At 39.8% G+C, this 269,387-nt stretch overlaps 10 protein-coding genes and 1 long non-coding RNA gene across 18 annotated transcripts; 5 read left to right on the top strand and 6 right to left on the bottom strand.

Moving 5' to 3' along the window:
* The first annotated feature begins 14,311 nt into the window (after positions 1-14,311).
* On the top strand, positions 14,312-17,105 carry galr1a (galanin receptor 1a). The gene is made up of 3 exons (XM_026156842.1): positions 14,312-14,965; positions 15,234-15,299; positions 16,752-17,105. Exons 1-3 carry the CDS (start codon positions 14,312-14,314, stop codon positions 17,103-17,105), a joined length of 1,074 nt encoding a protein of 357 aa, XP_026012627.1.
* Positions 17,106-49,745: 32,640 nt separating this feature from the next.
* Positions 49,746-63,297, bottom strand: LOC113014983 (uncharacterized). The gene is made up of 3 exons (XR_003271035.1): positions 63,279-63,297; positions 58,251-58,450; positions 49,746-49,971 (listed from the first exon to the last, which is right to left on the bottom strand). It is a non-coding gene; the product is annotated as an uncharacterized LOC113014983 (long non-coding RNA).
* A 4,944-nt stretch (positions 63,298-68,241) lies between these two features.
* Positions 68,242-79,291, top strand: sall3b (spalt-like transcription factor 3b). Its single transcript, XM_026156781.1, has 4 exons — positions 68,242-69,044; positions 72,932-75,883; positions 75,967-76,298; positions 78,837-79,291. Exons 1-4 carry the CDS (start codon positions 68,963-68,965, stop codon positions 79,227-79,229), a joined length of 3,759 nt encoding a protein of 1,252 aa, XP_026012566.1. The 5' UTR covers positions 68,242-68,962; the 3' UTR covers positions 79,230-79,291.
* A 1,248-nt stretch (positions 79,292-80,539) lies between these two features.
* atp9b (ATPase phospholipid transporting 9B) lies at positions 80,540-123,496 on the top strand. Of its 5 annotated transcripts, XM_026156788.1 has the most exons (31): positions 80,540-80,685; positions 81,120-81,191; positions 88,981-89,154; positions 93,070-93,220; positions 94,351-94,464; positions 94,723-94,831; positions 95,422-95,480; positions 96,408-96,459; positions 97,749-97,843; positions 99,462-99,542; positions 101,318-101,393; positions 102,717-102,793; positions 105,611-105,771; positions 106,335-106,477; positions 108,205-108,317; positions 110,064-110,315; positions 113,730-113,891; positions 114,097-114,189; positions 115,790-115,873; positions 116,337-116,507; positions 116,978-117,076; positions 119,112-119,204; positions 119,513-119,657; positions 120,118-120,182; positions 120,397-120,552; positions 120,772-120,836; positions 121,017-121,125; positions 121,216-121,273; positions 122,170-122,373; positions 122,940-122,972; positions 123,217-123,496. In XM_026156788.1, exons 2-31 carry the CDS (start codon positions 81,160-81,162, stop codon positions 123,351-123,353), a joined length of 3,363 nt encoding a protein of 1,120 aa, XP_026012573.1. In that variant the 5' UTR covers positions 80,540-80,685; positions 81,120-81,159; the 3' UTR covers positions 123,354-123,496. The 5 variants fall into 5 exon arrangements, with proteins under 5 accessions (XP_026012573.1, XP_026012567.1, XP_026012570.1 ...); XM_026156782.1 differs by lacking the exon at positions 81,120-81,191; XM_026156785.1 differs by lacking the exon at positions 81,120-81,191 and having other exon boundaries at positions 80,541-80,685; positions 119,115-119,204.
* A 20,263-nt stretch (positions 123,497-143,759) lies between these two features.
* On the top strand, positions 143,760-193,448 carry nfatc1 (nuclear factor of activated T cells 1). Its single transcript, XM_026156793.1, has 11 exons — positions 143,760-144,038; positions 144,214-144,918; positions 146,338-147,385; positions 147,691-147,850; positions 152,787-152,989; positions 155,011-155,183; positions 157,365-157,505; positions 168,389-168,444; positions 171,690-171,822; positions 175,912-176,529; positions 191,072-193,448. Exons 2-11 carry the CDS (start codon positions 144,900-144,902, stop codon positions 191,125-191,127), a joined length of 2,607 nt encoding a protein of 868 aa, XP_026012578.1. The 5' UTR covers positions 143,760-144,038; positions 144,214-144,899; the 3' UTR covers positions 191,128-193,448.
* A 6,517-nt stretch (positions 193,449-199,965) lies between these two features.
* Positions 199,966-206,025, bottom strand: slc52a3-2a (solute carrier family 52 member 3-2a). 3 transcript variants are annotated; one of them, XM_026156823.1, is made up of 5 exons: positions 205,877-206,025; positions 202,711-202,984; positions 201,959-202,593; positions 201,516-201,639; positions 199,966-201,389 (listed from the first exon to the last, which is right to left on the bottom strand). In XM_026156823.1, the coding sequence occupies exons 2-5, from the start codon at positions 202,966-202,968 to the stop codon at positions 201,180-201,182; spliced, it is 1,227 nt and encodes a 408-aa protein (XP_026012608.1). In that variant the 5' UTR covers positions 202,969-202,984; positions 205,877-206,025; the 3' UTR covers positions 199,966-201,179. The 3 variants fall into 3 exon arrangements, with proteins under 3 accessions (XP_026012608.1, XP_026012605.1, XP_026012606.1); XM_026156820.1 differs by having other exon boundaries at positions 201,959-202,984; XM_026156821.1 differs by lacking the exon at positions 205,877-206,025 and adding an exon at positions 204,027-204,051 and having other exon boundaries at positions 201,959-202,984.
* Positions 206,026-207,572: 1,547 nt separating this feature from the next.
* On the bottom strand, positions 207,573-215,046 carry slc52a2 (solute carrier family 52 member 2). The gene is made up of 4 exons (XM_026156824.1): positions 214,432-215,046; positions 210,979-211,849; positions 210,772-210,895; positions 207,573-208,873 (listed from the first exon to the last, which is right to left on the bottom strand). Exons 1-4 carry the CDS (start codon positions 214,559-214,561, stop codon positions 208,664-208,666), a joined length of 1,335 nt encoding a protein of 444 aa, XP_026012609.1. The 5' UTR covers positions 214,562-215,046; the 3' UTR covers positions 207,573-208,663.
* Positions 215,047-215,161: 115 nt separating this feature from the next.
* On the bottom strand, positions 215,162-222,782 carry LOC113014929 (uncharacterized). 2 transcript variants are annotated; one of them, XM_026156791.1, is made up of 3 exons: positions 222,631-222,782; positions 219,541-219,607; positions 215,162-218,560 (listed from the first exon to the last, which is right to left on the bottom strand). In XM_026156791.1, exons 1-3 carry the CDS (start codon positions 222,682-222,684, stop codon positions 216,003-216,005), a joined length of 2,679 nt encoding a protein of 892 aa, XP_026012576.1. In that variant the 5' UTR covers positions 222,685-222,782; the 3' UTR covers positions 215,162-216,002. The 2 variants fall into 2 exon arrangements, with proteins under 2 accessions (XP_026012576.1, XP_026012577.1); XM_026156792.1 differs by having other exon boundaries at positions 222,538-222,675.
* Positions 222,783-223,141: 359 nt separating this feature from the next.
* fbxl6 (F-box and leucine-rich repeat protein 6) lies at positions 223,142-230,859 on the top strand. The gene is made up of 10 exons (XM_026156816.1): positions 223,142-223,221; positions 225,762-226,361; positions 227,019-227,177; positions 227,250-227,313; positions 228,050-228,181; positions 228,688-228,795; positions 228,900-229,013; positions 229,560-229,791; positions 230,011-230,251; positions 230,380-230,859. The coding sequence occupies exons 2-10, from the start codon at positions 225,844-225,846 to the stop codon at positions 230,507-230,509; spliced, it is 1,698 nt and encodes a 565-aa protein (XP_026012601.1). The 5' UTR covers positions 223,142-223,221; positions 225,762-225,843; the 3' UTR covers positions 230,510-230,859.
* Positions 230,860-230,928: 69 nt separating this feature from the next.
* On the bottom strand, positions 230,929-247,891 carry eppk1 (epiplakin 1). The gene is made up of 3 exons (XM_026156773.1): positions 247,788-247,891; positions 244,347-244,465; positions 230,929-243,656 (listed from the first exon to the last, which is right to left on the bottom strand). The coding sequence occupies exon 3, from the start codon at positions 243,640-243,642 to the stop codon at positions 231,892-231,894; it is 11,751 nt and encodes a 3,916-aa protein (XP_026012558.1). The 5' UTR covers positions 243,643-243,656; positions 244,347-244,465; positions 247,788-247,891; the 3' UTR covers positions 230,929-231,891.
* Positions 247,892-262,731: 14,840 nt separating this feature from the next.
* On the bottom strand, positions 262,732-265,648 carry LOC113014970 (doublesex- and mab-3-related transcription factor C2-like). The gene is made up of 3 exons (XM_026156855.1): positions 265,068-265,648; positions 263,143-263,330; positions 262,732-263,009 (listed from the first exon to the last, which is right to left on the bottom strand). The coding sequence occupies exons 1-3, from the start codon at positions 265,474-265,476 to the stop codon at positions 262,863-262,865; spliced, it is 744 nt and encodes a 247-aa protein (XP_026012640.1). The 5' UTR covers positions 265,477-265,648; the 3' UTR covers positions 262,732-262,862.
* Between the last annotated feature and the right edge of the window lie 3,739 nt (positions 265,649-269,387).

The raw sequence follows: 269,387 nt of genomic DNA, 5'->3' as shown, positions 1-269,387 counted from the left end.
TCAACGCACATATTAAACAAATATGTAAGACTGCTTTCTTCCATTTGCGCAACATCTCTAAAATTAGAAATATCCTGTCTCAGAGTGATGCTGAAAAACTAGTTCATGCATTTATTACTTCCAGGCTGGACTACTGTAATTCATTATTATCAGGATGCCCTAAAAACTCCCTGAAAAGCCTTCAGTTAATCCAAAATGCTGCAGCAAGAGTGCTGACAGGGACTAGAAAGAGAGAGCATATTTCTCCTGTTTTGGCTTCCCTTCATTGGCTTCCTGTTAAATCCAGAATGGAATTCAAAATCCTGCTCCTCACATACAAGGTCTTAAATAACCAGGCCCCATCTTATCTTAATGACCTTGTAGTACCATATCACCTTATTAGAGCACTTCGCTCTCGCACTGCAGGTCTACTTGTTGTTCCTAGAGTATTTAAAAGTAGAATGGGAGGGAGAGCCTTCAGTTTTCAGGGCCCTCTTCTGTGGAACCAGCTTCCAGTTTGGATTCAGGAGACAGACACTATCTCTACTTTTAAGATTAGGCTTAAAACTTTCCTTTTTGCTAAAGCATATAGTTAGGGCTGGACCAGGTGACCCTGAATCCTCCCTTAGTTATGCTGCAATAGACGTAGGCTGCAATAGACTGTTGATGTGATTTGGCGCTATATAAATAAAATTGAATTGAATTGAATTGTTTTGAAGAGCAGAAAATGTCTGCATTAAGAGGCAGTAAAGCAGGTGGAGGCACATATAAACACTCAGAGAGGGCAACGCTTCCCGAAGGGCAAGTGCTATATAAAACTTTGATGTTTTATGATGTCTTTATTACAACACGCTGTCATCAGCCTGCTTTTATAGCAACACACTGATGTTTGACCTTTGACCTATGTCCTTCAAAGATTACATACTAAAATTACACATTTTATTATCTTTAACCATATGATTGGAGCAGAATGGGCTGAAGCCTTTGGCTTTAATAAGTTTTTAAAACTTCAGACTTTAAGATATACAAATACAGTGTAATTGTGCAAAACCCTGGCATCATTGTAACATATAAAAAATAAAATGTGTAGTCTCTCCGTGCCCTTTCATGTGACAGAGTACCTGATATAGTTTTGTGAAATTGTTTCTCAAGGTCAGCTTTGACCCTGGACACTAACATTGATGGTTGAGGTCAAAGCCAACCTAGGTACTAATATCCCCTAAGGTCTAGTATGTTTTTGTAAATAGAATAGAATAGAATAGATATATACAGACTAGATGAATATATACAAACATGAGAAAGGCACACATTTAGAGCAAAGTTTTTGGAAGTAATGCAAAGGACTTGGTCTTAGTATTGAGTCTGTATGTGATTGTGGGTTACTGTGGGTGTGACTGTGTGAAAAAGTAATTAGCACTATTGTTAAATCATGAATTAACTGGATTAATCTCATTTTTTGGGAAGCTAAGTTCACCTGTTTACTGGCAGACTTGTTGGATCAAGAAATCACTTAAATAGAAATTGTCTGATAAAACTGAAGCAGGCTAAAAGATCTCAAAAAGCAACACATGATGATATAAATTAAAGAAACAGCTGGGGAACAAAGTCACCGACATCTATCAGTTGGGAAAGGATTACAAAGCCATTTCTAAGGCTTTGCGACTCCAGTAAATCACAGTCAGAGCCATTATCCACAAATAGAGAAAACAGTAACGAACCTTCACTGGGGTGGCCGATATACCGAAATTACTTCAAGAGCGCATCAGTGACTCATCCAGGAGGTCACAAAAGGAACCAGAGAAACATCTAAAGAACTGCAGGCCTCACTGGTCCAAAACAGTAAGGTTTTGGAGTGGCCAAGTCAAAGTCAAAACTTAAATCTTATTGAAACCCTTTGGAATGACCTTAAATAAGCTGTTTAAGTTTAAGTCCCTTCTTGTGTACAAACTTCCTGCAGAGGTCTGAAATTACTTTTTTACACAGGGTCAGGTAGGTTTGGATAAATATTTCCCTTAATAAATGAAATCACCATTTAAGAACTGTCTTTAAATGAAACCCCAAGCGCTCCTTAAAGAGTGTTTATATTGAATTGGAAGTGACAGACCCGCCTTAGTGTTGCTATAAACTGTTGTGTCACGGTACTTATGTTTGCTGTAAAGCACGTCTTGCCTGATGCCAGCTGCTTTGACAGAACGGCAGAATTAGACATCCTAGAAATGAGATGGATCTATGTTTTGTTCTCAAATAAGTCTTTGAAGATTTAAATTTGTCTGAAATTACTTTCTTTTCATTTCTCTTTAATCTGAGGAAGACAATAGCTGTGGTAGAAAAAGGAAGAAAGGAGATGTTACTCTGTCTCATTTAAACTGTGATCCACTAATAAGCCCCGAGAGTGAAAAGCCTTTGTGCTGCTGCGTCTCTTCGTCACCCTGGATGACCTCTTCGTATCGAGTGGCTTCCCTGTAGATGCACATAGATGACACCATAGCTTTGAGGCTCGGCAGCTGATGTCTCCATTTAGCAGACACTTGGCTGAAAAAGAAAGAAAAAACACTTTAAAGTAAATATAATTGTGTTTCATTTTACATCTAGTGTTTCATAATTCAAGATTTAGTCCTTTAAGTCAATTATCACTAAAGGAATAATGATTTGCTGATTTTTCTGAGGCAGTTTGTCTCTTTTCTGTCTTTGAACATTTCTATTGTTTGAGCTAATTGGATCAGCTGTAAGATATGCTCCCCCCCCCCATCGCAGTGCGTCCTTGCAGCAATCCTTTTGGCTGGTAAACAACTCAATGCAAATGTCTTGGTGGTTGAAAGCCAATGATTCCATCAACATTTGGCAGGAGCCACAGCGCAGGGCTCCAGCATAAAGCGATCATTTGTTTAGCGACTCAACAATATCGTGCTCTCTTGTTTCAAACCGAAGGCTGGAGGATATTTTTGAGCCACCGCCGCTAGCTGCACACGAAGGGGATTTTTGCAACCAGAGACAAAGTAGAAATAGAAGAGAAGTCTGTGTTGGAAATGTTTCTTTTGCAGGTTTTCTGTCTTAAATATCACAGCCAGCCCCTGTTTTTGCAGCCATTGAAATATAATCACTTAATTTCTTTATTTATGTTTTGGTGATACTGTTTTCCCAGTAAATGTTTCATGTTTATGTCACCTAAAATTTGTTTAAATATTGCTACGTGTTGCCTTACAATATTTCATCTCTCTTCCTTCTGCCTTACCCCACACACAGATAAAGTTCATGCACACTGCTTTGTATTTATTGGAGCCACTGATGTGTTAAAAACATCTGTGCTGGGTAAAGACGGCCTGTTATGCACCTAGTTTCCCCCACAGAGAGCAGGTGACCATTCGGCTGGTTTTCAGTAAATCTCCATCTTTGCATTCATTATGAAAACAGTGAGTCTGTCTCTCAGTGCTGCATGCTGATCACATAAAAGAAACTCTGACATTTGTGTACACATCAGCGATGTATTCCAGTTTACTCCACTCTGTGGGAGTGTGACAGAAACATGTTGGTAGGCAGCGAAGGTCACTGAAAACAACAAGACACTTCACAGGAGTGGACGAACTGCAAACTGTGTAATACATTTCTCAGTTTTATCTTTCTGATGTAATCAACAGAATTGATCAATCTATCACTGGTCTGCTTTTGTCCCATTTAACGCATTCATGAGATTGGCAGGGCCTGAAAGAAGCGCAGCCATGTTGTTATCATAATAATACTGTGGCAATATTTTCCACTTCCGTGCCAAAAAAGATTTTACAGATTTCACTCATTGTGCCTGCGATGGCTCAAGTGGGCCAGCTGCCTGCTGTTTCCATTCATTTCAAAACAACATGCAAACTGCATCTGCAGGATCCTAACATCTGTCACGGACTTATGGTTTTACTAAAACATATTCAGGTGTTCAGTGAATAGATTTAAAAATATCATGGTTTAGAAATAAGACAGGAAAAATCTCCTTTTTCTTACCCTCAGCTGTAGCTTGAGCCACAGAAGAGAAGAAACCCAGCTGATAAAGTCATCTTGGACAATTCAGCAGTCTGTCACAGGGCTAACACAGAGACAGGCAACCATTCGCACCTTTAAAATCACCATTCACATGGATCTCTTTAGACTATAGAGAACAAACAGACTTTGCAGGAATCCTTCCTTCAGCTGCAGCCATGAATTCCTGAATGCTGAAATATAGCAAGTTGTTCATTTCTGGTTCTTACATGGGTAACTGTTTACTGTGTTCAGCATTACCTGGAATCCTAATTCAGAGTAAACACAGATTCAACACCACATTTGAATGCATCTCTTCTCTTTTATTTTTTACTTGCTTTGTTTTGGATTCACTGCCAGTAAAAACACACAACCCTGTCGTTACTTTTGAAAAGACTGCGGGAAGGTTTTGTTTCCTGAAACCAAGCAGGAATAATGTGAACCTAATACCACTTTTGAAACCTCTCAATTCTTAAGGTTTCTCTCCCTTCAGTGAATCCCCATGCTGCTTTCCCTCATGTTTTACTTTCAACTGTTATCCTTCTCCCTCTTCATCTTCGCAGCCTCCTTTAACAGCAGAACTCCTGCTGCTTGTTCCAGCATCTCCAACTTGTAGCTACCAATAGCTGAAAGAAAAGTTCTATGTGCCTCTTATTTTGCTTTATCTTCCCTGGAGATGTGTCTTGTTTGTTTTCTTTTGTCTGATACAAGTTCTTTTGGTGTTGTGACTTTCATGCATTTACTTTTGAATTTCCTTTGTTTCATTCACTTCAGTACTTGTTTGTGACAGTGCTGTGCAGATGAAAGTCCAATTTGAAAAGTGTGGTTCAGACATTTGGTCAAACCTACAGCTCAAGTGCACATCAGACATAAGAGACATGTTATGTCTGATCTAACTCCCAAAGTACCATACCCTCAGCCATATTAAAGAACAAGTCGTGCCTTCACACCTGCAAGTCTTCATGTTTATCATCCATCTGAAGCCATATTTGAAATTTAGAACTAGTAACTTCAGATGGCACGATCTTAAAACAGCATGTTCCCAGCAGCAATTAATAGTTTATTTTAACACTTCTTGTTGTTTCCTGCTGTGTGCTGCATGTACAGTAAACACTATGGAAATGAGCATGCTCAACTTTGATCTGTGTTTACTCCAGCAGTGCATCTCAATGACCAGAAGCAGCACGCTGTGGTCATGCTGAGCGGTTCTCACGTGGGTCTTGGTGTGTTTCTGTGATCGTGATTAAATTTGCACAGGTTCCTGACACTGGATGCAAAATAATCTGAGCCAACAAGGGCTTAAAAAAGACATTTCCTCTGGCTCCAGATAAATCAACAGGACTGTTTGACTTTGCACTTGACAGTGGCACTCATGATTGCTGAGGCAAACCTCGATCACTCCCTCTGCTGCTGGTGTGAGGAACTGTGACTCTGATGAATATTTATTTTGCTTTACTTAAGTGTCAGAATGTGTTAATTTAATTAAATGGTAAGATTTACTATGACCCTTCTCAGAGGCTCAAGAAAAAGAAAAAAAAAGAATTAAAGAATATCTTTCTCATATCAGCCTACCACACTGCATTCTGCTTTATCGCTAATATAAAATTTAGTACTCATCACTCCTTCCTGAATAATGAGGTTGGATAAGGTAAACCACTGAAAAAACAGAGTCCAGATCAGGGTGCCAAATGCTGTTTTATCAGAACTAGGATGGTATAGTACATTAAGATGTTTTGTGAAATGCACTGGACGCCGGTGTCTGCAGGGATTTTTTTCATTATTAGGTTTTAAAAATATGCTGCTGAGCAATTAGATACCATCAATTAATTGGCTACTTTGTAAAAGTCTTTGCAAAAAACAGTTCATTGTATGTGAGCCTTGCTTAAGACGATCAGTGGTAAATCTGCTTTTTGCAGCAGAAGAATTTATACATGCATCATCAGATTTTTAGTCTAAGGACCTTGGAAAGAAAAGCATCTGTTGCTTGAAGATCTTTCACCTCTCATCTGAGAAGCTTCAGTTCTTCAGTTCTTCAGGCAAATGGCCGTCCCTTCCTGAGCCTGGTTCTGCCGGAGGTTTCTTCCTTTTAAAAAAGAGTTTTTCCTTCCCACTGTTGCCAAAGTGCTTGCTCATAGGTGTTCATGTGATTGGTGTTTTTTTCCTCTGTGTGTATTATTGTAGGTTCTTCCTTAAAATATAAAACACCTTGAGGTGATTGTTGTTGTGATTTGGCGCTTTATAAATGAAATTCAATTGAATTGGTTGCTGGAGGCTGCTGGCTGGCACTAAATGAAATTAGTCAAAGAGGTCGCTGCACTGAAAACCTGCTCTCATCATTCGCAGATTGTTGTCATCTTTAGTTTGCATGGAAGACACTGATTTGTCAGTAAACACTTGTCATCTTCTTGATCTTCTTGAGAATGTTCACCTTCAAGGTAGTAGTTGAGCCTTGCCACTGAAACCAAGACATTTCAAAAGGCACGATTTTTACTTTGAAGGTGAACGGTCTCTGTTCCCAGTTTATGCTGCATTTTTCACAGTTTCACTGCCCCTTAGCAAGTAGTTGGCCAGTGTTTTGTCATGATTTGACATCTTTACAAGCTACGGGCAACCACACAAATTTGAAACCAATGCACTGGCAAGGAGGTTTTTGGTGTAGTCCTGTATACTTCTTCGCAACAGCGAGCCACTTTCCATCCAGTCAGAGTATTGTCTCTAGCATCTAATTACTGTGGTTCTGGTCTTACGCCTGCATGACTGAGGCTTTAGCATGTGACTGACTCACGACTTTTTGCTGTGGACGCATTGATACGGAGCTGTATTATAACATATAGAAAAACAGCTGCACAGATGATTTTTGTGACTGTTTTGAAAACTCAAAAGTGCCTTTTAATACCCACCAGGGGGCAATACCTGTGACTGCAAAAACCTTTGGCCTTATAAAAATCCGACAGAAAGTTGCCTTTGTAAACACTTTCCTGATGCATTTATGGGCTCATTCACTCATTCCAATAAAAATGTAGTTCATTTTGTAAATTATGATCATTATAAGGGCCAACTGTTATGTTGTATTATGTGATGCATGTGTTGGGTAAATATACTGTAACCAGCAAGGGAAATTAAAAAACCTGTGAACCAATTCAGGAGTGAAAATCGAGGTCAAACACACTCGCCCGATGTATTCTAGGGACCTTATTACCACCACCATGTAAGCCTCTTAATGTGGACAATGTGGATCTTTAAAACAGGACTGTTTTCAGCAGTTTTCATTCAGCACCTCATTTTGTTGCAAAGACCGTGGTCAAAGAAACCCTTAATTGTGAGATGTAGGTGGCTTCTGACAAAACTGCACTGAGACAAAAACATGTTGCATCTTTCATGATATAAAACCACTATTTAGATTGTTTTGTTTTGTTTTTGCTGTTAAAGCCTTGAAAATAGCTCACATCTCCTTTTTTCAATTTATTCAGCTAGAGCTCACCATCCCATACATGCTCAACCTCTGACATCCAAAAGAATATGACACATTCAGACCATCCGCTGACATAGTCATCACCTAAAAAGAATGACCTCAAGCTTTGATTGAAGACTTTAAAGCTCTACTACCTAATGTCTTTTTTATTACGCTCATAATCGTCTTTATGTAGGGTTTTTTATTTGCACACATGCACAACAGCATGAAACTAGATAATAAAAACAAAACGGATGTGACAGGAGATAACATGTACTCTCACGTATCCACAACTGAGCGCTATATTATCTGAGGGATGTTTCGTTTTCTCTATAAGAGGATGCTTTATTTAGTCATTCCACAAGAAGAAGAAAAAATCAGTACTGAAGAAAAAAAGCTGAGTTTTTATTTTATTCCCTGAGAAAAAAACAGTCTTATCTTACTGAAAATTGATGTTAGTTTGAGGAGGAAGGCTAGCATTTTGACATCATCATCCTCTGCATCTTCAGGGACTCAGAAAGACCTATCATTATCCAGAAAAGAAAATGAAGGCAAAACAAAACCCAACAAACACTGTGGTCTTTGAAAAGTAAATCACCAAAATGACAACCTGAGGCTCCCAACTAGTTAGCAGGAGAAGTAAGCTTGTTTCAAATTATTGGTATAAATGGATGTGCTGTTGCTGTGGTCTCCTCTCATGGCTCAGTGTCATGGAAACAACAGGTCTGACTCCAAGCTGAGGTGAAGGGCTAAGCACCTGAGAGGGCAAGCAGCAGAGTCGAAAGCAGCTTATCTCCTTATGTCTCTAACAAGGTTGGTAAAGAAAATCACAGAGGTGGGAGGGGAGACGATGTTGTATAAGATCATGGTATCGCTGTGAGATAAAGCTGCGGCAGATGCTGAAAGTAGGACTTCATGCATCACACCTTAATGATTGTGCCCTTTAGGACTCCATTACTCCTGCACTGAAACAAAGGCTCACATGGTTTGTTTGTGACGTCCCTTCTTTACAGATTTCACACAATGTCACAAATTAGTGTCACAGTACTTCAAAGAAAACAAATTTATTTCAAATATAGCTGAGGATATATGAGACATTACACAAAAAAATCCACCTCCAATAAACACAAAGCAATAATTTTGAGCAAAATGCAACCGAAATATATGAAATCAAATGTTTATTTATTCAAATAATTATTCATTAAGGAAAATATGCTGGGTGTCACCTGAGTCTGACACAGAGAGAGAGACACTCACATTCACAGCTATAGCCAGTTAAGATTAATCAGTTAACCAGACAAGCTCTATTATCTGAGGGAAGAAGCTGGAGCACCTGGAGAAAAGCCTCTTAAGCACTTGGAGAATATGTAAGCTTGACACTGTAACGCCCCCTGATGGGTTTGAACCATCTTGCTCTATGGCAACAGTGCCAGTTCCTTTTCACCGCACTGCCCTAAACAATCCATGTAACACTTGGAGGACTGATCATCTTGGGAAATATGATTATGTGTTGTTCTGAACTATAACATCCATCCAACTGTAATTAAAAGAAATTCTCTTGCTGTTTTGTAGTGGTCACATCTTCTTACCTCTCTGATCTTTGAATTTTGCACACTCCCATTCGATCCCTGCGATCTACTGAACAAACGCTAGCTATCTTGAAAAAACAAACAAACAGAGGAGGTCGCATTTTTGCACTGACTGAAACAACTTCTCCTTCACATCAGGATCTCCCCAACATTAGAACAGTTTTTAAAATCAATTTGAAAAACATTTTTGGGGGTTTTTTTTACTTTTAAAACAGACTGAGTTTTTCTTTTATTTACTTTTGAACAGTTCGACTTTATTCATGTTTGCATGTTTTATGTTTTCTTTTTTCAATTTTTTTTTGTGTTGTTTATAAATGTGCTTACAAGTAAATTTGACTTGACTTGTTGTTGTGGTGTTTAAGTCTCAATCAGAGTTACTTTTTGTGCTTGGAACACATGTGTTATGACCCCTCTGAGGTCTACAATGACTTACACCTCAGGGCCACGGTCATGGCTTTGCTGATTTCTGGATCTGTTTGGCTGATGATTGAAAGTGCAGCAGTGGGTATATCACATCACCATATTAATGGTGTTTACCTCTAAGGGTCATTATGAAATACCTCTTTAAAGGGAACCTGTTATGGTCAGTTTTCACCACTGTATTTTTGTTCTTGGATTGGGCTGGAAGCTTTGAAACATTCGCAGTTTAAAAAATACAACTTATAGAAATTTTACTGGTACTCGGTGCAGCCCCTCAGTTAGTCTTCTCCCTGGACAAAAGGCATTTTAACCCTAACCCTCTTGATGACAACCCTAAACAGAGGTAGGTAGAATGGTCGCCTCATGATCGGAAGGTTGGGGGTTTGAATCCACCAAACGGCTACCCTGAGGTTCCCTTGAGAAAGGTACCGTCTCTACACACTGCTCCCTGGACACTGGATTGGTAGCTGCCCACCGCTTCACTGAGTGAATGGGTTGAATGCAAAGGACCACAAAGTTTCCCACATGTGGGATTTAAAATTTAAAAAACTATCTTCTTGAAGGCCAAAAAGCAAATGTTTAGAAGAAAATGTGGATAGTTTATAATGCATATCAATTATATTGATTTTTTGTTTCAAGACTACAAAGACTGGGAAGAAGAGTTTAATAAGTACAAACATTATGTAATCTTTTTATTATATACTTCCAATGTACAGCACTTTGTGTCAGCTGTGGGTGTTTTAAAGTGCTTTGTAAATAAAGGTGATGATGATGTAATCTGATTACCTATGGTTGGAGTTAGAGTTGAGCTTCTCACTGGTGATAATTTAGATCACAGAGGGTTAAAACAGCTACTTTAAATTTTTACTTAATTTACCAATACTGAAAACACTAATAAAAAGTATTTGTTATTGGTATCAACTGGAAGTTTTAAAAAGAGGTTTTTGTAAACACTTAGAAAAAGGAAGTTCTTTGTATTTTTTTTAATATAGAGAAAATTCCTCCCAAAACCCAATGACTTTGGGAGTTAGATCAATGTTAGATTAGTTGGTGATTCTAAATTAGCAGCAGGTAGATGAATGAACGGTTCATTTAAAAATTAGACCCCAGACTTATGATGTAAATGTTTGTCTTTCTTTTATTGGACTATCTAATTTAATAAGTAAATATGTTATAATAACTTTTATTTCTCCTGATTTATTTGTATGGTTAGGTTAATAAAACAAACAAAACAAAACATTAACTATAAACATTGTTAAAAGACTTTATTTAGTTTTAAATGCACAGTATTTTTTGGGTGACTGTGGCTCAGGTGGTTGGGAAGCGCATCTGAATCTGGAAGGTCGCCGGTTCGATCCCCGGGCTCTCTGTCCTGGTCGTTGTGTCCTTGGGCAAGACACTTTACCCTACCGCCTACTGGTGTTGGCCAGAGGGGCCAATGGTGCGATATGGCAGCCTCGCTTCTGTCAGTCTGCCCCAGGGCAGCTGTGCATTCACACACTGCCTCCACCAGTGTGTGAATGAGTAGTGGCATTGTAAAGCGCTTTGGGTGCCTTAAAAAGTGCTATATAAATCCATTGGTATTTTTATAAAGTAAAAACAATTTAGATATAGTAGACATCTAAACTGGACTTGCTTTGCAGGTTGACAGGAGATGAACTGAAGAATGTAACAACACGCTTTGCATTTTACAGCTTTTCCGAGGCTTCAGTATCACTTTCTTTTTCCCAGCAGAGAAAGGGATAACATCTCAGTCGCTGGAGTAAGGAGTCACCATGGAAACTTGGGGCTGCTTCAGGACACGAGCTGAGCAACCAATTACAAAACATCTGCCATGCTCCCAAAAGTATAATAAAACCCCTTAATAAAAAAAAACCATAATGACTACCACTGATGGTGAGAAAATGCTAAGTGGGAGAATTGGTCACAAACATTTGTCTTCATCTTCATCATCTGCCGCCATCATTAACATCAGTATCGCTGCCATCAACGATAACAATCCTGAGATGTTTGAGACTAAAGGAGTAAAGTTTCTGTGTTTTAGCAACATAACACCAGTAAATGAACCAAACATGTAAACAATAACAGCCTCAGTCAATCAACTGAGGATAAGATATCATCAGCCTCTGTTCTCAGGTTACATAGCATGTGCATCATCTCTGTCGTCATATCCAGATGGTATCCCTCTAAGCAGATTTGGCTGATACTCACATGCTTGTATAATGATAATAAGCTGCTTGGAGACCTGCTCAGAGTAGATCAATAAGTGAAGACAGTCGACGATCAATGAAAACCCTTTTTCTAGCGCAGTCTGTGCTCTTTTCTGTGTTTTTTTTTTTCCACATTTTTATTCATCATTTAAAAACAACAACAACAAAAAACTTAAACCAACTAGTGATTTGTTGAATTTTCATTAATTTGAGGATCTTTTTTTCTTCTGGTGGTCAGTCTCACCGTACAGTGTGCACATTCTCGTGGTGTTCTGCTTTTGATACAGTGATGATGATTATTTTATGTATTGTTGACAATATCTTGACAACTTTATGATGGCGTCACAGATGAAATTAACCTCCTAGTACCTGGCGTCCACATATGTGGACATCACATTTTTGGTTATTTAGACCAAAATACTCAATTTTGCTCTACAAGGGCCTAATATCCATTTACGAGGACATTATACTGCTACTGTTCTATCAAAATTTTAAACGAATATCCTCATATGTGGCTCTCATTTTTCTTAAAAACAAAAATAAGGTCAAAAAACAAATCTGGTAATTCTTTGTTTTTACATTCATCGGGCCCCAATTAGCCAAAATATCAAAAAGAAATTAAAAATGCATGCCGTGGAAGAGTTCGGGTCTTAGGAGGTTAATGTTAGTTCATTGTGCCCACAGGATGAATCCTGGGTATTTTCAGGCCTAACCTCCAGGATTACTAGCAAATTAGATTTGATCTTTATTGTGGAGTGCTAAAGTGCTAAAGTCATGTCCTCTACTTGGTTGTCTGAGTGCTTGTAACTGGCTACAATATCATAGACCAGTCATAGTCTGTATATTTAAAGTCCCCACTCTCACCCACACACTCCTGCATTTCTTTTCTCTCTCGCTGCCTCCTAACATGCCTTCCCCCTTTCATTTTCCATTATCTTCAACCAACAGTACCAACATCCTGTTGGCCAGCAGCACTGGAGCCAGTCGTTAACCTTGACATCTACCAATCCATTATGGAAATCTTCTTTATGATTCCATTTATCCAGGCTTGGGACTGTCACTGGGAGTATATGTGTCCTGTTCATTGTTGGGTTGTTATTGGCTATTGGACATTTTGAGCATTTTATTATCACAGTGTTCAGCTTGCTTAAATTAATGTCCCAACAGCCTTCATAGCTAATGGCAAAAGTGAGCTGATCTCCATTGGTTCCAGTGGTAAAATCCTAAAGTTCAGTGCTTTAAAAAACATGCTTAGAACAAACAGTTTGGATAGCTTTACCTTTCACAACAACAATTATTTGCTAGTAGATGGTCAAATAAATCAACCATTTGTTAACTGGTAGATCTTAATGTGCAGCTTTACTTAACAGTTGTGCTGCAGCTGATAGCTTTCTGCTAGGCTTCATTTGCCATCAAGGGACCTTTTTACCATGTTTCCCATGTTTGTGCTTTCTGGATTACTGTTTATGGGATTATCTGAAAAATAACATGGCTTGCTGTTTGGAACAGTCAGATTTCTATTCTTAAATTTTGCACCATGACTTTGCATTACACCTGTATAGTTTATGGATGCATGAGGTAGCTATCAAAGCTGAGGTGACATCTTATTCACCAAAATCACTTCTGGCTATGAAAAAACAAAACGATACTATCAAAACAAAACAAAACAAGCCCCAGAAAAAACAAATAAAATACAAAACTAAACAAACCCCTTATATTGAGGCTGTGTCATTCGTGGATTGATGATGTCACAGCACATATGTCCATCTTTTACATACAGTCTATGCTAGCTAACTACAGTATGTCCTTCATTGCACTGGTAAAGCTCCAAGAAAGACAAGTCAGATCCTGCATCCCTATAAAAAGCTGTTTGGTAAATGTTCTGAAACTGTTACAAATAGTACACGCTAACATAGATAAACTATTCATCTCCTTTTTGAAGTCATACCAACTGCTTATAAGCAAGGATTACAAATCAGATACTTTATTAAGATTTTACAAATGATAATGACAAAAATATTTAATTAAACCTCTGTTTTATTTTGTTTTTTACTTTTGACTGTTTCTATTACATTGTAACATGAGTTATCTTCTGTCAATGGACACTTCATAAAAGTATAAAGAAAAAAGGAATAAGGAATCTATGAAAAGACTTAAAAAGTCTCAGAGCAGCATAATAAATTGTCATGCTATGAAAATACCTAAATCCATTTATTTTTGCTTGAAGTGAGCTTCTGGGGGAGATAATACATGCCATATTTACAAATAAAGTACTTATGTATGCATGTATATGATCTATTTCCTCTCATATAGCATATTCCATGTGCCAGCATGTGTTATTTTTGGATTTTCCTGGTTTAATAAAGTGGTACTGAATACTTCTGGATGTGGCTTGTTAACGTGAATTCTTAAAGCAGTCACCTGGTTTCTTTTTAGTTCTGGTTCACTGGCTATATGCCGCTGAAAAGTGAAAAAGGTATTGGTGCGTACAGTATGGTGACGTTTCTCGGGAAGGCAGGCAGGTGGGGAGGGGGTCAACCTGCAAATACATGAGCTCTGTCCTGTCTTTACTCTAGAGGAAATCTATCTTCAGCTTGAGCCTCATAGAGGTTATCCATCCTTCGTAAAAACATGTAACTTTTCTTCACTGCTGGAAAATCATGGAGCTACAGGTGGAAAACCAAAGTCAGCCTTTCGCCACCAACACCATGAGGCTGCCAGCTAAAATCATCCTGGAAATGGGAGTAGATAACTTTATTTCTCTTCTAATATTTGGACTCATTTTCATTCTTGGTGTGCTTGGGAACACACTGGTCATAACCGTGCTGGCGCGCAGTAAACCCGGACAACCGAGGAGCACAACCAACATATTCATCCTCAACCTGAGCGTGGCTGACCTGTCCTACCTCCTCTTCTGCGTCCCTTTCCAGTCCACCATCTACATGCTGCCTACGTGGGTGCTCGGAGCGTTCATTTGCAAGTTTATCCACTATTTCTTCACCGTGTCTATGCTGGTCAGTATTTTCACTCTGTCAGCAATGTCCGTGGACCGTTACGTGGCCATCGTCCACGCTAGAAAATCCTCCTCGATCCGGGTGGAGAGGCATGCCATGCTCGGAGTGGTGCTGATCTGGACACTGTCCGTGGTCATGGCAGCTCCCGTTGCGCACTACCAGAGCATCGTGGAGAGGGAGAACAACAACACCTTCTGCTGGGAGGTCTGGCCGGAACACCAGAGGAAAGTCTACGTGATGTGCACCTTTGTGGTTGGATACCTTCTGCCTCTCACTTTGATATCTGTGTGCTATGCAAAGGTGAGCGCGCACGAACCAGAGTCAACATGTGACCATGAATATACAGTGTAATAACGAATTTTCAAAGTGTTGAAGAAATTAATGCGTTAACTTGTTATTCTCTCTTTTATAGTGTAAAAAATATTTATTTTAACAACAATGGATTGGTTTGTAAAAAAGGTTTAAGTCGTCCTTCAACATCTGCCCAGATGTCTTTCTGAAAATAAATAAACGTGAAATAATTTGGCTGCTCCTTGAAAACATTCACATGTGCGTTTTGTGTTTTCAGGTTTTAAATCATCTGCACAAAAAGCTCAAGAATGTCTCAAAAAAATCCGAGCTCTCCAAAAAGAAGGTTGGTGGAAGCAATTTTCTTTTGCTTCTGATTTCTCACTAAATTAGGAGTCGTGATTGAACAGTTCGCTGGCTGAGAGGTTAATGTGCTCATTAGGTGCAGATAAAAATGCCTGCACTCTTGAACTCCATTTACAGCACTTATATGTCAGCATAAAAATCTAGATTAAATTACCCAGTGGGGTTCTGGTGATGCTGTGAAGTGTCATTTTATTGCATTTGGCTCAAAACTCGGCACTGAGCTATCCACTAACAATTTTTTTCCAATCATTTATACCACCTTGCTTCCAAAAAAAGTAAATGTATAAAATCTAAATAAAACAATGTGCAAATTTTCTGCATTTATTCAGAAATCTTTTGGTCTTTAGATGACACTGCACTAAAAAACTGACACAAATATTCAATTTACTGCATTGGCTCAGCAACACTTTTGGTGAAACAAACATGTGTGGAAGACTGGAACTACCAAAGAATTTAGCAATAAAATGTAAAATTTAAAAAAAACGATTGAATAAAGATATAAAAGAAAAAATAAAGAAAAAAATATATGTCTGAAGTCTCGATATGTCTCACAGCTGATAGATTAGTCAGTGCCTGTGTTTAATTTGGTATTATATCTCATGCAATTAATGGGTGGCTCCATAGTGGTCACCACATTCACCTAACATGCAAAAGATCCTTAATTTGAGACTGTGAGAAGTGGCAAACCCGTGTAAGCATTGCATCAGGAAGAGAATCAAGCGTGTGGATCCATCTGCTGTAATGACCAGAATAGGGGAGCAGGTGAAAGATGCTTTGCTGTCTGATGCATTTAAAGACATATTTTTATTAAGTTATTTGTTTATTTATGTTTGATTTTGGCAGTATTGGTCCACCATAATGTGCAGTGAGGCAAACTAGAAAACTTTCTTGTGGTTTGACCAATAAAAATTTTAAATAGTTTTTGGACGTCACGAGGAGAGAGACCAAACAGCTTGTCAGAGTTCAAAGACAGCATTCCTGATAGTTCACATGGCATGGATAACATCTGTGAAGGCACCATTATTGCTAAATGATACACAACGCTAGGACAACAGCTTCCATCCTGAAGCCTTATCTCAGCGAAAAAATGCCAAACTGTGTTTTGGGAATATTCCAACAGAATTGCTTCTGAGTATAAGAGTTAGGGTTTTAAAGTGCCTGCAGTAAAGACCTGACAATATATAGTAAAGCATATAAACTCTACAGAGTGTTGTTAGAAGAAGAGGTGATTAGGATCAAGTTTAAAATGAACAGATGTTTTTCAAAAGCAATGGCACTTTTGATTGGTTGCACTTGTAAACTTTTAAATAAGTACAGGGTTTAAATGTCTAATAAATATATTTTATTTACATTTTACACATGTTCCAACTTTTTTGGAAACGTGTTCATACCCTTATGTGACACGTGACCTGTGATCATCTCTTTTCCACAGACTGCTCAGACTGTCCTCGTGGTGGTTGTTGTCTTCTGTCTGTCCTGGCTGCCTCATCACATCGTCCACCTGTGGGTGGAGTTTGGCTCCTTCCCTCTGAACCAGGCCTCCTTCGTGTTCAGGATGGTGGCTCACTGCTTGGCCTACAGCAACTCCTCCGTTAATCCCATCATCTATGCCTTCCTGTCTGAGAACTTCAGGAACTCGTATAAGCAGGTTTTCTGGTGCCGGGCGCCCAGTGAGTGTCCTCTGAATGAAAACAGAGACCCCCGCAGCAGAATGGAGACGGCACCTTCTACTAATATCAGCGTGTCTTATAAAGGTCATGACTCTCAGATCAGTAAAATGCTTTGATGACACTGGCGGTGCATCCTGAGTACAGCCTGCCGGATAATGGATTTTTTTAAAGGCTGAAACTACTGATATGAAAGTTTAACCAAATCCAGAGTTTCATATATCGACTGATATTTGTATTTTGAAAGACTTTAAAGAGCATGTTTGATTTGGGCCTTCATTCCTCAATGTGGCACATTTGCATATCTCATGTATACACAAGAAGTAACAATTTTAAATGTCAGGAAATATCAACCCATTTCCTGCTCAAACAGATTACAAGAGGAGGAAAAAAATCTGTGTAATATATATAGTCTGTATATAAAATATGAACATGACTAAATGTCACCCACTGATTTGTGAAATCTCATTTTGAAGACTTGTTGTAAGTATCGTGACTGTCAGTGTCTATGATGCCAGAAGTGAGTATACGTTTGTACAGGATGGTGAAGAGTGAAGTTATCAGGTAACGCTAGCAAGATTAGCATCAATGCACTGGTGATTTGCACAGAGAATGATTATTGCTAATTGGTACTAATTAACCAAAATACAAATATAATACTAAAACTTCACTCAACACAACAACAGCATGGGTTTCTCTGACTGGTTATTTGCATAATTAAAAGTGCTTTAATTCAAGTTAAATGTGCTGAGTTATAAAATAAGATTCTCATTACATTATCGAGATCAAAGCTATATTTCATACCACTCTTTAACCTTTTGTTTTCTTTACTACCACTGAACATTTTGAACATGGGAGTTTATGGGGACTGAATCACTTCTGGACTTAGCATCAATAATACAGGGTGTATCTAAAATAATCATTCAATTTCAAAAGGCTATATTTTTTTTTAAGTAATGGATATAGAAACTTGCATGGTTGAATATAAAGTTTTACATACCAAACTTACAATGTTCACAAGTGCCCAAAGTGTCCTGATAGTCAAACTTGTTCCGTACGCTTGTGAGGATGTCACTGCAGCCACTGCTGTTGTTATGATGTCTACTGGCAACTGTGTGAAACTCACAAATCTCCTCTTTCTATCAGTGTGTGTTTCGATTGTTACTGGTGAACAAAGATTAAAGCACCATGAAACGATGCTTTTTGATACACCCACAAATTTAGGAACTACGTTTTTGGCACTTCCTATTGGCTTAATTTTCAGCCCCAGAGATGGCTGCCTGGTGAATATTTACCAGGATCAGTCAAAAGGTGTTGGACAGAAGCTTCTAGATATTGCTGGAAGATCCAGTGATAATTGTTATTTTGCCCAGCTTTAGATGATTAGTTTACAATTTAACTCTGTCTGCCTAATGGAATGTACATACTGTACAGTCTATACCAGAGATATATGCGCGTAAGTGATAACGGTAAATGGACTGGTTCTTGTATAGCGCTTTTCTACTCTCACTGAGCACCCAAAGTGCTTTATACAACTCATGCATTCACCCAATCACTTCGCATTCACACTCTGATGGATGCATCGGAGGGCAACATGGGGTTAATATCTTGCCGAAGGATATGTGGCATGTAGACTGAAACTGGAATTGAACCACCGACCTTCTGGTGAGTAGGTGACCTGCTCTACCGCCTGAGCTACAGCCACTGCAATTGCAATAATGCATCATTTAAATCACATTGTAGATAACCGTTCTGCTCTCAAAGATCAAAGGTGAAGGTTAAATATAGTCTCACCTGAGCTGCCACAGACCTTAAGTTTCTCTGTAATCTGTGGCTTCCTGTGTGTTTTGAATGGATTATCCAGTGTGTGTGTGTGTGTGTGTGTGTTGTCTACCTGTTGTGTAGTCTGTTTTTGTTTAGAGGGAACTTAAAGGCAGTGTCTTTGTGTGAAGCGTTTTCACTGAATGTGCGGAAACTATGTGCACCAACTGCAAGCAAAGAAATGTCTAAAACCAAAATGTGTAAGTGTACAGTATGTGTGTTCAAGTTGTACAAAGACATGAATAATTTATGTTACAAACCAATAAACTCTTTTTAATAGCTCATGTGTGCATGAAACATGTTTGATGTTATGACTTTGCTCTGATATAACCAGAGCAGCACTGAGCCTGCTTACCTGGCTTCTTTATTGCACAGATTGCATGCTGTTTCCTGTTTATCCCCTGGGCTGAATTTGATTAACTTTTGCAAACAGGTAACTGTGCATGCTCCTTTCTGCAGTATTGTCTGCCCTCTGCAGGCATTATTACACTGAAAACTGGGGCAGTGCAGACTCAAGTGCTGTCTTAGAAAAGAGATAAAAAGCATTTGCACACAAATACAAACAATGCACACAGAGAATGAGGAGATTTTAGATCTAAAAAGTGGATTTGCTTTAAAGAACCAGTAAATAGATCACCTTTGGTGACAGTTTCCTTTAATGTGAACACTTCATTGGTATTTATACAATTTGCTTCTATTGTTCTGCAGTGTACATGATGTCCTGTTGCTGTGACTGCGAGTTGAAGCAGGAACACAGTTCAAGTAGCAAATACTGTTCAGAATACAGATGACAAACTTGTGACTGTCAAGTCTAAATTTATAGTAATTTAACAATAAATACATCTAAATATATTTATCCCATTTTATTTAGTTTCATTTCATTTCATAAAAACATCATGTGGTCGACTGCTCCCATAAACAACTGAATGAAACATTCACTTTATAAGGTTGATCAATAATTTTTTTTTGCCTGTCCCGTTTGGCTCTTTTGCCATCAGAATTGTTGTCTAAAGGCAAAGAAAGATGCCCAACGGATTTACTTTACCAAATTGACCATCCCAGCCTTGCCATAATGGTCCATTTGATTCACCTTTTATTGTGTATTTTATTTTCACTTGTTGAATACGGGACAGACTTGACTTGGGGAAAGAAGGGGAAAAAGAAAGAGGGAAAGAGAAACAGCTGAGAAGAGGGACGGGTGAGAAGGGCAAAAGACAAAAACCAACAGAATGGGCAGAAAAAAAGAAAAAAAAAGAGAAAAAAAAAGAGAAAAAAAATGAATATATCGATCACCTGGATCACCTGTTGAGAAAGAAAAAAGAAAACAAGCAGAAGAGAACAAGAGTAATAGAATAAACAACATCACAATGATATATGGGAATATGACAGTAAATACTAAATGTTAAACATTATTGTGCAGCACATAAGATCAACAGAACACAGTGTGCTTTGAGGTAGGAGCCAAAAAGGGTGTAGTTTGTGGGTGTGATCACCCGTGTGTACACCTGTGAGCATGGACGCGCTTGTTTTTTTAAAAGGTTGGTTCATGTAATGATCTGCTAGAGGGTGTGGGGAGCCGCTGCCCCGTCCTCCAGGGCATGAAGCAGGTATGGAGGAGATCAAAACTCCAGACATCCAGAGGCCCCCAGAACACAAGAGACCAAGGAAGACCAACAGAGGGGCAGCCACGCCACTGTCCCAGAAAGAGCTGAGGAGAGTCCCAGATGAGGGCTCACTCAGCAGCCGCGGAGCAGAAGCCAGGGGGAGTTGCAGTGACGCGCCCGTGAGCTCCGCCGGCAGCCAGCCGTGCCTGAGTGACCGAGCCCCAGGCCGAGAGGCCGGGGGCACCCCACCTCCGAAGTGGCCCGAGCGAGCCCCAGGCTCCAGGCCCCGATAAGCGGCCGCCAAGGAGTGAGCCGGTGTGTACCTGGACGCCCATCCCCAGACATAAAGAACCACCAACGCACCGATGTCTGAGGGAGTCCGCCACTGGCAGGGGAAGTGGTGGTGGGGGGGAGATAGGCCTCCAAACCTTGGCGGGCCTGAGATGTCCCCAGAGAGGTGGCGTCTGATACCCAACCTGACATATAGACACAGACATACAGGCACACACAGATACAAACATCCATTCCCACCCTCATGCTCTCATATGCACTTACTCCACACTCAACCAACGTGGAGACAGACATAAAGAGACGCTGTACACACGATCACACTCCCCAAGCGTACTCTACAAACCGGGTCTAGGTACCCTTGCCCCTGGAGGGGGGAACTGCACCCAGACCCAGGTGGTGTTACCCTTTTCCCTGCGGTGGGGGGAGGCAGACCGCCCCGACTCCGCAGCAGCAGGGAGGCCCCACACTCCAGACGCAGGTTGATCAATAATAAATACAAAATTACTTTTTATAATTACAAATTTTAAAAAAACCATTGCTATCAGTATTTAGTACATCATTTACTTTTGTACAGTTTTGTGGCTCCACGGTGTCGTTAACACATTTACTTGGTAACCAAAAGGTTTCCTATTTGATTCTTTTGATTCCTATAATTTTGAGGTACTTTTACTGTAATTGATCTCCACTCTGAGTCACTTTTGGTTCAGTCTTTTTCTAACTGTGCTGTCATGAACTTTGTTTGTTTTTTACAGTATCTCGGAGCATTGGCGGGTCTGACCTTGGCTTGAATTTGTTGGACCTAAATTGCGGGACTGTGTTAATGCTGAATGCTTCAGACCAGCAAAGTGCAAACACTTCTGCTTTTTTAGTGGTGGTCACACTTGCTGATCTTCAATCAAGCACTTGATTAGCAGCACCTGACTGCGACTTACCCATGTAATTCTCATAAATACGAACACGAAATGATAAATTTTATTCCTTCTTTCATGATTTGATATTCTTTACTGTGGTGTTATTCCTGAAGATAACCTAGAACATAAAGTATACAGACCCAAAGCATCCTGTCTGATGACTCATTTCACTTTAATCATTTTTTTCATAATGGACTATGTTATGTAATATGCTCAAATGATGCTCATCTTATTTTCCATTAGCTGGAAACTGAGTTAAAGGCGCAACGTCACAGTGAGGGAGGATGATGAAGAGCTGGTTTAACTGCAGGTCCCTCAGTTATGTGAAGAAAAAAAATATATATATATCAGTCTCATGCCCTGAAGAAAATGACTGCATCTGAGGTCTAAAAAATATGAGGATGAAAGGACACGTTAGTAAAGGAAAATGTAAGAAAACCGATTTTCCTGATGTTAATTAAAAAGCTGTTTTAACCTCAGTTGAACAGCAGAGGTCAGGCTTACACAGGTGTTGATATTCAAGCCTCTCTTTCTCTGCTCTGTTTAATTTGCATCTTCTGCAAAAGAAGTTTAAATGTTTAAACTGTTTAAAGTTTATATTTCTGGATTGTTAAAGAGCAAATTTAAAAAATTTGGGATAACAAATAATAATTTAAGAATTTCAATCAATCAGATTATTTTGGTGGGTACTTGTATTTTCTCCTTTCTCCTCCATCTAAATTAACTTTAATTTCTCTGCTGGTTGGAAATTCATTTCTAGATCGTGTATGCTAATCAGTTCTGTTTCCTGAAGCTTCTCCCATTTGTCATTTCCCCTCTGTGGCAGCTGACTCCTCTATCCCTCCCCTGAGACTCCCACCCAGCCTATTGAATGTGTCATAAATAATATGGGCTAATTAGATATGAATTGATCGTCTATAGGTCGCAGGCATTTTCATCCATCACTCTAAAAGCTGTTTAACAATAGATTACCTCCAAATAATCCTCCATGGAGCAGGTGAATGGGGCGGTGGGCCATTACAGCCTTGTTTAGTACGGGTCGCAGTTGGAGTCATAATTCTCCCGAATAATAAATATTGCCTTAGTCTGCTCTTTCACTGCTGTAGGTGGTGTTTTAATACAGAGGAGGATATGAATCATTTCACGATTTCACCAGAGGGTTTTAGGCTCCAGCTTAAAAATTTGTGATCATTTCCCTGCTTTTAAAAAAAAAATGTTTTTGTGGATTTTTAAAATTATCGTTATTATTTTTTACTCCTGTTAGCTTCAAATTCTGGATTTTGGTCCTGTTTTATCTCACTGATACATTTTATTGTATAAGATTATGCTCCAGAGAGAACATTAATCAGTGTACAAAAGAGCCTTAATGTGTCTTGATGAATGATTAGCAAACCTGTGTAAGTACCTATGGAAAAATAAACTCTATAGATCAGAAAACACCAAAGCTAACAGTGGGTATAGTGGTTAAGTTTATAGACTGTATATAAAAGATGGGGACAGCAACACCAATGTGCCTTAAAGCTGCATTCTGACTCCTCTTCTTGCACGCTGAAGTCCTGGAGTAGACACATCTCTGGGGAAAAGCTGGGTATGATTTGGTGTGCAGCTACTCTCAAGATGTTAAATCGTAGTCATACTGACATGTACTGCCAATATCCCACATTTTGTTAAAACGCCTATGTGTTTGTAGCTCTGAGTATTCCAGTGTTTATAACACATTTTAACCAATACTATTGCCCAAAGAACTGCACATCGGTTGTGATTTTCTTGGGTATTTATGTTTAATGCTCATCAGCAGATGCTAAAAGGCTAAGCATAGATGGTGAATTCTACTTTTAAGGAAAAGGTTCATTTGCAGATGTTAACCTGTCATGCAGTGTCGCAGAGTTGCTATGGCAGCTGCCACTTGTTGTATATTATAGGATTAAATATGAGCTTTTCACATAGTCATTGCACAATGCATGGTATTAAATAATTGTTTTTCTTTTAGTATTTGATGCTCTCCTTTTATATTGATCTCCCAGTAGCTTTCTACATTAATTTTATGATGTGTAGAAGTGTTGTAGAGATGCATGTGGATGTTTTTCAGCAGAGCTGTGAACTACATTACTCTGAATTAACCAATATCACCTTGCAAAAACACAGGCATGCTGTATTTCAAACCCTTAAGAGTAAGAGACTGAGAGCTTGCCCTTGTTATTGAATACCCCACTGCTGAAAGGTCTTATGATCTGGTGCTGAAATGTTTATTTGAGTAAAAACTTCTCGTGAAAGCAGTTTTTAGGATATAAATATCTCATCCAGTGCTGTGGCAGACCTGAAGTTTGATCTCTATCTACCTGTCCTGGACTTTTCAGTTTTCCCACTTTGGCCGATGAAAAGATGCGGCGCTCCGGGTTGAAGACGACCGCGGCAGGCCTGGCTGTCACCCTCTCTGATTAATGGCCCTGCTGAAACATGTCCAGTCACATTAGAGCCCCATGTATCTCCCAGAGTCCACACAGGCCTGGCTCTTTGTTCTGATGGGAAATGGTGTCAGCCGCTCACTGCTGCTCGCCCAGAAACAGATAAAGATTTACTGTCATCAGAGGCCAGATTAAAGCGCACAAACGCAGACATTGATTTCTGAGAGGGAGAGAAGAGGAGAGGTGGGGAAAAAAACCTACACATTTTGGGGAGGAAACTCATTCCAGGGCCAGCGGAGATATGATCAGCTTATTTGGGAGGTGGATAATATGGAGCCCTCTCCCAGAATGAACTTTGAAAGAAGTAAATTGTAAATATTGATTTCTGAAATGAACTGTCAATCTCACTCGGCGAGATTATTCCTATCATCTTGTTGAGAGGGGGCCAATGAATTCAAAACTGCGGACAAAGAGAGGGGCCTGCTGGATTTCTGTTAGGGGGCACTCAAAAGGGCTTTATTCGCTTAGTAATGGTTGTTCAGTTTCATCAGATAACAGCTGAGATCTCATCGGTGCTGAAAAATAAAATGAAGTGTGACTTCAGGTCCTGATTGCTGCTCCTGTCCACAAGGACGTCATCAGAGAGGAGCTCTAATAAACTCTTTCCTTTGTGAATCTGTGGCACATTGTCCCAAATCTAGATCAACTCAGTGTTTCTGTACAACAAAACACTTCTACTGATTACGCTGGAGTTGATATGAGACAGATTATAGAGAAGAATGATTGTAAGGATCCAAGACAGGAAAACAAAAACACGCTGTTCTGTTTTATACTGATGAAACAAAATCATTATTGCAGTACATCCCCGTTTTCCCCCATATTGCTGCATATACACACTTCCTGGTTTCTATTTTTGAAGTCTGAGATATTCTGAGCCTTCGGAGAATCAAATGAATTGATTTTGAAATATGGTGATGAAGTCTCATAAGCATACGTCTGTTTAAAGCCTTAAGCAGCAATAAGCAATAATCACTTTAAATCCATCAGACTACTGTGACGCTTCCAAACATCCCCAAATTTCACCTGAAAAGCTAAACTGAATAATCTCCGGCTCTGCGGATAGGAGACATTTTAAACAGTCCAGAGTCCAAATTGAATAATCTAATTGAATACAGACAGTTTGAGTTTTACCCAATCAAAATTATGAATCAGAAAGTAAATAATAGCCTTAAAACTGTGACTCAGTGACACCGATTTTATCAAATCCGCTTTAAAAATTCTCAACTAAATTTGATTACACAAAAAATAGATTCAAAGTAAATACATCAATTTCAGTCATGGTACTAGTCGGTGGCCTCTCCATTGAATATGTCATGCTTGGAAACCTTCAAAAGTGGTGCTAGTACAGGGGGCTCCAGGTATCAACTGTTTACTATAGTTTCAAACTGACCGAATCTTAATGTGCACATTTATGAAAGCTGAAGTGTCAAAAATGTAACAGAGTAACAGAACTCTATGTTTCCCTTCATGAACAGAAGGAAAAGCTGTGTAAAACTGAGCATAGTGTTAATTCAGCTTTGAGGTTCAGGATTCTCCACAACCTCAGCAGGTCAGCAGGTGTCGTCCACACAATCTCATTGAAGGGAAGATATATTCATGCTTCTTTACCCAGCTTGCAGGGCCAACTGCAAGCTGCTTTGCAACCCTGTAATAAAATGTATATGATTCTCAAAAGTTTCATTCCACATCAAGTACATCAACTTTGGGTACTTTAAAAATATTTTTGAATACACGTTATGTGCACTATTAAGCTGCTTAAGTGGGATTGTAACTTTTACTGAAGAAAAAGGTACTTTTCTCTTTGCAAAACAAGTCTCCTACACACAGTGTTATGTTTAAATCCTTGCATAGCCAACACCACTACTTAAATAACTAATCTCAAATAGGACACAGAGTTGCACATGAGCCCGAAAATTGTGATTTATATTAAACATACGCAGAAACTAGCTGCAGAGCTACATGACTGAGTTACAAATACGTGAAGAGGTGGGAATACTAGAGAATAGTATTTTCCTTCCTGTATATATGCTCTATTTTGTGCATATGTATGCATATGCTCAAAATGATCAATTAACCAATAAAAGCTTGCTTCACTAATGTTATTTCAGATTAAACATTCTGATTCGTCTTTAGTCCCCTCTGTGCCATTTCCTTTAAAAACACATGGAAGTGCAGTGAAGGGGCATTAAGGTCTCGGAACATAGTGACACCACCAAAAATAAAAGACTGTATATAGAACTAAAATCTTCTTTTAGTGGGCCCGACTGAAAGGGTAGCAACAAGTAAAGTGCTGGTAGATTGTTCCCAGGCTACTACTGAAAGCGTCAGAGAGGCAGAGTTACAGCTTTGCACTTTGCATTTAAGCTGAAAAACTTTGTTGTATTTCTAGTTGCAAGTGCAACTTTTGACTATCCAATAAAATCACTGCTGCCTGATCTTTAAGTCCACAACACACTACGAGCTTATTTCTAAAAGCCAGTTGGACAAGGTTCCTTTTTTTCTATTCTTTTTTATCACCTTCACTAGTCACTTTATTGCCAAACAGATAAATGTTTTTGTTATTATCGTAGTTATTACTGAATTATGAATGCTATTCTTATTTCTCCTCATTTCAGTTGTTTTGCATATAAACTCTCACTAGGTGGCAGTGCACTTCTATGCATGCAAATCATTTGGAGTTTCCCTGTGCTGTGTTTGCACTCGGTGTTTGAAGAGATAAATCAGTGAGGATTTGCACCACCTCTCTGTGCATCTGTTGCTGTTTGATGCAGTTGATTCTTCTGCCTTTGTGCTCCTTCGCCCCTTCGCCTTCTTCATCAGAGCAGCACCTTCGCGCAGACCCCCACCCCTTCAATTAGACTGAGAGCTCTTTGAGTTAAAGTAAAACTAATGATGCTCATTTTCAGCAGCACACCACAGCAGTTTGGTCACCATTTCTGGCATTCATGATTTGATTTTGATGAAATGGGCTCAAATGTTTCGTTTTTGGGTAAGAAAGCAAAACGTGTTTAGCTCCAGTGATTCTCGTTTAGTTGTTCACTTCTATTTGCACTTCCCATACACATTAAAGCATTTTTATCCATATGGTTCAGAGGGAGTGGACTAATCGCTCTGATCACTTTTTTCCATTATGCTTAATTGATTTAACGCATAGTGCCAGATCCCCCCCGACCCCCGTCTCATTTTGACAAATGAGTGTCAGAGGCCAGCGGCTCTCAGCAGCTGTGTGTGTTCCTATCAAAACCAGCCTCGTAATGCAAGGACAGCGCCTGCAGCACTTAGTGTCCTTTAATTGCCATTTACATAGTAGGCTAATCATTATTTTTTATGTCCTCTATTAACCACTATCACCACTATCTCTGCTCTCTCTGGACTGAAACAATAAGCTGTTTGTCAGAAGTGATGCTCTGATGGATGGGTCACTGATGGAGGAAATGATACTGAGGGGAAAGACAAGCACATTCAGTTATATTTAGATAAAACACATTTTCATTATTTAAAAACAATGAAACAATAAATGAATGAATGAATCCAATTCATTCATTCATTAAAACCAGATCAGCCCTTATACAACTACAACTTTAAATAACAAATATACTGGTTATTTATATACTGAGTTTAGAAAAATTGGCAACACGTGATGTCTGCAAGTTGCTTGTTTTGTCCAACCAAAAGTCTAAAAACCTAAATGTGATCAATTAATACATTTATAAAAAAAAACTGCTTGACCTGAAAGTCATGTTGATCCAATTTAACCCTCTACTTCTTTAACTAATACCTTCAGCAGTGTTATTGTAGGGTCTACCTTGCAATATAAAGCGCCTTGTTGTGAGCTGGCGCTGTATAAATAAAATTGAGCTGAATTGAAACTGAATTTGATGCTCTGTCTTTGGTTTCATAATGTGGAGTGTGGGGTCCAAAGAAGACTTTTCTTTGTTTAGGTTCTGTCATTGATGAAAGATCAGAAGAGGCCTGAAGGCTGAAAACCATTTAGCATTTCATAAAAAAAAAACATGTAAAGCAGTCTCAAAAGAGACATTTGGAACAAGCAGGGATGACACTACATTTAGAAATAAATGAACGGAGGATTTAAATGCCTCCCAAAAAGTCCCATTATCCCTTTATATTTAGTATACTGTCAACCCAAAGGGCAATATCACCCACTTAATTAACTGACTGCGGTCATGACATTTTAAATTTTTCTAACAAACAAAACCAAACTGCAGCACAATTTATTCTCATTCTTTCACAATCATAATCTCATTCTTTTTTGATATTATTGTCTTCACTAGGAAGAGAGCAGGAGAATGAGGAGCAGTGGCCTGCAGGAATGCTGAAGCCATTTTTTGCAGAATTATATGCTCGAGTCTGGTGCTGACAACATATTTTTGACAAAATAAACTCATAATAGCCTTTCAGCATATTATAATTGAAGTGGTCTAAAAATTAACTACCCTCCTGCATTTATTCCTTTCTGACCACTGGTGTAATTTATTGAATGGACAATGGGAGAAAAGATTTGAATCCATAGACTGTATATAAAGATGGACATAGTTAATGTGACATCGCCACATGGTTAATGAAGTCCTGACCATAGTTCAAAAAATCAACTTCATGCTTAATTGAGTATCACCTGAAAGAAGTGACTCAGCTGATATAAACTCATCAGGAAAGTGTACTGGATGTCACAGAGGGAGTCGCCCCCTGCTGGCCAAGGCATTTCTGTGTTGGTTTCAATTTTCAGATCCAAAGCTACATCCATCTTTTATAACGTCTGTGTTCGAATCGACTGGTGGGAGGGGCTAAGAACAGCTGAACTTCTTTTGCCTTTTCCTGATTTCATCCTACTGCAGCTTCAAAATAGACCCGTGTATAAAAATTCAAACCTTTTGTGGTCTGTCTGGTCAATGTTTTGAAAAAAAAAAACCCAACAACCTGAAAACCACTTGGTTATATTATGTTAATCAAAAGTACTTTGTTAGGTTTAGGCAACAAAAACAAATTAAGCTTAAGCTTAAGAAAAGGTTGTGGTTTGGGTTAAAACATTTTATCTTTATCAACAGTAATCCTGCTCATCGGGAGTGACCAATCACTGTGACTCATAATCCAGTGCAGAACACACATCAAAGGACACTTTGGATACAGTGCCTCAAGTAATGTCAGTTATGTCTTTAGATCTAAAGGCTACATGTCTTAAAATTACAAAAAATAAATATATGCTGGTGTGGAATGAGAGGTGAACTAACCAGAACTCACTTCAGGCTTTGGGTTATAGTTGCTGTTATTTGCAACAGTTGACTTTCACTTAATGTAATTTTGACAAAATAAAAAATGTGCCAATAAATAATAATTTTATGAATTATTAATAAAATCTTCATCAGCTCACGTTATTTAAACGAAACAGTCCCGTTCGGTTTTTCTCCAAATACAGAGTTTGGGTCAAGGTTAGGGTTAGGTGGTCATTATGATTGTAGGCCATGACTTAGACATCACAGAGTTAAAGTGCCTATTTTGAGTCTGCAAAGTGGACCTGTAATTTCAACTAAGATGATAATGAAATTAATATACTATAAATGTTAACCAAAACAGATGTGCGTCAAGCGGTTGAAACATCAAGTATTTGATTGCAAGATGATATTCATATATAATTTTTTTCTTTAAAATCTTAATCTAAAAGGCTACAAAGTAACTGAACCTTTAGCTGTCAGATACATGTAAAACTCCACAGTACCTGGACATGTAGTGGGGTAGAGGTATAAAACATAAAAGAGAAAGTTCAAATGTATGTAATTCTACCCTACGAGCAGTACTTAAAACTCCACCACTAAACTAAATTTCCTCTCTGTCTGATCAGAGTTTGTATTTGCACTTTCAGAGCTGTTTGATTCTCACTCTAAACTTTGACGAGCCGCGCTCTGTGCCAGACCTGAACCCCGGTTTATCTGCCTTTCCACGCATCACAGAGTAATAATGACAAATCGGGGCGATGTTTGCTAATGATTAGTGGAGATTGTTTCAGCTCACTTGTAAAAGCCATGTTTAAGAGCTATATTTATTGTTCCATTTGCACATTTTGTGAGTGTGTTTAAGAGAGGACTAATCGTTATTAATTAGGGTCATTGTTCTACTGTGTGTGTGAGTGAGGATGGGAGTGTGTTTGTACTTGCATGCCCGTGTTTATGCATGTGTCTGTTCCCTTTGTATGCAGATGTGTTTGCGCGTCTGTCAGTGCACGTGCATACGTGTGTGCATGTCTATGTGTGTCTGTGTGTATGTGCGTGTTTTGCCTGAAGCCATACTCAGCAAGCTGTGACAAAGGTCCATTACCTTGTCTGATCACAACGGCCTGTGATCTATTAGCATCATCTAAAAGCTACATTAGGATGAAGTGGAGACACTCATAAAGAGAACGCTCTGATCAGCCCTTTTAATGGGTTCACTGGTTTTACATGGAACCTCTCTGGCTTATTCCCCCAGGTTTGTAGGTTAATGCATTTTCAAGTACCCACCAGACAACACTCAATTGACAATGAGGCGTATATATGAGCTATTCAATCCAAAATGAGTGAGGATCCACCAGTGAATTCAGATGGAAAGTGAATTCTCTTTCTGCTGATGTGCAAACCAAATGAAACAGCAGGAAAAAGGTATAAATGAATGTATAATTGTACATGAGCCCCCTTCAAGATTTCTTAGTTATACATTTGTCATACGTAACTATTTCAGATTGTGAAACTTTAATATTAGACAAGGATAACCAAATGAATAAAAAAAAACATTTTTCAAATGATGATTTTATTTATTAATTTGTTCAAACCAAACATTCCCTATGATTGTGATTAACCAGAAGCGCTGATTCAAGAAATCACTTAAATAGAACCTGCCTGACAAAAGAGGATGAAAGATCTCATAATGGCACGATCTGAAGAAACAGCTAAGAAGCAACATCATTGATAACTGTTAGTTGGGAAAGGATTACAAAGCCATTTCTAAGGCTTTGGGACTCCAGTGAACCACAGTGAGAGCCATTATCCACCAATGGAGTAAATTTGGAACAGTGGTGAGCCTTCCCAGGGGTGACCAATCTGCCAAAATTATTCCAAGAGCGCGTCAACAACTCATCCATGAGGTCAAAAGTTTAGGTCAGAATTCATGATTTAACAACAAGAAAGAGACGGGGCAAAAAATAGCATCCATGGGGAAGAAAATCAGGGCCAAAAAGAACAAAACGGTTAAAATTTTTGGAGGTTTGAGTCTCTTTACATCTGCTGTAAACTAACAAAGCATTTCTTACAAAGAACATCATCCCAACAGTCAAGCATGGTGGTGGTAGTGTGATGGTCTGAGGCTGCTTTGCTGCTTCAGGACCTGGACAGTTTAAGTTCATGATGGAATCATGAATTCTGCTCTCAAAGTCCAGGGAACAGTTCATGGCCTGAAACTCAAGCACCCTTAGCTTACGTTTTGGAGTGGCCTAGTCAATCTGTGGACGAGTCTTTGCTCCCAATCAACTGTTAAACAGCCGTTCATGCTTGAAATAAAGAATTCTGGAAAGAAGAGAGGCAAAAATTCCTCCACAATGATGTGAACAAGATGATTTCAAACATTTAAGTTTAACAAATATGAAAATAATAAGAAATCAAGAAGTGGGCAAATAGTTTATCACAATACTCTATGATCTACTTAAATTTCCTCTGCCAAAACTTTTAAATGAAATGCATGTCATTGTATGGTTGGTGGTTTGGTCTGTTTACTTCCTGTTTTCCTGTATCACAATCCGAAATAATGGTAATGGGTCCTAACATGGTCCTAACATGGTCAATCTTACTACAGGAGTTCACAAATTAAAGGTAAAAAAAAAAGTAAACTATAAGCTACAGTTAAAAATTACACTACGGTTAAAAAAAATACTTCTCACAACACAGATAAGCCATTATTTGAAATATGTGAATTTTTCTGTAAATTGAAATTGGGCTGAAAAAAAGTTCTATCAGTTCAAAGATTACAGATTAACAAATACAAGATACACAAGTAGTATTTCCTGTATTTGCAATAGCTGACAGTTTAAAGCATTTCAAATTATTTGCTTACTTTTCATGTCTCTTATCTCCCTGCTGCTTTCCTACATACATAAATGTGATTTCCATCAATTTTAGCACTAGCGACACAGTAGCAGCTTATTATCAGCTATATTTAAGATATAAATATCAATAGTGAGTTAATAATGAATACACAATACTGTTGCACAGGTGGCATCCCATCACTTACCACTCTGGAATTCACTGAGCCCCAGAAAGTTACAAATGTTTGTAGAAGCAGTCTGCATACCTTGATTTTATACACCTGGGACCATGGAAGTGACTGGAACACCTGAATTCAATGATTGGATGAGCGAATACTTTTGGCAATATAGTGGTTATACAGTCATGTGGCCTAAAAAAGTTCCGACAGGACTATAAGCACACCCTTACTGCTTCCATAGGGATCAAAGGCTAAGTAACAGCCCGATGTGCTAATCAAATGCACTTGATTAAGTGGTCATCAGCACCTCTAGTAAACCAGAAGGTTTGGCAGTTCAGGAGTGTGTCAATGCAACAATATTCTTAGGAGTGGATGCAACCTTCTGCACCCTAAAGGCAGAGCAAGGTCAAAAAACCCACAAGTTGCATCTGAGACTCTACAGGCTTACAGTGGGTTTACAGTTAGAATTTCAATGTTAAAGTTCCTGCACAAAGGAGCGAACCTCTTCTCCATACAAAGAACACGGCAGCATATTTTAAGTTCGTAAAATTCCATCTGGAACAATGTCTTCTTGACAAACAAAGCCAAAGTCGAGGTGTTGGTCATAATGCACAGAGGCATTTTTGGAGAGAACTAAACCCAGCATATCAGCACAAACGCTCCATACCAGCTGTCAAACATGGTGGTGGAGGGTTCATGATTTGGCCTTGTTCTGCAGTCACAGGACCTGGGAATCTTGCAGTCATTGAGTTGACCATGGTCCCCTGCAAACCATTTGTTGCAAAGGACCAGTCAAAGTCCAGACTTTAACCTGAAATCGTGGGGTGTGAGTATAAGAGAGCTCACATAGTCACAAAAGGTTATTTTTATTTGACCTGTTAAGTTAGTACTGTATATATTGAAGGTTACTTTTATTAGTTATTGATTGCACTCAGTAGTCCTACTGGTCTCTTTGTCTTTTAGCCCCAAGTGTGTAGTTTACTGGATAACTGTCGCTGTGTATGTTCGCTGATGAACTGTGGCAATTTACATTTCTTTGTATTTATTGACTTGTTTATGTCATCTCATCTAAATGCCTAAGAAGTGGTACCTCTGTTTTTGATTTGTTAATAGTATAAACTCAATAGAAGTGCCGTCCGTTGCCTACTGATACGCATGTATGCATGGTGTTAATTAGTCAGGCCAATCCTGATTGGCTTTTGTCATGACTATGGCAAAATGAGAATGTGGAAATGCTGCGATTATGAACTTATGAAAGAATGAAATTTAATAATAATATTGATAAATCTTTCAGCAGTAACCAAGAAAGAGTGCAGGACCTCAGTGTAAGGAGTTCAACGAATTTGCAGAAAACAACAGCACACAAAACACGATACTGATTCATTTAACCGATTGCTTTAATAGATTTCAATAAATATTGCAGTAATATCACTTTCAGGATTTCTTTTGACCACACCAATAGCGAAGTGAAAGGCGTGATGTCGTGACCATCCAGTAGCTCCATAATCTGCTTTTCTTTGTTTGTGTCTTTGTCTTTGCCACCTTCTTTCTTCCAGGTACTTGCAGTATGAGATGAGGCTCATTGGCCAAATTTCTCCTAAAAACGATGCTCTTCAATTTATTAGCACTGACAGGTTAGAAAAAAAAGGTCAGCTAAAAAGAAGCTAAAATGAATAAATCATATTCACTTACTTCAAAGGTTTTATAGTGTCATTTGTGGAGCTTTGGGCCTGAATGTAAATGAGACCCACAGACTAATGCATGAGGTCTGACAGACATAAAAGAAATGTTATTAAGAGAGAACAACGCTGAAATCAATAGAGTGAACTTGAAACACGCTGGAATACATTTGCAACAATGTGATAATTAGTGCACCGAGCTCATATCTGCAGCCTGAAATCCCTTCATTATTGTCTGCATCATTTCTGAGATCTTTTTCAAAACTATAATGGTCGGATGAGTCTTCAGATGAGAGATGAGATGAGTTCTGTTGCGGTGCATAAACGGTTTTGTTTTTGATATGCAGAGAGGGAGCATTGAGGCCTGCTAGCGTTACAAAGCTCACAGCAGCAGCCTTATTGTGTGTGAAATTATCATAAACTCGTGCTACCTTCAGAGTCCTGAAAGATCAGGCTTTGAGCAGTCGCTAAGAGCTTCACTTTATGGGAAATGCAAATGGCTGTGTCTGCAAATTGGATTCTCATAAAAATAAAATAGAAGAAGTGTTGAAAAACTGGCACACACTTTGACACCAATAAAAGATGACAGTCTGCATGGGGAAACTAACAGCTCAGGCTACACGGTACAGCTCGGCTACAACGGTATCAACAAACATTTGAAAACTGTAAAACCTATGAAGCTTTATGTATTACTACGTGTTCTCCATTAAGACCTGCCTCGGCTGAGGAGAGGCCAGCGAGCGGCTGGCATCTTCTGCTGATTGATATACTACAGCGAACCATATGGACACTGTGTTAATCGAATGAAGGAGACATCTGTGAGATGATTTATGATTTTGTTGTGATTTGTAAGCGGTGGGTTTTATCAATGACATCATCAGCATTACTCAACTCTTTTCCTGTGATGCCAACACATTTCCTAATTAATGAAGAAGGACAAGCGGCAGACTATAAAGAAAAGACCAAAAAAGAACAAGTCTTTACAGTAAGCAGGAACATGAAGTGATATTTTATTTTTGTCTCTTAGCTTAAATTATTTTGTTAAATCCAAGTAACTGGGAGCAATGAAGGGTATAATGTAATATGCATTTTCAAGTTTAAAAAAGAGAGTAGATTAGCCATATATTTGGCATGCATTTAGCTCAAAATTAATGTGAAGTGCAACGGAAAGAGAAAGCAGGGAGGGCATATCAAAGGAATGGAAAAGGAAAGAATTTTTAAAAAAGAAGAAAGAGGATGGATAAGAGAAAGCCAGGGACACAGCTGGACACACTTACAGTACTAATCACTAATAGTTTAGGAACAAAAGGAAAGGAAAGGAAAGGAAAGGAAAGGAAAAGAAAAGGAAGGAAAGGAAAGGAAAGGAAAGGAAAAGAAAAGGAAGGAAAGGAAAGGAAAGGAAAGGAAAGGAAAGGAAAGGAAAGGAAAGGAAAGGAAAGGAAAGGAAAGGAAAGGAAAGGAAACAAGCATTAGAAAGACCAGGGCACAGCTGGACATAGTTACAGCACTGTACAGTAATAGTTAGGGAACAAGAAAGTGGAAGTAAAAACCTGAAAGGAAAGGAAACAATTAATACAATGCAGTTTAGCATCAAATAAGGATGAAAATGGAGTAAGAATGAAAGTAAACTGAATGAACACAAAGATAATGGAATTTGTTTTGGGAAAAAAAAGGCAGGAATGCAGGAAACAGGAATTCAAAGAAGAATCAGGAAGGGACAAAAGAAAGGAAAGAAAAGGAAGGATCTCATACAAATCTGCTGACCCTTAAAAATGACAAGCTGTTAGCCATGCTGTGACCCAGCTGTCAGGAGAACAGCTCTCCTGGTTTATCCTGAACACCTCCTCACCATTCATCTCCAGCTGGGACACTGTCACCTCAACTTCACCCAGCGGTAATCTGACGATTGGACGATCGGAGGGGAAGAAACCTCCCCCCTCTGCCTCTTTGACCTTTGAATTATTTATTTGGTCAGCTGAAATGATGGATGACGCCTAAGCTACAAACTTCTATCCAATTATCCATTTGGATTGATTTAATATTATGAACTATTCTGTTATTAATTTGGGTAAGCATGCACTACACAAGTGACAAAAAATGTGCCATAAACTGATACCTCTAATCTTTTGGAGAGAAAAAAAAATCTAACAGTGGTAGTTTCTTAATTTATTTTACAACATGACCATCTAAGGTTGTATGAAGCTTTCTTATTAAAATCTTGGGGGGGGGGGGGGGGGGGGATGTCAGTTTGCAGTGTATTGGGCACAGAAATGTGTCGAATTCTGTGATAGAAGAATTTCACAACAGGTCATCACAGTGGGATTTGTATCTCGTTCCGCTAAAAACCACTACTATGGACTTTTTCATGAAAAAATCCAGGCTATTCAAAGTGATATTTTCCTAATTTATCGTAAAATTTGCTAAACTCGTGTAATCGTGTAAGGTTGTATAAAGTGTTGATGTTTAAATGTTATAAAGTGTTCTTGTTACGCCTCAGATCTCTTCACTTTCTAAAAACAAACTACGCCCTGTACAGGGAGTGCAGAATTATTAGGCAAATGAGTATTTTGTCCACATCATCCTCTTCATGCATGTTGTCTTACTCCAAGCTGTATAGGCTCGAAAGCCTACTACCAATTAAGCATATTAGGTGATGTGCATCTCTGTAATGAGAAGGGGTGTGGTCTAATGACATCAACACCCTATATCAGGTGTGCATAATTATTAGGCAACTTCCTTTCCATTGGCAAAATGGGTCAAAAGAAGGACTTGACAGGCTCAGAAAAGTCAAAAATAGTGAGATATCTTGCAGAGGGATGCAGCAGTCTCAAAATTGCAAAGCTTCTGAAGTGTGATCATCGAACAATCAAGCGTTTCATTCAAAATAGTCAACAGGGTCGCAAGAAGCGTGTGGAAAAACCAAGGCGCAAAATAACTGCCCATGAACTGAGAAAAGTCAAGCGTGCAGCTGCCAAGATGCCACTTGCCACCAGTTTGGCCATATTTCAGAGCTGCAACATCACTGGAGTGCCCAAAAGCACAAGGTGTGCAATACTCAGAGACGTGGCCAAGGTAAGAAAGGCTGAAAGACGACCACCACTGAACAAGACACACAAGCTGAAACGTCAAGACTGGGCCAAGAAATATCTCAAGACTGGTTTTTCTAAGGTTTTATGGACTGATGAAATGAGAGTGAGTCTTGATGGGCCAGATGGATGGGCCCGTGGCTGGATTGGTAAAGGGCAGAGAGCTCCAGTCCGACTCAGACGCCAGCAAGGTGGAGGTGGAGTACTGGTTTGGGCTGCTATCATCAAAGATGAGCTTGTGGGGCCTTTTCGGGTTGAGGATGGAGTCAAGCTCAACTCCCAGTCCTACTGCCAGTTTCTGGAAGACACCTTCTTCAAGCAGTGGTACAGGAAGAAGTCTGCATCCTTCAAGAAAAACATGATTTTCATGCAGGACAATGCTCCATCACACGCGTCCAAGTACTCCACAGCGTGGCTGGCAAGAAAGGGTATAAAAGAAGAAAAACTAATGACATGGCCTCCTTGTTCACCTGATCTGAACCCCATTGAGAACCTGTGGTCCATCATCAAATGTGAGATTTACAAGGAGGGAAAACAGTACACCTCTCTGAACAGTGTCTGGGAGGCTGTGGTTGCTGCTGCACGCAATGTTGATAGTGAACAGATCAAAACACTGACAGAATCCATGGATGGCAGGCTTTTGAGTGTCCTTGCAAAGAAAGGTGGCTATATTGGTCGCTGATTTGTTTTTGAATGTCAGAAATGTATATTTGTGAATGTGGAGATGTTATATTGGTTTCACTGGTAAAAATAAATAATTGAAATGGGTATATATTTGTTTTTTGTTAAGTTGTCTAATAATTATGCACAGTAATAGTCACCTGCACACACAGATATCCCCCTAAAACAGCTAAAACTAAAAACAAACTAAAAACTACTTCCAAAAACATTCAGCTTTGATATTAATGAGTTTTTTGGGTTCATTGAGAACATGGTTGTTGTTCAATAATAAAATTATTCCTCAAAAATACAATTTGCCTAATAATTCTGCACTCCCTGTATGTACATTCAACGCGATTTTCCTACATTTTATTTTAATTATAACTGGGATAAGATTGTATATAGTTGTATAAAGTGTTGTTCAATGTGTGGTATGTGGGGCATATTGCACACTTACAAATTATCTGAAAAATGTTTGTATCTAAGGGTGCATAAATTCAATTACATTTCAAATTAAGTGCAGCTCCTTTACTGTGGAGTTACGTGACTTTATCTTTCATAAATTTTGCAAACTCAAAATAAAAAAATTGCCTCCCTGAAGTTGATTTCCTGTATATTTAATCTTCTTTTGAGGCGACAAGTTGGCAAGCATTACAGATTTTACACTGTACAACTGAATTAAATTCTAACAGAGAGAATAAAGCCATGATGATGAAACTACCTCGAAAACTGGATATTAAACTGAGAGGATATCCTGGTTAAAAGTTAATTGCAGCAATTCCAGTTGAATAGTTTTCTCCTTTGTTCAGCGTAACACAATTATTTTCACTGTCTCCTTTGAAGGCAGCAGCAATTTGTCAAACAAGTGTCAAAGCAAATCACCAGTATAATTGTAGTCTTGGCGATTGCAAAGCATATTTTACTACTGTTGAACATCTGTCAGTGAATATTCTAACAATGCATACTGCTGTTTTCAGGGACCTGCTCCAACATCTCATAAACAGAAAAGAATGCACTGCACATCTGAGATGATCCAGGATACTGAGATGAAGGGCAGTTGTGCAGTTGCCACCGACAAGATTAAATCTGCCGCCAGTGAGACGGATTTGTCACCAGTAGAGGCAGCAGACAGAGATTCACCCCCAGCTCAGAAGAAGAAAATCTACTGGTTATCAGAAACGAAGCCATTTGTGATTAAAGACTTTAACATCCAAATGAAATGTTTTCACTCTGTAAACAGTTACTGCCAGAATACAACAAACTCGAATGTGAGTTAATAAACGGGAGGATCTGTGTCATTACAGCAGCGACAATAAGAGTCTGACAGATTTGCAAGCAAACACATCACAGAAAAACAACAACAGATCTTTTTGCTGATCCTTTACAGGCCTGGGTCTTTATAAGTAACAGATCAGACAGATGACAAGAGCATCGGCAGCAGCACCATCTCCCACTGATGGCTCAGAGTTCCCCTGGAGGGAAATCCTCTTTGTTTGGGCGGTCCAAGCCGGCCGCGTCTTTCAACAGGATATCCCAACAGAAGGTGAGGTCAACTATGAGCAAACTCTGCACAAAAGGATCTGGAGCTGGATTTAATGTTTCACAAAGCACTGGTCATATTCTTTGAAGATTTTGCCTCCTCCCTTCGTCAAGTCTGCGAGAGTTAATTAAACATTAGACAGCTTGGGGTCAAGCATAGGCTCAAAGGAAAAAGGAAAAAAACTTTCCCATAAAAGCATCCCATAATCTCACCTTAATATTACTTAATTTTATTCTCCCTTTTTTTTGCAATAAGATGGCAGTGTTATTGAAATTCATATATTAAAAAAAGAAAAAGTTACAACGTGCTTTATAAAGAAGAAGCTACATCCAATGCTCAGCTGGAGCTCTAAGGATGACTTGCATTTGTTTATTTCAAGAAAAAGTGATCCCTTAAAGAGATTTAAAAGAAGGCACTAAGTAATTTTAAAACCCGATTACAGCTGTTTTAATAAAATACAGCTTCTAGATGTTTTGTGTACTAACAACAAAACCAAATAAAAAACAAATAATTATTTACTGTAAATGTTTTAAAAAGCTTAGAACCTATCCACCTATTTTTCCTCTACAGACATTTCAGCTCTGAACGTATCCTTAAACTCGTCTGAGTGCTACTGTGATATCCAAAAGTAAATGCTCAGTATCATTATTATAGCAACATGACTTACTTAAAACTCGATGGCCTGAAGCTGAACTTTAACCTTTGAGTTTATGCAAGAAACTCCCACTTGGTTATTTCAGGCCTTCAGTGTCAGCTGATCATTCAAGCTGAATTCGTCCCCTGCAATTTATGTGACCTTTCAACTCCTCTCAGGTTCTGAATTTCTGCTTACAGTAATCTTACACTTTCAGCCCTTTTATTTAATCTGATACTTCAGTCTTTATACTTTAACCACAACAGTTTTCAGGTATTTCTGATATTTCAACTGGAAAACCAGCAGTATATTAATCACTGTTTCTGACAGCTGAAACTTCTGATGCATTTTAACTGCCTTCACCTGTCACCTCAAACCCTTTCAATTGTCAGGTTTTGACCTTTGAATATCTGTAAATTCAAAATACATTGAAATAAAATTCTACATAGTCTAATACATTTTTCCATTCATATCTTTGACTTGTAGACATTCATTACTTGTCCTTACATCCCAGTCAACACTTATACTAACAGCTTCTTTTAGTTTACACACTTTCAATGGCTCTTAAAATGACTTCCACTTCAGTCACCTGGAATTCTTATGACACTTCAACACCTTCAGTGAACTTCAACCAAACCTATAACGACTTTCTGCACTTAAGCACATCTATATTTAATTTCTTCAACTTGTTTTAAACTAAAACTTCTAACCGGTACTTTGACATTTTCAGTACTTTTTAATTCAAGTGTCACTGTAATGCCTGCTTTCATGGCTTTACTGTTGTAACAAATACCAAAGCTTCTCCAAACATCTCATTTCCAGCAGCATTTGAATTTTTTGTTCATTCCGATATGAAAGCCTAAATTAATATTGGTAAATGTTTGAGTGTTTGAACTCAAGTTATTTTTCATTTCCCTCTTGACTGAGTTTGGCAGGGCATCAGTGGAAACGGAGCTGTTGGCTGCCCTTCCATGTCTTCTGTTGTTGTTTTCTGGAGGCCTCAATGGGATGGGTAGTTTGTGAAATGACAGGACATGCCAACAAATTGCATCACTTCTGGCTCAGCGGCCAAGGACAATGCCATGCCATATGCCAATTGGGGGGGTTACGGGGTGGAGGGATGAATGGGTCTCATTTCCATGTGGTCCCTTCGAAGACTGACCCCCCCGACTCCACCCCTCCTGAATCTGTGCTTCTCCATACTCTCTGTTACCAACACACGTACACCCAAAAACCCAGTTGGGAGGTTGCCTTGGCCAGTGGTGTGACACAGACATACGAGCTGACACATCAGCCATGAGCCAAAACAAAGCATCCAGAGATTCAACTCAATACACGGGCAGGCCTGAAGAGCGTCATTGTCCCTGCTTCTCGCTCTCCACCTGCAGACAACGGCGTGGGCAGAGCAACACATAGAGTACTGTACACACTTACTGTTCACACAGAGGATATTAAACTTGTTTTATCATCAAAAAATAATGTCGCAAATTGGAAATGTCATTTGTTTTTTCCTGTAACAACTCAACTCAGTTCTTATATATGTATATATATATGTATATATATATATATATGTATATATATATATATATATATATATATATATATATATATATATATATATATATATATATATATATATATATATATATATATATATATATATATATATATATATATATTCGATTCCTGCCTGGGGCGTCTGTATCCAGTAAGGGTCCTAAGGCTAGACCCCTTATGCTAAGCAAGCCTACCGCAGACATGAGCGAGACAGATAAATATGAAGGCATGCCGGCTCGGACGTCGCCCGGATCAACAAGGTCCGCGTCAGGTGTTGAGGAACCAGGGCACCCTGACGAAAAGTGGGCTACTGGAACAAGAAGGCATCGGTGGGCAAGAGACGAAAACAGGGCGTTGTTGGAATGCTACTACGCAAGTAACCCCGGTGGAAGGGGCTACATGAATAGGATGAGGGACCTATGGATTCTTCGATACCCAACATCCACAATGACGGCGAAACAACTAGTAGCTCAGTGTTCCAACATTTGAAAGAAGGGACTGCTCTCACAGCTAGAGATTGACGAGGTACAACACAAATGCTACGGCAAGGAGGAGTCAGGACGCCAGGTCAGGGGGGCGATATCTATCACACCAGGCAAGACCCCAGGTGCAGGCTGTGTAAAGATGCCCCAGAGACAATCCAGCACATAACAGCAGGGTGCAAGATGCTAGCAGGCAAGGCATACATGGAACGCCATAACCAAGTGGCCGGCATAGTGTACAGGAACATCTGTGCCGAGTATAACCTGGAAGTCCCGAGGTCAAAATGGGAGATGCCCCCAAGGGTGGTGGAGAATGACCGAGCTAAGATCCTGTGGGACTTCCAGATACAGACGGACAAAATGGTGTTGGCTAACCAACCGGACATAGTGGTGGTAGACAAACAGAAGCAGACGGCCGTAGTGATCGATGTAGCGGTTCCGAATGACAGCAATATCAGGAAGAAGGAACACGAGAAGCTGGAGAAATACCAAGGGCTCAGAGAAGAGCTCGAGAGGATGTGGAGGGTGAAGGTAACGGTGGTCCCCGTGGTAATCGGAGCACTAGGTGCGGTGACTCCCAAGCTAGGCGAGTGGCTCCAGCAGATCCCGGGAACAACATCGGAGATCTCTGTCCAGAAGAGCGCAGTCCTGGGAACAGCTAAGATACTGCGCGGGACCCTCAAGCTCCCAGGCCTCTGGTAGAGGACCCGAGCTTGAAGGATAAACCGCCCGCAGGGGCGTGCTGGGTGTTTTTTTATATATATATATATATATATACATATATATATATATATATAGCATATGCAGGGTAAAGTAGATACCCTGTATGTACTTTTTTAATTCTAGTTTAAATCTACTTCCTAATGTGCATGCACCTTATAGTTGTTCTACTTTGTGTATGACATACATCATATTGTCTTTTAGCCCTTTACTATTGATTTGGTATTTATTTGATACTTTAATCTTCATTTTGTAAATACTTTGTATAAAATTTCTAATTTCTCTGTATTAACTTTGTATCTATTTTCAAATTTCCTGCTACTTTGTGTCCATGTTGTACTTAATATATGTGTGGATGTTTTATTAATTTGTATCTACACATGTTTCCAGGCATTTTCAAAGTACTCAATATTCTATTTATTTAAAACTTTTTCTTGTACTTTTATGATTAAAAAGGTTTCACTTGCTTTAAAAAAATTGTCACATCTCATAAAGTATTCTACATAAACTGGAAAACTTTATAATACTTTATTTTTTTTCCTTAAAAAAGCTGCTATTTTAAAGGACCCAAAGTAATTTTTCTTCTTACTTAATACTCCCCCATATTATCCAATACTTACTCTGTAGCAGGGTAAAAATCACTTTTCGGAAAGTTCACTCCTAAATATGTCTCTTTTCGGTGTCTTTGGGATTGCAGATTTAAATAGTGCGAGGTAATTTGTTCAGGGAGTGAGAAGCAGTGATTTAGGAGCTGTTTTTGAGTTGACATGATACAAATGAGGATGGTGCTAGAAGGTCAAGCACCCTGCGCCATCACCATAATCGTGCTAATTGGGACAATATGTGCATGATAAATCGCTACAGCCCGGTAACGGATCCTTTAATCACTTCTTAAAGCAGCTTTAGATCCACCGAGTTTGCTTCAAAAGGAACGTTTTCAGTATTTCCATTTTTAAAGGAGCAGAAATTTTGTTGTTGACCATATGCTCTGTGCTGCTGCTGCAGTGGGAGGGAGGGAGGGAGGACACTGTGAAAGGGTTTTAACCTTCCACTTTGGGGAAGTTGGAGTTAATACTCCAGCCACCTCATCACTGGGCCAGCGCCAAGTGTGCTCGGCTCGTCTCTGGGAAGGGGGGTGAGGACGAGACCCCACAGATGCTTTCTCTCGGTCCCCTCTACCTCGCAGCCAGATGCCGAGAGGATAAACTCCAGTATCACAACATCAAGGTTGTGTCCAAATCTCGAGCTTGTGATATTAGTCAGAGAAGGCATGATGTATGATTGTGTTCTGCCTGAACAACATCTGAATCACAGCGCAAAACAACTGAAATGACTAACACTGTAATACATGTACTTTAGGTAATAAAACTACAGTGACCTCTGCAGTGAAACAAAAAGCACAAGAGAGTACTTTGGAGTACTTAGTAAATAGATTACAAAGATTTTGATTTGCTATTATGAAAAAAGCTCAAACAGCAAATTAAACAACAATACTTGCTCTGATTTTTATATTAACATTTGAAAACCTACATTAAAGTATTCGCATGAGTCTATCATGGATGTTAAAACATGTATTTTTGCTTTAGCAGAACATTTTTGCTTTTAGCAATATCTTCAGATAAAATAAGCACATGCTAAGCTACATCATATTCAAAGTCAGCGGTAAAAAGTCACCGCTTCCTTGAATTTATCTTTAATTTAAATCTTCAGTTTAGCTTTTTGTTGAACTTCTCAAACATCTGAGCAAGAGTAAAACTGGGAGCAGTAATAAGCTAATGCTAGCACTGAATAGCTAGCTTGGCTAGCAAAGGGTACCTATATCTTGGTTACTTTGGGTGACAAAACGAGGCTTGAAACAAAAAAGACAAACTGAACAAATATACGCTGAACAATACAAAATGCACCCACCTGTCCCTTAAAGTAGACAAGCCCTTCGTTAAGCGTAGCTTTGAACGCTCATGTGACTTAAACGCTTGACCTAATTTGCCCGCTGAGTTGTTACTGATGGGAAAATTATCCATAGAGCCACTGTAACCTGGGGCAGTGACTCCAGCTTACCTCACGTGGCTCTTCGAGGGATACTGTTCATTCATTGGTTTCATTTTTCAGAAAGAACAGACTTTACAAAAAAGCATACATATGCAAATAATAATGAATTTCACCCCCAAGTTATTTACATTTTCTCATTTCACTAAATCTTTTAAGGTCAAAACACACAGACGAATGCAGACCTGATATTAAAAAGTCTATTTAAATGCCTCTTTAAATTTGTAGCATGGCATCCGAGTGCAGGTGTTGAGCCTCTCACCAGTTGCTCTTTACAATAGTCTTGCACCTGCACGTGATATGCACGTGTGCATATAATTATGCTTCTTCTCCACATACAAATGCAACAACAGATCTCAGTTAAGGGAGTAATGGGACGTTTCCAGCTTTCCTAATTAGCCAGTTACAGGATTCTGCCCAGAAAGTAGTCGCTGTGGAGAAAAGATGAGGAAAAATGTCAAGTTAAAGCAACCAATACAGCACAACGAGCAAGGACGAGGAGTTTTAATGTGTATATGATTATTTATTTTCACACGGACGAAACTTTTTATACATTAATTGTTTTCTTGGCAGTTTAATCCCGACTGTTTTCTCTGAATTCATGTCAGTGTAAAACTGACAGAAAAGCTGTCTCATAAACAGCGAAACAGAACACAAATGTGGGAACTCGCCATAATTATACATGCAGATTTATTCTGTCATTCTTACATAATCTTTTTCTCTCTTTTTTTCCCCTTTTTGTTTTTTACAGATAACTGGGGAGGGAGGGAGTGGGGGGAGAGGTGGAGGGGAGGGGAGACCTGTGGATGATTAGCTTCTTTTTGTCCTCTGTTTTTTCTCTGCTTTATTTTCCCTGAGAAGATTAAATATTTCTGCTTGAGAAAATCTTTTTAAACGGCCACTGACTGCTGTCCTGGCCCCCTCTGTCACTGCCTGAGCACACAGGGTCCCCACAGGGTCCAAAAAACCCACAGTTCTCCCCCATTTTGTCATTCCAAAATGTGGTGAAAAAATGTAATCTTCTAACAAAGAATAGAAAAGGGAGGCTATAGAGGAATTTTTTTCTGCAAGTGGCCTCTTTATTGGGTGGGGGATGGGCGACGGAGGGCTCCTTCACAGTATCCACACACAACAGGGCTCCAATCTGTCAAATAATTAGCCAGTGTGGGAGGACAAAGGTTTTTATTTGCCCGAATTTCATACATCACTGCTTGAATACATCATCACTGTATTGTGACGGGTCATGGGAACTTCAGCTTCGAGACAGAGCGACGGAGACAGAGACGCAGAGAGGTCGAGAAACCTGATAATGAAAAGACTAAAATAAATGAGAAATTTATAAGGACGCATATGGATGTAAAGATATGGTTCACATATGACAAGCATTTTCATGTTAATCAGAAATGGCCCCAATTTTGCTATAAAATGCAAATTTAAAAAAAATGGGCACAACCTGAGCTGAGGTGGAGGAGTGATTAAAGTCTTTATGGAGGAGTGATTAAAATCTTTATTTGTAACAAAAAACTTTAATGTGTAGAAAGTTTTACAAAGCAAAGCTTTCATTTAATAGTTCACTGTTTCTCGTTCATATTACTTATATATTACACTTTTTTTTTATCACAATGGATATAACAGTTTAAGATAACACTTGTAAAAAATTACAACACACTACAGTGAGGAATGGTTAAAGTGAGATTTTCAAAATAAGAGTTTTTGGATCCATATATTCATTTGAAATTTATACCAAATTTGATGTTTTTGCTGTGAAAGTGTCAAAGCAAGATTGCACCTTAAATGCATAAGGGCTGATCATCATTACCTTTAGCTTTAAGGTCAATCAATCTTTTTTCTCCCTTTAGTTTTTAATGAAATCAGTCAGCTGCTTATTTGAAATTTACCTTCTTCTTCTTCATGCTCACGTGTTTCAATTTCTTGATTCAAAACCTAAACATTTAAAGGTATTTAAAAATACTTCAAAAATAGAGACACACACACAGAAGCACAAATTTGGCAGCAACTGATTTAAACACATAATTTGTGGTTAGTCATCTGTTAGTGAAAACTCTGGTTAATTAATGTTGTATCAATTTAAAGAAAAAAGAGAAAGAGACATTAAAAGTCACTTTTTGTTTTACTGAATGATCCAAACTCTAAAATAAAAAAGTGCCACACAGAGACAGACAAGAGGAATGGCTGTAAACTGATGACAAACTACAAGAGAGTCTTCAGCTGTGAAGAATTAGCTTCTTAAACTGTTCAATTCATAGCTTTTCTAACTGTATGGGGACTGTGCTGGAAGGACTTGACGTCTTTCTGCGTGTGGACTGATTTTGTCACACCCAGGGGGATCATTCTGAGTAGAAAACCTTCTTGTTTACCTTTTTTTTTAGCATATAAGTGGACTCAGTGTTAGCCATAATGTTTCATGGCCTATTTATTTCATATATTTCTTATTCAGTTTGAGTAAACAGATGCAACAGACTTAGTAAGTGTGGGGTGGAATGGTGGGAGAGTCCTTATACGTATCCCTGTTTATGTTATTGTGTTATTTATATGCATGTTATATCATTACTACTTTTATTCACACATTTATTTTTGCATACACCCATTAAATCTCAAGATGTTTGCCATATAATTAATAAATAATAGACTTTTGACTGCACACACATTATATTGTATTATATTGTATTTGGGAATGCTAGCTCAAGAGTTTAAACACTTTCACATTGCTTAAAGTGAGAGGTATTCTGGTGGTTGTCGGTCAGTCCTACCAGAGCCTATCTCTGCTCTCATAGGCTGAGAGGCAGGGTACACGCTGGCCACGTCACCACTGTTTGCAGAAAAAGAAAAATACAATCAAGAGTAAAACCAGAGGATCAGCTCGCTCGTATGAGTCTCCAGTCAAGCCTGCAAAAACTGCTCAAAGGTCGACAAATCAAAACAAGCGTAATTGAAGTTATATTTCAAGTCATTAGAAGCAGAGCTCAAGTTTTAGTAAAGGAGACGTTTGAGAGAAACCACAAGGACGAACGCTGGTCGTCTGCCAGTGTGTCTGTATGTTTATTTAAGATGTCAAAATAAGACCGGATATTTTCACATCTGAGTTAGGGATTGAACTGGATCAGTGAAACCTTTTTTTCTGTGGCCCCTGAAATCAGAAAAGAAAGTTTATCAGGAGCTCGATATTGTTCTCTTTTCACCTTTGAGTTTGTGGGCAAAGGGAATAGACTTCTGTGGGGCCATTGTCTGGGATGATTGCACCAGTCCATCACACGTTTCTCTGAAGGATTAGATTGATCCACTGAGTGGGAGGCGAACTCCTCGTGTCAGTACTGTACTGAACAACATTTCAAAAAAAAGAAAAGAGGAAAGTGGAGTGGATCGTGGGGGCTTTTTTTGTTTGTCTACTGAATTGAAATTAATTACTCTTCTTAGGCAGAGTAAAGTGGGTTTGGGGGCAGGGGTAAGCAATTTTTCTGTGATTATTTTTCATTAAGTTGCTTTTATCACCTTTTTAACCCTCACAGTGGATGTACAAGAGCAAGGGTGCAAAGCCAAATAACGTGGTCAGTTTCTGAAGAAGATTAATGAATAGTTAAAATAAAATGACACAAAAAGCAACATTTTCCATAAATTAGGAAAAAAGTTGCTTTAGACAGAAGTAGGTCAACAGCAATGCATTTATCTTTGCATCTGATCCTGGAGAAAAGTGATTTACCATTTTTTCCTAACACCAAATTCTTCCATAAGTACACAATCTAATTATATAAAGAAAGCAATTTTAATAGAAACCCACAGTATGCAATTTAGCACTAAAATATAAAGAAATTCAACTGGAAAAGTCTTTAAGGACCCCAGGACAAAGAGTCCACGTAGCTGTCTAATGTCATAAAATAAAAGGAAACTGTAATAACTGTAATACAGTGTCGGCATGCAGGACTTGCAGGATTTGGAACCAGAAAGGAAATACGCGGGTGTAATTGCACAGTGATTGTAGAATATTCTGTAAGTCGAGTATATATGTGTATTTTTTTGTATAATTTCGCGGCCTGTTTGTGTTTGCACAAACTCTGACACTTTGGCCCGCGGGGATTTTTAAAGCCCATTTGACAAGTCGGTGGACAAATGATATTTTAATTGTGTGACATTTTAATCCCGAAGCCCGGAGTAAAGGTAGCAAATTTCTGAGTACATCCTGGTTGATTTAAAAAAAGAAAAGAAAAAAATAGGAAGTTTCAATGTTTGCACAAAGTCACATTAAGTTTTAAAAAATGACAAAAATGAAGCTTGGACATCTGTTTAATAATTATATTTAATTAACAACAGCTGCATATTGAAGGAGCGCAGCTATGAGTGAAACGGGTCAAAACATGGTTTTCCTGCTCTATTACAGCGCTTTAAGAAGCTTTTAATGCAAAACCAACACGTGTGACCTCTTTGAGCCGTCTTTACGGGATGCTTTTTTTTTCTCAAAGTGTGTTGATAACAATATAGAAATGAGATGCAGGAGGAGATGGAGGATTGATATTTTGGAGTGCGACGGTTCCATCCCAAAGGCGTCGACGAGTGCCGAAACGCTGTAATCGGATCTGTTTTACAACGCAAGAAGTCAGAGAACCTGTTGAATTCATGTGATACAAGTTTATATATTATTCATTTTATTGTCAATTTCCTTGCTGTTAATAGAAAGCTGAGATTACCTACTAGCTTCTGAAAACGTATAAAACAAGAGATAAATTAGGGACTGAAAGGGCCACCCTAAAATCAGAAAGTTAAACACACTCCGAGCTGTCATGCGTGACTAGTTGACATTCTCAAATCTCGTCTTGGACTAAATGTTTTACTTTCCCCCTCGTCCCTTTTTTTTTTTTTCTCTTTCTCTCTCTCTCAGATGGTGATTTATACACACAACATGTTGCACAATGGGATCCTTGTTTGCTAAATGGGATAGCCTTAATGGAGACTTATATTTCCAGGATTATATCTGTATTCAGTTGCAAATGATTTGGAGGGGGGGTCGTTTCAATACTCTTCCTCTGTCTATGAATAATAGTATCATTTGAATTAAGTGGACACCTGGTGCAGTGGGTAAGGCTCTGAGGCGCGCTGTTGACCCGCTACCACTGCCAACTTCCCTTTTTCCCAGCCTGTCCTTATCCGTCCCTCCAAGCCTCCAATTTCATTCTCCCTCCACGAAATGCCACACACTTGTAACTTTAGTCTCCCTTCGGCAAAAACTTGCTCTCTCCTGAAAGGCAAAGGGATAGAAAGAAAAAAAACTTAAGAGAGGAGGGAGAGGGGCTGAGGGAGGGAGACAAATTCTTATCAATCTCCTCTTAGATTTGAGCAAAGTCATTTGAAAGCGCGGTGTAATGTTTCAGGGAAAACTTCCAATTAAATACTGTAAAAAGATAAAATAACAGTACCCTGGACCTGCCCGTTGCTGGTATTAAAGCCCCCTTTTGTTGATTTATTGTACATTAGCCACTGAGCCATGCAAGGAAGAGGACATTTCAGAAGGGATTCTATTTGTATGCATCCTGCGTCTGCTCCACACACAATCAGGCCTGTATTGCGTTTTGCAAATTTATACCAGGATGTAGGTTTAGAGTGTTCTCCCCCCCACCTCCCCTGAAAGAAAAAGAAAGTTTTTCAAGTAAGTGTCTGCTTTCATGAGCACAAGTGATTGAGGCTCACAAACAAAGCTTTGTTTCTAAACTCACAGATGTACAGGCCGGCTGTAGCTTTGTCCTCTGGCCCTGAGAAGCATTCATAGATTTCTATTAGAGCACAACATTGGATTGTTTGGAAATACTTTTAGAGTGGACATCCAATAATAACCCAAAGCTTTCCCAGGGCTGTATTTTCACCCAAGAGGGGGAACGAAAGAAGTCTTTTCTGAACCAGATATCAGATAAAAAGGAAGTAGCATTCTTTCTCTTCAAACGCTCTTTCTCCCTGATTTTGCTTTGTGCGGCGTCCTGAGAAACTAATGAGTAGCGAGCATTTGAAATTAAACGAGAGCAATAATATTTAGCACTTTACACTCAGAATGAGATTTGGGGAAGCAGCACGGTGGTGCTCGGAGGTAATACTGCATGTCAGTAATTAAAGATACTTCTTTTCTTGTGCTTTGCAACAGTTTAAAGGCAAATATTGCACTTTTTTATTACACTACATTTATTTAAAGACTACAATTAATCTTTCAACCAAGAGCGTAAATTAGAAAACACACAACAAGCATGGCAAATTGTCAGAAACCCCCCCACACACACTTATTTGCCTCTCAAACTCTTCCCGAATCGTTAATAGCAACGCTGAAGGGACACTTGCCCTTTAAACTTTGCTGAAAAAGCCAAAAGTGCTAAAACCTATCAAGTTTTTCACAAGAAATAAAGCAGAGCCGAGTAAAATAAAACTAATGCATATGTAACTTCTTTTAATCTCTGTTATCAGACAATCTTATGACCCCTTTGAAGAATTAGACCCCTGTGATGAAAGCAAAGAAAAAAAAACAGCAGTTCTCAGATGCTTTTCAGTAATGCATGTACCCCTCATTTTTCAGCCAAGTGCCTCCCCCAGAACAAAACATTTTCGGTGCAAAAAAGCGTCTGCAGCGCAGGACTGAGGCGTCAATGTCTGATCTGTTAACAACAAACATATTGCTGGAAAACGCTTCAGTGCTGAAGTTCAAAGTTTCATAATCCATCGCTAATTTCTGAAACTAAGATCTGACTATTTATGATAAGATGCATTTAAAATTAAATGTGAAGCATGGGCTTGTGCCTCACTGGGGATCTTTGTGACTGTGCAGTGATCAAACTCCTGTTTCCAGGCACGATCTGTATCAGTGCTCCAGTCTGAATATGTGGATCGCTGTTCTGTGAATATTTCGTTTTCACTTGTATTGCTGCTAAATTTAATCTTTTTTGATGTTTTTTTTTTTTTTTTGCCTTAAAGATCAGAAACTTGCAGTTAACATGAGTGCGTTATGTGTTGGGATGAGGCTTTACAGCAGTTGAAAGCTTACAGCCTTATTACAATCAGGAATAAAAAGTTTATCAAAATTGCATTTCTTTTTATTTTATTAAAACGTGACAGTGAACATTAAATATCCTGGATATATGTCAGATTTTGCCATGCAGTTCATTTTCACTGCACCGGGTTGTTGTATTTTAATTATTTTGGAAATTATCCATGACTGAAAATGTTTTTATTGACTTAAACAAAAAAGGAAAAATGAAAGGAAAACACTTGCTGTAGTACTACGGTGTACCCCCAGAGGTACCATTATTCCCATTTTAAACTATAAAACTATATACAAAGTGGTTAGAGCAGTAAAGCCTCCTTATACAATCTAAATGATACAAATCAGGTTTTCCTGTCATAATTTCTGTCTGTTTTGTTCATTTTATGTCCTTTTCTTGCAGGATATTTAAAGCAGCATCGTTTCAGTTTTGGTCCTTTAACAAAGTCTTAATGTCACTCTTGTTACTGCAGCTCACACACAGAAAGGGAAGCGCAGTCATGCTGGAGTTAGATGACAGAGGAACAATTATCCCTCTAATTCTCATGTCGATACAGTTATGTCTTACGTGGTCGATGGACGTGTCGTTGTTATTCCTGATCAATACTGAGACACTTCATAACACATCTGAGGTGTGATAGAAGCTGATATGCTGCGTGACACCTTCTGATCCCCATTTAGCTATGATTGCAGGCGTTGGCGTAAATCTGTTTGGCTGGTTATGGATTAGCTACTTTGGCCCTGAAGTGGCTGCAGTCGATGATGTGATTAAATCAATGATCATCTCTGCGAAAGCTCTTTGATTCGTTCTCGTTTGGCTGCACAGCAGAACAGACCAGGGTGTCTCGGCAGCAAAGGGATAATTTACACAGGCTGCATGTCAAAGACGTGACACGTTCACTGTCCACAAACAAGCCTGGAAAATGCATTATTGCCTCTTCAAGGATTGTAAATTGTGGATTATGTTGAAAAACAAGAAGAGTTGGAAAGAATAAAATCGTGCGCACATTAAACTTTGACTGCTCAGAACGTGTGTGACAAAATCAAAATCAAGGTCCACTTACTGGGATTCTCACAGTACAATATATTAGCATTTACCTTGCTGAGGACTTGCATGTTTCCTTTTTTTGTATCGTTGGATATTTGTGTTTATAATTTTGATGGACAGGATATTTTGGGATGGAGGGGTTCTGTTGTTTTGTTTGATTTAGTTTTGCAGAAAGTAATTTTTCTAGTCTTATTTAAAATTATTTTCATTTTAAATTAAAGACTTAAGGGGATTTTTTATTGAGAATTTTAAAGGTTTTTTTTTTTTTAATTGATTTTATCTTTACATTTTTTTAAATGTATTTAGTATTTTTTTGAAAGAATGATTACAATTTTTTTTTATAGATTTTTACCATGTTCTCTTTAAATATAGTCTGTAATCTAAAGTGTAAAGACACTCTGTGTATTTTACCTGCTGTGACTATTTAATTAACCAACATTCTTCTCTTACATAAACTTAGTAATTAATCTTTTTTGTTTCTTTTTTTTCTTTTTTTAAATTTGTTGTAAAACTTTTATTGCACATTGGACAAAATGAGCTGTGCTGCCACTCTGCCTCGGTTATGTCTAGACTACCGGAAATGCAAAATTGCATCTGCTTACAGCCACTAGGAGCTCTAAAAGAGTTGCTGTTGGGAGGACAGCAGAGAGCTGCAGAGGCTGCAGCGAGCAGGGAAGGTTTGTCTGCAGGCAGCTGCTGAAGCTCGGCCCAGGATGTGCTGTAAAACTGTTGTAAAGACTGGGCTCTCTTTACTGTTTGCATTGCATGACATTTGTTTTTCTCTTTCCCCACTCCTCCTGTTGTCCCCTCCCCTTGCCTCTCTCTTTGAAAAGGCTGTTTGACGCACATGCTGCCATTTTGCGACATGGTTTTGCTGTGAGAGGAAAAAGGGTGTGTGGCATGTATAGAAACAGAAGCATTTACGGGGTTTAAATACCACTGTTGTGAGAAAATTCGACTCTCTTTCTCCCTTTCCTTTTCTCTATAAACACCATCCCCGTCAGAAAGTGTCAACGAGCCTCTGCAGCGTCTTGATATTGCCCGTTACTTTGCCTCAGGAGCAGACATAACACAAACATCACCCTAATGACAGACTTTGTCAGCTGCCTGGCTGTCTGTCTGTCCAGCGATTGATTATCCTTCAGCAGGAGGTCATAAATGACCCATGATCATGTGCCTGAAAAACATATTCCCAGCATCTGACCTGTCACTATAGGTTAATCAAATAAACCACACCAGCCCCACGGAGCATGACTTTTGCAATTATCCGTAACTTACGTCCTGCGTTTTATTGCATCATTAAAGTTGGGGGGAGTTTGGTCGACGACTGAGGGTGACAGCAACTCTGAAAAATCCCAGCATGGAGCGGTTTACATGAAACGTGCCGAAATGCAACAAAACAAGAGCAAGTCAGAGCTTTAACAGAGGAAACCAAAAATAATGCAAACAAATCACAAGTTTCCCATCGACCTTATGTTTGAGCTCAACTGTGGTTTTCATACCGAGACAGTTTTAAAGGAACTAAGACAAAAGAATAACCTTGGAATCTAAAAAGTTCACATCAGTGGAGGGCAGCTACCTTTTGCTTATATCTGCTGTACCCTCAGTGCTACCTCTTGAGTATGTTTGGGTAGAATTAAGGACGATAATAACTGCAGAAGAACGTCATAAAGTGCTACTTTGGGAAACAAAGGAAGCATTTTGTGTTTCTCATAAGAAAAGACTCGTGGAAAGTTTTTACTGGGTTCTAAATTTCCACAGTTAAAATGTGAATAGTGGGCACAAATATTGTTTTACGCAGTGTGTCTACAAAATCTGTGCAGGGGGTATACTAATGAATATTAATATCATATAATATTATTGTAATTGCAAAGAAGGACTATCCAGTACAGATTCACATTAGCTAAAAATCACTTCAGTTCAGTTTTGTTATCATTGGATGGCCATCAAAACCCGCTCCTCCATGTGTGCAACCTGCTAAATATCATGATAAGTATACAGCAAACGATATGTCCAAAAATCATTGAGAAATTTTAGTGTGCATAGCTCATATTTATACTTACTTCCTTTCATTAGCATGTTGCTAACAGGTGTAGCACAAGCTTGACTTCAAAAGTGAACAATGTGTTGATATTTGTGGATTTTCCCAATTTTTGGCTCCTCGCCACAAAATTGATTAACTTGCCTGATTTCTATATACGACGGCATCTAACAGCCGCTAAAGCATTACTGGTCGAGCATCTTGAGCTGAGTTCAGGAACTTTTTTGCTAATCGGGTGCTACGCAATACTTAAGACCCAAAACGGTTCCCTACAACGTCTGAAGTAAGTCACAGAAGTTCAGTCTACCTTTGATCAATAAAGACAATCTTACCTGCAACTTTAAAAACCAGCTCCTCACATGATTGAAAAGTAGCCTCTCTCAGCAGGCCAGAGCCTGACTGTGAGACCAGCAGCAGAAAGTATAACCCTGGGAATGTGTGCCATCTTGCATGATAAATATCAGTGATTTGCTCCAGGCTTCAGACTGTGACTCACAGGAAGTAACTGTTTGAGTTGGTTTGCACAGATGGAGACCATTCTTAGTCAACATTCACATAAAAATCAGCCTGGGCCCTTTTCGTTTAGTTTTCTCTTTTTCCTCATCTCCTTTTCATTGTGTGCAGAGAGCTGAGGAGCTTTACTGTTTGACTTGGTGGGAGACAACACCTTTATTTGCTTGCAGGATCTTTGTGAGGTTTTCCTTCAAATTTCACAAGGATCTGCAACTTTTCACGGACACGAGTAAGCCAGACCTTTTAATTTACGATTACACAGAAGTCAAATGATTTATTTTAGTTTATACGGGAATTACAGTTCAGAGCAGTGACGCAGTCCTCTGACGCTGATATAATAGTGCATGTGAAACTGTTTTTCTTTTTTCTTTTTTTGTCCAGTTTTGTGCTCTAATGATGATGTGGCATGGCAAGATTTAGGCTGTGGCTACGAGCATTTATTGGTCTAAGTTATGAGGACAGTCATGAGTTTCTCCTGGTGTGCTTTACGTTGAGTTTCCTAATAATTATTCTGTCCACTGTCTGCCTCCCACTGAGAGACACGCTGAAGGAGGAGGCTTAGAAAATCTTCACATATGTTGCTTTAATGTGTGAAAGTCGCCTGCAGGGCTCCTCTTACTGCTTCAGTATGTTTTTCTGCTAGCAGTGGAACAAGTATTTAGATCTTTAACATCAGAAAAGGAGGTGATACGGCGATCTGAAAGTACTCCATTATGTCTAGAAGTGTTAGATTAAAAGCTTTATTAAGAAAGTGAGCTTAAGTCAAAACTGTTATGATACTAATACTGAAATACTTCCTTTATAATGCAGTTTTGTTACTGATATTAAAGCAGATGAAGAAGTCGGAGATAAATCATGTACTTCTCAAGTGTGTCGCACTTTTACAAACTAATCATATGGTTGTATGTTATCTGTATCTATCTTTGGGTAACTTGTAGCTGTTCGGTAAAAGTACCGAGCCGAGACTACGGGAAAAAAGGAAACAGACGAGTACTTGGGGGGATTTTTAGGTTTTTAAAGCGCTCATTAGAATGTGTCTTCAAAATTTTCAGAATTTCCCGTTTATATATTTTTAGGGATTTTGGGATTTTTCTTAAACAACATTTAGCAGAAACACTACAGGTTAAAATTCCAACAAACCTCCTCAGCTGAATATTTGACGCCAAGTTTAAATTTTGTAGGTTTTCTGAAAGTTTTATTGCTGCATATTGAAAATTAGCATATTTGTTAGAATGCAAATGTTTTTAATTTAATGCTTATTTGCATATTTGTCAAAACACAGTTGTAAATACTGACTAAAGCAAAGTCTTCATTTTTCATTTTTGCATTAAAGCAAAAGGTCGGAACTGATTCCATTTTGATTTGTTTCCAGTCATCATTCGTCCTACAGTAGTAATGTTTTAAGGATTAAATCTTTCTATAAAACAGGTTTGGAGTGATATATATCAAACGCTCGTGTAAAATCCTAAACAAGAAGAAAAATGGAGAGTTAGGAGTTACTTAAATGAGGATTTCTGGCTCCAAATATGAGACTAATGCATTTTAAGAAAGCTTCTGTTAATGTGTGTTATTAAATTCCATTGTTTTTCCAATACTGTTCGAACAGAGATGACCCTGACACTTGTTTAGGGAATTGCTTACATTATGAGAATGATCTTTTGTATTGTGTTATAGGGCCAAGTTTATAAAAGTGTATGTATAGATATGCAAATGAAGCATAGTCTCATTAGACGTACACTGACTTCTGAAACTGGAATGTGTATTTTGGACATATTCTTTCCATTAGTGCAAGAAGATACGTTATGGAAGCAAAATAGTTCAAAAAGTTTTTGAATATGTTTTTTTTAAGTTAATTTAGATGTACAGTCTTTAACTTGTCGGCCTCTTTTGTAACCAGGACAAGTTTAAAAATGTAAATCATCAGGGGATAATGCATTTGACCTCATTTTAGTGAAAAGAAAAAGGCGTCGCTGACTTTCTACAGTTTACTCGGCATTATTTTATCCATATTTGAGTCCGCACACTCGTCATTGCTGCAAGAGCTGAAATTCGAACTCAGCTGGAGAATAATAAGCGGGGTGAGGGCAGGGCCAGCTTTACTTGTTTTTCAGATTAAGAGAGAGCTAACTGGATTATTTGTAAGAGAGCTGATGTGAAAATCTATTTCTGCTGATGCTTGGTGAAACAAAAGGCTTAGCTGTAGGTAGCCTGCTTTGTTACTCAGCTGGGAAAAGACCTGAATCTGAAACAATCTATTCTTATTCTAAACAACTGTGTTGCTTAATTGTTTCAGAGATAAGAAAAGGGCATCCTGCTGGTACGTTTAAGTCCTCCTCTTCTTTCTTTTAAGAAATCTATTACCCAGGGGTTTTGCCTTTCTCTTCACTTTCAATTCAAACACTTGTAGCTTTAATTCACCGAAGAAATTATTTATTCCACAAAAGATTTTCTGTCCTACGACAGGGCAGTGTGTTTAAGGAAACACACAAGGAAAGGAAAGGCATATTGTACTCTGAGTCTTCCTTTTACCTGCCTTAGATTTTATGTGCATGAAGGTTGTAATTAGCTTCTGTTTTATTGCCTCCTTTGTTCTAATCTGCATGCAAGTTTTAAGAAGGAATGATTTCCTTTTTTTCCTGAAATCTGCAGCTTTTTTGCCGTTAGGTGCTTTTCATGTAGGTTTTCATGTCAACAAAGCCCCAAACACATAATTATGAAGCTTTTATGTGTAAGAAAACAGCAGCTGAGGGGATGTTTTATTCTGTGTCCCTGTTTCTCTCATCCTCCTCTAAATGGGTGCACCCTTTGAGTTTCCTCATACAGCAAAAGTTTACAAATATTTACACCTATTTTATGTCATTCTGCACTTTAACTTTATTTTGTCATTTTTTTTTCTACCTTAGCCAATTTCCTCTTTTCTGATCCCAGCCCACTGGTATCATCACTTTCCTCATTTCCAGCTTGAAGGCGATCCTGACACCCGGGACGTCATGTGAAACCATGAAGGACAGGAGGCAATAAGCCGGAGAATAGCAGCAATCTTCAGGAAAGTTCTCCATTCACTCTCACTCCCGCACTTCTGTGTCCTCTTATCCAGCCTTGAAGATAAAGAAAAAAAATCAATACAGAAACACAGTGTTAGATAAAAGCAGAAAGGGGGGAAAGAGCCGAGCCAAGTTAGGTGTAGTGAATTAAAGCGATCAGAAATTTCCCCGACACTCAGCCCTCAGTCTACATAACCTAACAGCCCTGCCTTGGTGCTGTCTGTCACTCTGCGCTCTCCGTTCAATCCCTCTTTGTTCGCTTTTGATTTCTTTTTGGTCTATTCTCCGTTTGCTTTGTGTTTTGGGATGAAGAACCAGATCCCATTCAACCACAATAACTGCTGAGTGAAGGTTTTGGCTATTGCAGGGGAGACTGTCTGGGTCTGAGTCTCCATCTCAGCTTTGACGATTGCTGGATTCTCTTAAGGGACGTGACCGTGTGGAGTCATCGGGCCTCTTGTTTTAAAGCAGAACTAGCAGTTAGAGATGGTGGTGTTGGCTAGTCATTCCATAAGACTATTTCTCAGCATTTACTGGATGGATTGAAAAAAGCTTTTGCACAGACGTTCATGGAGGACCCCAGAGGAACATGAATGTCTGACTTTATTCAGTTTTACTGAAAAACTGAAAAATCTCAAGAACTATTGAGGCGATTGCCATAAAATTCTGAACTGAGCGTCATAATCTAAAGTAAATACGCATGCTAGCTTCTCACTTGTCACCATTAGGTTTAATCAGTATTTGTGATTGGCAAATGTTTAATTAGGTGAATATAAACGCCAGAACATGCTAACTGCTAATGACTCCACTGTGACTTCACTTTAAAATACACAAAAGTATTTAAAATACACAAATGGTTACTTTAAGTTTTTTGAGTACGTGTTAATTTTTCATGTAATTATGTTACATGAGTACAATGTAAACCATTCATTTTAATGGAATAAATCTATGATTGTATATATTTCAGTAGAATTTCTGTTTATGGGGGCCAAGAATAGTTTTTGTGTAATTTGACATTAATACTTTTATTTTCTGTTTAGTTCATTTATGCAATGACATACTTCAGGAAAAGCATGATTTGGGTTTTTAAAGATCGGTTGTATATTAGTCAAATTAAAAACTCAGACTGTATATAAAAGATGGCTACAACCACTGTGGCCTCAGCAATCTGGAGTCACTGTCTTTGCACCAAGAAAACCAACTTCACGAATGACTGAGAAATTGAGGTACATCAGGCCTGCCACAGGGAAACAGTTGCTGAATGTCATTCACTTTATGTGGTCTCCTGTCGCCGCGTTGCTTCCAGTGTGGGTGAAGCTTAACGCTGAGTATTCAAAATGCAAAATAAAAACTAATGGGTTATGTCAAATTAGCTACTGTAAGCCCATCTTTTATATATAGTTTATGTCTAGGAAACAAATTCCTTCTGTGTACAACAATCGTTTCCATATTCTGGATTATAAAGGTGAAAGATAGTTGAGTTAGATGATACAAAAGATCTCCAATGTGAGCAGCTGTGGTTTCATCCACTTTCGACTATTACTGACGATTTCCTGGTGAGGTCTAAGAATTGCATATTTTCATACATTTGGAAAAAGTGGGATCAATTGTAAAAATTAATTCCTCATCATCATCATTGTCAAAAAAATGTTTACTTTGGTTTACGAACAAATATCTACCAGAGATGAACTCCATACTCTGCTCAACCTTTAGTCTAGCACAGGGGTCGGCAACCCTAGGCACGCGTGCCACACTTGGCACGCGAAGGGTTAACTGATGGCACGACCATAGCTGGACTGGCCATCGGGCATACCGGGCATTTGCTCAGTGGCCCGATGATTTTTTATTTATTTTATTTTTTTTTTGTAATGGTATGAACAATGAAAGGTGGTGGATTAGCCAGATGCTGGTCGGTGTGTAAAAATAACTCAAGTTGTTTGGTGGTGGCTGTGGCGGTGCTTCCTCAGATTCAGTAAAATTAGCAAGTGGTGGAGGCCAGCAGGTGGATGAGGGAAGGGGAGGCAGGAGGAGGACAGCCCCGAGGCAGCACCGGTCCGAGTATCAGGCTAACTGAACTTCAGGTAAGAAGTTATGACCTGCAGTCTATCTGGGTCAGACATAAACCAAGTTTAGGTGGAGTTTATTTTCGTTGTGCTGACTTTTTACAGTCAGTTACAATAACTCGTACTGTGTGCTAGCTAGCATGATGGAGTTTCTATACAGCTGGTTGGGTGCTTTGATGTTACTGATAGTGAACTTTATTTTATTCATAAGGTTAGTTAGTAGAGTTGCCAACCGTCCCATAAAAAGACGGAGTCGTCCCGCATTCAGAGAAAATATCATGCGTTTCGTGTTGAGCTGAGAGGGGACGCAGTTTGTCTAGGATGGAAAAAGAAACAAAGCTGAAGTTATTCTGTCGTTACGCTGCACAGCTGCCTCTTCTCCTCTCATTCTCTCACCTCTCTCTCCTGTTGCTACTTCAATCATGAAACTGATCAATGATCAGCTGATCGGCTTTTCTCTCTCGTTTGTTTATCGCCCACTTTGCACCAGAAAGAAGAAACCGCCGGATGTTGTGCTAAACAACAGCAGCACGTTTAAGCTTGATCAGCTGTTGTTAGAATTTATTTAATATTAATTTCTAGTATCAGCTGATGTTTGCTGGAGCCACAGCTGCAAAAAAGCTGCTGGTCATGATATGGTTTGGTTATCTGGTGAGAGGGAAACATGAAGATGAAACCAGGAGATGTCCTTACTGAATCATCAGAGCTGAACAGGTGATGGAGAAACAGGTTTACCTTTTAGGTGACAGGAATGAGTTGAAGGGAAGTTATGAACTGTTTCTGAGAGACAAATAACACCAGGATCTGTTTCTAAGTAGCTGACAGCTGGTCTTTTTTTTTGTTTCAAAATAGCTGATAACTATTCACTGATAGCTGCCAACATCTGCAAACAAATATGATTCTATAAAGTGGTTCTATATATTGTGTAATTGTTCATATAGAGCATTATTAAATTTATTGCTAATATGGCACATAATATGGCACACTGACTTCTGAGAAAATTTTAAATGGCACTCGCCATCAGAAAGGTTGCCTCCCCTGGTCTGGCACCTAGTTAAAGATGTACTAAGATGGCAAACGTGATGAACATTGTACCTGCTATTTCACAGATTTTGTCTAAAAGACAAAAATGTCAGACTATACAAAGACTATACAAAGACTATACAAGACTAACACTATGCAAACCTATGGGAAATGCCATTAGTAATGTAATTACCTTCATATTACCCTATTTATCTACTGTCATGCTATGGTTAGCATTTAAAAGAATCACTTGGCCTGAATCCTGTCTCTACTATCTTGACTTCTTTTGTTTTACATGCTTCTTTTTCAAATCCTGTGTGTCCACTTGTATTTTCACCCCCATCCCCTCTTTCCCGCAGCCCTCTGTTCCTTCAGCTCCTCAGGTACCAGATCACATCGACAACTGATGAGTTGTAGCAGATATCAGGGTTGTATGTGATGCTCTGAAGGGTGTATTTCAAAAGGGTTTGGGGTCATATTTCACTGTTTCAGGGCTGAGGTGCCGTCATGTATTAATTAAAATCCAAATACCCCTATTGATTGTGTTATCAGGCTAGTGCAGCCTGGGCTTGCTGTATTGATCCAGCCTGTGATTTACGATCATTTTCTAGAAAAATCCCTTTGTGTGATTATATGAGGAAACAGAGCCTGAGTGAGTGCAATTCTTTTAGAGATATTATAGAGCACAGTGCCAGTGGTGGAGGGCTAAACAGACTGCCACCCTGAAGCCCCTCACAGGAGAGATATTTTCAACTAGAAAAATTGTTATGATCCTGTTGGTTTCAATGAAAAGTAAATCAAAGGAAGCAGCTGGCTCCACACACTCATGAGTTACAAACTGCGGCTGCTGCCTGTGGCTTTCAACATTGCACCTCTTAGATAATGTGGGTAATTTAGAAATCCCGCCCTATTAATGAGCTTGACTACATTCCCAAAATATACTTTTAAAACTCATTCTCGCTCGTGGGTAAAAACATTGCATAATTACCTACAAAACACCTCCAATTTTCCCCTTCTTTTAGTTTAAAGACGTGCAAGTGTGATCTGAAAACTTTAACATTTAACAAATCTGTCATTTACAAAACAAAAACCTTAAAAGTAAAGAACAATATTTCCACACTGAGTCAGTGCGCTGTCACTGTGAAGAAACACTACAGTCATAAATCAAAGAAACTCTCTGGCATGCCTCCTGAGCTGAACCACCTTACTTCAGTGTGCTATGGCGAGCCATATGCGATGACTTTGTCAGCAAGAAGGCTGTAAAACTGACAATGATTGAGTAAAATAAGCCGCTTGGACAAACATTTTCATGATGTCATACGTTAACTACTTGCAGCACAATGCTGCTTGTTCCAAAATACACTGAAAATACTGTCATTCACAAACAAACACAGAAGGACAACAGACAACAGTCGTAGGCCCTGACAAGGACTAAGTGTGTGTGTGTCAAATTTCTAAATAAAAGTCCTTTTTTTTTTTTTAATCAAAGACCAATATGATGTAAAATTTCAGAATTTTTAAACTAAACCTTCATTTTCACACAGGAACTGATTTAAAGTGTGACAAAGTGGGTGAGAAGACCATTTGTCTACATTCTTAGTTAACATTCTTGTTTTGATTTAACCATATTTCACATGTAATCTGCAATAGGCAAACATCTACTATCCCGGGTTTGTTTATGTTCTGCACTTTTACAGATTATATAATATAACATCTTGGTTTAAATCAATTCATACAAGTTTGTTAAGTTAACAAGTTATTTCTTTCAACTGTTAATTTGTATTGTTTGAACTTACCTTTACCTACCTGTCTTCCAGAAGCAAAAGGAGGAAATGTAGTTCTACTTCCTGCTTTATACCTTCTGGGTTCATCTGAGGTCACAGGAAGGGACCAAGTGCAGGAGGGGAAGAATTCTTATAATTTAATAAAGTTGATTTTAAAGGGTTTATAAAGAAATAGATTTAATGTTGTGATATGTATTGATTACACCAGAGTTTATGTTGCCAGTCAAGAGGAGAAAGTAGAGGATGAATATAATCATGTTCATCTCACCTACCTACTGAATGGAATAGTCCAGAGGAGAAAGTGTTTGATTAAGGGGACTATTTAAGCAGACGAACTCAGGTGTTTCGGAAGAAAGGTTCAGGTCAGTGTAGCTGTGTGCAGTTTGACCTTAATTTCCGTTGATTTAAGTTCAGTTATGTTTATTTGAATTGAGTTAATTATAGAGTTGAGTTTCTTATTTGTTTCTTTGTAAATATTGTTGGGCCACAGAATGGTGAATAAATCACTTGCTACACTGGACAGCATCAGTCTCCTGCACTTCTTTGACCGCTTAAGTCGAGTCCTACCACATAAAGCTACTATTTATTTTTCTGTTAGTGTCCCTGGCTGTTTGTGATTTTGTGGGTCAGGTATCGATGCTGTGACATCCTGGAGCTCTGTAAAGATGCTGACCGTTTTACTACGTACACCTGTGTGCCTGAAAAGGTGCCTGGCCACTTAATTAGGCACATCTGTGACCGCTTTATTAGTTACACCTGTGGTCACTTTATTAGGTACACCGTGTGCGTAAAAACGGAGTCAGCCACTTAATTGGGTACACCTGTGCGTGGCCACTTTATTAGGCACACTTGTGTACCTGGCCACGTTTTAGGTACACCATTTTAGCCATTTTAGGTAGGGTGTATGTGCCATTTTATTGGGTACATACACCCTACCAAACTTTAACCTCAACCTACAGGAGACAAAGCAACGATCTCTGTGCGTAGCAACAATGCAACAGCAATTTCTCCAGAAACTGTACAGTCCAGTTTTTCCACTGTATTTGCTGGGCAGCTGTGATATGTTTAACCTTCAAGTAACCCAGTGAGGTAGTTTATGACCCCAGCTGATATTTCTAACAATAAAAGATGTTTTCTACTGTACCACAATTTTTTCAGTCCATTTCTGCTTTAACTTTTTATAGTTTTTAAAGGAATTGTCCCATTGGTATGGTGAGAATAATGGAAAGTTATGTAGGCATCAAGTTTTGGTTTGTTTTTTTTAACATCATAAGCTTTATTTTAACACAATCGTTCCCTTGTAATTACCACGTTTTAATGTTTTTCTCTGAGCCATGGCTAACAGATGTAAGAGAAGACAGGAGGCAAATACAAATGCCTGACAATGAAAACGGCTCTACTGAGTCAGAGTAACCTCTTCATGCATAACAAAAAGTATATCAGTCTTATATCAGTTCTTATATAAAATATAAAAAGCTAATAAATCACCTCACTCTGTCATTTTAGTCACTACAATAAGTCAAAAAAGGCAAACAATAGCATCCTCTGGTTACATCCTCACATATTTATCATACCACAGAACATATGTGGCTCTTACTTTCCTTATTAGCACAGAATGTAATTTGATCTGTAGATTTGTCCATTATCAATGAACTTCTTAGGAAATCAGGCTTAGCTAAAAGAGCTTTTAAAAGAATATTTGAAGAATTTAACACCAATGTCCTCCTAAGCATGTATTAAATTATTTTAAGACGATCTAACAGTCTATCAACTTCACTTTAAAGCTCACTGTAAATCTTCTGCTCATATTAGGATCATTAAAAATAACATTTTAAAAACATTTTAGTGAGTTTAACCAGTTTTTGGCTCCACAATCACCACCACGTAGGCCAGTCAAGTTTCAGTGAACACATTGAAGCTCTTTAGGTAAAAATCTGTGCATAAACATTTTTATTATTCCCTGCAGATTCTCTGCGAGGCTTTTCCTGTTAGTCAGTAAATACCTCAGTATGAATAGATAGTTTCAAAGTCTTGCCGTGTCTTTCAGCCTGATATATCTCTGGAAAGTTTTGCATTTTTCTCGTGGCTGATCACTGTCTTCAGGGGCCATTAGCTTGTCATATCTCCATCTGTGGCCTCATGCTCTGTACAGCAGCCTTCGGATTCCTCAGTTGGCACCGGCTGATGAGCCGCTGGTGTATCTGCTCCTCCTTTTAGTTGCTAGTAAATCGCTGCCTACTGTAATTTTCATACAGAAAATGTGGCTGCAGAGAAGCTTCTCAATTCTGAAGCATCAAATTGTAATCTTGGCGAGTACGTCGACCTCACTGTCAATTTCTTGCTCACAAATGACTGATACGCAAATGTGCAAAGAACTTAAACATTACAAATGACAGATTTTAACTTTCATTTTATATTAATTCAAACATAATAGTGTATTTGGCCTATTTTCAGACACGCAAACACTTTGTTATATTAATTGATATCTTTTCCAAGTTCTTGTGTAGTGGACAAAACATGAATGAATGTAATCTGTATTAAATGTGATGTTGTTTTTAGGAGATGTGCTTGTTGATTTGTTGGTATTTATCATTTCCAGGCTCCTGAAAGAAAAGAAATACCTTCTATGTTATTCATGCCATAGCCACTGATATCACATTTCCTGTGTTTTTTCAGTTGTTAGTGGATTTCAGGCTAGAATGATTATTACTGACTATAACAGCCCATGTTTGGAAATTTAATCCTTTTCCTCATTTATATCAGATATTTTGGCATATAATTATAGGCGGGTACGGTTTGATTTGTACAACAAAATGAACATTATGTAACACAAGGAAGCATGACACAAAAAAAGAAAACCATGAGTCACTGGCCCTGACAGCGAGGCATCCGGTGGTAATGGTTTGGGTCCTTTGTGCCATGATGCCTGGTTTCTACAGATGTGATGCTGATGCCTGGTTATACCAGCCCACATTTCTGCAGGTTTAAGAACTGAGTATAACATTGAATTAAGTGGCAAAACGTCATGTTCATAAATCCATGTGATGAAAATTATAGTGGACAAAATCTGCAAATCATCTGTGAGTTTCTTGCCATAACCCCTCCCTTAGTTACTTACTTCAGTGGGTCCAAATCTGGGCCCAGCAATTTTGTGGTGCAGTACTTGTGCCAGTTTTTTGGCACCAGCGCAGGTCTTTTTTTTTTACTGGAAATGCAAACAGCTGGTTCTAGATTTGGCACTGGTACTGGATTGGTGGAAAAAAAGGTTGCAGGAGGAAATTAAGGTTGAGCGCACATGAATACATACTTGTTCTGAAAGATCACTTTTAACTGTGTTCTCTTCCAGAACAACAATGCCTTCATCCGCATGAATCAATAGTGGCTTAAAAGTGTTGTGAATCATGTGATATGGACTTTAAAGTCATGTTTAAAAGGTACTCACTGATGCTTGTGGTCCAAACCAAAACAAAGGTACTTTATGTTGTTTTCTTCTTTACCCATCCTTATATGCTATTGCTGTATTTTTGCAGTATTTACAGCTTTAAAAGTTATTTTTAGACTTCTCTTCATTAAATAGCCTGGAATACTACTGGTCAGTTGTTTTTCCAACAAAACCACTGAAAACAAAAATTCTACTGAAATCCTGTGTAATAGCTTCATCCAGGATTCAGGACCTCTTTGTTTCTTAAATTAAGCCAGTGTTTGTATTGCAATCTAACACCACAACTCCACTTACTGCTGCCCCAAAATTAACTGGAGACTTCTTCTGCCCTGCTGAAAAAAAGCGAAGCAGTTTTAGCAGCATAGGTTGCCAAAATAGCATCATGAATAACTCCCAAGTGCCTTTTTTGTTTCATTATTAATTAAGTGATTTGTGTATTTTTAGTGTAATTGCTTACTTTCAGCACTTATTTATTAATGAATATAATTTATTTAAGTGGCTCAGCTGGATTACCTTTCCTCCTCATATTAAACAATATAAACTGATACATTTGTTTGTCTAACAGATGTTCACAATGATTAAAATCAAGTGGTGCTTCGGGCATAGAGTGGAGTCTGCACGGGTGGAGGCCAAGTTAGAATCTGGAAGAGATCATGGTCAAGTAGTTGCTAGTTTGATTTTGTGTGCTGACGCTGGTTACAAAGAATCAATATCGAATCAAGGAGGGTTGAGTTTCTAGATAAGCGTTCTCGGCCACTCTGGCTATTCATCATAAGTCTGTAGAAACCTGATAGGTCAGAAGAAATTATATTCGAGCAAGAGTGGGGCCTCCTTATCTCTCTATAGCAGGGGAATAGGAGACATGCCGATCAATACCAGGCTGTTGTGTAGTACTTGCAATTATCAACAGCTGATTCTGTCGTCCCCCAGCTGCATCTTTTAATACCACATAATTACAAGTTTGGGGACAATGTCTGGTGAAAGGGGATTACAGCTTTGCTGAAGTATGCTTCATTCTTCTCCCAGCTTTGAAATAGCTACAGTCTGTGGAAGGGTTTCAAACACATTTTATTATACACCTCATACTCTTGCATACTTTCTTTTTTAAAGGATTTTTTAATTTATCGATAACTGAGCTGGATTTAAGTTTAAACTCTGGTCTGTATTGGCTGCTATTATGTCAACCAACCGGTAAAACATATATACAAGCTACAAAAAAGGTGTATTCAGCCTAGTTTTATTTTCAAACTGAGCTCATCTGGGTTTATCTTATACACTTCCCTGATGCTCACTCGAGGGAGGATTTCTTCTCCGACACATTTTTCAGTCTATTATGGCGCCAAATTGTGGGAGGTCGTAACAAATGAAGCAAGGGCTCCAACACCTCCTGTGGTATCCTGGCAGTAGCCTATCGCAGGCGGCTGAAGGGCATCTAATGATGGACCGGAGGCGGAGGCAACAAGGAGAGCGCCGGTAGCTCGGATAAACCAGGGATCTCACTTCCGACAGTCACCAGTGTAAGATCGGATCTACGTACGACCTGAGTGAGATTTTTACGCACAAAGTTTGACTTTACGCACGTATCCAATCCTGCGAAATCTGATCTGTTAGGGAGTTACCTCTTCCGTCGCGTTGATTCTGGGCTTGAGGCAGTTTTAGGTGTTCAGCCTATTTTCTCTGAGGGTGCTCCTGCTAGTGTTACGCTTTTGCCGCGAGTGTGTGTGAGGGATTCAGCTGGGACATCGAGCCATCCACCTCCCGAGGAGTCAACTCAAAGTGGAATGTCTAAGCCAATCCAAGAGCTGAGAAAGGAAATAAAACAATCTTAGACTCAAACGGACTATCTAAAGATGCAGCATTTGACCACAGAGTTAAAACCAAGACCGTTCCAAAACGCTTAAGACTCTCAGGAGTTCAGATCGGACTAAACCATGTTGGCTGCTCGGAGATGTGCGTAAAATCAGCCGCACACCGGACAGGAAGTGAACTAATTATTATTAAACACCATCCCTCATTTCCATATCTACCGTGAGTTGGCTGGACGGCAGCCAATCACCCATCGAAAGGCAGCTAGAGTCGTAAAAGCATTATCCTTCCTCCATCATAATTACACTGACATGCGCAATCTGCACTCGGGCATCAACACCATCCTCCGATCTCTTATTTCACCGAACCCGCTCTCCACGAAGCGTCCCATTCGCTGCTTGTAGATGATTCGGCGAAAGGCAGCAGCGAGGCGCACAAACAGATCAACATGTCCCGGCGAAAGCAAGCCAAGCCGCAGCACCTCAAGTCAGATGAGGAGGCGATACAGACCGGACTGCTCTGCAATAATGGTAAGTGTCCGGGGAGCTTTGGACGACTTTTCAGGGGGGGTTTAGGCTGCTGCGTGAAGAAGAACTGTCGTCTTAGACGGTTTATTCAAAATGATTTATTCTGTTACAAAAAAAACTTTTTAGGCAATTTGTAAAATAAAATAGAATGCAAATTAATTTAAACAATTTTACTTACCATTTTCTGCGGAAACACACCTATTATTTTAGCATTATTTCTGTATAACACTGTTTAGCTTTCAAGTCTCATTAGGGAAACTTTTTAAAGATAAAATCCGAAAAAGTTCATGATTTGATCACAAGGAAGCTTTTTTCATTTAGTTTTAACTTTACTTTGACTCGTGCAGGTCGAGATTTAACAGCTGGAGAAGATGTTGACACAATATGGAGTAGCAACTGTAGACTGAAATCTTTTAACATTTTTCTTTATGAACCAAGTTCAATGTAATAGTTTATTTGCTTGGTGTTTAAATGTTGAAGAAACAGGACCTGCTGTGAAGGACTGCGCCGAAACAAAACCCCCACATGAAGCAAGAAACGCACGGAAATCTTATATTTTGTTTCACATTATGTTCATATTTTATTTTATTGTATTCTTTTAATTTGGGGGGCAAAGTCCTCCTGCCAACTATTAAACTTTTAATGATAAACATTCATATTATAAATCAAATAGAAATAGTCTTAAAAGAAGCTTCTTAATAAAGTAAGACGTTTAAGTAAGTCAAGACCCTTTTTTAAATATATATGTATATTGATTTAAAGTTTTTAATTATAACATTAGGGAAGTCCATGAATAAAATAATGACTAGGGATTATCAGCGCATTTCATATCATTTGTAAACAGAACAAAATCATTAAAACATATGACCATCCCATGTTAGAGTACACTATAACTCTTATCTTGTATATTTTCAGTGTCAGGATTTAATCTGGTGTGCTTGCAGGAAATCCTCATTCAACCGTTTAATCAACAAAGAAGCTGAGCATTAAATTGTATCAGCATTAATATTTTAAGTGTAAATCAACCTTTAAACTGCTGGAAGAGGCCAAAATGTTTACTGAAATTTAACAGAATTTTAAAATTAATCTTTGGCCTCTCAATTTGGTGCAGAATCAGCTGAAATACTTTTACATTCCACCAGGGACGTAAATATAAATTCATCCAAATAATGCTGATGTAATATCATTCATTTGACTTATTTTAATTATGTTAATGTTGATGGAGGGTTTTTTATTATTGTTTGCATAACCCTGAAAAGTAAAAGGCCTGTAAATGAAAAAATCAGCTTCACTGGTGGAATCGCAATTTTTATCATCATTGCCGTTTTTGTTGCGTATTTTTCATTGAATTATATGTGACTTTGTTTTTATGCGTGGCTGTGAAAAGGTGTCGAGTGTGGAAGAGGCCCTCCTGACTCGGGCCCTCCCACCGCCCTCCAGCCAAGCAGGGGGCTCCGCCACTATGAGCTGGGCTTTGATTGAGCCTGCTGACTTAACCTTTGGCAGCATCACCCTGAGAGGGGCAAGTGGTCCATGTCTGGATCACAATACAATTAGTACATCTGAACCATTGACCTCTGCGACCCAGAGGTCGCGCAGAGAGTCACAGAAGCATTAATGCTGGGCTGCGAATCTGTTTGCTTTTCAGCTGCAGCTTCATGATTTTTTTCCCCCTCTCTCCTCTCATCGCCAAACCACACAAGAAACCAACATAAATCTGTTTACTGTTCCTGACATTATGGATTGAGTGAGGGTGACATTTTTAAATAAATTCCCATCACGTGTTATTACATTTGGAAATATATTTAAAGGTTTAAATCAAATCCGATCTTTTCTTTGTTTTCATTGGAAGTAAATCTTACAGAGAGCAGACAAAATCCTGTGCTAAAACAGTGGAAGTGTTTTCACTCCTGTGTTTGCTGAATCGCCCTGGTGATCCTCAGACCACCCACTTTGTGAGGCAAGGACTCTGATTATTTACCCATGACAAGTTTGACTTTCAAATAGATTTTTCTACTCTGCTCTGGTTACACTCTTACTTCTTAAACTGAAAAAAAGTCTGTAAAAAATTCTTTTTATAAAATCTCTGACGTGCCACATTTGGAGCTACATGTCTATAATAGGTTAGTGAACTAATTTCCTCCTTAATGCAGACATTGTTCTGCGTGTTTGCGTGAGGATTTGTTCAGTGTGTTCGTATAATTGTAAATATAACAGACGTCTCCGGCTGCTTTTAGCTCCAGCACACTGGGAGTAATTCTTTTAGGTGGTGAAATGTGATAATTGGAGTTTATTGATTTAAGTCGGAAACACAAACACACACGCGTGTGCACACACACACGAATTATGTGCACATATGGGGCCACACAGACACACGTTCGTGTCAAATTTAGCACAAACACACATCTTTCAATCTAAAATTATTTAAAATTCACATTTAGTTTGCTTAAGGAAAAAACGCTGACAGTCCCTGTGAACGTGTCTTTAACGTGTGATGCTTACAAGAATGGAAGTTTGTAAAGATACTCAGTTAACAAAATCCAATTACAGTCGTTCCTAATCCCTGAAAATATCCATCCGTCTAAATAGTCAGTTTTTAAAAATTGTTATCCTTAAATTAGTGTAGCAATACCCGGATATATGTGCAATAATTCAGTAGTGATTTCCCCAAAACTTCCCATCTGGCATTACTGTCTGTTTCCTAATGGGGCAAAACCTGAACAGATGCAACAGTGATCATAAAGTGTGAAATCCTGTCATAAGGAATGTCACATATCAGCTACTGAAACGGGGCAAAATGAAATGAAGATTTCAAAATAAAGAATTGTGCTAAAATATGAGAAAATACATCAGGAAAAGTCTGGAAACGAGGACGACAAGGCACGCTCTTACGTCCTGTTCACGTCAGGGTATTTTTTAGTATTTTTATTTTTATATGTATTTTGTATTTTTGGTATTTAGATGCATGAAATACAAAAATAAAAAAGAGATATGTGTTGCTGATGCAGATTCACAGATGTGTTCCTGAAGAAATTTGAGAAGACAATTAAATTTATCAGACCCTGAGAGCGAACACGATGTTTTAATAACAATCAGGGTATAACATGTGTTTCAGGTTGTGTAGATTATTAAATGTTACAACAGTTTTTTTAAGTTTAGGTTAATTCACTTCACTTTTTCCAAATAGAAATTTTGACAAATATGTGTTTTCACACACTCTTTACTTTTACTTTAATTTTACTTTAAGTGTGAGTTGAAAACTTCTGTCAGACACTTAAAAGCAGTCTTTTAGAGTCACGTCTCATTAAAAATGAACACACACTCCACAGCTGTAAACTTTGAAGTAGCTGAGCATGGTCTTTGGTTAAATGCAGTTTTTTATATTAAAAATAAACCTTAAAATGCCCCAAACCTTTCCTCCTGTGGTTCATAATTTGTTCTCACATACAAATGCACGTGTGTGCATAACGTTTACGGCACATATGCAGTTTAATCTAAATTTGTTTTAGATAATTCCTTGACAAACCGTCCCGTTTCAGCTTGACATGTTTGTTATCTTTGGACGCTGCAGGGTGTCTTGTGGATTTCAACGTTCAGTGGAGTTAAACAATGGTTGTCCGCACAACACGAGATTGGAAAGATGGACTCACCGCTGTGTGTGTGTGTGTGTGTGTGTGTGTGTGTGTGTGTTTGCGTGTGTGCGTGTGTGTGTGTGTGTGCGTGTGTGTGTGTGTGTGTGTGTGTGTGTGTGTGTGTGTGTGCACGCACGAGTGAGAGGGGGAAGGGACCATAGGTGAAAGGTGATATAGAGAAAATTCGTCCCACCGACGAAACATCGGGACATTCAGTGATCAGTTTCCCATTCTACTCTTGTTTTTTTTCCTTCTCAGGGATTTTGGCTGGCATGGAGCGAGAGAAGGCCAATGAAGACAGTGAGGAAACACACATCTGTGATAAATGCTGTGCTCAGTTCTTCACTTGGACCGAACTGTTAGAGCACCACAAAGTCTGCACTGAGGATCCCTTGGTGCTGATAGTGAAGGACAGCGAGGGGATGCCTGCACCGGAGGAATCTCCTGTCGGGCCGTCTCCAGTTCCCAGCGTAGCGTCCAGTGACTCATCTGCTGCAGAGTCCACGGATGCCGGCTTTGAGCTGGGAGAAACACTGGTGAATGACAATGACAGTCTGGATAATTTGGAGGAAGGGAGGGAGCGGGATGAAGCTATGGAGCTTGAACATTGCCCACAGGACAAATACACTACAACGCCTAGCCCCCATCCCCCGGATTCAGCTGAGTCCACTCCTTCCCAGATGTCTGCAGCTGCCAGCTACAGCATGCCGAGCACCAACGTGACACTTGAGATCCTTCACAGCACCAGGGTGGCTGTTGCCCAGTTTTCCCAGGGGATCAATAGCAGCGGTCCAGGAGGGAAGGCAGCTTCAGCAGCTATCCCGGTGATCCTGGAACACCTGCTAGCTCTGCAGCAACAACAGGTCCACCAGCTGCAGCTTATAGAGCAGATCTGCAGCCAGGTAGCTGTCATGAACAGACAACCAACACAAGCAGCATTAAACCCAGTCTCCAGGTCCCTGTCTTTGGCTCCTAACCCTTTCCCCTCACAAGGCATCATCCCTCCTCCCGTCCTGCCACTGTCAGGAACGATTCCCTCCGCCATTAACGGACAGGCGGCTGTTTCTTTGTCTTCTGTGCTTGAAAAGTCGCAAACCCTGCCCTCACAAACTATATGTGGACAGCCCACATTTAAGGATGTCACATGTACCTCAGCCTCCTCAGAAAACACGACCCCATCTCTCTCCAGCTGCAGCAGCAGCAGCATCTCCACGTTGCTGCCTCCTTACACAGGCTCACACACCAGCAGTGTTAGCAGTACTCAGACACTGAGCTCCTCCAGCCCCATTTCGCTGGCACAGAGCAGTCTACTCAGCTCTTCTTCTAGCCTGCCATTTCTACCTCAGAGCCCCCCCAGCAGCGTCATTTTTCCCAATCCCCTGGCTAGCATTGCCGCCACAGCTAATGCACTTGACCCTCTCGCAGCCTTGATGAAGCACAGGAAAGCGAAACTGCCTAATGTGTCCTTGTTCGAAACGAAGCCCAGCCCAGAGGAGCCCTTCTTCAAGCATAAATGCAGGTTCTGTGCCAAAGTGTTTGGCAGCGACAGTGCTCTGCAGATCCACCTGCGCTCCCATACAGGAGAGCGGCCCTTCAAATGCAACATCTGCGGCAACCGATTTTCTACAAAGGGGAACTTAAAGGTGCACTTTCAACGGCACAAAGAGAAGTATCCTCATATTCAGATGAACCCCTTCCCAGTGCCAGAATATCTGGATAATGTGCCAACAAGTTCTGGGATTCCCTATGGAATGTCCATCCCTCCAGAAAAACCTGTCTCCTCCTGGCTGGATAGCAAGCCGGTTGTAGCAACTCTGCCAGCCACTCTGGGTCTTCCGCTTTCCTCCACTATTACTAGTATCGGCGGCTCAAATGACCCTGTAAGTGTAACACCATCTGTTAAATCTTCCTATGAGCCAGCTCCTGGTGAATGTGTATCTGTGTCACCTAACCACAGAGGCAGCGAGGCTCGTTTCTCTCCCGTTTTAGAAGCCTCCAGTGTGCTGAAAACAGAGGGGGTGCACCTGCCCCAGAGCTGCACCAGTAATCTGAGACCCAACCTTGCCTCTGAAACAACCAGCACCACCATCCCATCTGTGACCACCACACCTGAACCCATCGCCTCAGCATCTCCTGCCTCCAACTCTCCTTCTCTCTCATTAAACTCAGACGAAATAAGACTCCCATCGTGTGGCCTCCTGGATTCTATGCAAACATCTGAGACCTCAAAGCTTCAGCAGCTGGTGGAGAATATTGACAAAAAGATTACAGATCCCAACCAGTGTGTCCTCTGTCACCGTGTCCTCAGCTGTCAGAGCGCGCTCAAGATGCACTATCGCATCCACACAGGCGAAAGACCCTTTAAATGCAAAGTGTGCGGCAGGGCTTTCACCACCAAAGGAAACCTGAAGACTCACATTGGCGTTCACCGAGAAACTCTCCCAGTGCAGGTGCAACACTCGTGTCCCATTTGTCAGAAGAAGTTCACCAATGCTGTTGTTCTTCAGCAGCATATCCGCATGCACATGGTTGGTCAGATTTCAGAGTCAGCCGCGGTGGACGGGCTGCAGGAGGTGGACAGCAACGTGTCTTTCAATGAGAACAACTTTGACAGCCTGAGCAGCAATGGCAATGACCTCATTGATGATATTTCAATGGAAGAGGATAATGAGGATGGTGAAGAGGAAGTGGAAAATATGGAGGAAGGCGCATATACATCTAAACCCTTAATCTCTGATTGTAATTCTCCCCCCAAGTCTTTAGCCATTGTGTCAAGTATAGCAGCTCTGGAGAGACAAATGAGAATGATTGACTCTGCTGTAAGCCTAAACCAGTCATTTGGTACAAAACCCCTAATTAATGGTTTTAAAGACAGCAGCCAGCTCAATATTGAAGGTGCTTTATCAGAGAAAAGGGTGGAGAACTGTAGTGAAAACAGCCCACATGTGTCCGAGTCCTCCTGTTCGCCTTGTGTATCAGCGTCTCCCTTTCAAAGCAACTCAGAAAGCATGACGATCAAATCACCGGCAGTTGACAACAGCAGGCCAGAATCCCAGGAGCCTTTGGCAGCCTCAGTGAAGAGAGAGCAATTTGAGTCTCCTGCCTCTGCACCAGCAGCTGCCCAAGAGCCGAGAGGAACACAGCCCGGCAAACTATGTGTGAAAGAGGAGATGCCTTACAGTATGTCATTCCAGCTGAGCAGAGAGAGAGGTAAGCTAAAAATGCCATGTAAATGTTTATTATAATAACCTTAAAAAACAGTTTAGTTTTGTAAAGATAACTTTATACTGCAGGTATTCCAAGCCTGATTACCAGCACTTCATCGGGCTTGATAAAAACTGAGGTGAATGGTCACAGTCAACCGAGCACCCCGATGGAAGGGCACCATCCTCCGTTTAGCATCCACATCACCCCAGCGTATCCGTCAGTTGGTAGCCAAGGTATGACCTCCCTGCTAGGCCCTGCGCCTCCTCGGCGAACCCCAAAGCAGCACAACTGCAATGTCTGTGGGAAGAACTTCTCCTCAGCCAGCGCCCTGCAGATCCACGAGCGGACTCACACCGGAGAGAAACCGTTTGTCTGCTCGATCTGTGGTAGAGCTTTCACCACAAAAGGCAATCTGAAGGTAGATAAAAACTGATGTTTTTTCTGGTGTGTTGTGTTGTGTTGTGTTAGGACCTTATCAAGGAAAACTGTTCCCTATTGCTATTAAGTTTTAAAAAGTGCACAGTAGGTGAACCAGGACTCATTTTACTGTGGTGAATATTGGATAAGACAAGACTTCCTGCAAGACGGGAATCCTTTAGACCAAGAACCTGGTTTCAGTTTTAGAGAAACAAAGCATTCAGAGGATCTCTTGTTCAAATGTGTCTAAAAGTAAAACAGTCCATATTGAAAAACAGAGACAGATGAACTAAACGAAAACAGAACATTTACCAAGCATACATATTCTTCTCTACATGGTATCTTTGCTTATAAGAATCCATTAACGCGAATTAGGAAGCATATCGATGGAAGCTTAAATCATGCACCTTTCAAAATAAAAGACTGCTTAGACTATACAGGTTTCTGTAGGATTAAAACTTTGTTCATCATTTAGTGCAACATCATACTAACACTGACAAAATCTCTGCTATTCACCACTTGGATCTTAAAAATCATAACTGATTATCACTTTTACTTCTTAAATGTTAAGAAGTATCAAAAGTAATTCCCATTAGAATTCCTTAGAACCCCAGATTGCACCTTCATAATGTTTGTTTTTGTCCAAAAACAAACAAATATTTTACAGTATTGAATAATCAGAAAGGTTTCTGATTAATTATTAATCAACAAATCGATTCTGGATCAAACAATAAAAACTTGCTGTTCAAACTTTTATTTTGTCAGAGCCTAAAAATGACGTTTAAATAAATGTATTTGAACCATCAGGGTGTGTTTGAAAAAAATCAAAAGATCTAACATGAATAAACTGTCAGCTGTCCTATAGGTGATATACAGTGGGGCAAAAAAGTATTTAGTCAGCCACCGATTGTGCAAGTTCCCCCACTTAAAATGATGACAGAGGTCAGTAATTTGCACCAGAGGTACACTTCAACTGTGAGAGACAGAATGTGAAAAAAAAATCCATGAATCCACATGGTAGGATTTGTAAAGAATTTATTCGTAAATCAGGGTGGAAAATAAGTATTTGGTCACCTCAAACAAGGAAAATCTCTGGCTCTCACAGACCTGTAACGTCTTCTGTAAGAAGCTTTTCTGTCCCCCACTCGTTACCTGTATGAATGGCACCTGTTTGAACTCATCATCTGTATAAAAGACACCTGTCCACAGCCTCAAACAGTCACACTCCAAACTCCGCCATGGCCAAGACCAAAGAGCTTTCGAAGGACACCAGGAAAAGTATTGTAGACCTGCACCAGACTGGGAAGAGTGAATCTACAATAGGCAAGCAGCTTGGTGTGAAAAAATCAACTGTGGGAGCAATCATCAGTAAATGGAAGACATACAAGACCACTGATAATCTCCCTCGATCTGGGGCTCCACGCAAGATCTCATCCCGTGGGGTCAAAATGATCATGAGAACGGTGAGCAAAGATCCCAGAACCACACGGGGGGACCTGGTGAATGACCTGCAGAGAGCTGGGACCAAAGTAACAAAGGTCACCATCAGTAACACACTACAACGGCAGGGAATCAAATCCCGCAGTGCCAGACGTGTTCCGCTGCTGAAGCCAGTGCATGTCCAGGCCCGTCTGAAGTTTGCCAGAGAGCACATGGATGATACAGCAGAGGATTGGGAGGATGTCATGTGGTCAGATGAAACCAAAGTAGAACTTTTTGGTATAAACTCAACTCGTCGTGTTTGGAGGAAGAAGAATACTGAGTTGCATCCCAAGAACACCATACCTACTGTGAAGCATGGGGGTGGAAACATCATGCTATGGGGCTGTTTTTCTGCCAAGGGGACAGGACGACTGATCCGTCTTATGGACAGAATGAATGGGGCCATGTATCGTGAGATTTTGAGCCAAAACCTCCTTCCATCAGTGAGAACTTTGAAGATGAAACGAGGCTGGGTCTTCCAACATGACAATGATCCAGAACACACCGCCCGGGCAACAAAGGAGTGGCTCCGTAAGAAGCATTTGAAAGTCCTGGAGTGGCCTAGCCAGTCTCCAGACCTCAACCCCATAGAAAATCTGTGGCGGGAGTTGAAAGTCCGTGTTGCTCGGCGACAGCCCCAAAACATCACTGCTCTCGAGAAGATCTGCATGGAGGAATGGGCCAAAATACCAGCTACTGTGTGTGCAAACCTGGTAAAGACCTATAGTAAACGTTTGACCTCTGTTATTGCCAACAAAGGTTATGTTACAAAGTATTGAGTTGTATTTTTGTTATTGACCAAATACTTATTTTCCACCCTAATTTACGAATAAATTCTTTACAAATCCTACCATGTGGATTCATGGATTTTTTTTTTTCACATTCTGTCTCTCACAGTTGAAGTGTATCTCTGGTGCAAATTACTGATCTCTGTCATCATTTTAGGTGGGGGAACTTGCACAATCGGTGGCTGACTAAATACTTTTTTGCCCCACTGTATAACTATGTTTGTATTTTGAAAAAGATTACCACATAACACTTTAAATGCCATTTTCAGGTTCATATGGGAACTCACATGTGGAACAATGCACCGGCAAGGAGAGGCCGGCGGCTTTCTGTGGACAACCCCATGGCTTTGCTGGGTGGAGAGGCAGTGAAGTTTGGAGAGATGTTTCAGAAGGACCTGGCAGCTCGAGCCATGAATGTAGACCCAGGATTCTGGAACCGTTACGCGACAGCTATCACCAACAGCTTGGCCATGAAGAACAACGAGATCTCGGTGATCCAGAACAGAGGCATCCCTCAGCTTCACCCCCTCTCGGCAGGCATGGACAGAGTGAGCACCGCAGGAGGTCCAATTACCAGTCTAACCAAGACAGGCATCGACCTGGGAAACAACAGACATTTTTCTCTGCTGATTGATGACAGTAAAGAAATTGGAATCAATTGAAAAAAAGACAAACGTTGTGAAATTATGCAAGTTATTATGGACATTAAAATATTTGTAAAACACCTTGTTTGTTCTTATGTATTATATATAGACTTGAAAAAGAACTTTTTATGACTCAACAGAGAATAGTAGGTTATTCACATTTTGCTATTTTACTTTGCAGTCATTTGTGAATGTGTTTTTCTACACAGTAAAGAAGTTGTTCAACTCATACTGTAATTGACAATTCCTTAGATGTATGGTTGCTCTGAAGAAGGGAACATATGTCCGATAATCAATAATGCAAAGAGTCTGCTTTCTCCTCCGGACACCTGCCCGCTGCTGCTACAGTGAGAGCAAAGCACAAAATATGCTCGTGAACATCCACATCTATGAACTGAAAAGATACGTTGTCAGTGTTATGGTGAGAAATTGTCTTTCTTAAACAACAGTCGGACCGAATAAAAATCAGAACACACCACCTGTATGTTCAGATCTATACGTGACACTCCTTAGTTATTACAGCACTTTTTTTTTTTTTGCTTAGAAATCACAGCCAAGAATAAGCTTTTTCATTTACTTTTATCTCTTTCAGCAAGGATTTTTTTTTTTGGCAAACAATAAAATGGCCCTCATAAACTAACAGCTTTAACAAATTGATTCTTTAGCTTGACTATATTTTATCATTTTAGTAGAACTGCAAAGCTACGTCTGAAGTTTTCAATTAAATCTAAAAACAACCATCAGTAATAATAATAATAATAATAATAATAATTGTAGTATTTAAACAGGTCAATGAGTTGTGTTATCTGTAATTATTTAAATCAAAGAAAATAACAGAAAAGTAAGTCAGCAGTCAACACTAGATTTCATAAAGGGAGACCATGTCAGCCAGTTTCAAATCAAAACTTTAGGAACAAAATGAAGGCGTATATTTTGTTAAGTAGTTTCTATAAATTCGGATTAGAACAGCTGCTTCTCAAATAATTTCAAAATCATATGCAAAATGCAAAATATACCACCTATTAAAGGTATCGTATCATCCTCCAAAGTCTTATTTTAGCGTAAGCTATATTTATTATTTCACTACACTGATTAAATCCGCGTGCAACCTTCGGTTACATCTTGAAAGCGCAGTTTTCGCATTGCTACATTCAGAAAAAGCCCACTTTGTTTTTTTTGTTTTTTTTTGTTTTTTTTGCACACACGCTGCGCAAAACAAGCGTTGCGTGAGATGAACCCCCCGCCCACCCAGTTTGTGCTCTCTAATCTTAAATTAGTGAAGCAATTTTTTCTTGGCTTGACATTCATCACTACGACATTTTTAAATGCCACGCGAATGCAGCACAAATCCCTACGCTTTTTGCGTGGCATCGCATAGGTACTGCCCAGCCAAGATGGCTGACAGCATCCCGTTAAATCCGGTGCGGAAGAACTCGAAGAGAATCCCGTATTACAACTCAGCCAGGCTTTCAAGGTATGGACGGGGTAGCTGAGCTGTTTTTTCTGTCTCGCACTAAAGCGACAGTCTTGTTGTCTGACACGTTTATGTGTTTTTGCTTTGCTTTTGCTTCCCGGGGCTCGGATCTGTGTACGGGGGTCGTGCTTGTTAGCTTGTTTTGCTAGTAGTGCTGTTGACAGCTCATTAGCGGTTTCTGCTTTGACAGCTGTTTGATTTTATCACACCGCCCCAGGTAAAGCTAGAAACCTGCGCAATATGTGCTTTTGCTTTTTTACAAGTTCCATAATTCAGCCTGTCAGTGTAGCATATGTTAGTGATAGTTATCTGCTGTGTTCCCTCGGGCTTTTCATTTAAAGTCACACGATAGCTGTGCTGGCGTACTACGTCACATGATATATGAAGATAGTTACTTTCTGTAGTCGTGATTCACCATCTTGCTCATCTTTCAGAATGGAGGAAGATGAGCTAACACAGTCCTCAGGGTGAGGAATGGACAGGAAGCGAAGTAGGCGCATAACAAGGTACTTGTAGTTCAAGAGCATCCACAGCAAATAGCTTTGGGTCATGTTAACGTATAGGCAAGTGGCTAATTAAAGGTGGAAGGTAAAACCTCGACCCCTGCAGGGTTAGAATTTGGTGGCCAAGTTAAGATTTAAGTAGAAAATGTCCTAGTATGTTTCACGTCCACTTGTCTCCTTTGGTCACGGCAAAAATAATAAAAATTTCTCTTCTTCCTGTGGTGAAAAACATCTAGTGATCTTCTTTAGGATGACAATGCCTCCACCCATAGGGCACAAGGATTGGCTGGTTAGTTTAATGAGTATTAGAATGTTATAGTTTCAATAACACAAGATTACAACCTAGTTGAATTCCTATGGTAGATTTTTGAGTGCTGTACACCACTGTAATCAAGTAATCAAAACAGGGACTTGTATAAAAATCTAAAGCTAAACTAAAGGTTTTCTAGTAGTACATGATGGTTTAGCAGTTTAAGATGCCTTATGGGCTGAGAAACAGAGAGGTACTGCTTGCTAATACAAGACAGGTATGCCGTAGTGAAAAGACTGCTTTATCTTTATCTTATTTCTTTTTTTCTTTTTTTTTACACTAATAGGGACCACGTTTTACAAAAAACATCAAGTTGTGGTGGAAAGGATTAAAACTTAAGTGAAACCATAAATGGGTCAGTAAAGTGTTTACTGAGGGTACAGGTTAAGGGTACAGGTCAATTTATCATTCATCAAACAAAGTAAACAGAATTTTCCAGCCTTCTTTTTTTTACAGTGAGCTTCAGTCATTGATGACAGACTGCCTAAATCAAAGTCTGAAACTTGTTGCTCCGAGGTGCCAACAGCAGCACTAACATTACAATGCAATAACAGTGACAAAACATTATATGTAGCAACACAGTTTAAATCAACTGTAAGCAAAAAAAAAAAAAGTGGCCTAGGTAGTGTTTTTAATGGGAATTTTAAGTCAAACTATAACATAAATGCTTTATCCTTTAGTTCAACAATAACTAAATCAAATAAACCATGCAACATCTCAGGAGCCTCCACAGTATTGAAATTAAAATATATTTTATACTTGGGGATGTTGTGTCTTGGGTCAGACTTATCAGCCAGTTGCTTAAAACCCTACTTTTCCACTAGCTCTTCCTGTCATATGAAGTGCAACTAGTGAGTGCTCCAGTGAGTCATTTGTTTACTTTTGGGTCACTCCTCACCAGCTGCTATTATCTCGTCTTTCATAGCCTGGTTTTACTGGATGGTGTGTTTTTTGCTTCAAGTGGAGAAACGAGTTTGTTTCCACCTTTAGCAGAGACAGTTTTCTTGCTTATTCTGCAAAGCATTGTGCTTTTTTTTTTTTTTTTTTTTTTTTTTTTTTTTTTTGGAGGCTGTTGAAGTAGTTCGTTTCTAAAATGTCGTCAGAGGCTGATATGTGGCTCTTGCTGTCAGAGATGGATGTCTGGGCTACACTTGTTGTTGTTCGCACTAAGTATTGTAAACACCTGGCACAGCTCTATCCTTGATATCACATTAATGACACATTTTTATAATGTAAAAATATGTACCCCATATTATTGTGGAAGGTGGCACAACCTTAGAAGGATTGTATTGTCCCATGTGCACACATAAATCACAGACCTCAGCAACTGTAAAAGGTGTTTTGTAGTGGGTGGTAGTAATGTGCAATTCAACTGCAGTATATTAAAAGGCAAAAGTATTCAGTTTTATATACAAGGAGTGCAGAATTATTAGGCAAATGAGTATTTTGTCTACATCATCCTCTTCACGCATGTTGTCTTACTCCAAGCTGTATAGGCTCGAAAGCCTACTACCAATTAAGCATGTTAGGGGATGTGCATTTTCATTCAAAATAGTCAACAGGGTCGCAAGAAGCGTGTGGGAAAAACCAAGGCGCAAAATAACTGCCCATGAACTGAGAAAAGTCAAGCGTGCAGCTGCCAAGATGCCACTTGCCACCAGTTTGGCCATATTTCAGAGCTGCAACATCACTGGAGTGCCCAAAAGCACAAGGTGTGCAATACTCAGAGACATGGCCAAGGTAAGAAAGGCTGAAAGACGACCACCACTGAACAAGACACACAAACTGAAACGTCAAGACTGGGCCAAGAAATATCTCAAGACTGGTTTTTCTAAGGTTTTATGGACTGATGAAATGAGAGTGAGTCTTGATGGGCCAGATGGATGGGCCCGTGGCTGGATTGGTAAAGGGCAGAGAGCTCCAGTCCGACTCAGACGCCAGCAAGGTGGAGGTGGAGTACTGGTTTGGGCTGGTATCATCAAAGATGAGCTTGTGGGGCCTTTTCGGGTTGAGGATGGAGTCAAGCTCAACTCCCAGTCCTACTGCCAGTTTCTGGAAGACACCTTCTTCAAGCAGTGGTACAGGAAGAAGTCTGCATCCTTCAAGAAAAACATGATTTTCATGCAGGACAATGCTCCATCACACGCGTCCAAGTACTCCACAGCGTGGCTGGCAAGAAAGGGTATAAAAGAAGAAAAACTAATGACATGGCCTCCTTGTTCACCTGATCTGAACCCCATTGAGAACCTGTGGTCCATCATCAAATGTGAGATTTACAAGGAGGGAAAACAGTACACCTCTCTGAACAGTGTCTGGGAGGCTGTGGTTGCTGCTGCACGCAATGTTGATGGTGCACAGATCAAAACACTGACAGAATCCATGGATGGCAGGCTTTTGAGTGTCCTTGCAAAGAAAGGTGGCTATATTGGTCGCTGATTTGTTTTTTTGTTTTTGAATGTCAGAAATGTATATTTGTGAATGTGGAGATGTTATATTGGTTTCACTGGTAAAAATAAATAATTGAAATGGGTATATATTTGTTTTTTGTTGAGTTGCCTAATAATTATGCACAGTAATAGTCACCTGCACACACAGATATCCCCCTAAAATAGCTAAAACTAAAAACTACTTCCAAAAACATTCAGCTTTGATATTAATGAGTTTTTTGGGTTCATTGAGAACATGGTTGTTGTTCAATAATAAAATTATTCCTCAAAAATACAACTTGCCTAATAATTCTGCACTCCCTGTAGTTGCAGTTCACAACAGTAATCTCCTCAAGGCATTTACATTCAAGGGTAAAAAACCATATGATATTACAAATAAAACCCCACCAATCAGATCCCTTATGGTTAACACTTGGCGACAGTAGGAAGGTAGAACTCCTTTTTAATAGGAACAGATATCCAGCAGAACCAGCAAGGGGCATCTATCTGCTGTGACTGACTCGAAGGGTGAGGGGATGGTACCTCACTGAAAGAAAAATGGTAGAGTTGTATCTAGCTTGCTTATTATGCCGATAAAATGGCTTGTATTCTGCCAGTGTAGCTCTGGCAGTTCATGTTAGACTGAGTCTATTTCTCTAAATTTGTCAGCACCAAGTCTAAAATAAAGAGCTTAGTTTCACTTGAAGTGCATCGAAGCAGAAACACCAGTGCACACCAGTGTAAAAACGCAAACGGCTATGTTGCCACGAGGGCAGGGATTCAGGACAGGACAATAAATCCCACTTTGTTTCTAAGACCTGTAAGTTGTGTCTAATTTTACTATATCTCCTACTATGGCTAAAAGTACATTTAAACTTGGACTTCCTGGGAAAATCCTCTGCCACGCTGAACTTGTTTCTCATGATAGTGATGAAATTAATGTGGCAGTTTATTGATCCCTGTAGAGGAATGATGAGAGCTGATTTTCTCAAACTGTTCCAAAGCATTTGTCCTGAAGCTGATGGAGAATGCTTTCCCACTGACACTCTGAGCAACTGTTGGCAACACCGTCAACGCTGCACCGGAGAGGCAGAAAACATTTTTACAAAGCAGCCCACGTTTCCCACAGGCTTGAGTTATTATGTAATCAGATGTGGGTGTTCCATCGCAAGAAACACTGGCTAATAATCCACTTTTTTTTTTTTTTTTAGCAAGTTCGAATGGTGTGTAAACATATCGCACATTTTGGTAACAGTGAAACATTTCCCAGATCATATGACTCAAAGCTTTGAGCACAATATTTACAGTTTAACACTACTACCTTTATGTTTATAGATCTGTCTAAAACAGTCTTTTTTTTCTTATCCTCTTTAACAGTTCATCTCCCTGCATATTGTCATTTAATCAGTGTTTGTTTAGTTATAACTTGAGAAATCTGTGTATCTGTATCGACTGTTCTGCTCATCAGGTTCAGACTTGGCATAGCTGGGTCTTTGGCTATGAAGGGAAGGATTTGGGGTATGTGACCAATGCAAGTGTCCTTGGATGCAGTGCTCTTAAAAAAAAACAAAAAAAACACTGCTTACTCTGAAGGTGGTGATGCTATGCACAGGATGTGTGCTGATTGATTGAAAGATTTGCTTGAACAAACAATGGATTGACAGCAGAGTTCACCATGAAGGGGAAAAAGTGTGAAAAGAATCAAAGGTCAAAAATAAAGAAGTACAAATGGTGGTTGGAGTGAACTGTTCTGGTGGTTTTGAATATTTGGTTTCTTTGTATGTTTTCACTTCTGTAATCAAAAGAAACACCCAAAACAAACAAAAAGTAGCCAGTAGTAGTTGTATTTTTGACATAACCATTGATGACAACACACTGATGCAACATGCGGATACTAGTCTGCAAAGCTCTGTGTAGGATCAATACACAACCTTTACAAGACACTGAAGTGCAGTGCTGAGTGTGTGAAGTCATTTGAATGAACAGGTCTTACTTTTGTTTCTCACTAGAAGTTGTTCTTGAATGTCAGTATTTCCCCTACAGTGACAGCAGCCATGTGTTTGACTGTGCTTGTGAAGATATTGAATGAAAATCTTGCATTCCCAAGTCTCAGAACCTTAATTTTGGACATGACAACTAAATGCCAAAATCCTGACTTAAATCTTAAATTTTAACCCTAAAAAAACCTCTTTTCTTAGGTTTGTTCTTTCTGATAGTAATAAACTCAAACGGGTTCTTGCAAATACAGCTGAACATAAATGTATTTAGTTTAGTGCCTCATGCTATAAAAAGGCTCCTGAGATCATGCTGCAAATCCAGGACATTTGTTGGTGTTACAGTTTATCAAACTTCTTTAGGGATTTAATCCATCCATCAGCAGGCCTGCAATACTAAATACCTTCACTCACTTATGTTATTTTAATAAGCAGTTTATATTTTCAATAGCCGTAATCACTCAAACACATTTGGTATGTGTATGCATGTAACTGGACTTTTAAAATAATAACTTAGTGTGTGTGTGTGTGTGTGTTTGTTTGTGTTTTTAGTGGACATCTATAAATTGTTGCTACAAAAATGAACTGGGTTACACTCTTATATGACAATTAAAAATTAATTGCTTGCAGCTGAACTTCATTACTATATAGAGACAGAGTTATTTAGCTTACCTTCATTTAACAGAAAGAGTAGGATACTCGTTTTGGTGTTTAAAAAAAGTAAATGCCATATTCATGAACCCCCCTGTTGTAGTCCCTTAGAATAAATCGCACCTCCTTTTGATGCTCAAAGTGCCAAAAGAAAACTTTGAACAACTCAGGAGAACTTTCTTCTCATTATGACTCAGTTATTTGAAAATGATCAGGATGTTGTATGAGGAACTTTATTTTTTGTACCAAACTATATGTGATAAGCACTTTGATGTGCAGAAATATGGGTGTATCATGACAGGATATAAGCATGAACAGATTCCTGTTTGGCTAAGTTACAGCATTTGTTACCGGCATGTTTCTCTTGGCTCAGATGTTGTTGGACTTACAAAAAAAAGCGCTGCAATTTTTTTTTTTTTTTTTTTTTTTTTTTTTTTTTTTTTTTTTTTTTTTTTTTTTTTTTTTGTTCAAAATCTCATATAAATGAAACAAACTTTAAGATTAGTTCTACCAAATTTTATTTGACAGAAAATACTTCTTTTTTTTTTTAAATGATAAATAAAGAAACAAATACTATAAGCATGTGGGGGGGGGGGGAATGGTCTGGACTGTGATCTGTCCAAACTGTGATTTTTAGAAGTGAGGAACCAAAACAAATACATTAACTGGTAGTAGTTGCTACACAAGAAATAATTATAACAAATATTTGTTTTATGATTTGTATGATGAATTTTACTCTTGTAAAATTTCTATTTGTGGTGAGGCTGAATTGTGTTAATAGGGTTGTATTTTATGGAAAACACCATCATCATAGAGGGTGTTGATTTTGTGGAGACAATGAAGTGAATGTATAAACCAGCCAAGCCTGGTGGTGCACACCTTCTTCCCTTGTTCAGAAACAGAGCTTTGGGAGTTTCTGTTCATATGGGTTATAAATAGGTAACAGGTTGTTTTGTAGCAGAAAGTCCTCTTAACCAAGTGGCATTATCTCCGGTCCTTCAACTAAAGTTGCAGACGCTCTCAGCTCAAACAAAGTCTGGCTACAGCAGGCGTCTAAATGTTTTACTGCTGGGGAGGGCCGCATCTGTGAGTTTGGACCTTAAGCTCTTAATCCTGCTCATGCTACGTTTGCTTGCGCGCATGTCCACGTTTATTTATTTATTTTCAATAAAGGACACTCTTGTACAGTGGAGTGACCTTTCAGTCTGCTTATATTGTATTTTTTTTTTCTGAATGTATTTGATAAAAATAAGTTCTGGTTTCTAAAATGAGATTTGAAGTTTAATTAAAAAAAAATCTAAGCAAAACACAAACCTCCCCAAATGTTAAAATTGAATGATGTTAAATTTGAATTAATTCAGATTTGTTTGTTAGGTTTTTTTTTTTTTTTTTTTTTTAGTACAGTAAATTTTATTTACTCAGAACATCCACCTCAGTATAATACATGGAAGATCAGTACTTGTATGTGACATTGATCAGAAAAATGTTATTAATCTTTTCAGCTTTATTTTGCCTGTTGCTGATATGAGACTCTGAATCTTTTACTGCTATATTTAATTGGCATCCTCATTTTCATCACGTAATCTGGCAACGTCACTATAAATATTATTGAGGTCATTGCAGGGTTGACGTGACCACAATGTGTTTTTTGTTTTTTTTTTCTTATAAGAATCTAGACATTTATTAGAGAGCGTCTCATGAATAAGGTAGTATATCTTCTCAACGGTGTTTTTAGTGTTTATTATGTGAAAGTGCTGTTGGCTCTGCCCTTCTAACTAGCTTTAATCTTGGCTTTTCTCACTGAATCTTGCACATCTTGTACTTTGAAGTGCTTTTTTAGTATTTATTTATTTTTTTACCTTGAGATTTCCTTAAGTATAAAGTTGGTCATAGATGCTGTTACTTGTTCACACTGCTTGGATATACTGTTTTTGCGATTTAAGATTAAAAAGGTTGAGTTTAATGTAATGAATAGAGTACTTTTTTCTTTTTTTAAACTAGTAAAGTGAACTTTGACAGTTTTTTTTCAAAATTTATTTATTTTTAGTACAGTCTCAGCAGAGAATGTGAATACTTAAGACCTTATTCATTTGTGTTTTTGGACACAATCTGAACACAAGTTGGTTTTTTTTTTTGCCACTCACGTCAGGGACCACAGATTGAGTTGTACACATCAGACTTCATGTGCAGTGGTTGGCACAGTTATGAGATGCTGAATTTTACAACTAAAACAAATGAAAACACTGTTACAAAAAGGAATGAAGCACAAGAGTTGCTTTATCGTGTTGTCATAATTTTATATTTAAATTGTTTATCCATTTCAGCATGTTTCTAAAATTGTTCTCCAACACACATACTTACCCTCGTTCAAAGTAACTGAGTCTTCCTAACACAGCTTACTGTTCTTTCAGATACTCTTTAGAAGATGAGCCCTCTAACTTGGATGAAATGCCCCTGATGATGTCGGAGGAAGGCTTTGAGAATGACGAGAGCGACTACCAGACTCTACCCCGGGCCAGAGTCAATCAGAGACAGAGTGGCCTCGCCTGGTTCCTCCTGGGAGGATGGAAAGTCCTGTGTGGGAGGTACCTCTGCACCATTGTTGTTAATATGTTGATTTAATGATTTTTTTATAGTGACGGTTTAGGCAAAATATTGATAGTTTACATTTTGGGTTTATGTATCTGGGTGTTTTCTGATTATTCACTCAAGCCCTGCTATTTTTTAATAGGAAAATTCAATGAAAGCATTTTAAAGCAAAAATAGATTAACCATGTTTTTAGTGAAGTTTCTATTTCTGACCTCTGCTGCAACCACATATTTTTTACCTTCTGCCAAACACTGCACCACCTTCTTGTATGTTTTCTAAATAAACTTAAAGGAACCTGTAATATAAGTTTCTAGCAATTAGACTACTTGAATAATATTTGTAATAGAAGCTTGTCCATAACAGATCTGTAAACACACAAAAATAGATTGCAAGTTCACTCTGGGATATAAAATGGATTGTGCTTGTAGCCCAGTAGTCTTTGCTAAATAACATATTTTCATAGCAAAATACTCGGATATGTTTTGCCAAATGCTTTACTGATGTCGCCTTATTTTTAATCTACAGACTAGAGTAGTCCAACTGGACATTTAACATTTCCGAGAGTCTTTCTGTAAATGCAAGCGTATTGTATAATGTCAGCAAGCATGCTTGTGATGATCAGTTTGGATTTCAAACGCACCGGTAGCTGTGCATGAAGTGCAAAGAGAGGATAAGGGCATGTTTTTTGGTCGGGTTCCTCGATGCGCACCATCAGTCCAAAAAGATTTTCAGGTCAAACAGAACAGGGTGGTTTATCCGACTAATGATTTATTTGACAGGTTTTGCCCTCTAACGACGCTCCTTTCAGGCTAAGAGGACTGTTTGTTTGTGTACATTTATAAACACTTGTTTGTGTAGTACTCCAGTGCCCAAAACGTAACATTCACCGCTGCTGCAATTTCATAGCATATTCGGTTTTCAGTTCAGTTTTGTTGGTAGTGGTACGTGTCCAATTGAAGCTGCATATTGATCCCCCTCCCCATCCCCCCACTAATGAACAAATCGGATTTTTCACAGCTGACCAGTTTGATGCTTTCCAGTAATTTTATGTGTGCATAGTGTGGGATTATAAAACACAAATAATTCACAGTGAATAAGCCCCGACTGTTCAAATGGCATATTATTTGAATAGCATTCATTTGCTCAAATAATCGCTCTTATGAATCTGGACTCAGAGTGCACAGAGACAGAGAACGTCGAGGCCAATACAAACAGGACTTTTTACCAAAGTTGATTTATTTAGTTTCATGTTTTGCCAAGTTGCTTAAAATGTGGAAAAGCCAAGCCGTTCAGCATGACGGTATACACTGACACTCTCCCCTCTTTCCCCCCAGGTGCCAGTTTAGGTCATGCTCAGATCACGCTGCTCTCATTGAAATTTACCCGCACACTATGCCACTGTTTGCGTTTGATATCAGATATGGGAGATAAGCCCCCATTGTAGTCATTACCAGGTTGATGGAAAGTCACTTACTTTTTGAAAAGTAAATGTCAATCTGAACCCGTCTGTCGTTATTGAGTTTTGATAATATGGTGGTAATGATGTTAGTGCATACAAGCAGAAATGGACTAGGGGTAAAACTACAAACTGCATATAAAAGTCAAGTTGTTACATCTGCTGCTGTGTTGGCATTTGTTAACTGTGGAGGTGCAACACATAAACATAAATATCGGCTTCTCAGTGCTCAGTACCAAACTAATAAAATATTAAAAATGGAAGTTCAGTAAAAGTAAGGCACAGGCACGCGTGTCAGTCGAAGCAACGCTCCACTATTTTTAAGCCTTGATAGTATCCAAAAATTATTCAGTGTGGAGTTGTTATGATGGAGGAAATTACCAATTGTACCAGATTGCAAACTTACATTTTAACATGTATATCATGGGAATTGATTCACTTTTTGAATCAGCCCCAAGTGGCCACTGGTAGAACTGCAGTTTTTAGCTTTTTTTATGTTGCCTTCTTTTTAACCTCAGAGGTTGCTGTTTGGGTAAAACTAACAAAACTAATGTGTGTCAACCAATTTCATGCAGTAGTTTGGTTATATACATGCAACATGTTTGACTCTTAAGCTTAAATTGATTATCCAGCTCTGAACTTGTCTGACTTTTAACATAATTAGCAAGGGATTTCCCACCAGGAGAGATGCTAACCTTTTTAGATGATTCATAGCGTTAAAAGCAAAGGACCTCTTTATACAAGTGGGTCAAAAAAAAGCCTTCAAGATCTAATTTACACTGATGAGACCTGGAATATAAATCACATCAGTACTGTAGGACGCAGCAGAACACAGCTGTGAGGCTCCATGGCTACTAATGGTTTAACAGCTGAGAACGTTAATGAGAATGAATAAACCAATTTGAAGTGGACGTCACGGTTGCGTCACTGTAGTTACAGAAAAACAGGAAACTGGTGAAAGATGCAAGAAAACTGGTGAATCTAAGGAAAAAGTAAAAATGTCTTTTTCTGCTTCTTTATTTATTGCAGAATATAAATGAAGAGAATAAGATGGCCTGCTGTTTGGTTCGTGTTTGCAGTTTGGATAAGAATTGTTTTTCTTTTATATATAGTATTTTTTTTTTTTTTATATATGTTTACACACACAGTTGCTGTTGAATTGTGAGTTATTGATATTTATAGAGCTAGTTGAGTCTCTCTATCGCTCACATTTGTATTACTAATGTAAATTTTTGTTTCATTTTTAAGGGAAGACAGTTGTGTTGTCTCGATGTATCAGCAGCAGCCATACCATCCTCTCCCATTGCACAACCCCCTCATTTAAATGAACATGTTTGAATAGACATATTCACTCAGTGTGCACCACTGTTGCCACAAAGAAGCTGGCTTTACTTTGGAAACCCCCACCTCCAGTTACAAAAGCCCAATGGATTACCACATGTACTGATATAATTAGTAGGGAGCTATTAGTGGCGTTACTGCACAGTGCTAGAGCTGGCACTGTTTAAGCATTGTAAGCAAGGAAGGGCAAAATCACAGATTTGCTTTAATCGCTTTTTCTATGTATTGCTTAAATTTGTATCCTGTGTTGTGCAAACTCGACAGAGATCCTCAAAGTCGTGTATTACCACAGAGTTTATTTTCTGTTTATTGGTTATATTTTTATCTTTATTATTTTAAGCTCTATGTGTCCGGAGAAAATTTTGAGAATTTGTGACATCAATAATGATTTAAAAACAAACTCGCGCAGTTACAGAGTGATTACTGAAATGTAAGAAGGCTGAAAATACGTTTTAGACTCTGGTTGCTGTGACAAATATTAAGTTGAATTTTAGGTTTTCAAAAATGTTTTTTCTTATTTTGAAAAAATCATATTCTGCGCAGGTTCTGGTCGGTAATCTGTTAAAATGTTACTAAAGCTGTCAGGCAGTTGTAGTAAAGTGTAAAAAAGTAAAATAAGGAGAAGTTTAATGATTAATTTGTTAATCTTTTTCAAGCTGCATATTTTTTCAATAGCCTTACCTATGCTCCTTTTTTTTTTTTTTAAATAAAGTCACTACAGCGCATTTTATTACTTGGATGCCCTTTTCTTGCACCATCTACTTCTCCTTCATCCCTTTACCACAACCCATATATTACAAATATTGACAGTCAGTATGTTTCTTTAAAAATACAGAATGGTTTCCAAAAAGCCCTTGAAGCAGTGTGTAGCTCACCACATGCTAACATTAAAACCTGAAAAAATAAACTGTTTTATATATGTAAGATGTTTCCTTTTAATCATCTGTTAAATTTATTTTGTGACCTAGTGTGGAACTTTCTGACTCCCCTGGTACAGAAAAATATCCCCAAAAAGCCATAAAGGCAGTTCTGTCTTGTTGTTGTAATTTTTGCTTTTTTTTTTTTTTTTTTTTTTGGTCTGTTTTTAATCATATTGACATCTTCTTTTGTAAGCTGCTGTGACTGTCTGGCTCATATATGTCGGAGGAAGAAGGAGCTGAAGGCAAGGACAGTTTGGCTCGGCTGCCCTGAGAAGTGTGAAGAGAAGTACCCCAAAAATGCCATCAAAAACCAGAAATACAACATCATCACCTTTGTGCCTGGGGTGAGTGGCAGTAGCTCCCACACAACCTGTAGCCTGCTTCAAATGAACTGTCTTGCTTTGGTAACTGAATTCGCATTTCGTGCCCTGATCTTTGCTCTTAACGCAGCAGTTTTTCCTTTTATCGAGTCCATGCTCCCAGTCTTTATAGTGTCTACAGTACAAATTCATCCTTTCAGTTGAAATCAGTCATTTATTTTCACTGATTAACAGACTGTAATGCACAGGAGCTTTCACTGGATCTCATTGTTAACTATTCTGTCATTAAGTTAAGGGTTTACTCTGTAGGGAACAATAGAGATCCATCAGAGTTACTTATTAAAAAGCAAATGGTTCCTTGATTAAGAGGGCTGCCTTCAGCCCAGGCCATTAAATGTCAACTGTCTATTAGAGACGTAGATATTCTCGTCGACGGTGAACAAAACGGCTGTTTTTCTCCCTCCACTTTGAATTATTAAATACACACGAATTGAGTTAGCAGTATGCATTTTCCCCTAAAGGTCAGGAGGTTCATTAACTGTAGAGCGTCGTGCATTGATCCCATTGTCTCTGATAATCTGTGACTAGACACTGGACTCTCATTATTGCAAACATTATTCAAAATTTGACCTTAGATGACTAGAATACTGCGATCTCCCTGGTGATAGATGGCACATTAGCAAAGAAGCTTGAGCCGCTCACAAGAGCTACTTTGGTATGTGTAATATAAGAGCGTCTCTGGTGATTTCCACCTGAAATGGTATCTGATTGAGTCAACCTCATGTTGATTTATCAACACAATGCGCCTGTTTTCCTCCTTCATTTGAAGCTTTGGTCACGCAGTGCAGGATTATTCTTGAAAGTTTTAGGCACTGACATCGTACCTAGTTGCCCTTACATTTGAAATCTGCACCCTGCGTGCCATTTGAAACAGACGTTCTCAAAGTGTCAGAGTTTCCATTAGGTTAATGTAAAGTTAACAGCATTAACATGTATCTTGTTCCCTCTTGGAACGTGTACAGTAACCCATCCCGTCTGGTTTGTTTCTGCTGCTGCATCCTCTTTTATCTTGTCTGCAGCTGTCGTCATCTTTGACTCACCTTGCTGACATGTTCACTCACCTCGCTGAATCTTTGTCTTCTGTCCCCTCTCAGGTTCTCTACCAGCAGTTCAAGTTCTTCCTCAATCTTTATTTTCTAGTGGTGGCCTGCTCGCAGTTTGTGCCATCACTGAAAATCGGATACTTGTACACATATTGGGCACCTCTGGTAAATGTTTTTATGTATTTATTTTTGATCTATCAAGTTGTTTGCAACTAAATTAAATGTACAGTGAAGCCAAATTAGTCGTACTATTGGAATTCAGCAAGAGAATAAACCCATATTTTTCCACTTTTTACTATTGCAACAGTTTTAAGTGAGAACCTGCTCCAATTTGTTAATGTTAAGCAAATGCCAGTGTAGTTTAAATGAATGGATTTTATTATTGATAAAACTCAGTTTTTAAAGCACTCCTTTGTCGATCAGGGTTTTGTGCTAGCTGTCACAATGGTGCGGGAGGCTGTGGACGAAGTGAGACGTTATCAGCGAGACAAAGAGATGAACTCTCAACTCTACAGCAAACTGACAGTGAGAGGTTAGTGAGACAACTAGAGACCTATTCACCTTCCACCTTATTCGTCTAGCTGTTTGCTGACATTATGAAGACTCTTATTCCAATGATTGAGGCTCCATGCAATTAAAAGATGGCTTTACACTTGCAACAGAAGTCATTCTTCTCACTGTAATTGCATTGAGTCTTTTTTTTTTTTTTCCTTCAAATTTATAAACACCTAAGATCTGTGCCTTGTGTTGATTGTAGCACTTCACAGCCACCGTGTACATATGTACATGTTTGTGCATGCAAGCGCAGTGAAAGAGGAAGGTTCTCAGCGGATATTGGGGTGGTTTAATTGAGAGTGACCTTCTATGTCATTGTTTTTGTCTGACTCTGACCAGAGATGAAAACAAAAGGGTATTACGTTATCAAGCTGGAGATAATCAATTAGAAGGTGAGAAGGGGGGGAAAAAGAGCAATAGCAAAAAGTGGGCTGTGGTTTTGAGAGTCGGCATCATTTCCATGGGCCAAAAATCAATATCTGCATTTTATTTCATGACATAATTTAGTTTGAAGGTATTTCAGAATACAAGTCTAGAGTCTTTCACAATTTCTGTGCTTTTCCTTAGGTAAAATTCAAGTGAAAAGTTCAGACATACAAGTTGGAGACCTGATCATCGTGGAGAAGGTAAATCTCTCCTGTCTTTACCTCTAGATGCCTCTGCACGGAAGGATTCAGTTAGGTGTATTTGCTTGATAGGTGCTGATTTGACTCATTTTTTTTAAGCTATTTAAAATATATAAAATAGGAATTTGATAGTTTAGCCGACATTTTTGGAATTTATTTTCATATACGATGAAAAGATGTTTGTTTAAAAGTAAAAGCAACCACAAAAAAGGTTCTAAATCCTTCAAAACATTAGCTTGAGCTTATTTTATAAGCATTTGCATCTTTGCTAACAGGCAGATATTATAAAACAGATTAATGGATTTGATTTAAACAGTACGGTGGGAAATGTGTTTTATTTTTTTGAAACTTAAGATACATTCTCAATTCTAAAAATGTAATTAAAAATGATCAATTTGTGATGTTTGGTTCTAGGTCAATTCCAGCTCCAAATTTTTATTCTTGGACTCTTAATATTTTTTTTTCCTTCTCTTCCTTTAATGCCACCCTGTCTTTCTAGACCACTTTCATCTGATTGGCTGCTATTCCCAAACAAATTGGTTTGTTTACTAGGAGTTGGTTTCTGTGCTCAAAACCCCAGAGCTGTGCACCTGAAATAACTGTCTGAGGGAAATCCTCTCTCACTGACATCAAACACAGCCAAGAGTATAAAAAAAAAACTGTCTAAAACAGAGTGTTTAGGGTGAAACTTGTGCTTTTGGGTCCTTTCCTATACACCACTGTTACAGTGATATATGTGAAGTAAAATGGTGAAAAGCACACTAAGTCCATTTTAAAATTTTCATTGCTGTGCATTAGATTCACGTAAAGTGAACTTCACGTCAGGGTATTGACCATATTTAATTATTCAGGACGATTTGGAGGGGATAGTGCTCAATGACACACCACCTTTAACATTTTCCTCCTTTCTTCTTCTTCTTTTCCTAGAACCAAAGGATTCCTGCAGATATGATTTTCCTGAGGACATCTGAAAAAACTGGTGAGCAGATGAACTCCGGGTCTGTTTTATTTTTTTATTTTTTTATTTTTATTTTTTTAATCAGCCATTGTAAAGCAGGACAAAATATGCTGGAGACGCAAGTAGATCAGCATTACCTGTACACACCTGTAACGGTATGTTTTCCAAAAAAATAACACAAAGAATGCTTACAGTTGAACTTTTGTGTTCTCTGTGGCAGTTCAGCCAGCTGAGTCAAGTGTATTTAGGTGAGAAATGTGACTTTTCCCTACACTTCTAGTCCTTTGACAAGTCACCCTGTGATTCATATGATTTGTTCGGGTGACTGACGATGCAAATTCTAATTAATCAATGAACTGCGTCAGATCCTGGCTCTTTTCTGAGTGGCATCATTTCCATCAATCTTTGATATGTCAATAAGCTTGGCAGGAAGTTGTTGATGTCTTTGTCTCTAACTCACACGCCCACACACACATCCACATAAAATAACATATTTCTCTTTCGCACACAGGCTCGTATATTTTGTCTTTCACATACTCATATACACCCTCACATCCCAGTGGTGTCACGTGAGAAGCTGACCTGCCATTACTGCAGAGGGAAAGCATGAATCATCCCACTTGTGTTAATGTTTTCCATGATACTTTACCCTCCAGGGATGGTTTATAGTTGCCCTTTTACCCTCTCTGTCAGATAGTTGCTCTCATCCATCAGTTTCATATGTAATATTGCCTCAGATCAATACAGGTCACCACTGCTCAATTTTTATCAGGCTTTGCGGTGTTCACAGCAACCACAGAGGCTTTCTGTTGTGCTACAGGTTCTGTATTAATGCTCAAGTTATTAGATTAAGACAATTTCTATGTGCTGCGAATATGTTTACGTTCTTTAGCACATGGTAATGTGGAAGCATGCTTTTCAAGCATGTTTTTTGGTTCAACAAAGCAGTCTCATGGTTTTGGCCTTTAATTGTTTAATCCACAGGATATACTTTTTAAACTTTGGTCACTGTCAGGTTTCTAAAAATGCAAATGTTAAAAAAGTCTATTGCTAATAAGTAATAACATTATAATGTGTGTTAAAACATGCAAAATGCCACAGAAAAATTGTCATTTTCAGAAGAAAAGCTTTTTGGATTAAACGTGAGTTATAATCTATTTGTCTTATATGGGAAAGTCAATTAACACAACAAACCAGTAAGCATGGCTACATGAATAAGTATCTGTACCCCACTTTCAGTGTGAAAGAGCAATGCAAAGTATGCAATCACAACAACTGTGCAGTCTTTGAGAGCTTTTGTGTTTTTCCAGGTTCGTGTTTTATCAGAACAGATCAGCTGGATGGAGAAACAGACTGGAAACTGAAAGTTGCTGTTGGCTGCACACAACGACTGCCAGCAGTAGGGGTATGGATACGTTAGTGAATCTCTGGTAACAAACTGTCTGTGAATGAGTGTTGAGTTATCACTAACAGCGCTGCTCATCGAATGTCTGTGCTGTGATGGAAACCTAATCACTGATGACAGACGGCAGGAACAGTCTGAACCTGACAGCAGCTTCCTTTAACTGGAGATGATACCCAACACTTCAGATTTGAGTTTTTGTTTTTTTGTTGCCACTTAATGCAATCAGATAATTAAAGTTTCAGCAAGTCATTTGATGATTGAGCCACGGCTTCTGTATTGGGTTTCAAGGCACCCGAAGATGGCACAAGCTGTCTTTAGTTGAGCCAGTTTTCGCGTTGTTAACACGCCTCGCTTTTATACTTCATTAAAAGATTGTTCATTTGCCAGAGAATATTAGGAGCTAAAGTAAATTGGTTTGATGCGCTTTCACAACAAGAAGGCTTGCTGACTGAATAGTTGAGGTCCTAACTAATCAAGTATGTCCCCCCATCTTACGTAGAAACTTTTATAATATAAGCACTAAATTATCATCATGTCTACACCCACTGAGAAGGTATAATAGTTTATATGTTCACAACTCCAGTAAAACATCTGCTAATTATGCTGTTGTTTCTATATTTAAACTAATGACTTTCATCAGGGTCATGTATTGTTCCTCCATCACCATCCACACTTGCTGTCTCTAAATCATCGCTGCACCAACTCTGTGCTTTTGTCTCTAAAATGCTGGAGCAACATAACTCTCCATTGGGGGTTCAGTAAAATAATCTTCCCTGCTCCTCTTTAACCGCTCTGCCCATGTTCTCGATAGGAGAACACTATCTGAGCACAGCTGAGGCCTGCCTAACTGCTGCCGAGGCTCCACGCGCTGCATTCCTGCCTGAATAATTTAATATTTACAATCAATTTTTGTTCCACTAAGAGGGGGGAAGGCTGCTATTGGGTGCTTGACAGGCCTTAGGCTGCAGTCTTATTTGTCAGGGTGACTGAGAGAACAGATGATTGAATGGTCGTGATTCAGTGGTGATTGTTGTGACTTCCTGAGGTTGTTTCCTTCTTTTGTTAAGAAGCCAGATCCTACATTTATGGAAGTGCTGTTATCTTAGTACTCCCTTCATTGACTCTGTTGATTCTCTGTTTGTTTTACTAAATCTTGCCAAAGAAACAAAAGATCATACTAAAGGTTTTGCTCGTGTAGCAAGATCGGTCTTATTTATTTGAGCAACTGTGCTAAAGTTATTATTACACAACACGCTTTATAGTACATCACATATATATTAACTAAGACTTAAGTTCCAGCAATATGTTATTTTAAACAATATTTGCTGCAATATCCAATTATTCTGCTCTAATAGGAATTAGTGAGGCTTTTATTTTCAAATTTAAAGTATATTTTTCTAACATATTTTCACTTCCAAATAAGGTGTTTAGTTTGAGTGCAACAGACTGTAAAATACTGAAATGCTAACACAGTTTTTACTCTCCCTTGAAAACAGCTGGTCTCTTTTCCATTTGTAGTTTTCAGAAGAATTGCTCACTCATATAACCTAGTTAAATGAGGCTGTGTCTCATTTTCAAACTAATTAAATGGCACCTCTGTCGTGTCTTCTTGTCTCAGGATCTCTTCTCTATCAGCGCCTACGTCTACGCCCAGAAGCCTCAGCTGGACATCCACAGTTTCGAGGGGAATTTCACAAGGGTACAGTAGCTCGTTGACATATTTATAACCTGTAAAACAAATCTCAAAGAAATGCAGATTTTTCTATAGAACGTGGATTGACATAGAAGATGTGTATCACCGCAATGTGTTGACAAGTGACAACAATAGGGGCTTGTGTGTCCATCTGGGCCTGTTGTTATCTCCAGCAGGCATGCCTCTTACATCACAGGCAGGTTCTTGCAGCTCCAGCTCTATCCATCCTGTCTTGCTTGTTGCTCAGTGATTTTTTTTTTTTCCTTTTTTTTTTTTTTTTATTAATAGCAGATTAGCGCAGCCCCCACAGAGAGGAGAGCTCCAGTACAAAGGGGGGCTTTGTGGTCCGTCTTCACTCTTGGCCACACACCAGGCTTAGTGAGCGAGCACTTCCTGCGCTCATTCATCCTCCACGGCCTTCCTTTGCATAGCGTGTGCTTTTAGTCTGAGCAGGATGGGAAAAAAATGGGTTCCCACAGATCCGCAGCAAATGAACTTACCTATTTATGAGAGTTTCTTTCTTTTTTCTTTTTTTTTCCTGAGACGGATATAGTGGCTTTGTTTCTGTGGTCTTCATTGAGACCCTCTGCAGTTATGAACACCGTACTGTGATGCCAATGTCAGAGCGGTCAAGCATTCTGCAAACTGCCATTTATTTTTCATGCACCTCTTCCCATGTTTGAGTGGATTGACAGGATGTGGGTGCTTAGGTATCATAATTATCATATCGGGCAGGCAATTTGAGCCGAAACTGGAGCCTTGACTCTGCACTCCTGACTCAAGCCATTTTCAGCATTTGTCTTTATTTAAGAGAGAAGGGTGAAACGGGGAGGGTGAAACAAGAGGCTCTCAAGGGGCTTATTTATCACTAAAATCTCATCTACTTGAACACTCTATACTGTTTTTTTTTTTTTTTTTAAAAGGAGCCTCTATCGCCATGCCAAATCTAGTGAAAGTATAGGTAAGAGGACTACTGTATTGCTATAGTCGGCACAACTGTGCAGGGTGCTTGAGAAAATTAATGGCACAGCAGAGCTCAGCCATCCTGGTCAAGCTATGCACCGTCTGAGCTGGGGTCTCTTAACCATTTCTGTTCTGTCCAAACAAACTTTTCAGCTTTTTCCTTTTAATTATTGTCAAAAAAATCTATCAATCAATTGGGAAATGTAGTTTTTTCATTGCAATTTTATTAAATAATGGTTATCAGATAGTACACACTTTTATGTAATAAAGCTAAGATCATTATTGTTATTAAAAAATAAAGTGGTGATCTTAGAGCCTCTTGCACAAAACAAAATAAAGATTTCAATTATTAGAAATCAGATTAATGTTTTTTACAGTTTGTAAAAGTTGAAATAAAATTTGTCTTCATTATTTTATTTTTGGTGAGAATAAAATGTTTAACTGCAGTAAATTGTCTTTTACTATTAAAGTCACTGGAGTGAAATTCATCTGTGGTGCTACTTTTGTGTTTGTTTGCCTGAGGGCCACACTGAGAAATACTAATTAGAAGGTGGCTAATTGCAGAAATAAATTCACTGCGTCGAGGTATTTCTTTGAAGCTCGAAGCTTCTTTGGTTGAAGTTTTCCATGTCTTAGGATTCTTGTTTGCTTTGTTTTTTCTCACACACAACAAAGTGTCACAAAAAGGAAGAAACAAAAAGCATATTAAGTTTGTACTAGTAATATGTAGAATTTAATTTGTATCTAAATATAATTTCATTTCAAACCACCAGTTAAGTTATTTAAAGTCCTAATTATGCCAATTTGTTTATTTGCAGGAAGACACGGACCCACAGATCCATGAGAGTCTCAGCATTGAAAACACTCTTTGGGCCAGCACCGTAGTTGCATCTGGTAAGTAAATGAAAGCTATTGTAGCCTTTTCATTTTTTAAAATTGAAGTGAATCACAAATATATTGCTTGTCTGGATGTTTTTTTTTTAAAAACCTCCAGTTTAATTTCACCTTCTGACACTTTTTATTATTGCTAAACATCAACCTAAAGATGTGAATGCATGTCTGTGTAAATGTTTTCAGAAACATGCACTGACTCATATTTCATTTTTCTTATTTTATGCATTTTCTAAATTTGTTGCTCACACTTCCTGAGTGCAGTGCTCAAGTTTTGCAAAGAGAATTCATGGGTTTAAACCTTGAGCAATCGGTTTGATTTAATAGATATTTGCTTAATAAAACCCACGATGGAGGTGGTCCTCCTTCAGTTCAGCCAAGCCATTCTGGCAGAAATGGTTGTGTCAGTTGAGAGTGTTTGTGACGCTCCCAGTGATGGCCACAGCATTGATCTGTGGTGTTGCTCTCCCCTCTGGCCTGACCTTGACCAGAAGAGCAAACACACACAGTGGCACAGAAAGCCTGACTTGGACTCGTTACATCATCTCTGCTTAGAAATGTCATTGTCCCTCACAAGACTCTTCCTGACAGACACCTCTCTCCTCTACAGTAGCGTTCAGGGCGTTTGATCTGGCCCAGATCACTGTGTATTCACACGGTTACGGGCCTCAGTCCAGCTGTGACAGGAGAATTAGTTGCTCGCATATTCAGATTGAAGCCCCTCTGCATGCTGAGCCACACAGACCATTTGTCACACCGCTCAATATTTCTGGAGTTAGAAGTCAACAGGAGCAATTCATCACCTTTCTCCTCTGATCCTGTGGCTGCTGGTCTCTGTTGTGCCTGCACTTTACTTTCCTTGTTTTGTTTTTTTTATCCATTTGTAACTTTCTTGCCATTTTTTTATAGTTTGGGGATTTCAGAGCCTGTATTTAGGTTTATTAGTGTCTTTGCTCTGCCATTAGGCTCATTTAATATTAATGACTCATTAATCCTTTTTAATAAGGCCACTGTAATGAATTGGCAAATAAAGATGGCAGCGTATTGATCAGCTTTTATGAGCTTCCATAGGGTGGCTGAAGGCCCCGAGTGTCTAAGCGTATTAAACTCCTGTCTGTTGGCTTGAGTGGCAATGAGACAAAACTGCCTCAGCTCAGCCTTATTGTGTTTCCTCTCATGCAGTTCGTCTTACTTGACCAAGATGAGTGTGTGCATGCATATTTGTGTGTGTTGTGTGCGTGTTTGTGTGTCCGTGTGCGTGTGAGATGGTGGGGGTGAGGTTCAGTTAATGAGCAGCATTACTTTCCTTGTCTCTATCTTTGGCAGGCACGGTGATAGGGGTGGTGATCTACACAGGCAAAGAGACCAGAAGCGTACTGAACACGTCCTATGCCAAGAACAAGGTGAATGCTTTTTTTTGTTTTTTGTAGCTTTGAATCTAAGGTTTTTTTTCTAGTTTCCTATACAAATAATGTCAAGTGGTATACTAGAAATATAATTATAAATATTTAAACTGTTACAATTAACGCTTAATTGTTAAAAATGTCTGAAATTTGCTTAAGATCCTCCTGTTTCCCCCATTTGATTTAGTTACCTCACTAAAATGAAGACAAACGGCAGAAGAAACAATCATAATTTTTTACACTGGATCTAGTTTTGTTTTAAGTGCTTCTGTATTGTATCAAATAATGATTTATTTTGGCTGTTTTTAAAGTCACATTGCTGATGTCAGCAGAATTTTGGACAAAATAAAATGTTCTTGTAAGCATATCCTCTATAGGTTTTAAACCAGCTTGCAAGGTATAACTCAGAAACATGGAGTCCCCTTGTGGTGTTTCCATCATAAACGTTTAAAAGCTCTAGTGGATAAATCACCTCAAACAAAGTATCTTCTATCCCAAATTCTCCTCATGCCATCTCGTTCCCTCTCACCTCTGATCACTAATCAATCACTACGACAAGGTGGTTTTTTAACCTTGACTTTCTAGATAAAGTTGGGCCTGTCAGCGCGAAAGGTCAGTACCATTTGCTAATTAACCAAAAGGGAAATTAACTAACTGAGGATTTAAATGACATTTTCAACACCAAGTTAATCTCATAGAATCCCCATTGAGCGTTTTGTCTCCGGATTGAAGTGAATAATTTTATGCTAAATATACGATTTTACCTGGAAGATGTTTTGGCTAGATAGACAGAGGTCATCTGATAGAGGCAGCAATAAACAAGATCTCAGAGGTTTTTTTTTTTTTTTTCCTTTTCTAGCTAAACTGAATCTACCATGCAGTGACTTTAACACACAAAGTTGTCACTTCCAGCTGTCACCTACTAAAGCTCTCCGTGGCATAACATAACCCCGTCCTGCTGCAGCACCATTTTGACACCAGTGTCTTTTATTTAGAACGCTGATGTGGCCGGTCGAACAGCCGGCCAGTGTTTTGTGTAAGCCCGACAGCTGAGAGGAATTCAATATTTCAAGGAGATGATGTCAGAAGTGCCAATATGGAGACTGGAGATTGGGGGAGAAAGTCGATACAGTGCGGCTAAAGTCACAAGAACGTTTTGGTCTCATATAATCTGTTGTGACACCGACCAGGACGATGCCCGCGCTTGATCAATCTGACAGGACGTCAGGCGTAGATTCACCCTTTGTTGCAGTATAGTTACAAACTCCTGTCTGAGTAAAGAGGGAGAACATTGTCATTTGACAAGAGGCCACTTCTCAATAAGGATTCTTTGAAGTTTATATCCAAGTTCCAATACTCAGCTCTCCTCGTGTGTTTCTCAGGGCGAGTTGCTCTGGAAAAATAGAAACCTAAACTTGTTTACTAATTTCTCAAAGATCAATTTTATTTTTCTTGACTTTCTTCTTGGCCAGATTTCTAAGCTTTAACCGTTCACTAAGACTGAAGCTCTGATATTCTTTGGGTTTAATTTCATGAATATTCATGTCCCACGTCTGCAGTCCGTCATCAGATTTCACACACATGCTAAAATACAAGCCACACAGGCAGATCGAATCATTCCTTTCAGTTTTAATGGCTTGGAGATGAATGGAGTAAAATATGCACTTTTATTCATTGATAGCATCTTTAGGTTGAGGTAATTGAGTCCTTTTTCCCCCCTTGACTGAATGAATAATGACTTCATCTGATCCCCGGCAAGGCTTGGAAAATTTAGACTAGCCATTGTTCAAGCAGAAGGCGATCCTTTGCTTTTCAGGCGTGCACTGTTCTCTCTGTCTTAATTTTTCTTCATTTTAATCCACCCAAACCCGCTATTTTTCTCAATAGCTCAACCATGAACCATGTAGTGAGGCACTGGGGTGGGGAGATGCCCACCCGCTCACTCGGACCCCTTCCCCTTTCCCCACTCTGCTACTGGGAGTTTAACACCAACTGATAAATCAGTCACACTGGTCTCCCAGCTCTCCCAGTCCTCAGGGGAATGGTTTTGGTGGGGGTTTAGGCAGTGGAGGAATTTTGCTGCTTTTTATATATGCCTGCCCCCTCCCCTCCTTTTCAGAGCAGTTCCTTTATTTGAGAGAGGAGAGATGTTATGTTCTGCTGTTTTTGTAAGCGTGGTGCGTCAGATGAAAGCCCTCTGTGTACAGGGCTTTGCTGCGAGCACTGCCAGAAAGGGGAAGGGCGCTTCTTTATTTGACATCTTTTTCCCACATGCTTCATTGGCTGGGAGATACACTCGAAAAATAAAAGACAATTCTGACCCCCTTTTTTGTCTGTTTTTCTTGAGAGCCATCTCAATATGGGAACTTTCTCTGTTTTTGAGGCCTTTTGACCTTCTATTTGTTGCACTGAAAGACAATACTTCAGCATGACAATAATGCAATTTGAAGTTTAGCACAAAGTGGCAGCACCAATAAACTTACTTATGCTGTATACACAGTTTGCATGTTAAAATCCTGCAGCTGAGAGTTTGATTGGCTTTGTTTTTGCCCATGTGTCGCATATTGTAAGGTTTTGGTAGCAGATGGGAAAGTAGCAAAGACCCTTTTCTTTTCTTTTTAAGTTGCCAGAAAAGGAATAAGATGTTTTATCTGGCTTTGTATTTCAAGTTAATTGAAAAAGTGTCCTACATTAGAGAAAAATTGCTAAAAACAAATGCCACACTTAATCAGATTTTACAGAAATTACTCTCTAATCGATGAAGCATGACAGCTATGTTGTAATCGGCCCATTTTGACGTCTATCTTTTCCCCAAAGGTTGGCCTGCTGGACCTGGAGCTGAACCGTCTCACCAAAGCCCTGTTCCTGGCCCAGGTGGTTCTCTCTGTGGTGATGGTTGCACTGCAAGGGTTTGTGGGTCCTTGGTTCCGCAATCTCTTCCGATTTGTTGTGCTTTTCTCCTACATCATCCCCATCAGGTACAGTCTCAAATACAAACCTCAGATGTCGATCCTCCCACACTGGCAGGTGTAAATGTTCTTACCAAAATAGATATAATGATGATATTATTTTTAATAATATTATTTTAGAAAAAATAATATTTTGAAGCTTGATCTTACAGTACATTCAAAACAGATTTCCTATCAAATCTTTGTGTTCAACGTTAAATAGATTTTTTTTATGTTGAATTTATTTTGCTTCAGTTGTTGAATTCAAAGTATTCTCTTTTTATTTCAGTTAAGGTTTACTAAAACCAGTGAACAGTGGACAAAAGGACAAGTTATTTAAGAAGAAAAAAGAATTAGCCAGTGTTTTCTTATTTCTTAGTTTATGTAGCCTTACTGTGACTGGTGAGACAAAGATACTCTTAAAACTCTTAATCTGTTTTCCCCCTTTTTTCTTTTTCTTTCTTTTTTTTTTTTTTTTTTTTTTTTTTTTTGTAGCCATTTTTTCTTTTTATTTGGTCTTTAATACAGTTTTGTTGTTTTACTGGTGGTGGGTTACAGTCATTTTATTTAATTTCGTTTTTTTTTTTGTTTAGTTTGCGTGTAAACTTGGACATGGGAAAGTCGGCCTACGGTTGGATGATAATGAAAGATGAAAACATCCCCGGCACTGTTGTGAGGACCAGCACCATCCCCGAGGAACTGGGCCGGCTTGTCTATCTGCTGACAGACAAGACAGGTAGTGTTTAAGATTTTACTGACAATCCGAGTTTGACTGAAATTATTTGCTTCAAGAGGAGAAATGATTTGGATGCTGGTTTAGGCTGTGCATCTTCAAATGGGAGAGACTGTGGAAGCCTTATCATACCATCAAAGAAGGTGGAAGGTCTACACAAAGTGTGTGACACGTGTGTATTATAGCATTTATGGGTTTTTAATGTTAACATTTTTAAGGTGTCTAGATCCCTACTTGCAGATTAGAAAGTGATGTTACCTGATCAAAGCACATTAACCAAAAGGAAAAACAAAAAAAACTGAGAATGAGTCTTTAATGCAGCCACATTAATTTTTCCTTTATGAATTAAGCACATTTGATGATAACTGAAGTAGAAACATTTGACACTGTGGGCATGTGTGAGTTAAAACGGAGAACTGAGGAAAAATCCAGCGTTTTCAGGTGCTTCTCAGGAGTCCTCAAGTTTTCTTATTTCCCTATTGTGGCGTGTTTCACTAATAAACAAATGGCTGCTCTTTTCTAATTCTAGACGGTGTGTCAGAGTGATAAACTCCTGCTGGGGTCCTAATATGCTTCTTTGTCTTCCCCCACTGATCTAGGTAGGAATAGATTAGCTTTAGAGCCTATTTATCCAGGTTGGTAGTTAAAGTACATGGAAAAAAGAACAAACAATCAATCCATTAGAATTGGTTAACTCTGTGCCTCTAATGTTTTTGGAAGTTAGATGCCCTCTAATCAGCTTTACGCTCTATCAGCACACGTTCTGGCAACCAACATCCATTAAACAAGGCCATTGCCCCCATTTTCAAGGATTTTTCTTTTTTCTTTTGCTTTTAGTGTCTGAACATTCACTCAGTCTTTTTGTATGCAGTCTTGTCTGATAGTTAGAAAGGACACGCAGTCCATACTGGTAATGCGATTAGGTCAGTGAGAAGGCAAATGCACTACCCTGCAGGTCCCATGATATATTGGAAACTGTCTTATGAAGACGACCGCTGTGTGTGTGTGTGTGTGTGTGTGTGTGTGTGTGTGTGTGTGTGTGTGTGTGTGTGTGTGCTTTCAGAAAGGCTGAATTTCTCTTAATTTTGCTATTGTATACAGTTGTGTAATAAGAAACTCTGGATGATATAAGGTGGAGACATGGTTTATTTATATAGAGCACAAACCTAACATAAGGTTCTTAGAAGCATAGTCAAATAAACAGATTGTTTTCTGTGCTGTAGTCACAGACCTGCCTCTGGAGATCTAGGTGGTGATCCAAACTTTGCAGGATGGCTGGGAGCACAAGGTGTCAACCTTGAAGGGGATTGCTTGCACATTTAAAGCAAGGACGATTTTAGCTATTAATTTTGGGAAGCGATTAGAGCTTGCACAATAAATAAGGCATCTGATACTGTTGTAGCTTGATGGGTATCTGTGTATATGTAAGATGATACAAGAAGCTGGAGTTCAGAGATGCCAAATTAGGAGCTGCTCAGTTTCTCTCAGGGAGGATTTCATCACAGTTGTGACCAGCAATAACAAAGACTGCGGATTTGTACCGAAAATGTTATTTATGTCTTGTCTTGTTAAAACACATGACATAATGATAGTAAACACAGTACTGATATTCTACACTTGCGATGGGTCTTAAACATTATCTTTTGAGAGTTTGTTGAATTGTGATTCAGGTGCTGTGGATGTTCTGTTTGTTTTATATGGTAATGTCTAAATAATCTTCTGAACTGCAGGCACTCTGACACAAAACGAAATGATATTCAAGCGACTCCACCTGGGAACAGTATCCTATGGCACAGACACCATGGATGAGATCCAAAGCCATATAGTCCAGTCATACGCACAGGTGAGCAACCTTAATGACGTGTGGTTGAGAAAACCCAGCTACTGTTAGTCTGTGTATGTCTTAAGCACCCGAGTTAAAGGCATCTGGACTTTTAAGCCTTTTGGATTAGAGGTAAAATCTCTTCATGAACCTAAAAAAGAAGTCTGGTTGCCTTCAGCTCACCTCCATGCTGATTTGTTTGTGTGCATTAATTGGTGTGAGTGTATTTGTGTATATGAAAATAACGTCCAATATTTTAATTCACTAAAAATAAAATCTATGTAAAAATTTTTAGCACTAATTTTTTTAGCATCCATATTATGAAAAAAGACTTTTTTTTTCTTTTTTTTTTCTTTTGTAAATTTCAGAATAATGATTGTTTAGTGTGAGTGTTCGCTCAGTATTACTTTAAAACTATAACACATATGCCTAACGATAGACACTGGGTACACAATTTACTTGACTTTTGAAAATTTGTGCCCAGCATGGGCGCGTATCCAGTTAAAATTAATACTTTTTTTCCCTCAGTGTTTTCCCGCTTATTCCTGCCCCTCTCTGCGGATCAGTTTAATCAATTTTTATATTGAGCTAAGAATAAGTTTTCCAGGAAAGAAGCCCATATTGTCCATTCATCATGCTGCGTCCCTGAGAGACTCCCTGTACTGTAAGCAAGTGTTTCCTCACTGGGTGGCTCAGATCTGGCTGCAGTCTTGACAGAATGATATTGTTCGCTCTCAGCCAGCTCCAAACAGCTGGTCGAGGCTGAAACCATCTGCCCCGCACCCTTATGTCTAATCTCAGCTAATGAAAAATGACTAGTCTTTTTAGCGCAGGACAGCTGAAGCAGTGCTGATCAGCAGTGCCTCTCTCATTTGTGCTATACAATACTTTTTTCTGTACTGTACTGTCACAGTGATGTGTAAAATTTAAAGAGGATCATTTATAATATAGTCTAAAAAAACCCCACCTAAAGGTCTTAATTTAATCACAACTTTTGCCTACAAGTATCTGTTGTACATTTAGAAGAAATCCTCCATTTATATCTGTGACACTGTGTTTATCTGGCTGAATGGCATAATAATCTCTGCCTGTAGATCTTTCAGTCCCTTTAGATAAAGTTTGTGTACTTACTGTACTCCTGTCAGCCCCTTTCTCTGCTCAGCAGGAGTCAAGTCTAATAATAAACCAAAGTCTAATGCTCAGTAGAGTGCAGTCCTCCTGTCAACTACAGCTGGCTCTGTGGACTGTTGTCATGCTCAGTAATCGCACACTTAAACTGATGGTTCTTGTCAAAAGAGATGAAAATGTAAAAGCCCTCAAACCAAATATAACAAGATGGAGACTATGCTGCAGTCCTCTCCTCGCTGTGTCATCTAGCTTGAACAGGTGTGTCAGATTGATAAGAACTAGCTGTTTCTTACTGTGTCTGCAGGGATAAATATATATAAATATACTCCAGATTCAGTTCTTTTAGGCACTGGATCTGGTACCTTGCAAACACATTTTTAGCCATAACTCATGAATTCACATGGATATTTCAATATTTCACAAAAATGTTTAAAAGGATAAAGTGATGACATTTTGTATACAACAGCTCAAAGGTTCATGTAACTGTGCAACACTATGCTGGCCATTGTTCCTTTACTCAGTGCCATAACACAGGAACAGCCGAGCCCAAATCTATAAAGTTCTTTTAAAAAACTAAATATTTAATACAAGTCTGGACAGAAACTGTTGTCAGCTGCAGACTGTTTGTTCTTACTTCAGGCAACTTCCCAGCCATCCAGTGGTAGTGCCACTGGTGCCACGCCATCGCGGAAGACCCAGGCATCAGGCCCAAAGGTTCGTAAGAGCGTTAGCAGCCGGATCCACGAGGCCGTGAAAGCCATCGCCCTGTGCCACAACGTCACACCGGTGTACGAGTCGCATGCCGGAGTAAACGGGGAGACTGAATCTGCAGAAGCCGACCAGGACTTCAGTGATGACAACCGCACGTATCAAGCCTCCAGCCCAGATGAGGTAGATATAAAGCACAGTGGTTATCCTGGTCGTCAAAGATTAGATTATAGCTCTATTTCCACCTCGTATTTAGCAAACTTATCTAATTTGGGTGGGTCACAGTTTTCCTCACTTGTCAAAAACAATATTTTATGACTACTTTGGGTTAACAGAGGTTAACTTGTTGTGATGCAGATTACATTTGGAGTTGGAAGCTGGCAGGGAACATAAAATAGAAAGCTAATGAATTAAATCAGCACATTGTTAAGATTGAATAACTGTCTGAATTGAACACATTACAGTGCACTACATAAAATTATTTTCTTTACCTTTTAGAGTCCATTTTTTCTACAGTCACACAGATGTGTTTAAATAATCTGTGTGTGACAAATTGTCACAATACCGCCCTTGTCATGAGTGACGTTTCTGGGTGATTCCCAGCTCATTCAGAGTCTTTGGAAAAACCCATAATATATTTTAAAGTCAGCTTCAATCTTTATTTTAGCACCTTTTAATATTTTTGTAGGAGAAAACATGCATATACTAAACAAAACGATGCGGAAAAGGGAGATTTTGCTTTTGAAACACTCATTGTAAAAATATTTCTAATCTCTTTCTGTGTCATTTATTAGCCATCCTAAATAATCCTGCTTAGTCATAATTATCATTTCACTGGCAGAAAGTCAAAGGTCATGAACTCTTTTTAGAGGTTAAGCTTTTTAATTGTCTATATTAGCTGCCTGAGAATTTACTGCTGTAACTGAAGGAAGAATGCAGCCCGGTCCCCACGAGGATCCTCAGTGTTTCCTTTCTCCATGTAACACGAGAGCTGGATTACATGGAGAACACATAAAACACAGAAGGAAAACGACAAAAAAAGTCAGGCTTTTGTTTTGTTTTGTTTTTTTTAACAGTAGTTTAATGCAGATTGGAGGAGAGTTAATCTACCCTTAAAGGCCCACTGCAGCATTATTGGCATGTTTATCACCACTGACATGTGAAGGTTCGTAAAGCCTATGTGAGACTGGCAGAGTTTCTTTTTACCCCCTGCCACCTTTGGCAATCAAAATAAAGATAAAAGCGTATTAAAAGATAAATCTAATTTTTCTGTTTTACCTGCACTACCTCCCTCCAAGTTGATGGGTATATTTATTTATATCCCCTCTTTCTGCTCTGTCTCTCCTCCCTCTATTGTCTCACACTGCTTGGATTGATCAATATTTAATTTTCTCACTGGGAGGATGAGAGGTGTAGATCTGTGATTGTTGGTAGAACTCTCCCTTCCCCTTTCACTCTCTCCTTTGTTCTTTCTCTGTCTTTCATTTCCCTCTTCTTTTGAATCCTTCGTCTCATTGAATGCAGCATCCGATCTCAGCCGCTATACTTCTCTTAGTTTGTTTGGCCCGCTCATCATTTCGGATATCATAAGCAGTCATAAAGTGGAAGCTACTGGGATCAGAACAAAGGTCGTCCGACCTGTGGTCTGATTAGAAAAAAATATTTGAGTGTAGCCTTTAAATGTGTGTGGCTTTTTTTTTCTTTCCTACATTTTGTCACCTTTCAGGAGCTCGTATTAAATTACACACTTGGTCTTTCTGGATTGAGAAGTTTGACAATTATTGTTCAGCTGTCATTAAGATCAGGAAAATTGTGTCACTTCATCTCCAATGCAAGAAAAGAAAAGCATTGCAGCAGCTGCTATTTCACATTTAATATTCTCCTTTATAAAAAATATTTCTTTGCTACTTCCTTTTTAATGGCATACATGCAAGGCACGTCAATTTGATAGTGCCTGATCCTTCCAAGTTTGCAAAATTCTGTTGAAAAGCCAAGAAAAAGAGAAATCTTTGTGAAATTCCCCCTAAGATTCATGTCATGGGAAACACCAGGTTGGATCCATTCAGTTCCTGCAGTTGAAAAGCAGCTGAGCTGGTGGTCACTGGCTATTAATATTTGACTTCTTAGACTCTGTCATAGTGTTGATAATTTTTATTTGGAGCTAAAATCAAAAGCTTTGTGAAGATAACTCTGTGTCAAAAAAAGGTGAGATACATTATGTAAACAATATGAACATGCTGGGACATTGCTTTTTAATTTAGCTTTGCAGATTCTCAGGTAAATCCAATTTCCAGAGTTACAAAAAAAAGAATTTAGGTTCAATTCATTCAGTTCTAAAATCACCAAACTGCAATGCTTCCTCGCTAATTAAATGGTGTCGATTACACCACAATGATAATCAAGTAAATATACTTTTCCTTCCCGTTAAGTTTGCATGTGTCCCTGTGTGCTTATCAATAACAGTTAAAAATGTGTACAAATAGCAGGACGGCTGTGAAGGTTTGTTAAACTGGTTATGCAAGAACTTTTACTCAAATGCAAAAAGAAGACGCAAACTAGACGATTTATAGTTTTGTATTTGGGATAAACAAGTTACCAACAGAAGTTTCTCATGAATCCAGATGCACAATTTCTGCTCTGTCTTGAGATACTCTTTCAAATCTAAAGTGTGTCAAATGATCCCAAAATAAATTGAGCTCTTCAGGGTGCACCCTTTTATGTTACCAGTGACATTACAGCAGAAAAAAGAATTTAACTGTTAAGAGTCCACTTGCCGCTATTGTGATTTACATGGCTGCTAAAACACAGTGAACACAGTTGAAATGATTGATCGTGTTGTTTAAGAACGTCTGCCATTGCAGTAAACTAGTCAGCTGCAGTCGTTTTTTTTTAGTAATGTTGTAACACACGCAGTTTGAATCACATGCAATTTGTATCAAAGTTGACAAAGCTTTAAATAGTTTTTGTAGAGCTGATAAAGTAGATTAAAAGGACTCTGTTTAATGTCAGCACATGTTGTGTGTCAATTCATGTGTGTCCATGTGCAGCTATGTGAACACACACACACAGGATAATGGCACACAGATGTGTGTTAAGTAAATATAGGCAGCCTTTTTACGGAGCTCAAAGGGGGAGCAGGAGAAATGATGGGGTATTAACAGGAAGTTCTAATTTGTAGGTCGGAGTATAATAACAACCTTTGAGTGAGCAAATTGAAAATGAACCCATTGAGGATTGAGTCGTGTGCAGCTGAACACTCACTCGGGGGCCGCAGTTCCTGCTGAGGGGAAAAAGAGGAAAGAGAAACAGAAAAACACTTATGTGGAGCTGAATGGGAAGAGCTCAGCAGCTCTGGAGATGCCGTAACACACTCTCATCCTTTAAGTGCATGTGAAAGTACATTTAATCAGCTTACATGTTGTCAACTTTCATCATTTTCTTTCCTACATAAAGTGATTTTCTCATTAACCTGTTAGTTTTAGTAAACATTCATCCTAAAATAAAGATTTTAAGTATTTTAATTTGATCCTCAAACATTGTGAACAAGTATATCTTGTCTGCTGTTTTATTAAAGTCAAAGCATCGAATCTTCCTCAGGTGGCGCTGGTGCGGTGGACAGAAAGCGTTGGTTTGACCCTGGTGAACAGAGACCTGACCTCCCTGCAGCTGAAGACTCCCTCTGGACAGATTCTCTCCTTTTACATCCTGCAGATCTTCCCCTTCACCTCTGAGAGCAAAAGGATGGGCATCATTGTTCGGGTGTGTATAATGATATCCTCCTTGTTGTGTGGTCTGAGTCATGCCTGTTTCTGTTATTCCTGCACATAATGAGGGCTAATTTTTAAGATAGGTTTGAACCTAATCTTGTAATTCTGTTTATTGTTGCTTCTGTTTAGCTTAGTTTCCACAGTAATGCCTTCAAATTTAGAAGAAACGTAGCTATTTTTATTTTCCAACTATTTAGGAGGAGTCAACGGGGGATATCACTTTCTACATGAAGGGTGCTGATGTTGCCATGGCGAGCATCGTCCAGTATAACGACTGGTTGGAAGAAGAGGTACAAATTTGAGTCATATTAAAGATTTTACTGGATACTTCCTGTAAATATAGTTTGGACAGAACTGGATCAAAGAAGCGCAAATTCCATTAAAGTTAGTCTTAACCAAATTTTGGTTCAGGATGAGAATCACAACAGTGAGTCGGTGACACTATTCCTGCACTCTTAAGTGTTCCATGTGTTTGCACACGGTTACTATAAGGCAGCACGCTTGGATTGGTGCAGTTTGTCAAATTAGTGCCTCAGCTAGTGCCAGATAAAGACTGTTACCTGATTGGTCTTTCTAAGATTCAGTTTCATTCTAAACACCATTAAAAAGGTCTTGAATATAACTTTGCTTATGCTGAAGGAACCTGGTTTAACTGACTCCTGGATAGGTCCCCGATTTGTAGATCTTTTAGATTGTCACTACCCGAAATTCTCAATATCTCTGGCTCAGAATTGGAGTTAGGGCTGATGTAACCAGTTTTTCTTCTTGGCTACTTGTAATTACAGTCTATGTAAAATGATGGGCAGACAGCATAATTACAGGTTTTGGAGCAGGGACAAGAAACATCGTGCTCTAATCAGTCTGTGCGCATCCTCAAAACATTTTTGTGTGAACTGTTGACGCATGCTGTTCTCACATAACATAATAGTTAAGGGATTGTGGAGCTTTAAATATAAAAGATTTTAAATACAGTTGTTGAACTCAAACTAAATAAATAAAAGTTATGCTGAAAAACACCTGCTTTAAAAATATGTTATGCAATTTCATGTCTTAAAAAGGCATGTTAATTTAATGTATACTAAATGTAGTCTTTCTATAATAAAGATGATACATGTTGAATCTACTGTTTAAGTCTTAAACATTGTCACATGTGGGAACTCTGCCAGTATTTTTCTCATTTGTTTCTACTTATGTGAAGTAATAAAATAACCAACATGAATAACAAATATACGAGAGCTTAGCTGCTTATGGCATCTCTATTAATGGGGACATTTCATCAAAAGATCAACAGGCCACCTACACCAGTTTGGTGGTCGAAGGTCTTGTACGCATATGTTCATAATTATATTGGCATTATTGAGTCATTTAGCACCAGGGGCAGCTTTTGATTTAATTAGTGACCTAGATAAAGTTGAAGTAATTACAGTATGTCATATTCTTGAACAATGGTGCTAATGATGTCCTGTTGGCCGTAATATCCCGTTGTCAGATCAACGCGCTGCAGTTACTCAGCTTGTCAATAACCAATCAAGTGGACAGATTGCCCCTATTGGTGTTTCATATCAAAAATAAACTGCCATCCATCCCTTTGTTTTACTGTCCTCTGAATTTCACCACAGGGTATGTTATTCAATATTGATTTCTTTTGGTGTTGGTAACAATATGCTGTTATTGACAGTAGTGTCTGCATGGTGTACTTGCACAGCAGCTGCTCTAATAAAAGAACTTATCTGCCCTAGATTTGATTGAAATTCATCTCAGGGAAACATTCGCAAACATTTATTGTAAATACACAACATCTTCTACTTCAGTCAAGAGCGATGAAGCTTTTGAAAGATACTTGAGACTGAAAACACCCCTGAAATAGATCTCTGATCTCCTTCCTTTCAGTGTGGGAACATGGCCAGAGAGGGCCTGAGGACTCTGGTGGTGGCGAAGAAGTGTTTATCTGAGGAGCAGTATCAGGACTTTGAGGTATGCAGGTTTATCAGTTGTTGGTTTATAAGGAACGATGTGTACCTCTTTAAATCTAATATAGTCTGCTTTGACAGCCCTCCAAATGAAAATCTAAATATGTGTTTTCACTGTACGGTCATTTTTGAGGGTGAAGTTCGTGGTTCCTCTGGACTTTTAACTTACACTTACTGATATAACTGTCATAAACAACATAATGAAAGAAGAGTAGATGAAACAAATGTTTAAGTAACTCATAAAAAAAAGGAATTCTTTGACATTAGTAAACAACCACAAACCCATCATAATCCTCAGATCACTTTCATGTTTGCCTGTAAATACATTTATTGGTTTTTGTAGTCTCTGCAGTTCAAACTACTCTAAAGGGAGAATAACAGGCGTGTCCACTATTTGCGGTTCTGAAGCTCTGAATCGCTTCATGATTTTATTCGTTATTTTTGTTCTTTCTTCTTTTTTTGTGCAGAATCGCTACAATCAAGCGAAACTGAGTATCCACGATCGAACCCTGAAGGTCGCAGCAGTGGTGGAGAGTCTCGAGCGAGAGATGGAGCTTCTGTGTCTGACTGGTGTGGAAGACCAGCTACAAGCAGACGTCAGGCCCACGCTGGAGCTGCTTAGAAATGCTGGCATCAAGGTCGGTGCAGAAATAAAACTGGACGCCAGACCGATGCTTTTTTTTTTTCGTCAGATCATCTCCACTTTGATTTATTTACTTTGTTGCAGTCCAACAAAACTATTAAAGTAATAGTGACATGGTAGTGTTAGTGCAAGGGAGTAAAAGAAAAAGGTGGAAGAAATAATTAAAAGATTAAAACAACTTAATTTTTCTCAATTGAGACTGAAGAAAAATTCATTTTGCTGCTTGTTAGCATTATGTTTAAACAACAATATTGATACCTTGAAGGAAAGTTGCTTAATAATTACTTCAGGAGGGATAAAAAGCAGGAAAACTATAATATTACACCTAATCAGAATTTGATGTATTTTCATGTTAATTAACCATAAAGTGTTGGAGATAACTGAAGATCTTATTTGTTTAATTTTACTCCATTTTTGTGCTGTTTCTGTAACACTTTGTGTTTCTTCATGTTGTTTTCTTCTCAGATCTGGATGCTGACTGGGGACAAGCTTGAGACGGCTACGTGCATCGCTAAAAGCTCTCATTTGGTTTCCAGGAACCAAGACATCCACGTCTTCAGACCGGTACGCTGTTTTATTTGAAAACATGAAGTGTTTGCATAAAAGGACCTGTCGGCTAGTTGGCTGCTTCACACTCTGGGTGTAACTCAGTTTTTCACGGAGGGTGGATAAGAGATTATGGTTACCATACCACCTTTATTTTTAAAGCAGTTTAAAATAAAACTACTGTTTTAAATCGCTGTAATAATAATAATTATAATGGATTGCATTTATATAGCGCTTTTCGAGACCCTCAAAGTGCTTTACATTACAATTCGACTACTCATTCACTCTCACATTCACACACTGGTGGAGGCAAGCTACAGTTGTAGCCACAGCTGCCCTGGGGCAGACTGACAGAAGCGAGGCTGCCATATCGGCCCCTCTGGCCAACACCAGTAGGTGTCTTGCCCAGGGACACAACAACCAGGACAGACAGAGCTGGGGATCGAACCGGCAACCTTCAGGTTACGAGATGAGCTTCCAAACCCCCTGAACCACATATACAAATAGCATAAACAATAAAACATGTTAAAAATTAGGGAATTAGAAAAAATAGTAAAACAAATAGAGTCAATCTCTTAAAATGTGCCAAAGGCTTCAGCAAATAAATATGTTTTAAGAAGAGTTATAAACTCAGAAAGAGCAGAGGTCTGCCTAACGTGCAAGGGCCAATCATGCTACAACTTTGGAGCAGCTACAGCAAAAGCACGGTCACCTCTAAATTTACCCTTGGTGTTTGGCACCTTAAAGAGCTGCTGATTGGCAGACCTAAGGGAGTGGGCAGGTGTGTATGGCTGTATTAAAAACTACCGTATTTCCCGGACTACAAAGCGCACCTGAATATTAGCCGCACAAGCTAAAATCAGGGGAAAATCCTGTTTTGTACATACATTAGCCGCACCTGACTAAAAGCCGCAGGTGTTTCAATGTTGACTTATCATATGTAAGAGAATATGCACAAAGGGAATTGTCAGGAAAGAGATGGCTGTTTGGAGACACACCCCTTTTATTAATATTTTGAAAAACAAGTTATGGGTACATATTTGCACATGTAGTACATAACAGTAACCTACAGCACACCAGAAAAATAGATTCGGACTACCTTTTAGGCTCAGGTGCAGTGACACAGCTTTAACAAGAAGAAAAGTCAGTCATTCACCATCTTTCTCTTCTTCCTGCGCTCTAAAACCACCAAAGTCCTCTTCTCCAATGTCGGAAACGAACAGGCTCAGGGTGGCTTCGTCATCCACTCTCCGCTTCTCTCCTTCGTTGTCACTTTCAAAACCAAAGAAATCCTCGTTGTCAGTGTCAGAGTCGAACACCCTCAGAAGGGCCGTGGCGGTGTCCTCCTCTCCATCAGGCAGCAGTCCAGCCCTTCGAAATCCGTTGGTGATCGTGGATGTTTTCGCACTTTTCCACGCTGTCAGAATCCACCGGTGGAGTTGGGCATAACTTGCTTTTCGCAAGTTTATCGCCGCTCGTCATCCACGCCTCCCGCTGAATGCGTAGCGCTACTTTTGAAGTTTGTTTTTCGCGCTACTTCGTACGGCACTACGTTGCCTGGTGGACGGACATGTGACTAACATACCACTCTTGAACCCCGATCCTTCCGCCAGGCAACGTAGTGCCGTACAACAGCGGAACAAACAAAACAAATCGTCTTACGATATGACAAAAATCATGGAAAATCCATAGAAAAGCCGCACCTGACTAAAAGCCGCAGGGTTCAAAGCTTGTGCAAAAAGTAGCGGCTTATAGCCCGACAATTACGGTACTTTTCTATCCACTTTTCTAAAAGCATATATATTATGTTAGCTCTTCATTTCACGATTGCATTTTGCCTCTATACAGACTGTCTACCTGCATGTAAGAGAAGCCTGCCTGCCTGATTAGTAGAAATGTGTCTATAAGTAAACTTCAAAGAGTAAATGGAAAGCTTATGGCAGTCTTGTCCACTTTGCATTTTCCAAAACAGATAGCTGTTCACTAAGATTAAATGTGCGATAACAAAAAGCCTAAATGATCTTGTGGATAATTGTATTGTGTGGCTCTCAAGCAGGTCTCAAACAGAGGAGAGGCCCATCTGGAGCTGAACGCCTTCAGAAGGAAACATGACTGTGCTCTGGTCATCTCAGGAGACTCCTTAGAGGTACTACAGCGCAGTGCAGTGACGCTTGCACAGCCGATGATGTTGAGGGTGTACTTCTTAGCCAAAACGAACACTTTGGAGTTCACCCAAGAAGTGGAGGAGTTGGAGAGGGAAAGATAATAAAAACAACTGGAACAGTGAGCTGAATTTAAAAAAAAAAAAAAAAAAATGAAGTTAAGCAGGAATTTAACATTTTCACTGTGTTTTCTGGTCAACAAGTTAATTTATGTCACACAACCTTTGGGTTTTTTTTTGGTTTTTTTGTTAGTTTTTTTTAAATGTATGCTACTTCCTTTGTGGTGCTACAGGTGTGTCTGAGGTACTATGAGCACGAGTTTGTGGAGCTGGCGTGTCAGTGTCCGGCGGTGGTCTGCTGTCGCTGCTCTCCAACTCAGAAAGCTCAAATCGTCAGACTCCTCCAACAGCACACAGCCAACAGAACCTGCGCCATAGGTAAGTGTTGACAGATACAGGGGCGGCAGACCTGCTTGCCCACAAGGCATTTGGCTACGATCCACGGACAGCCTGGGAAAATCTGTTAGCGGGAGAAAATATCTGTGTGAATTTAGCCCCATCTTTTCGAGAGGAAAGTGTTTACCATTTATAAAACTCTGGTGAACAGACAAATTAAACCAGACCGATTTCATACTCGTGTTTGGGATACAAGCTGAACTGATTTGTAAAATGCTTCAGAGAAAAACACATAATTTCACAGTCTCTTAACCGTCCCATTCCAGATGTGACCATTTAACATCACTGATTTTAGTTGGGTTAGAGGAAGATTCATGTGGTCTTAGACAGAGTATTACTGCATGTGTCCACAAGATGGCAGTGAAAACTCACTGATTTAAAAATGCCCATTCCAGCTGCTACTTCTAGAAACTGCATCATGTAATTTGTAATTTTGTGGCAGGTGATGGAGGAAATGATGTCAGTATGATCCAGGCTGCAGACTGTGGCATCGGGATTGAAGGAAAGGTAAAGCCTGCTGCACATTTCATTCAGACCTTGTGTGTCTTATCCTGGATTAGGTCCAATAACTTAATTTGGTCATAAAAACTCTAAAAACCTTGACTCAGATCCCTCAGTTATAAAACTGGTAAAACGAAGTGGCATGTCTTTAAATGTGAAGAAAAAAGAAAACGGTTGTTCTACTTTAGCTTAGCATCTTTATTCTGTTTGTTTCACATAGGAAGGGAAGCAGGCGTCGCTGGCTGCAGACTTCTCCATCACTCAGTTTAAGCACATTGGCCGCCTGCTCATGGTTCACGGCAGGAACAGCTACAAGCGTTCTGCAGCGCTTGGCCAGTTTGTCATGCACAGGGGCATGATCATCTCCACCATGCAGGTACAGCGATAGTTAAATTAAAACACAGACAAAACACTACAAATGCTGTATGTTTCTTGTTACATATTTTGAGCCTATATTTTGCTTTTGATCGTTCCTAATGAGTTCATCATGAAAGTTGTTTTGCGGTTAAAACGAAATTACAAATTCCCCACAGCGGGGACATTAAAATTCCTCATTTGGTGACTTTATGACACCAGTTTTGTGTCCTGTCCTCAGGCCGTCTTCTCCTCCGTCTTCTACTTTGCCTCTGTGCCTCTGTACCAGGGTTTCCTCATGGTCGGGTGAGTACCTGAAGTCTCATGGGGCCAGTGTAAGGACAGCTTCACAACAGCATAACCCTGATGCAAGCTTCTACAGTATTCGATCATATAACCTTCAGTTTTGTTGCCTCTCCTGTCTTCGTCTCTCATTTCTTTCTCTTTTTTTTTTTTTAATTTATTTTTTTTATACTTTGTGTGTAGGTATGCGACTATCTACACCATGTTTCCTGTATTCTCCCTGGTCCTGGACCAAGATGTGAAGCCAGAAATGGCCCTGCTCTACCCAGAGCTTTATAAGGACCTCACTAAGGTTTAATCCCATTTTTTTTTAATCTTTGGTTTTGACAGCTTTCCTTCGTTAGAATTTAAACAAGTAACAACATGTCTTTCTCTCTTTCAGGGACGTTCATTGTCTTTCAAGACTTTCCTCATTTGGGTTTTGATCAGTGTCTATCAAGGTGTGTTTTTCCTTATCATTCACTCACATTTGCTTCCTAAAATCAACTTTCAAGTTATAGCAGAACCATCTACAGCGTGATTCTATCTTTAAACTGTCAGAGCAACTCTTCAGCCACCATTTCATCATTTGTGCATTGTCTAGTAGCACAGTCCCAGGGCCCCTTCAAACCCTTGCACAGTCCGTTTCTCAGTATCTAAGGTTTCCAACTGCCATCCGCTTTTACATGCAAGCTTTTGTCTGTCCAGTAAATCGATATTTCTGTAATCGCTAAGCCATGCAGCGAGTGAGAAAGATCTATGTTCTTGCTCAAGCGTGACTTCCTGACAGCTCGAGGTTTTTAATTAAAGGCCAATACTCGGTATGTGGAAAGGAAAAAAAGCAATATGAAAGGAAGTAAATATTAGGAACTGATCGGGCATAATTTATTACAGACGTTGAGTCGGTGGAATGCGCTGTATTAAGCCAATATGAAAAAGCAATTACGTGATCAGTTATAGGCTATTAAGCTCAATTTGTGTAGTGTTATGATAAAATGAAAGGCTATCAAGATACAGCAGGCGCCCAAAGATGAGTGTGTGTCTGGACACTCAAGAGTGAGACACACTGGAAGTCATTGTGGATCCTTCAGCCTCATAAATAATGTTATTGAATCAGTCCTTATCTGCAGACACCATAATCCTTAACTCAGTGTCCCAGACCACTGTTGATGAAACTGATAGACTGGGCCAGTTAATCTTTAGAAAACAATCGTGATTTCTTAAAGGGAGATCTGGTGCACAGCAAGTCCTGAATGAATAATGAGTAATGTAATTTTAGTTAAGCCCAGACACTTAGACCAGACCTAATCGCGCAAAAAAGTTTTTAAAGTCCGCATGTTTCCTTTGGCGCCACCAGGGGGCATCCTCATGTACAGCGCGTTGGTGCTGTTTGAGTCGGAGTTCGTTCACGTGGTTGCCATCTCCTTCACGGCGCTCATCCTGACTGAGCTGCTGATGGTGGCGCTGACGATCCGCACTTGGCACTGGCTCATGGTGGTGGCTGAGTTCTTCAGCCTGGGTTGCTACCTCGCCTCACTCGCCTTCCTCAACGAGTACTTTGGTAGGTATACCTTTCCTCTGAGTTTTTCACTACTGGTTTACTGACCTTTTAAACATTTAAGGTTTCAGAAGATAATAAGAATATCTTTATATTTAAAAATCCTATCAAATAGTTATATGAAAGCTTGTATGAGAACTTCTTGTTGTACTTTAATCTACTGAATATTTTCTCATTAAAATAAAACCTTAGTCTGAACAACCATGAAGAGTGATGCTAATATGCTATTTTTCAGTTGCTAAATAGTCAACTAACCTGCTTGTGAACAGCTTGAACAGTTGGTGTGAGGCTTTTACTTTTGGTTTGATACGTCCAGTATTGATTGGTCTGAGTACTTCAAGGAACCGCCTTCTTCTTCGCTGTGCCCGCTCTGTTTAGTTTGATGTAACACTACTTGGCACCTAAGTGTTGCGCTGTTGTTTAAACCCTCAGCTCTGTGCTTTTATTCCCTCCTCAGTCTTTTTCTTCTCTCTGTCTGTCCTATTTTTATTTCTTTCTTCACTGCTAACTTTTTGCACTGCACTCACTGTTTCTGCTGCACTTCTTTTGCTTCTGTGTGTCGGCAACAGGCATAGGCAGGGTGTCGTTGGGAGCTTTCCTTGGTAGGTGTACAGCCTGTGAATTCACACCCCTTTCTCCTTCATCTGTCTCTGATATTATGTATCTGGTCTTGCATCTGTATGTTTGCATCATCTTATGTTCTTGGGTTTATTTTGTCGTGTGGGTCGTTTTCATCTCACGTGTTTAAGTTTTTATTTTCATGCTTTGACCAATACGCAATCACCAACATAATTTTAGAGCGCGATCATGTCGCTGTGATAAAGTCTTTATCTTTCCTTCTCCCAGACTCGTCCTTCATCACGACTTGGCCTTTCCTGTGGAAGGTGTCCGCCATCACACTCGTCAGCTGTCTTCCTCTCTACATAATCAAATACCTGAAGCGCAAATTTTCACCACCAAGCTACTCCAAGCTCTCCTCATGAGCCAAACTGGGATTATGTTTTTGTTAGGTTTGTAGTTCTGTGCAGCAATGAGCTTTGTAATTTTCGCACTTTTTGTACACACTGGTCCTCAGTGATGGACAGAGGAAACACTGGAACAATCAAAAAAAAAAAAAAAAAAAAAACTGAAAGAAAGTTGTTGGGTTTTTTTTAGGGGGGGTTTGCCACTGATACATGGAATTACTTGAAAAGATTGAGCACATAATAAAAGACTGTCAGAGGAGGGGTACAGGCGCGGTGACTGCACTTGGAAGGCCCGAAACACTTGACCCCACTTTTTCCCAAAGGGGGTCGACCTGCCTTCGTTTGTTTTAAAGCATTTAAATACATCAGCTCGTCATTTTATACAGTTCAGATGCATTACTTTCAGTGTTTAGATTTTTATATGTGGCGTTTGGAAACTTTTTTTACTATAAGTGTCACCTTTTTTTTTTTTTATGGTATTAATTACAGTTGCTGGGCGGTGTGTTTGAACAGTGTTGAGCTGCAGTAAGGGAGAAAAGGATGATTGACTGGTTTCTTGTGTTACTGTAAATAAAGTCTTTACATGCAGCTTTGATTGTTACTGGACTTAATGTAAAACTCGCTGTGTTTCAATCTCATACAGACGTGCATTAACCAAAAATCATTCGAGAGAAAATGCTGTTGATGTGTTGAGGGTCGAAGCTTCCTGGGACTGGCTTTGAAGTGAACTTTACATTTTTAAGACATCAATCTGTAGTCTTTGTAGTGTAGAATCAGAACTCCTAAATGCTTCCATGTTTGGCTTTGATTGTATAATTTCACACTTGTGTGCGTCTGTGGCCGTCAGTCCTCCTGTCAGCGTGGCAGCTCTGTGCCTCATTATGATGTTCATGTATTCAATCTGCATCTCAGAGGTTTAGGTTCGGTTTCTTTGCCTCCACAGCCATATCTGAACTTGAATCCTGCTGCTTTTCTTGGAGAACAAGTTTTTTCATGATGGCAAACTATAATAAGGGCCCTGATTAAACTCGCTGGCTGAAAGCTTTTAGGGCTTTATTGACAATTCGACTCTTTTGCTCCGGTTTGACTTTGACCTGCAGTGGACTTTGACATTCATCCCTTTTTAAGGAGGAATGAGTTTTATCATTGTAGTTCTTTGGGGAAAAAAATACTTTGATGCAAATTGCATTGAATGTTTGAAATTGCGATTTTCATTCTTACAAGCAGCAATTCCAGTTGTTGATTCCTGTTTTCTGTCAAGTTTCTTATGATCTTACTTTCCATGGCTGACACAGCAATTTCTAACCGTATGTCTGTTATTTATAAAAACTGGTATTGATTAAGGAGTAATAAAAAGACAATGAATACTAAAAATGTTCCTGTTTGGATTTTTCTAACTGAAAGCAGAGGCAGCCAAGGATATATTCATTGTTAGGTTTATCATCTGGCCACTAGATGGAGACAGAGACTAAATACTGGAGAGCAAATGAGTTTCAGTCATGTATGAACTTGAGTGTTGAACCTTAGGTGTTTGTTTTTTGTTTTTTTGTTTGTTTTTTTACATTTAAAAACAAAACAAAGTTTCTGTAACAGATTGCAAATAGCATCTATTTGTTTCTGAGGCTCAAATGATGAAAAATGATTTAAAATCTGTGACCAGAATTTTCAAAAACTCCTAATCAAATTATTATTAAACTAAAGCTGTATTCCACCAAAGTGTATCAGGTGCATCTCAGCTGGATATTACCAAACTTAAGGAAAGAAGGGACTAGGGCGCACATATGGAGCATTTAGTTAAAGTTTAGACAATTAAGTGATTCGCCTTACTGCTAAGAAATGTTCATGTTAAATAAATTATTTAGAAAAATTAAGTGTGAAGTTTGGAATCCTTCACTTATGTCGCCACATGTAGTTGTAGAATTGTTTATGAACCTTTTCAAACCAGCAAAAAAATGCATTGGAGTTTTAGCAATTATTTAACTTATATATGAAATTAAAAATGCCATTTTCATCTGTGTTGATGCTAAAGTTTCAGACTACCTAAGATGAATTACATGCATGTTTTAAATCACTTCAAGCACCCAAACCTGTAATTGGCCCACGTTTCCATTTTTGTATTAAAATATCCCTCACCTGAGAAATGTCTACTCTACTCTATGTACAACAAGAGGAAACGTCGGTGCTTTTAAATGTGAGCCGCATGGAGGAAGCTTTAATGACTCTTTAAAAGAAACTATATGTTTTACCATGTAATCTAAGGCAGCCATTGAGCAAACAGACAATGTGCTATCAATTTTTCTCCCCATGGAGCAGGAAGTACTTTGCTGATGGAGGGTGACCCAGTGATGAATGTGATGGTCCGATGACTTCGACATGTTAAGAAAAGTTCTTTCATCTCACGCTTTTCACTTTGTGGGGAGGGGAAGAAGTGCTGCACTGCAGGTTGTTTTACTCTTCTTGCAACATTTATGAAAGAGTTATTGTGGTTTGTTTCCCAGACCAGCAAAAGTATAGAGTTAATGTGCTGCACAAGGAGCTTTGATGGACCGGATAATGCTCGTGGGACTAATGATTTATTGTACTAAAAGGAGAACCGCTGCAGATTTCTTAGATTCATTTGTGTTCTTGATGAAACTGAGTAATGGTACAGTCACTGTTTGTTTGTTTTATGGGGGGGAAAAAAAAGAATTAGAATTGTTTCTTAAAAAACAAACCAAAAGAAAAACACCTTTAAAGTGGTTTTAAATGTAATTGCGTTACAGAAACTGTGATTTTGACTTAGCTGGAATTAGACTGTATATAAAAGACGGACAGCGCGCCATCACCCATAGTTACTGAGGTCGTGTTGTGAAGCCTCAAGAAAAGCAGCATTGTGTTTTTAAACTAATGATTTAGAAACATGAACACTCACCCTCACGTAAAATGAACAACACGTTGTATTCACCAAGTCCTGAAACTAGCAACCGAGACCATGAACTCATCAGAAAAATGTGTATCGAATGAATGAATGAGGAGATTTTCCTCATAGTCTGTTATTAAGTAAACTTCATCTAGCAACCAGAGGCTTCACCCCCTAGTGGCCATTAGAAAGACTGCAGGTTTAATGCACTTGTGTGTTGGCTTCAGACCACCAGGGGTTTGTTAATCTCGGTCCAAAGGCACAGGTTCACCAATAAAACAAGCATAGTTTGAGCATACAGGTAATCATCCAATACTTTTTTTTCTTTTAGAAAAACTCCAACGTCACATCAGATCAATCTGTTTCAATATCAGTCACTTCAATCGAGGTACAACAAAACTACTGCTATGTAACTTGGGTAAGTTATTAGTTGCCTAGCACTGAGTAATATTTAACACTGCTAGATGACACATGACCAGTTATGCAAAGAGAAAAGAGAAACAAAAAACGGAGAACCCTTTTAGCACAGTGACAGTAGCAAGCATCGGCTAAACACCTAGATTAGAAGCGTATTAGCGTCAAGGATGAGTTGGCCGTGCAGCAGAACGGTGTTCACCCAGAAGCTCAAAATTTGCTCCCGAGTGAGGCAGAAACAAGAGAGCTGAAGTGCTCTAAGTCATTGGTTGATAAATAAACATCTCCTTATATAAACAGAGACAGAAGAGCCTAAGTGCTCCGCTCTGTTCAGATGTACAGAAGTAAGCACAGAAAACATTAAAGTGCTTCTGAAGGTTAAAAAAGCGGTCAGGGAAAAGAATGTGTTTAGAAATGATCACATTAATGTGAGAATATTGATTTTCTTTTTAAACTACTGGCCACACAAATCACGTCTGGTGCACTTTCATCAAATAGTTCTTCTCAGTTTTTCTCATTTACTTGGGTTTAGTTTGTTATTGTGCACATCAGAAAGAGCACTTCTCATTCTTTGCTAGCATTTGAAAACGTTTTAGGATATTTATACAATTAACTAAGACAGGTGTCTACAAATTGTCTGATAGTTCAGATCTGATGAGAACACAGCTGTAAGTCATGAATATACAGTGGGATGCAAAAGTTTGGGCAGCCTTGTTAATAGTCATTATTTTCCTGTATAAATCGTTGGTTGTTACAATAAAAAATGTCAGTTAAATATATCATATAGGAGACACACACAGTGATATTTGAGAAGTGAAATGAAGTTTTTTTGGATTTACAGAAAGTGTGCAATAATTGTTTAAACAAAATCAGGCAGGTGCATAAATTTAGGCACTGCTGTCATTTTATTGATTCCAAAACCTTTAGAACTAATTATTGGAACTCAAGTTGGCTTGGTAAGCTCAGCGACCCCTGACCTACATACACAGGTGAATCCAATAATGAGAAAGAGTATTTAAGGGGGTCAATTGTAAGTTTCCCTCCTCTTTTAATTTCCTCTGAAGAGTAGCAACATGGGGGTCTCAAAGCAACTCTCAAATGACCTGAAGACAAAGATTGTTCACCATCATGGTTTAGGGGAAGGATACAGAAAGATGTCTCAGAGATTTAAGCTGTCTGTTTCCACAGTTAGGAACATATTGAGAAAATGGAAGACCACAGGCTCAGTTCAAGTTAAGGCTCGAAGTGGCAGACCAAGAAAAATCTCGGATAGACAGAAACGACGAATGGTGAGAACCGTCAGTCAACCCACAGACCAGCACCAAAGACCTACAACATCATCTTGCAGCAGATGGAGTCACTGTGCATCGTTCAACCATTCAGCGCACTTTACACAAGGAGATGCTGTATATGAGAGTGATGCAGAGAAGCCTTTTCTCCACCCACAGCGCAAACAGAGCCGCTTGAGGTTTGCTAAAGCACATTTGGACAAGCCAGCTTCATTCTGGAATAAGGTGCTGGGGACTGATGAAACTAAGATTGAGGTATTTGGGCATAACAAAGGGGCGTTATGCATGGAGGAAAAAGAACACAGCATTCCAAGAAAAACACCTGCTACCTACAGTGAAATATGGTGGTGGTTCCATCCTGCTGTGGGGCTGTGTGGCCAGTGCAGGGACTGGGAATCTTGTCAAAGATGAGGGACACATGGATTCCACTCAATATCAGCAGATTCTGGAGACAAATGTCCAGGAATCAGTGACAAAGCTGAAGCTGCGCCGGGGCTGGATTTTTCAACAAGACAATGACCCGAAACACTGCTCAAAACCCACTAAGACTTTCATGCAGAGGAACAAGTGCAACGTTCTGGAACGTTCATCTCAGTCCCCAGACCTGAATATTATTGAAAATTTGTGGTGTGAGTTAGAGAGAGCTGTCCATGCTCGGAAGCCATCAAACCTGAATGAACTAGAGATGTTTTGTAAAGAGGAATGGTCCAAAATACCTTCAACCACAATCCAGACTCTCATTGGAACCTACAGGAAGCGTTTAGAGGCTGTAATTTCTGCAAAAGGCAGATCTACTAAATATTGATTTCATTTCTTTTTTTGTGGTGCCCAAATTTATGCACCTGCCTGATTTTGTTTTTTATTATTGCACACTTTCTGTAAATCCAATAAACTTCATTTCACTTCTCAAATAACACTGTGTGTGTTTCCTATATGATATATTTAACTGACATTTTTTATTGTAACAACAGACGATTTATACAGGAAAATAATGACTATTAACAAGGTTGCCCAAACTTTTGCATCCCACTGTAAGTACTGCAAAAACATTTTAGAACAACTGAGGTACAACCATTTGTGAAGATGGTAGAAGCTGCTCATATAAATATTTTGCAAGGGAAGTGGAGGAAGAGAGGAAAAGGAGTCAGAATATTTATATTCAATTCCACCATCCGGCTGGGGTCTTTCTGTGTGGAGTTTGCATATTCTCCCTGTGTTTGCATGGGTTCACTCCGGGTACTCCAGCTTCCTCCCACAGTCCAAAGACATGCAGTTAGTGGGGATAGGTTAATTGGAAACTCTAAATCGCCCATAGGGTGTGAATGTCTGTGTCTCCTGCGACAGACTGTCCAGGTTTACCCTGCCTCTCGCCCTAAGACAGCTGGGATAGGCTCCTGGCCCCCCACGAATCCTGAAAAAGGATAAGCAGCAGAGAATGAATGGATGGATGGATACAGGGAGATGCTGATGGCACAGCCAGAAGCTTCTGGATATGATCCACCAGCTAGCTGGGGTCTTTCTGTGTCCTCCCTGTGCCTGCGTGGGTTCTCTCTTGTTAGGCTTCGTCCTGCAGTCCAGACACATATATGTTAGGTTAAATAGGTGCGACTTGTGAGCGTGAATGTCTGTGACAGACCGGAAATATATCCACGATGTACCTTGCCTCTCGCCCTGTGACAGCTGAGATGAGATGGAGAACAGCAAAGAGTATGGATACAGCATATTGTCTCTTTGTCCACAAACTGAAGCAACAAGAAACCCAGCAACATCTTTTTATTATTATATAGTGTTGTGTGTAGTAGACCCATTGTTTTTTTTTTTCCCACAGTGCTTGTTTTTGGTACAGATTGTCCACATAGATTTTTAGCATTTTACCCATTAACTTTCGTTTCCAGTGATGTGTTGGATGTCCCCTCATTCAGAAAGGTCCCTGCCAGATGGTGGATTTGAACCCAGGACCTTCTTGCTGTGTGGCTAACCAGCTCCCAGTCTTAAACTCAATATTTAGGTATCCTGTGAAGAATCTGTAGTCTGGTACAGTAAAGTAGGCACTTAAAACATAAAGTGAAAGAATGAGAAACACAGTTGTAAAGTCATTTTAACAAAGTATCCAAACATTTTGACCACGCTGTGAGAGATTTGTCATTAGATTGCTCTCTTCCACAGCGTGTCGTTTGTCCCGCCTTCTTCCCCTCATGTCAACCGGTCATGGCAGATGGCCCCGCCCCCTCTCTGAACCTGGTTCTACTGGAGGTTTCTTCCTGTTAAAAGGAAGTTTTTCCTTCCAACTGTCGCCAAAGTGCTGACATGAATGTGGCATGCGTTCTGAGTGCTGAATTAGAGCAGAAAAGCACTATGTAAGAAGTCCATTTACCATTTTGGTGGAAATGACTCTTCTGGCAAGTAAATTAAAGGTTTGGAATATGCTAGAACCTTTTGCAGGTATATTTAACTGAATTTAATTAAAATTAAGCAATCACTATTAATTTTACTCAGTGAATTGACAATATTTTTGTCTGTTGGGGTTTAGAATCAGTTGTATAGCGTACAACCAAGCATGCATTTTCTGTTTTCAGTCCCTGCAACACTTTGATAGTCAAATGTGGTTTACATGCATTCAGTAAACTTTATGTAAAACCCATAGACAGGAGAATTCACACGTGGACTGCAACTTCAACATCCCGAGCCGTTTTTTGTTTTAGCTGCTGAAACCGCTGCAAGCTCAGATTTAATAGTGTGAGTGCAGAAACACAACAGTGAAGCTGTTACACTGTCGGAGTGGAAGTTAATAATCTAATGTTTCGTCTCTCGTATACAACAAATTGTCTCATGTCATAAAAAAATGACTCCATAACTTAATTTGAAGCCCTCCAGGATGAGACGTTTTTGCAAAACACTTCTTGACCTAACTCGATTTTAGCCAACCCGTAAGTGGAATACAAAACACTTACACAGCAGAAAGTTCAGACGCATGGAGCATTTGTCAAATTAGTACATTTTTTCACTTTTTTGCAGCTTTTTTTATTTGCTGGAGGGAGAGCCCTGCCATTATGCCATTATGCTATCTTGTTACTAAGCGGCTAAGTGGCTTCTGTAGCCATATTCCCTCCGACTGGGCTTATTATAAAATTCCACAGCACCCTGTTTGAATTAAGAAACAGCAACGAGCAGAGATAAAGTTACTGTTAATGATATTCCCTGACTTGCTTAATGGGGGAGAGGACTTTAAAGTGCCTTAAGGAAGACGAGACTATTTTTCATTCCAGGGGTCCAACGTTTAATTATTTATCCATACGTTAAAAAATGCATTATTAACTGCTGAAATTACAGAATCTGCATCCTTGCCAGAAAGGCACTCCAGCTTTTCAGATATTGTTTTTTTGGGTGATGCTGGGGATTGCTGGTTCAATCCTAAGACCAGCAGGAATAATCATTAATAAAGCCACAAACTCCGAAATGCACCCAGCGGAGCAGCTCAACAGACTTTAGCTGTACCGAGAATCAGTCTCTGTATAACTGTGAGACGTTGTTTCTAGGAAATGTATATTTAAAAAAACAGTCATTTCAGTTCAGTTCAATCAGTTTTATGTATACAGTGGGGCAAAAAAGTATTTAGTCAGCCACCGATTGTGCAAGTTCCCCCACCTAAAATGATGACAGAGGTCAGTAATTTGCACCAGAGGTACACTTCAACTGTGAGAGACAGAATGTGAAAAAAAAATCCATGAATCCACATGGTAGGATTTGTAAAGAATTTATTCGTAAATCAGGGTGGAAAATAAGTATTTGGTCAATAACAAAAATACAACTCAATACTTTGTAACATAACCTTTGTTGGCAATAACAGAGGTCAAACGTTTACTATAGGTCTTTACCAGGTTTGCACACACAGTAGCTGGTATTTTGGCCCATTCCTCCATGCAGATCTTCTCGAGAGCAGTGATGTTTTGGGGCTGTCGCCGAGCAACACGGACTTTCAACTCCCGCCACAGATTTTCTATGGGGTTGAGGTCTGGAGACTGGCTAGGCCACTCCAGGACTTTCAAATGCTTCTTACGGAGCCACTCCTTTGTTGCCCGGGCGGTGTGTTTTGGATCATTGTCATGTTGGAAGACCCAGCCTCGTTTCATCTTCAAAGTTCTCACTGATGGAAGGAGGTTTTGGCTTAAAATCTCACGATACACGGCCCCATTCATTCTGTCCTTAACATGGATCAGTCGTCCTGTCCCCTTGGCAGAAAAACAGCCCCATAGCATGATGTTTCCACCCCCATGCTTCACAGTAGGTATGGTGTTCTTGGGATGCAACTCAGTATTCTTCTTCCTCCAAACACGACGAGTTGAGTTTATACCAAAAAGTTCTACTTTGGTTTCATCTGACCACATGACATTCTCCCAATCCTCTGCTGTATCATCCATGTGCTCTCTGGCAAACTTCAGACGGGCCTGGACATGCACTGGCTTCAGCAGCGGAACACGTCTGGCACTGCGGGATTTGATTCCCTGCCGTTGTAGTGTGTTACTGATGGTGACCTTTGTTACTTTGGTCCCAGCTCTCTGCAGGTCATTCACCAGGTCCCCCCGTGTGGTTCTGGGATCTTTGCTCACCGTTCTCATGATCATTTTGACCCCACAGGATGAGATCTTGCGTGGAGCCCCAGATCGAGGGAGATTATCAGTGGTCTTGTATGTCTTCCATTTTCTGATGATTGCTCCCACAGTTGATTTTTTCACACCAAGCTGCTTGCCTATTGTAGATTCACTCTTCCCAGTCTGGTGCAGGTCTACAATACTTTTCCTGGTGTCCATCGAAAGCTCTTTGGTCTTGGCCATGGCGGAGTTTGGAGTCTGACTGTTTGAGGCTGTGGACAGGTGTCTTTTATACAGATGATGAGTTCAAGCAGGTGCCATTCATACAGGTAACGAGTGGGGGACAGAAAAGCTTCTTACAGAAGACGTTACAGGTCTGTGAGAGCCAGAGATTTTCCTTGTTTGAGGTGACCAAATACTTATTTTCCACCCTAATTTACGAATAAATTCTTTACAAATCCTACCATGTGAATTCATGGATTTTTTTTTCACATTCTGTCTCTCACAGTTGAAGTGTACCTCTGGTGCAAATTACTGACCTCTGTCATCATTTTAAGTGGGGGAACTTGCACAATCGGTGGCTGACTAAATACTTTTTTGCCCCACTGTATAGCGCCAAATCACAATAACAGTCACCTCAATGTGCTTTATATTCTAAGGTAAAGACCTTACAGTATTAGAAAGAAACCCCCCAAATCACATGACCCTCTATGAACAACCGCTTGGCGACAGTGGGAAGGAAGAACTCCCTTTATAACAGGAAGAACCAGGGTCAAGGAGAGGCAGCCAATCACCAATATAGGTTGGTTGAGAGGCAGGAAAAAAGAGTCATACAGAGAGAATCTCATCATTAACACATCAACACTTTAAAGATGATCTGTTATCTCCATATCAGCGCTGTTTTTGTATCTGGGCTCTTGGGCTAGATTGGTACACTGGGCCTTAGTGCAGGCTCTCAGACAACTTTCCTTTGATTGGCTGCCCCTTACAAAGAGAAGGTTTAAACAGCACGGCTGCTCATTTACAAAGTCACTGCTCTTTGACATCACTCAGACTCAAGAATAGGAAAAAAACGGTGCAAAACTGACTTTTTAGATCTGTCTGAACCCTAAAGATTTGACTCGCATACACTCACCTTGTTATGCAAAACTTTGGACATTGTTTGACATGAGTGTCCAACATTTTAAATTTATGTATGACAGACAATAAGGGAAAGCTCACACATCAGGTGGTATCACACCTCCATACACACACTGTTTTGCTGTTAAATTGTTTGCTTGTTTTTCTTGGCAGCTGTTTTTGGTGCACTGACATCAGGTGGCATTCAACCTTCAAACACCAGTTCAAATATTCAGCTGGAATTTTTCAGATGTCAAGATGTGAGATACACCAGCTGGTGTTTTAACTGTTGTTCACTCCTTAAATACCAACAGTGGTCACGCTGAGTTTGTGCCATTCAAACAGTTTAACTTTCAGGTAAACTGATGTGTTAAAGATTTTTTTCAGAGCTCACTCATTAAGACTAGAATAAAACGACTGCTTTGACTCCGGCTCTTTTATAAACCATCTCGGTTGTAAATATTTCACAATATTTTAACCCCTTCAACTATTTCTGGCACTTCCAGCTCCACCTTAAATTTGAGTTTCTGTCATTATTTGCTGATCAGCTTAAATTTCACATGATTTTTTTCCATCTCTAGCTTCTGCCAACATTTCATCTCTTTCCTCTTCCTCTTGTTTGAATGCCAATTCAGTTTTGTTCATATAGTGCAAATTCATAACAACAGTTCCCATAAGGTCATTTAAAATATAAGGTAAAGATCATACAGTGTTAGGCACAAATGCTCCATGCATTCTTCAACTATTTTCATTACTTATATACAAACTGTCAGTGCCAGAACCTGAAGTGTTTAAACTTTACATTGTAATTAATTATATTCTTTAAAGCTGCTACTAGAGATACTCAAACCCATTTAGAGCTTCATTGTCAGCTAGCATTTAAAATGCTTTAACTCCATTTGGCACCTTAAAGAAACAATATTGACTTTATATGCTGCTTTTTGGTGGGAGCAAGTGCAGCATTTCTTGATGTATTTATTGGAGATTCTACATACAAATTATTGTCACCTATATGCACAACTCATTTAATCAAAGGTACACAACATTTTAATCGAGCTGAGGTCTGAAGTTTGACTGGATCATTGCAACATATTGATTATTTTCTTTTTCTGCTATTCTGTTGATTTGCTGTTGTGTTTGAGACGTCCTGCTGCACGACCAGTTTCAGCTAAGCTTCAGTTGTTGGACAGGTGGTCTGACATTTGAGTTTAAAATACTTTGATGCAAACATTTTCCAAACGTAAGCAGGGTTGCCAGGTTTGCTTGTTTTTTTTTAGCGCAAGCCCTCCAAATAAGCCATGCTTGTCCAGTCTTATTCTAATTGTACTGTCATGAACTTTAACATTTAACATGCTAACTGACCCCCTTAGTGTCTGAGATGTAGCTCTCAGGGGGTTTTTTGCAATTTCTCTGAGTGACTTTGGACTGAATTTGCCGGGACATCCGGGAAGATTGGCAAATGTTTTCCACGTGTAAATAATCTTCCTCACTGCAGAATGATGGATGTCAGACTGTTTGGAAATGGCCTTATAATCCTTCCCAGATTGAAGGGCAGCAACAAGTACTTCTGTATGATCATTGCTAATGTTATTCCTCCTTGGCACCTGAATGCTCCAGCAAACTGCCAAAACGTCTGCTTTTATAGAGGCGCTCACACTTGCTGATGAGCAGTTAAGTGCATTTGATTAGCAGCACCTGGCTGCTGCTTACCCTCTTAATTCTTATGGAAGCAGTAAAGTTGTACTTAGATTTTCACTTAGACTTTCTGTGATAATCATAATGAATACAGTATCTACTTCTAATACTTTTCGTACTGCTGCAATATTTTTCCATGTACAGTAAAAATAAAAACTTGTATCTTGTGATGAGAGCACAGATATGCGTTGAGGTTGTTGCACTAACTGAAGAATTTGCAGACCAGAATCATCCGAGTGCAAACTTCCTCTTGGGCCAATAGGCTTCTTCTCCTTCGGTTTGTACCACAGTAACAAACTAGTCTGTTGGTAACCACACTCCCCTGCAGTTACACTATCGCCATTCTTCACTTATGTAAATGACCTTCGGACACGGTGTCCCTGCCACTGACCAACAGTTAAGAGACAGTAACCGGCTGTGTGCCTCAGGGAGCTGTTGCTCAATCCTTGTTATGCCTGAGCCTCATGCCAGCTCTGGGACTGTTAGAGAGAGAGCGAGGGAGAACGAACCTCCCGGCCGTCTGCTGCAAACGCTCCCTCAGCTCTAAAAACCCCTCCCTTGCATGTAACTAAGCAACAGGCCTTCAAAACAGGAAACAGAGCAGGGGATTCCGTCACGGCGGTCGAGAAAAAAGGAGAACATTGACGGGAGACAGGAAGTCTGACTGTAAGAAAGAGCGGGCATGGTGGTGGGGTGTGGTGAGGGGTCACCACTCCTCTGACAGGGTGAATGTTGAACAAAGTTTTTATGGTCCAAAAACTCCAAAAATGTTTCTGTTTTTACTCCCTTATAGCTCAAACAGGTGATAATAAGAGTACAGGGTTCACTCAGTACCAATGATTCAACCAGGTGGTGAGACATCTGGCTTCCAATGCTTCAATCTTAAGCAGTTATAAAGCAGAATTGTTCATAGAGTGTATTCATGGTGATATAATACTTTTACACTCTCACATTTTTGTTTGATCTCAGCTCTGAATACCTTTCTTTTCATCGCTCTCGTGTCTTTTCAGGCCACTGTAAAGCTGTGCCAGTACCAGATTACTTCATGTCCCTTGAAACCAGTTTTCTGGTCACAGTCTGAACTCAACTCTTGGTCACAGGGACTATTTTTAATGTTTTATTATTCTACATCAAGAAACACTTTATAAAATAGCAGTTATGAAAGCACATATGGTGACAGGGGTGTGTGAGGAAGCTTAAAAACACAAAGACCTACAGTATTAATTTTTCACTTTCCTTCCAAATTATTTTTCCAAAACAAACAGGTGATTGAGCAGTGGGAAAGCTGGTATTTTGGGCCAGTTGTTTCTCGGTTTTTGTATAACTTACAATGCCGCCCAATGTTCCATCATGTTTTTGTTCAGACCCAAATAAAGCCGGGCTCTGGAGTTTGAGGGTTAGAACTGTGGAAAGAAAATCCAGTCGAGGTCTTTTCCACCTCGCTGTGTCCAAACCACGTCATACCAGGCAGAGCGCTCGCAAAAATTTGGCAGCGGCCGCACACGGGATGGCAGACGACAAAAATCTGTGGGTTTGTGATAGGGAGACCACCCCCAACCCCCTGATCGGATTTACCCCTCCCTCTTAGACCCTTAAAATGATATACCACATGAAACTCTGGGAAAAGCAGCTCGGCAGCGCTCCCAGCAGGGAACACGGAGACGTGGGGTCAAACATGTATTTAAAAGTTTCCTGGACACAAACATGATTTACAGCCTGATTAAATTAGCAATGTGATTGTGTCACTCATTAGCCGAGAGATTGCACCATAAAGAAAATGTTCAGCGCGCTGCTTTGTGTTTGTGTTTGTGCTGTCCAAACGAAGTCACGCCGCTGGTTCACAGCGAAGGTCACACAACCGTGCAGTGCGAAGGCCTCCCTTTAAATGCACTTTAAGTCCAGGGATTCAAACCTGCTGCAGTCATGTCGTGATTTCACATGTACACCACCTTAAGACTTTTAACTGGCTGGCAAACAACTCAAGTGTGCCACAGGGACTGTTCCCTTGTTACAAGATGTTCATTTGGGATTAAAGTTTGAGCCAGCTGCTTGCTGCCAATCTTTATTGCCCAACAAGTGCCCTGTGTTTTACTGCTCTTAACCCTCAATATGCTACTGTATTACAAAGTCAATCTTTACATTAAAGAGCAGCCTAACTGCAGCTGAATATCTGTTTTTAACTCACCTACTGTGTTTTGCTTCCTTCTTATGTTGCTGGAGTCAGTGTCAGTGCATTGTGACACAGAAAATGAGTGTGGTTAATGAAACACCCGTAGACCTTAGATAGATGATGGACACAGACACCGTGACATGACCCACTGGTTTTTGACCTCCTGGATTGTAAGATTTTGGCTGTTGGTATGATGTTTTTGTTAGTTTGTTTTTAGCCTGAAGTAACCATGTTTGGTTGTGTGGGTGGATGGTTGATGGGTGGATCCTGAGTTATGCATCCATCGACAGTTTGTTAGTGCAGTTTCGCACACATCCTGACATATCATTGATCAGTGATAACATTAAAAAAAAGCTACTAAAGGTAAAGTCAGCAGGTCTAAATTGGTAATTTGAATTGTCTGAGTAGGTAATAAGGGCAATCCACAAATAGTGTTAATAGGTGTGGTTAGTTTTATGGGTCATTTACAAAAGTTGTGCTGTTTTCTACACGCAGTTTAGAGTTCAAGTTCATTTCAACATCAAGCGTAAAAAATAAGACGTGCTTTTTTCCCAGCGTTAAATATTGATGTAATTAACAGTAGATTGCGTGTTGGAAGCAGTGATGCATCAACTCCCAGAAATACATATGCAACAGGTTCAGTTACTCTGAGTTCCCTCCTCTTACGTATAATCTTACTGCTGCGCTCTCTTCGTAAACACCTAAAGTGCTCTTTTTTACGCCAAAACCCAGTTTGGTCTGCGTTAGCAATCTGGCCATATGTTGACACCACGGTTATTATAGATAACTTAAACGAAAAACTAAATGTGAAAAAAAACATGTTAAAAAGTAAAAATAAAAGCTAGACTTTTGAAGAAAATAAAAACTAATTGAAATTAGGAAATATCCTTAATTTTAGTGTTTGTTAGTTAAAATATTTTCATCAAAAATTGCTTCATGAGAGTTTGATAGATGTATTTATTTAGACCAGTAAGACCTGTACTGATTTTCACAACTGGAATCACAACAACAATTGCCTCAAGGTAAAGACCCTACAATAATGCAAAGAAAACAGAGAAAACCCCAACAATTATATGACTCCCTATAAACAAGCACTTTGGCAACAGTGGGAAGGAAAAACTCCCTTTTAACAGGAAGAAACCTCCAGCAGAACCAGGCTCAGGGAGGGGCGAAAAAGACATGAAACTAATAAAAAATAAACTAAAACTAAACATTTTCAAACACTAAAAACTCAAATTAAACAAGAAACAAGAAATCCACTCTGGGAATTAACAGAAATTAAACCGATTTTTTTAAGTCAAAATGAAGACTAATTACAAATTACAAGACTGTAATAACTCTGTAATAATAATAATAATAATAATAATAATAATAATAAGAAGAAGAAGAAGAAGAAGAAGAAGAAGAATGTGGCTAGATTCCTAATAATTTCATCTTTCATGACATGACTTTAGCAGGTTTTTAACATGGGAGTCTATTGGGACTGACCCTGCTGGAGCTAGCCTCAAGTGGCCATTTGAGGAACTGCACTCACAGGCACCTCTATGTTGTTTTTTTAGCCTGGGGGGGTTCCTGCTTGGTTCTGCTTGGTTCTGCTTGGTTCTGCTTTACCAGTAAGGCCTTCGCTACTACACTAAACTAACTCATAGTAAAAAAAAAAAAAATGTTGGATGTCTGCATATCACAAAAATACTCTAAGCCTTGCCAATGGCTGCAGAAATGCATGAATTCATCAGATACCCACCTTAAATATGAAATGTTGTCCACATGCCAGAAAGGAAGCTCCACCTTAAATCAGAGAACTTGAAAAGGGCTTCAGAGGAAACAAATGCCTTGTCATAATAAAAAACCAAACAAACTTGCGAGCAAAGGTTTTATTTAGAATCAGATCTGTGTTTGAGACCTGTTTTTTTACCAATGTTTCAAATACCAAGATCTGATGTGGACTTTGATGGTGTCTTAACATATTTGAAGCTTAATTCGGAGCCATCCCATAGAGCTAAAACAGCTCTATGAGTCCATCCGGTCAACATATGTTGTGTCACTTTGCATCAATAGTGACAAGTAGCTTTGCTGATATCAAAGCAGTTCTTCTGTTTGCCATGCTCTGCCTACATTATCAGGGCAGGATGTTGGCGTTGTTTCTCATTATCTGCTGTATTCTTTTTTCAGTTGTGGCTTTGGACCCATCCGGTCTTTAGTGGCCTGTTACTAAGGCTGGTCCACAAACCAACAACAGGCATCGCTGGAAAAACTACGAGCCCCAGCACCTCGCTGACGTAGAAGAGTCCACGAGTCAATCAGCAGCAGAGCTATTTATTAACTGCGGAGTGGTGGAAGTGTTTACTGCAGCACATGTTTCAGTTACACATAGTTGTGGAGTGGCAACCCGGCCCCCCTTTTTTGCCCCAGTTAGGGCCCCCCCACACACACACACACACACACAGCCCCACAAGAGCTTTCCATGAGGTCAAAGAAACGAGTGGGGCTCTTTAAATGACTGGAGAGCCACCGAGCCACGTCCCCGTGATGAAACAGACGGCTAGGGTTTCACAAGTGCCGTCACTCCCGCAGATATTCTGGTGAGGAGAGAAAGCTCGGCCAAAATGAGATCCCAGTGGGTGAAGAGGGAATATGCATGCCATGATGTTGCATAATGGAGATAAATGTGGATTAAGAGCTGATTTCTAAAACTGTTTCTCTAACAGCCAGTCGCACAAAGTCCCACAAAGTGCAGGGAAGGAGTCGTACTGTGAGGAAAATTGTGCATGATGTAGTTTGCACCTTGACACAGATAAACTAATGGGTGCGGAACACGCACACAGAAGTAGTGGAGTTTGCACCTTCTGCATTTAATTTAGGAAATGGGCTGCTAACTATATGCAAACTAAGTGAGAACATATTAATTGGCCTATTTTTATTCTAAATATTTCTCTCTGGTGAAATTGAGGCTTTTTACTCCCACTGGTGTTAGTCAGCTCAGACCGACATATCTAAACAGTTGTCAAATGGATTTCTATCAAATGCTCATGTTTCTCACAAGATGAAACCTGTTGACTCTGTTGGTCCTCTCACATTTCCCGCAGTACTGCCATGCGATTACTATATCAGAGTTTTTCCTGGCTTAGAGCAGGCCTTTAGACACTCGGCTGTGTATGTATGTTAGTACAAACAGTTCATGTACAGTAAAGGTAGCAAGTTTGTGTTACCTTGTCTGACAGGAAACTATGCTTTAGAACAGCCTAAAACCTCCTTTGTAGTTTTGAGTGAAATGTCATGACTATTGCCATGAAATCTGGGAGGTAAATGTTCAGACAATGCTTTGGTGAAATCTCTATTTTTTATTTTTTTTTAAAAAGGTTTCCACTCTGAGGAGAGTCTGCAGGATGGCAATATTTAATTTTTTCATCTTTGCAGTCAGAAAAAGCAAAAAGCAAATATCAAACAAAGTTATCTGATACTAGAGTTGCTACTGGCATCAGTTACCATATCTAACTGTGAATTTAAAATGCTTTGTCTCCCAAATTTTGAAACCAGTTGCCTTATTTATGTTAATACAGTATATTTGTGAACAAACTTTTAAAAATGGTGGAATGTAGCTTGGTTGAGCTGCAGTTTTGCTCTTGCACACAGGACTAAAGGGTAGAATCAGTCTGATATAACAATGTCTTGAATGCAAAAAGCATTCTGCAAAAGCCCCCTTTTCTACATACCAACATATTAGATGTGTTACTCATCGTCACGGTGAGAAATCTTTCAGCAAAGCACACTCCAGGATTACCTGAGAGATGGGTAAAGTGTTCCTGGAAAGATAATGCTTCAGACACTCGAGTTAAAATGAAAAGATAAAAGAGTGACCTTTAAATAAAGGTGCACCATAACACGTCCAAACTGAGAGTGGCCTTAGCCTGACACCACCAGTATCACACCAAACAGGGCCTGCTGATATGATTCTGTAAAGTAGCTTCCCACCTCCAGGGATAGACAGACCGTTAGAGAGCCTCATGTGACTGTTGTCGTCAAAGAAACCTCGGGCCTGCTGCCAGCTACTGGAAGGTCCAGACCTTCCAAAGATAGCAACAACCCAGCCTGCGAGTGCTGAGGATAGGGTAGCCGAATAAGTCTACACCGACCACGGAGCGGCCTGTGGAAAACTCTATGAACATTCTCAGTTCAGCGTGTCAAATGACTGGGTATAGCACTTGATTTTTATATAGTGCTCCTCTTACCTCATGTAGTGTATTTTCGTTGTTTTTCCTATCAGCCTACCTTTCTGACATGCTCCCCAATGTGATGTTTGTGTAAAGTTGGTCAGAAGGTTCCTCTGTGAGTGCGCATGCGCCATTAGCGTGCTGCCTGCTGTAACCCCTAATTTCCCTCGGGATGAATAAAGTATTCTGATTCTGATTCTGATATGCAAGTCCTATGCAAACACATAATTATATGTGTTTGTGCCCCACAGACCTGCATTCTGTCAGGGAGGGGGAAATGGAAAAACAATTATTTGCCTTTGCAATAACTTCAAAAACCCACGAGAGGCCTAAACAAGATCTCAAGGATTTCTCATGCTTTATATGTTGCAGAGGTGGGACCAAGTCATTGTTTTGCAAGTCTCAAGTAAGTCTCAAGTCTTTATCCTCAAGTCTCAAGTCAAGTCTCAAGTAATGTCAGGCAAGTCAGAGTCGAGTCTCAAGTCACTGGTGTAAAAGTCCGAGTCAAGTCACAAGTCTGAAACTTTGAATTTCAAGTCCTTTCGAGTCTTTAAAAAAAAAAAAACGAAAAAATAATGTTGCAGTTATATGCTAAATGTAAATATTAGACCATGTAATTTTAAAATCTGTGTTTTTCTCAACACATGACAAAATAGTGAACTTAGAAAATATACACAAATTGTGAAATTGCACCTCTTTAAAATGCAGCTCAATTAAACCTAGCTCCAAGAATAATTTTCACCGACAGTTCTGAGATAAGCTGCATGTTATTCTTGGATGCGGTTGTAGGACCAGCTTTAAAATCGCATGACAAAAATATCATACACATTAAAAAAAACTGTATCACCAACGTAGCCTGGACAACATTTGGTAGTTAGATGAAGTCAGCTATCTCATCGTAGCATATTTATATGCATATTTATAATCATACGGTTCTTGGAGTGAGTGCATACACTCATGAAGTTTAGTAACTTCAGGTCACTGCAACAAGCCCAGGTACAGTTTACCGACGGATGGGTGCAGGACCTTGAAATGCACCGTGTAGAAAGTAAAGACCATCGTACGTATCATAAGTTTACCAGTCTCACAAATTGTCGTCATAAATACACATTCGTTAACCGTTTATTAATAGGACCTTTGAGCTCAACGGTAATTAATTAGTAGTGGAAATAATTTCTGGTAGCATCACAGAAATGTAGCAGTGACAATAATATTGTATGCTGTAATCGCACTGGGCAATTAGTGATACAAAAAACCTGTTTTATCCTGTGAATAAAAGTATATGTTTTTGTCAATGTACCATAATAACAGAAGCGAAACGCAATATTGTGTCAGGACAATTCACTATTTATGCACAATAAATAAAGGAGCATAGCGCGACAATTTCTGCCAGACTTGCTTGTAACCTATATCACCAATTATGTTATGAAAATGACGTATTAACTACTAAAAAACACTGACCTTCGTGTAAATGCTTGGAGCAGACTAACCTGTGAGCTGGAGTGTTCTGGGACGTTATATTTGATCTTTGAATGGCTGCAATCCAGGCCATCCTTCGTGTCTTTGTTACTTCGGAAACATGGCTTGAACAATTTCTCTTCAACGAAGTAATCCGATAACAACCGATCTCTTTACCCGTCGGCTTCCCGTGGCTGTCATGCGACCGGCTATTGCAGTTAATAATAAAACGGCTTCTTGACATTTTTGTGTTTCTTTTTATCACTGTATAACTGATTTTAATTGAAAGCCTGCGCGCGCTAGTACCGCTTGCCACGAGTTCCCAGAATCCTTTGCGGTTCTACCCGTGAATGACGTCACATTTTCAATCTCTATATAATATGCATGTTAAATTTTATATTTGGGGTAAAATATCAAGTCTTTTCAAGTAAACCGGTTCAAGTCCAATTCAAGTCCCAAGTCATTGGTGTAAAAGTCCAAGTCAAGTCTAAAGTCATAAAATTAATGACTCGAGTCTGACTCGAGTCCAAGTCATGTGACTCGAGTCCACACCTCTGATATGTTGGTCATGAAAGTGCACAAGGTGGTCACTATATGTTCTTGCATGTACCAGCACACCTGCTCTGCTGCTTCTGCAGCCCCATCTGAAATTCCACAAGCAGGCAGTCTTTAACTTAACATCCTACGCTAACCAGATGATGAATGGCTCTTTCAGGGTGAAAATGGCAGCAGTTTAATGTAAAATGCTCGTGAGGATTAGACTGCACATAAATCTTGATTTCCATGTGCAGTGTCTTACAGCAGCGCGCTGATCACTCCTTTGCAAGTGACGCCAAGAGGAACAGATTCAGCAGATAAAGTGGGTGGAAACTGCAGATTAACGCTGTTTATGCTCATTTAGTCAGTAATAGATGACGAGGGCACAGTTTGAGTTGCACGTTTTCTTTTAAGATCTGTTACCTTAACATTTCATAGCGTGTTGTGCTGTGCTGTGTCATTCCAACTCAAGTTATTCCACTGTTTATATTCAACAGGATGCTCGCCCTGGCTCACATTGTGCAGGATTAGCTTTTGCATTGGATGTTTCATTCCAATCACTCGGAGCTCGGCAGTTTGGCGTGGCTTGTTTTACTCTCTCGGATCTTTTGAGGTTCTCTGCCAGCTTCTCTAATTGGCCTCTTTTGCCTCTGGAAACCCCCAGTGAGAGAGAGGATCTCCGCTGGACCCGTGCGGTGGTCGGACGCGCAGATGCGTCAGAGCGAAGGAAGGGCGGCGCGTCGGTGCTGAGGTGATCCCCAGCTTTAAAAGCGCACAAGTTCTCTGTGCGCCGAAGCAGTGCGTCACGGAGACCCAACAGAGGCAGGATCCCCCAACAAAGAGTCAGATATCTCAGCACAGCGACGAAGATAGCCTTTCTTAGCGCAAACGTCTGCATCCTAGTCATGACCTTATTCCACGTGTTTTAACATTTCGTCGCTTATTTTTCTTCCCCCCACTTTGAATGCATTTCCCCCCCTCCTGTATCTGAAAGAATAGAGAACCATCGTTTTTCCCTTCCACCGAAATAATTTGTGATTTCTGATCGTGGTGAAACAGCGAGAGAGGATCCTGAGCAACAGCTGGGGGAATTTATCCGCTCCACTATATGGATAAGGAATCGTATCCGCCTGCAGCTGTACTCAGAGTTTGATCTCAGAAGTTGCTCTGCTCAAAGGGGAAAATGAAATCTGCTGAAGAGGGTGAGTTTGACTTTTTGTCTAGGCTTCCCCATCAGAGTGTTTAGTTTATATTTTATTTATTTATTTTTAATCACAGCGAGGTGCGGCTATTAACGTGGCATTTTTTTTTAGCTTCTTGTCAGTGCCTGACACTTTACACCCGCATGCAACACATTAAACTGGGATGTGTCGTTGAACCGTGGGTCTTATCTACACTATCTCAGTATATTGTAGTTAATTACAGTATTAAAGCAGCGGTGTAGCTATTTAGTGAGTGCCCCTCCCTGCTGATTTGGACGAGGTGGGCGTGGTTCTGTTGCTGTGAATCTCTCATGACTAAAAAGTGCGCCCAATAATGTTAGTCGCTGAGGACTGACAGGGCATTGTGGGTAACAGTGTGCTAGTGCTTCAGAGGACAGTATTGAGCAGAGTCGTTTGATGGTGCAGCTAGCCCCCCTCCCCTCAAGGCAAACTGTCAGGATGTCAGCTAATTTTAGAAAACACACACTTCAGTGCTACTGTATCACTCACCACAAGCAGGATTTTAAATGTAGGCATAATTTTCTTTTATTACAAGGAGTCATATGGTGCTGCATTGATGTCATAGTCTTTATGGCTGGGCCCCTAATTCTCTCTAATTTACAGCAGACAGGAGCTGCGGTGACTGCATATGTCTGTCTGCAGCCGCCGTCTCCATGCGTATCAATGTGCCCTGCATGCTGTGGTCACACTCAGCCGGCTTCATGCACCATATAACCACAACTGCCTTTCCCATGTCAACCCCCCCGCCCTCTGCACCTAATTGTGACCTCAGCCATCACCACAGATGGGCAGAGTTTCATGTGTCCCAGCGGGAGCACTGGCACAACACCACAAGCTTCTCCTGGCTTGGTACAGCGTGCACCTTTACGGCATGCAAATAAACGAGTCATGTCCCTCCTGTGTTTATTTTCGATGGCTGCTACAACATGAAACGGGCCAACAAAAGCATCAGTGTGTTTTCATAATGTTACAGTTTATGGGCACCGTGTGCATTAAGTGGTATAAATCTGGCAAATGTGGAGTGGAAAAAAATTACCTGGTTTTGCTTTTGGTTATTTTTAGACTGGAGTTATTTTTGGCTCCTTTATTCGGATTTCCCACCCAATTTGCTTTGTACAATTTGGGCCATTCAGAAAGAGTTTGTATCACTGGCCTGACTGGCGTGTTTTGAGATCCTTTTCAGATGAGGCGATACCTTTTCAACTTGCAAACCTTCTGCCTCAGGAAATGGTCAAGGCCAGATCCAGTAGGCAAGCTGTTCTTTTGCCATTACAGCCAACGCCTCTGCAACAGCTCTCATAAGACTTAACTTTGGCATCGGTCTCCCTCACAGTGAGTGCAGCCAGTGAATGTGTGTTTGATTATCATGGTAACAAACTCAATCTGTTTGCTTTCCAGATGCATATGGCTACACGCCAAACGTCAGTCTCTCTCTCCCATTGGGCAACCCTTGTCTTCCCTCCCAGTACCACAGCCTGCAGTCCAGCCCTGCCATATCTGTCTCTGTCAGCGAGCCTCACAGTTATGACTCCCAGGATGACATGAGAGCGGCCGGATACTTTTCATCCACAAGCATCCGCCCAAACGGAGCCCCGACCTTGGAGAGCCCTCGTATCGAGATCACAGCTTACGGTCAGTTTCCTGAGGATGAGGTGGAGGAAAGCATCCTTCCTGTTGCTAAGAGAGTCAACTCCATAGTGACACTGACCATCCCTAGTGCAGATGGCTACCGTGACCCCAGCTGCCTGAGTCCGGCCAGCAGCGTCTCATCACGTAGCAACCTGTCCGATGCATCCTCCTATGAGTCAAGCTTCTCCTACAATTACGACAACTCACCCCAGAACTCCCCCTGGCAGTCTCCCTCTGTGTCCCCCAAGGGCTCCACCCTCACCCTCCCCAGCGACGGCTGCGCCTCCGGTGGCTCTCCTCGTCACTCCCCCTCCACGTCCCCTCGCACGAGTATAACGGACGACAGCTGGATGGGACAGCGTGGTTCCAGGTCCAATTCCCCCTGTGGTGCAAAGAGGAAGTACAGCTTAAATGGCAGCGGAGCGCCACAAAAGCACTTCCCTTATTCACCCAACCACTCCCCAGGTCTGTCCCCACAGACATCTCCTCGCCTCAGTGTCACAGAGGAGACCTGGCTGCCAAACACCAACCAGTACACCAACTCAGCCATCCTGGCAGCCATCAATGCCTTGACCACAGATGGAATGACTGACCTTGGAGAGGGAATCCCCATGAAGGCCCGAAAAACCAGCCTGGAGCCCAGCACCACCATCAACCTGAAGGTGGAGCCTAGAGGTGAGGAGCTGAGCCCTAGGGAGCTGTGTCAGGATGAGCACCCAGCAAATCGCATGTCCCTGAAGAAGGAGGGCTACTGCGGTGGGTTTCTGGATGTACCACAACACCCATATTCCTGGTCAAAGCCAAAGCAGTATGTCAGGTAAGGATGGTGGTTTACTCAAGCATGAAAAAATGCATTTAAATGTAAAATTCTTTTAGTATTTCTGGCATTTGATCAGATGTGTTGTTCAAAGACCGTTATTCTTTCACTATGTCTGGAACCGGAGTGAATTTTGAGTAAGGATTAGTGTGTTTAAGTATCTTTAAGCTACTGGCTTTATCACATGCTCTGGCGTATCGCAGTGTCCACATTCTGCACATTCTACCTTGATAAGCCCATCTAAAATAAGCCCTCCTCTTGTTAAGGTGACATGTTGAACATGTATTTTTTTTTTGCCACTACAGCCCATCTTTGCCAGCTCTCGACTGGCAGCTGCCATCCAGCTCCGGGCCGTACAGCCTGCAGATCGAAGTGCAGCCCAAGTCCCACCACCGAGCCCATTACGAGACAGAGGGCAGCAGGGGAGCAGTGAAGGCTCTGGCGGGAGGACACCCAGTCATTCAGGTCTGCTAGAACCAGTGCTTCTTATTTGTATTTTGACTTACAGTGACTTTATGTGAAGAATAATGTTTTTCCTTTGTATCATATGAGCATTTTAATATGCAACGCAATCTAGAATTTCAAAAGAAAGTGACTTGAAAAACAAAGAGATTCACATTTATCATCCACTGACTGGGAACGAAGCTTCGGTTTCCTGCGGTAATCGGAGCAACACATGGTTCGACCATTAGGCTCATTTTTACTCCGGCTCCTTACCTCGTCACTTCTCACCTCAACACCTCCCTCCTCTTGTCTTTTACCTCATGTGTTAAAAAAGATTAGAGCAACATGTGTTTCATGACCTGCCTCTTATGTTATTTAAAGATGTAACATTTCTGAATGGAATACCATAGGTATGCTATTAGACAGACCAGTCCACTCAGGCAGTCAGTTCCTGTCCAGACGAGGGTGACTCAGATTTTTCCATTGCGTTTTCAAGTGCAACGCAGACAGTTACGAACTAATGTAGCATGGCCAGTAAGAGCTTAGTCATGAGCTTTAACCACAGTAGCTGTGGTGGTTGAGTCCAAGAAGAAAAAATGTGGACATCTGCAGATGTTTTGGTTATAAACCCATCTGGTCCCCCCAACCATTACGCCACACCGCTGACCTCAGTGTTTGAATAAATAAAGGGTCTGCAGAGAGGCGTTAGACAAAGCGAGTGTAGGGAGTTCTGTTGGTTTTATTAACACCTTCTGGCTTTTTCTTAACACGTTACAAAAAGTCAACAAATTTACTAGACACTCTTGTGTTTTTCCTTCGCTTTTGATAAAATATTTTTTTAGACTAAGCAGTTTTGCATGTTTCTTCGGGCATCAGGGAATTCTTACATTGCTAAAGAGTGATTTTAATGTAGCCAGTTTGTGAACTGCTGTTTTGAAGCCCTGACGTTGGTATATGGGGCATTGCTTTCTTGTTTTTTGTTTGTTTTGTTGTGATGAAGACATGCCCATGTTTAGATTAGTTGTCAGGGAGTGCTAACTACTACCTTGGTTAGCAAGGTGTATCTGCATTTCACTGGGATAGAATTAGATGCAAACTGTGGCATGAAGGTTTCCTTCCCTCACAAACTGACTCTGACTCCTTTGTCTGTTTTAATCCAACCAAATACTGAACAATATGATACGGCGCCGATTACTCAAAGCAGCCTTTACTAACATGAATACAATTTAAACTGGTTATAAAAAATCCCGTCTCCAAACTTGCCCATTTAATCCAGTGGCTATTAACTCATCAGCCTCAAGTGGCCATTAGAAGAACTGCAGTTTTTCTGCTGCTGAGGTTGCTGTTTGATTTCATATCCATGCAACATGTTCACTCTCAACACATTTGGACTTAAGTGCATTAAAATAAGTGATAATAAAATAAGCTGGACTGGATATTGATAACTATGTGATATAAAGTTTTATTTTGTATCATGAAAGGGAAAGAACCAGCAGCATTCTAGTCAAAGAGCCCTTAAATCTATTTAACAAAGAGCTTATACAACTGTGTATTTATCTGAGAGAGAATTTTGGCATTTTTGTTGAGTGCGCAAACTGCGCAATAGTGACAAAAAGTCTGTCAACACAAGTTAAAACTCTCGACCTTTGAGTGCGTCACGGATGAGGAGGAGCTAGCTGTGGCTAGTGATGGTGAGGATGGAGGAGCACCAGGAAACAATATACAAATACTCAATTTTAGGATGTTTTGTTTTTTTTCCTGTTGCTAATTTTGTAGTTGAAAAAGTTTGCCTGTGATTGATTGCAAACAGCATTCGTCACAGTTGGTATTAAAAATAGGATGTAGTGACGTCTTTTTTCCTGGAGTGATCTTACTAAAAGGTTAAAAGTAATAGTGTTTGAATGGAAGTCTTCTGTTTGTTGGACAGAAATATTACATTTGTATGCAGCGTTGGAATAGAAAAATCTGGAAAGCAAAACACGTTGTATTAGCCATAGTGTCGCAACTACAGCCGCACATCTGTGCGAGGCTCACCATGAGAAGGTGCTAATGATTTAATGACAGGGGTCTGGGTTCACCTCAACTGAAATAGAGAGTGTGTGTTCTCTTTAAACCTCCCCCCCAACTTTTTCTGCCAGCTACCACCCCAACCACACAGACTTCCCTTTGTTTAGGAAAGTTCCTCTCTGTACGGCTGACATCATCGCGCCCTGCGTCCTGCGGAGGCGGCAGCAAGCTAAACCACACACGTTTCTGGCAGGCTGTGATGGAGATATTGGAGGGAGCCTCAGACAAGGCAGCTCCATCTCTGCGACTTCCTGATTACACGGTGCGCGCAGCCTCTGCCGCGGACGCTGGCTGACGAAGCCTCTGCGGCTCGTCCCGTCGCTTTTCTGACTCAAAACCTGCCCAGACTTTACAGAGTTTATTCTGGAAGGTCCTGTTCAGTGTGGTACACGTTTTCTCCACCCCTAGCATCAGCACAGTTAAGCTGGCTGTTTTCTGTTCTTTTTCAATGCCATCACTGCTGCCTGCCTCAACCACACCCGCCCTTGCACCAGCAGCAGACTGAAGAATGCCCCTCTGAAGTGCTGCGTCCAGTCCTCACCGCAGCTTATGCTCAGGGTTTCAAGCTGTACTTTGGTGGAGAGGAAATGCTCTGTATTCATGTCTGTGAGGTCCTCTTTTTCACCCTGACTGAAGTAAGCTTTTATGATCTGACCAAAAAGTACCCAACATGCTCTTTTGAAGTATGTTTTTGTAGATTTAGATGCTGTTATTTTGGCGTCATGTGCTTTTTCTTGGCCTGTGTAATTAGCAAATGCCATCTGAGACATACTGGGTTATCTCTCTTTGAAAATAAAGATGGAGGATTCCCATTTATAACCATTTTAGAGTTGCTGGGGCATCACAGGAATGGAAAGGAAGCGCTGGTCACCCTCACCCGGCCGGAGTCTCGGCATTCCTCTTGTGGGTGATAATGTGAACTGGGGAGGCTTGGCTGCTTCGCCAGCGTCAAACTGCCAGAGTGAAAGAGCAGTGGATTTACATGAAGCTGTATCTCAGTGATTTTAATTGCATCAACAAATCATAACTGTTGTCTGCTTGAATTGCTTTGTAAAAACATATGATTCAGATCACGGAGCAGAAAAACTAAAAGGGAAAGGTTTCTTAATTTCATGATTGCTGCTTGTGTCTTAAAATGATGGATGATGATGCTGACATAAATTACGAGCATTTCTAAATGGATGCTTTGTAAAGGTTTGGAAGCAAAGAAACCAAAAACAGCTGAAAGCAGTCAGATGATATTATCAAGTTTGATTATTTCTATTTGTCTAGACTTTGTTGCTGATAATAATTCAAAGCAGATAATCAGTAATCTGTAAGTAATTACAGTTTGAGAGTAACTAACCTCGCGAGCAGACTACCTCACTTCATCACACTCCTTCCTGCTGCCTGAATAAACAGCATTGCTAGGCAGCAACCCATTTCCTTACACAAATATACGGGGCTTTCGCAGGCTCTTAACCCTGACAGGGATCCTCCTCCAAATCACATGTTATGCCTCCCCAGTCTGAGGCTTTCACTCTCATTGTGGGCGCTGCTCGCCTCGAGTGCTCCCCTTATGTAAGTGAAAAGTGCGGTCTTCATTTCAACATTTCCACACTGATTGTTTCAGCCGACACTCTTTTCCAAAGTGCCTTATAATTAGTCGGGGTTGAGTGTCGGCCTCTATTACGCTTTGACGGGTTTGTGGATGACGATGTGCGTATAGTGCTCGTTTTATAACACTTTGCTTGCAGACTCAGACCAGTTTGACTCTTAGAAGCTCTTAATCAGTCAAGATAAAGTGCTGTTCTGCGTGATAGCATGCAATAAAGTCTACTTAGTTAAACTGTATTTTTGAATACATTTGAATACTAATAGCCCATAGAGAGAGGAAAAAAACGTCCCAATACTTGACCCTGAATGGCCGACACTAATTCAAACCTGATTACTGGAGGCATTTCAAGTGAAGCAGAATTGCTTAATGTAATTTAAAAGATGGAAAAACTTTAAGACTGTTTAGCCAAACAGGAGCAAGTCCAGCTGGGATGTTTTGGTTAAAGATGGAGGAAATTTAAGAGCCTAAAAAATTACAGATTGGAAAAAAAGAGCACTTAAAAAAAAAAAAGAAAGTTCATTTTTATATTAATCCACATGTTGATGTTTGCTGAAACATATTAATCATGGTTTAAAAATAAAAAAAATGTTGCTTTTCTCTGTTTAGTTTCCTCAGTTTAAATTGACAGTGGTGTAAAATGTCGAGCCTCACTCATATTTACTTAGATGTAAACATAAAACTAATGTTAAATATTCTGCTGTAATTCTTCTGCTGCATTGTATGGATAACATACATAACTCTCTGACAGAGTGTCAATAGTAGCCGCTGTTCTCAAATTTCAGCACTGCACTCCCAGACTGCACTCTGCAGTCTGGGAGGTTGAGGTCATCCTGGCAGGAGGCCTCTTGTCAGGCAACACCTATGAAGGTCTGGGATTACTTTAGATGCTCTGGGACGAGCCCACCAACTGTAGCAAGCAGTTAACTTGACCCTGATTGTCCCTGTTTGGGTCTAAACGGCTCGACCTTGACTTTTCCAAAACACTGCCTCAGTCATGTCACAAGGCAAGCATGGTGCTCACAAATCACAAAGCTGCAGACTGTAGGTGTATTTTACCGCTCTTTGGCCCCATGAGATTGAGCCACTGTTGGATCAACATCTTGGCAGACTTGACATGAACTCGTAGAGGAAGTGGGCACAGGCTGTTGGTAGTAAATTAAAGATGAAAAGGGTGATGATTACACGGTCCTAAAAGGCTACTTTGTTGGAAAGCCTGACCTCTGAAAGACCTGCGTTACGTTCTGACAGTTTGTAAGCTTGACCGCACATGTCCGTCGTTTCTTTGTCTCTTAGCTTCACGGGTACATGGAGAGCGAACCCCTGACTTTGCAGCTGTTCATCGGCACAGCTGATGACAGGCTGCTGAGGCCACACGCCTTCTACCAGGTCCACCGGATCACAGGCAAGACGGTGTCCACCCCGAGCCACGAGGCCATGCATAACAACACCAAGGTTCTGGAGATCCCACTGCTACCAGAGAACAACATGCGGGCCATGTGAGTATCGCCAGACTAAAAAAACAGCTCAAGACTTGACTTGGACATCCAGTCTCAAATTGTTTAAGAACTGGCGTGCACTGGAATGAAGCACTGGTTTTAAACTGGGATGAATCTGATTGCCAGTGAAACCTTTTAAAGAGTAATTTGAGACAATGGCAATGCCAGTCTCAAGTCATTAACCAAGAAAGCACATTTTGTACAAGCCCATGTCACGTTCGGTCACTGACAGGAAATCCAAGTGAAATCTGCTGTCCCTTGAGAAATTTCCTTCAAGTCCATCAAGAAAAGTCATGCCATGCATTGAGTCAGCTGAAACAAGTCCAAGTCAAATCTTTTAATTGTCCACGAGCAAGCTGCAAGTTAAGAGTGGACAATTTCGTCAATGTTCCCTCAAAGCTCTCGCAATCAAGTCCTTTGACTTGTTTGATTTTGCTTTCAAGTCAACATTCGACTTGAATATTTTAACATTTAAATCTTAAATGAATGACTTAGATTTCACAGCAAGTACACAACGAGTCCAAAAGACTTGAAATAATAATTCTTGCTATGATGGAGTTTAGTGCAGCCAGTAAACACCAGCTGCTGTGGTAGCTGTAAAAATGCATCTTCACTGTTATCATATTAAAGGGATACTAAAATCACGGGAATTTATTTCAACAGAGGCATCAGTCTGGTCTGGTGAGAGGGGAATTTCACTCCTCTCGAGCTTCTAAAGCCTCATCAAAGCATGTTAGATTGCTGCTTTTGATTTATCTGTGCATGTCTTTGAGCTTGCACGTCTCCTTTAGGGCTTTAGTTTTGCTCTTGAAGTGTTACTCTCCGCACACAGATGGGTGGCTTTTCCCATTTTATGAGCTTCAGAGATCAGATTACTGGGAAGTCTTCGGGCTGCTAACAGGGGACCCGGGGTCTCTGTCTGTGCTGCAGGTAGTAACATCCTGCTACCATCAGCACTTCCCCTGCTTTTTAATGGATGTAACACATAAGCTCCACTTATACAACGACTTCACCTCGGGGTTTCTTCACAGTACTGACAGAGTACACGAAGGGTTTTGTGGTGGATTTGACATGTGCTCCAGTCCAGTGTGACGTATATATGTTTCATAATGCGGTATAGGATACAGGCGTTATTATATCCCTGGAATAGTTAATCATGATGATTTAGGAGGAAAAGTTTTAAATTAAATTGTTAAGCAACACCAACGCAGATTTGTTTTTTGCGGCTAATGAAGCCACAAGAGTCGAGTTGGTATGAATTCAATTAACTCTTCATAAATTAGTGCCTTAAAAGAAATAAAAGTGTCTTTTTTTTGTCCTCGTCTTCTAAAAAAAATGAAAAAACCCCAAAACTCACTGACGAGATCCCTCAGTATGTGATTTTTTGCAGTCAGTCTGTTTGTGTAGGCAGAGAGCAGAACAGCTGGGGTCCTTAGCATCAACACCTGATTACTTCACCAGTAAAGCAGACCCTGGTGTCTGCCCAGAAGAATGTAAGGGAGTGTCCGAGTGTGTGTAAAAGTTGACATTAAGTAGGCTTTGAGGAATGCAGCATCAAGTAGCAGAGCGATGGAAAAGCCAGAAACCGTTTGGAAAGGCCTGAGGTACTGAAGTATGAAAAAGTTAGAGGAGTTCAGTGAAGAAGGGGCTTATTAAGTGTCCGATGAAGACTTTGACTCCTCAAAATACATCTTATAGCCAATTCCTGGTGGTGAGATTTGTGCAGGGGCAACAATATTTAAGGAGCCGGCTCATGTGAATCAAACAGATTCATGAAAAATTGAATGCTTCCAGGCGTTTTTTTCTTTAGAGCTTCAGTTTTACCCCAGAGCAGGTCCACTGAGGCGTAAAAGCTCTGCTGGGAGTGGGGATGTTAATCTTCTGTTGACAGCCTTCTTCGGGGCTACAGTGATGAAGTCCAGAGTGAAAGTCTTTGCTACATAAATCCTGATTAAGTGTGAGATTATATATGTCATAAACGGACCCAGCAGACTCTTTGTCTTGTGTCTTTGCAAACACAGAATCGACTGCGCGGGAATCTTGAAGCTGCGTAACTCGGACATAGAGCTGAGGAAGGGGGAGACCGACATCGGACGCAAGAACACACGTGTGCGGATGGTGTTCAGGGTTCACATCAACCAAGCCACGGGGAGAACGGTGTCTTTGCAGGTGGCATCAAACCCCATCGAGTGCTGTAAGTACATCCACTCATATTTGTCCTGCTTTGAAAATGCCAAACTTGAACTCATCAGCCTTCTACAGTCGTTTAAAGGGCTCCATTAGCGTGCACACGGGTAGAAGCGTAAGATGGTGTCACTGATCCCAGCAGGGAAACTCATTCTGTGCATTTAACAGACTCTAAGTATTACGAGCAATGAGCATCCACCATGATGCATCATTTCCAGTTGTAATTTTCTAAAAAGTCATTTTGTTAATACCGGTTCATTTGAAGACTTTATTCCAACTGAGCACCGAATTCTAACAAAATAAAGTAAATAAAGAAAATAGACTACAGTCTCCAGAGATTTCCTTCTAACTGTGACTGGCTGCTGGCTCACAGGTATGGTGTAAGAATCTCCTCACATACCTGCAGTGCAACAAGACATCTAAACAAGCTTGTCCTTCAAAATAAAAGCACTACAAGTAGAATTATGATTTAAAAGATGCAAAATCAGTGATTTTTTTTAATTTCTTGAAAAATTATCTGGATTATGTGATAAATATAGCGTTAACAATTAGACCAGTTATTTGTTTAAGTTCCTTTGATAGGCAAATTCACCTAACAAGTTTGTGATGGCAGGAGAAATCATAGGGAACTCATACAGCCTAGCACCCTTTTACCACAAGGCGCAGTGCTGACCACTGAGCCTTGTGCTGCCTAAATGGCTGTCACACCCCTCTAAAGGGTCAGAAGTATCCACTATATTTAACTTAATCAGTGTGAGACAACTCTTCCGTGTGAATGGGTGCTTTGTACCAGACGAATATCTCAACATTTATTGGATAGACAGACACTCACACAGCTGCTGATGGGGATGCAGACAGGCTTGTTTTTGTGAAATACTGTATCGTGTTCCAGTTTTAGACTTTTAATCAAATGGAGTGAGATTAGAAAGACAACAAAAGTCCATGTGACTGGTGGTTGTAAGTGGATGCCGCTCGATTCAAAAAGATCACAAGACCGAAGGACTGGGCAGTAGATTAATCAGAAACGATGAGAACTGATTAATCCTTAATTGATTAACCAAATTGACGTAAGCTTCTCAAATCTGAAAATGTCCGTTTTTTCTTTGCAAATCAAATTTCGTTATCCGTTTCTCGACCAGATCAGAGAATATTAATGAGCAACGTTGGACTGAGTCAAAATTATGAAAGAAGAGAAAAGCTGTAGATTCCCTGATAAAGATAAAAGGAAAAGATGCAGCCATGTAACGAGAGCCACTGAATGCGGTTCATGTGATAGTGAACTACACTTTAATGTAATAGTATTAACCCTGTAAAAGCGTTTTAAGCCTGGCTCGATAAACCCCATTGACTGCACTGCACTGGAGTTGACCTTTCAATGGACCGGGCTAAATTCAGGCAGATCAGCCACTTCATGTGGTTCTGGCACCAAGGGCTGCCACACAGATTAAGTCTTATGAGGTAAATGAAAGACAGTAGTTAAACCATGAGCTCAACCCCTTGAAATAGACCATTGTTAGTTTTTGAATGACTGCCACAAAGCAATTGTTTTTGACCAAAATTCGCCTGGTGTGTGAGCGAGGCTGAAAATGACACACAGGCGAAGAGCAGCAGAGAGATGTGGGAGAGATTGATCGTTTCCAAAGACAGGGAATTAGAGTTTTATCAAAATCAGAAAACAGCAGCATCAAATTACAAAAAGATGATTCTCATGTGAGGCGAATATTCAGCCTCTGTTTATTTATCCAGGTCAATCAGAATGAAATTACATGGGCTAAACTTGGCTAAGACATCAGCTTTACATCTAGCTGAAGACAGAACAAGGTTTGTGAGTATTTTGTGGCGTGTGATAGAACGTTTTGGAGGGGGGAGAAAAAAATGAAGGCAAACAAGGAATGAGAAAGACAGGCCAAAAGTTAAGAGTGAGGCGTAAGGAGGATCAGGAGAGGAAATATTTGAGAGGAAACATCCTCTATAATTTAAGGGAAACACAAATAAACACAACATGAAGCCTCTCTATGCTTACTGCCAAACAGGGATCTTAATTTTAACATGGAGAAGTTGAGGTTTACAGCTCTGTGAAAGCTGTCTAGGTAGTGATTCAGCCTCGGTCTGGATGCTCAGGTCTGCATGGGGAGTGGGTGTGTATTAGCTGAGCGATGAAGCCCGGTTTGTTTTTTCCCTCCCACAGCTCAGAGATCAGCCCAAGAGCTGCCGCTGGTGGATAAGCAGAGCCTGGAGACGTGTCCCGCCCCCGGAGGGGAGAGGATGCTCCTCGATGGACACAACTTCCAGCACGACTCCAAGGTGGTGTTCGTGGAAAAGGCTCAAGGTAAAGCCGGAGGAGATTTGGGAGTTTGCGCTGTTTCATCTCAGTGCAGCAGTGTGTGTATGTGTGCCCGTGTGTGTGTGAGTGTGTGTCTCCCTTTCTCTGCTGTTGGAGAAACCCCAGGACTGCTCCTCCCCTCCCAGCTCCTCTCCTCCCCCCGCCGTCAAAATATCCTCCATTCTGCCAGAGTGCCACATGTGGTGCACATTAATGCGCTGTATTTTTAACCCAGCAGATTTACTTTTGCAGAAGTTTCCATTGCCTGTTCAGCAGAGGAATGGATCACAAATGCAGCATGTGTTGCGTATGTGTGTGCGTGCGCATGTAGGTGGGTGGCTGTGCACGTGGTGTGGACACTTTTGTGTGTGTGTGTGTGTGTGTGTGTGCCTTGCATCAGTATTTGTTTCTCTTTTTCTTACGTTAAGCCGTTTTGGTTAGGAGGGAGCGGGGACTGCTCCCAGATGTTGATACGACAACGTTTACAAACAGCAATTTCCTTGATTAGCTTTAGCAAAGCAACGTGAGGTACAGTTTGGGCCAAGGCTGAGCAATGTAAACACGTGTGATCCTATCACGACGGTGACTCATTCAAAAAAAAGAAAAAGAAAGGAAGCCTTTTCATTGTTCCACCTGTGGAAGAAGGAATTCAAAGCTGCACGGGCACACAGGCAGCCCGCCTCCAGCACTGTACGATGGAGCAGTGAGATTGTTTATTAACACTCGGAAGAAGAATCTTTTTCCTCTCTGCGCAAACTCTTTGTTTAACTCTGATCTCATGAGGTGAAAAGGGCAGATCAGAGGCAGAACTAATGTCATGTGATGAATTAGAGCTGACACCAGAACCACTTTTTGGAGCACGACATGAAACTCTGGGTTGAACAGAAATGAAAAATATGCAATATCCACTTTGTAATAAACTGATGTTAGCCTTGGAGTCTCATAGGAATTGTCCTGACACCTATACTTTTCATGTTATACACGCTTCCTCCATATAGTGTAGTTAAAAACAACAGTGGATGCATTTTCATTGTTATGCAGATGATACCGATCTATATTTATTAATGAGACCTGATAACAAAAATTAGTTTGTGCATGTCTTGAAGACATAAAGGTTTGTAATAACCCCAAACAACCTCATAAAAATTGTGTCCTACTGTTGTAAAGAACCTAGGACTCATTTTTCACCAGGATATATGTTTCTATGCAGACATTAAACTAATATTTAGGACAGCTTTACTAAAACAGAAACATCCTCTGCCATCCTGTCATGCTGAAAAAAAAAATCATGCATTTTTCTATCCCTAGACTGAACTATTGTAATTCATTATTATCAGGCTAACATAAAATTTCCCCGAAAAGCCTTCAGTTGATTAAAACCCTGCAGTTAGGGTACTAAGAGGATAAAGTTCATGTTGCTCCCATATTAGCTTCTCTTCACTGGCTCATTGTTAAAACCAGAACTGAATTTACGTGCAGTTGTCACACAGTGTGTTGCTAGCTAAAGGTCCAGCTCCTGTATTTCACAGGGAGAGAAGGGAAAGAGAGCAAACTTCACTCAGAGATGGAGAAAGATAAGAAAGACAGGAAGAAGAGTGCTTGATAAACTTGAAATTTAAAGTTTACATTAAGTCCTCCTGTTTTTAAATCTGATATTGGCTCTGTACATTACGTATTTTTCATTCGTGAAACATGCTGCAAAACAAACCGGGGACTGTAAATTTGACTTGAATTTAATAGAAAGGTCCATTCTGTTTTTTAAATTTAGCATTAAAGTGATGCATAAAGTGAGTATAGCATTACTTACTCACTTAAGGCAGGTTACAAAACAAGGCTTTGCCTGCAGTCCTGGAGTATGAGCTGATAACAGCTGATCTCAGTGCTAGCCCACAGCAGAGCTATCAGTTGACACGTCTTTGAACATTTTGTAGGCACATTTTCTTTAAGCTGATTTACCCTGCTTCTAGTTGATTCTGCCTCTGCAAGCTGCTTCACAACCCACCTCTTCGTTTCAGTGCTGTGCCTGACTGAATGAGCGTCATCCTTGTTATCGCTGATGTCTGTTCTGTTGTGTACCGAGCTTTCACCCCTGCCTTATGCTTTCCATATATTCACATGGAAAAGATGGATGTCCCCAAATACAATAATACCACAATAATGTAGATGGAAATCTTCCTTTGTGTAAAGTGATACTGGCTGAATTTTAATCTAACAAACTTTCTTCCTTTATCTCACATTTCAAATGTATAGCCATAGTGTATTAAATTATTTAAAAAATATATAGCTTGTTGAATATTTAGATAAACCACATTGCAGGTAGATATGAAATGTGGTTGAAAGCTTCAGACACAAGTGTGAAAGTGCTGTCAAACTACTGTCTACTACCTAACCTTTTCATCAATACCAATTATCTCTATAAATGTAACCTTTTTAGCTCTGCCTCCTGGCGTTTCATCCAATCAGTGTGTCCTGCTTGGCAAACCACATATTTTTGATCCTAAATTGAGCAAAGCATTAGTTCGAACAAGCCGTGAAATCTGCCTCAGCTGTAAACTCGCCAGATGAGCTGCTCTCAGAGCCGCTCCACAGTAGCTGATCGTCCAGTTGATATTGAACTGATATTTAAGATAAGCTTCAGAGTGGACTATTTTATCTGCTTTAACCTGCCGTCAGTTGCTGGACATCTATAAGCAACTTGGCAACCCATCCCCAGCCCAGCTCTTCCTTTCCATGCTGTCTCTGACTCATTAAATGCATGTGTCATCTCTGATGCTTGCTCTGCTTTGAATGGCTGGTTTGCTGCTGTTTCTGCTGCCTCCTGTTTTCCATGTATGAAAGAGCAGGAAGATGCAGTGACCACGCCTTATGCTTTCCACGTATCCTCTCGAAAGGGTGGAGAGGTTCCAGAACAGAACCATGTTGCTGAATATAAATTAATAACAATTTGGCTGAAGCAGATCTGACTGAATTGTGTGTTTCTGTTTGACCCAAACTCTGAGCTCATTGTAAATACATTCATCTGGTTCATTTACAAAGGAAACAAAACAGAAACGTCCAACATGTTTGGGTCTTTAGCTGCTCTGGTTCTCCTTGAGCTTTGAATCTAGCCGTCTTTAGGGCCTCGTGGACTGATGCTTATGGGTGTGCTCCCTTGTTTTTGATGAGGGTTTCCCTGCGTCTGGCACCAGCATCAGATTCCTGGGCAATCCTACCATGGAAACACCCTTGAGCCAGGCTTCCACAACACTGCCCCCCCTCCACTTCCCTCCATCCGTCCACCTCTTTATCCAAGCTGCTTCTTTGCCACCAGCTCTCAGTTCATTAACTCTATGAGCTGCGATCTCCCTGTGGATCAAACTGGTTCTTCTTTACAGCTGCTCCCTGTATAAACACACAGATAAATAGAAACAGTAGACTAGTAGAGACGTCATTACTCTCTGGGGTGAAACGGCATCACTGATATAATAAGATACTAACTAATAAGGCCAAGGACTAAAGGCTCAAATCTGCATATTTAAAAAAAATATACAACTCATCTCTGTTTTCAAATCTTCATGTAGAACATGTACGCTCTGGAAAAGTTATAGACTTTTATTGTTTTTTTACTCGTGCCAAAGCGGAGCTCTGAGAAACCATTTAACAATCAAACTCATAAATCCGGAGTGGTGGATTTTGTTGCCATAAAGGGCTTAAGCATTTATTTTTACCGATGGACAATTTTCCTGCAAATCTTCCAATAAAGCGCTCTCACAAAGCTGCGGTAACAGAACATGCGGACGCTGACAGATGCAAATATTCCTGAGAGTTGTGTTTTTGCATCCGTCCTGTACTTGCAAGTGAATACGTCTGTGTGTGTGTGTGTGTTTTAGTCAGAGTTTCCCCTGCAATTATAGCCGGGATGAGTGACCCTGCCTTGAGATGCCAACTTGCTAAAAAAAAATCAATTTGTTTTGGTTTTTGTTTTAATGTCCGATGGATTTTTTTCCCCTCTTGCGGTAAATAATGAAAACCTTCTGGAGTGCGAACGTGACAAGAGAGGGTGACCTTGAGACCTCGTGTTTTTTGTGCATGTGCAGTTTCATGTTTTTGAGTTTGTTTTTGTTGCTGCCCGTGACTCACGCTCATGAAGGAAATCCCTGTTTTCCCATAGAGACCTGCACACTCTGTCACCTGCTCTTTAACACACAGTCTGAAAACACAAACTGGCTTTGCTTTATCTTGCCTGCATGTCCCGCCTTTAGCAGAAATGGCCAAGATAACATCGGTTCAGCTGCCACTCGTGACTACAGCCAATCAGTCATAAGAGATTACTGTATGGCTTTGGTGCTGCAGACATCAGCCTGTAATCTAAACCTAACTCGATCTCACCTTGCTTTCATTTGCAAAATTACTGCCCAGGAGATGCTTTCTGTGATAAGTCGCAGCCACTCCATGTGGGAAATTAGGCCCTGCTGTCCTCTAGTCACCTCTTTGTGTTGATTAGTACTGGAAGACTTCATTTGTTGTCAGCAGGAGTATAAACTGTACCTTGGTTATTTAAAAAATAGATATGCACCGATAAAAGTAGACACATTATGTTCCGTTTATGCTGTTGTAGTGTGGATGCTTATGTTAAACGTGGGCAAACGTAGACATATTGGAGTCAGCGTATGTACTAATAATCCCTGTGAAACAAGGCTTTGGGTTTCAGGCCGCTCTAAAAGCTTAGGCTCAGACAGATTTTTCTACTCTTGGCTCTGGATGATGTCAAAGAGAGCGGATATCTCTAATGTGATTTTGTCAGAAGCTCCACCCGCCTGTGCTCAAAACTTCTGTTTATGAAGGGCTGCTAATCAGAAGACTGGATACCCTTAAAAAGAAGGCTATCTTTAAGGGCGATGATCTGAGGCTCTGCGCCAAAGCCCAGCTAAAGATAAACAAGGATTATTCCGAGCTGCGACTCAAAGAAAATGGAGCTAGAAGTGAGCATCGCAGGTCCAATATAAGGTTACAAAATGTGACAAGTTTGTTGTTAAGTTATAAGATGTTTCATAACCTTACCTCATAACCTCATAACCAGCCAGGATCTTTCTCTCTCTCTCTCTTAAACCTTCATGTTTAATCCCAACCAGTCATTGGAGATACGCCCTCGATGAGCTTGATTCTGCTGAACATTTCTTCCTCTTAACCCTTTATTGGCCAAGGGACCATATGTGCTACCCTATTGCATCTGAACAATGAAAAAGAAAATAGAAAAAAGTTATTAAAGTTAAACATAAGTTCTCCAATAGCATGTTAGGGTTGAGTATTTGAATTTGAATGAGAACTGCTGTTGCTTGGGATCCAGCGATGTGGAGAGTTACGCCCCTTTATGACCAAGTTCTAAGTTTTGTTGTAGTCTTGTTTTTGTTGTTGCTGTTTTTGTTTTGGTTTAAGAAGCTGGTTTGATTTCATTCTCCCAACTGTTTTTTTTAATCTGTTTTAATCATGCTTGGACTATATGACTAACATGATAAACAAACCTCTCAGACCCACTTACTAGTTTCCAGCTGCATCACATGGTCTTCATTTAGTAAATGGTGTTGACTAATGAAGCTAAAAAAGGATCTTCTTGGGGTTTTTTCTGTCTACAGTATTAGATTTTAGCGAGGCCTGCTGCGTCACCTGGATGCTGACATTTCCCCCCCAAATTTGATGATAACTGTATAGTTCAGAAAGCGTCCATTTGAAACGATAACAACTGGACTGTTTCACAACTGCAGTTATCTGAAAATAATGCACACCGTTGATTACTTTCACCGGGTCCCTCCTTTTATTTGCTGGAGTATTTTTAATCAAGTGTGGTTCTGCACAGTGTTTCCCTTCAATGATTGATAATAGCGAGAGATCCTGGAGGAAATCCTTTCAGAGGAAAAACCCCAAATGAAAAGAGCACTTTCACATCTGGCCTGGTATTCTGGAGAGCTGCCTGGTCAGCTGCAATCAGCATCGCTGCGAATAACAATTTCCCTGATCCATCAAACCTACAGCTATGTTTTCCTTGAACCATCTTCCTCACCCGTCGCTCTTTCTGTGAGCCGACGAGTTGGAGCTCCGAGCAGGTAGAAAAGCCGAGCTTTCCTCGTCTGACGGGAACACCCAAACAATTTTGTCTAATCGTTCTTGGTCAGAGCAGCAAGTAAGATGAGCTGAAAATTGAACTTGACCGCGCTGCGTTGCTGCGAGATGGTTTCTAAAATTACCGGTAGAAAACTGCAGACAGCCCTCCTTCTTTAAACTAATGAGAGCTGTGAGCGAGATGACAGTAGCGTAATGACAGTAATGTACCTTGGGGTGAATGAGTTTGTTTTAACTTGCACGCTCTGTTAGCTGTGCTATCTTTTGAGCGGTGGTTTGGTTTGGAGGGAGGGTTCCTTTGCTTTGGTGGTGCGCATGGTCGGCGCACTTCACTTTCATTAGATTAACAGAACAATGGCTGTTCAGCGGTTTGGCTGCTTCGGACACTTTTGAGAACAATGGCTATTTTTCATAAACAAATCAATTACAGTCACATAAACAGATGAGATGATGTTTTCATAAATTATAGGGTATGATTTCTTAAAAAAGAAAGAAAAAGACAGCTTTTTTGAGAAACTCCAGAGATTGATTTCTCTATGAAACGGGTGACGTTGTGTAGTGGCAGGCGCCGCTGTAGCTTTAAGTGGTGTTCTTGAGGGCTGGATGTCAGTATCTGCTGCCATTTATCAGATTTGAGCTGGCCTCAGTTTGCAAGCAGCTTCCAAAATCCAAATGTTTTCAGGGTGGTAAGGAAGAGGTCTCAGTCGTCAGTCAGAGGACAAGGGAACTCTTTCAGTGTGCCACATGGACTTGGGTAGAGCATATGTTTATATTTACTGTACGTTATGAGGGCTTGGGCACATGCCACCCCGCTGTTTCACTCTGGGCACCAGAGTTTTACTCCACCCAGCCTCAATTAAGACACACAAGGAGCTGTTTGAATCTCTTTCTAAACACAACATGACAAATAACTGTATTGTATATTGTTTGATCCCCCTCGGCTGCCATGACTCTTTGCAGCACACCACCGCTGTGTCATTGACTGCTCTGTGTTATGTCTGCTCTGAGAAAGTAATGATTTGTGTAGACCGTTGCTAACAAAATGTGAATTGTACGACTTCTGAGAGGCTGGGACGGTGCCAAGGCCGGTGGAGCTTGGGCGTTGTGAGAGCTGGGGAGGGGTGCTGGGTTTATATGGTCGAGGTGGTTTTAGGCTGAGTTGTTTAACTTAGATAATATTGGATATCATCCAGCACAGTGGGCCAGAGAGTTAGAAACCAAATTGTGCTCGCTGAAATTTGGTGGGAGGGGAGCTGGAGAGAAACTGCTGCCGAAGTTTTTCATTGGATCGGTGCAGGCTTTGCGCAGATGTTGCCCTATAACTCTGGAACATTCTGTGGTTATCAATTACATTCTGTGGTTATCAATTATCCGGTACAGTCTTTTCAAACAAAGGCATCCCACGCATTCAACTTTTCAAAGCTCTTTCTCTCTCTTTTTTTTTTTAGCTCTTGAGAAGTTTCCTGGCAGTAGGTAGCTGGGCACCGAGAACAAATTGCTCAATTCAAATTTTCTATCTCTGTGATGATGTGAAAAATGATGTGCGTGAGTCAGAGAGAGCGAAGGCAAAAGCAGACGGGGAGAAACAGACAGAGACGTTGAGGGAGATCTAAAAAACATGTTCATCTCCTGTGGATTGACAATGACTGGAAAGGCTTCCCTTCTGGAGAGCTTCCCGAAGTGAGGAGACAGAGTGGGGTTGAGAAAACAGACAAACGCGCAGATTTTAGTGTTAGTCACGTTAACTATTTTTAAAGTTTGTCAGCGCTGCTTACGTAAAGATATTCTTTTCACTGAGAACTTCCTGTATGACGAGCTGTTTTTCTTCTCTTTTCTGTTTATAGGGAGGTTTCTTTGCCATATTGTTTATAAATCTTATGTTTGAATCATAATACCACACACCTGTGTGTGTGTGTGTGTGTGTGTGTGTGCACTTCCCATAACTCTACACCTTGCATCTGTACCAGATTATCTTGAAGCTTTCAGAATGCTGTTTACATTTATTAACTCTCAGATTTCATTTTGTTTTTAGAATGAAAGTAGACCATTTATGCTTCCCTTCATTTCTCTCATACCTGTATCTTTACAGTGACGAATGCTCCTACTGAACATATCCAAAGTTGAATAATTAATTAACTATATGTAGAAGCAATCCCCTCGAGGCAAAAGCTAAGGCTTCGTTTCAGACAGTCTTTCTTACTTTTGGATCTTTATGATGTCAGTAGCACACAGCTCGGGCTGTGAGCACAGTGGCCCCACCCACAACTCTTTTGAGGGGCAACCAATCAGAAGAAAGTTATTTTAAAGGTAACAAGTGTTGTTTCAGACAGAGGATGAGCTGAGGGGAGGCCCAGTTGGAGATGATTGATGATTATTTTGAACTGTGAATCATGCAAAGCATCTCTAGTAGAGTCCAAGAAGAGAAATGTGGAGCCAGACATGAACATAATGAGCGTCCACAGAGAGAGTGAAAAATTTAGGTAACGAAAAATTTATTGTCATAAGCTGTCACTTTTTTCTCAGAAGTTTCATACTGTTCCTGTCAGTAAGTTATAAATATTTCACGTAGGAGGTTGTCGTATATTCCCCTTCTGTCTTCCTCTCATACCTTCATGTTTCATCTAGAACGGTCACGAGGATGAAGATTTGAATGATGAAGTAGTTTTTTTTTTTTTTCATTTTGTTTTTTGTATAAGTGCTTACTTATACTAATTATTGTATTGTGGGCTTTCTTTCTATGATAATGTAATATTTACACTGGGTTTTTAAAGTACTAAAGAGACCGTGTAGGGAAAATTTACTTGAAATGGAATTAAAATATTTTACCAGTGAAAAAAGACAAACATACAACAAGTAATAGCAAGGTTTTATGATATATGTTGAGTTGCACGCAACAAGGTTGCACGAAGAGACGTATTAAGTGTCATCTGGAAGACAAGTCGAACCTGTTGATGTATCTGCAGCATTCACAGGCTGCGTTGCATTGTTTCCTTTTTTCTTTTCTGGTTTGCAGCTCGTCAGAAATGTTCTTTCCATCCCTTTGAAGTCATTTCAACCACTTACATTTACATGTGTATATTGACTGTAGCATAAACATTATGCATTATTAAGCACTGTGTGGCTAATGGCAGCAGAAACCATGTCAGATGTTTGATATTTAGCAGAAATAATAAGTGATCTTTTAAATGTCTAACAGAGCAGGTTTAAAAAGAAAACTTTGCTCTAATAGCTCAGAATAGCTCAGCCCCAGTTCCACATTCTTACTTACAGCAGGTGCACTGAAAAATTGACTAAATTAGTACAAGCAGAGCCTGTATTGTAAAAACAGTATTTGAGACAGGCTTCTGATTGTTGAAGAGTTTGAAAATATGTCTCCAGAAGTGACAGCTCAGCTCTCAGTTGAGCCCCTCTCAGGTTTCCCTCGAGTTATTACTAAAGTGACAGCACACTCTATCTCAGCCTTTTTTGTTGGTTTTTCTTGGATGATAGTCCGTCTGTTTCATATGAAGGAGTTCTGTGGAAACATTTGGTAAAAAAAAAAAAAAGACTTTTATTTTGTGTTTAGAGTTAAAGTTGAAATAATGAGCGTAAACTTGACACTCGAAGATTCAAATCGTCTGAGAGGAATTTGTAGCCCTATTACTCATTCGAAACGAATGTTATCGCTTCTTCCTGGAGAGCAGCAACCCTGAAACTCTAATGCTAAGTGTCAGGCATGTGCAGCAGCTATAAGAAAAATGAAAGTGAGATCAAACAGAGCAGAGAGAGGTCTCCGGCTCTCCAGTCAGTGCCAAGCTGCACCTCCTCCATCTGTGCCACCTCACAACTCCCGTCTACTCAAACACCGAGCGTCCCGTCCGTCTCCACTGAGCTGTCTGCTCCATTCAAACGCTCCACTTGTCAAACTGCAGGCATCATGTTGAGCGACACTGAGTCAATTTTCTTCAAAAAAAATTTGGCCATGGCTGACTTTTTCTTTCTTTTAAAGTAAAGTTTTCAATTTCACAGCCCTTTAATGTCAATTTAGAGCCTTGTTAATGAGTCAGGGGTCTAAAGAAATCACAGCGGTTTCCCTCTGTCTAATAAATTGGTTGAAAATTATAGTTTTACTCACACCTCATTGGGCAAAATGACAAATCAAACCCGAGCTTTTTTTAGCAGGCCTGTGTTTCCAGCAGTTCACATGATGCCTCGTTTTATTGCCTGATGGGAAAACCATTTTTATTGTGGCAGCTAAACAGAAGAAAACGCACATTACCAGAAAAGAAGAGAAAAAAGTACCAGTACCGTTTAACAATCATTATATGGGGATAGCGGAAAGATTCCTATGAGAACAGAAGAAATGAGAGGTTTGAAAGTCGAGGCGAGTTGTCAGTTTCCAGTCGCCGCGCATTAACGAGCCAACCAGCTGCTCAAGCATGTTGGGATTCCACACAGCGATGAAGTCAAGCTTTCTCTCATCCACCAAAGATGTCGCTCATCTCTTTGGTATGACTGCTTTTCTTTTTTTTTTTTTCAGGATTGCATCAGATTTCTCTCTGTGCGATTTTTGTTGTCTCGAAGTCTGTCCCCGGTTTGTTAGACCGAGGATATGAGCTCATGAGCCGTGGGTCAGACAGTGTGACGTTCGTGATATCCTCCGCTCTCCGGAGCTGTTTTATACATCACTGATGTAACCGATAATAATAACAACACTCATTGCATTTCTTCATTTCTGCTGGGAGCCAAGTAGGTGGGTTATTTTCTGAACCGTCGTTGCTAAGTCTTTCTCTCTTTCCTGTCCTTTCTTTTAGACGGTCACCACATCTGGGAGACTGAGGCCAAGGTTGAGAGAGACGCCTCGAAGCCTGTAAGTGATACATGTGACACAGTGATCGTGACAAAGCTGATCTCATTTCAGGATTAAAGCGCTGTGTAAAGAGCAGCTGTTCCCAATCATTTATCTGAACTCGATGCCAAAATGTTTAGTCTTCGCATCTGAAAAACAATCTAACGTCTAAATTAAGAGAGCCGAGAGCGACTGGAGCCCCACTCAGTGTGATGAAGAACAACCTGCCTTAGCAACAACAACGCATTTGTTTTTTTTTATTGAATCACAAATCTGCTGTAAACTTATACATAATTAGATGGGAAGTTCAAGAAGTCTTTAAAATTTGTAAACTATTCTAGTCATTCATCTACTAGCTTAGCATAAACCTGTAAGGAAAGGCAAAATAACCCAACCCCTTAGCTAATACTACAAAAAGAATGTGTGTTCATTATTCAACTGTTATACTTTTTATATCTGATCTCTTATTTATTTACAAGAAATATTTTACAGGCCTGGAAGAAACTAAGAGGGCACTTACCAAACACTTCCTGTCTCTGTACTGGACACACTTTTGCCTTCACAACTGCCTTAATTCCTCAGTTTTTCATAGCATAGATTCAACAAGGGGCTGAAAACATTCCTCATATATTTTTGGTCCATAATGACACGACAGCATCGCACAGTTCCTGCACATTCACGACATGAATCTGTTGTTCCACCACGTCTCAATGGTGCTCTATTGGATTGAGATCTGGTGACTGTGGAGGCAATTTGAGTGCAGTAAACTCAATGTCATGTTCAAGACACCAGTTTGAGATTATTTGAGTTTTGTGACATGGTTTGTTATCCTGCTCAAAGCAGGCATCAGAAGTTGGATACACTGTGGTCGTAAAAAGATTGACAAGGCCACTAACAATGTTCAGGTGTTTATGTGACACTCCTGAAGTGTGTCGAGAAAACATCCCCCACATCATTACACCAGCCTGATGATTGTTACCAGACAGGATGGATCCATGCTTTCATGTTGTGATGAGTCCGTGTGAAGTGCAGCCTTGGCTTCCTATTCTTAGCTGACAGGAGTGGCAGCCGGTGTGGTCTTCTTCTGCTGTAGCCCATCTGCTGCAAGGTTTCACATTCAGAGATGATCTTCTGCTTACTTTGGTTGTAACAAGTGGTTATTTGAGTTACTTTTGCCTTCCTGAGATCTCAAAGCAGTCTGGCAGTTCTCCTCTGACTTCTGGCATTAACCAGAAGGCATTTTTTCACCCAGAGAACTGCTGCTCATCAGATATTGTCTGGTTTTCAAGCCATTCTCTGCACTAGATGCAGTAGATCAGCAGTTTCTCAAATGGCAGCAACAATGATGCGATTGAGAGTCACTTAAATCATCTCAGCAGATCACCTTGACCATGTCTACATGTCTATTTGTGCTGATGGTATGTGATTGGTTGATTACACATTTACATTAACAAGCAACCAAACAGGTGTACCTAATGAAATGCCTAATGAAGTATCAATACCAGCGTTGCCTTTTGTTCTGAATCAGTAAACTGTGACTGTAACAACAGCGCTGATTTCCTCAACCCAGGACAGAAGCTTCAGTGTTGTGTTTGAAATGTGTGGAAAAGGTGTTCAAAAGTTCAGCCCTCCACCTGTGGGGGTTTGAGCCTGGCAGTGTATCCTGTCTTGCGCTCAGACAGCTGAGGGAAAGACAGAGCCAGAGACGTGGTGGGAGTCTGGGAGATAGACGAGGGGATTAGAGCGTGTATAAATGTGAAGCTCTGCACCTGCTCCCAGTGTCTTCCCTCTGCAAAACACAGACACACACTCACTTAGAGTGGCTGCTGGGGCACATCTGTCTGCTTGAATAGACAAAGGGCCTCCCTCTCTCCGTCCCTCCCCACTCAGTCCAGTCTGCTGGATTGGTCCCATTTCAAACATTGATGCTGCTTTGGCCAAGTTTAATCTCAGGCCAAACAACGAATCCAGAATACGTCACCTGAACAGACTGATCTGCCCCAATGAGCGCAGATCTGGGAAGACGAGGGATGATTACGTTTTCTTTTTAAGAATTAATTAGATACAGATTTCTCATATAAACCTAGATAGATGGTCTTGACGCACTCACTTAGGGAGTCCAAAAATGCTCCTCTATGCTCAATTTGTCACATTTTTTTCCTTCCCACTGTTTGCATGATAGGAACCAGTTTTATTATATTAAACCTCCCAGACCTTGTTTTGAGATTTTCTTTTGCTTTTTGTGTTTGTTTTAACTCAATTTGCAATTTTATGATGTAACACACAAAATGCAGGCATAAAACTTTCAGAAATATTTGAATGACTTCAATTACATGTGACACCAGTGGAATCCTGCAAATACAGCTGCCTAACCGGGACACAGTTTACACAGTCCAAATGAGGAACCCTTTCCTGAAATTTAATTGCTATTTCTCTGAAGGGCCGATGGATTTCAGGGAGTAAGAAAAGTAGAAAAGCCTCATCTGGCTCCACTTAGCTTTACAGTGGTAGTGATTTAATATAACGTGTGTCAGCTCTCACCTGTACATGTCAGGCCCGGCCGTCCTCCGAAGCTCAGTTTTGCAGACGGATGACTTCCTCCCTGACTACTGAGCAGCGCCTCCAACACACTCGGTCATATATATTCCCACACACATGCACAGAAACACACACATGGGGCTCATGTGTCCACAGGCTGAACCCAGGAGTGTGGTCACTTCTGGCCTTCACTCTCAGCAGGAAGCTCTGCTGGGGAAATAAACTATCTGGACACTCCCAGGTTCAATTTATTCACTTTGACTGAGTTATTCATTGTGCAAACAACCAGAGTTCCCTCTAACCTTACTTCATGGCCTCTTTGTGGCTTTCAGATGACAACCAGATTTTTACATTGTATCTGCCGCCCCTTAAATTTAAGCTACAATATAGTGGAAGGGACTGCAGCCTGGATTTTGTGTTCCCCTTTCCCCCTTCTAATGGCCAACAGGGGGTGACACACATGTTGCCAAAATAATCAGATTGTGTAGCTGTCAGGGTTTACCTGTGATTGTCAAATTGGCACAGACGGGCATGTAGTGTTCTCAGTTTCTTTGTCACAACTACCTCTTCAATATGACAAACAAGAGAAGTAAAGCCACAGTGACGACTTCCCCCTTTTATATGTACTAATTAAGAAGTTTAAGTGCAAATGCAAAGCTATAAGCTAATTAAATGGATATTTAAATAGATGGTGTGTTTTTAATGACAGAACTTGTTCTGTGTTGCAGAATTCGCTTCTTGTTGAAATCCCTCCCTACCGAAACCAAAGACTGTCCACTCCCGTCCACGTGAACTTCTACATCTGCAATGGCAAGAGGAAAAGAAGCCAGTACCAGCGCTTCACCTACGTCCCTGCCACCGGTAAACTTGTCTTTATAGTCTGCAATTTATAGGTTTGGTCATCGCTGTCCTTCATAAAATGTTAAACTCCTTTCATATGTTTGCTGTTACAGTGAGTCCATAGTGTGGTGGCTTACACATTTTTTTAGCCATACAAAAAGTTCTCTGGTTCAATTTCAGGGGGAGCTCCAAATCCCTGTAGGCTCGTAAGAGCCAAATCAAGCTACCTACATATACTCTTACAGTGAGGGATGCTCACTGCTCATAAAACGATGCTCATAAAAATGGCTAAAGTTCAAAATAGTCTGTCAGTCTATGTTCACTCTTAGCCAGAAGCTTTGTTTCAAGTTGCCTTTTTCTACTCCTGAATCTGGTTGTGAGCACACAAGCCCCACCCACCTGCTGTCAATGTTTAGAGGAGCAGCCAATCAGAAGAAAATCACTTAAAACATTTATCTCAAAGCTTTTCCGGACCCTTTTTACTAACAATAAAAAGTGTGAGCACCACAGCATTAGAAAAAATGTCAATTTTTTTTTGATTCATTAAACATCTTTTTTGTAGTGGCTCTATACCTCACAAATGAGGTCCAAATCATGAGAACTACCATCTTAAAGGGAGGGGGAAGGGATCTAAAGCAACTTGTTTTAGCCTGAACATGAACTCTGGATGAATTTATTTTGAATCAGCAAAATATTCTCTGTGAATGGACATTAGCATAGTGGATCCACTTTATGTTGTAACTTCTTTTTCAGCAAATTTTGATGTGATGAAGCTGCAAAAAAAGGGAAAATATAGTGTGAATAAGGTAAAAACTGTCTTCAGATATATGTTAAGCTGGGGGTCAATAGTATCACTCACCATTTAGTCTTGTTCATGTTTTAATAATTTAAAAAAAAACAGCTGCTTTCATTATCATTTAGTGTAGAGTTGAGTTTTTGCTAATTTAACAAAACAGTCCCGTCAGCTTGAAACCCAAATAGTCAAACCATTTTGGTCACAAAGTAAAATAAAATATACATATATAACCCTCCATTAATCTCCAGACTTTTGGTTAATTTTTTGTTTTTGACTTTTTTGTCACCATGCCAGCCCCTCACTACTCTCAGTCTGCTCTTTTCCTTCCACATCACAGACTAATTAGAAACATTTTCGCTGGGATTTTACTTCTGAAGACGAGAACAAACAGTTTGTATTCCCCCCTTGTCTGGTGGTTTTCTAGGGAGGAACAAAGCAACGCTATTATTCCTCCATTGTAAAAAGAAATCCATAAAATCTGTTCTTTTCCATACCTGTTGCTGCATGAATGCTGAGGCAACTGGACACACGAGGGTGGGGAAAGGGGCATGGGAAAAACATGTTATTTGAATAGAGAGCCTTTTGCCAAGCTAAATATAAACATTGACCCACCAACTGAAATGTAAAAACCACTGCTAATTGCACTCCAGGCTTGGAGTGAAAATCCAGTGGGTGGTTCAAAGCTGCGATTCAGCTGAACTGGCCCGGCCCTGTACGTGGGCGACGGATTGCCCCGCCGTGAAAGTGGAGCATTGTCCTCGGGCTGCAGAGTGTAAGGGAGTGGACAGACTGTGGGACAGCAAGTGTGGTCAGTGTCTCCTAGAAGGTGAAAGCTTTTAAGGCAGCAAGCCAGCAGGCTGAACAATATAATCTGCCAGTCTTCTAGAAAGGGAGAAAATCATTGAGAAAGTTTAAACAAATGGACAGACTGAGTAAAAACACAGCTGGAAAAAATGATCAAGGCCTCAGTTCCTCAATGAGATGTCTGGACAGAATGCAGTCATTTCCCAATCTTTTCAGCCTGATGGTTAATTGAAAATAATACAAAGACAACCTTTCAGATGTTGAGGCTCAATTGTTTTATTGTTTGCTAAAAAAAATACTCGTTTTGAATTTGATTACAGCAATTTGTTTAAGAAAAGGAGGACTGAGGGAGGTCTTTGCTGCACTTTTGAAAGTAAAAGTTCCCCATTTTTCCTAAATATGGGATTTTCGCCTCAGGTGTTTTCTTTGTCATTGTTTTTTGTTTCATAAAGCGCCAAATGCCAAACTAGGACTGGATGAGCACCAGTTTGGTACCCGCACTCTTTTGCTATGGAGTTGTGCCATTGTAACGTGAGCAGGCTGACAGTTAAATGATGTAGCATTAATGAAGCCTTCACAGACGTGCGAGTAAGATGGACCCCCGATGTCATCACTGATCCTTGAAGGGTATTGTGTCAGTGTTTTCCAAAAACAACCTAAGATTTTGAAGTTTTCCCCTTCACCCAAGTTAATCTAAAAAGAGAAGGCAGCAGCATTTATGGGTTTTTTTTTTTTATATCTGTTCTTCACATCTGACCTGACGATCACAACCATTCACTATTTGGCGTTGTTTTCAGCATCGTCTTTGACTGAAATCTGGAGTTTTCTACAGATTCTTTGGATCATTTGATGTTAGTATGAACGCAGATGATGAAAGGTTTAGATTGAAAAGCTTATTCTCATGTAGTCTTTCACAGTATCTATATTTTGAAAAGCAGTTTTTACACATCGCTAACATGTTGTGGGCTGTGTAGAGCTTTTTTTTAGCATTACAACCCTTTTCCAGTCTTTTGTCGTCCTCCAACATTTTTAAATGCATTGCTGACGTCAAATTCAAAATGCGCGTGATTTTTTTTTTCAATCACATTTCTAAATTTGATGCGTTTAAGCGAAATAATCAATTAAAGAAATCTGTAAATCGTTTTGTTCCGCTCTGATTTACGCCTCAGGTTCTTTGCTTCTGTTTTGAAGAAATCACATCTGTACCTTTTTCTCTTTTTTTCATCAACAGCAGGTGTTTCAACAGCTCACACAAAAACAACAGATTTATTTTGGGACACGTAGTACACATGGTTGATCTTCTCACTCCGGAAACCCAAGGGCAGGCTCTCTTTTCTGGCAAAACAAACTATTTGCACTTCTTCTGCACCCTTCTTTGCACATGCATGCATCTACCCTCCACAAGCAGGCAGACACACTTCCTCCAAACAGACCCAAAATAGGGGTGCGTTTGCTATTTTAGTCGTGCGGTTTGTGTAACTATCTCATTGCAGTTCCTCTTTTACAGTTGTTGACAGGCGAGGCTTCACCATGCATGACACGTCCTAGTTTCACTCCTTTTAATCTAATTAGCCTTTTTATTTAGCTCGGGAACTCCCTCTAAGATTAAAAATATCTTTTTAAAGAGACATCCCCGAGAAAGATGCAGAATTACATAAAATCAGTAGACAGTCGACAAATCAAACAAGCGTGACAAGAACAAGAAGAATAAAGCATGGGTTATTAAGTATTTCAGCTTCTATTTCAAGCACATGCTTCATATTATGATCTAAAATATGCTCGGCAGAAAAAAAGTAGAAGAAATAGATCCAGTTTGATGATGCAGTGATGCAGTTCAGGGTCAAAGCTGTGCTGTCGTGTGCTTGTAACCGCACTGAAACGCTTGTTATATAAGATTGATGTGGTGTCATTGGCTGCAGCTGATTGATGGCCCGCATTTTGAAACTTTGTGTCCAATATGTTTCGCTGTGAAATCTGGACGGATGGCCAAGATGACAGCGACTGAAAACAAGACGTGGCTCATTTGAACTCAGCGTTGGTCCTCCGCAATCCTCCGACACCCCAAAGACCCAATTTCATGTGTTTGCGTTCAGTTAAACTCTTGCTTTGTCTCGGTAAGGAGGCAGTAATTTTCTTTGAAATTACTGAACCCTGCTGAGCACGAAGCTGCTGCTGCTGCTGCAACATATATCATATCGCACATGTACTGTAGTGGATATTAGCACCAGAACAGGATCCAAAGAAAACAGGGCTTTTATTATAGAAGCAGCCAGATTTTTCTCGTGTTGATGACTCATCCCTTTTTTTACTTCTTTTTTCTACTTTTGTGAATGTTTTCTGTTGGGTGGGGGAGCTCAGGCCCTAACACAGAGACTCATTGATGAGAGTGTTTGTTTGGCAGTGTGTATCCTAGCCACAAACCCACTCACTAACTCACTCGCTCACTCACACTTGCAGGATGGTTGGAATATGTGTTTACTCATTTAGCTTTTCCTTCTGTTTTCCTTCAGTTCCAACAATAAAGACGGAGCCTCGCGATGACTATGATGCTCCTCTGATGTGCACCCAACATGGCCCTGGCTTGTCCTTACTCCCAAAGCCATATTACCCCTCACAAGTCATGGCCCCGATGATGACCTCTGACCTCAGGCCATGTGTTGTTGGCGGCCCTTATTCAGCCAGCCAGCAGAAACTTGCAGCCAAGCCCTCCTCCTCCTCACCTCCGAGCACCAGCCCTAAACAGCACGATCTCCCACCCTCACCCTTCTCAAAATGCCTCCCTGCGAGCCCGGCCGTCCAACAGCCGGGCTCGCAGTCCCCGATCCCGCACGTCTCTATCATTCAGGAGACTCCCGGGCGCTACCAGCCACCCAACCTCTACTCGCCCAGCAGCTGCTCCTCCTCCCCAACCTCGCAGGCCTCCAGCCCGACTGACGCCCCCTTTTCTCCAACCCACTGCATGACACCAGCGCAGCCGGTGAGCGGCAGCACAAGCCCAGCCGCTCAGCAGCACCCCAAAGTGCCAGAGAGGGCTCGCTCTTCCCTGCAGGAGGATGGCAGTCCCTCGCCACTGGCTGTCAGCATCAAACAAGAACCACAAGAGCTGGACCAGATGTACCTTGATGATGGTGAGACTTTTTTTACTTTTACAAGACAGAATTTAAATACTTCTAATCCACTGCATGGAAAAAATTATAGAGCGAAATCCCCATCGAGCCCCCTAATTGATGAAACAATATGGTTTTTATTACCCTCCAGCACAAAACGACCGTACTATATCTCCAGGCACTGATAGCATTTTTGATTATCATATGACTCACTTATCACTTTTGCCAGGAAATTTTTGGCCATCAAATCACAACTTAGAAGTTTTTTCCTCTTTTTTTTGTGTGGAAATCCTCTGACTCATAGTCATTTAAAAGAACAGTTAAACATTTGTGGAAAATGTTTGTTTGCTTTGTTGCTGAGACTTAAGAGATAAGATTGATCTCATTTGTCTTTGGTAAATACAAAGTCATAGCAAGTGGAGGATTTAGGGTTTTATCATAGTAAGGAGAGGGGAAGCGTGGGAAACTACTAGCATGGAAACCTGGAAGCACAAAATCCTCCAAGCACATCTAAAGTGCACTGACTACACCTTCTTTGTCTTATAGGTTGTTGAAATAAAACATTTGAGCTTCAGTAATAAAACTTATAGTGTAGCGCTACACCCAAGATCCAGAATGTGTTTCAAAAAATGACTGGTAGTCTCTGTGTGTTAATTAGAGCTTTTCAGACTCAGATCTACATGCCTAAGATGCATGCAGTCAAAAATATGTGGCACAACCAGCAACATGTGTGTGTGTGTGTACTCGTTTAGCTTTGCTTTTATTCTATTACCGGTAGCTTAAGCTACAGTCGCACTAGCAAAAACAGTGGTTGAAACCGCAACGCGATCAAAATTATAGTGACCATGTGCAATCAACTTGTAATGGCCCTGCTTGAAGTGGTCAGGGATGGGGAACTGGTCTGTGATGACTCCCAGTCAGTTTCACTCTTCAAAGCAGCATTGGTGTATCAGAACAGCGATAAAATGGGGATAAATTGGCAATAAGGCGGTGACAGTCTGCTTCAATCATTTTTTTAATTAACAGGGTCAAGTTGGCACTTACATGCAATCTGTTTACAGTTAACTGTGGTAAATCTCAAATCTGTTGCAACACTGCCGAGGTGGACTCAACAACAGTGGGCTGAGCAGAATCTGATGATGTGAAGACTCCACCGACACACTCCACCGTATTAGGGAATAGCTTAATAAAGCTGTTCCCTAATACTTTAAGTGTCGTGGAGTCTTCATGTCATCAGATCTTTGTCTTCTCCATGCATCTTGGAAGTAGGTGAAGTTTTGCCAGAAACATTTGTTGCAGACTGAGCAGAATCCACACATCAGGCATGACTCTCAGTAACAACTTGGGCGTGATCCAAATGAGGCACATTTATAAACTTGTAAACAAACAGATGCTGTAAGTAAATTTCATTAATGACCAGCACTCTACCAGCAGCTCAGGGAGTGAATGTTGTACTCGCTGTAAGCGCAGGTTTTACTCATGTTTCTCTCTCTGACAAGAGTGAGGCTGAAGAATGAATGTTTATGATATAAGGGTGAAATCTTCTGTTAGAAATTGTTGGCGGCCATGTGAGGTCCTGAGAACTGAGACTCAGGTGGAGCGTGGGATTTATCCAGAGATAAGGTGCTTTATTACAAAGCTTTAATATGTTACGCATACATTTGCTGGTTATGCATCTGCTACTGTCGCTCCTGTCACTGGCCGATGGAGAGGAGCAGCCACACCCTTGAATGAAAAGCTCAACCCTAACCTCACCGCCGCATCACTCACATTTAGAGCAACTTAAAACATGTTACATGTTACGAGTGATTTTCACATATTTGTTAGGTCTAAAAGTCAGAAAGTCTGCTGCTGATTTCAGTAAATAGAACAAGATGCCTCCTTTCCTGTACAGGGTAAACAGAAACAAATCCCTCATCAAAGCAAACTGGTTTCTGAGGAATTTTCTCAGTGTAATATTTCGTAAACTGGCAGCATTTTGTGCTGTTGCATTTTGACATTATTTCAAATTAAATGTTTAGGTTAAGGGGCAGTAGATAGGAGGTTTCATTCAGCTTTTAACTTTGAGTTTTTGAAGAGGAAACTGTGAGATTGGGAATATTAATATTAATTTAACGAACTTAGCACACTGTAACATTCTGACAATATTCTAACAGATCAATTAATAACTGAGTTCTTTCTGACATTTGTAATACCGCCTATCAAGTAAAGTAAGATAAAGAAACACGAACGCTGCTGTGTGTGCGGGTCTCAGTGTGGAAACCTCCTCTGTTCAGTATAAAAAGGAAAACCAGATGTATCCTTGTTCCTGCCTCCTTCCAATGCTCCGTTAAGTTCAGCTCAGTTCTGCTCTATTTCAGTAAAATCCCAGCATTACTGCAGAGCAGGAATACGTGTGCCTCGGCTCTAAACACTCCGAGTCAGCACTGAGTAAAGAATTTTGGAGCTGCGCCCACAACTTTGAACCATCCAGCCGTGCCAATTACGTACTTGTTCTGATAACATCTCTGTCTTTTATTCCAAATAAATAACCACCGGTAACTCTCACACACATATCGGGGGCAAAATAAAGCCTTCTTTTCAGTGTTAAATTTAGCACAATTTACAGTAAATTTTCCACCACAAACCTCAGTAACTTAGGCTTGTGTGATTCCTTACTCTGTGTCCTCACTTGGAGAAATAAATGACTGAGCAGAGCAGCTTCTCACAGCCGCAGATTGACTCCGACTGAGTCAGTGAGTTGGCATTTTGTCTGCCATTTATAGAGTTGATGGCGATTAATTGCAGACCTTTGCCTGCATTTGATTGCAGTCGGAATGAGTCAGAGAGCTGTGCAAACGAGCTGGCCCCAGTGTTTTCTGGCATTTTCAACTCCTCACTGCAGGCATGTCATGTGCCTGCCTGCTTCAAGTCCTCCACCATAATCCCTGTCCCCAAGAAACCTAGGATCACTGGACTAAATGACTACAGACCCGTGGCTCTGACATCTGTGGTCATGAAGTCTTTTGAGCGCCTAGTTCTCTCCCATCTCAGGACCCTCACGGCCCCCCTCCTGGACCCCCTGCAGTTTGCATATAGAGCCAACAGGTCTGTAGACGACGCCATCAACATGGCCCTACACTTCATCCTGCAGCATCTGGACTCCCCAGGAACCTACGCCAGGATCCTGTTTGTGGACTTCAGCTCTGCCTTCAACACCATGCTTCCAGACCATCTCCGAGACAAGCTTTCCCAGATGAATGTGCCTGACCCCATCTGCCGGTGGATCACTGACTTCCTGACGGACAGGAAGCAGCATGTGAGGCTGGGAAAGAATGTCTCGGACTCCCGGACCATCAGCACCGGCTCCCCTCAGGGCTGTGTTCTTTCTCCTCTGCTCTTCTCCCTGTACACCAACTGCTGCACCTCCACCCACCAGTCTGTCAAGCTAATCAAGTTTGCAGATGACACCACCGTCATTGGGCTCATCTCTGACAGGGACGAGTCTGCCTACAGGAGGGAGGTTGAACGTCTGGTGTCCTGGTGCAGCCACAACAACCTGGTGCTGAATGCCCAGAAGACAGTGGAGATTATTGTGGACTTCAGGAAGCACACAGCCCCACTCCCCCCCATCATCCTGACTGACACCCCCATCACCTCTGTGGACTCATTCCGCTTCCTGGGTACCACCATCACCCAGGACCTGAAGTGGGAGCCCACCATCACCTCCGTCATCAAGAAAGCCCAGCAGAGGATGTACTTCCTGAGGCAGCTGAAGAAATTCAACCTGCCAACACGGACGATGATGCAGTTCTACACTGCAATCATCGAGTCCATCCTCACCTCCTCCATCACCGTGTGGTACGCTGGAGCCACTATCAGGGACAAACAGAGACTGCAGCGTGTTGTGCGCTCTGCTGAGAAGGTGATTGGCTGCAGACTCCCATCTTTGCAGGACCTGTACACCTCCAGGACATTGCGGCGTGCAGCTCGGATCTCAGCTGACCCTTCTCAACCTGGACACAGTCTGTTTGACCTGCTCCCCTCAGGCAGGAGGCTCCGGTCCATTCGCACCAGAGCCTCTCGCCATAAGAACAGTTTCTTCCCCTCTGCTGTTGGACACATGAACAATAACCACATGATTGTCCCCGCCACTAACACATGACCCTACGCTGTGTTCACTGCATCATTCTATGTTTGGCACTGATCACCACCTGCACTCATGTATATATCTTTCAACGTAGCACTCTTAATTCTTATTCTCATGTATATATCTCATGTATATCTCATGCACATATCTTTCCACGTAGCACTCTTAATTCTTATTCTCATGTATATATCTCATGTATATCTCATGCACATATCTTTCCACGTAGCACTTTTAATTCTTATCCCTACTTTTATTTTTTTCCATGTCTATTTAAGTGCTATTTATGACAGCATGTTTGCACTGAAGCACCGCAGCAATTTCCTAATGTTGTAAACCTGCTCAACATTTGGCAATAAACCCCATTCTGATTCTGATTCTGATTCTGAGAGAGACGGGTTGCCTCCTTCCACACAACCTTGCATGCAATCGCCTTGTGACAAAACAATTGGTCAACCAGAGGACAAGGATGCTGCACGCATCTGATCAGTTTGTCAGTGCAGCTATTTCCAATCAGTCCCACATGATTGGAAGCATTTTATTTTATTGATGTTTATTTGTTTATTTGTATTATTTTTCATTTTGCTGACCTGTTTTTCCTCTAGCGTGACTGGGGCCTTAGCTTAGCTGCAGAGAAGGTAGAAGTCATACGAGACAAAGAACATTTTTGTAGCGAAGTGAAACAGTGTTAAAAATAATGACAATGATCAACAGCAGCCATTGTTAGTGCTTTTTTTAATCTGTGATGGATTTTTTTTATGCTTCTTCCTCTTCACAATTAACTATATTGATCTCTGTTTAAGCCAAATCTGCATTTGATGGTCTACACACAGCTGACTTACAAGAACGTCTCTGTTAGCCTCTGAGTTGCTTGAATTCCTTTAATCCCTTATTTCTCAGCCAAAGAGCTTTGCAACAGACAACATCAGGACAAAAATCTTCTATTATTAGTTCACATCACAGTAAAAATGCACTTAAGCCTTTTCGGCACGTGGCCTTTATAACCACGTTTCTGTTACACGAGCTTAATTTTGCAATGTGCTCTGAACTGCACTGAACTGGAAGTCCCCACTTATCTGGGAGTGTATTCAGAGTGACATTCTTACATTCATTTACTTAACCGATTAGCCAACTTATGGTGGCAGGGGTGTTTGAGTCAATCACAGCTGTCATAGGGTACACCCCAGACAGGGTGTTAGTCCATCACAGGACACGTCTACCCCAGAGGAAATCCATACAGCCACACAGACAGCATGTATAGTCAACACAGAAAGGCAGTAGAGCTGTCCACTGCAGCAGCGTGCTACTGCATGCAATCACTGACATGCACTGGCTTCTTCTCAAGGTCCCCTCACGTGGTGTAAAACTGCACTTTGTCAATCCTCAGTACAGCCCAAAAAACATCCACCAATGGCCCCACAGATACATTTAGCCAAACCCAGCTATTTTTCTTTGGGTAATCAGTACAAAACTGAAGTGTAATAAGTTTTTATGTCCACTACAAAACATCCTGCTTATATGTCTACAAAAAATAAAAGAAATCCAAATTTCAGATCCACGTATCAGCGTCGAAATTATGAAAGAAATATTTAAATTCTCACTTTGGGCAGTACTTCCGCACTGTTACAGCTTGTGTCAGTTACAGCCTGCTGAGGCAGTAGATGGTAGTGGGAGTGATGAGACGGTGTGCCAAGATGTTTATCACTGCTGTTGCAATGCTTTAAAGTATTTCTTTCTTCGCTGCCTAAGCTCTGGTGGTCTAGAATTTGATATAATTGACTTTAAACACAGAATAAGACGATTCGGCTCAAACCTCACTGAAAAAATAAATGCCCTTTTTGCATCGCCCTTTATTTATGTCACAGAAGGCAGGATTTTAGTAGCACTAACTCTGTGATCTCACTGCTCTGGCCCTCTGCGCTCACCACTGAGGTTTTGGGGGCTTTGTGCGCTGCATTGTGGTGATTGGAAATAAATTGGATAAGTGATCTTCCTCGGGGCAGAAAAAAACCCCAGTTTGTGGCTGTGTGTAAGGTCCACAGCGGAAAGAGTTCAGTAGATGAAGAAACACTAACCAGCAGCTATCAGCAGACGGAGCAGCGCAGCTTTGATCCATCACCAGAGCCCCCGCTGAATCGTCTGGCCGAGCTTTGTGATGATGGAGAGTGAGATGCTGTTGTTGGGCCTCAGATTGCGGCACTCAGACTGTTCTCATGCCACTTCCTCCGAACAGTCTGGATAAATACATTATCACTTCTTTACCCCGTCTGCGGTAATATTTGGCAGGCTGGAGCTCCAGATTTGATTTGTTAATGTGCTTTTTTTCAGGTTCTAACGTTCCAGCCAGGTGTAGTTAATGAAATCAAAGTATTTAACTACGCCATCACAGTCATAATGGATATTCCTGAAGGGTATCCTTGTTAGACGTGTTTTCGCTGGCAAATTGAGGGAAATTTTGCTAAACATTCCTTCGTTATTGTGGCTTCTCACTTCATTAAACCTTTGGCGTGGTTTGATACAGCTTTACGGCCTCGCTCAGGTGTGATGTCGAGCGTGCTTGTTAAACCACAGACATCCGTATCTGAGGCTTTTTTGCTCATACAGAGTCCTTTCTGAAATATGATCGCGGGTAGATTTTATTTTTTTTTAGTATGTAACGAGTAGTCTTTGCTCAATTTGATTTAATTTCACAGAAATTTAAACACTTATCCTGTTAAACAGCCACACTATGCTTCATTTTTAACTGAAAGTGGCACAGGTGGTTTTCGTCTCCCTCTTCCACTGGTACTGTTTTCGTCTTGTTATCCGTGTTTGCACAGCCTCTAATATTCATCAGGACCCCCCTCTGCTGCGCATTTTTTCACACCGTCCCCCGAGAGGCCACAAACATATCTGTTCGTGGAAAGTCTGACTCGCGTAGTCTGGAGCCAAAGGTACAGTATAGGCTGCAGGGTGCTGCTGAGGGAGATGGAGGTCTGCCACACTGCTATAAAACTTGCTGACTGGAGAGGTTTGCATGCTTCCCTTTAGCTCAGAATGAGTCTGGATGAGGTGGCGAAAGCCATATGTTATACTGCACAGTAGTGTGTCCAACACTTTTGTCAGTGGTGAGGTAACACGAGCAAAGCATTTGAGCCCGGTGTGAGCCAGCGCATTATGAAATGCTTTTTATGGCGTGTTGTGGCTTGTTAGATGTCAGAAATGTACAATTGATGACCAGAGATTTAGGCTATCAGAGGAAAAATATTTTGGAATAAATCTGTGAGTCATACCTGACTCTGTTAAATCACTCAATTTTATACAGTAAAAGGCAGTTTTACAAATTTTATTATGTTTAGAAGGAATTGTTAGCTTTCTTTTTATTTGTTTGTGCTCTATTCACCAATATTCACATCTGCCATGTGTTACTCATTGCTCATTTACTGGTGCATCATTAAACTCAATAAAAAGCACACACAAAATATGCTGTAATGCAGTGGAGAAGTCCCAGGGTAAAGATTTATCTTAATTATGTAAAGTTTGGTGCAGCGGTTAATACTGTCGCCTGCAAAACTGCACCTTTCCTCGTCGTGTGGAGTGAGTGCCCTGGTGTCCTTCTGCAGTCCAGAAACAGTTTATTAGATTACCAGGTGATTCTATGCACTGAATACCTGCCTGAGGTGATGGAGACGAGTGAAAATAGATGTAGAGACTACTTTACGAATTTGGTAGGGCAGTTATAATTGAAGAGGCGGTCTTTACGGTCTAAAAAGTTGCTGGTAATCAGTGTGTGTGACAGAAGAAGCATTGAAGCTACAGTGTAAAAGACACTGGATTTACATATGTGTCCTTTTGATGAGCTTTTAGGTTAAAGCACTGTATGAATGCAGTCTATTTGCTGCTGTAATTGCTTTTTCTCTCCTTTGCCTAAGTTATACTGAAAGATGAATCCAACCTTTTTTCTGTCTCGTGTGCAGAGACAAACTAACATTTATTGATCGGCACTAAATGCAAAGTGCAGCTGAGGTTTAGAGGAATGTTATTGGTTTTACAGATACTTGGATTTAGATACCAGAAAAACGAATCTTTGTGACTTTGCTGGATAAGATAAGATAAGATAAGATAAGATAACCTTTATTAGTCCCACACGTGGGAAATTTGTTTTGTCACAGCAGGAAGTGGACAGTGCAAAAGTTATGAGGCAAAAATTAGAATACAATAAGAATAAATACAGTACACAACTGTACAGAATAGAATAAAATAAAATACTATATACAGTTTGGGTCAGACCTCTGTACTCCTTGTCGTCCCCATCAGTGATGAGGCCGACTATTGCAGAGTCATCAGAGAACATGGTGAGAGATCACCATGTTATTAAAATTCACCCCGATAGCATCAATCTCCTCCTTCCTGAGACATTTTCACTAAAAAACAAAAATATCAATCTCACGGTGACAGTAGATAAAAAGTCAGGCCATCGCCGGAGTCTGTTAGACTCTTCCTACGAGGGCCATAACTGCCTGCAAGAAATCTACAGGCGATCTGTCCAAGAGCTCTTGAGATATTTCAGTCTGGACAGACCGACAGAGCGGCTCTGGCCTCCTCCGAGGCTGCTGCTGGCATGGCTAAAGACGATTCCACATTTGAACTAACAACATTTGGCGAAAATGTCGACAACCAAAATTTGACAAAGGATATAAATACAAGATCACGGTTTCCTCTCCCTTTCTGTAATTCTATTTTATTTAGACATAAAAAGTTTCCAGTAATCTATTGTTCAGACATTTTTAAATAATACCTGAGTTTAAAAGAAAAACTTGGCTGAATCTGTGGTGAACTAAAGAACCGCTCTGTGGGACTGACTTGCAGTAACCCAGTAGGAGCCTCATAATGTGGGCCAAGAACATCTTGTGGCTTGTGGCCTGGATTTGACGTGGCAGTAAACTGGGGGAGGGTTCGTGGTGTTTTCTGCCCCCCAACTTTTTTTTTCTCATTGTATCAGCGCAACTCTCCAAGCTGACGTATTCCCTTCGTTCAGCGAGGCTGCTGGATATCTCGCTGCCGGATCGCCTCGTCTGTAGCCTTGTATTATTACAGGCTGGTTCGTGTTGGCAGCTTCCAGCCTTTAATGAGGCAAACAGCGCTGTCCTGCTAATTGTTTGGGAGTTCCTTGGGGTTTCCTGGTTGGAGAGCCGGGCTATATCAGTCCGATCCAGCTGCTGTCAGCCACCATGGGAGAGGAAACCAGTTCCTGGATTACTTCATATCAAACCCCAACATCCACGCTCTACAGCAGATGTAACGCTTGATAAAAATTGCCTCAGTATCTTCCGTTAAATCATATTCATATTGATGATTATCTTTGAGTTTGGGTTAGAGTTAGATGCATGAACATGCCGGTAAAAGTATTTATTATTTAAAATAAACTCCTGATCTTAATCAAAAGATTAAGTTGTTGTCATGTGAAAATTTGAAAAATGAAAACTTGAGTAATTCAGTGACGACTGAACCAAAGCAGCATCTGCTGATAATGAACATGTGATAAGACTGAAAGCCTCAAGGCAGCTACTGAACAGAGCTCGTGTTTATTTTAGAGCCTGCCCAATACTCCAAGTTGTGGCTGATGCTAGTGCCTATATTGATTTTTGGAACCCAAAAATGATCCATCAATATGTCAGCTGATATTCTTTTTAGACACTCGAGCCGGGCCTGCTGTTGTCAGTTAGTCAGAGCATGTTTTGGCATTTGTTAGGACCCAGACGCTCCTCCCCATAGCTCCTCCTTCAGCTGCTACAGGGAAAATCGAGGCCTTTCAAAGTCAGTTGGCAGACATAATCCGTCCATCGTGTCCTGGATTTGTCTTGGGCTTGTCTCCTAGTTGGAGAATCTCAAAACATCTCACCTAGAAGGCATCCAAGATTCATTCTAATCAGATTCTTGAACCACCTCAACATACTCTGTTAGAGAACAACCCCTCGTGAATGAATGAATGAATTAGTCACTCATTTCAGCTGCTCCTTAATCACTCCTGGTTTCTAGTCGTACACTATTCACAGTTTAAGTCCATAGGTGAGGGACGAACAATAGTAAAGGTGACCAAACCATCAGTTTGTGTCCCCCACCTTACAAAGAAATCCCTAACTTGAAATCCTCCTTTCAATGCAGAGCAGAAAATTGGCCTTTTCCACCCGAGAAAACTTATTTCACAAGCTGCCGTGAGTTTCACTCGGTAACCCTGTCTGCCCTGTTGTTAACTTACTCTGCTGCAAATAACCCACAGTCAATGCACTGATGAGTATATGCCCATACTGCTACAGGCTATCTTTAATAGACCAACATATCAAATATATTAACCACTATAATGCTTCAATTCAATTTCTTTGATTCTTCCACGAAAATCTTGTTTAGCAACCTCCCTTTCCAGATTATGGCGTAAAAACAAATTTAGTTCCCTCAAAGTTTTGATCAAAACCACATATTTATTTCCTTTTGTGAAATAAAATAAGGGCAGATGTTACCATGCGTCTCTGTGTGTTTGTGGACTTGTTTGAAGCGTCTCTGTCGCTCAGCTCTCTTAAGCAAATCAATGTGACCCACATGACACAGATGTCACACTAGTGCTGGGCCTATTTTTAGAGCTTTGTTGTAAACACACTTAGAGATCGATAGATTGACTTTATTTTTTCTTTCAATTAGCCCCTCCACATCAAATGTGACACCACAACGAAAAGTAGGCCATGGTAACAGGCACATAAACAGTACATGCCGTGGCCTCACTGAGGCAAAAGATAAATTTTTACTGCCTGCCCTTCCTTTGTTTCATATCAGAATAAACTGAATTATGTCTTTTTTACTGTTTCAGTCTCATGTGAAAGCCATTGAGCCAGATGTGGCGCATGATGATGCGTAAGAAAAACATCTGCACGGCATAATTCATCCATGATTTGGATAGTTACCGGACAGGTGATGACATGATGTGGAGGCCTGACGATGTCTTGATGTCCTAAATTTACAGCCGGCGGCCTGGCTCGACGCGCGCGTTGAGAAGTCGGTGTAATAACGTGCCCCTGAGCCCTGAACTCGGCTGTTATATCCTTCCACCTCCAGATGCACAGAAGGTCAAAGCCAGATCAAATAGAGGAGAGGAGGTCAGTCGGTTCAGTCGGGCCAGGAGAGCACACATGGCGGTGGAGCGACAGACTGTAGGAGGGTGGAGATGAGGTTTGGGAGTTTATTTCTTCAGGTTCAAGTATGTCTTCTGGTAACACCGGTCTCACATTCGCATGAGTGGTGGCAGTACGCTGTCCTGGTGACGCACGCCAAAAGCATCTCGCCTTACCATATGCACACAAGAACAGACCGTTCTGATTCTACTGTTACAACAACAGAACCTGAAGCTAAATTCTGGAGAGTTTAGATTGCGTGCAGCCAAGTCAAGCCTCCTTCAAGACGATTTCATGACCTCAGCTGCAAGATGGAGTCCACTGCACAAGAAGTCACTGCCGGTTTGCACTGATGAATCATTAGAGGCTTTGCAACGAATTTCAAATGAAGCACGAATAAAAGTAGCCGATGATTAGCTGTAGGTTTATTTTCCAGTCTTTTTCCTACATTTGCTGAGGTGATCAACTTGTCAACGTTGTTTAAGCACCAAAACTGTGCTGCTGTTATTGCGCAATGTTCGGCTATGTCGTTGATTTAAATTGTTGCCGCCGCAGTCATAATTTTCACGATGCCAAGCAGGTCTGACAAATGGTTCAATTTTCAAGGATAAGTAGAAAATCCTTAAATTTGAAAAGTTGTAGTCAGCAATATTCTGAGTGAAGAAAAATGCCTTGATTTATTATTTGAACTTCAGCACGTCATCCTGACCACATGCCTAAATGCACTGAGTTGAGTTTCTGTTTGACTGGCGGATTAGTTATTTGTGTTAATGAGCAGCAGAACAGATGTTCTTAATAAAGTGTGTGTATTTTCATTTTTATGGATCCGCTAATTCATTAACTGGCAAATCATTTCAGCCCCGTTCATCAGCATGCAGCTAAAACCTAAAAGGTTCCTTTGCAGCCTTCTGTTTAATGTCTGCAAGATGATTTTGGTACAAAAGTGAAAGATTAGATCAAATACCTTTGACCTAGAAGAAGAGGAAATGCGAAGATTTTACCTCTAATTTTACATTTTAATAATGCCGGGGAAGCTTGTCGACAGGAAGTGATTTAAAGCACCTGCTGCCTTGCCTCCTTGCCTTTCACCGACTTTGTTTCTTATGAGGACACATTGCTGTGAATCTCAGCCTCATATTTGCATAATAGCTTCAGTGTGTCCATGTGTTTCTGTGCTACGAGCAGGAGTTACCGCTGCTGTACTGTAGATATCAAACATGCCAAACAGATCTCATTGTTCCTTTATTAATCGCAGTCCGTCAGCGAGCCAAGCACATTTACTTCATGTCTAGACGAGCGTAACGTATCTCTCTGTAATTGCAAACAGCTTCGGTGAGAATCTAGATGATTTTGGCGTTTTGGTACGAAGGTTTTGCATCCACACATTTAGGTGATTATGACACACTTTTATTATTTTGTTTTTCACCATGACAGCCTCCCACGCACACTGATTCCTTTTTGGTGGGTATGTGTGTATGCTGACATTGAGCAACACATGCAACCCATTATATTTTTGCGATAGGAAGTGTGGGGTATTTCTGGTAGGAAGTGTCCGTGCCAGTGCTGGGTCACTGAGGAAAGAGCTGCTCTGTTGCCTGCAATGAAAATAGATGGTTTTAAGAAGGAAAAAAAAACATCTTCCATTGTGTGTGTGCGTTGGGGGGGGGAGGCTGCTGCTCTGACCAGCCAGCCAGAGGGAATTCCTCTCTCAGCCCTCTGGCTTGGTTTCTTCAGGCCAGATCCAGGGGTCTTCCCCTTCCCCTCTCACATTTCTCATCATTATGAAAGGGGAGCGGACGTGGGCTTAACCTAGATACTGGGTTAAACCGTAAACAGCAGACTAATGAGGGAGAAACTGACTTCCAAGTAATAAATGTGTTTACATTCACAGTTTAAAGAACAGTAAAAATCAAGACAGACGAAAAACAACACAATCAATTATAGTAACCAAAAATGACTGATGTCGGTGCATTCATATGTACGTATAGGTTTTTCTTGTGTAGCAGCTACAGTCAGTCAGACTGTGTAGCTGCTCTTTGAACACGGCACACCATCTGTACACAGCTGATAAAAAGAGATAAACAAGTGCACCTGGAGGCAGCAGGATGTTGCATCATCTCTCCTGATAAAAAATGCCTGGGGACCTCCAGTGTAAAGTGATTCTATCAGACTGACTCAGAGGAAATAACAGGTTCTGTATGGCTCAGAGGAGTTTTGCTCACACTGGCAGAAATAGCACCTTATAGATGTACTAACAAGTGTATAATAGCCTTGTGCAATGAGAAAAGCAAAGTTTTACTAAGCACATTTACTTTTTCTGGGCTCTCTAGTTATCCTTATAAGGGCATCATTTTAAAAAATGCATGTATTTGATGAACCCAACAGCGAACAGGCAAAGTTAGACCAAGCCTTTAAAAAACAAAAACTTTATTAAAACCTTCATTTTTTTTCATAAAGCTTACAGATAGAGCTGGAAGCTTTGCTCCTATAGGCTCAGACAGCTGGGGAGCTTCATGTTATACTCTGTGATGTACTGAGCATTTCTTCTTCTCTCGCCTCCTCCTCCTTTCCCTCCCCAGGTGTTTATATGTCACTGCTGCATGTGTTTTTCCTGTCTCCCTATGCTCTTTATTTTCTTCCTAACAGAAAGAAACCTCCTGCAGACCCAGGCTCGGGGAGGTGCCCCTTTGAGCCTAGGAGGCGTCTCCTAGTGCTACTTAAAGGAGATTGTCTGATTGTAGGGGGTTTTCTCCGTTACTGCGTAGCTTCTTACGTTGCAGCACCTTTAGGAAGCTGTTGGTGTGATTTGGCACTATATAAATAAATTTGAATTGAGATGAATGAAAATTCTGTGTGTGTTAGATGTTATAAAATGTCAGTGTTTGTTTTTGTGTGATTGCTGAAACTATTTCAGGCTCATCTTATGTAAACTTGCTGCAAGAACATTTTTGTGCTGAACTTTACTGCACCAACTGTTTTTCTTGGTTTTTATTTGGTTATATCAATGCACTATAGCCTCTTTGTTAGGTTCAGGTTCAGAATAATTCCCTTCAGGAGCAGTAACCCTGCCAAATTAACACTGTGTGCATAAAGGTGACACACTGCCCACTTTGATGAAAACACTCCGAGACAAAACTGCGAAAAGAACTGAAAAGTGACCAAAAAAAACCATTGCATCAATGTTTCAAGCTTGGACTGAATAAGAAGTGAAAAAGAGACTTAGAACGGGCCTTTTTAGGTATTTTGGAGGAAACCTGAAATCCTGATCATCCTTTTCTCTCTTTTCCTTTTGCAGTAAACGAGATCATCAGGAACGACTTGTCGAGCATCTCCGTCCACAGCCATGCGTAGTTTCCCGTCACCACAAGTGACAGGAATTTTTTTTTAAAAAGGGAAGCACCAAATGAATTTGACATTATGCTCCACATGTTTGGACTAAGGCATGCAGGAAGCAGCAAAAGGAAACGCAAGGAGAACAATTCTAAATGTATTGTCCAGATGATCAGGGTCCAACGTGTGCCTTGTTTTTCATATATAATAACGTTACATAGAACCTATCCAAGGTATAGATTACATGACTGACATGTAAGTTAAGTATGTAGCAACCAAACCTGCCATTTCCAGCCTTTACAAGAAAGTGTGCTTTTAGAGGACCAAGATTTGCTTTGTTGTTGTTGTTTTCTTTGGGTTTTTTTGTTGTTTTGGGGGTTTTGTTTGTATGGCTGCGGTTTGTAAATGAGTCGGTGCCCATGAGTTGTGTCATTTGTATATAAATTTGGATGTGTAGTGCTCCAGTTTGCATATCTGGCTTTACAGAGAAACCATTTAAAAGACAAGTGCCTTTTTGACTGGAAGCAAAAAGACATGGCCTTGGCTTCACATATTCAACCTCAAAATTTCAAATTAAATATATTTTAGTGGCAACTTAACTTACATTTTCCTGAACAGTGGATACTGTGGGCAAAAGTGACAATTAAGGGATTATGGCGAATGCAAGAAGATAGAGTACATGCAGCGTAACTTGCATGTAGTCAGCAAACTATGTTGTCTGTTATACTGCGATGTCTGTCTGGAGTTCAGCCTTTCATTTTGGAAATGGAAAGTTGGATTTTTCCCCATCATCATACTGTTCAGACATAATTTTCTTGCAGAGAACCAACAACAAGCACTTATCCACTAAACTAGTGGCATTTCCTGTCAATGTTTCATTAATGCAGGGGTGGAGCCAAGGACAGCCAAAGGTGAAGCCAACCAGGACTTCGAAAAACTATAAACAAAAAAAATGGCACTAGCGATAGTCCTGGATGAACTGAAGCCGTATCCCAAAAGTGAAAGTTTGCAGGGTAAAGGTTTTTCCTGACAGACTATAGATGTAGTTCAATTTGTATGTTGTAGTTAAATACCTTTCTGTGTGTCAGCACAATTTGACACATTATGGCAACTGCTGTATTGATTTCAGCCATGAAGTGGGCAGCAGCGGCGTCCTGACTTACATCCTTAACAGACAACTAGCAAATGGCTAGTGTTTTGGGCAAAATTGGTTTCCTTTCAGAAAAACCAAAAAGCGAGTGTGTCATTTTATTTCAATTTGGGCATACAGCTTATGAACAAAAGCACTGGACCACCTACACATTACACTTACAGGAGCTGCTCAGCCATTAAAACCCACACCACGAAACTCCTGGTACACAGTTTTTGTGCTGTTAATGTGAGAGGAGGTTTGGAGCTCTGCAGTCATGCATTGGCGACTTGTACCCAGAATGCACAGCAAACCTGCTCTGTAGCTTGACGTGGTCTGACACACCTCCGCTTTGCAGTAATACAACTTATAGTTGATTGTGGAGGGAAGAAAGCAACTGACTTGTTTGTAAGAGTGGCATCCCCTTACAGTACCACACTCAAATTCAGTGAGCTCTTTAGAACAACACATTCATTCACAAATGTTTGCAAAGGCAGACTGCATGGCTAGGTGCTTAATTTCATACACCTGTGGCAATGAGACTGAAAACACCTGAACGATTGAGAGCTGTGTCCCAATACTTTCATCCATTATCGGTACTGTATCAGCAAAAAGCAAAGTAGAAATGGGGGTTTTGTCTAGCATGCTTGTATAAATAATTATCTTAGCCATCCACTGAATCCTAATCATTGATGACTATCTGTTGCAAGCCCGGCTGCGAACCAGTTTTTGTGCAATAGCATTAATAGGAAGTGGAATACTTCTCTTTGAATGGCTCTCAGCTTGTTTAAGAGGGATGCAAATAATCACAGAACTGGAGTTACATTTAGTAACCTCTATTTTTCTAGCAGAACTTTTTTTGTAAACACCATGACCATTTTAACAGCTCATCCATCAGTTGAAATTGTAATTATCTTATGAACTTTAGCTTCAATTTAGCAGCATAAGACTTTCTAATTGTAACTGAGTGTTAAATGAGCCCTCATAATGTGCTACTACATGCCTGCATAAGCAAATGATAAGTGACACAAAAAAAATGCTAAGCTGGAAAAATAAATAGTCATCTGTTTCTGCCTGGCCACCCCATAAACTTGTCTGGCTCAGCCACTGCATTAAGTTGACAAGTCATTTCCTCCAACCCAGCCGTTAACTGCTTTTTACACCTTTTTTTAGTCATTTTTAATAAAAAAGAATACATACAGACTTGAAAAGTAACAAATAAAATGTTAGCTGCAGTAATACTGGTTCGACTTTTTAAAAAAAATCATCTCAGTTTTGATGAAGCTTGACTTTTATTACTCCCTGGAAGCTATGCAACATGCAGGTAGCATTAATCTCTGAGAGAATGTAAACATTCACCGTCATATCTCTAATCCAAAGATTACTTTGCAGCGGTGAACAGCAATACGAATATACACACATTTTTGTTTTTGTATTTTCATATTTATTCTCTTAGCATGAGCTCAACGTTTATTCACGTTTATCATACAGCTTGTTTTAGACGGTTACATACTGCATACTGTGGTTTACCTGCTAATTTGTCAGCGCTCGCACACTTGTTCCCAGTTTTATATGTATTTATGAGTCTTAATCTGTGTAACTGAAGAGCATGAGAGAAGCCATACTGAAATGTTTCAGAGGAGAAGGTTACTCTTTGTCAGTAACTCATAACTCTCCTTTGTCATATTTTGTGTACTTGTCAATAAATAAGCCTTCATCTCTTTGATCTGCGTTGTCTCAGTTTTACTGTAGGAATGAAATCAGCAGTTTTATATGTACATTATGTGTGTTGTCACAACAAAGGCGGCAATTTGTCTCATCGCCTTAGGTTAGAAAAAAGACTAAAAGAAATCATTAGTTTACATACTGGTAATATGGTAAAGGTAATGGACCAAAGGTTCCCTCGTAATAAGTTTGTTATACTGAACTTTGAACTACAGATCTGTTCAGAATTTATAATATCTGGCATAAATACATTTATTATTAATCCTCAATGTTTCAAAGAGCACAGAGAGTGTGTTATTTTAGCTTTCACAGCACACAATATCCTCTCCTCTTTTACCAAAGATATGAAAACATAACAGCCAGCTGTTGGGATTCATTAGATAACTGTGTATAATCATTACAACCATTAAATGCTGCCCTCGCTGCTATATCTTTTTAAAAAAAAAAAACTTTTCATAACTGTCATTTATAATTGTCAATTCTAACTCGACTTCAGTTGTCAATCTGTGGATTCATAGCAGTGGTAGGAAACCTTGAAGTACTGCATGTGTTTCCCACATTTGTTCCTCATTTTGTTTTATTTTTGCAGAGCAGAAGTTGCATCTCCACCTTTCCTGTCCTCTTATGTTGGCTTCTTTTGTGACTTCTTGATTAAGGCCAGACCCACGCTGTGATCCTTTTACCGGTGCCGCTGAAGCTGCTGTAAAAAGGTGGTGTCGCTTTTTGCATGCAAGGAGTCACAAAAGCCTTCAGGATAAATGTCTCGCTTGCTGGCTCAGAGTTATCTACATGGGAGGGGCTGTAATCTGAGTTTCCTTGCTCTGAAACATCCTCTAAATCGTGAGACGATCATGTTAGGCTCCACTTCACCTCGGTTTGTGCATAAAGATCAACCTCAGCTGATATTTGCTTTAAGCACTGGGTCAAATGTTGTTGTTGAAGGTAACTAGGTCATGTCAGTCATGTTCCATGTTACACATCATATACAAATCAGGTTCCAAGAGTGTATTCATTTAAATATGTTATGAATGAATTGAAATGAATGGAGGGCAAAGGGTGCCTTTTATTACGGTAAAAGTAAAATATGAACACTAAAGAAAAATTCTCAGTAAAAATATCTGTTAAAAAAAAACTTCTCAAACCTTGATACATTGCATGTGTGTTTTTTCCTAAGTCAGAATTAAATTTAAGCAGTGAAACAGTGAGTGACAGTGTTTATAAGTTCTTTATACTGAGTCTTACTATAGTTGTCAGTGTGTTTATTTTACGCGTTCGTGATAAACACACACTTATATATAAATTGGGGTGTTCGTGATTCAAACGAGTACTTTTGCCAACTCGCAGTATTTTTTATTGTATTTATTTTAGTTCTAACAACCAAATGCAGTGTTTATTTTACATACTGAATCCAAAATTCGGCGGTTGTGTTTGCAGTGTGGGGTGGAAGCCTGGATGATTCTAGCCCTCAGTGAGTTAACATTTAGACGTTGACTTCTTAAGTTTTGAGAGTGCCAGTTTAGGAAGCCAACGTATGACTGAGGACCTTTTTTGTTATTTTACAAGGAAAATGTTCCAGATTAATGTCTGCATCATTGATGTACTGGTTCATAGCTGTTTAGCCATTATTGCGGTGGCATTTCTTGCCAACAGATGTATTCATCAGTGTTAGGAAGGTTATAAGGACTATAAAGGTCAAGGTGAAAATAAAGAGAAAAGCTCCTTTCTCCTTCGGCTTAAGTTTGAGAAATCTGACCATTGACTGTATAAAAAGGTGGATGCTGGCACTGTGAAGTCATCACTTTGTCCATTTTGAAGTCTGAACTTTAAGTTTATAGCTGATGTATCTTCATTTATCTTCATTTTCTTGATCCAAAAGTGACCATGACATGTTCACTAGCATGCTATGTACATTATATACGGGAAATTACCCCCTAACTTTAGTAAGCTCGGTTAGCGATGCACATTAACAGATACCTGCAAAGTAATGGGGACATAAAATACTAGAACAACCATCCAAGCATGATTTCGTCTGACTCTGAAAATCTGATATGGAAACAGCGATGTTAAAATCACAGTGGCTACATCTCTCATATAGGCTACATTTATCACACTAACAGAGAAACATCATTAATATAAAGTGACATGATATAACCAGAAAAAAAGAGGAAAAGAAAAATATTGATACTTTTTACAACAACTAAGTGTTCTTGGGATTATCAGAGCTCTTGCGTGAAAGCAGAAATCAATCCTGCAACCATTAACTCCTGACTCGTCCAGTGTTAACCAGTATCTGCTCTTCATTAACAAATGTGTTTGATTGGAGCTAAAAATAAATAAATAACATAACCATTCATTTCCAAAGCAGAAACATTTGTGATGCAGCAACATAAAATGTATATTCAGAAAGAAAAATAAAAGTACTGTTCTGAGTCTTGTGTGATAACCTGTGTGCTCCTGATAGTGCTTTCAGTGCAGCGTGCAGGATTTCTTTCTCAGTTATGGTCCACACTGACACCTTGTGGTCTGTGGGATTTCTGCTTTGCCTAACACAATAAATCTCAGCACTCAGCTGCTGGTTTCTTTACATTTGTTTTTCCTTTATGTTTGAGAATGTCACAGCCAGTACCGTCACGAACATCCTTCACACTTTGCCAGTAGGAAAATCAGGACGTGTTTTGCTTGCCTGCCTTTAACCCAGTTGTCGCCTTTTAGGGAAATCAGGTGTCATTTGTACTGTGTGCGCTGTAAAGTCTGTCATTTTTGTTGGCCTTCAAGCAGCAGCTTTACACACCTGGTAAGCACAGACTTTGAGTTTCAGTGTTTTTTGTTGTCTGATTATATTCATAAATGTCATTTCATGTCATGTCTGTTGTCGTCTTCTTATTTAAGCCTTATTTTTAAAGAAAAAGTTAATAATACACAGATTTTTAAGGTCACAATGTTACAACTGATTCTCAAAAATGCTTGTGTTTTGAAAACTCCGTTAGTACAGTAAAGATTCTCTTCTCTTTTTTTAAAAAATCTTTTTGAAGATCAAAATCAATAAATAAAGTTGCATATGTTTTTTTTATTTCCTGGTAGGACAACTAAGTTGAAACTGTATCAAAAAATATAAAAATGTAAATGATTAAAACACATTTTTTTATACAGTAGGCATTTCTGTATTTATATAATACCCTAGCATTTATATTACAACATATAGACTTATTGGTCTCTTTATTAGGTACACCTGTTTAACTGTTCGTTGACGCTGATATCTAGTCAGCCAATCACATGCCAGCATCTCAATACATTTAGGCTTGTAGAATGATCAAGACCATCTGCTGAAGTTGAGAAGAAAGGTGATTTAAATGACTCTGAATGATGCATAGTTGCTGGTGCCAGACACGCTGGTCTGCTGGTCTTTCCCCATGAACATTTCTGGAATTTACAGAGAATAGTTTGAAAATGAAAAGATATCCAATGAGCGGCAGTCCTCTGGGCAAAAATGCCTTATTGTAATAATTGTTATAATAATTAAGGCAGTGCTAAAGGGAAGGAGAAGAGGGAGGTGGTTTCAAATACATAGTGTACCTAATAGTGTTTGGTGAGTGGATATGTAAAACATTTGAATCTTTAAACCTCTATTGGCAGCTTTTCACTGATTTTTCTTCTCTCTGTTTTCAACTACAGTCTGGTAAGATGGAGAATTTATCCAGCAATGCCACATTCAACTCCAGCAAAGCTGAGCAATGTCTTTTTGCACCAACTCACATAGTGATGCTCTCAGTGATTGACATCTTTACTTTTATCATCGGGGAAGCAGTGGTAGGGAAACTGCTGTGGATCATCTTCACATCCAAGAAGGCTATAGATATCCTCAACTGTAATTTAGCTATCTTCCACACTGTGCATTATTTTACATCCTTTGTTCATTTAATTTACCTGTTTTTGCTACCACAGTACCAGATAATACTGCTCAAGGTTTTGCTTACCTACGCACAAACAGGAGGCGCATCAAGTTTGGTTTTTATATGCATGGAGAGATATATTGCTGTGGTTTACCCCACATCTTACCATCTGCTGAATAAATACAAATTCAGGGAGATGTGTGCTCTGACAGTGTGGCTCCTTACTGCAGTTACTGTTTTGACAAGTAATCTAATTAATATCCCCTCTCTGACAGCTAAGGTATTAGGAGCTATCCCACGTTTTCTGGTGTTATTCAGTTGCACAATGATGATCTACTACAACAGAAACATCTTGATAACACTGATGAAATCAGCACCAGAAAAAGATGAGCTGCATCCTGCCAAGAAAAGAGCCTTCCTAACCATCCGGGCTACCACATTCATCAACTTGTCATGTTATATTCCAGTAATCATATTGCAAATGTTCATGTATCTGCACCAACCTGCATATAGTTGTTCAGTAATACCTATGTGTATAACATTAGTGTCTATTGCTAGTCTTGGACATCCATTGTTTTACCTGTCAACCCAAAGGAAGCTGCGCCTCTGCTTAAAGAGAGAAATGAAAGCCAGATGACTGTCTATCAGTCCATTCTTGTCATTTAAACTCAAGTTAAGGGCATTTAGATAGAGTGATAGACAGGTATATGTATGGGAGGGTGATGGGTATAACAGCAAAGATGCAAGGAGCAGAAATAGTGAAAGTTTTGATTAATTGAATCTTTATTTTGAACATGTTGAAAAAGTATAAAAAAAATAGAATTAAAAGAGACAAATGAACAAAGCAAACAAAAGGAAAACGAGCAACCACAACTCCAAATAACGTAAAGTAGATACATTTAAATACCTGAGGTCAACCATCCGAAGCAATGGGGACCAGATGGATGAGGATGGGAGTGCAGGCAGCGTGGAGTGGGTGAAAATGAGTCTTAGAGATGAAAGAGGAAACTTTCAAGAGTGAAAGAGGTTTAAAAGATGGTCGTGAGACCTGCTATGGTTTGGTTTAAGCAGAATGGAAAAGATTAATAATTATTTCAGAGGGACGACTCAGTTTGACTTTGGAGACATTGTTAGAGAGGCTGTTTCTCAGAGAAACCTACCTGAGGGATTAATTAAGATCGATCTATCTATCTATCTATCTATCTATCTATCTATCTATCTATCTATCTATCTATCTATCTATCTATCTATCTATCTATCTATCTATCTATCTATCTATCTATCTATCTATCTATCTATCTATCTATCTATCTATCTATCTATCTATCTATCTATCTATCTATCTATCTATCTATCTATCAATCAATCAGGAGAGAGTGGATATACTGGCCAAAGGATGTTGAATATGGAGCCTCCAGGCAGGAAAAAAATAGGAAGACCTCAGAAGATTCAGTGCAGTGAAAAGGGACATGGAGAAGGCTGTTACAGAGGAGGATGCTAAGGATAGAGTAAGATGAATACAGAGGTTAGCTAAAGCAAGGAGCTGTAAGAAATAGTCTCAGCTCCTTATTTAGAAATGTCTTTCTGTTAGCAAATGCAGAGATTTGTTTTCAATAGGAGGCCTTCTTTAAACTATTTAATGAACTGTGTGCTGTTTAACTGTTTTTTATATATTATAATACACATTACACCATGTGGGGTAAAATATTTTGTCTGTTAGTAACACAGGATGAATTTCAGAGTTGCTGTTTACCGTAAATGTTCTTTTTTTTTTTTATTTGATTATGTCACAGCCTGATCTGTACTAATACTGTGTGCTGCTGACTTTGACAAGTAGAGAGGGAAAGCTGAATGATCAGATTTTAGTACTGTCTATATTCATAAATGACTTTGTGCAGTGGTATAATATTTAATAGAACAGAAGTAATATTGTGCTGTTCCTGTACATTCACATGAAAATGGCCACAAGAAACTGTGTGTTGAGATTCCTTCTGCTTTGCTTGTTGTTTTGAGAATATCACGTAAATTTAGAGGAGCCGATGTTTAAGTGTAGGTTGTAAGAATCATGTTGTATTTATGAGTTGTTTACTTAAAATAAATAAAAATCAGGTCATGTGCAGTTTAAAAAAAATTGTTGCTTTAATGTAATAATTATGTTATTTATGTAATACTGTACACAGCATGATTAAAACATCTTATTAAAAACCAATAAAATGTTACATTGCTTAATCATTACAGTAGTCACTACACTAAAACCACAAACTGAAACAGTAAATGTAGTTCCATTTCTTTGGGACCAACTTTACTCCTTTAATTACACAGGAGCAGTTCTATTGGTGCTCTGCTCCTGCAAAAAAAAAAAAAAAACCTCCTTCATTGTTAAAAGGTGTTTATAACTGGCATGACTGAATGGTTTAAACAGGAGGATCCCAAACACCTGCAATAGATGCATTTTGTTTCAGAGACAGCTAAGTTGGCTTTTACAGCCAGCCAGTGGATTTGCAATGTTTTTGGTTTTGACCTACAACAAATCAGTGTACAATATGAAATTCTCTGTGTTTCTTCTTTCAGCACTTCCCACACATTTTATTTGACTTCTTTCTCGTATCACACCGCTCACATGCAAAATTGAAATGTCTCTCGAAATGCTGCTGATAATAGAGCTGTCAGTGTGATAGATTGTCTGTGGGTTACGGTATCTAATAGTGACTTTAATAAGTACCTGATCATACATCATCTGCATGATGTATCTACACAGCATTCAGATCAGCTGTTACAGTACACACAGCCAGGACCACACAGGCCCAGCAGTTTGTAGCAGAAGAGTTCACCCAGATGGTTCGCAGATAAGTTGCTCACACATCAGGTCTGCTGGCTTTTGGTTGCAAATTTGCGCTGCAGTCAGCAAAATAATGGTTATTATTTAAATTAGTGCATGGATCACCTGCAGAATGCCCGTACGCACTTCTGGGTGCTTGTGGCTAAGTTGCCCCATTTAATATGGCTCAAAGTTTGTTATTGTCCCCACTTTTAAACATAATTTATAGCGCACTGCTCATGCTCCAGAACATGTGAAAATCCCAAAGCTGTTATCAGACAGAAGATCAGCCAAACTAACTGAAATAAGATTCTGGGATTCAGACTAACTCAGACTAACTAGCACTGTTGACCTGTCCCATGTTGAACATCATACTTATCTGGCTCAATACATACATACATGTACTCGTTGGATCATAGCAAAAGCAGGAATATATAAACAGATTTTTCTCATTTCACTCACAAACATGCGAGTCATTACTGAGTCTGTTTCCAGTGTCTTCTTTGTGACTTCAGGAGCATTTTGTGTTGCACGGGTCTCCGGATGAAAAGTAGTCGTACACACTGACCAGAGGAAACATGGTCACAGCTCCCAGCAGAGAGCCCAGCTGCACTACAGCTCCACACCACACGAGGGCGCTGTGGCCTTCATCACGGAGGATCACCCCAATAATCACCTTCACATAGGACAGGGTGAGAATAAAGAGGACCCAGGCCAACACCTGTGGAACAGAAGTAGGTGAGTGCTGCTGTGTTTCTGCTTATCACAAGGTAAAGAAGTGCAACTTGTCTCCCAACAGGAAACACTGTGAATTGTTTGAGTAACAGACGTCTACCAGTGCACTCACAATGATAACACCACCTGAGGTATCATTAACCAGCACTGGGCATGGACTCAGCACTGCCATGATCATAATATAAACTCCAACTCCAGTGCCAATCACTGTGAGGGCTCCCATGAACAGCAGGGATCTGTGAAATGAAACAAATGACATCCCGACTGCAGTTACAGATGCTCTAAGGTTGATATAATGTGGCACAAACATGTGAAGCTGTGGGGGAGGGGCCAGATGAACTATAAAGGAATTTGACATTAGTTGTGCTTAAACAGAGAAAAAGCTAAATAGCATTAGAAAAATATAAAAGTGTCTCCTGTAAGAGGGTTTAAGCAAGTTTTATTCAAACATTTCCATTATTTTTGCATTAAAAACTATGGAGAATATGAAAGAGTCCTGAAGATTTATTATTGTTTTAGCATTTACCTTGTTAAAATTGCCAATGGCACACTTACCTGATTGGTAAGAACATGGCGATGAAGCATGCCAGAGGGTTGGACAACGCAGCTAAACTGGCCGACAGGTGGTAGGCGTTGTTCCCGTACGGCATGCACGAGTAGGACTGCACCGAGGGAAGAACCGTGTTGCTCAGAGCGTTCACCCAGGCCAGAATCCCAAAGATATAAAACACCTCCATCCAGCTGTAAGAGCCGGTGCCAAAGCTGCTTCTGGGCTTCTGGTTTTCTGGTCTGTAAGGATCCATCATTGGCTTCTGCTCGACCAACTCCCTGTTTTTTGTTTTTTGTTTCACTCTGTTGGTGTATCTGCTGTTTGGCTGCTCCCTGGCCACAGATGGATGGTAGTTCAGGAGCAGGAAAGCCCCCAGGCACACCAGCATCATGGCACTGAGGAAGAAGAAAAACACCTCAGTCGAGAAGTTTGCAGGCTGATACTGGGCCTGGAGGTTAGAGGTCACAGAACCGTTGGGAATGTTGAGGGTGTAGTTCACAGACTGTGTGCTGTTTATGCAGTGGACGATCCCTGCACCTTGGATCAAAGCCACAAGAGACGGCAGCAGGCCACTCACACCCTCCCCGATGTAGTAGGTGGTCAGATACTGAGACTTGAGACGCATCATGAAGGGCAGGAAGGTGACGGAGGAAGTGCAGTCAACAGCAGCGAGGAAGAAAGTTAAAACAAGGAGAGGCACGCTGCGAGCCACACCTGCTACAACCACAGTCTCCTTCCAGAAGAATCCCAGCAGGAAAGTTGCTACAGTGCCCAGGCCGATGATCACATATATGACAGCTCTCTCGTTCAGGGTGCCTGGTCGGAAACGATGCATCAGAGTGACGAAGAGAGGCCCGATGTTGGCCATCTGGATGATGACTGAGAGGTAGGAGGGCAGGTACCAAGCCTCTGGGATCTGGGGGACAATCAGAGGCAGCTCCACCCACAGACCGTTGATGGAGACCCAGGAGCCCATACCGAACAAACATGCCAACAGGTGAGTGAGAAGGGACATGTTGCTAGGTGGGTTTCTAGAATGAGACAAACAAGATGTTTAAAGTAGACCTTACTTATTTTATTTATAATGAAATCTCATATTTAACAATAAAATTTGATGACTCAGAACATTAGCTGTTGTGTTTCATTCTAGCTTTTTTAACAAATAGACCTCAAATTGCTCTTAAATGTTTTCTGGGTTCAGCATCTAAAATTCTGAAATGTTGTAAGAATATCTGTGATCACTCATATTATAAATGATATAGATACCATATAATGTATATATTGATGATTTACTCTACACAAAGAACATTATTAATGAAAGAAACCCAATAAAATGAGGAAGGAACCTCTCAAAAACTGCAGTTACCGTAGTAAACACCTCAGCCTAGCTCAAAATTGTCCCCATATCCTCTAATGTTAAACTATAGCTCTTATACAGTGTCATGCAGTATTGTGCAAAGGTTTTGCTTGAAAGGATGCACTGATCATCTAATTGCTCTTTGGTACCATAATGCTATTTTGTCTCTGTTGTGTTGTTGATATTTCATAGATTCAAGTAAAGAAATGAGAACAAATGATGTGTTTGCAACAGGCTGCTAGTAACAAAGTGCCTAAAGATACAAGCTAAAATGGTTCTTTGCTAACTTGGCTGTTTTGCAAAGCCAAGTCACTGGTTCATCCTTTGATGTGTGTTTTTTCTTTAATGCATGAATGCATCAAAGGTCTAGGACTGTACTGAAAAACCAGCCAATGTCCAGAGAAACAAACTTTGAAAGACACAGTGATTTTGGCCTCTGTGCCTAATTTTCCTCATCACAACAACTATAACAGTGGCGATTTTTGAATAACCTATTTATTTGGATATTGATGAAGTCTGAAACTGGGACCTTTGCTTTCTTGAACTGGTGTATTGCACTTATTGAGCTGGACCTGTTGAATGTGTTTGTGTCTTTTAGAACATTTTTCATTAAGTTAATATAATATGGAGACAGGTCAGGCCAGGTAGCGAGGAAAAAAAACATTGAAATGTGCAACACAAAAGGATAATACAGGAATGCACAGGTATCAACACACCATAACACAATAAACACAGACAAGCAACATGGGAAAGAGTTCCAGTGTGTACATCTGATCTGGGACCGCTACAATCTTTCGACTGCGCCTCCAGCTGACCCGATGTCCACATCATGGGGGAGGTAAGCGTTGGAGGTGGCGTTGGATCCGGGGTAGAGAGGGTGATGCGTCAGTGAGTGCTTATCAGTATCAGTATATGTATGTGTGTGCGTGTCCATAGTTCAGCTGAGACAGTGTCCTTCGCCCTGCCAGGCTAAGTAAACGGTCTTCCAGCCAACCCAGGTGGCCTTGTAGGGAATGGGAAGGAACAGACTCAACACAGTCGTTATCAGGGAGTTGTTGTTCGGCTCCAGCCTTGAGCTGGCGCCGAAGGGGTAGCCGGGTTATGATGGTAATTGAGAATTTCAAGCTGTTTTTTAACACTCCGACACTGGTCTCTCAGTCTCCCGTTAATAGCTGCGAGCTTCTCCGTGATGTTATTAGCCGTCGATTCTGTGGTCTTGTCACTCTTTTTGCTCACATAGCAGATTCTGAGACCTCACGACCGCAGCCAACTGATCCGAGGTGTAATCCAGCTCCGCCCAGAGATGTTGTTCTGAGTTGATTCTTTCCTGATGTAATCCAACATACATACGCTCAAAGGTGTTATTCTGAGCATTCACTGCTGTAATTCTCCGATAAGCCAGGGCCAAGCCAGCTCCGATCAGCAAGAACCCTGTTATCATGGTTCCGAATAGGTAGATATCTTCAGCGTCCTGGCCGATCCTCTGCCACCCGTCCATCGTCTATCCGGCAGGGAAAGTCCCTCCAGGGCACTCGGGCTCTCCCGAGCCCAGAGTTCTCGTTAAAGGGTGTTAATAGCATTCAGAGACCAGTTGATCAAATCCATAATTCTCTTTTAGGTTTTAGACACAGACTGTGAGAGAGTGTTCCAGGGAAAGTAATACAAAAAAGACACGAGACTAGACAAGGACATAAGAACTAGCAGGAAAGATAAGGGAGAGGAGAAAAGTGCGTCCGCCTCCTCCGAGAGCCAAAGGCTGAAAAATGGTGTATGGTGGGGACAAAAAGTTTAACCATAAAGTATTAAGACTTTATGGTTTGAGGTTCTGATTAGGATCAAACTTGGCAAGCAGTGCTTCCAGTTAAAGTAATGCGTGACCTTCTATGTTTATTTGACTGTTCCGATAGCTCTCATGGAGAAAATACTTTATTGGCTTAGCTGTGTCATTCCATCTGCAAAGAACTGGAAATAATTAAACTGAATAAAACCTTAAGATCCCAGATCTGATAATGTGTCACCATCATGAAGCATCCCAGTAAAGGTCCAGCACTTAACTACTGGGCTAATGTTTACTCCTATTTTAAGGAGCTTATCTTTTCATTGTTTTATTCAGACAGTCACTTCTGTGAGATGGAACAAGTTACATGCAAAGTGCAGCGTATAAGAAGATGTTTAAATAGTCTGGCTTCAATCTGCGTCAGATATGAAACATACAGCAAACAAAACACGACCACCTACCGCACTGTGATCTATTACATAACCTGAGAAAACATCTGATCAGTGCATTGTTTATTTAAATAGAAACTTCATGCAGTGGAGACACTGATCAAAGAAACTGTAAAATAATAGTTTGAAACCAGTGCTACAAAAGACAGTTCTCCAAGTCCCTGAATTTGTTCCTTTACCTTATGAACACATTATTATTATTAAAAAAAAGTCAAATAGTCTCAAAATAAACTATTCTGAATAAATGGCTATGAGCATAATGAAAAAAACAAACTTTTTTTTACAATTTTTAAATACTTTCATCGTTAAACTCAGAATATGCATCGCTGCAGATACTCACATTCAGTTTGGTGGAGTTGTTTGAAGAAATCTGCAGACACAAAGGAAAGGAGAAGCCAAAGTCCTGCTCAATAAACTGTGTGTGTGTGTGCGTGTGTGTGCGCCAAAGGATTAAATCCTGCTTGGGGCGAGTGGGTGTGCGAGCATGTAACCAACCATGACACACGTTGGGTTAACTGATCATTGTCCTAACTTTACATATCTTCACTCTCAGGGCTTTTGCATCATCACATGTTAGGATTTCAAGTCACAGCAACTGTTTCTTTTGCCTTGAAGGAATCGTTGAGTCGGCACTCAAGAATCTACAGAATCCATTAATTCTGCTTAAGGGGATCATGGGAGCAGAGGGGGAAATGGGTGTTTACGTGGCTGAGTTACAAAAACTGCATGAAAAACAAGTGCTGTAACTTGCTAATTTTATTCATCAGCTGATTTTCTTACATTAATGTAAAGCCAGGGTTCTCAAAGTGGGGCGCACGAGAAAAAGTTGGCCCATGGCAACACTTTATGTGGTCTTTGGCAAAAGCAAGGGAAGAATGCACTCTACTGTACACTCATTTCATTTATCTACAAGTCATGCATTATAAAGCACTGGAGGATGAGAAGGGAACCTTTAAACCCTGCTTTAAAGGAACGGCTTTACATTTGCACACACCAACCTCTCATCCTTCAGCTGTAAAAACCACAATCTGGCTTTTTTTAGTAGCTTCAGGTTTATTTCACATTTTGAAATGAAATCATTTCAGTGGTTAGTATTGTTACCGTTCTAATTTTTCCCAAGCAGCTGGTGGTGGCGTCAACAGGAGTAGAATTAGATAAATTATTAAAGATGGTCAGACGATAGTTAGAAGCTGCGTGTGAATTAAGTGCGTGACAGGTTCGTGAATTGACACTGGATGGATGTTGTATGTCCAAACCTGGTGGGGAAAAGGGATAATCCCTCCACACCACTGCAGCAGTTTACTGACCAAAGGAGCAAAATGCAACATTGTATAACTGGACACCTGATTTACTGAATTTGACCAACGTACTTTCTTTATTTGGCAAAGTGAATGTGGATAAAAGCTCAAAGCCATCAGCTGTGTGCCTATAAAATATGGAAATAAATTTCAAGTCACTTTAGTATTCTTACATTGTTAAAATAAATCTTTCATTGCAGTTTTCCAGTGTTCTACTTTACAGTCTGTACTGTCTGTTTTCACTACTGTTCTGCAAGTATCTGCGGACAGGATGGCGGCTTCCACAGGCGAGCGCTGCAAATCTGTAGCAGCCAAAGAGGTTACACACCTTTTTCACACACATTTTTCCCTTGGCAACTGGTGATTGTCTCAAATCCTGTGTGACTGAAGCCTAATGTTAGCTACTGTCTCTACAACTATGCCAGATGTGCAAATTATTTTAGAAATGATGTTTATATATGGCACAAAGACATTTAACATTTTAAAAGTTGACTCATTCATGACATATGAGTGTAGATGACTTATGTTTAAAAAAAAAACTCTTTCCAGAACAAACTGCAAGCTCAAAAATACAAAACGCAAAAACCAAACTATCCTCAATACTGATATTTTAAAACAACAAAGAGCAGTTTTACCCATGAACAGTTTTATTCATAACATTGTTATACAAGACAACGTAAAAAGAAGAAAAAAACAAAATAAAACAAAATCCATGAATTACATAAATGCAAAATTCAATCCATTTGAAATTACCAAATAACATTTCATTGGTAATAAAACAAAAAGCCCAGTATTACATCGAAATCCTCAAGGCAGCTTAACAGATGTTCTTCCTGTGTAAACAGAAGAGTTTAATAAAGCTGATGCTGGGTAGCAGCATGGTTAGTAAAATTACATTAACTGCATATCAAAGACGCAAAATCATTACTTTAAGGACTTAGAAATAAAATTCCTTGTTCACTGATTAGTGACTGTCAGGCATGTATCGTTCCCTTAAGATAACATCCCAAATGTCAAGTAAACTTAAATCTAAAGAAAACTTTCCATCCATCCATTTCTTCCGCTTATCCAGGGCCAGGTTGCAGAGGCAGCAGCCTAAGCAGAGAAGCCCAGACCTCCCTCTCCCCAGCTGCCGCCTCCATCTTGCCCAGGAGAACACCAAGGTGTTCCCAGTTCAGCCGAGAGATCAAGAACTGAATGGATCTGACTGCAAAAAGTTACTTCGTTATAAATTCTACCATTTTCATGAGGAGCTTAACAGAAAATCATAATCTGTTTTAAAAAAATCTATTCCTGGCATAAAAAGGAGGTAGCAACACATCTGAATATAAAATAAAACATTAATGCTGCCTTTCTACATTGAAAGAATGTAGTTAGTGAATCATTCGGTTCAGCATCAGTACATGAGGACGAACAAGTTAGCTGTTGTGTCTGAGTGCAAATAACCTTTCACGTGATAGCTGAGATGGGAAAAGTCCATCAGCAGCTCCTCTGCTGCGATAAACAACCTGACCTACAAAGGTTCATTATAAAAAGCACAAAGCACTTTAAAGGTTTTACAGCATCATATGCATTTTACATCCCCCATGGCCAATCCTGCAACACAATGCTCCCATTATTTGGGAATGTTTTTACTTCCACAGACTTGAGACCTCTGAATCAGGAGAGGCTGCCTCATGTGAGACATGATCCTCAAGAAGAAGTAGCTGCAAGAAATACACAATACATCTCTCAGGAACCACAAAAACAGAATTCATTTGGCCATTTCCCATGGGGCAGGAACGAGAGGCGTGTGTGCTTACAGAAAAACTGCACTCATCTCACTCCTGCTAACTGCATTCTTGGACACATTCTTGGCCTCTGGTAAACACGTTGTAGATGTTGACCAGAGGAAACATGACGAGAGCTCCGATAAGAGAGCCGGCTTGGATGGAGATGCCGCACCACAGCAGGGCGGCGTGACCCGCCTCGTGAAGCAACGTACCAATCACCACCTTCAGATAGGAAAAGGCACCAGTGAAAAAAATCCAGGAGATGACCTGTAGGGGGCACAAATGGGCAGGTGAAATCAGTGAAGGATATTATTTAAAAACAGAAGAAAATGTGATGAGACTGAAGGAGTGTGGGCCTCTAAAGATCTGTTGTAACTCATGTGGACTCCTGTCTACAATTCTCACTGCTTATGAAGGCATTTGGATTCATTTTCAGAGGTAAAGTTATACCAATGTACTGTTTTGCTTCATAAAGTACACTGACTGAGGAACTGGGTGCGCGTGAGTGTAATTTACACTCCTATAATCACCGATCGGCATATCGCAACCTGCTCCAGGTATCGTTACTGAGCAAGCAACAAGATTTCACTGATTGTGAGGTTTTATGACACTAACACAGCTAGCAGGCTATATTTAAAGCTCACTATAAAGATGGGCTATTATTCTCAGGAAGCTGTCATTAGTAGACTTCTTAATCATGATTATTAAAGGTCAGAAAAGTATTCAGTACAAGTTCAGGGGTAAAATTTAAAACAATTTTTATACAAGATGCATCACAGCAAAAAATGTGATGACTATATATAGGAAAAATGTTTAAATAAATAAAAACATGCAGAAATGTTAAATATGAAGTGAAAAAAAATCTCTTGGGATTTTTGATTCTTAAACACAAAGACAACTGATCATCCAGTACTAAATAATGCAGGTCTGCAACCAAAAAACTGCATAGGATATGTTGACTGTTTCTTATAGATTTTCACTGAAACCGTGAAAAATCTCTTTAAAATTCCATCACGTCAGTTTTATAGTTTAATTACCGGTACGTGTACAATTTCCCTTTTCAAACTGAAATCTGGTGTCTTATACTTGAGTCAGAAAAACATATCCAATAATGATTTCTTACAGTAATTTAATATTTCTAAGCGTGAGACTCGAGAGAAATACAAATAGAAAATGTGAGGAATTGAGGGGGATCAGAAGGAGGGGGAGGGTAGGGTGGGTTTGGCGGTGTGAGGAGCTCAGATGATCACATCCCAACAGGTTTATTTTGTTCATAGTGAAAGGTAAGAAATCTCAGAAAAAGTATGCATGGTTCATTTTAATAAAATATTGATTTTTTTTTTCATCGCTGTTGTGCTTTTTTTTTTATGTAAACTCCTCATGTTTTGCAAAACTGTACATGATAGAGGGAAGTGGAAATCATTTTTGGATTCAGCAGCATAACAAACATAAAATTTAACAAAAATATCCCATGAAGCTGAATTTTTTTTTTTGCAGACCTGCATAATCAAAGGCTCTATGAAGGCACTCTTTAACCTTAAAATTTCTAGTTCCTAGTTTGCTTTGATTTGGCGCATTGTACATTCACCTAAAAGCGAAAAGATCCTCAGGGAGGAGACACAAATCCCTTTGAGGGTCGAACCAGGAAGGGCTTAATGATATTCCCTAAAATTACTAGTTTAAATTTGGGAATTCGTTTTCTTTCTTTATATAAAATCAGCTTTATTTTTATTTATCATGCCCATTTAGAAATGTATCCATTGTTGTTATACTATAGATGTTAACTAATTTTATTTAAACATTAAGCTTAAAAATAGTAATTTTGATTCATTTATTTGTTTAAATAAATAAATCAAATTGCTCATGTTTACAGCTCCTAACTGAGAACCACAGGCTACGTAAGGAGCTAAGATGGCCACCACTTCCAGAGGATCATTCCCTTCCCCATCACCCATCCAACATTTGTTGCCTCTATAAACAGCTTTGTTTGCTTGTTATTTCTGGCCTTGGCTTACAGACCAGATTATTTCTGCTGAAATAATAAACACAACATCTACTCTTTGTTCAAAGTTGTTTTTGTGGCTGCGTACGACATTTTCAGGATGTGTCTCAGCCTCCTTGACGGGATGTAACACCCCAGCCCAGAAATATATGAACCCACTCACCACTAAAGCCACACCAGCATGGCTTCCTAGGAGCGGCGGGCAGGGGCTGAGGGCCGCTAACGCCATGAGATAAGCAGCAAATACACCACCCACCAAAGCCAAAAATCCCAGAGGTGTAGAGGATCTGGAAAAGACAAGTTTTCATGAGAAGAAGTCCAAATATAACAATGAAATCTCACAAATAAGTCTTTATTTCTATGTTCTCACCTGAGGACAACGAACATGGCCAGAAAACACGCTACGGGATTCGCTATGTTTCCAAGGACCACAGAGAGGTGGAAGGTCATGGTGCCATAGGGCAGGCAGGAGAAGCTCTGCACAGATGGGAGGACTCCATTGGTGAGGGCGTTGGAGATGGCGAGCAGCACAAGCAGGAAGATGTTTCGTGGTGTCCAAAATGTCTGAGCCGGTGGCTGCTCCTCCACCCGCACCTGCACCTGCTCCTCAGACACTGGCGTCCCTCCGTTGTACAGCCGGTGCGTCTCTTCTTCATCCTTTGCTGCTGCACCACTGTCAGACTCCTGCGGTGGCGGTGGCTGTGAACCCTGCGTTGACTCTGACGGTCTTCGCGTCAAAGCCAGGAAACTCAGAGCAGAGATTGAGAGCATCACAAACAAGAACCAGAAGAAATTCTGGGCGGGAAAGTTCTCTTTCAAATACTCTGGTTGCACTGTGCCGTTCACAGTTTTACACTCCAGCTTGCCAACACCTTGTCCCAACGCCACAATACAAGGGAACAAGGCGCTGAAACCCTGACCAATGAAGAAAGTACGGATATACTGAGGTGGGTACCGGAACATGAAAGGCAGAAAGGTCACGTTGGACGTACAGCAAACAATCGATAACACGAAAGTCAAGACCAGGAACGGTACGGATCTCTGCTCTCCTGCCACCATGACAGTGTGCCACCAGAAGACGGCCAGAAAAGCGGACGCCACCACTGCCAGTATCTGGATGCAGTGGATGGCGAGGCGTTCGTTTAAGCGCCCAGGCGCACAGTGGTGTGTGATGGTCACTGCTATTGGTCCCAGGTTCCCAAATGCTATAAGCACTGAGAGGTAAGCAGGCAGGTTCCAGCCTAAAAGAGAAGCAAAACAAACAAGTTAAAGTAATAAGATCTCAATAAGAACACATTTTTACAATTTTGTTTAATAAATGTGTTTTGATTCTTTTGAATTCATATTTGTGTTCTTTTAAAAAAAAATAAGGATACCACATTATTCTGCTGATCTTAAGGTGCTTTTCCAAAACAATTTTGTGCATGTATGTTTCTATTAAACGATGCTAATCTGTTTTTATTGCATCAAGAGTTATTTTGTTATAGAGTGATGCTGCGACCTACTCCCTGAGTTCACAGTAAGTTCAATATTGTGAGTTTGCTGCCCTCATCAGGCAGTAAACTCTTATCCTTTGGATAACCACAAAGACATTAAATGGATATAAGCAAGAAACCTCTGACCAGTGAAAGTGTAAGTAAGCTGGATATGAGCCAGTCTGACAGAATATTAGCCATTTTCAAACATAAACTGCAACACAGGAAATTTTTAGTTTGTGTTTTTTTGTGTGTTTTCTCAGATTGGCCCTAATATGTGTCAAACAGAGGAATGCATTTAGTGAAAATTTTAGTTGTAGATTTGAGTTTTAGATCAAGATGACACTTAGCCTGTAATAAAGTTTAGTTATATCTAACATGCAGCTGTGTAACATTTATTGAAAACCACGGTTATGTTCATACCTCAGTTTTGACTTTGAGTGGATGAATAATTTTAAAAAAATAGCTTAAAAACTAAAACAAACATACACCTGGTCTCTTGATCATGACTGGGTCATAACACCCCTACAAATATGTGATGAACCCACTGAAGTTTTCTCATAAATATCATCCCATGATGAAGCACTTAATTCTGACAGTATATCGTTGGGCTATTATACTGATATTATACATTCACCAATCACTTCAATTGGTACACCATGCAAGTACTGGGTTGGATCCCTTACTGCCCTTAGAATTCATGCATGCTGGAAACATTTCTCAGAGTTTTGGTCCATATTGACATGATAGGATCACACAGATAATGCAGATTTGTCAGCTGCACATCCACGATGAGAATCTCCACCACATCCCAGATGAACTCTATTGCACTGGGATCTGGTGACTGGAGGCCATTAGTGTACAGTGAACTCACTGTCATGTTCAAGTAACCAGTTTGAGATTATTTGAGCACTGTGACATGACACATGACTCATCAGAAGATGGGTAGACTGTGGTCCTAAAGTGATGGACACGGTGAGCAGCAGTACTCAGACTGTGGCATTTAAATGATTCTCAGTTGGTACTAAGAGACCCAAACTTTGCCAAGTAAATATCCCTAACCTTATTACACCAGCAGCCTCATTGATGCAAGGCAGAATGGATCCATGCTTTCATGTTTTTACGCCTAATTGAGACCCTGTCATCTAAATTTTGCAGCAGAAATTGAGACTCATCAGATGAAGAAACATTTTCCAATCTTCTGCTGTCCAGTTTTGGGGGGGGGGGTTTAGCCTGTGTGAACTGTAGACTAAGTTTCCTGTTCTTAGACAACAGGACTGTGATCCAATGTTGTTTTGGCTGCTAAGGTTTCAAGTTTGTGCAGCTGCTGAGCTACACAGTAGACAGCTTTTCACTTTTAAATAATTTTCTGGAAACTCCAGAGATGTTCATGGGGAAACTTCCAGTAGATAAGCAGTTTCAATTCAGTGACACCAACAAAGGCACTTAAATCATCTTTTTTCCTTCCATTGTGATTCTCAGTTTGAACTTCAACATCATTTTTGCCATGTTTACATACCTGAATCCAATGAGTTGTTGCTACGTGACTGACAGCTGAACAGGTGTACCTAACAAAGTAACCACTGAGTGTACATAGGTAAATGAGTAAATCTATAGGAAGCATTTGGTTTGCACCAGGCAATGTGGAAAAATAGTAAAGTATGCAAAATTGAAGTAATAAGTAAACAAACATCTAAATATGTACAGCGTGGCTATAGAAAAACAATGGAATAATAAAGGTTACCTTTCAGTCTATCATTATTTTATCATTTACGACAAAGGTATAAAGAAGCAATTTGCTTAAAACATAGTTAAAATGTAAACTGGTATCATCTGTTATAGTTAATTTTCAATTTTGGTGGTGAAAAGTTCCAAAACAAATGAAATTATAGAGACCATGGAGTAAATGTTGGGCTTCAGAAATAATATTGTAAATATATAACACTGAAGCATTTCAGTATTAATGCAGGAGTTATAACTACATAACATCGGATATAACAGCATATAAACTATACTGCAGATAATGATGACAGGTTTAGCAGTTTAGTATGTAAAGTCTAAACCTGCACATTAACAACAGCTCAGGAACTAAGTAAGAGCGCCATCTCTTAAAAAACTCGAAAACACAACTACATTTGAACGCTACACCTAACCAATTTTGAATGCATAGACTGATAATGTAACAATAAGGTGGAGCTAGCTGTTATTGTCCACCACCGCCTCCAGAGCCTATATAATAAAACCAATGAACTCAAATAATGTGGAAACGCTGTGATACACGCTATGGATTAGTAGGGGAAAGGTCAAAGCGGGGAAGCGTGGGGTTGTTGGAGCTTCCTACAACCTACCTTCGGGCAGCACGCCGACAATCACCGGGAGCTCGACCCACAGACTGTTGACAGAAATCCAGGAACCCATGGCGAACAGAGCCATGAGCCCGTGGCTCACCGCGGCACTGCTCCACCACCCACCGGACATGGTCGCGCTTAGTCCGGCTAATTCAACAGAGAAACGCTAATAAAACGCTTGCCTCAGCTTGTGTCCAGCGTGTTCCTCCATACCTCCCTATCAGGGACTCGAAACAGAGGACGCTTACGCAAAGTTCCGCCCCTTCGGCTGCCTTCGAAACTGTTCGGAACTTTAATAATCGGTTTCAATTTTTTTATTTCGGCTTTTATGTGCTTCAATTTTGCATTTTTTCTACTTAAGCAAAGCACACATTCCACACTAGGTTCGCTGCAAAGTTGTATCGTGAATTGTAAAGGTGGTTTATGACCTCCAAGTCATTTTTAATTACCGCTCTCTGGTATGCTGCCATTTCCTACAGCACCGCGGGTTTTCCCTATTCTTACAGTGGTTCTCTGACACATACAAGCTCCAAATTTTTTAAAGCAGCGTATAATATAACACGTTTGGACATTAACTCTGTTGGAGCGTTTTCATACTCGATAAGGAATTCTAGACATTCCGACAACCGTGAAGGCACCATCTGCCTTGGAGTTCTCTCGTTTGCGATCCAGCGGGCAACTCACAGACGGCTCATTGTAAACAACTGTTACCTTTAAAATAATTAAAGGGGGGGTTGCTTGTTTTTTTGTTTTTGTGGGAAGTTAACACTGATTGTTGCTTAAATTGCGACACTATCGCCCTCTACTTTAACAGCTAATTAGATTCATTTCAGCCAAACAATGGGCTTTGCTGCTCTTCTCTAGCATTTTAATAATTAAAAAAAAAAGAAGAGAAGATCCCAATACTATGACTTTCGATACAGCAATCCCACTGCCACCCTATTTTTGTTTTTTACCTTTGTGTGGTGTTTATTTAGCTTTAAATAATTTAGATTTATTTAACCCTTTATGTTGTTTTGTGTTCTGAGTTTAAGGTTAAAACAATAAACACAATGATTTTCTTTATAGTGAATTCAGAAAATGGATCCAGCAGACCCAAACAATACACAAGGGTTAAAGGACAAGGGGGCGCAAGAGTTTATGATCATGAACTCGTTGACATGATTAACTCAGCTCAACTTGACACGACTAACTGTCGCTGATTAACTCACTCACACTGAGGCTTGTGATACAAACACAAATGCCCTTCAGATCTGACAAACACGAGGTCACCAACAACAACATCCAGACATTTTGTCGTTTGGTTGATAAATTAAGTAAAATAATTTGACAGTGGTCAATTTCACATCTTTTATGTAAGGATTAGTTACAAACTCATCGACATTGTCGCAAAAAAAAAAAAAAAACTTATAAAAATATCCAGTCTTTCCAACTAATGGCATGTACAAAATAATACATTATGTGATAAGTGTGTTTTTGCTTAGTCCGAAGCCATGCAGTCACATGAGGAAGTCACATGATAAGATTTCATCCTCTTGACCTCTTCTCTAGATATCATACAGTTAAAGCACTCATGTGCCGCTGCTGCTTTGACTCGGACCGGTCGCAGCTTCCGTCGTGTCCTGGAGCACGGGCTTCTTTTTGGTCCTTCTAGGCGCCAAAACGATAGAGTAGCCAGGCTTTACGCGCGGAAGTGCAAGCTTCAGCTTCAGTGCCATTTGTGTGCTGTTGTGGAAAACCATATCCAGGTGAGAGTTTGTGTTGTTCAGAATCATTTTCTGATACACGATCTCGCAGCGCAGCCCCTCCCGTTTCTCAGCTCGGGATTTTCCATCGAAACGCAGCATCATTTTATCGACATCCTGCTGAGTTTTGCATGGCCCTCCGTTTCTATTCACTTGAGCTATTATGTAATCCCTGTCCATGTTCTCCTCTATCTCCTCGTACACCTTTATTGCCTTTTCTATTTTGCTGGCATAACCTTTTCTCATCTGTGGACTGCGGGTTTCTTTTGAGGTCCTCCTTCTAACTTCCAAAATGGAAAAGTCAGAGTCGTCAGAGCTCTCATCAGATGAAGCAGATTGGTATTTGTCTTCTTGGGAGCTGCCTGATGACAAGTTCTCATCTACAGAGTACTTTGTTGACTTCTCAGGCCTTTTCCTCTTGTAGGGGTATGTGTGGCCAAAAGGGTACTCCGCCATCAAAACAGAGAATGTGCAACTGACCAACTGCAAGCTCAAATTGGTGGAAGGAATTTGGGAAAATTTTCCTCCTGGCAGAAAATCCTTGAGGTGTTCTTCAGTGACTGAAGCAATCACCTTTATCGTCCTCTTCAAGCAAGCTCTGATCAGATCTCGATTCGTGTGCCACTGCCCACAGTAGTGAAACACTCCGTCAAAGGTTTTCTCTTGCAGTGGGTACTGCAGAAAGACATCCGTAGCCTCCTCTGGTTCCAGCAGAGTTGAAGGATCTTTGGACCAATCGAGAAATTTTTGGTAGAGATAGAGTAAGTACTGGCTGTAGAGAGCGTACTCTCCTCCACTCTTCAGAAGCTGCCAGTAAGGACCGAGGATTTTGCAGTACACAATTGCCAGAACACATACGAGGCTCTGAATCACAGTGTCGTTCGCATCTGCGGCAACACTCTCCAGAATAATGTTCGGGCATTTATCATTGTTCAGCGACAGCAAATCTGAGAAGAAGAGAGCGATCTCTTTGTGGTGGTGGATAAGACCCGCAGCAGCTTCAAAGTAGGTGTTGAATCTGTTTGAGTGATTTACCGCCAGTCTGGAGGGATTATTCTTTTCCTCACAGAAAGCCACCCAGTACTTCCTGTAGTTTTTCTTCTCGGGGGTGCGAGGGCTCAGGATATCACAAGCCATGTGAATATACCGTGAGGTGGCGCTTTCTGGAAAATTGACAAAGTTCTTGAATTTAGGGAGCTTATCACGGCCTAGTTTCTCTCCCGCTGACTCAATGATCTCCTTTTCAAAGTCAAATATGTGCTGTTCCACTACATCGTGAACATCAACGAGGAAATTGGCATTGTAGTTTAGAAACATGACAGGAGAGACAAGGGAAATGTGTTCATGCATTGCCTCGAGCTTCTTCTCAAACACTGCCATAGCTGGATTGTCTTTGAATGTCAGAGCGTACTGATTTTTAAGGAGATCCAGGGAAACCTGCTTGCACACTTCTGTTTTCCCACTGTACACACTGGACAGTTTATGGACAGTCAGCATTGCGATGTCAAGAACAGTCATAGACTCTGCTGTGTTACCCGAGGTTTCGTCTCCACTGTTGGAAACATCCATATCCTCATAATTTCTATGTACAGCAGCATGATCGTTTTGTCCTCGTATTTCATCTCTGTCCATCTCAGGCTCCTCACTTTCCATGATTTCAAAAATCTCGTCTTCCTCTTTGATTATAACTTTTTCATAATATATGCTCTCATCTCTTCTCATGCGTTTCTTTACAATAAGCTTTGGCTCTTTTATCTGAACCAGTTCAAACGGACTTTGAAGCATATTTTCAACCAATGCATTCCTCCTGTTACTTCTTGTTTCTGAATTGCAGCAAAACGCCTTTAACTTTTTTATTTTGGCTTTGAGGACTTGATATGCCCTTTGAACATTGCCATTCTTACAGTACTGTGAGTTGAAGTTTCTAAGCCAACTTACTAGAACAATTGGGGAAATTTTCTCCCTGCTCACAAAGTTGCTTAGTTCAAGAATCAAGCCGTTTGTGACTTCGATCGACTTTGCCCGATCTGAAAAATCTCTCATTTCCAAAAGATCTTGCCGCTCGACTCCAATGCTATCACATATTGGTCCAACAAAATTAAAATTGACATCTGATTCCAGGAAGACCAGCCTTGCATCATATCCAAGACTCAGTGTTGTGGCAATGCCTCTTCCAATCAAACGGCGAAAATCTGCTGACTGATGTGCGGGGAAGATCCTCTTGAGCCAATCCACAATGGCGATCCACGGAAAATTATTGTCCTCTCTCAAAAGTCCTACTTGGATCATAAATCTGTTCTTGCAGGGGCCCTTTTCAAGCTCTAATTCTTCTCCTGATTGAGGACCAATGAAGTCCGCAACGAGCTTCCAGTAGTATTCATCTCCTGAAAAATAGAAATCAAAGTAATCAGAAATGTAAACCTTTACGAAGAGGTAAGGCTTTTTAAATGAACTGGTATTAGGTAGGGCTGCACGATTTTGCATAAAATGAGAATCACGATTTTTTGGCTTAGAATTGAGATCACGATTCTCTCACGATTTTCTTTTCCAGTATAAATATTTATTGCACTTATTAACTGCACATCAACTTCGTAACAGTTGAGACTGAACATAAAAACAATAAATAAACATAAAAACAACAAATGTCTCACGTTTTGTTGTTGCCGCAAAATGTTGTACTGCTTGAAATTCCGTCTCCACCGTTGCTCGACACTGCGTGTATAGAGCAGGTAGTGCAACAATAGAAAAATTGTTGCGGGACAGCACTGTGTAGCGTTTGTCTAGGGTGTTGATCATTTTCCTAAATCCCTCGTTTTGCACAGTGTTGATGGAAGCCATATCTTTGGTCAGGTGATAAGTGATAGCCTCTGTAATTTCTTTGTGCCTGCGGGAGTTCGACGGGTATAGGGAAGCGCTGTATAAGGTTCCCGTTATTGATGTTTGGGTGGTTGACCGGGACGGATTTTCTCCTGTCACTTTCTCGTCATCCCTGACGTGCTCGCCGTTGTTTTTTTTCCCTGCTAATTTTAGCATCACACGGCACAGCTTCTGTATCACGTGGTATAAGGCTCCGCCCTTGTCATTTGTTGAGCAGGAAGAGTGAGCGCTTGTTTTCATACAGATTACGTCCCGGATCAAAATGAGGTACAATCGTCGTCGTCATCTTTTTTTTTTTTTTTTTTTTTAATCGTTGTCATTTGGAAATGAGATCGCACATAAGTATGAATCGAGATCGCGATTTTCTAACGATTAATCGTGCAGCCCTAGTATTAGGCACAGTCACTATGTGAAGGTTTATCAGCAAAAGTGACTTAAATACAAGCTTTACTAAGTAGCTGTTTACTTGCAATGCATTCAGACTTACTTAGATTGGCTTCAGTCACAGCTGCTTTCCCACAAAGAGAAAAATCTTGACCATCCTCCATTGTATGCTGTTTTAAAAGAGACAGAGATGAAATTCTTCAGTCCTCAGTCTACAGAAGACGACGCTTTCAAGACAAAAACTGGATGGATAATGCATGACAAATCAGCATGATTAAGATCTGACAGACCAAACAAAATAACAGTGGACGAGAACGTTTCCCTGCTTTTACAATGACAAATTTGTCCTAAATTTGTATGAAGATGAATGACTGAAACTAAACAGTTAAAACTGTAGCTGATATTTCAAAATGTTATGATCTTAATAATAATTATTTACGTTTTTCTTGCACATTTTTTATCTTCCCCTACTAAAACCCATAAAGAGTAATAGTTCTAATACATCACAGTGAGAAAAAGTGCATCATGGCACAAACAACAAGTAACAACCATTTCCTTATCGCATCATGTCGTTTTATTTTATGTTTTGTATTTTCATAAAATGTCTTGGATCCAGGCCATGTCAAATTTCTCTGAAAAAAATCACATTAGTGTTAAAAATTTCAGGTCCCTACTGTCATTAGTTTTCATCTTTTCAGAGGGAATTTGAAATTTCACTATCTGGAAAACTACTTGAGCACGGCCCTTCGAATATTTAGGGTACTATGGCTCAACACCACTACCATCATCCATTAAAATGCTTTTTTCAGAAAACTATTATTTCAGAATGGACCTGAAATTTGACATAACTCTAATAAAGATGAAAATATTTGGCCTGAGTTTTTTCAGACAAATGTGAGACTTTGCTTTAAGCATCTGCAAAGAAAAAACACTGACACTCTGTATTCCCTAAAAAATAAAACAAGTTGTTTATATTTTATTCTCATTATAATAAAATTTTATGTTACTAAATTGAATCTTTTCAGTTAATCAATCAGACTTATTACTAACAATCTGACTTTCAAAGAAAACACATTAAATTCTTTGTTTTTACAAAATTACATTTTCACACAGAGAAACAGTTTACTTTTCACTTGTAAGAATTGCATATATCAGCAACTACATTTCTAATATGTCTGTATTTTATCAAGCATATGCCCAGTTCATTTGTTCATCTGTGATTCAACCCCCCCCCCAAATCTCTTTGTGTGTTGTCTCAACCAGACTTTCCTGTAATTTTTAAAGTGGTTTTCAACACTACCAGGCTTTCTGAAGCTCTTTCAAAGTGTTTCTTTGGACACTGGGAGCGTTTTCATCCATTTCTGTACCACTTTCAGAGTATTTTTGTTTTCAAGCCATTTAGCTTAATTATTGAATTATTTGAGTATAAAAACAAATCTAAGTGAAGCGATGACAGCATGTTTATACATATCAGACTACTTATTAGCAGCCTGTCACAAAACATATTATGTGTTGTCATTTAGTTTTAGTTTGTTTGAGCTTATGAAAAATGACAATGATAGCACAGTCTGACAGACATATAATAGTATTTTTGGATGAACAAGGTGATTCCAAAAGAGCTGTTGTCCAAACATATATGCTGATATATAGTACATCTCAGCATGGTGTGCGTTGTGTCTTTAATAAATCTGAGGAAGCTGGATCTTGTCAAAACTGATAGAATGCACACAGATTTTTACCACAATGCGATACAATTTGGAAAGCATCTGATTGGCTACAACTTCATTTTTCAGCATGACAATGATCCCTGTCAATGTAGTAAAAGCACACCTGGATAGAAAAGCACACAACTGAACACTATCAGTCACAGGCTGACCTCAACATCACTGAAGCAGTGTGGGATGATATTGGCAGAGAACGGAACAAAGAGCAAGCAACTTCCAAAGAAAACCTTTGAATGCCCTTCAAGAAGCCTGGAGAAGATTTCTTAAAGAAATGACAATAAAGCATGTCTAAAACAATCAAGGCTGCATTGAAGAATATAGATGGTCCTATCAAACATTGACTTTCAAACTTGCTAGAATTGTAGAAACTCAGTTTTTACCTTGTATATTACATTTCCACATATGTTTACATATGTTACAGTGATTTGTTGTACCCATTACCCATTTTTCTAAATATAGCTGGTACTAGTAAAAAATGTAATGTTACAAAACTGTGTGACATATATTCTAACTAGTTAAAATTCCAAAACGACATATTCATAGTTTAATTTTTACTTCTCAAATAACATTTAATGATCTACAGTAAACACTGTTTTCAGGAGCAACTTAAGTGATCATCATAATTATTTTTAACTGATTAAAACTGAATTAAAGAGAACTACAACTAGTCTAAAGTAGGTAACAAACATGTAAATTATAAAATAAAAATATTAAATATAAATGCCTGCAATGGTGTTTGAATACATGTCAGTTATAAGTTTTTGACTAGCTATTAAAGTTATGCAAAGACAAAGTTATTAATAACATTTTGAAAAAATAAAAAAGATCTCTGGGTATCTAATTATAGATGTTACTTATCAAAGTGAATTTCTAAAAAGTTGGTCTGTAATTATAACTAGTCAAAATATAGATGAATAAATAAAATTACCATATCTATGGCTGTTAAATACTACAGGGGTGCATGTCATAGCAGATCAAAAGTACAAAACAACAACTAAACATTCTGCAGAAATAATATATTTAAGTGCACTTGTATGACGAACATGTATATCACATACTAATTTATCTTGTGAGAGGGGCTAAGCTATGTAAAGAATCCTTATTGGATACTATGTGTGTTTTATTATCAGTAAACATGCATAATTAATCCCTAACATGTATAAATACATCGAAATATGTGACTATTCCTGTGATTTAATGGCGTTATAAGCAGGTTTTTCGGAAAAAAAGGATTGTAGCTACATCTCTAAGTGAATGCTAATGCTGGACTAAATCTACATGCTAATGCTAGCCTTCTGAGCAACATGCTACTATTAGCACCTACTTTACTAGCACAAAACTAAGCATGCAAAAGTGCAATAATCCGTGATTAATACCTGAGCAGAAAGATGTGCTGGGTTCTGTAGCGTTCCCAAATAATTTGAACTGTATGCGCTGTAAATCTATGATTTAGTAGTACAAGTTCTTACCCAGAAACAAAAATACCAGGCGCCTGGGACACGCTCCCTCTCAGAATACACCATGAAGGGGTGGAGACCGTGCGCTGCAACGATTGGCTGGTTTTACAGAAGGCGGGCATTTGTCGAGGTCTCAACGAATCATTGCTGCGAAACGGCCGTGAAGCCCCACAGAAGAAGAAACTGGGAACGACAGATTTTCAACTTTAACTGTGTTGTTGGTTAACGTGTTATCCTATAGGATGTTAGTTTTCATTGAAAAGACTGCACTTTTATATATTTATTGTTAAATTGCGTGTTTCTATGCAAATAATGATTTTAAATTTTTATTTATTTTTTCATAATGAGTAGGTGGATTTTTTTAAATGCTCTCAGTTTTGTGGGAAATGCAACTCTAAAAGTAAATAAATGATTTAAAGTTTTTTTAAAAAATATATATTTATATTTAGTCTGCGTGGAATTGCAGCTGAATGTGTTATAACGACGGTAATATTTTGTTACTTGAAGACATTTAATAAAGTTTTTTGTTTAAAAAAAAATACCAACAATGCGAAGTGCATTATGGGTCCACTTATTGCAGTTGTCTTCGTGATCTAGCGGCAGGTAATGTAAAACAGCAATTTATGAATGTATTGTTTAAAAAGCATTTCTGTTAATAACATTTGTTTAATTATCGACAGGCTCTGATAATGCTTACTGCCGCCGTCGCAATGATTTCCATGCCGTATTTTGTCATATTGTGCTCCAGGGCGATTTGTGGGAACTAGCTCAGTTAACTGGTGTCAGGTAGCGTTAGCTAACTCTCTAAACGATGGCTAGGTAGGTAAGAGCTTAGTAATAATAAAATGTTAATATATTGTGTTTGATCGGCATTTCTCGTGCTTCACATAAAGTCGTCGGTAGAGCCGTTTTCTGTTTGCAAACAATGAACATGCGCGCGCAGTTTTGAAGTGGAAAACGGCTTGTTAGCAAACGTGAGCAACAAATTTCTGTTAATATGGCTCATATCGTTACATAAAACAACAACAAAACTACAAATGCATTCAGTAAAATCCACCTTAGCCTCTTTCAGGATGCAGTTACTGTACCCCACATTGAAACTCCAAACAATAGAAAACAGGGACAAATTAAATAAATTACAGTTCTGCAGCGCAATATTGGATCCTTGGCTTCATGTGGCTGTAACAACTCGGCATTGTTATAGATGTGGTCATCATTGTGATATTTGCAGAGGACAATGTGAGATGTAGTGAAGGTAGGTAGAAGGTGTAAGTGAGTTTGGAGAGGTGGAGCTATGCTCTTAAGAGAAATGAAAGTCAGCAGAAGCTAGACATATCCACGTTTGTGAATGAGATGGAGACTGGTGTGATAGAGAAGTTGCAAGGTATAGAGTTAGTGAAGTTAGTGTTAGTTTAAATACCTGGGGTCAATCATCCTAAGGACAGTGCACAAGAGAGATGAAGAAGATGGAGTGGGTGGAGATGGGGTGATTTGTGACAGAAGCATAGCAGCAAGACTTAAATGGAAGGTTTACAAGATGGTAGTGAGACCTGCTAGGATTTATGGTTTGAAGATGTTGGAGCTGAAGGTGTTAGAGTTGGAAGATTTTCTTTGGAAGGGACTAGGATGGATATCAGAGGGACAGTCATTTGGAGAACACGTTTGATAGGCAAAGCTAAAAATGGTTTGGGCATGTGCAGCGGAGGGATAGTGAATATATTTTACAAGGGATGCTGAATATGGAAATGCCAGACAGGAGGAAGACTGCAGAGGAGATCCATGGATGCATTGAAGGAGGACATACAGAAGGGTGGGTGTGACAGATGATGGTAGGGAGAGGGTGAGATGGAGGCAGATGGAAGCAGGTAAAGAAGGTGACTAACATAAATAGCAACTTTCTAGATGTTTGGTCATACCACAGTAGATTTTTGTATTTATATGTTATCCCAGCTTTAACTATCATATATTGGCTTTGAATATTTCAGCTTGTGTAGAATTAATTAAAAAATCAGAAAAAAAGCCTGTTAATGTTCACTATTCACAATACCACGTTTTGACTTACGGGCCTGTATAACAAACTTTCACTGGCCTCTACAATATTTTTAATGACCCAAAGAAGCCAATTTAATTGTTTTCAATACTGGAAGCTCTATCTTTAATAATGTAGTATAAAATAATAGTAGACTTATATTTTATAAAGTTACATCTCCCAAGTAAATGGTAGCTAAAGCTGTAAAATAATTGTCATGTATAACATTATCTAGCCCTCTTTCCCTGCAGGAATCACAGCTGTTAGCCTTCGGCTATAAAATCTGCCTTTTTTTAACGATCATTTCAAACTGAATAAACAGACTGCATACAGACAGCTCTGCTTTATTTAGTCGCACTTTTCAAATACTACCTGCATGAAAAAAATACTAATTTGTCGGTTCATTTTTGGCCAGTGAATTGATACATGGAAACTGGCCCCAGTGGGCCACTAGTTATTTTGAACCCTGCAGCTGTAATTTGCTTACCCTTTGTTATCAAAATACATCAGATGTCTTAGTTTAAAAACAGATGTCTGTAGTCTAAGTAAAGTTTACAGATGGAGCAGTATGTCACAAAAATGTATCCTCTGCAGAGGAAAACAACACATTTTCACACCAAATCTCTTCCCCCATCTATTGACACACCCAAGCTCGTCAAGAAAGACTTTTATCAACAAACCTGTTCAACTCTGAGCATGCCAACTGTGTAGTTATTCGAACTTTTACTTTAGTGAGATTACCTATTGTGAATAGTTACAAGTGTTCTGTGTATAAAAACTCCTCATTACGTATTTGCAGAAACAGACCTGGTGCAGGGTGTTTTGCATCTGTACAGCTGAGTGGGAATTTTGTGTCTAAATATTGGGAGTTCTGAACAATCAATTCTTAAGCAATCTGATATTTTATGTGCAGTCTACAATATGCAAATAGGGAGGTCAATTTAAAGTCATGTTGATACATCCTCGTTCACTTTATCTAACCATAATTTAGACGTGACTTTTACAGTTTTGTTTTTGTTGCCACTTTTCTCACTTCACTATGTGTGTTTTGTTTTACCCCCAGTGGAGATCAGATTACTCTCACAGACTTATCTTGATCTGCTTCTCATTCCAGACATTACCACCTATGAGACTATCATGCTGATAACTGGTTTTCCTGGATTTAATCTCACTGTAAACTCAAGATAGCAGCAACTATGGATGCATCTGAAGCAGAAGCCTCAACACAGAATCAGGGAAAAGAGGAAGGTGCATCATCAGCTCAAGGAGATGCTGGAGCAAGACCAAAAAAGGCATCTTTGAAAAGAGCTGCAGATGCCAAAGCAAAAAAGAAGCACAAAAAGGCTCGAATGTCCAGACCTGCCCGGCCTGGTTATACTGTCCATCAAGGGGAAGATATGCTTCTCGTTATATCGAGTTCCACCTCCCAGTATGACGGGTCAGTGTGGACTCTTAAGAAAAAGAAGGGGAGCAAAAAGAAGAAGTTGGCAAAAGGAAAAGGAAAAGCCAGTCAGGTCAAGAAAAAGAAGCCAGTCAATGCCAAGCCCAAACTGGAAAGTAAACCAGTTATAGAAAAAGAAGAAAAAGTCGCAAATTTCTTTATAACTCAGGAAGAAGACGACCACAGATGGGGCCACAGCCTGCCGGAGGAGATGCTAATTAATATTTTTCAGATTGTGGTCATTCAAGAGGGAGCAGTGCCCTTTTTATGCAGGTATTGTGTCGTACATGTGATTTATTTGTAATTAAACCTATGAGATTAAGACTGAAATGTTGCATACACTATTTTAATCAAAATCATTTCATGCAAGTTAATTATCTTTCACTTACTTCAATACCTTGGATATCAATCTCATAACTTAAAGTCTGAATCTCTCTACATAACCTTTATTATTATTATTACTATTATTATTATTAAGACTGTAAGTTATTTAACTTTATGGATAAACATTAAGAAAACTGATAAAACGCCCTTCAAGGAAATTTCTTTACATGTTTGTTTTGTGCGATTGAACAGTTTAACGCATTCAAATTACTATGATAGAACAAGGAGATACTCACATTTAAAAAGCTGTGTTGGATATGCATTTTTCAGCTCTACTTTGGGAAGTAAAAGTCAATGAATCCATCTTCTTCCATTTAATTCAATTCACAAATGATGACTTGTGATGAGGCTGGAGGCTATCCCAGCTGTCATTCATAGGGTCAGAGGCAGGGCACACTCTGGAAGTGTCGATAGTGTGTCACTGGGCTAACATATAGAGACACTCAGTGTGAGGAAGCCAGCATACCGACCCAGAGAACCTTCTTGAGGTCAAGTGACAGTCCTAAGCACCGCACCGTTTAATTCTTCCTGGTGTTTTCGGTGCAGGGTGGGGAGAGTTTGTCGTCTGTGGAACGCCGCTGCCTCCAGTCCGATCCTGTGGCACAGAGTGACTGTCGGTCACTGCTGGATTGCACCAGGGAGGAGCCAACTACCAAAAACTCAGAAGAAGATTAAGGACACTTTGGACTGGCTGGCACACAGCAGGTTTGTACTTTATTTAGCTTTTTGCTTAAGTCTTAATCATGTAAATGAATTCTAAACTGTGTTGTTTTCTAGATTCTCTCAGCTGCGAGACTTTTCTCTGTGTCACTGGACAAAGAACGTTGATTATGCATTAGAGGTAAGTCATCGAGAATTAAACATTATTTGAAAGACCTTCTCATCTGAAATGATTAGTACATTCATACACATACAAATCCACAAACAAGCTCTCCTCACACAAGTTCAAAGAAAAGAACATAAAAATCATTTCTTAATGTATTTTTAAAAATACAGTAATAGTCAAGACTTACGTTTTCTTGGCAACTGTTTTGATAATCATTGATTATTTTTCTTTCTTGGTAATAAGTTGGTTTCAGCTTCTCAAGCTTAGAGAGTGTAAAGTTAAAGAATATTTCTGGTGTTTGTTGGAGGCAATTTGAAGTAACTCCCTTTTATATTTTACAGTGAACATATTGATGACAACCTGTAGTGAAAAATGAACTAAGATGTCCATCATTAAATATAATCTGATCCCATAAGCCCCATATCCCAATAGGATATTGTTTTTGTCCAGAGAGTATTTTTGATTTTCCAGCATATTGATTACATTACATTAAAAAAACCACACTGGTTGCAAATATTTTCTTCCTAGCCTGACAAGACCAGGCAAAATTTAACAAGCCTGAATACAAAATAAGTCTTAAACTGAGAAACTCCCCTTCACACACTGGTGTTTGTTCATTTTGGATCCTGTTCATACATAAATTACAGTTCACTTAAAAACAATATATAAAGGAATAAATGTTTTATTAAAATTTTGGTTTATCTGTATTATTTAATACTTAGTATGTGGCTTTTTTTGAAATCATCATCAGGTTGTGTCGCAGTACTGCCCTGATCTTTGCTCCCTCAAGCTTTCTTACTGCACAGGAGTGACAGCGGCGGCCTTCCGCAGCCTCGGTCTGCACAGCCGCTCCCTGCACAGCTTAAATCTCCAGTATTCAGAGGTACGTGGACCTGTGTAGAGATTTTCTAATAGAAGCCATGCAAAGATCTTTCACTGTGTAATGAAGTTACACAGTGCAATGAATGTGCAGTGTTTTACAGTACAGGGAAAGTTTCTCTATGCTTGCTCTAAATTTAAAGTGTAACTTTAAGGGTTTGTCAAGAATTTAATGTTAACTCATTCACTGCCAGCCATTGGCAGTGAATGAGTTAAACCCACTGACTCATACACTGCAATTGACGGCTATAGACGTCAATGGCAGTGAATGAGTTAAGCACTTTAAACAAGATAAGCAGATATTTATGATGAAAAATATCTCAACTGTTTTTACTTGTCTTATATTAACTATATGAGCTTTAAGGGTATTTTCCCAATGCAGATTATCATTTTTTTTATTCATAAGAAACTTCATCCACTTTATATAGGTGATATATCATAAGGAGAGCTTTTTTCATCCAGGCATGATTGCATGTAGAGAATTTGCAGGATAACTTGCTTTTGCTGTAGTTCCAGGTTGAAGGACTCCTTGAGTATCTTGAAAACCATGGGAGCCAGATCAGGCAAATATTGTTCAGTCATGGACTAAAGAATGACAGACTTCTGGCTGCAATCACTGTAAGACTTTTCTCTCTTTGTTTGTGAAACACGTGCTACACAAAGTCAGTGCTACTGGACAAATGAGCTTAATAAATGCATAGCATTGCTTTTTGTTTTTCCAGCGGGGATGCTGTCCCAATTTGGAGATGCTGGAGGTCAACACCAAGCTTGACAGTAAAGACTGCCAACTTCCTGTTTGCATCCAGGCACTACAGATGGCATGCCCTAAGCTCAAGGTAAAACAAAGGTCTTCTCTGTTTTAGTGTGACTACATTAGCTTTTTTACATTAAAGTTTAAACTCTTAATTAAGAAGATGAAGAAAAGCAGGCGTTTTATTAATTGTTGATTGATTGTTTATTGTTAATATTTAAATTCCAGCTTTTCAAAGACTTTTTGGATCTCTTGGTTCTTGACTGCTGGTTGAAAAAACAAGGTGCATTTGAAATTATCGTTATGAACCCTGGTTTTATATAATTTGATTTTTTTTTTTTTTTTTTTTGAAATGCTACAGAACAGTTATTTAAGTGAGCATGTTCTTCACAATTCCTGCTCCACCTTTTATTCTTGGACTCTAGTAGAATGACTTTATTTCATTGACAGTCTAAAGTAGTTCTTATTCCTCTTATACTTGGCTACTGTGCAGCATGTATGTGACAGAAAATAAGGAAACGCCCAAGTAGCACTAAAGCCAGTAGCTGTAATTTCTTATCTACTGGCAGAGTTTGCACTTTGCTAAAGGTTACTTGTTCTCCCGTGACGCTTACGTACTGCTTCCCATCAGACCTTCCGAATGATGAACGTCCAACCTCTTCATAAGGGAATGCGTTTTGGTATCGACCCAACATCAGGCTTCCCATTACTGGAGGAGCTTTGTATCGCAACCACATCGTTTTCCTATTTGACCGACAGAGATTTGAGGGACATTCTCTTCGATTCCCCCAAACTGCGAGTGCTGGACCTGCGAGGCTGTTCTCGAATCACAGCGTCTGGTCTTGCAGATTTACCCTGTCTAGGTATGTTTGTCAGGAAATTAATGCTTTTTGCTTTATGTCACCAATACCGAGCAGCTCAGTTTGGCTTTTTCAGAATGAATCTATGATGACCTGGAAGTCGGAGTCAGGACAGTTTAGTACAGTTTGTACACAAAATGTGTCTGAATTATTTGAAGGCTTCACATTTTAAAACCATTTCAAACATTTATCTGCTTTATTTTACTGTCTTGTATTTGGCAGAGCTTGAATGTTTGTTCTGGGGACAATATTTCAGCAGCCATGTTGGGCTGTCATCGCTTAAGAAAGGACTTCACACGTTGACCCAAAAATGGAGTCGAACTTTGCAACAGCTGGACATTGCACATCAGCTCTTCACTGAGGAAGACTTGGAGTTAGCAATGAGTTACCTTTGTCAAGCTGAGGCAGACACACTGCGCTCACTGAACTTGAGTGGGACCAGAATTACACCACGTGCACTCAGGTAGTTGTTTTGTACTTACCTCAGTAGCGCCGCAAATCCAAAATAACCTCTTTATTAGACAAAGTGCATCCAAAAAGAACTGAGAATTAATCAGTCGTTCCCATTCACGTCTGTGCTTTGTTTTGCAGGCCAGTCATTGGACAAATGACTGCTCTAGACTACCTCAACCTTTCATCCTGCCGCTATCTCCCAAGAGGTGTAAAGAGGATTTATCGTGGCCAAGAAGACATCCGGCAGCTGCTGGACAAATTGGAATAGCTCTCATATTCATGTGGTTCCAGAAATGAGAAACCAAGTTTACAAGGCAGACTTGAATATCTTAATGCAGGCCTCGCTGTGGGTTATATTGTCTAATCGATGTGAATATTTTGCCCTCAGGACTTTTTTGATAGACATTTTTTCTGTCTGTTGTTGGTACGAAATTGACATTTCTGTGTTTGAATGCAAGAAGCAGTAGTTTGCAAACCTGTTACTACCGCATTAATGTCAGGTGGGGGGTTTTGTTTTTTGTTTTGACAATAACCAACACACAATGCGTGACACCTAGTACTGTATATAGATCATTTTATTTGTAAAACTAAATATTCATTTGCGTGTATCTTTTTTTTTTTAAATGTGATTTCTGATTTTTTTTTTTTTTTTGATCAAAAATAAATGTTTAACATGTCACAAGAGAATCAGGGTTGTATTGGTCTTTATTTCCACTAGAGAGTGCTGTCCTGTCAGTATAAATTTACATTTGTCATCTTAAGGGACTGGTCATACTGGATTCATACCTTGCTTGTAGCAACATGTTTAAGAATAGCAAATACATGTAAACACATGAATGGATCTAAGTGCCTATATGATTTTTCCAATAATGTAAACATGGTCAAAGGAGAGTGTTTGATAATAAAAGACACAATATAGTATTCACTTGTTTATTGGGCCAAATAACAGACTAAACAAAAACAAGGGCAAAAAAAGTATTTTAAATGTACCCACATTCAATTTTTGCCCAAATTTGAAACAGCACTACCCATTTAGGTTAATTAAACTTGGGTCTGTCTTGACTCAACTACTTCCATGAGTGTAAAAGAAACAGAGTCATATGTCCCACAACAACATGAAAAATGGTAAACCATAAAAACAGCATTAAAAATTCAACATTTTAAAAAGCAAAGACATAAAGAGACTTAAGACCTCTTTACTATGTATATTGATTTATATAAAGCCGGGATTTTCAGCTTTACTAGGTGCAAATTAAATGTAAATGCTGAATTTTGGTTACAATAGTGGTTGTAAGCACAGTCTTTGGTTTATGTCTCTCAATTAAAAATGTATTAATTCCATTGTGTATGTCAGTTCTGTGACCACTTTCTACAATAAAAACAATTGTTCCATTTTCTTTGGTAATTATAAATGGGGTTTTTTCTTTAAAAAAAAACATATATGCATTTATTACACTTCCAAAATTGTACAATAAAAGCAAATAGGCAAAGGTCTTTTGTAATCAATCTCCTTGTTCATATTTTAGTAATGATAATATTGCAGTATATTGTCTTCACATGTTAAGTACAACTTCTAAAGTATCTTTTTTTTAGTTCAGAAAGAAGCTTTTTTTTATGCTATATTCAGTTATTAAAGAAGCGAATTGCTGTTCACTTCTGTAGTGGGAATAAACTGAGGCCTGTAATGGGATCTGTAATACACCTCTCAACCAGATGGAGGTATGTGAGGTTCTCCTTAGTGTTGGGGTCAAAGAAGCCCTTGGTGTCATCATCAGGATCCGATAAAATCTGGTTCATTTCTTCATCAAAGTAACCTCTTTCATATGCCACTTGTACAGGCACTCTGTGACTGTGCACTGGGTCAATTATTCCTCCAGTTGCAATTTGAGCTTCAAGGAGACGAATTCCATGATCTTTCACAATGAGATCTTTTTTCAAGGCCTGGAACAAAGAAATTGTTTTTCCAGTGTACGGATCTTTGTATCCTGTCACTGCCTTTTCTGCTGAGATCAGTTTGTTTTTCCACTCTTTCCCAACCACTCTTTGAGCCACAGCTTCCTCTACAGAAAGCTTTTTGTTGTTGACTGGGTCAATGATAAAGCCTGTGGCAGCTTGGGCTTCCAGCAGAACCAGAGATGTACCAGGAGTCAGCAGACCTTTGCTTTTAGCTTCATAGATACTCATTGTCTTTTTGGTGGACTGAAGATAAACTCCTGCAATGCTGTTGGTCCCCTCAAGGTATTTGCGCACTGAATCCATTTCACTTACTTCTGTTACTGTAACTTTTCCAGCGCTAAGATCTTTGTAGAGTTTCTCATCAATGATTTTGGATTTGAGCAGCTCAGTAGCAGAGACATCCTTTCTGATTCCATGGAACTTTTCAACTTCACTAGTTTCTGTAATTGTAGTGGTGATGGTAGTTTTTGTTGTGCTACTGTCTACTTTAGTTTCTGGTGGTTGGGACATGACAATTGAAGAAGATGATGAGGTTGTGTCTTGTGTATGCTGCTCAATGATTGTCAGGATGATTTCTAAAAAGCGCTCTATTGTGATTGATCCACCCTTGTACTGTTGCACAAGGTCTCTCCGCTTCTCATCAATTATATATTTGGAGTAGAGTAGATCCCAGAGAGTCACAGTTTTTCCTCTGTATTTTCCTCCAGCTCGGGTTGTTGTTGTAGACTTCAGAATACGTTTAGTTGCCTCGTCCACAAAGAAGTAAAACTCTCCTTTCTTGACAATGACAAGTAAACTGAGGCCTGTAATGGGATCTGTAATACACCTCTCAACCAGCTGGAAGTATGTGAGGTTCTCCTTAGTGTTGGGGTCAAAGAAGCCCTTGGTGTCATCATCAGGATCCGATAAAATCTGGTTCATTTCTTCATCAAAGTAACCTCTTTCATATGCCACTTGTACAGGCACTCTGTGACTGTGCACTGGGTCAATTATTCCTCCAGTTGCAATTTGAGCTTCAAGGAGACGAATTCCATGATCTTTCACAATGAGATCTTTTTTCAAGGCCTGGAACAAAGAAATTGTTTTTCCAGTGTACGGATCTTTGTATCCTGTCACTGCCTTTTCTGCTGAGATCAGTTTTTTTTCCCAGTCTTTCCCAACCACTCCTTGAGCCACAGCTTCCTCTACAGAAAGCTTTTTGTTGTTGACTGGGTCAATGATAAAGCCTGTGGCAGCTTGGGCTTCCAGCAGAACCAGAGATGTACCTGGAGTCAGCAGACCTTTGCTTTTAGCTTCATAGATACTGAGGGTTTCGTGGGTGGACTGAAGATAAACTCCTGCAATGCTGTTGGTCCCCTCAAGGTATTTGCGCACTGAATCCATTTCACTTACTTCTGTTACTGTAACTTTTCCAGCGCTAAGATCTTTGTAGAGCTTCTCATCGATGATTTTGGATTTGAGCAGCTCAGTAGCAGAGACATCTTTTCTGATTCCATGGAACTTTTCAACTTCACTAGTTTCTGTAATTGTTGTGGTTACAGTAGTTTTTGTTGTGCTACTATCTGCTTTAGTTTCTGGTGGTTGGGACATGACAATTGAAGAAGATGATGAGGTTGTGTCTTGTGTATGCTGCTCAATGATTGTCAGGATGATTTCCAAAAAGCGCTCTTTTGTGATTGATCCAGCCTTGTACTGTTGCACAAGGTCTCTCCGCTTCTCCTCAGTGATGTATTTGGAGTAGAGTAGATCCCAGAGAGACACTGTTTTTCCTCTGTATTTTCCTCCAGCTCGGGTTGTTGTTGTAGACTTCAGAATACGTTTAGTTGCCTCGTCCACAAAGAAGTAAAACTCTCCTTTCTTGACAATGACAAGTAAACTGAGGCCTGTAATGGGATCTGTAATACACCTCTCAACTAGATGGAGGTATGTGAGGTTCTCCTTAGTGTTGGGGTCAAAGAAGCCCTTGGTGTCATCATCAGGATCCGATAAAATCTGGTTCATTTCTTCATCAAAGTAACCTCTTTCATATGCCACTTGTACAGGCACTCTGTGACTGTGCACTGGGTCAATTATTCCTCCAGTTGCAATTTGAGCTTCAAGGAGACGAATTCCATGATCTTTCACAATGAGATCTTTTTTCAAGGCCTGGAACAAAGAAATTGTTTTTCCAGTGTACGGATCTTTGTATCCTGTCACTGCCCTTTCTGCTGAGATCAGTTTGTTTTTCCACTCTTTCCCAACCACTCCTTGAGCCACAGCTTCCTCTACAGAAAGCTTTTTGTTGTTGACTGGGTCAATGATAAAGCCTGTGGCAGCTTGGGCTTCCAGCAGAACCAGAGATGTACCTGGAGTCAGCAGACCTTTGCTTTTAGCTTCATAGATACTCATTGTCTTTTTGGTGGACTGAAGATAAACTCCTGCAATGCTGTTGGTCCCCTCAAGGTATTTGCGCACTGAATCCATTTCACTTACTTCTGTTACTGTAACTTTTCCAGCGCTAAGATCTTTGTAGAGTTTCTCATCAATGATTTTGGATTTGAGCAGCTCAGTAGCAGAGACATCTTTTCTGATTCCATGGAACTTTTCAACTTCACTAGTTTCTGTAATTGTAGTGGTGATGGTAGTTTTTGTTGTGCTACTGTCTACTTTAGTTTCTGGTGGCTGGGACATGACAATTGAAGAAGATGATGAGGTTGTGTCTTGTGTATGCTGCTCAATGATTGTCAGGATGATTTCTAAAAAGCGCTCTATTGTGATTGATCCAGCCTTGTACTGTTGCACAAGGTCTCTCCGCTTCTCCTCAGTGATGTATTTGGAGTAGAGTAGATCCCAGAGAGTCACAGTTTTTCCTCTGTATTTTCCTCCAGCTCGGGTTGTTGTTGTAGACTTCAGAATACGTTTAGTTGCCTCGTCCACAAAGAAGTAAAACTCTCCTTTCTTGACAATGACAAGTAAACTGAGGCCTGTAATGGGATCTGTAATACACCTCTCAACCAGCTGGAGGTATGTGAGGTTCTCCTTAGTGTTGGGGTCAAAGAAGCCCTTGGTGTCATCATCAGGATCCGATAAAATCTGGTTCATTTCTTCATCAAAGTAACCTCTTTCATATGCCACTTGTACAGGCACTCTGTGACTGTGCACTGGGTCAATTATTCCTCCAGTTGCAATTTGAGCTTCAAGGAGACGAATTCCATGATCTTTCACAATGAGATCTTTTTTCAAGGCCTGGAACAAAGAAATTGTTTTTCCAGTGTACGGATCTTTGTATCCTGTCACTGCCCTTTCTGCTGAGATCAGTTTGTTTTTCCACTCTTTCCCAACCACTCCTTGAGCCACAGCTTCCTCTACAGAAAGCTTTTTGTTGTTGACTGGGTCAATGATAAAGCCTGTGGCAGCTTGGGCTTCCAGCAGAACCAGAGATGTACCTGGAGTCAGCAGACCTTTGCTTTTAGCTTCATAGATACTCATTGTCTTTTTGGTGGACTGAACATAAACTCCTGCAATGCTGTTGGTCCCCTCAAGGTATTTGCGCACTGAATCCATTTCACTTACTTCTGTTACTGTAACTTTTCCAGCGCTAAGATCTTTGTAGAGTTTCTCATCAATGATTTTGGATTTGAGCAGCTCAGTAGCAGAGACATCTTTTCTGATTCCATGGAACTTTTCAACTTCACTAGTTTCTGTAATTGTAGTGGTAATGCTAGTTTTTGTTGTGCTACTGTCTACTTTAGTTTCTGGTGGTTGGGACATGACAATTGAAGAAGATGATGAGGTTGTGTCTTGTGTATGCTGCTCAATGATTGTCAGGATGATTTCTAAAAAGCGCTCTATTGTGATTGATCCAGCCTTGTACTGTTGCACAAGGTCTCTCCGCTTCTCCTCAGTGATGTATTTGGAGTAGAGTAGATCCCAGAGAGACACTGTTTGACCTCTGTATTTTCCTCCAGCTCGGGTTGTTGTTGTAGACTTCAGAATACGTTTAGTTGCCTCATCCACAAAGAAGTAAAACTCTCCTTTCTTGACAATGACAAGTAAACTGAGGCCTGTAATGGGATCTGTAATACACCTCTCAACTAGATGGAGGTATGTGAGGTTCTCCTTAGTGTTGGGGTCAAAGAAGCCCTTGGTGTCATCATCAGGATCCGATAAAATCTGGTTCATTTCTTCATCAAAGTAACCTCTTTCATATGCCACTTGTACAGGCACTCTGTGACTGTGCACTGGGTCAATTATTCCTCCAGTTGCAATTTGAGCTTCAAGGAGACGAATTCCATGATCTTTCACAATGAGATCTTTTTTCAAGGCCTGGAACAAAGAAATTGTTTTTCCAGTGTACGGATCTTTGTATCCTGTCACTGCCCTTTCTGCTGAGATCAGTTTGTTTTTCCACTCTTTCCCAACCACTCCTTGAGCCACAGCTTCCTCTACAGAAAGCTTTTTGTTGTTGACTGGGTCAATGATAAAGCCTGTGGAAGCTTGGGCTTCCAGCAGAACCAGAGATGTACCTGGAGTCAGCAGACCTTTGCTTTTAGCTTCATAGATACTCATTATCTTTTTGGTGGACTGAAGATAAACTCCTGCAATGCTGTTGGTCCCCTCAAGGTATTTGCGCACTGAATCCATTTCACTTACTTCTGTTACTGTAACTTTTCCAGCGCTAAGATCTTTGTAGAGTTTCTCATCAATGATTTTGGATTTGAGCAGCTCAGTAGCAGAGACATCCTTTCTGATTCCATGGAACTTTTCAACTTCACTAGTTTCTGTAATTGTAGTGGTGATGGTAGTTTTTGTTGTGCTACTGTCTACTTTAGTTTCTGGTGGTTGGGACATGACAATTGAAGAAGATGATGAGGTTGTGTCTTGTGTATGCTGCTCAATGATTGTCAGGATGATTTCTAAAAAGCGCTCTATTGTGATTGATCCACCCTTGTACTGTTGCACAAGGTCTCTCCGCTTCTCTTCAATTATATATTTGGAGTAGAGTAGATCCCAGAGAGACACTGTTTTTCCTCTGTATTTTCCTCCAGCTCGGGTTGTTGTTGTAGACTTCAGAATACGTTTAGTTGCCTCATCCACAAAGAAGTAAAACTCTCCTTTCTTGACAATGACAAGTAAACTGAGGCCTGTAATGGGATCTGTAATACACCTCTCAACTAGATGGAGGTATGTGAGGTTCTCCTTAGTGTTGGGGTCAAAGAAGCCCTTGGTGTCATCATCAGGATCCGATAAAATCTGGTTCATTTCTTCATCAAAGTAACCTCTTTCATATGCCACTTGTACAGGCACTCTGTGACTGTGCACTGGGTCAATTATTCCTCCAGTTGCAATTTGAGCTTCAAGGAGACGAATTCCATGATCTTTCACAATGAGATCTTTTTTCAAGGCCTGGAACAAAGAAATTGTTTTTCCAGTGTACGGATCTTTGTATCCTGTCACTGCCTTTTCTGCTGAGATCAGTTTTTTTTCCCAGTCTTTCCCAACCACTCCTTGAGCCACAGCTTCCTCTACAGAAAGCTTTTTGTTGTTGACTGGGTCAATGATAAAGCCTGTGGCAGCTTGGGCTTCCAGCAGAACCAGAGATGTACCTGGAGTCAGCAGACCTTTGCTTTTAGCTTCATAGATACTGAGGGTTTCGTGGGTGGACTGAAGATAAACTCCTGCAATGCTGTTGGTCCCCTCAAGGTATTTGCGCACTGAATCCATTTCACTTACTTCTGTTACTGTAACTTTTCCAGCGCTAAGATCTTTGTAGAGTTTCTCATCAATGATTTTGGATTTGAGCAGCTCAGTAGCAGAGACATCTTTTCTGATTCCATGGAACTTTTCAACTTCACTAGTTTCTGTAATTGTTGTGGTTACAGTAGTTTTTGTTGTGCTACCATCTACTTTAGTTTCTGGTGGTTGGGACATGACAATTGAAGAAGATGATGAGGTTGTGTCTTGTGTATGCTGCTCAATGATTGTCAGGATGATTTCTAAAAAGCGCTCTATTGTGATTGATCCAGCCTTGTACTGTTGCACAAGGTCTCTCCGCTTCTCCTCAGTGATGTATTTGGAATAGAGCAGATCCCAGAGAGACACTGTTTGACCTCTGTATTTTCCTTCAGCTCGGGTTGTTGTTGTAGACTTCAGAATACATTTAGTTGCCTCATCCACAAAGAAGTAAAACTCTCCTTTCTTCACAATAGACAGTAAGTTAAGCTCTGTATTTGGGTCTCTGACGCACCTCTCAATCAGCTGGAGATATGTGAGGTTCTCCTGAGTGTTGGGGTCAAAGAAGCCCTTGGTGTCATCATCAGCATCAGATAAAATCTGGTTCATTTCTTCATCAAAGTAACCTCTCTGATATGCCACCTGTATGGGGACTCGATGGCTATGGACTGGATCGATTATGCCTCCAGTTGCAATTTGAGCTTCAAGGAGACGAATTCCATGATCTTTCACAATGAGATCCTTTTTCAAGGCCTGGAACAAAGAAATTGTTTGTCCAGTGTACGGATCTTTGTATCCTGTCACTGCCCTTTCTGCTGAGATCAGTTTTTTTTCCCACTCCTTCCCAACCACTCCTTGAGCCACAGCTTCTTCTACAGAAAGTTTCTTGTTGTTGATTGGGTCAATGATGAAGCCTGTGGCAGCTTGGGCTTCCAGCAGAACCAGAGAGGTACCTGGAGTCAGCAGACCTTTGCTTTTAGCTTCATAGATACTCATCATCTTTTTTGTTGATTCAACTCTCACACCTGCTATACAGTTTGTTGCTCCAAGATACTTCTGAATATTTTCCATTTTGACAACAGTTTCTTCTGTTACTTCACCTTTTATAATTTGGGTGAAAAGGTCCTTTGAGATGATCTTTGACTCAAATAATTCACTGGCTGAGACTTGTTTTCGTAGTCCTTTGAACTTTCTTTCCTTGGATGATACCTCTGTGACTATAACTGTGAGTATTTCAATCATCTCCTCAATTTTGGTCACTCCTGTCCGGTATTGCTGTATAAGCTGCTCCCTTTTTTGTTCTGATATGTATTCAGATAGCAGCACTTCCCACAGTGTGACCTCCTTGTTTTTAAATTTTCCCACATTCAAGGTCATCATTTTGTTTTTCAAAGCATGCTCGATTTGCTCATCTGTGTGAAATACACGGGCTTTTTCTTCATGCAGCGGTAGGAGAAGTAGCCCAGTTTTATCATCTTTCTCACATCTATTCATGAGCGGACTGTATGACAGTTTTTCTTTGGTATTTGGGTCAAAGAATCCTTTTTCATCATCTGTGGGGTTCAACAGAATTTTTTGAGTTTCTTCATCCAGACATCCTTTTTTGATAGCAATATGAATTGGCAGTCTGTGACTTTGATTTGGGTCAATAATTCCTCCTGTTGCTATCTGCACATCAAGTATCCGAAGGCCATAGCTTCTTTCTCTCAGCTTTTTTTGCATGGCTTCAAACAGTGATATTGTCACATCTGTATATGGATCTTTATACCCAGTGACAGCTCGTTCAGCTGAGAGAAGTTGCTCACGTACATCTGGCCCAATCAGTCTTCCTTTTACAGCCTCTTCCACAGCATGGAACTCATTTTTGAGGGGATCAATGATCCATCCTGTTGCAGCTTGAGCTTCAAGTAGTAGAAGTGCAATGCCAGGTGTCAACAGGTCTTCATTTCTTGCTTCATATATGCTCATCACTTTCTGGGATGGATAAACCTTCACTCCAGCAATGCTTCCAGATCCTTTTAGGTATCCTCTCACAGGTTCACTCTGCGCTATTGTTTCTAAATTGAGTTTTCCTTCTTTCACCTGTTTAAATGTTTCTGCATCAATGATTTCAGAATCCAGTAGTTGTTTTGCAGTGACATGCTTTCTCAGACCCATTATCATTTTGGGAGTTTCAGTCTTCTCCAGTTTTTCTATTGTGGTAATCACTAATGTGATTATGGTCTGGGTACTAATCTGCCTTGTTCTGTACTTTTCAATCAGTTCAAGTCGCTGATCCTCAGTAAAGTAGCCAGAATGAATCAAGTCCCATAGAGTAACCGATTTTCCAGAATAGTGTCCTACAGATATGCTGACACTTGTCTTTTCAAACTCTTCCTTAATCTCTGTGTCAGAATATATCTTTTTCTTTGTAGCTGTAGCTTTTGGTGTGTCATTCAGTGGCAGGAGAAACAGTCCAGTTTCCTTGTCTTTCACACATCTCCCCAACATCTCCATGTATGTCAGATTTTCTTTTGTGTTTGGGTCAAAAAAGCCCTTTGTGTCATCAGTTGGGTCTGTTAGGATTTGATTAAGTTCTTCATCAAAATATCCCTTCTTGTATGCAACTTCAAGGGGTAAGTGGAGACACTTTAAGGGATCGATGATACCACCTGTAGCAATCTGGGCCTCAAGTAAACGAATGCCATGCTGGTTGACAATAAGATCTTTTTTCAACGCTTGGAAGAGCGAGATCTTCTGACCTGTGTATGGATCTTTGTAACCAGTGACTGCTCTTTCCGCAGACAAAAGTTTTTCATACATCTGTGGACTAATCAACTTTTCTTTGAGAGCTTGTTCAACTGTAAGTTTTTTGTTATTCAGAGGATCAACAACAAATCCTGTAGCTGCTTGTGCTTCAAGGAGGCAAAGGGCAGTCCCAGGTGCAAGAATGCCAATTCTCTGTGCCTCGTGAATGCTTAGTTTTTTATTTGAAGGTTGCAGTATCAACCCAGCTACACAGCTTTTTCCTTGTAGGTAGGCTCTCACACTGTCCATTTTCATCACATCACTGCTTGTCATGTTTCCAGTGATCAAACTGTTGTAGGTGTTTTTATCCACAATTTTAAGATCCAAAAGATCCACAGCAGAGACTTCTCCTCTGAGACCTTCAAACTTCAGTCCTTCTTGCTGTCGTATCTCCTTACTCTCAATGATCTCTACAATGGTCTCAGTTAGTTGCTGAATTGTGATTTTCTTTGACCTGAAGAGCTTGAAAAACTCCTGTCGTTTGTCTTCAGACAGATATTCTGAGTTGATAAGATCCCACAATGTTGTGCGTTTGCCCTTGAACCTACCGTACTTTACAGTAACTATTGTTGTTTTAAACAATTCCCTAATGTTGTCATCTATCTTTATTTTGTTGCTCTTGCCTTTGAGAGGCAAGAGGCACAGGCCTGTACTAGGATCTGTTACACATCTGGCCATGAGCTGCAAGTATGTCAGGTTCTCGTGGGTGTTGGGGTCAAAGAATCCCTTGGTGTCATCACTTGGATCATCCAGGATCTGATTCATTTCTTCATTAAAGTACCCCTTCTTATAGGCCACATGGACAGGTATGCGATGGCTGTTCACTGGGTCGATGATCCCACCAGTGGCAATTTGGGCCTCCAGGAGCCTAATGCCATGGTCTTTTAGGATCAGGTCTTTTTGCATTGCTTGGAACAAAGAAATTATTTCTCCAGTGTATGGATCTTTGTATCCAGTAACCGCTTTCTCTGCCGAGCGCAGCTTTTGACACACATCAGGCCCCACAATCTTTGCTTTGACAGCATCATCAACTGAAAACTTTCTATTTCCAATAGGGTCAATAATGAACCCTGTTGCTGCCTGTGCCTCCAGTAGAATCAGAGCAGTTCCTGGCATCAGCTTTCCTTTCTGTTTGGCCTGGTAGATGGTCATGATTTGAGAATCAGGAAGCATAATACCTGCGATGCTGTCTTTACCTTTTAAGTACACATTTACATTTTCATCTTCAATGACTTCCTTCACTGACTTCTTTCCCTTCTTCAGGTCCTCTAGGACCTCCTGACTAATGATATCTGCTTCCACAAGCTGCTTGGCTGTAACAGTGTCTCTGATACCTTCAAAGACGACTTGAGTTGTTTTCACTGACTTTTCTATCACTTCCAGAACTGTTGAAATGATCATCTTGATAGTTATCTTCCCCTCTCTGTATTTTCGAAAGATGTCTTGCCTCTGGTTTTCATCAAAATATTCTGACATCAGAAGTTCCCACAGAGATACTGTCATTCCTGTATATTTGCCATATGTCACTTTCACTTTCTCCATCTTGAAGGCTGTTTTAGTTTGGTAGTCAATGAAATCAAAATTTAGCCCATCTGATTTATCACGCAAAGGAAGGAGGCAGAGTCCAGTAGCAGGATCAGTGACACACCTTTCCATCAACTGAAGATAGGTTAGATTTTCTTCTGTGTTTGGATCAAAAAAGCCTTTTGTGTCATCCCCTGAATCCTCCAATATGGCATTCATTTGTTCATCAAAATAACCTCTCTTAAAGGCCACTTCTGTAGGAAGTCTGTGACTGTTGATTGGATCAATTATTCCACCTGTAGCAATTTGTGCTTCAAGTAGGCGGATTCCATGTTGTTTGACGATGAGGTCTTTTGAGAGTGCTTGAAACAGGGATATAGTTTCACTGGTGTATGGGTCTTTGTATCCGGTCACTGCCCGCTCAGCAGAGAGCAGCTTTGCATGATATTCTGGGCCAATAAGTTTGCTTTTGACAGCTTCATCCACAGTGTACTTTTTATTTTCTACAGGATCAATCATGTATCCAGTAGCAGCTTGTGCCTCCAAGAGAACAAGTGATGTCCCAGGCATCAGTATGCCTTGCTTCATGGCTTTATAAATGCTCATTCTCTGATTGGTTGAGAGTATAGCAATGCCTGCAATGCTGCCTTTGCCTTCCAGGTATTCTTTCACTGTTTCAATCAACATCACGTCCTGTGTTGTGGTCTTCCCCTTTTGCAGGTTATCATATGTTTCTTTGTCGATGATCTTTGATTCAAGGAGCTCGGTGGAGGAAATGCCTTTGCGCAGACCTTTGAAGGTGATGCAGACAGGAAGAAGCAACAGGCCTGTATCGGGCTCCACGATGCATTGCTTTTGGAGGCCTCTGTAGTTAAGATTTTGTTGCAAAGTTGGATGATAAAACACTCTGAGCTCTGACATTTGGTCCTTCAGCAAATCTTTTTCATAGTAGCCCTTCTGAATTGCAGAGTCAACTGAAATATTTGTCTTATCGACAGGATCAAACAGGCCTTTTGTGGCTATCTGTGCTTCCAGCAGCCTCAATCCATAATCTTTTGGAACTAAATCTTTTTGCATAGCTTGGAATACAGATATCATTTGGTTGGTGTAGGGGTCTACATACCCAGTGATGGCTTTTTCTGCTTTAAGGAGTTTGTCTTTCATCTCTGATCCAACTATTCCCTTTTTAACAGCATCCTCTACAGGAAGCTTTTGGTTGCTTACTGGATCTACAATACCTACTGTGGCAGCTTGTGCTTCAAGCAGAGCCAGTGCTGTTCCTGGCTTAAGCATACGCTTCTTCATGGCTTCATATATGGTTATCTTTGTCTTTGTCTTTTCCAGAAATATACCAGCCACAGGTTCATGGACTTTTGTGCAGGCATTTTGCTTCACACCGCCGTCCTTAAGGTTGGTGTCCATCTTGACCTAAAGGGCTGTGTTAACACATAAACAGTTACAGAGCTTGTTTTGTATATGGTATTTTATGCATTGTAAGTAATTGTAAAGCACAGCTCTAAGATACATTTGGGCACACTGCAGTTAAACTGCTTATAAAATACACATGTATTGATTTGTATGTTAAAAAAAAAAAACTTGTCAGGTTTTTATACAGTTATTTTTTTATACACAAATTATTCAGACGTTCACCAAATTAGATGCAGTAAGACATTTTGTCGAAAAATTTCTTTTACTACTGCTGTTTTGCGCCATAATGCAATTTCTAACGTTACATGTTTGACAGTGACATTGTTATGTACTAACTGTAAAGCTATTTTCAGCTTTTCCCTTGCCACAAGGGGTCGCCACAGCAGCGAGCACCACAAGATTAATTGGGCAGAGTTTTATGCTGGATGCAACAGTGACCTTTCACTAGTAATAGAGACTAATGTGATAGAGAATATACTCCAGCAAGGTAGAGAAGGTTGTAGAATAGTTTGCAATGACAAATAGTACTGAAGTCTGGTAAAATTAACACATTAGTATCCAGCATAACTCTGAATCGCTTAAATAACTTAATAACTAGTCTGGAGCAATTGAAATTGAAATAGATGGTAATTAGTTTTATTTCTATTAATTGTAGTGTAAGTTTTGGAATATATTATCTTCCAACTGTAATATCAAACCTTTCAATTTCCTTAGGAGTACGTGGACAGCCTTGGATGCTCTCTGTTGTTCCAAAATACAAGATCCAACGCCAGTGGCTTCCTGGTTTTTACGATCTCAGGGCTTTGAAACTCCGTCCCTGGAAAGATAAGGCGGTTGTAATAAGTTTGATCTTAAACTTTGTGTTAATGATTTGATATTGAAATTAGTTTATGACATTTCTCATGAACTTTCTAAATCACATATGGGTAAAATACTCACCATTTCATCACTGACCTATGCAGACTGCATATGAGACAATCCACAGGATGTAGGTAAAATGTTTTTTTTTCCTACTATGTTAGTAATACTTTAATTATAAGTTGTTACCATGACAATTATTCAAGTCTGTATGGCTTGCTTGCAAACAACTACTGTCCATGACTGACCCACCCACCCCATAAAAATAAAGCCTAACTGTACAGTCTGTGTGTATGTGTCTTATAAACCCATGTGGGCAGGTTTCTAATGCATCAATACTCTCTTTTGTTTTTTGTTTTCTAATAGTTTTTCTTATCATTTCATCATGTCCCTGCACAGATTCAACAACAAAAGAAGCTATTAATTACATAATGTGTGAGAACGTCCCCCATTTGCTTTTGGCAATAATAATGGTGTGTCAAAACTGGAACAGCCAGATGCCCTGTTTTGCAACAACATGCAAAGGAAAACCAATAACTGCAAGTACAAGAGTTCATATCTCTTGCAATCCTGTGCACCAAAGTCTAAATCTGCAGAACTTTGTTTTGGGTTCCAGTAGAGATTAAAAGTTTTATAAACTTGTGGCTGAGTTTTGTTTGCTTGTTAGACCCTCATTTTTTATGTCAGCCAGAAAAGTCACAAAAGAGCTAAAGTCACCATGGCATAAAAATATCAGCTTCAAGGTAAAATAATATATAAATGTTTTAAAAAACTGAATCGATTTGCATTCCGGTCCAGTATTATTTAGATTAGAGATTAGATTAGATAAAACTTTATTAATCCCTTTTAAATTTAAAGAATCCCCATTTAAAGAACTTATAAAGAGCTTGTTTACAAATTCTACAACATAACCCAAATTTATACACATCCACTTGTACTTAGGGTACTAAACTGAAAAACAGGGAATAATAAAAGCAAATGTATAACCTTTAAGCATATTCTTATGTGGTACATGAGATGTTACTGTACTGAAAAAGCTTTACAAAGAGATTTTCAAAAAAATCTCAGTTAATTATTCTCATAGCTAGTAATTACTATTGCATACAAAAATGTAGTGATTTCTATGTATGTGTGGATGTGCAGATGTATGTACAGGTGCATGTTAGCTTCCCATGACCTCATACTGTTTCTGTTTTTTCTTTTTCTTTTTTTATTTTATCTTGTTGCATAAAAATGTTCCTAAACAAATAAAAAGTGTCAAAAAAAATGTAGTGATTTCACAATTTTCTGAGAACCAGTCTTTCAGCCTTGTGGGGGTTGGTAACTGTCACAAATGATGTCATAACACCCGTGGGAGTCAACACAATAAGGCTCAGAAAAAAAGGGTGTGAACTGAAACTCAGCCAATCTACTCAGAAACATGTTAACTGTTAAGTCACAGATAAAGCTCCACTGTGTATGTGATTATTTTCACTTGTTTACTGTGGTAAAATGTTTGGTTTAGGCTGTGTGAGCTGCTCTACCTGAGAAGTGTATTTAACAGCTGTTATTGATAAAGTGGCAAAAAGATGCTCCAAGTAACCAAGATAAGCAGAGTAACACAAACAGCTGTGGATCTGAGGTCTGCTGAACTCTTTATTTGTACAAGAGCAGCAGGTCTGTGGCAGTTCGGTATCTCTACCTGCAAGTGCTCAATTTACATCTTGAGTTCGTCACCCACTTTGTAAATATTTGAATGTTTTTGAAGCTGTCAAGCATTTACTGTACATTTATGGCACCATCTGAATTTGCTTGTCATATCATAAAGGCAAATACATTTCCTGCACAAAGTTAACAAGTTACCTAACTCTGCAAACACAGCTTCACTGTTTACTGGTCTCTCCACTAAATGCCTTTTCCTCAGTGAAGGAAGGCACTGTCCGTTCAATGCAAGAGCAGATATAAAATAAATGACTTTTTAAAAGATTTCGCTTTCTTTTTTGTCTTTATAAGACCTCTAAGCACAACTGAGTGTATATTCAGAGGCCTCTTTATTAGGTATGATCTGCCACGTGTGTATTTCATCATAAAGTTCCATTTTTAGTGACACTGTTGCAAATGTGGAAATAGAATTATCTAGTACTCTTAGTTACAGTTGATCTTAGTCAGACTTGGTTTGCAGAGGTGTTTCTGGGCTTTATTGTTGGCACCAGCATACATGACACACCCCTGAACATACCAGACTCCAGCAAACAACTCTGGAACCTCAGTGCTAAAAAACATAATTGACTTCACAGCTGTGTGATGGTGTTAAGGAGAACTAATTAGAGGCCTCACTAATGTAGAACTAAAGTTAAAAGAGCATTTAGTTACATTAGACTATACAGTAGTACCATAACAAAGAATCACTTTTGTGAGCTCTGACTTCTGTATTTTCTTGTAAAGTTAAATTATTTACTTTGATTTTAGATGAGGAAAGTCTTAAGAACCACAAGTAACAACTGATATAAAATAGTACCAGTTCAGTAAGAAAGTGGACTATATACTTCCTAAGGAATATATAATCACGTGACATGAACAAGTTATGATAATTCTAACTGTAAATCTTTAGGTTGAGCCAAGGATCTGTCTGGATGACAAGATGTTGGCATTGATAAACAGCTAATCTAGCATGCTTTTGTGGAGAATCAATAGAGCAGTTTTAAGATTGACACTGAACTGCAAATTGCTCACAACTTTCTCTCACTTGTAGCAACAAGCCTAATTACATCCTATGTGCACTTCAGCCATTGTGGTGCATTTTTAATGCCACCCCAGCAATAAAATACAACTTACTGGCTAGGAATGAATGAGGCAATATAGTACCACTGATTCAGGCGTTGCACAACAGTTTTTGTAACTGTAACTGCGGAAAGTCTTGGAGTCATTGTGTAAATAGATCCCAGGGTGATGTCAGCACAGTGTTTAGACTTGTTGAAAGCCTCATTAGTGACATACAGGCACATTTATTTTACCAGCGGCGGTCAAAGGTGATCAGTGAGGAATGTGCGCATTCCCTTTTATCTGAGGGTGTTGGCTAACAGGACAGGATAGACACACGTTCTGCTTCCTCTCGTTTTACTTTGCCAATGCAGTCTCCACTTTCTCACTCTGAAGAAAATAATTTTCTAAATGTGGTTCCAGTTTTATATAAACCCAACTCAAGGAAAAAGTTTGTTTTCTTTAGAAAAACCAAAACAAAGACACTGCTGATTATTTACACAACCAAACTAAAAAAAGATTTTAAATAAACTTGCTCTTACCCAAACGTGCTTGGATGATATCCCAGCTCTGCACCGGCGAGCGTTCAGCTTCAGCTGGTATGAAAGATACCACAACCCTGAAGTGCTCCCAGCATCTCAGAGGTATTCACTCCTCAGTGGTCAGATATAAGGCAGGGCCAGCTAAGCCCCTCCCCTGTTGAGGTTCAGCCTCCTCGCCTGGGGGTGTGAGAGTGAGACAGCCGGAGATCCTTTGCACTGAGCTCAGGATGCCAGGAATTCCTGCAGACTTCCACGGAGCATGTCTATTGTGCTCTAAAACAATAAGGGTGAGCAAATTGATTCTTTCTAAGTGTACAAAAGGTAAGGAGATTTATTAAAGTTATGCATAAGATAAAGTAAGCTTTGTTGACTGTACAGATTCTTAAGAGTCGTGAAGGTTCTTCACAAGGGTTTCATTCACTTTCCTAGTCAATATTTTTTACTTTTTGCAATGTGTAAACTGGACTTGGTGCGAAGCTTCCTTATCAAGCCGGCCAGGTTGTGACATGCAGAGCCGGATGCCCTCTGATTACACTGAGCTTTGTCCTTGAATTACAGCTTCCCTCAGGTTTGGCAGGTTTTCAAGTGTGGAAAGAAGAAACCCGACAGGCGTGATTGGCTTTTCTATCTTACTAACAAGAAAAAGTGTGTCACAAAACAGACTGTACGGAAAACACCTGTTGTTTGTTGTAAACCAGATGCAAAGACATTAGTCACATAAAAATGATAACGTCAATGTCTTATGACTGACATGTTTGTGGAAACTGTCTGAAAACCTTGTGATAAATCAAATTCCACAGATGTATGTGAGAACATGTTATGGGTAAGTAATTAATGGGTTTGTTTGACAATTTTTACATGCACGCTCCAAAGTTATTTGACAAATTGGCTTGTTTATATTTTAACTATATCTATAATCTAAAATAAAACCCAAATACAAACAGCTTAGCTTCTACAAGAGAACATATTGCATATCCTTTAAACGGACGGAACATTGTGTGCAAAGTTTCGCATGTAATTACCAAGTAATGTCAAATGAGTATATAAGGAAACTGCCATTTGTTTCCATCACCTACGTGTGGATTTTCACACCAAGAACAAACAGACAATGAAGATTAAAGTTAAGTTTTGAGTATTCTTACATTTTTCACTGTTGTTGTCGAGTGGCAAAAGTCAGGTGTGGTGGTCTCAAGTTTCTCAAGAACACAATGTGTCAAAAACATGCAAGTGGCCTTCAAAGATTACAGATGAGAGCACTCCCTCTGCGTGACTTGAAATCTCAGAGAGTGACATTATAATAGAACAAACTAGAATTTCTGCTGTAGGCTAAGAGACAAATCACTGCATAATAATAGCTTTGCTTTGCTAACATTTGAATTGGCAAAGAATGACAGATATATCACCACAAATATGCAGGAAACTAGGTTGGTGAGCCAAGGACACCCAATTATTAAAAATGTCACTCATAATTCATCAGAACAAGTAACTGAAATTACAAAACAGATTAATTTAACTTTGTTCATGCAACATAATATACGTAAAGGATTCAAAGCAAGTACAAAGTAGTGAATAAAATGTCTGAAAAAGCGCAGTGAATTTAACCAAAACTCTACAAATGTTTCTTATGAGGTGCCTTTTCAATAGTTTCTGTCACAGACCAAAATATATACTCAATGGCCATTTCATTAGTAACACCTTGCAGTAGCATATGATGTGAATGTGATGTGACTGGTACATGTGTGGTACTTATATGGCTCATCCACCACAGCCCAAAGGTGCTCTACTGGATTGAGATCTGGTGACTGTGGAAACCATTTGAACTCACTATCATGTTCAAGAAACCAGTCTAAGAGCTGAATACTGAATATATTTGTGAGGTTTGCACAATGCTCAGTTGGTACTAAGAGGCTGAAACGGTGCCAAAATATAAGAAAATTTAAAAAATATATGAGAAAGTTTTAGTCGGCTGTTGGTCACTCTTAATCTTTTTATTTTGTTAATTTTATTCATTGTATATCTTATTGTCTAATTTACTCATGTTTTAATATTTAATATATATACTGATTTGTTTTTATCTTCTTTTTCACTTATGTATTTGTTTTATTGTTATTTCAATTTATTTCTTTGTCTGCTTAATGTATGGTTTTAACTGCTATCTCTGTTTTATTATTGGAAAGCACTTTGGTCAACTTTGTTGTTTTTAAAGTGTTATATAAAAAAGTTGGATTGGTTTGGAAAAAGAAAGCAAAACCTGAAAACTACAAAATGAGAACATAAAAAATGCACAGACAGAGAATTCCAAATAAACAAGGATTTAAAGACCCAAACCAAAAACGTCCGGATCCGACACGTGCGAAGGACAATGAGAGGTAAATAAAGTTAAATAATGTGGGAGAAACAGATCTAGTTTAGTTCCAGTGTTGATTTGTGTCAGGTGAATGTGTGAGTAGGCAACTATTTGAAAAAACATGAAAAATATGTCTGTGTTATTTTAACAGCTTATTAATAAATGGACTGACATTTATATGGCACTTTTCTACTCGATGTACTGCTCCAACACTCTTTAACCCTTTTTAACCCATTTGTACTAGCTTGCTTTTCACGGTATACCTGAGCATCTTGTCTAATGGTCACACTCACACTCCGATGGAAACATCGAGGGCAACTTAGGGTTCAGTATCTTAGCCAAAAATATATTGATATGAAGACTGGAGATTTATTCTAACTCCTAAACCACAGCGGCCCTAGGCCCTGGGTTTTCACAAATTTTTTCTTTTCACAGCTCTGCGGACGTGATGAATTTCGCTTTTATTGTTTACCTGCTAAAATCCTGCAAGCTTCCACTTAAATCCAAAGCATGGGTCTAAGGATGTTGCCAAAAAAGCAGCCAGGTCTTTCTAAGGAAAATTGTAAGGTGTATTTAGTGCACGGTTGTGCATTTAATCTGTTACAGTTGTTTGTGAAATATTATTTAAAGTGTTAATGGGAAATTTCTTATCCATAAGCTCTGAGTTAAGAATAAATACAAAAAAAAAAAGGGCTTCAGCACTGTATTTACTGTGTTTATGAATACTTAATCTACAAGTGCAATACTATCTACAGGTGTAAACATATTGACATATGTTTCCAACACTAACTGCTCTAAAGATGTGCATAATTTTCAGCATTTCAGGAGTGAGGAAAAATCCAACATGCAGAGTGGAGGAGCAAAATTTCTGATTGGCAAATGATCAAATCCACCTCATCAACCAAAGCCAACCATAGGCAAAAAGTTTTCATGAGCATAGATTTTTTGTTTTAATTGGATGACAGAGAAATTTCACTTTTATTGATTCCCTGGTAAAATCCTGCAACCTTCCACTTAACAGAGTTTTGGTAGAAATGCCGACAGATCTTTTCAGGCAAAATTCAAAAGTACCTTCCATCTCCGACCAGATCAGCTGCGAGGGGGCAACTTCAGCATATTTAATGAAGATGCAACTCTCGCTCTCTTTTTCAGGACAATTTTTTCAATCACAAATTTCAAGCAACAATATAATGATCTACTTACAATATCGAAACTTCAACAGTTTAGTGCAGGAGTGTCAAACGTGCGGCTCACGGGCCGGATATTATTGTATAAGAGATCATTTCATGTATGTCAGTTAATAATGGCTTGTTGGTATGTGGGAGCTTAATCTTCAGCCCTGCTGAAACTCCATGCAGGCAGGGGTGGGACTTTATTTTGATGGGCACACCATCAAAAGGAAACAAGGGGGCAGATGTTCCAAAGACAGCAGGTGTGCAGGCCAGGTGCACAGAGATAAATGCAAGTGTGTCAGGAAAAAGTGAAAAAATGAGCAAAAGCATAAAACGAGTAGCATCTGGCTGCATTTCAATGATATTGGAGACTGGAAAGCTGAGTGAAGAAATTATAAAATTAGGACCTGGCTATAGTGATACCTTTTTATTTTCAGCAATCTAAAAAGGTTTTCATTTTGTCCAGGCCTTAAAACCTCATGTGTGTTCTCCCTAGTAATAGCAATTGCATAAATGTGAGGCTGAATCTAAGTTTATCTCAGTTTAACTATAAATTCATCTCCGCTACACTTGACGTAACTTAACTCTGACCATGAAACCACAGCCACTGTGCACCACTCACACACTGTTCTTTACTTTCAATCCATCACAGTACAGCAAACTAACCTGTTTATCCTGGGGATTTATATGGGAACGTCACACACTTGTTTTTAATGTTTAATACAAGACTTTTTTTCTACCTGGTGCATTTGCAGTTACAGGGTTTAGTAACGATTAATTAAGTGTAATCAAGATTATGCAATCAAGGAATATATGACGCAGACCCAAGGATGATATATTGTGCTGAAGTATGTGTAAGTAAATGACTCTTCATCATTAAATATAATTATGACATGCTTTGTTCCATTTTAGTTCGTTTAAAACACCAGTCTGAGCTAAAAACTTGGAGCCGTCATTTAAGACTCTATTTTGCCAAAGCTAGAGTTCCTTCTTGGGACCCTCTCCATGTTTTACATCGAAGCTAATCACATAATCCAAAGAACAGCCCGGCCCAGGCTTTTGTGGCAGCTAAAGCGACTTGCTCTCCTGTGCCAAATTTGCATTTTTTTACACTTATCAACCATCATCATCATGTTCAGTGTTGCGTGGCAAAACCTGGGTGTGGTGATCACACACCTCTGAAGAAAGGATGTGTGAAAATCATCATGGAGAAGGAACTTTGGTTTAAATACGGGAACACAGCTTTGTATGAATATAAATTAGGCTGATTCATTCTTAAGAGGTCACACTGACAGGCTTTGACTGTGGACTTGAACAGGAGTTAGCATTTCATCTGACACACTGGGACACATGTGGGCAAGCTGAGACTAAGCTGGCATAACGAGTCAATGAAGGAACAGTTGAGATAGAAATGACAACTATGTTTTGTTTGAATTAGTCACTAAAGTTATAAAATAGCCTCACCTAACTTTAACTGCAACCTTATGCAAGATGTGCATGAAATGCATAGTTAGGTTTGGTATCTTAAAAAGTAAAAAGAAGAGGACAACATTTATTTTTATTTTTTTGTCAATATGTAAAATGAGTAGAGTGATAGTGGATCAGAGGAGGCAGGTGGCTGAAGGAGAGAATTTGGACAAACTGCGTGGTGAGGGTGGGCAGGAGCAGAGTTGCAGACAAATGGCCAGAAAAGGGAGAATGATGGAACAGACTGAATTTAGAAAACTGGGCTGTTGGCTAGGAGAACATGGTAGAATACTGGACACAAACAAACACAAATAAGAGATTTTGGATGAAAATGGTAACGGTAGGAGTGCTGAAGATAAAGCAGTAGCAACACCAAGAGCAACGAAAAAAAAAAACATAAGAGAACAAATTCCTTGTTAAACTCGTGCAAAAATGTCATTAAAAACTTCCAGAAAAGCTTTTAAAAAAAAAAATACTGAATACTAAGAATTATAGTTTGATGTACATTTTCCTGGATACAGGCTAACAGAAAATGAAAATGGTTCTCTTTAAGTATTGCAGTGTTTCAATACTTTGACTTTCAATGAATTAAAACCACATACACACAATGTAATGCTATAACACACATACCACTATACCGACCATAGTGGGCCACCTAGACCAAAAATGCCTGTGGCGCAAATCTCTACATGTCAGGTTTTCTCAAATAATTAGATTTTGACACATTAAATTTATTAGATGAAAAAAATAATCTTACACATTTTCATAACTCCATAAAAGTTGTATGTTTCACATGTGCTGTATAATGAGTAACTGTTTTATAGAAACCATTAAAGAATAAAGCTTTCAAGTTTGCCATGTGACATATCATTTCATGTTAATCGCTTTTTGTTACACCGGTACAGCTTTGTTTCTTAATTGCAAATGTCAGTACCTTGCGAAACACCAAGACACACTTCTACTGAATTGTAAAACACAGATCTGGGCATGTTGGATGGTCCTGAGCCAAAATGAATACACCTGAAGTCCTGTCATGAACATACTACTGTATAGACACTAACAAAGCAAATCTTTTACAGACGTAGACCAATGTCGCTGTTGTTCAACTAAAAGTCATTCTCTCTATTGTGAACAGAGTTCTACATATACGTCACTACTAAATATATTTGTTACTTTGTTCTGTCTGTGTGGAAAAATCCCAGTACATCAGCAGTGTCTGGAATAATCACACCAGCCCCTCTGACATCAACAAACCTGTCGCATTCAGTCATCTTTCTTCCTGATTCTGATCCGTTTGAACACCCTCCCCCCCTCCCCCATGATGGTGCTGCCATGTAAAGGAGCAGATGTTGGGTCTGACCATTACCTGCTCCTCGCAAAGTACCATCTTCGTTTGAAGCGTAGTCAAATACAGCAACAGCGACCACGTCCATTTGTGGTGGAAAGGTGGTGAGCAGTTTAAGATCGAACTCCGTAATCGTCTTGAGGCGCTGGTGGAGGTAGAAGATGCTGAGGAGAAGTGGAACGGACCTGGGTTCTAACTGATGAACGGAAGCATGCCCAACAATGAAAACACTGAAATGGCTTACATGGAATTAGATCGCAGAGTGAAGCGGAGCTGTAGACAGGACAAGCGAGACTGGATAGACCAGAAGTGACATGAAGCGCAAGAAGCAGTTAAGAAAAATGACACGAAGACCCTCTATTGCATCGTCTGTGCACTGGTGTGAAGAGTGGGCAGGCAGTACCTGTCAAAGACAAAAATGGCAAGCCGCTGCTGGCCAAATTGGAACGAGACGCCAGTTGAGTGGACACTTCAAAGAGACCTTGAATCAGTACCCCTCGATAATTCATTTGTCTTCAACACGCCCAACCAAGCCAACGACTTAGACGTGAGGACAGGCGCCATAATCACTGAGGAAACAGCAGCTGCTATCAAATTCCTCAAAAATGGCAAAGTGCCAGGTTTGGACATGGTTTCTGCAGAAATGCTTAAGCACGGCAGACAATGCCTCGTCAATGAAATAACGGACCTTTTCAATTCATGCTGGTCATCGATGCGAGTGCCAGACTGCAGCAACTGGCAAGGAATCACACTCCTTTCTGTTCTGGGCAAAGTGTTGAGCTTTGTCCTCCTCCAAAGACTCCATAAGGCGGTGGATCAGAAACTCCGGGAAGAACAAGCTGGATTTCGCAGTGGCTGGTCATGCATAGAACAGATCTTCATCTTGTGCATCATCATCATCAAACAGAGTTTGGAATACCAACAGTGTCTCTCGATTACTTTCGTCGATTTCACAAAGGGATTTGATGGTGTCCATCGAGATTCCCTCTGGAGCATTGCCCCGTCATATGGCATCCCTGAAAAGTTAGTCAAAATATTTCAAACTCTCTACCTTCAATCCAGTTGCTGCGTCCTTACAGAGGATGGCTACACAGATTTCTTCAACACTAAGACTGGTGTGAGGCAAGGGTGTATCCTCTCTCCCTTCCTCTTCCTTCTTGCCATCGACTTTGTTATGTGGAGTGCCATGGACCAAGACGGCTTTGGGATACCTTGCCATCCACCAAAATACCTGAAGGACCTCAACTTCGCCAAACAACATCGCTTTGTTGGGTGACGATCGGAAAAACATGACTAATATGACATCATGCTTGGAGCAAGAGGCAGCCAAAGTGGGCTTACGGATCAGTGGAAACAAGACAAAGGTCATGAGGACAGGTTAGGTGACGATACAGGACCCCATTACGGCAGGACTGCAACTGCTGGAGCTGCTGGGCAGCATCCTGGCAAGTGATGGGGATGCTGAGCATGACGTTGTGTGTCGAATTGTAAAAGCAGGTACGGTCTTTCAGCGGCTCCGGCGGATCTGGTCAACCCTAAAGATCGAACTTACAAAACAGTTCACTATTGTAAATATTGATAGCCTTAAAATTATGACAGCATCATTCAGAAAACTGAGCGTCTGATGCAAGTGTACAGATGCATGACGAGAGCTCTTAGACTGCCTGTCTTTTAAAAAGCCCACAGTATTTAATTGTTATTTATAGTATTTACAGAATCAAAATCTCATTTCAAACGTCACTTCTGTCTTTCTTTGCTCCCTTATCTGACAAGGAACTCCTTTTTTTGCTCCCCTTTGTTAACAGTCCTGCAGGATATTGCTCAACTTTTTCCTTATGCTTGAAACTAAAGGACAAGGCCAGGAATGTTTCTTCAACAGTGTTTTCATTGTTTGTTCATGTCAGCGCCACACCCAGCTCGTTCTGCTCCAGCAGCCCCCAAATGCTTCTCGTCATTAATACCTGTCCACTTTTGTGCAGAAGGATTCAAAAATAACCCCGACTGTGCTTTTCTTTTGATTATTTCCATTCCGAGAGTTTCCCTTTGCTGATCATGCTTGTATTCAAAAAATATCTCTTATCCAAAACTCACAGTTCTTCACTGGAAAACACTCCTCTGAGCTTAGACCAGAAGATCCCGTTTCAGAAATATTCCACCCCAAAAATCCAAACACACAAGCAGTTATTGAACCATTCCTGAAATCGCACATTTTCTGAGGTCATACCTGATTATAAGAGTGCAGTGGTGTTATCTCTGACTGGAGTTGATGATTGAAATAGTTGAGCATGATTGTTGCAAAAGTTTGGTGGCACCATTCTTTTTGCTGTAGTGAGCTGAGGATGAGAAGTGACAGTGTTCAACACTTTAATTTTTAACTGATGAGCTTTTGCACTCAAAATAAATGCAGGAGAAGCGTTAAGTCTCCAAAAATGTGCAAGTGCTTTCAAAAAGAAAGACTTCTGCCCACACAGACCATCCGTCATATTTATTCTGCAGATTTCTGTGCTGCACATCCATGTGCCTCGTCATGTTCAAGAAACCAGTTTCGATAATTCTCAGCTGGTATAGGTGATCCAACATCACTAACCTAACTGTTAATACAAGGCAAGATCCACTCTTTCATGGAGCGGCCAGCAAGTACTGAGCATGACAGCTGAACTTTGTCACAGAGCTACATTATTAGCCAACGTGTTCTCACACCATGGTGTCACATAACTGGAGCATTGCACATCTGCCTAGTTTGTTGCTAAAGGTAAATTTTACCTTCAACGGCAGGATTTTCTATGAGAGATTCCTAGATAAACTTTAAAGTGTGGCATGTTCTGCAACCTACAACGACACTTGAAGGGTTTTATTAGCTCTCGTCTTATCTCAGGAACACCCAGCTCCTCTTCACATACATCAGCTGGCAACAAAACTCCCAACAGCTAGTTGGGCAAATGCTGGGACGTTATGGATATGAAGTGGAAACATATATCATACAAAAATCCTTTACTTTACAGATAATTTTTTCAACATTTTGGGGCAGCAGGATGATAGGAATGTACTGCAGACAGAAAAAGAAATAGTCTGGCACATTAGCCTCTGCATAAGTGTGATTGTTTATTTAAAAAGTAAGACCAAGCAGCAAAAGGTTGGAACAGCTAAGAGGAACATAATCTCTCATATGTCCACAGTTCAGGTTATGTTAAAGGTCTTGGGACACAATATGCTTTTCTTTTTACTTCTTAGTGTTTCTCTTGCAGATCTGACAACTACAATAATGTAGTGTCATGGGTGGTGCCAACAGTCTTATTGTGCAGAGCAAGAAGAGTATCTGTTGACAAACTGCAATCAAGTAAAACTTGAAGTGAATACAGGTAATTACATTTCATGCTTCTTTATACTTAATTTCCAGTGCAAGAGGTATTTTTCAGCCACTGAGCGATGCACAGATCTGCTACTGGCTCACAAATTAAAGATGCTTGCGTAAAATAAATTGTTGTTCTATCTTGAATCATGCTTTAAAAGTTCATCACCTCATTGAAACGCTGCAGGAAACCTGTTGTGCAAGTAACGTGTGTCGGAATGATTATGCATAAACTGACTACTCTTTTTAAGTTATTGAAACTCACTTTGAACTTTAGGATTTATTAACACAACTGAATCCTCTCTCACATCTGTACAGAGAAGCGCTCAGATTAATGTGTGCAAAACTTTTAACAATCATCTACGCAGAAGGTTTCCCGACATGAGGCACCCTGTGTCTGGGAAAAAGTGATAATTACTACAACTAATTAATTTTTATCCATCCAGTAAATGTTTGTAGTCATCCTGATCAGGCCACATTCCATTAATAGAAGCACTTAGTGTCAAAGGTCACATACAGCCCAGAGGGTTACTGTCTTCATGGCTGAGCAACCCATGTCAATTTTGAAAGACATTAAATAAAAACTCCGTACAAAATACTTAAACTCTTAGATGTGATTTCTTATTATCGTATCCTAAATTACCCACCCGGTGTGGTTTCTTTCCCACTGTTATAATTTGAATTTTACAGGACACCAGTTCTTGTGAAAGTCTTTTGTCAGCAGTGATGAGATGGTATCTGTTATCTCTGAATTTGACACAATCTTTCAAAGCAGCTTAAAAAGTCCCTCCTGGTGGAACACAGCCAAGTGTTAAAGCTCTTATCTCTACATCTGCTTTCACTACAGCAACACATTCTTATTCAGGGTGGAGATTCTGAGGAATAATAAGTCTTTCACTCTTACTGGCAGTGATTCTTGTGTTCACATGCTGTTTGTAGGTTTCTTTTCCAAGTCATTTTTGAGTTGCAGAGGATGCTTTCTGTGATGATGGACGAGATTGTGTTATAAAACATAAACATTTGATTTGGTGTGCAAAAGCTAAAGTCAGTTGTCTGACTAAACAAAGAGCAGAGCGTCTCAGAATAACCGCACAGGTCAGCCTGGACACGGAGAAGGACTGTGCTGTAATATAGTGGCACTCAAAATAGAAATGATTGTGACCTATATCCGAGATAATATTTCTCCCACACTGTGCCATTGCACTACATCTTAGGGTTGTCCTTTCAGCCTTGATTGTAGCCACTGTTTGTGATCTTCGATGTGTTTTTTCCCCTCACTACATCCACCAGAACTCTGCGATTGCTCCTTTTCCGTTTTGTGTTTTTGACCAGTCAGCATTCAGTCTGCTCACAATTCCTTCCACTGTGTATCCAAAGGGCTTGCAAAAAAGCAACAAAAACACTGAAGTGGGGACATAAATCCTCTGTGTATTGCACGAGTTAAAAGAGGTACAAACTCTGCATTAGAACACCGGACTTAAAACCCTTATTTCATGTCATGTTGTTGATGCATTATGTCAGTGTTTTCTTTTTGCTTGCAGTTTGGGGCGGCAAGACAATAAATAAATGGTTTGATTTAGGAAAACATTATGATTTGTTCTCTTAACAATGTCTGAACAACGCTCAATTTTGGAGATCACAAAGCTGCCAAGTTTGGTTAAAACTGAAAACACCACTACACAATTACATGCACTCGCTAAAAGCGCTGCTGAAGATCATTATCTTTAGAACCTATTGTCAGTCACAAGTTCCACAGGCAGAGTTTCTAATTGTTTTTGTTTGGGCGGGTTGAACAGTCATGCAAGAAAATGCACTGTTAGGCATCAGTGCAGACTGTGAAACAGACAGTGTGATGATGTCTGAAAACACAACTGGGGACCTTTAACATACAGCAATCACTTTTACCAGTTAAATAATGCAAGACTAAAACAATGCATGATGCATTGGGTGAATAATGAGTACTTTTGCATTTCTTTAAGTGCATTTTTGCAAACAGAACTAAAGAAAAATATAGACCGAGTGATTTTCCATTGCTGATTTTTGGTTTCAAAAGCTTCACCTCTGCAGTGTGCAGCATAACACTAGCTTAAGCTTTCAATAAAACAAGTTCATCTAAGCTGCTTATGTGTTCACTGTAACTGACCCCAACCTTACATACCTGGATAACTCAGGAGAGTCTGTGAGGTTATGAATTTTCCTCGGGGCTGTGTGTAGGCGGCAACTGGAAAATTTTTACCAACCATTATAAAGTGAATCCTGGAAGCATACTGCGTGATATAAATATCAACCCAGCCTTGGTTTAGCTGTTTTTCTTTTTCAATTTTTAGACTAAAACCTACAAAACATCAGACGTCTCTGATCTTTTTCTATCAAACGTACTGAGTTTTTCACCAGGAATCTGAACATGTTTGAGTTGGAATAATTCAACACAAGATCAAAAGATTCACAGTTGGTGCTTTTTCAGTTACCTGGAGACCCCGCATTGTTGAAAGTAAATACACTTGCTTGTTCTTTGTTGCTGACATTCACTGTCATGTTTAATAATGTTAATAATGCATACTTTATTGATCCCCGTGGGGAAATTCCTCTCTGCATTTAACCCATTCACTCGGTGAAGCAGTGGGCAGCCACCGGGCGCCTGGGGAGCAGTGTGTAGGGATCGCACCTCACTCAGGGGTACCTCAGGGTAGTCGTTCAGTGGATTCGAACCCCCAATCTTCCGATCATGGGGCTAAAGGCATGTGAGGCAAGTTTTATGCTGAAGAAGAATTGCGTGTTGGTAATGTTGACCTAAAGAACCTGTTCTGCAGATCTGCATTCATGCAAGTAATGCTGTTAACTCACTTTATTTAATCTGCAATGACTGATTTCAGTTTGTTTCTTTGTCCTGATGAATTTTTCTTTAAAACCTTTGATCCTTATAATCTCTGACACTTTGTGAACAGTGGAGCAAATCTGAAGTCCAGATGTAAACTCAGATTTTATATTTCAGAACCCTCCCTTAGTTACGCTTCCTGGCTGCTGGGAGCTTCTCGTGTTTATATGGGTTTATACACCACTCTGCATTTAATAATTAGTTACTGTTAACTTTTCCACAGTGTGTCTTTTGTCCCGTCTCCCTCCCCTTACCTCCATCCACTCGTAGCAGCTGCCTGCACCTCCCTCAGCCTGGTTCTGTCTGACATTTCTTCCTGTTAAAAGGGAGTTTTTCTTTCCCACTTTTCTCTCTATTACTGTAGAGTCTTTACCGCAACATAAAACCCTTGGGGTGACTGTCATTGTGATTGGGCACTAAGTAAATAAAATTGAATTTTATTGAGAAGAGAAAAGCAGCACTACCCAAAACTGTTAAAAGCCATGCTTTCAGCCAGGTGATAGGCCTTCTCCCTCCTTAAGAAAGACTACCTTAAAAGAACTCACTGGGCACCTGGATCAGCTTTTACTGGCTATAACGAGCAGCATTAGGTTGGCTTTCATTTGCTATTGTTGGCGTATTTGAAGCACCCCTGTGTGCTTTCCTTATATTTATACATGCAAACAATATCACAGGCGCTCATTGCTCTTATGATGAGTTGCCCTTATAATCCTATTCTCTTAAATACTTGGAGCAGAATCTGTTTTCACCCCCACATGTTTTACACTTCATGCATCTTTATTATTTTATTTAAAATTAAGGCATTCATTAAAAACAAACAATTTATAGAAATTATAATATCCTCCTGAGAACAAGCCTATTCATGTATGTCCTTTGTAATGGACATTTGTTTTTGGTCTGTATCTTTTGACTTATTTGAGCTATCTTACTAAGTCCTGATGTAATAAATAGAGGACACCCAGGGCTTTCCCCACTGACATCCCCCGTGTGTTTGGGTGGCCTCTAATACCGCCAAAGAGGAAGGAAATCACAAAAAAGTTAAGTGGGAAGATTTGCTCCTTTCCTCGGTTCTCAGGAGGTTAGAATAAAAGGGCCGTAAATGAATCCAGTTCTGACTGAAGACCTTCCTGTAAGTCCAAAGGGACAAAACAGGAAAAAAAAAAAGGAAGAGGAAAAAACAGCAGGGATGCAAAGAGAAAGAGGAGAAAAGACGAATAAAGAAGAATGTCATCTATTATTTATCTGTATTCTCAGGAATTCAGGCAATCCCCGGCCTCCTGAGTGCTGCACTTAGGGATTTGGCTTGAAGTTGCTCATGCACACATGGATCGTTCTGATGAAAATCTCACCAGTATGGCGAAAGCACAGCACCAAGATGCTAAATAGATCAGCGTGAATGAGTGAAAGGGTCAGTGAATGCCCAGGGACAGCCAAGAGAGCACAAAGTGCTTAATATGTTACTCATTTTAGTACCAGACATGATTTAATGCTGGACCACTGATGTATCTGCCTATTTACAGTGTGCTGTAGCTATGTCAAGACATTTCTCCAGCATTGTTACTTATTCCTATTAAGTGTAATAAACAACACTAATACTTTTGGCTCTTCTTTCAATGTAACACAAAAAATGAGGAAAATGTGGGAGCATTCTTGTTTTTTTGCTGAGTGAAGAGACTCAAACTGTACAGCAGGGCCCTCTACTGGGCCGCAGAGCCACTGCAGGTAGAGTGGTGCATGTTTGGAATTGTTTGGGTAAGTTTGACTTCAAAAACACAGAAAAAAAACTTCCCTTCTTTCTTCACAGTCACTGGATAAAAGCCAGACTTTAGAAAAGTCCGATATCACCCGATGGTTTGGTGAGAACTGCAGTGAATATCTTCAGTTTTCTAATAAACTGCACTGCTGTTCCTGTATTACTACACATCTGCAAAAATGACCCCATGGTCAAAGTATTTTTGACCTTTACAAATCAAATGAATTATATACACTAAAAATAATGTTATTTAATTTGAATAACTCACATATAACTGTTTAATTTGAACAACTGAGCTATAACTTGACTGTGTGGAGTCACTGAAGTCAGTTTGAAACCCCTGGATTAGACTGAAAGTGTATCTGCTCCCCCTTGTGGACAACTTGCAGAATTCAGGGGCTAATTCAAAGTGCTCGGAAACAACAACAAAACAAACAAACAAAAGAAAACAACAACTACCAAACAATATGGCTCAGTTACAAAACAAACTATAATAAAATAAAAATATATATAAAGGAAACGCTACATAGATATGTTGACATATACTTTAATGGAAATTTGAACAACAGTAAATATTTTAAAAAATAAAATAAAATCCTAATAAAACATTTAACAACTGATTTTGAAAATCCAGAAAATAAAACAGATGTGTAACCTATAAATTTTAAACAATTCAACAACAATTCAAGAACCTAAACATGAACTGGAACAAGGGAACAAGAAACACAATAACTTAATAACAGGGAAAACATACATACATATTTTTTTTATGATTCATTCCCCTCATCAACTTGCTGAGCAGCTTCCTGCTCAGTGGCTCTGGGTGCAGGAGGTGGTGGGTGCTGCCGTGACATCAGCTCTTCCTTAAAAGTCTCAGGCAGTGACTGATGGGTAAAGAAGGCTCCCCTGCAAGCCTGACAGAGATACAAGCATATTTATTGCATTACACATCTCTGTCTAAACAATATTAACGAAACATTTCGAAGATCATTGCAGCCATTTTTTTCAGCACATCTTTCATGTAGTGTAGTAGAAACAGTGGCTTACAGCTGGAGGACCAGGCTGTAGTGGGGGAGGGTAAAGGTACCCAACATGTACAGGGGGCAGCCACATTTTGGGCAGGAATTGATGAGATGGAGAGGGATAGCTGCTGGCGTGATAGCCTGGCATGCTAACTGGAAAGTGAACAAGAGGCAGACGTGCCATCTGCCTGAATTCACTGAAAAAAGGTGAATCTGGAAGGAAAGATAAGGCATTATAAGCTACTGTACATTTAAAGACACAACTCTTACTCACACTCAACACTGAAGACATTTTTAGGTTACTTCTGAGTAAGTCTAAATTTTGAGTTATTAAGTCTATTTATTTTTTTAGGGGTTAACCCAAAACTATGGATCAAGATGAAAATACACTAAAACACACAGAATTTAAAAGATCAGATGAAATGAGAAAAATAAGATATTATTTATTTACCCAGGAAATTCCTAAAAAATAGTGAGAATAGCCCAATAAATACAATAAATATTATAAATAAATAAAATAAATACAAGACAAGACAAAGTAGGTCAGTAATATTTAAAAAAAAAAAATCACACAAAATTAGATGCACAGTGGAAAAGAAAAAAGAGATTCGTTTGCATGGATGTACACCCACATCAATGATTATGCAAATATTAACAAATACAGTTTATGAATGTAGTTTAAACTATTTAATTATATAGTTTATTGTTATATATAATGAAACAATAACACTGAATATTTCATCAAGTGGGTGCACCTCCGGCACAAGTTGTTAAACTTTGTGACAAGAATAATCAGCAAAGACCATAAACAAAATTATCATTAGTATTACTTTTATACTTTAAATAAGTCACAGTAAAATGTCTCACTTTGTATGAATTAGAATATCAGTGCTCCATGAGGTTTAAACCTGCTAACTTCAGCCCCTCTCTGTCCCTCTTAATGTCCTAAAGATATTACATTTGTGAAAAGACAAGTCAAACTATTCTCTCACACTTTTTTCTCTTTTTTTGTGCAGGTATTTAATTCAGAATCATGCATATGTTTTTAATGCATATGTAGATGCATTAAAAACAAATAATAATAATAATTAAAAAAAAAAAACCAAAACAATCTATCTTTTTTTTTCTTTCTTTCTTTATTCAGTAAGTGTTGACATAAAGTTGGAGCGGTCCATTTTAAAAAGGAAATGCTACACAACAACAGTCTAACCCTTTCTGTAATACACTTATCTGCATGACACATTCATTTAGCATTTTCAGAATTCACTAATGTTAGGACCTATTGTCCAGAAGTTCAGCAGAGGCTCTCATCGTTTTAGCATTGCTTTTGCCAGACTGAAGGGTTTTATTACAAAATAGCTTTTACATGATTTGAAAATGTGATTTGATCTGATTAATTGCCTCAAACTTAATTCATTTAAGTCTAATACTTCAGTCTGGCAGCCTGTCATCCTTCATCCATGAACTGAAAAGTTGACAAAAACAAAACTATATTGGGGTTTTTTTTGTTTTTGTTTTTTCCAAAACAATCTATCAACTGAAATCCTATGAAGGACATAAGAATGTCAGATTATTATTTCAAAATTTCAACTTACTAATTCAAATTTCTGTGAAAATAACTACAAATTGAGATAATAACCTTAAAAATTTGAGCTATTAAGCAATTAAGAAATTTTAATAGCGATATAGTAACCGGACAGTTGGCTTAATTCTGCCAGTCAAAAGTTCGTATTTATTGGCGGAAACAAGCTCCCATACATGCTAATACAGGAGAGAGAGAAAGATGTCAGTTGAGTTTTAAATTTTTTGCTAATTTTGCTAATTCGTTTAATTCGCTAATTCGTTGCTTATATTAACGACTTTCCCACTTCACGTTAATCCAGTCCGTTGAGCTCAACGTTTCATATTTCATAATTAACAGTATTAGCTTAGTGAGAGGTGTAAATTTACCACCAGCCGACGGCAGCACATCCCTGCTGTCGCGACAGCCGGACTCGGGCTGTCCTCCCGCCTCAGGCCTACTCCAAGGGTAGGCGGGTGGCGGGCACATCGGTTCAGATGTGGATGGAGCACCCCCATCTGGGTTCGAGGTCCCAAAAGCCTTGTCCCCCTGCGCGTTAACCCTTCTGGCTCCAGGCCGGGTCTCTTTCACGGCTCTTTTCATTTCCCTCTGTAGGGCGGCGATCTTCGTCCTCTCCGTTATCAGGTAGCATTTCCAGCACTGGCACTTCAAGAAAGGGCAGATTTTTGTGTGGCCCTTCTTCGGGACGATAATCCCGTGGTGTCGGCACCGGGCGCATTTTGGCTTCCCTGCGTAGTCGTTTGTCCCTGCTGAGTCTTTAGGTAAAGACACGGACATTTCATTAACCGTGGTGTCCGCACTAAATCAACCAAATGGGCCCACTCGTGTGACCCAACGTGAACTATGTTTTAAAAAAAAAGAGCGAGAGAGAGATACAGAGGAAAAAGTATCAATTTCAAGTCTGGGAAATCTGTCACTCTCATTGTCCCACGGGCAGTGAGCCAATCAAGTGCTGAGTTTCTCAATTTGCCTGACCAATCAAATTTGGCAAGTTGATTGGTCAGAGCAGGCTGCTAATGTCAGGTCACTCTGGGGCAAAAATGTTTCTCATTACATCTTAGAACGAAATGTACATTTTAGATAATTTTTTATAAGTAAAGATAAACCTACAGCAAAATGTCATTTGTACAGTATGTCATTCGTATAATTTCGTTAGTTTGAGAGTAAGTTTTGCAAAACCTCACCAAAACCTTGGACTTTTTTTTAATCCACCCAGTGCAGGTGTCAGCTGCAAAGTTTTTTTTCCACTGTGCTGTACAGCTATAACACTTGCTTCAGTAACTGGGTCTCTTCTGCTGGTTGCAGTGAAACCCTGCGCAATCTTGTATCAGCCTCCATAACAGCGCTATATAAATAAAACTGACAGCAGGTTTTTCCGACTTTCTTTTAAACAATGCATATGATGAAAGCGACATGAGGTAGTTTTGAGAGGCAAAAGATGTGGTGCTGGTTTGCATAAAGCATTTCAAGAACTTGGTGCTTTGAAATTTTTTAAGGATAATTTGGGGAACGAACCAAAGAAACCAAGAAAAAGTGAATAGGCTACGTGCACTTTTATTTAAGGTTTTGTTTTTTTTTTTTTTTTTGCAGTTTTTTCAAGGAGGAGCAAATGAACAGATCCTTGTTATCTTCTAGATAGAAATATGATATATAGCCTACTTATGCAAATTAAATCCTATTTAAGAAATTACTGATTTATTACAGTGTAATTGCATTTGGAGCCTCTGAAGGCAGCACAAATGTTTGAGGAGAAACTATAAGATGTTGAAATCAAATAGTTGAACACCTCTTATCTCTTACTGCCCATCAAAAACAAACAAACAAAAAAACATTTAAGCAAATTTTTACACACAATAAATATTTTCAAACACAGCCTGAGGGTTAACATTTAAGACAGAGACAAAAAAATGTAGATCTTTTTTTTTTTGAAGAGATACTGTTTGTATGAATTATTTCATTTTCATGTTAATTTCCTGGCTCAGAATTGGTCTTTTTTTCTTTTACTACATTATAATAAAAATGTCCCATAAATTTGAGTACATGAAAAAAAAATCTGTTTTTAAAAAAAAGATTACCATGAACAGACCCAAGGGCGTAGATTTGGTTTTGGCATTGGTGGGGACGGATGATTCAACCACCGAACCCTGCCCTGTTTCTTTTTTTCCCCCCCCCCCCCCCCCCTTTTTTGTCTTTGCTTCTTGATAAATAAAAAAAAAGGAGAAATATACTTGCCTACATGTGCTATTCTACATGCTTTTAAACCATTTAAAATTACAATTCATAGTTTTATATGTGAAATATATAATGTTAAATTGCTTAAGTATTTTAGACTTTAGTTTACTTCAGCCATATTCCATATAAATCAGGTATCATACAAAAATAAAAATAGAGTCATGACAATAAAAGAATATGACTTTAAGAAATTAACAACATTACTTCAGTTATATTACACCAACATCTCTGATACATTAGCACTAAGGGAACACTGAATGACCTGCTGGTTTTTGTCCATAAAACTACTCGTCTAAGATTACCACAAAGTAAAAGATCTCTCAGCAAAATTATGCAACATTTTAGGCACACTATTGCCCCTATCAAGTCAGTGTGCTGGGATTTTTTTATTATAAACATGAACTACTGTTACAGCAACAGACACGGACTGTTGGTGTCCCACACAAAAACTCAATGTCCGCTATGTGAAGGAGCCAAACACATGCCTGCTCCTCTCGTTAACTGAGATAAACTGCTGGCATATTTGTTTTACATCTATACTGTCCAGCTCTCCTGGTGGACATGGCATACAGCAGCATTGTTTAATCTCATTTGAGTCACTGTTGACCTTAGCCATGTTTTTAGTCTTCTGAGAGCACTGAAGCTTCTTCCAGCCTCAGTATATGCGTTTTATCCTCAGATTAAAATTATTACTATGTGCTTGATGTGCCTCACCTTTGGCCCTGGCTCTTCCCCTCTGACTGCACTAGGACATATTGCCACATGATAAAATAACACATTGATTCGTGCCATATAAAAAGTGAGACGTGTCAATTCAGATTCTTTGTCAAATAAACACTAATGAATCAATTTACACCAGCAGCCTAACAATTGTTAATAATTATTTAGTATTAATTAGTATTTAATAAATACTAGTTAATCTACAGCACCAAATCATCAGTCAGTCACCTGTGACCTTGCCTCTTCACCTCTGTCTGAGCTACAACATGGCAGAGCTGCCTGTCACCTGATGAATAACAGTGAGACATTCCAAATACATGCAGCCACACATGTGCTTCAAATACAGTCATGAACCACCAAGTCATCATCCAACTTCACCTGTGATCTTGTATCACCATTGCTCTCTGAGCTTTGTGTTGGTTCTTCTGTCACCTGACAAATAGGACATACATGACAATAAGAATAAAATGTGGAGCTGCTTCAGTGTTTCTGTCAATTTGTGCAGATCTTGACTCATCAGTAATGTTTGTAGGGTGAGTGCATTTTAAAAACAATTTGTGCAAACTGCACTAAAAGGTGGAATATTTGCAAAATCATAACTACCTCATGATATTTTGTCTCAAAAATTAACCCTATGAATATGTCAGTACCACTAGGATGAAATTATTGTGTCACCAACATTTTAACGTTAGACATATAATTTTAACAGCCTCTGTAAACTAATACCCTGACTTGCTCGAGGCTGCCGTTTTCTCTGACAGTTTCAATCAAAATTAGAAATGCTACTGTGGGAGACTGAGATAACTAATAGTGCTGCATGTTGTGCAGTTAGTTTCCAAAACACGTTATTCATGGTTGCATACAGTTTTAGACTGATGTGGGCCAAAGCCTAGCATAGCCTGTAACGTTATTGTGACGGACACATTTTATGAGTGAACTTGACTTTAAGCGACTTACAGGTTTCTTTGAAAAATACTTTCTTATATCCAGGATCTTCCGTTTTCCTGCCGTCCTCCTCACAGCGCAGGTTTGCCGCTGCTAAAACTAAACAGAGCTCCCTGAAAGGCACAGCCAATCACATTGGCCAGATTTGTCACATGACGTAGGACTCCAGTAGAGAACGTAATTTGACTCTTTCTGCACCGCTGGATGGATGAGACGTTGACAGATCGTTTTTTTCTTTCTATCGGGTTTGTTTTTCTTTATTCGCAGAGATCAAATTATTGGTGGGGACAATTCAATAATCGCTGGATATTGGTGGGGACACGTCCCTTCCGTCCATGCCAAATCTACACCCTTGAACAGACCCAAAGTCCTGAAATCCCTCAACCTTACCATGATCTGGCAAATCTACCCCCAGCTCAAGAAATGGGAACGCGACAGATCTATATATTTTTTTTAGATCTGAATAGCTCTTTTCCTGCTACTTATTAACAACTGCCTCATTTATTTTTGTTGTAACTAAAGTTTTTTGTTTTATTTACATCACAGAAAAATTAAGCTGTAGCCGAAGGACATCAAACGTGCCTCTGACAAAACAATCCACACATGAGGAAAATTAAATCAAACATACCTTTAACCTTAGATTTAAATCACGGCAGAAGAAGAAAAATTAAATATAGTAAACCTCTCATGTTAGCCCAGCTCCAGATGAGCTCTTATCATCATCAAGTAACTTGACACTGAAACGTTATCACACTACTGGATAATAATGCAATTTTTGTACAAAAGTGTAA

This window comes from Astatotilapia calliptera, chromosome 22 (genome assembly GCF_900246225.1).
Source record: "Astatotilapia calliptera chromosome 22, fAstCal1.2, whole genome shotgun sequence".
Taxonomy (NCBI): domain Eukaryota; kingdom Metazoa; phylum Chordata; class Actinopteri; order Cichliformes; family Cichlidae; genus Astatotilapia; species Astatotilapia calliptera.
The sequence above is the reverse complement of the archived record's forward strand: the minus strand, read 5'-3'. Positions and strand labels throughout refer to the sequence as shown.

Bases quoted from the DNA above. Each gene is read 5' to 3' on its own strand.
- galr1a (XM_026156842.1), top strand. From the start codon at position 14,312: ATGGAGCTACAGGTGGAAAACCAAAGTCAGCCTTTCGCCACCAACACC. The intron at 14,966-15,233 runs GTGAGCGCGCAC...TTGTGTTTTCAG, and splicing joins TATCTGTGTGCTATGCAAAG to GTTTTAAATCATCTGCACAA. The intron at 15,300-16,751 runs GTTGGTGGAAGC...TCTTTTCCACAG, and splicing joins CCGAGCTCTCCAAAAAGAAG to ACTGCTCAGACTGTCCTCGT.
- sall3b (XM_026156781.1), top strand. From the start codon at position 68,963: ATGTCCCGGCGAAAGCAAGCCAAGCCGCAGCACCTCAAGTCAGATGAG. The intron at 75,884-75,966 runs GTAAGCTAAAAA...TTTATACTGCAG, and splicing joins CCAGCTGAGCAGAGAGAGAG to GTATTCCAAGCCTGATTACC. The intron at 76,299-78,836 runs GTAGATAAAAAC...TGCCATTTTCAG, and splicing joins CCACAAAAGGCAATCTGAAG to GTTCATATGGGAACTCACAT.
- atp9b (XM_026156782.1), top strand. From the start codon at position 80,606: ATGGCTGACAGCATCCCGTTAAATCCGGTGCGGAAGAACTCGAAGAGA. The intron at 94,832-95,421 runs GTTAGTGAGACA...GCTTTTCCTTAG, and splicing joins CAGCAAACTGACAGTGAGAG to GTAAAATTCAAGTGAAAAGT. The intron at 122,374-122,939 runs GTAGGTATACCT...TGTCGGCAACAG, and splicing joins CTTCCTCAACGAGTACTTTG to GCATAGGCAGGGTGTCGTTG.
- nfatc1 (XM_026156793.1), top strand. The intron at 157,506-168,388 runs GTAAAGCCGGAG...CCTTTCTTTTAG, and splicing joins GTTCGTGGAAAAGGCTCAAG to ACGGTCACCACATCTGGGAG. The intron at 171,823-175,911 runs GTAAACTTGTCT...GTTTTCCTTCAG, and splicing joins CACCTACGTCCCTGCCACCG to TTCCAACAATAAAGACGGAG.
- slc52a3-2a (XM_026156820.1), bottom strand. From the start codon at position 202,968: ATGTCCCTTCTCACTCACCTGTTGGCATGTTTGTTCGGTATGGGCTCC. The intron at 201,640-201,958 runs GTAAGTGTGCCA...TTCATTTCACAG, and splicing joins GCCATGTTCTTACCAATCAG to ATCCCTGCTGTTCATGGGAG. The intron at 201,390-201,515 runs GTGAGTGCACTG...TCTGTTCCACAG, and splicing joins CCTCAGGTGGTGTTATCATT to GTGTTGGCCTGGGTCCTCTT.
- slc52a2 (XM_026156824.1), bottom strand. From the start codon at position 214,561: ATGTCCGGTGGGTGGTGGAGCAGTGCCGCGGTGAGCCACGGGCTCATG. The intron at 211,850-214,431 runs GTAGGTTGTAGG...CTTCTCTTTTAG, and splicing joins TGTCGGCGTGCTGCCCGAAG to GCTGGAACCTGCCTGCTTAC. The intron at 208,874-210,771 runs GTGAGTGGGTTC...TGCCCCCTACAG, and splicing joins ATGCTGGTGTGGCTTTAGTG to GTCATCTCCTGGATTTTTTT.
- LOC113014929 (XM_026156791.1), bottom strand. From the start codon at position 222,684: ATGGTGTATTCTGAGAGGGAGCGTGTCCCAGGCGCCTGGTATTTTTGT. The intron at 219,608-222,630 runs GTAAGAACTTGT...CTTTTAAAACAG, and splicing joins CCTGGTATTTTTGTTTCTGG to CATACAATGGAGGATGGTCA. The intron at 218,561-219,540 runs GTAAGTCTGAAT...TCTATTTTTCAG, and splicing joins TGTGACTGAAGCCAATCTAA to GAGATGAATACTACTGGAAG.
- fbxl6 (XM_026156816.1), top strand. From the start codon at position 225,844: ATGGATGCATCTGAAGCAGAAGCCTCAACACAGAATCAGGGAAAAGAG. The intron at 228,182-228,687 runs GTACGTGGACCT...CTTTTGCTGTAG, and splicing joins TAAATCTCCAGTATTCAGAG to TTCCAGGTTGAAGGACTCCT. The intron at 229,792-230,010 runs GTATGTTTGTCA...TGTATTTGGCAG, and splicing joins TGCAGATTTACCCTGTCTAG to AGCTTGAATGTTTGTTCTGG.
- eppk1 (XM_026156773.1), bottom strand. From the start codon at position 243,642: ATGGACACCAACCTTAAGGACGGCGGTGTGAAGCAAAATGCCTGCACA.
- LOC113014970 (XM_026156855.1), bottom strand. From the start codon at position 265,476: ATGTCCGTGTCTTTACCTAAAGACTCAGCAGGGACAAACGACTACGCA. The intron at 263,331-265,067 runs GTAAATTTACAC...CTTTCCTTCCAG, and splicing joins TGTGCTGCCGTCGGCTGGTG to ATTCACCTTTTTTCAGTGAA. The intron at 263,010-263,142 runs GTAAGCCACTGT...TATCTCTGTCAG, and splicing joins TACAGCCTGGTCCTCCAGCT to GCTTGCAGGGGAGCCTTCTT.